Source organism: Dermacentor silvarum, chromosome 6 (assembly GCF_013339745.2).
Source record: "Dermacentor silvarum isolate Dsil-2018 chromosome 6, BIME_Dsil_1.4, whole genome shotgun sequence".
NCBI classification, from domain to species: domain Eukaryota; kingdom Metazoa; phylum Arthropoda; class Arachnida; order Ixodida; family Ixodidae; genus Dermacentor; species Dermacentor silvarum.
In genome coordinates, this window is record NC_051159.1 from 179,892,975 (window position 1) to 180,165,153 (window position 272,179).

A 272,179-nucleotide genomic window follows, 5' to 3' on the forward strand; every position below is an offset into this window, starting at 1 on the left:
AGTTGCCGCCTATTTGCGCGATGAATAAGCTAATTTCACAAATTGCCTTTGCTGAAAAAAAAGGTAAGCTTACAGCCCAGTCAAATGTCGGGGAAGCCAGGTCCACTCCATCTTCTCAGGAAAGCGCTGCGTCGTCACATACATAACTCTCAATGCTAATACAAGTGTTGCCGCCTATTTGCGCGATGAATAAGCTAATTTCACAAATTGCCTTTGCTGAAAAAAAAAGGTAAGCTTACAGCCCAGTCAAATGTCGGGGAAGCCAGGTCCACTCCATCTTCTCAGGAAAGCGCTGCGTCGTCACATACATAACTCTCAATGCTAATACAAGTGTTGCCGCCTATTTGCGCGATGAATAAGCTAATTTCACAAATTGCCTTTGCTGAAAAAAAAAGGTAAGCTTACAGCCCAGTCAAATGTCGGAAAGCCAGGTCCACTCCATCTTCTCAGGAAAGCGCTGCGTCGTCACATACATAACTCTCAATGCTAATACAAGTGTTGCCGCCTATTTGCGCGATGAATAAGCTAATTTCACAAATTGCCTTTGCTGAAAAAAAAGGTAAGCTTACAGCCCAGTCAAATGTCGGGGAAGCCAGGTCCACTCCATCTTCTCAGGAAAGCGCTGCGTCGTCACATACATAACTCTCAATGCTAATACAAGTGTTGCCGCCTATTTGCGCGATGAATAAGCTAATTTCACAAATTGCCTTTGCTGAAAAAAAAGGTAAGCTTACAGCCCAGTCAAATGTCGGGGAAGCCAGGTCCACTCCATCTTCTCAGGAAAGCGCTGCGTCGTCACATACATAACTCTCAATGCTAATACAAGTGTTGCCGCCTATTTGCGCGATGAATAAGCTAATTTCACAAATTGCCTTTGCTGAAAAAAAAGGTAAGCTTACAGCCCAGTCAAATGTCGGGGAAGCCAGGTCCACTCCATCTTCTCAGGAAAGCGCTGCGTCGTCACATACATAACTCTCAATGCTAATACAAGTGTTGCCGCCTATTTGCGCGATGAATAAGCTAATTTCACAAATTGCCTTTGCTGAAAAAAAAGGTAAGCTTACAGCCCAGTCAAATGTCGGGGAAGCCAGGTCCACTCCATCTTCTCAGGAAAGCGCTGCGTCGTCACATACATAACTCTCAATGCTAATACAAGTGTTGCCGCCTATTTGCGCGATGAATAAGCTAATTTCACAAATTGCCTTTGCTGAAAAAAAAGGTAAGCTTACAGCCCAGTCAAATGTCGGGGAAGCCAGGTCCACTCCATCTTCTCAGGAAAGCGCTGCGTCGTCACATACATAACTCTCAATGCTAATACAAGTGTTGCCGCCTATTTGCGCGATGAATAAGCTAATTTCACAAATTGCCTTTGCTGAAAAAAAAGGTAAGCTTACAGCCCAGTCAAATGTCGGGGAAGCCAGGTCCACTCCATCTTCTCAGGAAAGCGCTGCGTCGTCACATACATAACTCTCAATGCTAATACAAGTGTTGCCGCCTATTTGCGCGATGAATAAGCTAATTTCACAAATTGCCTTTGCTGAAAAAAAAGGTAAGCTTACAGCCCAGTCAAATGTCGGGGAAGCCAGGTCCACTCCATCTTCTCAGGAAAGCGCTGCGTCGTCACATACATAACTCTCAATGCTAATACAAGTGTTGCCGCCTATTTGCGCGATGAATAAGCTAATTTCACAAATTGCCTTTGCTGAAAAAAAAGGTAAGCTTACAGCCCAGTCAAATGTCGGGGAAGCCAGGTCCACTCCATCTTCTCAGGAAAGCGCTGCGTCGTCACATACATAACTCTCAATGCTAATACAAGTGTTGCCGCCTATTTGCGCGATGAATAAGCTAATTTCACAAATTGCCTTTGCTGAAAAAAAAGGTAAGCTTACAGCCCAGTCAAATGTCGGGGAAGCCAGGTCCACTCCATCTTCTCAGGAAAGCGCTGCGTCGTCACATACATAACTCTCAATGCTAATACAAGTGTTGCCGCCTATTTGCGCGATGAATAAGCTAATTTCACAAATTGCCTTTGCTGAAAAAAAAGGTAAGCTTACAGCCCAGTCAAATGTCGGGGAAGCCAGGTCCACTCCATCTTCTCAGGAAAGCGCTGCGTCGTCACATACATAACTCTCAATGCTAATACAAGTGTTGCCGCCTATTTGCGCGATGAATAAGCTAATTTCACAAATTGCCTTTGCTGAAAAAAAAGGTAAGCTTACAGCCCAGTCAAATGTCGGGGAAGCCAGGTCCACTCCATCTTCTCAGGAAAGCGCTGCGTCGTCACATACATAACTCTCAATGCTAATACAAGTGTTGCCGCCTATTTGCGCGATGAATAAGCTAATTTCACAAATTGCCTTTGCTGAAAAAAAAGGTAAGCTTACAGCCCAGTCAAATGTCGGGGAAGCCAGGTCCACTCCATCTTCTCAGGAAAGCGCTGCGTCGTCACATACATAACTCTCAATGCTAATACAAGTGTTGCCGCCTATTTGCGCGATGAATAAGCTAATTTCACAAATTGCCTTTGCTGAAAAAAAAGGTAAGCTTACAGCCCAGTCAAATGTCGGGGAAGCCAGGTCCACTCCATCTTCTCAGGAAAGCGCTGCGTCGTCACATACATAACTCTCAATGCTAATACAAGTGTTGCCGCCTATTTGCGCGATGAATAAGCTAATTTCACAAATTGCCTTTGCTGAAAAAAAAGGTAAGCTTACAGCCCAGTCAAATGTCGGGGAAGCCAGGTCCACTCCATCTTCTCAGGAAAGCGCTGCGTCGTCACATACATAACTCTCAATGCTAATACAAGTGTTGCCGCCTATTTGCGCGATGAATAAGCTAATTTCACAAATTGCCTTTGCTGAAAAAAAAGGTAAGCTTACAGCCCAGTCAAATGTCGGGGAAGCCAGGTCCACTCCATCTTCTCAGGAAAGCGCTGCGTCGTCACATACATAACTCTCAATGCTAATACAAGTGTTGCCGCCTATTTGCGCGATGAATAAGCTAATTTCACAAATTGCCTTTGCTGAAAAAAAAGGTAAGCTTACAGCCCAGTCAAATGTCGGGGAAGCCAGGTCCACTCCATCTTCTCAGGAAAGCGCTGCGTCGTCACATACATAACTCTCAATGCTAATACAAGTGTTGCCGCCTATTTGCGCGATGAATAAGCTAATTTCACAAATTGCCTTTGCTGAAAAAAAAGGTAAGCTTACAGCCCAGTCAAATGTCGGGGAAGCCAGGTCCACTCCATCTTCTCAGGAAAGCGCTGCGTCGTCACATACATAACTCTCAATGCTAATACAAGTGTTGCCGCCTATTTGCGCGATGAATAAGCTAATTTCACAAATTGCCTTTGCTGAAAAAAAAGGTAAGCTTACAGCCCAGTCAAATGTCGGGGAAGCCAGGTCCACTCCATCTTCTCAGGAAAGCGCTGCGTCGTCACATACATAACTCTCAATGCTAATACAAGTGTTGCCGCCTATTTGCGCGATGAATAAGCTAATTTCACAAATTGCCTTTGCTGAAAAAAAAGGTAAGCTTACAGCCCAGTCAAATGTCGGGGAAGCCAGGTCCACTCCATCTTCTCAGGAAAGCGCTGCGTCGTCACATACATAACTCTCAATGCTAATACAAGTGTTGCCGCCTATTTGCGCGATGAATAAGCTAATTTCACAAATTGCCTTTGCTGAAAAAAAAGGTAAGCTTACAGCCCAGTCAAATGTCGGGGAAGCCAGGTCCACTCCATCTTCTCAGGAAAGCGCTGCGTCGTCACATACATAACTCTCAATGCTAATACAAGTGTTGCCGCCTATTTGCGCGATGAATAAGCTAATTTCACAAATTGCCTTTGCTGAAAAAAAAGGTAAGCTTACAGCCCAGTCAAATGTCGGGGAAGCCAGGTCCACTCCATCTTCTCAGGAAAGCGCTGCGTCGTCACATACATAACTCTCAATGCTAATACAAGTGTTGCCGCCTATTTGCGCGATGAATAAGCTAATTTCACAAATTGCCTTTGCTGAAAAAAAAGGTAAGCTTACAGCCCAGTCAAATGTCGGGGAAGCCAGGTCCACTCCATCTTCTCAGGAAAGCGCTGCGTCGTCACATACATAACTCTCAATGCTAATACAAGTGTTGCCGCCTATTTGCGCGATGAATAAGCTAATTTCACAAATTGCCTTTGCTGAAAAAAAAGGTAAGCTTACAGCCCAGTCAAATGTCGGGGAAGCCAGGTCCACTCCATCTTCTCAGGAAAGCGCTGCGTCGTCACATACATAACTCTCAATGCTAATACAAGTGTTGCCGCCTATTTGCGCGATGAATAAGCTAATTTCACAAATTGCCTTTGCTGAAAAAAAAGGTAAGCTTACAGCCCAGTCAAATGTCGGGGAAGCCAGGTCCACTCCATCTTCTCAGGAAAGCGCTGCGTCGTCACATACATAACTCTCAATGCTAATACAAGTGTTGCCGCCTATTTGCGCGATGAATAAGCTAATTTCACAAATTGCCTTTGCTGAAAAAAAAGGTAAGCTTACAGCCCAGTCAAATGTCGGGGAAGCCAGGTCCACTCCATCTTCTCAGGAAAGCGCTGCGTCGTCACATACATAACTCTCAATGCTAATACAAGTGTTGCCGCCTATTTGCGCGATGAATAAGCTAATTTCACAAATTGCCTTTGCTGAAAAAAAAGGTAAGCTTACAGCCCAGTCAAATGTCGGGGAAGCCAGGTCCACTCCATCTTCTCAGGAAAGCGCTGCGTCGTCACATACATAACTCTCAATGCTAATACAAGTGTTGCCGCCTATTTGCGCGATGAATAAGCTAATTTCACAAATTGCCTTTGCTGAAAAAAAAGGTAAGCTTACAGCCCAGTCAAATGTCGGGGAAGCCAGGTCCACTCCATCTTCTCAGGAAAGCGCTGCGTCGTCACATACATAACTCTCAATGCTAATACAAGTGTTGCCGCCTATTTGCGCGATGAATAAGCTAATTTCACAAATTGCCTTTGCTGAAAAAAAAAGGTAAGCTTACAGCCCAGTCAAATGTCGGGGAAGCCAGGTCCACTCCATCTTCTCAGGAAAGCGCTGCGTCGTCACATACATAACTCTCAATGCTAATACAAGTGTTGCCGCCTATTTGCGCGATGAATAAGCTAATTTCACAAATTGCCTTTGCTGAAAAAAAAGGTAAGCTTACAGCCCAGTCAAATGTCGGGGAAGCCAGGTCCACTCCATCTTCTCAGGAAAGCGCTGCGTCGTCACATACATAACTCTCAATGCTAATACAAGTGTTGCCGCCTATTTGCGCGATGAATAAGCTAATTTCACAAATTGCCTTTGCTGAAAAAAAAGGTAAGCTTACAGCCCAGTCAAATGTCGGGGAAGCCAGGTCCACTCCATCTTCTCAGGAAAGCGCTGCGTCGTCACATACATAACTCTCAATGCTAATACAAGTGTTGCCGCCTATTTGCGCGATGAATAAGCTAATTTCACAAATTGCCTTTGCTGAAAAAAAAGGTAAGCTTACAGCCCAGTCAAATGTCGGGGAAGCCAGGTCCACTCCATCTTCTCAGGAAAGCGCTGCGTCGTCACATACATAACTCTCAATGCTAATACAAGTGTTGCCGCCTATTTGCGCGATGAATAAGCTAATTTCACAAATTGCCTTTGCTGAAAAAAAAGGTAAGCTTACAGCCCAGTCAAATGTCGGGGAAGCCAGGTCCACTCCATCTTCTCAGGAAAGCGCTGCGTCGTCACATACATAACTCTCAATGCTAATACAAGTGTTGCCGCCTATTTGCGCGATGAATAAGCTAATTTCACAAATTGCCTTTGCTGAAAAAAAAGGTAAGCTTACAGCCCAGTCAAATGTCGGGGAAGCCAGGTCCACTCCATCTTCTCAGGAAAGCGCTGCGTCGTCACATACATAACTCTCAATGCTAATACAAGTGTTGCCGCCTATTTGCGCGATGAATAAGCTAATTTCACAAATTGCCTTTGCTGAAAAAAAAGGTAAGCTTACAGCCCAGTCAAATGTCGGGGAAGCCAGGTCCACTCCATCTTCTCAGGAAAGCGCTGCGTCGTCACATACATAACTCTCAATGCTAATACAAGTGTTGCCGCCTATTTGCGCGATGAATAAGCTAATTTCACAAATTGCCTTTGCTGAAAAAAAAGGTAAGCTTACAGCCCAGTCAAATGTCGGGGAAGCCAGGTCCACTCCATCTTCTCAGGAAAGCGCTGCGTCGTCACATACATAACTCTCAATGCTAATACAAGTGTTGCCGCCTATTTGCGCGATGAATAAGCTAATTTCACAAATTGCCTTTGCTGAAAAAAAAGGTAAGCTTACAGCCCAGTCAAATGTCGGGGAAGCCAGGTCCACTCCATCTTCTCAGGAAAGCGCTGCGTCGTCACATACATAACTCTCAATGCTAATACAAGTGTTGCCGCCTATTTGCGCGATGAATAAGCTAATTTCACAAATTGCCTTTGCTGAAAAAAAAGGTAAGCTTACAGCCCAGTCAAATGTCGGGGAAGCCAGGTCCACTCCATCTTCTCAGGAAAGCGCTGCGTCGTCACATACATAACTCTCAATGCTAATACAAGTGTTGCCGCCTATTTGCGCGATGAATAAGCTAATTTCACAAATTGCCTTTGCTGAAAAAAAAGGTAAGCTTACAGCCCAGTCAAATGTCGGGGAAGCCAGGTCCACTCCATCTTCTCAGGAAAGCGCTGCGTCGTCACATACATAACTCTCAATGCTAATACAAGTGTTGCCGCCTATTTGCGCGATGAATAAGCTAATTTCACAAATTGCCTTTGCTGAAAAAAAAGGTAAGCTTACAGCCCAGTCAAATGTCGGGGAAGCCAGGTCCACTCCATCTTCTCAGGAAAGCGCTGCGTCGTCACATACATAACTCTCAATGCTAATACAAGTGTTGCCGCCTATTTGCGCGATGAATAAGCTAATTTCACAAATTGCCTTTGCTGAAAAAAAAGGTAAGCTTACAGCCCAGTCAAATGTCGGGGAAGCCAGGTCCACTCCATCTTCTCAGGAAAGCGCTGCGTCGTCACATACATAACTCTCAATGCTAATACAAGTGTTGCCGCCTATTTGCGCGATGAATAAGCTAATTTCACAAATTGCCTTTGCTGAAAAAAAAGGTAAGCTTACAGCCCAGTCAAATGTCGGGGAAGCCAGGTCCACTCCATCTTCTCAGGAAAGCGCTGCGTCGTCACATACATAACTCTCAATGCTAATACAAGTGTTGCCGCCTATTTGCGCGATGAATAAGCTAATTTCACAAATTGCCTTTGCTGAAAAAAAAGGTAAGCTTACAGCCCAGTCAAATGTCGGGGAAGCCAGGTCCACTCCATCTTCTCAGGAAAGCGCTGCGTCGTCACATACATAACTCTCAATGCTAATACAAGTGTTGCCGCCTATTTGCGCGATGAATAAGCTAATTTCACAAATTGCCTTTGCTGAAAAAAAAGGTAAGCTTACAGCCCAGTCAAATGTCGGGGAAGCCAGGTCCACTCCATCTTCTCAGGAAAGCGCTGCGTCGTCACATACATAACTCTCAATGCTAATACAAGTGTTGCCGCCTATTTGCGCGATGAATAAGCTAATTTCACAAATTGCCTTTGCTGAAAAAAAAGGTAAGCTTACAGCCCAGTCAAATGTCGGGGAAGCCAGGTCCACTCCATCTTCTCAGGAAAGCGCTGCGTCGTCACATACATAACTCTCAATGCTAATACAAGTGTTGCCGCCTATTTGCGCGATGAATAAGCTAATTTCACAAATTGCCTTTGCTGAAAAAAAAGGTAAGCTTACAGCCCAGTCAAATGTCGGGGAAGCCAGGTCCACTCCATCTTCTCAGGAAAGCGCTGCGTCGTCACATACATAACTCTCAATGCTAATACAAGTGTTGCCGCCTATTTGCGCGATGAATAAGCTAATTTCACAAATTGCCTTTGCTGAAAAAAAAGGTAAGCTTACAGCCCAGTCAAATGTCGGGGAAGCCAGGTCCACTCCATCTTCTCAGGAAAGCGCTGCGTCGTCACATACATAACTCTCAATGCTAATACAAGTGTTGCCGCCTATTTGCGCGATGAATAAGCTAATTTCACAAATTGCCTTTGCTGAAAAAAAAGGTAAGCTTACAGCCCAGTCAAATGTCGGGGAAGCCAGGTCCACTCCATCTTCTCAGGAAAGCGCTGCGTCGTCACATACATAACTCTCAATGCTAATACAAGTGTTGCCGCCTATTTGCGCGATGAATAAGCTAATTTCACAAATTGCCTTTGCTGAAAAAAAAGGTAAGCTTACAGCCCAGTCAAATGTCGGGGAAGCCAGGTCCACTCCATCTTCTCAGGAAAGCGCTGCGTCGTCACATACATAACTCTCAATGCTAATACAAGTGTTGCCGCCTATTTGCGCGATGAATAAGCTAATTTCACAAATTGCCTTTGCTGAAAAAAAAGGTAAGCTTACAGCCCAGTCAAATGTCGGGGAAGCCAGGTCCACTCCATCTTCTCAGGAAAGCGCTGCGTCGTCACATACATAACTCTCAATGCTAATACAAGTGTTGCCGCCTATTTGCGCGATGAATAAGCTAATTTCACAAATTGCCTTTGCTGAAAAAAAAGGTAAGCTTACAGCCCAGTCAAATGTCGGGGAAGCCAGGTCCACTCCATCTTCTCAGGAAAGCGCTGCGTCGTCACATACATAACTCTCAATGCTAATACAAGTGTTGCCGCCTATTTGCGCGATGAATAAGCTAATTTCACAAATTGCCTTTGCTGAAAAAAAAGGTAAGCTTACAGCCCAGTCAAATGTCGGGGAAGCCAGGTCCACTCCATCTTCTCAGGAAAGCGCTGCGTCGTCACATACATAACTCTCAATGCTAATACAAGTGTTGCCGCCTATTTGCGCGATGAATAAGCTAATTTCACAAATTGCCTTTGCTGAAAAAAAAGGTAAGCTTACAGCCCAGTCAAATGTCGGGGAAGCCAGGTCCACTCCATCTTCTCAGGAAAGCGCTGCGTCGTCACATACATAACTCTCAATGCTAATACAAGTGTTGCCGCCTATTTGCGCGATGAATAAGCTAATTTCACAAATTGCCTTTGCTGAAAAAAAAGGTAAGCTTACAGCCCAGTCAAATGTCGGGGAAGCCAGGTCCACTCCATCTTCTCAGGAAAGCGCTGCGTCGTCACATACATAACTCTCAATGCTAATACAAGTGTTGCCGCCTATTTGCGCGATGAATAAGCTAATTTCACAAATTGCCTTTGCTGAAAAAAAAGGTAAGCTTACAGCCCAGTCAAATGTCGGGGAAGCCAGGTCCACTCCATCTTCTCAGGAAAGCGCTGCGTCGTCACATACATAACTCTCAATGCTAATACAAGTGTTGCCGCCTATTTGCGCGATGAATAAGCTAATTTCACAAATTGCCTTTGCTGAAAAAAAAGGTAAGCTTACAGCCCAGTCAAATGTCGGGGAAGCCAGGTCCACTCCATCTTCTCAGGAAAGCGCTGCGTCGTCACATACATAACTCTCAATGCTAATACAAGTGTTGCCGCCTATTTGCGCGATGAATAAGCTAATTTCACAAATTGCCTTTGCTGAAAAAAAAGGTAAGCTTACAGCCCAGTCAAATGTCGGGGAAGCCAGGTCCACTCCATCTTCTCAGGAAAGCGCTGCGTCGTCACATACATAACTCTCAATGCTAATACAAGTGTTGCCGCCTATTTGCGCGATGAATAAGCTAATTTCACAAATTGCCTTTGCTGAAAAAAAAGGTAAGCTTACAGCCCAGTCAAATGTCGGGGAAGCCAGGTCCACTCCATCTTCTCAGGAAAGCGCTGCGTCGTCACATACATAACTCTCAATGCTAATACAAGTGTTGCCGCCTATTTGCGCGATGAATAAGCTAATTTCACAAATTGCCTTTGCTGAAAAAAAAGGTAAGCTTACAGCCCAGTCAAATGTCGGGGAAGCCAGGTCCACTCCATCTTCTCAGGAAAGCGCTGCGTCGTCACATACATAACTCTCAATGCTAATACAAGTGTTGCCGCCTATTTGCGCGATGAATAAGCTAATTTCACAAATTGCCTTTGCTGAAAAAAAAGGTAAGCTTACAGCCCAGTCAAATGTCGGGGAAGCCAGGTCCACTCCATCTTCTCAGGAAAGCGCTGCGTCGTCACATACATAACTCTCAATGCTAATACAAGTGTTGCCGCCTATTTGCGCGATGAATAAGCTAATTTCACAAATTGCCTTTGCTGAAAAAAAAGGTAAGCTTACAGCCCAGTCAAATGTCGGGGAAGCCAGGTCCACTCCATCTTCTCAGGAAAGCGCTGCGTCGTCACATACATAACTCTCAATGCTAATACAAGTGTTGCCGCCTATTTGCGCGATGAATAAGCTAATTTCACAAATTGCCTTTGCTGAAAAAAAAGGTAAGCTTACAGCCCAGTCAAATGTCGGGGAAGCCAGGTCCACTCCATCTTCTCAGGAAAGCGCTGCGTCGTCACATACATAACTCTCAATGCTAATACAAGTGTTGCCGCCTATTTGCGCGATGAATAAGCTAATTTCACAAATTGCCTTTGCTGAAAAAAAAGGTAAGCTTACAGCCCAGTCAAATGTCGGGGAAGCCAGGTCCACTCCATCTTCTCAGGAAAGCGCTGCGTCGTCACATACATAACTCTCAATGCTAATACAAGTGTTGCCGCCTATTTGCGCGATGAATAAGCTAATTTCACAAATTGCCTTTGCTGAAAAAAAAGGTAAGCTTACAGCCCAGTCAAATGTCGGGGAAGCCAGGTCCACTCCATCTTCTCAGGAAAGCGCTGCGTCGTCACATACATAACTCTCAATGCTAATACAAGTGTTGCCGCCTATTTGCGCGATGAATAAGCTAATTTCACAAATTGCCTTTGCTGAAAAAAAAGGTAAGCTTACAGCCCAGTCAAATGTCGGGGAAGCCAGGTCCACTCCATCTTCTCAGGAAAGCGCTGCGTCGTCACATACATAACTCTCAATGCTAATACAAGTGTTGCCGCCTATTTGCGCGATGAATAAGCTAATTTCACAAATTGCCTTTGCTGAAAAAAAAGGTAAGCTTACAGCCCAGTCAAATGTCGGGGAAGCCAGGTCCACTCCATCTTCTCAGGAAAGCGCTGCGTCGTCACATACATAACTCTCAATGCTAATACAAGTGTTGCCGCCTATTTGCGCGATGAATAAGCTAATTTCACAAATTGCCTTTGCTGAAAAAAAAGGTAAGCTTACAGCCCAGTCAAATGTCGGGGAAGCCAGGTCCACTCCATCTTCTCAGGAAAGCGCTGCGTCGTCACATACATAACTCTCAATGCTAATACAAGTGTTGCCGCCTATTTGCGCGATGAATAAGCTAATTTCACAAATTGCCTTTGCTGAAAAAAAAGGTAAGCTTACAGCCCAGTCAAATGTCGGGGAAGCCAGGTCCACTCCATCTTCTCAGGAAAGCGCTGCGTCGTCACATACATAACTCTCAATGCTAATACAAGTGTTGCCGCCTATTTGCGCGATGAATAAGCTAATTTCACAAATTGCCTTTGCTGAAAAAAAAGGTAAGCTTACAGCCCAGTCAAATGTCGGGGAAGCCAGGTCCACTCCATCTTCTCAGGAAAGCGCTGCGTCGTCACATACATAACTCTCAATGCTAATACAAGTGTTGCCGCCTATTTGCGCGATGAATAAGCTAATTTCACAAATTGCCTTTGCTGAAAAAAAAGGTAAGCTTACAGCCCAGTCAAATGTCGGGGAAGCCAGGTCCACTCCATCTTCTCAGGAAAGCGCTGCGTCGTCACATACATAACTCTCAATGCTAATACAAGTGTTGCCGCCTATTTGCGCGATGAATAAGCTAATTTCACAAATTGCCTTTGCTGAAAAAAAAGGTAAGCTTACAGCCCAGTCAAATGTCGGGGAAGCCAGGTCCACTCCATCTTCTCAGGAAAGCGCTGCGTCGTCACATACATAACTCTCAATGCTAATACAAGTGTTGCCGCCTATTTGCGCGATGAATAAGCTAATTTCACAAATTGCCTTTGCTGAAAAAAAAGGTAAGCTTACAGCCCAGTCAAATGTCGGGGAAGCCAGGTCCACTCCATCTTCTCAGGAAAGCGCTGCGTCGTCACATACATAACTCTCAATGCTAATACAAGTGTTGCCGCCTATTTGCGCGATGAATAAGCTAATTTCACAAATTGCCTTTGCTGAAAAAAAAGGTAAGCTTACAGCCCAGTCAAATGTCGGGGAAGCCAGGTCCACTCCATCTTCTCAGGAAAGCGCTGCGTCGTCACATACATAACTCTCAATGCTAATACAAGTGTTGCCGCCTATTTGCGCGATGAATAAGCTAATTTCACAAATTGCCTTTGCTGAAAAAAAAGGTAAGCTTACAGCCCAGTCAAATGTCGGGGAAGCCAGGTCCACTCCATCTTCTCAGGAAAGCGCTGCGTCGTCACATACATAACTCTCAATGCTAATACAAGTGTTGCCGCCTATTTGCGCGATGAATAAGCTAATTTCACAAATTGCCTTTGCTGAAAAAAAAGGTAAGCTTACAGCCCAGTCAAATGTCGGGGAAGCCAGGTCCACTCCATCTTCTCAGGAAAGCGCTGCGTCGTCACATACATAACTCTCAATGCTAATACAAGTGTTGCCGCCTATTTGCGCGATGAATAAGCTAATTTCACAAATTGCCTTTGCTGAAAAAAAAGGTAAGCTTACAGCCCAGTCAAATGTCGGGGAAGCCAGGTCCACTCCATCTTCTCAGGAAAGCGCTGCGTCGTCACATACATAACTCTCAATGCTAATACAAGTGTTGCCGCCTATTTGCGCGATGAATAAGCTAATTTCACAAATTGCCTTTGCTGAAAAAAAAGGTAAGCTTACAGCCCAGTCAAATGTCGGGGAAGCCAGGTCCACTCCATCTTCTCAGGAAAGCGCTGCGTCGTCACATACATAACTCTCAATGCTAATACAAGTGTTGCCGCCTATTTGCGCGATGAATAAGCTAATTTCACAAATTGCCTTTGCTGAAAAAAAAGGTAAGCTTACAGCCCAGTCAAATGTCGGGGAAGCCAGGTCCACTCCATCTTCTCAGGAAAGCGCTGCGTCGTCACATACATAACTCTCAATGCTAATACAAGTGTTGCCGCCTATTTGCGCGATGAATAAGCTAATTTCACAAATTGCCTTTGCTGAAAAAAAAGGTAAGCTTACAGCCCAGTCAAATGTCGGGGAAGCCAGGTCCACTCCATCTTCTCAGGAAAGCGCTGCGTCGTCACATACATAACTCTCAATGCTAATACAAGTGTTGCCGCCTATTTGCGCGATGAATAAGCTAATTTCACAAATTGCCTTTGCTGAAAAAAAAGGTAAGCTTACAGCCCAGTCAAATGTCGGGGAAGCCAGGTCCACTCCATCTTCTCAGGAAAGCGCTGCGTCGTCACATACATAACTCTCAATGCTAATACAAGTGTTGCCGCCTATTTGCGCGATGAATAAGCTAATTTCACAAATTGCCTTTGCTGAAAAAAAAGGTAAGCTTACAGCCCAGTCAAATGTCGGGGAAGCCAGGTCCACTCCATCTTCTCAGGAAAGCGCTGCGTCGTCACATACATAACTCTCAATGCTAATACAAGTGTTGCCGCCTATTTGCGCGATGAATAAGCTAATTTCACAAATTGCCTTTGCTGAAAAAAAAGGTAAGCTTACAGCCCAGTCAAATGTCGGGGAAGCCAGGTCCACTCCATCTTCTCAGGAAAGCGCTGCGTCGTCACATACATAACTCTCAATGCTAATACAAGTGTTGCCGCCTATTTGCGCGATGAATAAGCTAATTTCACAAATTGCCTTTGCTGAAAAAAAAGGTAAGCTTACAGCCCAGTCAAATGTCGGGGAAGCCAGGTCCACTCCATCTTCTCAGGAAAGCGCTGCGTCGTCACATACATAACTCTCAATGCTAATACAAGTGTTGCCGCCTATTTGCGCGATGAATAAGCTAATTTCACAAATTGCCTTTGCTGAAAAAAAAGGTAAGCTTACAGCCCAGTCAAATGTCGGGGAAGCCAGGTCCACTCCATCTTCTCAGGAAAGCGCTGCGTCGTCACATACATAACTCTCAATGCTGGAGCCCCGAGCGGGGCCCCGAGCGGGGCCAGCCAATGGAGCCCCGAGCGGGGCCAGCGCGGGCCTTGCCGCCGTTAGGCTTAGCAATGCGGCGGCGTGGCGAAAGCTTCAAATGGCCGGAAAAAAAAAGAAAAAAAGAAAAAACAGCCGAAAATGGCCAAAAGTTGGTCCACTCTCACAAACGTGGTGTCTACGGGTGCCGCAGAGGTTCCTGGAGACGATGGTAAAAGGCTTGCAGGGGCAAGAGTTAACTTACCGCAAATAACTGCGATTTTTCACGGTGCCGACGTGGTTTGCGACCGCTCCCGTCGCTATATCCCCGCCGGCTCCTCTGAAGCGGGTGCCGCTCTTCTCTTGACGGCCGTGTGGGGCAATTCTTCCGGCGGCCCTGTGGTGAGCCGCACATTTTGAACCCACCCGGCTATCGCTGGCCCGCCCGGGTCGGATTTTTCGGCCTTTTTTCCGTTTCTCCGGCGCTCGCCGGAGCTAGGCCTATATACTTTTGGCCTAGCGTCCGCGACCCCCCGCAACCCACTCAGCCATGAACTATCAAGTAGTTGGCACCGAAATCGACCCCGCCGAAGTCCAAAACGGAGAATGGGAGACCATCCTGCGTCCGTAACCGATACCGCCCGGCGACTGCCAGTCAATCTCCCCAACACTCCGCAGGGCTGTTACCGGAACCCAACGACGGCGACGGCCGCCCAACTGAGAAATCCCGACCTGCGACGCCATTGACGCGTTTTCGACGCGCGCCTCTCCCGCAACTCCCGCGGGGAGACCTCAAGGTCGTAGTTAGACCGCGCGGCGGTTTCGACATATCCAAGGAGACCCCCCGCAGGCTTTTCACAGCGATATGCGCAGCGACTAAAATACCCCTGCAGGAAGCGCTCGCCCAGGACCAGGTGCGGCTGCACCCAGCCAACAACACCTTCACGATCAGCACACCAGTGGAGGCTCGAGCTCGCACTTATGCCCAAATCACATCAATTACCATCGGCACTAACTCAACTGATGCCACCGCCTACCTCGCTCCGCCCGATGACGCCGTGCGGGGCGTCATTCATATGGCCCACAGTGGTGAGTCGCACGCGGAAATCATAAATGGACTTGTCCCCTTCAATCCTGAGCTCCCAATCATTGACGCGCGGTCCTTTGGAAAAAAGCGGTCAATAATTATCACTTTCGCCACTGGACCTCTGCCCAAAGCTATCCGCTTTTGGGCGGGTGTTCACACATGTTTTCCCCATCGACCCAAAATGGAAACATGCTACAACTGCCGCCGCATCGGACACCGCCAGGATGTCTGCCCCGCACCAGCCAGCGGATGTTGCCACAATTGCGGTGAAACGCACACGCCGACCGATCCCCCAACCTGCCCACCCAAGTGCATCGTCTGTGGGGACGGGCATCATACTGGAAACATACAATGCAAGTACCGGTACGCCCGCCCGCAACCACGCACTACCCAGCCAGCTACCGGACACCAGTCAAGAACCCGGGAGCAGACGCCAGCCCCTCGAAAGTCATCGCGCAGTGCAAGCAGTGCGCGCTCCGCCTCCCGTGACCGCAGCAACAAGCCCCGCCAGGACCTCACATGGGCCGACCGTGTAAGGAAATCGCCGCCTGCCTCCACCCAGAAAATTCCGGACCACAACGAAGGGGAGCTCCGGGCCCTGCGGGAGGAGGTAAGCCGCCTCACAGCCCTCTCTCAGCGTTCACTTGCCTCTCCTACTCTTTCTCTCTCAACTTCACCTCCTACTCTAACACAAACCAACACCGCTCCCCCTCAATCACCACCCCCAAAAAAACAACGCATCACTCCCTCACCGCCTGCCTCCGGGCCGACCGATGTCGACTCTAAACTGAAAGAGCTCTCCGACCAATTCGACAAAAAACTAAAAAATCTTGAGATTCGCCTCGAAAGTAATTTCAACGCCCTTCTCTCTGACCTCACTACGAAATTGGAAACGCACATTGAACGCTGCATGGAATCCATACTCCAGAAGATGGTTGGCCTTCTCGAAGCACGCCTCACACAACTCCCCCCGCTCTCTACCCCTCTTCTCCCCACAGCACAGCCTACCGCCATAGAACCCCATATCCCAATAGATACCAGACTCGCCCCTCTCATCCATCCGCCTACGCTCCAATATGGCGGGACGGGGCAACAGTAATTATCTACACATCCTAACCTGGAACTGCCGCGGCTTCCGGGGTAAGCGCGCGCCCTTGCAGCTTCTACTTCCTACACTTTCCCCAACGCCCCAAGTCCTTCTTCTCCAAGATACTGCCACTCAGGCCGCACTCCCTGGTTACAACTCCACACACTCTGACACCACAAACACACCCAGGGCATCCACACTTGTGCACCGTACTCTAACATATAAGACGCATTACATCACGTCAGAGACGCCCTGCGTGATCACCGAAATTATCCATCACACACATACACTCCCATCCATCTTTATTGCCAATATCTACCACCCCCCATCCAAACCGATGGCCACGTTGGAGTCCCTCCTCCGAGAGCTGCACCGCCTGGTAGGGAAGCACCCCCTACTAATCAGTGGGGATTTCAACAGTCAACACACTGACTGGGGATACAAAACAACCACACACAGAGGTCGCAGGCTCTGGCTGCTCCTGCAGAACCTCCAACTTTCCGTCCACAACAATTTTCAGACTCCTACGCGAATCGGCAACAGTGTCAGCATGGACACTAGTCCGGATCTGGTGCTCAGCTGCTCCCTCCGTGATGTGACTTGGACGAGAACACAACACACACTGGGCAGTGATCATTACATGATACAAGTCACGGTCCCATTCAAGCCACCCCGGCACACCTACATGACACACAAACTAATTAACTGGGACGCTCTCCGCACCACGCGAACTGCCAGTCCTGACAACCCCATCACTGACATCAACGACTGGGTAGACTCTCTTCAGACTGACATCCAACACCATACGCAGCAGATTGAAACCACCACAGACGTCACCACCCTAGACTCGCGACTCGCCCACCTCTGGGAGGCCTACCACAGTCTCCTAGAGAGGTGGAAACGCGGTAAACATAACAGAACACTCAGAAAACGCCGTAACATGCACCCGTAACATGCACCCCGACCACCACCATAAGCGCCGCAGAGCTCGCGCTGCAGCCCTCCACCGATATTACGGCTCGGAGCCGGACGCCGTATGGGTGGACGCAGCCTGCACGGGCGATGAAGCGGTCGCTGCGGTGGTGGATGACACTCTCTCCCCCATCGGAACACACACACTCCCCCCAGACACCTCTCCCGAAGCTGCAGAGGAAGCTGCCATTGCCCTGGCCATCGTCAACACAGAAGCCCGGTATGTTTTATCAGATTCCAAAACTGCAATCCTAAATTTCGCACTAGGCCGAGTCCACGTTCCTGCTTTTTGCATACTGGACTCGCCCGCCGCGCCCCCGCCCCGTCATGTGGAGCTGATTTGGGTGCCCGCGCACTGCGGGAATCCTGGAAGCGAGGCCGCAGACCTCTTAGCCCGAGGTTCTTTAAACCGGGCTCTTGCGGCCTCCGATCCGGGATTCACGAAGGAGCGCGCGCACACTTTCAACGAGCTGACGCATGCCTCCAAGGCGGCGCGCCAGCTGTACCCTCCACCGCACGAATCCCTTAGCAATCGACAAGCAACCCTTTGGCGCAAATTACAGACACACACTCTCCCCTATCCTCTCATTCTTTCTCACTATCACCCACTTTTCCTCACTTCAGCCTGTACTCTCTGTCCGGAACCTCGCGCTTCTGCTCTCCATCTCCTTTCTCATTGCCCGGCGGATCCTCCCCCGCGGGGCCTAGAGCACCTGAAGACTTGGGAGGACTGGGAGACCCTGCTCCGCTCCGAGACCCGGTCGTGCAGACCATTGCCACTGACCGGGCTGCCAGCGTTATGGACCGGACTAACATAAACGCTTGAGTGCCGTGGGGTCGTGCGGGGGCCCTGGAGCCTGCGTGCTCCAAACTCCCCAGTCTATATAATAAAGTTTTTATGATGATGATGATGGGATCCCCCGGCGATGGCGGCTGCAAATCAAGTCACCGGATACGACCCGGAGTCCCTATGGGTCGTAAGCATGGATACGGCTCAAACCGAGATACCTCTACCAACCGAGGAAGAATACTTCCAGGATATGATCCGCGTCTGGCGCGGAAGGAAAAACAGGGGAGCGGTCTCGAGGGATCCCTGCGCGGGTGCCGCCCAGCAACAGACGGCGACTCGCTCTGAGCATGCGCAGGGCGGGTGCGCGCCGTGCGCGTCCTCGAAGCGCGCCAAGCAACTCCAGTGGCGGCCGCAGAACATGCCGCGCATCGAAAAAGACATCATCGTAGTGCTGAAACCACGAGAGACCATCGACCTCAAGGCAACTTTTGGTCCTGGACAAGCCGGCGCTGCAATCCGCAGCATCATCGGGGACGACGCAAGTGTAGGACTTGTGGTATGGCCCGTCTGGGACCAAAACGTGCTAGTGTGCGCGCTGAAATCAGTGGACGCCCCAGAGAAGCTACTCCGGGATATTATGCTGCCGGTTGGGGGCCGCCAGCTGCCATTCCGGGGACACCCCAAACTCTCCGGTGAGTTCTGTCGGGGCGTCGTGACCGTCTCTCAGGACGAAACGTCCGAAAGCGTGAAACGCAAACTCAGTGCGGAACCAAATGTAGTGTCTGTGCGGAAGCTGGGGGGAACCCCTGTTGTGGTGCTCACTTTCGTGGGGACCAAGGTGCCACGGACGGTGTTATACAGCTACGAGCGGCTCCCTGTTCGCCTGTATAAGAAGACAGTGCCTGCATGCCCCCTCTGTGGCACAGTGGGCCATCGGGCCGATGCCTGCCCGCGACCGCAGGGCGGGCGCTGCGGAAGCTGCGGGGTCCAGGTCTCTGATGCCACTCCTGACGGTCCCGCAGAACACCAGTGTGCTCCGAGCTGTCTCCTCTGCGGAGGCGGCCAACCAACCGGAGCTCCCGGCTGTGCCGGGCGGTTCCGGAAACCCATAAAGCCGGGCTCCCCACCCGGATCCAAGCCAAAGACAGGGCATAAACAGGTTCCTACGCCCAAGGGCGGCCCCAAGAAAGCGCCAGCCGCCCAACCAGAACCCAAGAAGGCCCAAACTGGGTCACCTATAAATATGAAGTCCGGGAGCCAGGCGAGGCCCCCGGTCCTCAAGGCCAAGGACTTCCCGCCCTTGGCACTCTTCGAACCACAGGTGAGCAGTTGGAGGGGGGCAGTCTCCAGGCCCTCCCCTACCGAAACCGTCCTACAGCAGCAGGTAGAGGAGCTCAGGCTCCAAAACCAAATTCTAGCGCGCAAAATCCATGAATTAGAGGCCAAGCAGGCCGGGCCATCCGAGACAACACAAGAAGCCGAGCTAGACGACGAGGATGACGGGTCATCCGTAAAATCCTGCCTCACTAGCGTCTCGCGGCAGACCGCGGACACGGTAGTTGGATCAGTTTCCACTGCCGGTCACATCGGCCGCCTCGAGGCCTTGGAGCGCACAACCGAGCAACTGGAGGAGCGAGTCGCAGCCCTCCCGAATCAAATCATGTCGGCAGTCCGTGAATCCTTCCTGGACATGTTCACGGCGGCCTTAACGCAAACCCTTCCCGAAATTGTGGCTCAGGTGTCCGATTCGGTCCTTAATGCCATGCAGCCCTGGGTCAGCTCCCAAATTAAAAATGCCACTCGTTGCGACACCCCGCTGCTCAAACGCAAGACAGCCTCCCGCCAGGCAGCAGAGGAAACCAGTTCAGGGCCGGCTCTCGTTGGGCCGGTGCAGCCCCTGATTGCGACTGCGCCTGCTCCCGGCCCGAGACGGTCCCCCACCACGTAAAATAAATACAAGATGTCTAGCCGACTGAACAGGAACGCTAAAAATCTAGAAAAATTCGAGATCATCCAATGGAACTGCAGGGGTTTTAGAGCTTGGAAAAAGCGGTCGCACCTCCAGCTCTACCTGCAGTCCCTCGGTGACATGCCGGCGCTCCTTGCCCTGCAGGAGCCTGGCATGGACGCTAAATTCTCAGGCTACAGCACCTTCCAGGGGGGGCCCCTCGACGTGCATCCTGGTGAATAAGGCTTACACTGCGGTTCAGGTCGACTTAGACTTGAGTATCGAGCAGGAATACACAATGGTCCGGGTACTGCCTCTCAGACGCCGTGACCCGTCAATACATATCCTCAACATATACTGCCCCCCGCATAAACCGCGCGTAACGTTCAGTGAAATCTTCCTTCGCGCGATCAAATTGGCAAGCAAAGAGCCTCTAGTGATCGTTGGAGACTTCAATGCCCCCAGTCTTCACTGGGGCTATTACTTCGAGAAGGCCAGAGGGCGTAAGCTGGCGGAGCTCATCTCCACCCTTCGCCTCACGTTGCTCACGGACCCGGCGTGCCCCACCCGAGTGGGGAACTCGGTAACCCGTGACACGTGTCCGGACCTTTCTCTCGTAAAAAATGCTGGGGACGCCGCCTGGGAGAACTTGGGCGATTCTCTAGGCAGCGATCACTGCCTCCTGCGGGTTACACTCCTCGCAAAAGCAGCGCGTAAAAAATGGGGTCAAGCTAAGCTGACCGATTGGCACAAATTCCGAAATCAGACTATCCCTCCCGTACTCTTTTCTGGCGGCTACGCGGAATGGGCTAAAAACATAGACAACATTCAGAAACAACACGTCACTACACTACAAACCACCGAAGAGATCCCCGCAGTGGACACTCACCTCCTGCACTTGTGGGAGGCGCGCCGAAGCTTAACTAAACGGTGGAAAAAGCAGAAAACCAATCGCAAATTACGCGCCCGCATAGCCCAACTCACAGAGCAGGCTGCAGCGTATGCTGCCCAGCTCTCAGATTCAAATTGGATAGCACGCTGTGACGCCGCAGCTCACCAGATGAGCTCCAGGGGGACATAGCGTTTTTTTCGCAGTCTCATCGACCCCTCTCAAACGAGAGGGGAGACGCAAAAGCAGCTCCGGCGGGCTCTGCAGTGGTACCAAGGTACAACGGCGCAGCTTGCGGACACCCTGTGCGATAGATATCTCTGTCGTACGGAGGACCCGAGTGGGCCCGAGTGCACGTACTCTGGCAAGCTTAATCAACAACTCGATGCCCCTTTTGAGTTGCATGACCTTAAGGCGGCCTTGGCTAAAATGCGCCGGGGTACGGCTCCGGGACGGGACCGCATAACATTGAAACTGTTGGCGAACCTCCCGGACTCAGCCTACCTCCATTTGTTAGAATACATGAACCAAATCTGGGACGGGCGTCCACTCCCTCCCGAATGGAAAACGTCACTTGTAACGTTCATCCCCAAAGCAGGTAAGGCCGTGAATACGGACAACCTGAGGCCCATATCACTGACTTCGTGTGTGGGGAAGCTTATGGAGACGATGGTACGGGATCGCCTCTCTCCATACCTGGAGGGCAGGGGCTTCTTTGCAGCCACCATGTTCGGGTTTCGCCCGCACATGTCTGCACAGGACGTCCTCCTCCAGCTGCACAGGGACATAATACGACCCACAACTATGCAACACAATGACAAAGCCATCCTCGCCCTTGATCTGAAAGGGGCTTTCGACAATGTTAAACACGGTAGCATCCTGGCCAACTTGAATTCCACCGATTGCGGCGCTAAGACCTACGCATATGTAAGAGATTTCCTCTCTAAGCGCCAGGCCCTTCTTCGGATCGAGGACGAGGAATATGGCCCTTACACGATGGGAACACGGGGTACCCCTCAGGGAGCGGTGTTATCACCGCTCCTGTTCAACTATGATGCGCCTGCCTCCTAAGCCAATTGGCCCGGGTGGAAAGCATTCAACACGCGGTATATGCAGATGATATTACAATCTGGACCACCGAGGGGAGCCTTGGGGGAATAGAGGACCGCCTTCAGCGGGCCGCTTACATAGCCGAGGCGTATGCCATCGACTGTGGGCTCCAATGTGCTCCAGCCAAATCAGAGCTTCTGCATGTCAGAGCGAACCCAAAGGATAAGTCAGCAATACACATCGCTCTGTCGGGAGGTCCTATCAGAGAGGTGAATGAGCTCCGGATTCTAGGCCTGTTCATTCACCACTGACTCCTACAGGACTCCACTATTGCGAAACTCAAGAGAGTAGGCGAACAGGTAGGGCGCATGATCCACCGTGTTTCCAACAAGCGGGGCGGTCTGCGAGGCAGGGACGCGCTTCGGCTAGCCCATGCCTTCGTGACTAGCCGGATCCTCTACGCCGTGCCATACCTTCGCACTACTAAGCAAGAAGACGAGCGAATAGACGCCATTATCCGCAAAGCAACTAAGCGAGCCCTGGATCTCCCGGTGACTACCTCCACGCAAAACTCAAGGCGCTGGGGGTGCTCAACTCCTACCAGGAGTTGCGGGAGGCCCACCTCGTGAACCAATACACGCGGCTCATGCAGATAGCCCCCGGGCGCCGCCTGCCCAACCGCTTACACATCCAACACGCTTGCACTCCAAAGGAGGCGGAGCGTATTCCAGAACTGTGGCGCCATATGCTCTGGGTCTCTCCGTTCCCTCGTAACATGGACACCGACACGCACGAAAGCAGACGACAAGCGCGGGCTCGGGCGCTTGAGAGACAACACGGTTCCCGACCTGGTGTATACTATGTAGACGTAGCAGGGCCGTCGCCCGCAGGATTTTACACGGCCGCCGTCGTTCACCGGGAAAAGCACGTTGATGGGCTCTCCTTCCGAGCCCAAAATTAAGCGCGAGCTGAGGAAGTAGCGATAGCACTTACTGCCGCGGACCCCAATTCGAGAATCATCATCACGGACTCCCTTAAAGCATGTGATCATTACTTGACAGGGGAGATCTCCCCCCTAGCCAGTCAAATTCTAAGACGGGCTGCCATTGACCCAACGCCGAAACGTATTATTTGGGCTCCTAGCCACCAGGGCTTAAGAGGTAATGAGGCCGCTGACGCGGCTGCCCGAGCGCTTACCCACCAGGCTCCTCACCCTAGCTCTTCTAGCTCGGAGGCAAACCTACCGCTGCTGCGGTTCAGGGAAATTATAAGACATTATAGCGATAACCACCGCCTTTTCCCGACTCCTGCAAAGGGGCTGAGTAAGGCGGAGGAGCGAACTTTAAGGCGCCTGCAGACAGGTACTCTACTCTGTCCTGCAATCATTAAACATGTCGATCCCAACACGGATGGGCGATGCCCGCACTGTGCGGAGACCTGTGATATCTTCCACATGGTGTGGGCATGTACTAAAAATCCCCACCTCCCCCCTTCCCCTACCCCTTCCCGAGAGGCATGGGAAACTGCCCTAATCAACTGCTCCTCGCTGGAGTCCCAACGGGCTCTGGTGAAACGGGCTCAAGACGGGGCCTCGTCATGCGGTGTCCCGGACTAGGGACGCCTACCATGTAGCGGGGCACTCTGTGGCCCCCAAACTCTCTCTATTAGAGAAATAAAAGTTTTTCACCACCACCACCCGCTTCAGCCTCGCCTGTTACGGCAATGACTACAGCCACAGAACACTACAGCGCCGCTAGTTCTAGCGGCTCGCTAGAACTAGCGAGTTAGAGTGCCAGAGAGTTAAGAAGCAGCTAGCTCCAGTAACCTTGCTAAAGTCTGCCTGGGTACTTATGAATATGCATAGCAGCGTATATGGCGAGATAACTGCATCTTTAAAATTTTTTAGATACTTCGAAGACGCTAAATCCATAAACAGACCAGAAAACCCCTAGATCTAGAGATAAATCCCCTAGAGTTGGCATCACTGGTTTGCGCTCGTTACCCTGAGTAGGGTGGCTAGAATTCTAGCCACCCTACCCTGAGCTACACTGCCCTGAAGTCCTTGAAACTGCGTATGCGTAACACACTCCTGCGCTTTCGCTTCTCCTCTTTTTCACGAGGGCGCTTCCGACGGTCTGGCGTGAAGAGTATGTGTCAGTGTTGCCTGTTCGGTCTGGACTGTGAGCTTGCCTTGCGCTTGCGTTATTCTAGCCACCATACTTGCGTTGCGGAGTGGTAGCTTTACAGTGCCTAGGATATACTTGTAAATATATTCTAGGTACTGTAGTAGCTTTCCTCCGATGTTTCCGTTTATTTTTGTCACGAATGACTTACGCTCTAATGTGAACCAATGCACACATGAGTAAAAAAAAATGCATTTTGATAAACCCTTTCCGGCATATTTCCCAATAGGTAGCGAGAATTGCCAGCTCTTCGATGCAATATTTTCTCGCATGTAGTGGCAGAGGCTACATTTGTTATTCTTTCAAACACGACTTCATTCCAGTGCCTAATACGGTGGTCACACGGCGCACTTTTGATCGTGATCGAGCCCGATCTGGATCGAATTTCTCGGGCGCGATTGGCTTCTTTGCTCAATCTGCGGAAGGGAGCCAATTGTTGTCGAACATTCCGATCCAGATTGGGCTCGATCGCGATCAAAAGTGGCCGAGTGACACCGGTATGAGACAAATTGAAGCATTCTGCGAGAGAACTAGTCGGTAAATACACTTCGCAACGATCTGGAAAAATCGTGCCCCATGGAACATGTATGCAGCCCCTGTATTCGCGAAATCATTGTCTCTGCGTTCACACGCGCCCTGCGCGGCCCTGGACATAAAGGTATTTTGGAATCTAGCACCTGGCCTGTATCAGTTCGCCGCAGGTACCGCGCAGCTCGAGCGCTACGCTTCTGCTTTGACATTTGGCTATAAGCACCCTGCGCTGCACCATATTCAATAAATTTTGCATGACTGAGCTGGTGAGTTGCGTCGGAAGCGTATAGAGTAACCACCGCATATCTACCAACCGCTGACACGCGTCGGCTGGCCGCCGGCGCCTGGTTCTAAGCATTGCCGGGCAGCTACGTACGCGCCTGCTTTCGCTAAATGAGGTAAACTTCAACCGCGAAACGTAATGGTGATCAGATTCAATCGACGACTTCAGTCCCATGTGCCCAGCAATAACAATGAAAAAAAATATATTACATTCGAGAGCAGCAAAGAGCGGGGTAAGAAATGCAGCTCCACTAACGTGAAACCTAGGAAAGTGCGAAGCAGTGATGCGCCAGTGCTGTAGTAGCGCTACAGCCCGGACGTGATCACGCGCGACGGACGCCCACAGCCCCTAAAGTGCTTCGCACTTGAACGCGCGACGGATGCCTACGTCGACAGCCGGGCGTCATCACGCGCAACTGACGCCGACAGCCCGGGTCCCTAAAGTGTTTCGCACTTAAAATACCGCTGATTAGCACGCCAGGTCTCGACGAAGCAGACGCGGCTGCGGCCGCTACCGACGACGAAACGCCATATACACTGGCTGGGCTTTCTGTTGCCATTGCACTTCACACTGAGCGCTCACGCGAGCACGTGAAACATGTAACAAGTCAAGCAGCACAAGACAAGCGAAGCGGAAGAAAACAATCGAAATAATTCTCGGCGGAGATCACACAACCGAAGTGCGGCCAACATGCTTTCGCAAGGCCCACAGTCCAAAATGGCGCCATAGCATGTTCCGTGTCGGGCAATGGCGTTACTCAAACGTCGGTTTGTGAAATGTCTATTGGGGGCGAGGACTTACTGAATCGCCATCCGTCGGAAGCGCCTCGCTTGCGTAGTATGAGGGATAAAGCGGCGCGCTCCTCATAGGTTTGGCTGTCGGCGCTCCATAAAAACACCACGCGGGAGCCCTCCTGGCCATTTCTGTAAGTACTCTCTAAACGAGGAAAGTTTCTTACTCACAAAATAATAATCTTGGGAAAACAGAAAGCACAGGTTATTTTACAGGCGCTATCTCTTTACCGAATAAATACAGTAAACGTCCATAGAGCGCGGTCGCCGTGATGGAGTCCCCGGAACCAGCTTTTTGCGTGAAAGGTAGGCAGTCGCTGAGAGCAGACTATGTGAAATATGTGCTGTCTGTATAACCATATGGAGCATAACAGAATGAGCATAACAGAATGAGCATAACAGAATTGAAGCCTTAATGCAGCGATCGCACGGTTTCGCAGCGACCGACTGCGCCTCTGCAGGCATGTCCGCGCACAATGTTTCGCTTTCACAGCGAGCGCGTTTTCGCACCGTGCCGTGAGCTTTAGGCCGCAGTATATGAATATTTGAGAGCACACAAGCAACCAGTTCGATATAACTGGGACTTCGACGCAGTAGCGCACCCAGGAATCGGCCTAGGGGGGGTGGGGGGTTGACAGTTTGCCTTAGTTTGCCATACCATCTAAACAAGACTAATTTCAATGTCTTCACGGGAAATTATCAAAAAATGCGCTTTTTGCGCAAGTTTGTGAGTGTACAGACGATTGCGCGTCTTACATCTAGTTGCAGTACTCAAAGGCGCAAGGAAAGCAAAGGGGTTAAACAAAAAGGGGGGGGGGGGTTACAACCCCCCAACCAACCAATCCCCCCCCCCCCCGCCCCCCTCGTCGGTGCGCTAAGCTGCTTCGACGCTATACGGCGACTCGTGATGTGCCATCGCGACGATTCCATTTTTTTTTTTTGTTCTTTCTTCTAGATTCTTGGACGTTTCAACATCGTTATTTCTCAAGTTGCGTCGCACTGCATGTTGATCGGTCATCTCAGTGAGGAATTTCCCGCTGCTTCTTTTTGTTAATCCAGTACATTCACTGTTTGGTGCTACCCCAAACATGAGCATATGCCATGCCTTTTACGAATGTGCTTCTTACCGTTCCCTTTCAATTCTGGGGAACTTGCCAGTATCTGTAGCATCAAGTTTATAGACCAAATCTTCATGACATCAACCGGGCAGCGCGCGCGGGCTAGCTTCTCAGTGCGCGCATTCTACTACTCACCAAACATCGCTGCTCCAACGCCGTAATGGCACGTACAGAGGGGTCCACTGTTAAAGGGAACACCGGAGCGCGTGGCGTCTGCTCTGCGCCACCGCCGGCCGGCGGCTAGAACTAGTTTCGCGCAGGCGCGGTGAGCGATGTGGGCGGTGCTATTTCGTCGTCTGCTACCGTCTGCAGCCGCGCTTCGTATCGTCGCAAAGCAACCCGTTCACGCGTTCTGAAAGTTTGCCGGAGGCTGCATGGTCACACTCGGATAGCTAGCCGTTGCAAGGCTGAACGAGAGTTAGACGGGGCAAAATATTACCTCGCAGATACTTCTGCCGTTCGAACTCGCAAGGAAAACATGACAATTGTTGGCGGACTGTCTCTTTGGGACACAACAATAATAAACAGTATTTCTGCGTGTATAGTGGCCATCTCATGCGGGCTAAGGCATATTGGAGTCACTGTTGTGGGTATATATGCTGAACAAAGAATCCATAAGCGCCATTGAAGCTCATTCAGTAGAATTCACAGCGGTAAGATCGATGGAGAAATGGATTGGCATGCGTAACGTTTTGAGCTCCCGCAGTTGCGGATATATTAGTTACGAGTAGATGTTGAAGTTTAGCAGCATGCCAAATTGTTCTAGACCTTTACGTTGTTTACGTTTACAAATCGTGCCTCTCTGATTACGGTAGGCATTTGTGGGTACGCCTTCAAAACACTGAGCGCTATAACCGCTTTATTAAGACTTGACCTAAAATGTGCTCCTACAAACTGCCGTCATCTTGGGCTTCAAGAAAACCATGCGTCAAAACAAATAAAGAAAACCCGTGCGTCGCTCAATATCTGGTTGCGTCGCCGTTTGCCTCCAGCATTGCCTTGATTCTAGAAGGAAGACTTGCATACAAGGCTTCACAGAATGAGGCACTTTGCTTCAAACGCTCCCATTCGGCCTTGACCGCGCTCCAAAGGCTGTCCGCGGAGAGCCCGTGCAGGCATTGACTTGCTAAGGCCTTCTTCATGGTACCCCAAACGTTTTCTATAGGGTTCAAGTCGGGAGACTGCGGTGGCCAGCCCAGAACTTCCCCTTGGTGACGCAGCAGAAGTGATCGAGCTTTTTTGTGGTGTGCACATGGGACATGTCATGCTGGAAGAGGAAGTCATGCGGCTGGAAAGCACCATTTGCAGCATGAGGGAGCGCAACTTGTTCGATGACAACGCAGTATTTGTCGGCCGTGAATTTTCCTTCTAAGCTGACGAGAGGCCCGAGGCCATCCTTTGTCATGCAGCCCCAAACGCTGACGACTGTCTATTCTATTAACTTTATTGAGCGGCCTCTGCGTTAGTTTTGCAATAGCGCGTTGTCTGTACTTCCCTTGCCACAGTTGAACAATACGCTGCCTTTCATCGTATGGCACTCGAGCCATCGTGGATTAGTGGCGAACGAAGTGCACACTTAACCTTTTCTGAAGCGCGCAGTGCTTTATGTATGTATCAAGAAGGCGAACAAAAGACAGCAGCGTCATTGCTGCTGGTGTGCAGGGTGACATTTGTTTGATTATAGATCAATCCCGTGACTTTCCTTCCAGCTGGAAGGAAAGTGACTGCTTTCAAGTACGAACCACGCGAGCTGCTTTCCGCGACGATCCGAAGCGCGGCACCAGACGGTAGCAGACGACGAAAGAGCACCGCCCACTACGCTCACTGCGCTTGCGCGAAGCTCGTTGCAGCCGCCGGCCGGCGGGCGCAGAGCAGACGCCACGCGCTCCGGTGTTCCCTTTAACAGTGGACCCCTCTGTACATACAAGCGGCAAAACGCGCGCGGCGCGCCGCCGGCGGCAGGACGCGCGCCGCGATAGCAGCCGCGAAACAGGTTTTTCTGGCCGCGGCGGGGATCGCTCCTGGACCGATTTTTGCGCTTTGCCGCGTGCCGCGGATGGAGGAGACCAATGACAGCGGCCCGTTTCCGTGACGTGCACGCGGGAAACTGGTGTCATGCGGACCCGCCCGAACGCTTGTTTCGTACTCGCGTACGGTGTTAGCCGGAAACTCATTTCGCACTATCGTCTGCACGCGTCAGCTCCCGGACAAAGCTGACGGATAGTTTGAGAAGGGGAGAGGAGTCTAGTCTGTCACGTGACTGCCGCAGCGGCGCGCCGCCGGTTGGTGTGGCCGCCCTGCCGCAGCTGCGTCTTGCCGCCAGTGTTTACGTGCCTGTCGTGCCATAACAGAAATCTTTCTCGGGGAAGTGCTTGCTACACACCCGAGTTGTAGCCGATGGCTGCTTGCCGGTTCCAAGTTTCGCAATCCGAGCTACACGCAGCTTCTTGGCCTGCGGGTACTAAAGTCTCTATATAAGGGACTTTAGCGGGTACGTGTGAAGGCTTTCAACTGGCTCCGTTGCGTACGCGTCCGGCACTGTGGTACCGAGCAATAGTCTACCATGTCGGACGCCTTCAAAGGCAGCCACTACCTATTATAGTGATTTTAAGTGCTGTGAAGCAGACACGCGAAGCGGGAAAACATCCCCACTTAATCAGAACCGTAGCGCAGGTGGGGCTAAACTTTCGTTTTCAGCTCGCTTACGAAAGCAGACTTCGCGGCCGCTGTGTCCACGTGATCGCTCATATCACGTCACGCCGACGGTGGCGACAGCTTTTCCAGTGGTGGAGTTCGCCCCCAATAATTCAGCGTAGCAGACGACCTTTCGCAGAGTGAATGTACGCATAGTAAGGCGGATCGCTTTAAGCGCTCGCGTTGGCTTTCAAGCTCCGAGTAACTTCGTGTACAGTATAGAATTTCTATACGGAAGGTTATACAAATTCAGTAACTGCAGCTTTTATTCCAGTTTTAATAATTGAAAAAAAAAAAAAGTATTTGAACGGAGCGACAACGCCGTCCCACGACGACTCCAAATGTATCGAGGTACGCAACATTTCTCAAGCGCATGTCGCATGATCTCATTGCGAATTGTTATAACCCGGCCTCCACCAAGCCCTCAGTAGCCTAAATAATCCGGGCTGTCCTTACCAGGTGAATACGCGGCGCGTATCAGCTCAGACGCACAAAGGCTGGCAGAAGGCACGAACGATCGCTCCTCTGAAGGTTCGATTGAGTATTAAAATCTGCAGTACCACCTACGTACTTATCTTCGTGCGTAGACAGCTCGGAGATGGGCGTCAAAGTCGACAGAAATATGCACAACCGACAGAAAATTAAATCATTTTTCGCATTCGTTCGCGAAGCGGGAACGCGCGTTAACAGAGTTTCACCGAGGCTCTAGCAAGAGCATAGTGAGCTTACGTCGAGCAAATTATTTTTAGTCTTACAGGTTAGTGACTGATCACGAGTAACATACGTATTTGCTCGGCCGTGCACGAAGTGACGCATATGCCATCGCGAACAGAGTTGCACCATCAGTATTCAGAGTAGCATGCATCGAGGGCGGTTGCGCTCGCTCCGAAATAACATTTGCGAGAAATTACTTTAGTGAAGTTATGGCCGAGCGACGACTAAACAAGCGACAACTAAACGAGCCAGCCAACGAGCGGGCGACCGCACGTTTTTTTTTAGAGTCCTGTACGTTGCGCCACATCTAAACAGTCTAAACCTTCACACACTTTAAAGTGCTCGCGAAATTGGACGTACGTCTCAAAGACCTATGATGCTGTCGTTCGGCGACGAACGCGCCCCGTAACTCGATTTCGGGAGAGCACGCACGCTTTTCATCGGTTCCTTTGTATTGCAAATCCACCGGCCGACCGCCATCGAACACGAACGAAAGACGCAAACAAAGCTATTCGCGCTTAATAGGCTAGTAAGTAACCCCAAAAAGCAGAGAGCTGCTTTCCTACGACGAGTTTTCACGCTGGAGCCTCAAATTTTGTCAAATGGACTGTGCTGAATTGAAAAGTTTCGTAATCAAGTTTTCGCTTGCAGCCTCGCGTGCCCGTGATAAATGCAACAAACGTGCAGATAAATGGCAACATGATCAGTGAACTGTGATATCTACTACGTTACCCCACAGCAAATCATGCAAACCTCAACACGTACCAAGTATACTAGTGACTTGCAACTTGCTTCGCATGGTCGTGTGGAGGATGTCTGCCTAAGTTCTTCCTCCCAATTCACTGAACCCACATCTTTCGATCGCCTTAACCCATCATGCTGCTGTGCTTACTGGATGGTATCGCGAAGAGCTTTTTGCCTTTGTTGAATTCATTTCGACAGCCGAAGGCGCAGCAGCTCATTGTGGTGCTCACAGCAGCTCACCTTGCCTCCAGCGACATATTCCTTGTACAACTACTGCTCATAACAGGACAGGCAACAGCATTTCTGATGTTGAAAGGGCTTGCAAGGCTATGTTCCAAATGGTAGTGTGTTGAATGTTACCAGAATATTGTCCACTTTTCACAATCTTGAAAAGCAATACTTGCTTAAGAAACAGTGAACTCTGTGAAATGGCTGGTGCAACTGAAAAGTTATGCAGATCCCACATGCTGTGAGAATCCATTCTTTGGTGTTAGCAACGAATGCTATACTTCTTGTTTAGCAACCACTGGCAAGTATAGACCATAGAACAAAGTTACACACATTTTCACCAGGAATTCCTGGTCGTGTGGAGGATGTCTGCCTAAGTTCTCCCTCCCAATTCACTGAACCCACATCTGACAAAACCTAGTCTACTGCACGCACTAAACACAACTAAACTCTTCCTGAACAAAGTGACTTGTCCTGAACAAAGTACTTGTTTGTACCAAAAAACGACATGGTGAGGTTCCACTGCTGTGTCATAATTGCAGAAATCGCCCAGCTTCCAAGTTTATGAGCAACTGAAAACTTTAGTTCAAGCCATTCTTCACTGCTTATCGATGCTGCTCCGCTTAGCTTTTTTGGGCAAAATGTTCACCATGCTCCTCGGCGCTCAATGCCTCGGCTCCACATAGTCTTTACAAGCCAGCACACGCTGACGCGCTAAACCAAGCATTCTAAATTAATGTATTAGATCGAGCCCTTCAGTCAATGGCCACTACCACATGGCCAATGTGATAGTTAAAGCCCTGATGCTTCAAGAACGTTGTGCAAGAAAGCAACTGCAATGCAAGGAAAAAGGCAAAGAAAGCTTCACCTTAAAAATGAGTCGCTTTGTAGTACTTCCAGATGAAACAAAATTTAATTCTGCTCGGCACCTAAACAAACAAATTATTTTACACCTTCTATAAACAAATAGAAAAAAATGCAGCCACGGGACAACCTCTGTATGTACACAGTCATCATTTGTGTCACATAATGCCTGTCAAAAAATTGCACTCATACCCTCCCACAATAAACAGTACGTATACGGCCCAAGACAAAGACAAATGCGAGTCACCGAACCTGGTTTTTAGAGCATCATGATCCATCCACAGAGCGTGTTGGGAATGTCCAGACATATAATGCGGAGCCAAGACTTAAGCATCTAATTCTGAAACTTGCCTTGCACACTTAAAAACTGTCTCGCATCATCTCTTCATACCAGACAATCAAACTAGCGCAGCACATGTGCAAGTAAGGAACCATGTACGATATGCACACTTAGATGAGCTCAATGATATTTATAATTGAAAATGCGATCACACACAGCAGCGTTCAGTATGAACGAGCCAGCAGAACAATTCAAGCAAGTGTGTGGAAAAAAAAATTGAACATTTTTTCTTCTAGAAGTAGCCCAATGCTGCCAGTGCCCTTAGTGCCTGCACGTCCATTTAACACATGCTTCAGACTGAGTTCTGGCAGTTCAGTTATGACAGGCATCGACTAAAGCATAGCCTGAACAGAGCAGCTCGTGATCATCCGTGGGATATATTAGGGCTTACAAGAGAACATTTAATTGCAAAATAAAAGACGGCAAGTAAGAGCATATAGCTGAGCAGGCTTTACACTCACACGGCACACTTCTTAGGGCTGATGGGTAAATACATATCACCACAACAAGAATGGGTAAAAAGCTTCTACAGGAAAAACATAAAATGTATAAATGGAACAGCTTCAGTGCTGCCTCCAACATAAAAAATGTCCCGCAATTACTAGTTTTAATGCTCTAAAGACCCTGCCCAATGACTTCAAGACCACTGTGAGCAAAGCATGACAACCCTCTGGGATGTTGGAGATAGTGAGGTGAGGCTGCTGGAATGTCCGATGAGAAAGAAGAGACCGCCGTGATGCCGCTGCCGCCGTCACTGTGAGACATTTTGATGAGATGCATGGGTGGTGAGAGAGTCATGCCAGAGAATCGGCTTAGTCGCGCTGAGCGCACGTTGGCACACATGCCACACCCACTGAGTCTCCACGACTTGATTGCCGCACATGCACAGAGCCATGCTGTCAAGACGGCCTGCCTCAGTAGAACTTCTTGGCCGCAGCCTCCTTGCTGCTCCTGCAAAAGTGCAAGCACAGAACACAAGCTCCATGTTGTGCCCTCTTCTACAAGGGGAAAGTGTAACATGCAAATATTTTATACCTCAATTGAGCCCATATCCCATGACTCATGCACCCCCTAGAGTAGCAAGATGTTCGCAGTTTGAGAACTTGGAACTTCGTTAACGTTACACAGGGTGCAGCAGATACTTAAAGTACCTAAATCTACTAAATAAGATGTGATACTTTGTTAGAGTTGTACTAAAGTATATCACTTTGGCTAAATTGGCTATAGAGTAGTACCCCATTGATGCGTTCCTCACTGTTACGTGTTCCCCGCTGCTCCGACTTTTTTTCCGCGGACGTTTGAAAAACATATCAATGGGGTTATACTGTAAATGTGTAGTACAGTCGACACCCGTTACAACAAACACCAATAATCTAGTAATCATGAGATGGCGGCCACAAATTAAAAATAGAAATAAAATATACGAATATTTGTCTTGTTAAAAAGAATTCACAATTTCGCCGGAAGGGCGCGGCACTAATGGAAATAGTAGCAAAGAGACAACTAGCAACTAGCAATAGCAAAGAGACAACGTGAAGTAATGTTTGTGGTTTTGTTGGTGTCATGTGCACTCAGGCAAATGTGAACAGATCGCACTCGATGACCACGAACACTCGCTGCCACAATGTGAGCGAACGCTAGACATCGTGTCTTGGAAGCTTAAGATTTTGCGGCCGCTAATTGAAGTGTGCAACTAGGAGTTTGGCATCCGTTGAAATTTATGAACATTGAAATGTTAATGTCCAAGCACCCCCGGTCTCCGTATGAAGCAAACAAAGTAATAATAATTTTTAAAAATGACAGCTACCGAAATTTCAGGTGCAGTACAGTGTCTCATCCGATTTCTCGGACTGATCGGCGTTTGCATGGTGTCAAAAGCATGACTGAGGACCAAGCTGCCGCCATTTGAGTGTTGCTTGTGCCCTCACTTTCGTTATCAAAGTGGTTTCTCCGCTTTCCATATGCCGTACAGCCATTGCAATGCATTTCGTTGACTCGGCACCAAGCCACAACTTAGGTGGCCAACGAGGCGCGCTGATTAGGCCTAGCCAGCAGGGGTGTCTGTCGGCATGGCGTCGCGGCAAGCTCGCCCTTGGTATGTTCGTACCCGCAGACCATGGGTTCTCAAAAGTGGGTTTCGCAGGCCCCTGCTCGGGGTTCCGCGAGGAACTGATAAATTTTCCGTGGTCCCACGCTTGCCAAGTGGCTAAAACGGCGAACACGAGGTGCACTCGATCCACAGAACCTCAATTACCCATGCCAGAGTGTCAAAAAGCACATCACAGTGCGTAACGGCAATGCGGGAACTGTGCAATAAATCCGCAAGCAGCTTGTAGCCACACAACCTCCTTTCGAAAACGGACAGCCATGGGCAGCGCGCCTAAGCTTTCCACTTGAATCTCGGAGGCCGTAACTTACCACCGTGCACATTTCTCTTGTTTGTAGATAGGGTAGGTGCCGATAGCGTGCGCACTGATGTATACTTTGGAGGAATAAAAAAATTAATGCGTGGAGCACCACAAATGCGCGCCGCGAAAGAGCAAAACGGTGCTAGCATCCAAAAACGAAGCGGCGCAGTCCGCATCGCTATGGTCCTCAGCGGCAATCGTATGCGGTACGTGACTGACAGCAACGCCGGAACCAATGCCTCAAGGAGGCATTGGCCGGAACAGAACTCTTCGTGCCTAATTGTGCCCTCAAAGCCTTTATTCTTGCGTTAATCACAGCGCGTAACACCGCGTCGGTGGCTAGCCGCGTGCCTTCATAAATGTGTAGTCGCGATCTATGATCGAGTCGATAGCCACCACAGTTTCGTCCGCAGCGGTTGCGGCAAACAGTAGTTTGGTTTTTACTCGGTGCGCACGTCGGCTGCGTGCCTTCACAACTGGGTAGTTGCCATCCATGATCGTGTCGATAGCGAGTGCGGTTTCGTGCGCACTTGTTGCAGCAAATGGTCATCCATGATTGTGTCAATAACGGACGCGGCTTTGTCCGCAGCGGTTGCGGCGAGCAGTAGTTTTGCTTTGACTCAGTGCAAAGCTGTCGAAGACGAAGAGCACTGGCTACATCGCGATGGGCGGACAATTTGTTGGTGACCAGCTCACTAGCGAAAAAATAATCAGGATGTGCGCGCGGCAGTGAAAAGGGTGTCTCAGATGAAGATGCGTGTCACGGCCGCGCTGCGAAGGATGTTGGGAGGCCTTCGCCGCTACTTGCTCTAAATCAGTCATGGGATGATTAGAATCTCAGCTTCCGCACTGCTCTTCATTCTAGGGTTTTACATGCCAAAACCAGTTCTAATTATGAGGCACGCCGTAGTGAAGGGCTCAGGATTAATTTTGACCACCTGGGGTTCTTTAATATGCACTACAACGCAAGCATACGGGCGTTTTTGCATTTCGCCTCCATTGAAATGCGGCCGCTGCGACCAGGATTCGATCCCGCGACCTCATGCTCAGCCGCGCAACGCCTTAGCTAACTGAGCCACCGCGGCGGGTGCCGCACTGTTCTTGTGCAAAATAGAAACAAGATTTGCTGATTCATTCAGTAAATAAAAGCGTGTTGACGTAGTAAGCATTCATTCATTGCTTTCTTGATACCCTGGATAATTCGACATTTGGTTAATTAGGACATTTTAACCCGGTTAAATCGGAGGGGAGGTTCCTTGGCGCCTCATGGAGCTTAGCAGGGTTCCTTGGAACGAACATGCTTGAGAACCCCTGCCGTAGATGATTACATAGACTCATAGAGAATACGCATGCGATCCCGCGCGCAGGCTGAACTAACAGCAATGCGTACGAAGCGAGGTTTGGTTCCTCGGGCACTTACCTATTAGCCTACACTTAACTACTACGAGTACCTACCAAGTTTGTACGTGCACACACTGGTACGAACGGCGGAAGCTCACAAGTGCACATAAAGCCTAGTAGCTCCAAAGTAAATTTGCGGAGCACCGCTTAAATGACAGCCGCAGACGTGTGATATCTGCACTTGCACGACGTGTGCACAGAAACTGAAGCTGCGTTCAATGCAAAGTGCACCGCTCATAAGCAGCCGAGTAAAAGGCTTCACCATCACCTAGGCAACCACCATGCGGCTGCAATTCCCCCCCCCCCATGCTCCTCCTCTGCATCACCCTCGTTGCTTTTCTCTCCCATTGGCAGGAGCCCCTCGTTGACAAGCGTGCTTGCTACCGCTCTTGTCGGCGGGATTTTTCCGCGAAAGCCGCATTATAACCGGTATTTTGTCTCGCACGGCTGCACTGTAAGCGGTACGCATATATACATGGGAGTTCTTTAGGAGGGTAAACGGAAGTCAGAAAAGGCCACGTTGCTGCCAGTTCTGAACTATAATCGTTACATTATAAGTGGTCCAAGCTGTAATAGGTCACCTATTCCTGTTTAAAGTGGCTTGATTTAGTGTGCCTTCATTTGTTTTATATTAAACATTTCCACCCTCACAAGTTCATCAAAACTAAACAGAACTGCGATAACTCACTTGTACATAAGGTATCCCAAGGTGACGACCAGTTGCAGTGTCGAGAAAATCAGGAAGTAGGTGGGGCTCAGGCAGGTCGTGGCACAACCAGTCAAAGGCAGCTTCTGAAAAATATAGCACAGGTTATTTACGCCCCTGTGTGCCCCCACTGCCATGCATCTGCACATATAGCAAGGTAAGGGAATTAAAAATTTCACACTAAAGTTATCAAAAAGTGCCAGACCTTGAGTCATCAATGTTATCGCAACGTCATGAGTCGTGACACAGAGTAAAGCTTGCCGACGTCAAGTAGCAATTGGCTAGGTAAGGTGGTGTTGGTCATTAAAAAAAATAGAGGGTGGCACACATTACTTGAAAATATGCTTGCCTGTGCCAGCTGCATCAAAGAAACGGAACGAGTCAGTGTATTAAGACATCATTATGCATCCACCACTTGGGGACCAATACAACCAGTTAGTAAGAACAAGTACAGTCGAACCTGGATATATCGAATTATTATCTATATCGAACAGTTGTAACATCCCCTTGGAAATCCCATACAAACGCATAACACTGTACTATGCATATAGTATCGAACTTCTGTTCACCGCAACATTCAATATATTGAACGCTGTGCCACCACAAGTGCACTTCTAACAAGAATGCGATCACTTCTCGCGTCATCGGAAATATTCATGTTATCGAAACGGCACTGTTCTGGCAGATGCTCTCAAGGCATTGTATATGAAAGGCAGTACATGCCATTGAAGAAACATTAGCAAGGTGCATGCCTCAAAATATGGATGGCCCGTGCAGCAACAGTCTTATTTGCGCTCATGCCGAATTTGCTTTAGTAATGGGCGGCACTAAATCTTTTCACTGAGGAGCGCCGGGCATGGGATTGATAAATTCTAACTTTTCGCATTTTCAGGAGAGTGTCCAAGACTTGCAGACTTTTCAGGCAAGCTTCAGCTTGCTTGCAAGCCGAAGCTTGCAAACAAGCCTGATAGGCATATTTTATATTTCAAATCATTAATACATCGAACTATTTCGCGATCCCCTTCAAGTTTAATATATGCGGGTTCGACTGTATCACAGTCAATTATCTATTCTAGGGAACTCAGACACTTCCCAGAATTTTTCCTAAAGTTTAGAGCACTTTAACCTGCATTTAACACACACATAAAAAGAAATAACAATAAATAGAATTCGAAAGTGTCATCTCAGTCTACTCTTCAAAGCTTGGCAGAGAAGCAAAATAGCTGCTTACTTCTGCCACAGCATAGCTCGGTGAACAACCAACTGAAGACTGGATTTGCTATTTATTGCAAAAACGTAGTCTGGTTCACTTTTAAAGGGAACACAGGATTATTATTCAAGCAAGCATAGTTTCAATACTTAAATTCATTGGAAGTAAATGCTTAATATGATAGCGTGAGGTACAGATGCAGTGACAAAAAATATTTCTCCAGGCCTCCATATCAAAACTTAGTTGCAATTAGGGCTGGAATATACTAATTGTAATTTGGGACTAAAAGGTAGCAAATAAGTGCATGGCTGAAAAGAGTTCATTCAGTATGAGGTTGGCCTGGGTTAAATATACATAAAGATACCAGAGACACTGCATACTGATATGGCAAAAATTTCATTCATGATTCTAAGTGGATTCATATTAAGTGACAATGCTTTCACAAGACTGACATGTTTGCTTCCAATTTCTAACATACTTAATATGGGGCTGTTTTTTCATGTGCAATGGAGCTAAGTATACACAAAAAAATAATTCAAATGTATTTTCTTAGTGGAATTCCTGAAGAGCACAAGGTGATGCTTGCATGTGTGGAAATCCAGTGAAATTCTTGCGGCATCAACAATGTTACAGAACTTGACTGGTATGTGCAACATTGTGAGCATATTCAAATAAAAGCCTGATATTTCTCATTATCGAAGTTTTGTATTGAAAAACTTAATTGGTGCATTTTAGCAGGCACTTATGTGATTCAATGTGATTCTAAATGGAATCACTCCAACTGAAAGGATTAAGGATGAATCATTATAAAAATTATTTGTGTATGAGTCACACACCCCTTTTTCATGTGCCTACATCGTCAGACACAGCTCTGCAGTGATATCTTCACACGGTACTGACATAGTAAACAGATGCGCATCAGTCTTCTTTTCAATTATGATCACAAGATAATCTCTGGCAGGAAGCTCATCAACTTAACTGTCGGTGTCGTCCCGAAATCTGTTTCCTGGTGCCCCGCAGTTTACCCCATTACATTTTCCAGCGCCACCGTATTGCAAAGACAGCTGTGCGCCGCTGCATGTTCATGATGTGCACGAGAGTCCTTTCATGCTTTGCAAGCATGTTGTCACTCATGTGCCGCCCAAAACGTATGCAAGATATAGAGGTGGAGACTTTTTGCCCCACTGAAAGACGCGCACAGTCAAGCGGCAAAGTGAACGTGATACCAACGAGAGAGGTGAGGTTCTTCCGACTGTTTAATTAGTGTGCCTTCCACAGGATGCAGCGCAGTGGTGTGTTTACATTGCCACCAGGAGTCCCGGTGCTGGAAGAGGCCATGAACTGCTACGGCATTGCGGAGAGCGGAGGTCTGATGCATGATGTCACTATAGAAGTGTTACTGCAACATTCCATCCACGTTTCAAATGAAAACCTTGGAAGTGTTTTACTGCTTGGCGCAACGTCTGAGCCTGCATTCATACCTTTGAAAAGTGTCAGCACAGCCCATAAAGGTGTACAGTCAATGACAGAATTCGGACACCGATAATTTGGACATTCTTGATTATTCGAACAGCCCCGTGGCACTGCCACTAGCCCCATAGACCATAATGTATAAGGACAACCGAAATTTCAGACACCTTACAGCGCATTGTGATGTTTTTTTTAGTGGGTAGGTGAGAAAAGAATGTTTCAGCATATTGGCGGGCGTGGATCGCAGTACACACTACGTTAAATCCCTCCAAACAAGTTTGCTTGGCACCTGCACTGCAGTACTATTTTCACATTTACTTTTTTTTGCAATTTTGGTTTCCAAGTGCAGCAGAGTATTATACCCTATATACAGTAAAACCTCGATAATTCGAAGGCCGCTGGACCACGAAAATTCTTTCAACTAAGCTGATTTTTTAATTAACCCAAATGAAACGAAAACAAGCAAGAACTTGCCACAAAGAAATCGCCTTTATTTTTCCAAGAAAGATTACTTGAAGTAATCACTGTTGCGGGATTGCTTAGCACGGTAGTTCGCTGCCCCAAGTGCCATGTTCTCCAGCTGGCTCACAACACGTAGCAAATAAATACCACCCCTGCTGCACTCAACAAAGCTGCAGACGATGTTCATGGAATCGATAACTGCTGTTAAAACAGGCATGCGGGTGCTTGACTCCAAAAATATGGACTTGCTGGATATTCCGGACTTCAACAATGCACCATCGTTGTTCCCATTGGGGTAATGAATTTTTTAACAGATTTTTCGGACGAATTAAGGCCCCAACCGGACTAAATCGTTCATTCCGAGTAGAGTGTACTAGAACATGGTCGAGTGGGACGAGCGGCTGGGGCGGCGCATGCTTTGCAGTGAGGCGCCCGACGTGGAAAAATATTGGGGCGGCGCTGCGGTCGAAGTGGATTGGGCTGCATCAAGGTCGCGCCGTTGGAAACTGCTGGCGATACTGCTTGGCAGGGTCATTCTTACTACTTCGCGCGCTGGTATTTGCGTTCAGACCGATCAAATGGGGTTCATATATGCATATGAGATGTATTTATGCCTTAAGAATAAATTCCTTTCCTTTCTCTTCTTTATTTTTTATTATTTTCTAATGCCGCTCGGTGATTGCGCGTGCATTGCGGCCGCAGTGTCGGCTTTCATTCTACTATGTTGTTGTACAGTTCCCTTTGGAGAAAAAATATTTTCTTGTTCTTCAAGCAACAGGTATCTCTTGTGTGTATTGTTGCACATATAGTTTTCTATCAGTAGGTCTTACGAAACGCAGACGAAGCAACATATGTAACCTTCCTCCTTGCCGCTTCAAACAAGTAAAGCAGATCTGCCCCATCCGGCACCTTGTACTTTGATTTACGGGAAGCACTGGTATAGTATTAAAAAAGGAGTAAACTGCAGTGCAACATTCCATTCAAGTTTCCACCTTTCTCGCGTAAGAGAATGCGGAGTAATTGATACGGGGTCATTTATTGCAGTCGGACCTCGAGCGCTGAAAACGGTTTTAGTTAGCCATTCTATATGCTAATCTTTGGCCGTAAGCCATACGTGGAATTTTTTTTTCCAGTAGATACTTCAAAAAATAAAATAAAAAGAAAGAAAGCCTGCGCGGTAGCTTAATTAGTGTGGATACGGCGTTGCGCTGCTAATTCTGGAGCTCGCGGGTTCAATCCAGGTCGCAGAATTCGATGGGATGCATTGACGGGCAAGTTGGTGAATATTCATAATGAATTTTAGGGCAAACAGAACACAAGAAAGGAGACAAGACAAGCGCCTCATCCTGCCTCCTTTCTTGTGTCGTCCCGTTTGAGCTGAAGTATATTATGAACATGGTGGCAAGCCCATTTGGGTGTGTGGGCCACACACAAATAGCTTGGGCCCAAATTAATGAAAAAGAAGTGTGGCCCTTACACGAGAATGAACGGCACTTTCCCCTGAAGGGGTTATACAATACCCTCCTCTCTCACCTGTTGTGCAAACGAGTCAGCCTTGAAGGCAGCCAGCTTCTCCTGCACCTGGTGCAAGAGCTGCACATGCTCTGTTGACAGAGACGCCTGTGCTGCACCACCTCCTGCTCCACCCTGCTGTTGCACGCTGAGCAGTGTACCTGTCTTCTGCTGCACTTCTGCAGCCAGGGTCCTGCACATCACCACACAGTTACCCCATGTGTTCCTCAGTCTGGGTGTCTGTTTGGACCACCTCCCAAAGTCCAAAAAAATGCTCCGAAACACTTCTCTTACGGATGGCCAGTTTTTGTACGCTCTCACAGTGGTATTTACATTCTGCTGGTCGAAATTGAGTGCTCGAGACACATCAACGACTTGATTCATTCGGAGTGGCGCCCTTTATCTCGGTGTTTACAGGCACTCTTCTTTGACCTGGGAGTATGATCGACATCTGGCAAAGTGACAGTCATAGGCCTCTTCCAATTGCTCCGGGAGCAGCTGAACGTTTAGCTCAAACTTTCTCTTGCTTCAATGTCAAGAAACCTTTGCATCACTGCAAACCGAGCCATTATGCCATCAAAAACATCCTATGTAACCTTTCGCATCCCCTGTTATGACCCTAATTTCCGAACTTTGCTCAATCTTATTATTTACTCTGGTGTATGAAGTGAAAAATCTTGACAACACAGTCAAACCCACTCATAACGATACCGGTTTTTAACAAAAATCCGAGGACACCTAAGCACTTCTTACGAGTTGTGAATGCGAAAGCATTAATGTCCAATTGAACGCCACTGAGTGGTTCTTTTAGTTATGAACTTCTCAAGGGCATGCTTGCGCGTTGAGACACTTGGCGTGTTTTGAATTATCATTACCGTGGCACAGTTAGAACGTAGGCAAGAGCTTGCACAGACAAGGAACGCGTGGATAACACAGGCTTCCGAGAGCGAGGGTGACATGGCATTGCAGCAATGCGCTCCCTCTCCTCTCACGCAACAACTGACGCGCTACCGCGACAGCAGGTGTTCCCTTGCGCCTGCTCTGCTGCATCAAGGTGTGCTCATGACATGGCAGCGAAGCCAATGGCAACTCTGTCGAGGCATGCTCGTGACGTGACATTGCAGCCAATAGGAATTTACCTGCCGTTTCGCTGCTACAGTTGACAGACACCAGCATTTTCGCTCAATGAGCCATTTGACGCTTTTGCATCAATATATATTGGATATAACAAAGAGCAGCCGATGCACCGTCAACTTTTCTACGTATTCTATGGTAAAATAAGCCGCTTACTAGATGTTCTCATGTCGCATTGTCGGTTATAACAATTAGATATGACTACTGGGTACAACTAAGAAAACTGCTGCGCTAAGCGGCGCAGAAAGGCAACAATGTCGACGGGTGAATCTCGCTTTGGTCCGGCGAGAACGCCTTCGCACGTTCGCGGCGAACTCTCGCACTCCACTCACATTCCTGAAGCTGAGCGTGTCGCGCAACTCAACTGGCTGCCCAAGACACTATGGAGCCAGACTAAAATGCTCGTACCTTAGCCGAAGCAACTCGGCAGCAGGTCACCACGTGCCAAGCAAACATGCAACACGGTCGCCGACCCGCAAATACTGTGTCTTTTGCTGCAGTGGACCGCAAGTTCATGAAGGAATTTAATAATGCATTCGGTATTGCTTGCACGGTTTGCGAACGCCTGTGGTTTATGGCGGATTTGCGCAGTGCTCGGGCGCATGCAATGCAGTGTCTCCGGGGGATGTTTTCTGGTTGCGAGTTGTTCAACAACTTTCACTTGTGTGGCAATTGTTGAGGATCCCAGTGCACTGGTAGGGTGCCGCTGATGGTTACTTGCACCGTAATTCTTTACGTACAATAAACATGCAAGAGCTTCTGTGAAGACACGTTTCATTTTCGTGTTCTAGCAATTCCTATGAAAGAGGGATCAACCATTGACAACATGTTGATCAGATTGTTTGAACGCTTACAGAAAAAGGACTTATTTTGAGCAAATTCGATATTTTGGACTCCATCTATTCGAGCTTTTAGATGATCACCACCAATTCAGAGTTAAAAGTCAAGACTATATTACATGCTATACTGCGCACATAATCGAGCACAGTACTCAAAGGTGCTTCTTTTTTTCCTAACTTTGTTTTATTCCTATAATTTTCTGGTCCCCCTCGAGTTCGAATTAACGAGGTTCCACTGTGCATGCTTGAGCAGAACAACCCAGAATTTTATCCCAGTCGTTCAGTGAGAATGCAGCTTAGCATGCCATGAGAGGGTGCCACTTACTTGATCTGCTGCACAGAAAGAAGGAGCTCCCGCTGACTGTTGAGAAGGGAATCCACCTCGTGCCTCTGCATCACATTTTGCACTTGCACAGGTGGGCCACCAGGCTGCTGCGGCTGAACTGCACCGGCTGGGTGCACAAGAGAGAATAAGTTTGAGTATGTTCATACTGTAAAATGGGAAGCTCATAACTACAACTCATGACAAGAAAGGGAATACCTATTAATTTAATCTGTATCAATAAATCAGACTTCTGCTACAGCAAAACTGTCACTGATATTGTGAGAAAAAGCTGCAACAATGTCACAAGTACTGTAAGCAAATGCATCATATCCCTCTTTATACAACCCAACGAATAACGGCCTGCACAATTTTGATTTTTTTTTTAGTGTGAGATTATATAGCTGCAAACTTTATCCCTAAACTATTTTTTTATATTTAAAAATTTTAGGCAAGCTTCGTAAACAATTCAAGGCCCTAAATTAAAGTTCTGCTTTGAACAATCGGCAGAATTTTTTCCTAAATGCAACCAATTCCATTCAAATAACTTCAGCAGTTGTATAACGAGAGAATTCCCGATTGTTGCACGTGCTGGAAATCCTTGTTTATTCAACCTTCGTAAATATCGGACAATTCAGAGTCGTCCTCCAGGTCCCATCAAGCTGTATGCATTACTTAACGGAATCAAACTCCCGTTAATTCAGACGTATTTGGCTGCACGCCGGTTAATTTGGACAACTCTCGGAGCGCGGCGAGCGAGGAGAGCAATGATGGCGCTAGCATCCAACCAAAACGAAGCAGCAATGTTTGCATCGACTAGTCATCAGCAAAAATCATACTTGAATGGCAGGAAAGGGATTTGCCGATTTATTCAGTAAATAAAAGCCTGTTGACGTTAATCTGAACCGATATTTAAAATTTATTTCTTACATAAAGCGCTTTCCTCACCACCCGTGTTTCCAGCATGCACCGCTCATGTTAGCAACGCAGCCAGCGTGGCAATGGTCAATTCTGGACGTCTTCCCAAGACTTCTCTGGCGTGCTTGGGTGAACTATGGCACAATAGGCGGGTGTTTAGGGGCAGAAAAGCAAAAATGCCAAGCGCCTGTGCATGTGAAGTGCCGTGGCAAAGGTGCGAAGCACCAACTCTCGGGATAAGGCAGCTTACTTCCAGCGGGTTCAGTCGAGAGTGCCAGATACGCTATACAGCCCCCATAGTAAAGATCTGAAAGCTGCCATGGTGATTAATGAAAAGAAATACCAGGGAGGGCAGTCACTTGCCTGCACCACTCTGCTGGATGCCTGAGACCAATGATAGGGTGCGCTCTTGGCGGCCAAGCATTTCGTCCAGTTTGCGGTGCATGGCCTTGAGACCCTCGAACATATGCGCCTGGCCCTCGAAGATCTGGCGCAGTTCGCGCTGTTGAGGCGAGTCGTAGGGCTGTTCGGCACCTGCGCCATGCTCCATATCGTGCTTAGCGGCCTCCTCAGGATGCTGCTTGCGGTACTCCTCCTTTTGGCGCTCCAGCTTGTCCTTGTACTGCTCGTACTCCTTCGAGAACTTCTCCTTCTCTGAGTCAGCGATGGTTTGTGTAGCCACGGGCTGCTGGCCCTCTGGGAGCAGACTCGTCGTCAGGAACTTCAAGGCATCGTGGTCATCTGCGAGCGAAAGAAGGGGCCACAAAGAGTGCACTGAGAAGGTGACTATTTAAGTCCTGGACACATGAAACTCTCCACTCTGAGAAACTAAATAGCATTCCAAATCTACTGGTACAGTAGAACCTCATTGACACGATCCCATTACGTATGATTTCCCGGCGCTGATGATAGTGATTGAGAACAAAAAGACCCAATACAGTTAAGCTTCTTTTTTACCAGTTCATAATTTCCCATGAAACATGATCTTTCGGTACTAACATTCGGTACATCGTCAAACTGCAATCACATATTTTTTCAGCTGCTAGATCCCATGTAAACAAAAAACAAGAAAGAAGGCGCAAACTGCACGCAATTGAGAACAGTAGCTGCCTGCTGCAGCAGCCTTCCCACAACCTTGACAAATGTATGCCACAATGGTGGTTGGAGAATAGTGGGTATTGTTCCATGTGGGCTTGGCACACATTTTGGTGTGCAGTACGAAAGACGAAAGACGCATATGTCTGCGGGGCATCATAGTGGCAGCATTTGACTGCCTATCCCTCTGTTCAGACAAGGCATAGTACTCAAAACATTCTTGTTGGGCAATATTCACAAGGAGGTTTTCTTTGAATCCACACACACACACCATATGCTGTACAAAAGGTGTTCCAGGGCGCCTTTAAGGTAGATCATGTTTTTCATATGCTTACTGCTTGCAAATCGTAAACAAGTTCATGCAATACACTTCGAGAACCTATTCTCAGGATTATGGACTGGTGATACTGTGACTTTAGTTGCAGAGAAGCCAGGCAAATTTATGAACAACACACATGTGCTGTATTAATAGCCTCCTGCATGTGTTCCCTGCCATGATTGCTTGAATGACTGACTGTTTCGCTGACGGGATTTAACCGCACAAAGTAACATAGGGTCTAGAGAGATGGCATGGTGGAGCACTTCAGATTAAATTTGAATGACAAGGGTTCTTTCGCATGCACCTAGAGCATGGTACACGAGTTTTCCTGCATTCCTCGCTCACTGAAATTTGCCAGCAGCGACTTGGAGTCAGATCGGCAACTTCACACTAAGAAGAGCACCATGTCCAGTAAAACAGTGCAGTGGGTCTCCGTTGGCACTTACCTGCCAGCCCACCCGTGGCTGCAGACACACCGAAGTAACCATTCTGAGGCAGGAACACATTCTCGGCCCGGAAGCACATCTCGTAGTCGCCATCGTTATTGGTGTTGCCATTGTGAAATAGCACCTGAAGGAAAGTACATGCGAGCCAAACTCAAGGCCCTTCGCCAGCCATTTCAATTATATGGCAGCAAAAACAAGCTAGCATAATGCTCTGGTTAAGAGCAGATACATAACTTACAAGATAAGCTTACGAAGACAAGGAAATGTAATGTGTAAGGAAAAAACTGTGCTGCACCTAAAAGTTGTTTTCATATAGTATGCCTGACTAGAACAGAAATAGAACCTAATGCGCAAGAAACAGCAAATAATTACAGCTTTGCCATTATATAGTCAAGGCACAGACTGATTTTTTTTTAACCTGCTCGATTATCGAAACTTTCCTGTGGCAACCACTGTAGGCAACCTTTTTGTGGACAATGCTGTCAGGTCATGGCACCCAGCACTTCATTTTTAGCAAAAGATTGCTAAATGATGATGATGATTTGCTAGGAATGTATATTTTTGTTTTAGCTGTTCCTCAACACCTTCCTCATTAAACATTGTTAAAATTAAATTAAACTCAGCCAAAGTCCCTCGAAACTTTAGCAAGGCAATTTAATAGCTATGTAAGTCATCAACAAAGTGACAAAAAAGTCGCTCGAACTCCAGAAAGACGAAGTTCCTAAGATTACTAAAAACTTGTTAAATTTAGCAACTTTCTTGACAAGTAGCATAGCATATCTTAAAAAGAGGTCCCATTGCAGTGTTCACACTAAGGGACTTCTTTCTGTATACCTTTCTCCATATGTAACCCCCATCATGTTAACTTTAAATAAGCTCAAACTCAAAGCTGGTGGCAATGCCACCTGCTCCGAGAAGCCAATGTATACGGCTAAAAAAATTTCACACATTGCATTGTGCATCCAAATTTTTGAATACGATCTCAGCACCCAATGTCACAGGTATGTTGGCCACCATCCAGGTTACCATCGACACTTGCTTTTTTGGAAAGATTATTTTTGTGCTTCCTGAATTAGGATGCACAGCTTATTATCGTCATTATTTTGTTGAGCCTTATATGCATGCCTTAAAAGCACATTCACATCACTGCCTTCCACGAAACAGCTCAGAAACCACAAATGCAAGGAACCACTGACAGGAGCCTACCGTTAGAACATTCTGGTAGTATTCAATCTTGGCGCGCACAGGGAAGGGCTTGTTGCGGAAGTCTCGCTGGCAGCCACCTAGCTGCTGGTTCACACCGTCACTGCAAGAATACACATGTTAATTCATGCATGGCAGATATACCACCACAGCGTCCTTACCAACTCTTGAAGTGTAAACTGATTGCCAAGAAGCCAAATACATCATTCAAAAGGCTAAGATGCCCGAGACTTCGCTGAAATAAGCCCTCATAGTGTTTGTGAGAAATGTGAATTCGCACTCCGCTTGTGAGCCCCACGCACCGCGTACAACAGCAAAACTTGGTCGAGATGTTCACAGCAGCGTATCCTACCCGCGGAGTATGTTATTTCACCTAGACGGAGGGGGGGGTACAGGGCCCCATAAGGCTGCAAACTATTTTAGCCTTGGTTGGCAAGTTCTGCCATCTTGAGGGGGCTGGGTTCTGAGGAGGAACATTTTCCGACTTCAGCATGCAGTAAGAATATATAACACACTGAGGCAATGCCAAGCACACATGGCAAGCTGCTCATCACCAATGCAAGCCTCAACTTGGACAGCACTAGAAAGCCTCATTATGATGGCAGTACAAAAAGAACTGCAACGAAGTAAAAAAAGGACACGGGACAAGCAATGAAGCAGTGCTTGTCCTCTTTTTCTGTGTCACCGTCCCATTTGCACTGCCGTCACAATGTACTTGAACCAATTCTAGGCACTAGCAAACCAATCCAGCAGCACTGCTTCATTTCTGATGTATCTAAGAAAATCACAGGCACACTTACTTCTAAGAATAAGAAAAAAATGATATACATATACAACAAACTGTAACACTACAGGTGCACTTTTGTTCAAATGACCAGTCAGATAGTGGACAATGGTCCAGGTAATCATGACTTGGAATAAAACAGTGCATTTGCCTTAAATGTAATAAATGGCTTGTTTTTTGGTGCAAGGGCCAAAGGTAATGCCTACCTTTCATGTTCATAGGTCTTGGTGCCATCGTTGACCATGGCCATGATGTAAGGGTTGTTATGCTGCCAGAGGAAACCATAAGAAGATTCATTCTTCAGACGAATCATGTAAATTTCAGCCTTATGAGCAATTATAACAACGAAGTCAACACATAATAATGGTAATAATAACAATACTAATAACAATAATTTCTATTGGGCACATGGGGGATGGTGAGAAGAAAAAGCAGGAGACCACTAAAAGTTTCCAGATGGTGGCAGACAGTGTTAAGTAAAAACGAGTGGCAGCTTGTAAAGCACTGCCACAAACCATTTCAGACGAACAATGCAAAATTTCAAAGGCTACCAAGCTGAGCTCCACATCCAGCATTTTCAGGTTCCCCGCAGATGTGCGCGCATCCACCACTGGTTCCTTTTTTTCACTGGTACACCACTTCTAACTTATACCCACCCTCAATTTTTTTTTAAGATAACATTTAAAATCTGCAGCACATTTAGCAATTTAGTGATAGTGCTTATTATTACAAAGAAACACATGATGCCACAATAGGACACTACAGATAATGTCTGCTACCTGGGATCCTTTTGTATGCACCTAAATTTAAGTAAACCAGCAGTTTTGCACTCTACCTTTGCTAGAACAAGGTCACCATGGCAAGAAATCAAACCGATGACCTCATCCATATCAGCCCAATGCTATAATCGCATAGCAACATCATGAACACAGTAGATGAACCCGTTTCTCAGAATTCATGAAAATTAAGGTGTCAATTTGTGCAATTCTGTACCAACCTTCCCGTCATTGTCAAAGGAGTCGAAGAACAGAGCCAGACCAATCCATTTGTCACTGCTGCCGAACACCGGACCCTCAGGCTGCCTCTGACTCGTGTACCAGAAAGCCTACAAAAAAGATCGTGAAACTTCACGTTAGCTTTGTCAAGATCACGGAAACATGCTCACAACAAATCACTAAACTGTAGGGAGAGTAAGGTAATTATATATGCAGAGTGTCCCAACTATCATGCATCAAGTTTTACAAAAGATGGATTATTCTACGCAAATAAGACCAAATGCATGCTGTTTGGAGTGCAGTTCAGCAGCAACCGCCAGTAATATTTTGCAGTCCCCACCTACTGATAGTTAAAAGTAATTAGCTAACTTTTTAAACATACCTTTTTAAAAATACCCATCAAAAATACCTAATTGAAATGCTTAAGTCCGTTCAAAACAGAGCTGCCCGGTTGATTTCTAATAATTATAGTCCCCTCGCCAGTGTCTCATAGCTGAAGAACCTTAATGATATACACATACTCGAAAATCGTCGTTCTATTTCACTTCTGTGTTTATTTCATAAATATGTTCACACCCGCACTTCACTTTTGCCTCTGGAATCGCCTCCTCGATCTTCACGGCGCTTACATAATCATCGCTGCTTTAACCGCATACAGTCGTGTCCCGCTACAACGAAATTCACGGGACACGCGAAAAATTTTGTTGTGGTGGAACTTCGTTGACGCGAAATTATAGTATGTATATACGTACGCCAAACAGTAAAGCCGTGATCGAAACCGAAACCATCGTCCGGGAAATCTTCGCGATGGCATGGGGGCAAAGGTTGAGACGTACCAAAGGCGGTCTATAAAGTGTCAACTTCACGAGAGAATGCATTTTGCGCCACTGGTACAGCATCTTTCGTATATTGTGGCCGATGCCTAAACCAACGCATGTGCCCGACCGATCGCAAAACACTCATTTTGCAGCACATGCACTGTTGAAGCGGTTTGAATTATCACAACTTCATTGCATATTTATGACAAGATCGGCAAGATTGCGCTTACCAGAAGTTTTATTCCCAGAAGTCGGTCAGCCTGGATTTCTTACGCTTCACGGCAAGCAAAGGCATTACGCGAGTCTCACAGTCCATTAAAATCGTCATTGCAATGTCATTGTCAGTAGGCTCTGATAACTGTTAAGATGAGGTCAAAAGGATCCGTTACTTTCAATGCAGTCGCCAGAGTCAGTGTGTCGGCGGATCCAGGTTTTATACATTTTTTGCTTCAGCCTTAGCACTTGCCAAGGCATCTGCTGGACCCACTCCTCCATTCTAGTACTCTATCTAAATGTTGCTTTATTTTGTACAATTACTTCGCTTGGTACTTGGTTATCCCTTGTTGCAATTTTCGCGTTTGCTTTGTTTTTTAATGTCCGTGTTAATATGGTATTTTTACGCCCTTATTGTACCAACTTTGTGCTTATTTTGTGTATTTGCCTTGTACCACGGCTGTGGTACCGTTAAGGCTCAATCACACCGGCAACTTGAGGAGGTCGCGCGACCATTTGCGACTCGCGACCAAAAAGTGACTGAAGGCGACCCATGTTCACACCAGAAGCCCGACTGAGCGCGACCTGCAAGTCACAATACCGGAGATAATCATTCTCAGCGAGAACTCTAGGAATATACGCAGTTCGCGCGCACTTCGCTGGCACTGTGTAAATTGGTTTCGCGTTCCGGCAACAGCCATGGATTTTGATTCGAGCGACAGGAAGACGTCGTCCCTGTGCTGATGTGCTCTGCCGTGGTGTCAGCTGTGGCAGCACGGCAACCTCCGAAGAAAACGCGAAGCTGGTGGGTGCGCCCGTGCCTCCGTTCGCGTGAAGTGGCCGGCCATGCAAGCCGCCTTTTGTTCGAACTGTGCGCATAACAAAGAGTATTATCGAGAGCAAGTTGTAATATTTAGTGCGCATTGCGTAGGATTCGGTGCATAATATTAAAGTAAAGCTGTTCACCTTTCGGTGGCATGCTCATCCAACGAACGGCAGCTGGAAAAAGGGGCTTGTGTTTGTTGTGCTTTCTTTTGCTGCTGTTTAGCCTCCAGCGAATGCGGCCGCGTACATTCGACACGTTGCTGCAACTGCTGCATCCCAGCATCACAAGGCAAGACACCAATTACCGGCCTGTAGTCTGTATGGTGGCGTGGACATTGCATTTGGCGTGGAGGACACCGGATAAAAACATATCACTTTCGGCACGGCGCTGATTGGTTAAGCAGCTTTGTGACCACGGTCACGCGACTGAAAAATCGAGCAGCGAGCGACTGGCCATAAGTAGTCGCTTTTCTTGAAAAGCGACCATTTGTGACTGGTCGCTTTGCGACCAACTTGGTCACGCAACCACTGTCAGTCGCCAGTGTGAATGAGCCTTTACTCTGGTTTATTATTTTTGTACTGTATTTCTATTGGTATGCACTCCTCACCTAATGCTCTTCGGGACTTGTGAGGAATAAATAAATAAAAATAAATTAAATGTTTTAACTGCCAAGATGTCAATTAGGGAATTTTAGAGATATGTATAGAAGAGACATCGCATTTCTTTTTTTTTCCAGTGAAGAGAGAAAGCAAACGAAATAAGCATTCCATGCCCACCGGACCATGTCATGTCGCTTTTGATGCTGCAAAGAAACGACACTTGAAGCCTTAGTTCCGTTTTCAAAAGCACGAGCAATTCTTTCGGTGTAAGGTGGCTTCAGATTTATCTTAGCAGAACAGCAGGGTTCACCTTATGGCACAGTTCGATGCAATTAGCACAGCAGTAACATTATTGGTTTTGCATTGTATTTTTGCTGAGCTCTGTGCTCGCCACATTCCAAGGGTTGTCCAAATTGACCAGAGTGCAGCCAAGTATGTCCGAATTAATGAGCTTCATGCCATTAAGTAATGTATCCGCTTGCCGGGACCAGGGAACAAGTTCTAATTATTCTATTTTTCAAATTAATGAGGGTCAAATTAAAAAAGTTTAAGTGAATTAATTTATCACAGAATTGTCCAACAATGCCTTCATCTCTGTGTCTAGCTTTAGGCATGTGGTTATGGTTATTCCTCATTTCCCAGAAGAAAAAAAAATGTGTTAGGTGTGTGTGCCCCATGCAGAGGCAACATTACTACTTTGATAAAGTGTTCCTGGTGATGGCAAGTCTTCCATTCACTAAATATGAGTTTGATAAGGCAAGATTAACATCTTTTAATCACAGTATAAATGTTACACCCACCCACACTGCAGCCAGTGTTTTCACTCGGGGTGTGCAAATATTTGAAAATTCTGAATAACAAAATCGAATAGTACAGTGGAATCTCGTTGATACAATTCTGCATAATACGTTTTTCTGGATAATATGATTTTTGTTCATTTCCCAGAAATTATTTTATAGGAGCAATATATTTCGGACAAAACAATTTTCGGATGATACGTATTACTTTCCGGTTCCCGTGAAGATTATATCAACGAGATTCCACTGTATTGCCTATTCAATTCAAAGAACAAATGTGAATATTTTTCTGATTGTTCTCGTATAGTTCAGTTCTAATGTATACAACCAAATACAAAATTGTAGCAAAAGCCAGATAAATTTCATCCTGCCAGCCATGGAAAATATAAAATTCGAGAAGTTAGTAGTGGAGCCTGCTGTACATCGCTTGGGGAGACAGACTTTTTCTTCGAAACTGCCGTCATTTGCACTCTATGAAGAATTCTGGATATGCAAATGAACTGTCTATTTGTTCCCAATGCTCCATTTGGACTTTGAATAAACAATGCTTCATAATATGCAATGTTATGACAAACTCTCAAACATTGTGAATACTAGGACATAAACATCATTTTATTAAAATATTAAATTCTGGGGTTTTCCATACCAAAACCAAGATATGATTATGAGGCACACCCTAGTGGGAGGATTCCAGTTTAATTTAGACCACTTGGGGTTCTTTAATGCACACTCAATGAATGGTACACAGGCGTTTTTGCATTTTGCCCCATTTAAATGTGGCCGCCATGGCTGGGATTTGGCCGATCCTGTGTCCTTGAGCTTAGCAGCGCAACACCAAAGCCATACGCCATGACAGCGGGCAATATTATTTATTTATATAAATGATTTACCAAACAACATTTCTCCCTGTATGCGAATTTTGCCAATGATTGTATCATCTACCGCCCCATTAAATCTGCCAATGACCACCTGGCACTCTAATCTGATCATCTTATCAAAGAGTGGTGCAAAACATGGTTAATGACCCTTAACGTATCGAAATGTTAGGTCTGCGGCTGAATGAGATAACTTTACAATTCTAGCTATACATACCATATTCAAGATGGCTTACAGTCTCACGTCTCTGATTACAAATACCTCTGTGTTAACCTTTCATCAGATCTTTCATTGCCCTTTCATATCACATCCATATGTGCCGTCGCCTCTAAGTCTTTAGGGGTACCTACGCCGTAACCTCAGAAATTCCCCTGCTAATATTCACAAACTAGCCTACCTTACTTTTGTTCGCCCACAACTTGAGTTTGCTTCCTCCATTTAGTCTCCCAATCATAGCAACATGGTCACCCCATTAGAATCCATCCAAAACAGGGCCGCACGATTCATCTCAAGAAACTAACTACCATTCAAGCGTCACTCAGATTAAAACTGATCTTTCTCTCCAATCTTTAGGCACCATGCAGTGACATTACTCTAGTAACATTATTTCACAAATATGTACACTCCAATAGATCATGCTCCTTTCACCTCAATGTCCCATCCTGTACGTCCAAAACGATTGCACAGTCATTTGAGTTTTATACGAATCTATGATGACACTTTAGCTTTTAGTTCATCAGCACTTCCACGAGCCATCAGATTATGGAATAGCCGCTTACCAGACATCTCTGTCTAATCCTGATACATTCCATCACCAACTTATTACACATTTCACTGAGACCGTCGTTTAGCATGTCTCAGTTCATATTTTGAAGTGTTTTCCTTTTTTTCCTGATTTCCTGTTAAGCATTTCGTTTCCTTTTTTTTTACATTTTGTTTGCCTTACATCGTGCTATAACACGCTTTGATGAATTGCGCACTTATCCATGCGCTTTTTATTTTATTGTGCTTTAATCTGTGTACTACATTTGTTCTTATTTCCGCATTGCTTGGTCTCCTCTTCTGTACTGCGATTATGTGCTCAAATTTCATTTACCATGTATTGTACTTTGTTTTCTTTTTTATCTGGTTGTGTATGCAACGTTTGGATTTTTACGCCCCCCTTACACAATGCCCTACGGGCCTGTAAGGTACTTCAAATAAAATAAAAATAGGATCTTACATTAATGGTTAAAGGACTGTCCTTTATATTTGAAAAGCATTGAAGCCTCATTTATAATTTCTATAAAGTGTTGTGCAGTATGCAAGCAACAATTTTTTTTTTTTTTTGTCTTGCTCATGCTTCAGTTGAACTGTCTTAATTTTTTTTTCCGTATGAATGCATTGTGACAACTTGTAACGAAATCTCTAATGTCACTATTGTGCATGCATATGCATTTATGTTTTGTGGTGCACTGTTCATTACAGTGAAGTGATTATTAGTTTCTTATTGATTATTACTATGCTCAGATGCCTACATGACATTGTTTGTTAGTACTCTAGTCATACTCTGTCTAAAGAAAGTCATTAGGCAGCTGCCTGTGCCTATCCTATGCAGAAACTATATGCACCTGAATTTCTAAGGGGAGGTTGTGCCTTTGTTTATCAGGTGTATTAAAATATATTTAGCCCTACTTTTCTGACAGTGTACTTTGTGAATCTAAGAAAACAAGAAAACGAAGTTTATTCAGACAACAAATTCCTGGTGAAGCTAATGGTTTCACTTGTGCATGCAATTTTTTTTTTTACCTTGAGCTTTGACTGAGATGCAAGTGCGATACCCAAAGTGCGTTTCCCATTCTGCCTTTTTACAAATGATGGCCTGCCATGTGGCAATAAAGTTCACTCATGGCTGCCCAATGTCACACAGTTATTTCAACACACATTGTTGAAATGTGCACAAATGTATGGTCAATGCCAGGCTATAAATATGAAGCGAATCGATTACGAGCAGAAGAAACGTGCTGCAACAGTAGCAAGGGATTTACAAATAATCAGTGAATTTCACTGTGACACTCACAAGCCCATCAGCCCCCAAGCGACCCTGTCCAGTGACCCTGAAGACCATCTCCACCTCCCACCAGGGAAAGTTCACTGGGTTCTTGTTCCAGATGGCTCCTGCAAGGAAGTGCATTGATAAGGGATCACACATAACGAAATGTGCAGAGTTAATAAATAAATTGCATGCTCTCAATTCTGCTAAAAGAGAAATACAAAAAAGCAAAGAAAAGAAAAAGCATACACAGAGTGTATATAGCTTTTTCAACCCACAGCAGGGCAACTAAATTTTTGAGAAATGTGTGAACAAGAACATTAGTTGGCAACATGCAAACTTGCACGAAAGAGCTGCGAGTTGGTGAACAACATGTCTTGACTCGCATGCTTGCATTTTTTCTCCCCTTGAATAGCAGCACCTAGCCACTCCTAAAGTGACCCACAGGAGGCATTTGTACAGTACATGCACAAGTAAAAAACTAAGAAAACGCAAGGACCTTACCTTTCTTGCTTTTCAGGGACGGCGTAATTCGAACCATTTCTTCGCTGGCTATGCAACCTGTGGGAAGAAAAAAAATCACAGTCTTTAGTCTTGAAGCTGCAGCTTCACTTTTGGTCAATATGCGCTGTTACACAAAAAAATACTGCTGTTTGTGTGACAATTAGAAAAACTAACATTTACGGACTGTAGCCACAACAGCAGTGACTTTACATTCTGGTGCAATACCCAAAAAGATCCACACTGATACTTGGCTGTTTGCATACTGAATACATTGGGTATCAACGGTAGACTTGATGTCTCATAACAGAAGAAGGTAAAAAAAATTTAACAAATAAGCAAAATGACTTCAAACCACCTTGCACAATTTCAATGATTTGTACTGTTCAGCCATACTACCATACATATAGCCCAAGGAGCCAGCTTCTTTTTAAAGAGTTTACAGGACCAGCTTCAACTGACAAGCATGTGAAGATGATGGTTGTGGAATCCCACAGCATTTGCAAGATTGTTGAATACAGAAATGGCATTAAATTTTATAAACTTGTACCCCAAGCAAGAAATCCACCTTCCAATCAAGTGCTTATAAGTGTTTGATGCATCAAACGGCACCATCTTGGGGCTCTTCGCCCGGATGCAGGTCTTGTGCATTTAAGGATGACAAAATTTTATAAGTGTGGTATTCAGTGCAATTATTTTACAACTTCAAAGTTGATCTTCGGTCACTGTGCTTTCTTTTGACGTACAGGCTGCTGGAAACTGCAGCTATGCTAAACTCCAGGCGTGAAAGATGCAACGAAAACGTGGATGTCATGTTTTCTAGATGTTTGCCCGTCACTACATCAGTGTACAGGTGAAACTAACCACCTGCGCAATCTCAGAGGTACACTAAAAAAATACACAAGTCAGGCTTGATTGATTACACTTTTTTAAAGGCAAAGTTATGACTTGCTCAATGGTGGCAAAGCACAGTAAGCCGAGGAACAACATCAATTGCCGGTACTAACACATGGGCCAGGAACTTAAAGGCTAACGAAGAAGCTTGAAAATGAGCAAATGACCATGGAACAGGCGATGGAACACACAATTACAGGTGTAATGTTAAAAGACAGGAAGACAGCAATATGGGTTAGATAACAAATGGGGGTAGCCAATATTCTAGTTGAGATTTAAAAGGAAGAAATAGAGCTGAGCAGGCCACGTAATGCGTAGGGCAGATAACCAGTGGTCTTTTAGAGCTACAGAATGGGTACATGGGGAAGAAAAACACAGTAGAGGACAGCAGAAACTAGACTGTGTTAAATTAATCCAAAAATTTTCAAGCATAAGAATGGGGTCAGCGGACGCAAGACAAAGGTAACTGGAAACTGCTGGGATCTCGCACACGCAAGGCTCCGGGGGAGGAGGAGGGGTGCTACTCCAGGTGGCTACGTGTGCCCACTCGGGCCGCAAGAATACCTGCCAAGTTCGAAGAAACTAAATCCGGGAGATCTTCCGACTGGGGGGGGGGTCTGTTACACAACCCTTCCCCCACCCCCCGACGTCTATATTTTCAAGTACTCACAGGAGAACTTCATTACAATTTTATTTACAGATATACAAATGACCACATGAACATCAAGGTCTCACTTTTGCAAGCATTTCGTTCTTGAAATTTTGCCTTCAAAAGTTCTTTAAAATTAAATTCTCGGGTCGTGTGTCCCACAATCACCATCCGATTATGAGGCACGCCGTAGTGGGGAGGAGGAGGAGGAGGAAAAACATTTATTAAGAGAAAAAAAAAAAAAAAAAAAACAAGCAGGCGTCTTCCTGCTTGTGTTGGGAGGTGCCCTCAGTCCAGGGCTCCTGCGGCTCTTGCCGTCTCCCGGGCCCGCCACACCAGTTGCTGCTGGTCACGAGGGTCCGAGCTAGTTAGCACGACCTCCCATTGCTCGGGTGTGGGGTTGGGTATATGCGGGGCTACCTGTATTTTGGGGCATGCCCATGTGGTGTGATATAGGGAAGAGTAGTCATTACAAAGGGGGCATTTGTACGAGTACAGTGCAGGGTGTATTGCGTGTAATCTGCTTAAATGGGGGTATGTGTTGGTTTGCAATTGTCGCCATGCTACTGCGTCTTCGCGTGAGAGGGTCTTGTGTGGTGGGGAACTCCGTTTTAATTTTGACCACCTGGGGTTCTTTAACGTGCACCCAACGGACGGCACACGGGCGTTTTTGCATTTCGCCGCCAACGAAATGCGGCCGCCGGGGCCGAGGTTTGATCCCGTGAACTTGTGCTTAGCAGCGCAACGCAAAAGCCACTAAGCCACCTTGGCGGGTGTTCAAAAATTCTTCAGATAATGTTTGATTGTAAGAAATTCCATTTCTTTCATTTTGCGAGGATGACGTTTCTCAGCGTCTTAGGCGAGTGACACATCGACGAGTGGCACTGCGTTCTCATATTTTTCCCGATGTTAAATTGCCGCTCGCACTCCGCATTGCTCTGTGGTGTCAACAAAATACCCAGCGTCACTTCGGCTGAGCACTACATTAAAAATAGTTGACGATACTGTTTGCGTTAGCGCTCCTTGATTTTAAAGCCGTGATTGACCGTATGCCTATGCAATGCCAGAGCGGCTGACGCTGAGAACGATGGAGAGTTGAGTGTTGCTAGTTGCGGAACGCAGCATTCGCTCGCTAGCTTATTGAGACTAGGGCCACTACGGCACCCAACAACCCGTCAGCGTAAGGAGCAGCTGCGTGGTAGGGTGGCAAAAATGACACCCAATCCGCGGTTAACGAAATAGTGCATGTATAGGGTTTTCCCTACTATTTTCTTAACAATGTTTTGCGCGATGAACTTCCAACTTGATTGGATTGGGTTGGATTCTTTTTGCTAATGTGGCCTGACAAAGCACTGGACGCAGATAGAAATGGGACACAACTGCAATTTCCGGGAGATTTTCCTGTCAACCGTACAACTGGAAGAAATGGTCCAGATCCGGGAGACTTGTCAGGTATGCGCAAGGCTCCAGGGGGAGGGTAGGGAGCGCTCTACTCCGCGCGCGTGCCAGCTGGGGCCACTGCATCTTGAAAGCCATCTGCGATGGGGGCACAGTCCACTGTGCGCTGCGTTTTCACAGCTTAGTTCGCGTTGATGCAAGACGCAACATGAAGGTCAATTTGATCGTTGCCGCACTTCCTTAATATCGCATTTTGGCAGCGAGTTTCTGCAGTCATCGAGTAAGGTGTGTTCATGTTTGCTTGTGCGCGCGTGACACCATGCTTGTTAATGCGCAGAGAGCTGCGGCACTGCACGCGCTTTCGCGCGCTCCCACCACTGCGTCATTCTGCCAGTTCCATGCGAGAAATGGTGGGATGAGTGACCGGTGCGGCTCGGTGCAGCAGGCGAAAAATAGGAACAGAGGTATCCATGCGCCATCGATGTTGGAACGCACCGGATGACGCCAGTCATGCCGATTGCGTCGTGTCATTGGGGCATAGACGCCGGTTGTTTGCCACCGTGACATCACGGAGCGCAATGTGTTATGTCAGAGTGTATCCGTATGGCTTGAGTGGATAGTTTGCCGTCTCGGTTGACTGCCGAACTTCCAGGCAGCCACACTGTAACCGGTATTTAGTCTCCAGCAACTGCACTATAAGCGATACGCGTATACACAGAATGATATAGAAAAATTAACGGGAGTCTGAAAAGACGTATATCCAGTCCTTCACTATAAGTGGTTACGTTATAAGTGGTCTATACTGTACTATGTTAGGACTCTTTCACATGTAAAGTGGCCTTGATGTTTATAGCAACATATGATTATGCCCACTTAATGCAACTCAGTATTTTTGCTCATATTTCAGCACAAGACACATTTTACAGTAAAATACTTGGCTTTCTTGCTTGCCTGGTTTGCCCGAGGAAAGAAAAACACTGTTGCATGTGCACTTCATCACCTGGGAATCAGTAACTAGGAAAAGTTTCAGTGCCTGTTGGAAACGATGCCAAGATGAAACAAAGGCAAGGATGCAAAGTGTTTTACTGAATTATGCAGACCAAGAAATTCAATATTATAGCAGAATCTGAGAGAGAAAAAAAAAAACAGCAATAAGTACAAAATGTTCTGTTAAGATTGTTAAAATGAAAATGTGAGCAACTACATGTGCACTGCAATTCACTAATGGGGGAAACACAAGAATGGTCGACTTGAACCTGACCAAAGCAACCTGGCAGTGTCTAAGGCCTGCATGTAAAAATAGCACACAGGCAGCTGCCTGCCACAAGATGTATGCTATCTTGTTCCAATGCATTGGCAATACCAAAGCAAAACTGTGCCAATGTGTACACACATTGGTGACACATTTACATGCAAGTTGCAAAGCACCCCCTGCCTTCCCCTCAAAAGGCGTTCCGAGAGTCGGTGATGCCGCAACCAACTGCTAGATCAGTGACACCTGCCAGTCAGTGTGGCTGCCTTGCAGGCCTGATGTCATTAAGGCTCGGACCGCAGCTGTGAGCTGGCAAGTTGCAGCTGAAATGAGACTATACACCTCAGGCGCACCTGTTCTGTTCCACTTTTTTTGGCTCTAGTATGAAAGAGTGCATGTTCTGTGTAACGAGACATCAGGCTTCTGGAGAAGAACATCTGGATTGGTGGATAAGCGAGCTGTTCGGTTATGTCAGCAACCTAGCAACCCTCAAGATCTCTGCAAAGGACAGTAGAATGAAAAATAGGGATAGATGGTGGGCCAGAAGACTACACGGCCAATAGCATGATTACATAGCGAGAAATTTAAACACGATTTTGTAAAGCTTTCAGGGGGTGAATCTTGCAAGCTTACACTCGAGCAGATGCTCCTGTACTCAGATAACATTTTAAGACACATTTATACATAGCTAGTCATGCATTTGTGTTGATATTGGCTACTCAGGCAATACGAACAAAGCACGAACATTTCTTGACAGTGTTCTAGTGTGACCACACTGCATGGTCTGTAGTACAGGATTTTCCAAATGAATTTTTACATATTTAATCTCTATGAAGGCAAGACTATGAAACCATATTGCACATGTTTAATCCTCTTACTTTAATCAACCACAAAAGTTTTACAATGAAAGTCATCCTTACTTTATAAGCAAGTGCTTCAGCTACATTTCATGTCTGCAAGCCTGTCAATGGAATGGACCGCGACTGCATGCATTACTTTTACATTTAGCCCTCCGGCTGTCAGAATAGTTCATAGACCAGAAAACTGGTTTAACTGCCCAAGACTGGCTCTGCAGACGCGCATGACGAACCAGAGAAGTAATGTCTTGAGGCAACTCCGCACGTATTTACAAGGCTGCGCTGTATGCGCCACATCTGCAGCTTTACAGACCATCCAATTACCTGTCGTATTTTAAAGCAACGCTCCTTATCTGGTGCTGTGGCTCGGAGATGCGCTTATCGCAATGAAACGTGGCGTTTATGTGTGCAGCGCAGCGCTCAGCCGGCCAGCCGAGGGAACCATGGAAAAAGCAAATGTTTAGCGATTTACACAGGCTAGCACCGCTCCCAAGCAAACCCCTTTGGGTTTCGACCGAACGAAGCACTTTGAATTTTTGCAAGTCTGCCAACGCATCGAAAGCTGTCCCCTTCTGACGGGCTCAGCAACTCTGCAAACCGCAAGAGCATCGGCAGTGGTGAATATAGTCTGCTACAAAGCCATTAACTGTCATTATATGCATGTGCCGACACACGAGCCAGACGCCAGCATCCGTGACTTTCAGTGACCACAGCGTGACACGCAGGAAAACCGGCAACGCATAACGCCACGGTGAAGTGACTCGTCCACCCTCGCACGAGACCGAAAGCAGGCCGCGAATACCACGACTTTCCTGCTTGCACCGGTTCAATATGCCACATCCCGTACACATGGAAGTAAAAAGCAGCCCGCATCCAGCTGGTACCCGGCGCCTTAAAACACCACGTCCGAAACTCGGAGAGCACCTTCCCGTTCGACCCATCTTCCTTTGACATGCCACTCTGCAATGGTGTCGCGTTCCAATTGCGTGCACGGCTAAAAGCCACGTGTACGCGTGCCGATTGGTATGCACGACCATCGACGGACAGCCGACGATACTCACTGCCGCTGTAGTCCCAAAAAGGCACGCTGCCATCCTTCTGCGCTAGGTAGGGTCCCTTGAAGCTGTACTTGTACTCAAACTTGCGGTGGCCGATGTTCGCCGTGCACGAGCACAGCGCTAGTAGCGCTAAAACAACGAACCATAGGCAGCTCATAGACGCTGCCATCCTGTGCTGTCGGCCGACCCGTCCGTCTCGCCGCTGCCGCCGCCAGCAGGGCCGATTCACAGGTTCCCACGTACGCGCTAGCTCCGCACCAAACATTATACCGATTTCATTTGCTGTGCAGCACTATTGTCAATATTTGAGAAACGCAAGAAATACGATATATTTTTTAACTTAAAATGTTTGCTAAGATGTTAGCCTTTATTGTTTTTTTGTACTCTCGCGCAGCTATATGCGAGGCTGCTATTGTGACTTCTCTGTTTCTGTTTTGTTGATGCGCTTGTTTTCAAAACTGCATTGGCATGTTGGTACACGTGGTGCTTTCGTGAACTTGTGAGCTTGCCGTGCGTGAAGCTCTGAAACATGGAAAAGACAGAGTACCTCTCAAGTTGCGCCCGCTTTCTTTCAGAGTTCTCTTGGATCTACAATGCTCGTATGACAGACTTGCTCATTGCCGGCACACTGGACGCGGTACCTGCTGAGGTAGCACCAGCACACATGGCTTGTGTGCAGTGGCACTTACTCCAAGCTTTCGTGACAGCGCGCGGCTGCTATACAGATGTTGAATAAACTAAGCACTGTAGTTCCTATGCCCTTCATGGGTTCGATTGAGGGTTGCTCGAAAGCACTTGTCGAATTGAGCCCGCTACTTTGAGCAATGCTACCGATGTGTCACACACAGTTGTGTAAAACGTGCCGTTCACTTTCGGACATTTAATGCCCGTGGCAGCCCTAGTGCAAACTAGTTTGAACTAAGTGGTAACTGGGATTTAATGTAGTGTAGATTACACGCCTTATTCACATGCTCATGTAAACAAAGTGATAAAAACAGGTAATCGCACGTGATTTACTCATTTGTAAGCATGCACTTTAATGAGAAAAAACTAAATTGAAGGTTTAATAATTGCAACTCTCATAAGTAACTAGAGCAAGAAACGGCATGACTGACAAGATATGTTCCTCAGTCACCTTTAAACTTTGTAAATTACAGTCTTAAACCATTGAGTTGCTGAAACCCATGCGCTTAACAGAAATTTTGTAGCATTTCATTTTATTTCCCATCTTGCAGTACTAATAGAGGGGTTGTAGAAAAAATCTGCGCCAGGACAGCTGGACGAGTCTACAAACCTAATGTTCAGCAGGGGGGCAGTACTGGAACTTGTACAATTTTAAAACATAAATAAGTACACCAAGGAATCACCAAAGAATACACAAAACAGCAATATGCACACATAAGCGAATCTAAGCCATGTTATTTAAATACATACTATGAAGTTCTTTGCACGAACAGGAAAACAAATCAAAATTAATGACAGCACAGCCATTGAGAAGAGTATAGTGAAGGCGTTCTTTTCCAAGATTAAGTCGAGGTATCGATACGATCCATTTCTCGCCATGCTTTGTTGGATAGCCTAATACCTTTTTCCTTAGTTCTACTAATTTCCTGAGGTTGAACATTTATTAAGGTGATGTACTTTAATCACTCTAGAGTGACTAAATAAAGCTGCGCTCGGATGTCTGTATGACGAATTATACACATGTCGGAGATACCTTTTTTGGATTAAGTGAATGCGCTCAAGGTTATTAAACGTTAGTAAAGCTTATCATCTTTTTTAGGTAATTGTTGTAGCTGTGATAGTTAGCCAGGGTATTTACTTTTGCCATCATTGTCAAAATGCACTCACTTGCTATAATGGTTGTTTATACAATGAACCACAAGGGAAAGAACTTGTGCACTGCATCAAGTTTGTAAATTTTTGCGCAAAGCATTCTTCCACTCACGCCAATATTCTGTTTGTCATTACACATTTCCCTTGTATATCACTTGACGCATGAAGTTAGCTAAACAATCTATAGCTCCTTCAGTTTTGAATACTTCACTCTTTTCGTCTCTTTAGTCCATCATTTCCCTCATCAGCCATTGTACAACCTTTGAACAAAGCAGGTCTTTAAGATGCAGGCTGAAATGCCTGGGCACTTTGCCATGGTTTGAAGCTGACTACGAGAAAGAACAATGCCTTATTACCTTGTAACTTTCAGCATTGAGAATAATGTGAAAAAGAAGAGCTTGGTTTTATAATAGCAACCATACAATTCACTAGAAGCTAGCTGCTATAAAAGTGCCCCCAGTTTGTTTTTGCAGCTGCTCATCATCATGTGATGAACTAGTACGTATATACAAAGTAGTTATCCATTAAATAATAACTTGTTTAGACAGTGGTATATGTATGATGTGTCCAGACATTATGCATATTCAATTTAAACTACAGTGTTCAAGCTGTTCCACCATGCTACATTTACTACCATGTCGGGGCAAATTTCATTACATTATTGCAACGCTGAACATTGTGGCAGAGCAGATGATTTAGCATTTAACAACATTTAACAATCTTCTGTGACAGCATATCTCTTGCTGTCAAGTTTGCTTGCAATGTGCTGTCGTATATGTAGTGGCCGAACTAATATCCCCCACTAGGACAGAGATAAACACTAACATTCTGTGTAGCCGTACCCATACTGGCACCAAGGAAAATAAAAGCGGAATTACCAAAGAAAGTAAAAGCGGAACTGTTGTAGTTTCCTTGAAAACAATGACATGTAGCCATGAGTGTTATTGGCCAGGTTTTGATGCAGGGACACAAAGCTTTTTGAAGCCTAACAACATTAAAAATAAAGAACGAGAAAGGCATTCATAAATGAAAGAACAATGAAATAGCTTGCTAAAAAAAAGCACTATTAAACTGCAAAAATAAAATGGGAATGGAAATTTAAAATTTGCCTTCTGTTACATGACAAGCAAATTGAAGGAAGCAGAGGTACATCTCTTTTCGAGCACGACTCGGGAGTGTTTGCACAAAATGAAAGTGGGTTCAGATGGAAAAAAGTCGCTCTATTCAAGCCAGGGAGATTCCCTTCAAATATATTTTTTTTTGTTGCAGTAAAAAACAGCCAGCAGGAGAGGATAAAGTGGTCAAGGTATTTCACTGTCCCATATGAATCGCAAATACCTGACAATGTGTGCCTACACTAGCTTGAAGTGAACAGGGCACATTTTCATTTTTGTTTTAGAATACGCAGCTCAAAAAAGTACAGTATAGACCACTTATAACGTAACCGCTTATAGTGCAGGACCGGATAGTACGGTCTTTTCAGACTCCCGTTAATTTTCCCATAGCACTCCATGTATGCGCATACCGCTTACAGTGCAGCGCGTGAGCAAAATACCGGTTATAATGTGGCTTCCGCGGGAAAATCTCGCCGACAAGGGCGGTAGCGAGCACGCTTCTTAACAAGATGCGCCCACCAATGGGAGAGAAGATCAATGAGGGCGATGCGGAGGAGGAGCGTGAAACGTGGAGCATGAGTCCAAGGGCAATAAGATCGTCGCCGCGCGCCGTATGTGCGAGTGAAAACGCGCGGGGATGCGCGCCTTCACGGAGAGCAAACACGACTTCCATCACGCGAAAGGCCGTGGGGGTATGGGAGGGAGGGGGGGGCGACGCTGTGCTGCGGCACCAAATGCGTATCTTGCAACCGGGCGCAATCTCCCACGCAAAAGGAGCAAAGTGGAAAAAAAAGCACGGGAGAGAGGGGGGGGGGGGGGCGCTTCTACTCTGCCAACAAATGCGTTCGCACCTGTGCCGGCTGTCGGTGTTGTCGCGCAAACCATATCTTGAAAGCGATCTCCACACGGCTCTGACCTTTGTACGCGCTGTGCTTACGCCGCTCAGTTTCCGTTGAAGCGATAGACCGCACGAACCTTCGCTCGCTGTGGCGGCCGCGTTTCCCCACGCCCGCATTTTGACAGTGGTTGTCTGCGGTCATCGAGTCTATTCATGTTTGCTTGTGCGCATTAAGAACACGATGCTACCCGCCATGGTTGCTCAGTGGCTATGGTGTTGAGCTGCTGAGCACGAGGTCACGGGATCGAATCCCAGCCACGGCGGCCACATTTTGATGGGGGCGAAATGCAAAAAACACCCGTGTACTTAGATTTAGGTGCACGTTAAAGAACCCCAGGTGGTCCAAATTTCTGGAGTCCCCCACTACGGCATGCCTCATAATCAGATCGTGGTTTTGGCATGTAAAACGCCATAATTAATTAAATTAACAAGTTACTAACAACTTTTGAAACATCTTAATGGTGAACTGGGAATGTGTATATAGCGTAGAAATAAATAAAAATGTATAACTGCAGTGTAGAGTTCTGAAACAGAATGCTCTTTGGTCTTCATAAGCTGCCCTCTTACTGCTTAAGCATTATTTGCATAGTATGGGTACAGTGCAGCCATTGGCAGATCCAGAGGGCCCCCCCACCCCTTTTGAGAATGGCACTTTGGCACTCACTGTAATGAGCATGCAGCGAGCCTCCCCTTCTTTTCTGCATTTTCTGATGAGGGGCCTTCCATGGAGGCTGCCCTGGATTTGCCCCTGCTTGCAGCACAAATTTAGCAGTTGAAAAAGGTAAGATTGATGGTTTGAGTTGTCTGGCAAGTGAGGGCTTCACGGATGTAATGTAAATATGTTAGCAAGTGCTTATCTCACTGCAATGGTTCATTTTACAGTGGGTGAACCACCTAGAGAAGCTTTCTGGTGAAGAACTTGGCAAGGTGCCCTTTGGACTAATCAAGGTGAGCTGGCTTAACTAACTGCATGAATAATTCGGTTGAATTTAAATGTAGCTCCAGCTGCAGTGGGGATGTAGCAATATTTAAATGCAAAGAAAAGTTTATCCCACAAAAGAAAATAGTTTTCTTTAAACAGACAATAAAAAGTTTGCGAAGTACTTTTCATTAACTAATTGAATGTCGGGGAATAAAAACAAAGAATTTATGCAGATCTTGCACATTGTGGGAATCAATATTATGCTAAGAATTTTGCAGCTAGCTGGCTACCCAGCTTCATTCAGGCTTCTACAATGCCTTGCCAGATAGACCAGCATGCTTGTGCAAGATAAGAAATTGTTTGTGTGATGCAGGCATGCATATGTTACGACAGCAGCGAGGTGACAATGATGGCAGTGGCATGACAACTTATTTGTTGTACTCTGGCAAAGAAGCATTACGGTGTTGTGTGGAACAGGTCAAAACATCAATCTTATGCGGTGCTTATGTTTATGCAGTACACTATTCACAAGCTATGCCAAAATGCTAATACCAAATCAGGCAGATGCAGTGTGAGACGTCGACGCAGCAGTGTCACAAGGACTAAGGCAATGTGCGTGGCGTTGAGAGGTGTATGCACAGGCATGTGTGACACATACCTAAATATATTGATACATACCTAAATGAAATGAAAGGAAATATTTAAGCATTTTATAGTATATCCCTTGTGTCACAGTGGCACATTCCCACTGGCCCAAGAATGGGTAGCCAAAATATAAAAAAAATTAAGAAAATCAAAGGAGCCATTAAATATCATGTGCTATTATATGAAGACAAAGAAACTTTATTTTTTAATGACTCTTTTTCTGCATGCAAAAGCAGCCAACATCATTCACCTATAAAAAAAGCATGTTCTCGCCCCAGGTGCAATACCTGCAGGCACCTTCAAAGTGACCTTAAAATTAAGCACTGCAAATAGCTATATACACACGAAGTGAAAACTAACTTTACTTGCACTAGTTCCAATGTAATTTATATGCTTTAGTGTTCCTTCTGTAAGAAACAATATATCAGCGAAATGAGACAATCAATGAACGTCAGGTTAAACAGACATAGTGCGGACACAGCTAAACAGCTTCCCAAAGCCGTGGACCGAGCATTTCTACCAACCAGGTCATAACTTTTATGAACTTCAACTTTACATACTACAGTCAAATTTCCATATTGCATGAGACAGAAAATATAGAGAATCATACCTTATCCATAAGTTCAAGACATTGAGACAAATAGTCATGAACGTTTAAGAGGGAGCCTTAGAATCTATTCGCTATGCTAAGCTTCAAATTATAGGCAAGAGCACTTAGTTATTTTTCATTGAGCAGCTTAGCTTTTTTTTTTTTTATTGGGTTATCAATAATATTCCCTCTCTTTCCTTTCATTCATTCCTTTCGTTTTTTTTTTTTATTTATATATTTATCCTGTTTTTCTTTTTCCACGAGCACCATTTTTCTGCTGCTACTTTCATTCTCTCTTTCAGAGACATGATATCCGCTTTTGCTATCTAAAGATGATGTCTATGACGTGTTGCGGCCCTAAAATTGGTTTTGGCTCATAGATGTTCCGTATAAAGTCTAAGGGCGATAACGCCGTCGCCGCGCGCCGTATGCTGTATGTGCGAGTGAAAGCGTGCGAGGGAAGCCGCGCGGCCGTATGCTGAATGTGCGAGTGAAAGCGTGCGAGGGGAGCCGCGCGGCCGTATGCTGAATGTGCGAGTGAAAGCGTGTGAGGGGAGCCGACGACCGCGTCTCGCGCGCGAAAGAAAATCGGGGAGGAAGCGCGCCTCCTTCCGATGCGCTCGAGGCACCAGCGAGGGAGCGAGGGGGGGGGGGGGGGGGGGGGGTAGGGGGCAGCGTTGTGCTCCGGCATCATACTGCGCGGCGGCGCGCGCGCGGTCCCGCGGGCCCTATCTTGAAAGCGATCTGCGTGGGGGCAGATTCTACGCAGTGTAGGTGCGTCGGCGGCTCGTGGCTTTGTGCGGGACATGATAGTTCACTGACCCCCAGCAGAGCTGGAACACTATAATCATCATCAGCCTATATTTATGTCCACTGCAGGACGAAGGACTCTTCCTGTGATCTCTAATTACCCCTGTCTTGCACTGATTCCAACTTGCATCTGCAAATTTCCTAACTTCATCACTCCACCTAGTTTTCTGCCGTCCTCGTCTTACACTTTCTCAGTTAAGAACACTATAATGGTGTAGCACAAATCGAATTATTCACAGAAGATATTGAATATTATGTACTATTCCATTAAGAGGTTTGGTTGGCTCATATATACGTATAAGCGGACATTAGATGTGCAGGTCTTATGTTATAACTTATGCATTATGCAGAATAGAGTTGTGCTCACAGGCAGTACTTAGTCGTTTGAAATTATATTGTACTACCCTGCCCGCTGTATGAAAAAAACTTAGGGTGTGATTTAAATAATGCTTCGCATTAATAAGTAGAGCTCTGTTAGTCAATTGACATTCTACAGTACCAAAAAGGCCACACTTCTCATGAGAGGAGGCTTGGTAAGTCTGAAAAAAACACAAGAACAAGTGATGGGTGGTCCCACTACCTTGAAGTTGTTGCAACAGCTCACCATGATGTCATGGATTTTGATGACGTCTGCTTGGGCCTACTAGTTAATTTGTCATCAATAAAGATGGGCTACGATTGTATTCTAAAAGAGCCACAGACTGAATTTAGCAAGTTTCAGGAACTTTTAGTGGGCCTCATTGGCTCAAATACAATATAATACTGTGAAATCTATGACGTTACACGGACAAGCTGGTGCTGAGGTTTCGGAGTGAAATTTAAGAAATGTAACTTTGGCATTTATTTTCTTCTGCAATAAACATTTCCATGAAACTGATGAAAATGAAGTTTTGTAGGAATATTTTATCAATCTGGAATTGATTAAGTATTTCTCTTTGATGTTTCCTCAAGGAAAAAGGTTGTTACTGGCTCGCACCATAAACTATGTTTTATTTCACGTTTAACTGCATGTTGTCACTGATGTTGTCACTTATGTTATTACCAGGACAACAAGTAGGTAAGTGTATTACCTCACACCTTGTTGTCATAAAACCGCAAAGCAATTTTTTTTCCTTTTCTGGAGGTTTTGTAATTGGTAAGACGACCAGATGTTCCACTGCCGCGGTCCCGCTGTCCCATTGCTTACATTTGGGGCAATGTTTTGTCCCGTTTTGGCCTCCCTGGACCAGTTGTCCCGAACTGCCTGCCCTGTAATACCAGATCGGCTGTTCGCACTGTTGGGTGTGGTGGCACTACCTTCAAGAAGACTTGAGAGACAGTCGGCAAAGTGAAACACTTCCAGAAGTGAGGCAGCAGCACCTGTGATTGTATAATTGTTCAGAAAGTGAACCATTCCCTTGCCCTCGTATGATTGGGCAGAATGGCGCTTTTGCTCATGAAAGCACAATTCTGATTGATCATGCGAGGGCAAGCAAATGGTTCACTTTCTGAACAGTTATAAGATTACGCCCCTCCTAGAATAAATGACCGCTTATGGCTCATACATTTTGTAGACCCAGATACAATGGATTTCTCGATACGTTGGCTAACAAGTCATAACCAAGCCAAAGTGCACTGATTATGCATAACCATGCTGTCTTCATGTCGCTTTGCTTGTCACGCACGTGTTGTTGGAAGCACTTGAAATAATCTTGAAAAAGAAGTGGCAATGAACTAAAGAGCTTGAAAAAGAGCGCCTCATTCACCTAATAAATGAAACTTTGAAAAATCCAAAGGCACCTAAGCGCTTCTTATGAGTTGTGAATGCAAAAGCATTAATGTCCAATTGCCGCATGAACCCTCCCTCGCTGCTGCTGGCGCGCTTGCTCACGCCAGCGTTTTGACAGCGGTTGTGAGCGGTCATCGAGTGCGATATATTTGTTTCGCACTTCTAATATTTCAGTCTGAGAAGATTTAACATAAAAGGCATGCACCGCCGGTGTTTTGTTTCATGACATTTGTTTAAGGGCTGTCATTCTCAATATTCTCAGGAGCTGTATCAACTTGGACATGTAGCAGCACCAGTAATGCGCAGAACTGCTGTCGACGGCGGCGGCGTTCTGCCCGCGTTCGCACCGAACACGCGCGGCGTTGGTGATGTGTTTATGAAGAACGTGCCAACCTTTGCCGTACACCCTATGGCAGTGTACAGTAGCGACCATAAGGCTATGGTCCCTGTGGTCACTAAATAAATGAAAACCACTGGATCATATATATTTCTCCTTCTTTAATAGTTCAAATAACCAATTACACCATCACATCTTAATAGTCATAATTGGAAATACATAATTCCCACCAAAGTACAGCTTCGCTGGTCTTCCATCTCCAACCCAGTGGAAGGGCTGACAGTTTTTTTTCCCTTACTTCTTTTAATACATAAGCATTCTCTGGCGAGTACTCCAGCAAGATCTGTTCATCCCATGACGCCTTATATCCGCAAAATAAATGCATAATTGGTTTAAGTTAACACACGTAATCGTTATATTAGTGTAATAGTAGATGATTGGTAGTGTCAGAAAAAGAAAAAGAAGTGGTTACGTCGCCACGTCAAGGTCATGAGAAAAAATGAGAATAAGGAAGTTAACACGTGCAATTGTTATAATAATCGATTATTGGTAGCATTAAAAAAAGAAAAGCTAGTGACATCGCCGTTGCTGCGTCAAGGTTGTAACAAAAAAGGAAAATGAAAAATAGTTATGGTGTGGCAAAAAAAAAAACTGTTGCAATGCCATTTTGGCTCAGTTGATACGCTATACCTGCAAAATAAATTCATAATTGGTCAAGTTAGCACATGTAATTGTTATAATAGTGTAATAGTAGATGATTTGTGGTGATGGGTAGACATGCATAAGCTAGCTAAATAAGTAAGCAAAAGTGAAGTAGCAGCCGAGCCAAAGAATGATTACGTATTAGTAGACAATTGTCAGAATTTCTGTAGCACTTCTATTTCTTTCTAATCCTTTTTTTTTTTTTTTCGGAATAAAAATGTAACATATTGCACCAGTTCTGCAAAGATTAAAAAATTGTGTTTTGTATTACAAGTCTCCCTGACCACTCGGAAACAAAAAAATGTAAAATCTGCAACGGTTTAACAGGGTCAGTATTAATTATTGTTCTTTTTGCAGAGTGATTGGCCTTCCAGCCTTCAGTCTTTTGTATCTCGTGCTGTGAAACTGGGGGAAGCTCGCTTTCTGGAGCCACCTTCTGAGCTGGTTTCAAAGAAGACAGTGCTGCCCCCTGCTTGGCGCCAAGGCCTAACACCCAAGAAGCAGCTGGAACTGGAGTGGCTTGCCACTCTGGTGGCAGACACTTGCATCGCAGCACAATGCGGAAGGGTCCTAGATGTTGGTGCTGGTGTGGTAAGCAGCGATTCATGTGAAGTTCCTAACAATACCACCAGGAGGAAATCTGGTGCCTCAGCGTGTGCAAGTTTCTTTAAAGGGCAATGTGACACCATGAAAATTCCAGAACATGGAACGTCCGACTTGTTTTGAACACGGCTTGGCCCAAGAAATGGTGATAGCAGTGCAAATTATGCATTCTTACAAGTATTCATAAAGTTTTGCTCCTCTAGTAATACATCTTGCATGTATGCTTTTTTATGCATATCGAATAAATGCATAAAACCAAAATGTTTGATTAACACTTGTGCACAAGGAGTACAGACCTTTCTGCTTTTCCTACAAATTTATTGACCCACTGGTCGTATGGTTCACTTTTGATATAACTGTACATCATAGCACAAGCAGTTGTGTTCAATAAAAAAATGTTATATTATTAACATAAGCATAGCATCTCACGCACTGTTCTAGTTCAAGCTTGACCACTGTGACATACGATACAGTGAATGCCAGGCATGTGTTCAAGGCATCCTGGCTGTCGAAGAAAGATGTTAATATGAAGGTTCCATTTCCTGGCGTGTTACCGGTATACAACAGCAGAGCTGTGCCACTCTTCCCTCTTGGTGATTGTAAAACATACTGTACGTAGTAGTTCTGGGTTGCAGTTAGTCAAACCTCAATATAACGGACCTCGATTTAACGAAATTCGTGGTGTAACACACTGTTTTTATTTCCCGATCTTAGTTCCATTGAAAACCGTGTATTTTTGTTTTTTTTTTCACATTTAACAAAGTAATTTTGTACGGTTTCGATTTAAGAAAGTTTTTGGTCACTTCAAGCTTGGAACCAATATGGCCGGTACATCTAGCAAAAAACTATAAAAATGTAATACGAGAAAAAAAAGTTATTTGAAAGCGTCCTTCCGCATGAAAAGTTCCAGCGGCAAAATCGCCGTCGCAGGGCACGTGCCGGGATGCAGTACAATGGAAACGGCACTGTGCCATTTGTCGCATAATAACTTGCGGAAGCCACGGGCTGCCTGGCAGTTCGGAGCGCTCAGAGGAACACGAGAGCTGACAATTTCTTCAGCGCAAGAGGGTAGGAAAGGGGCGAGCGCGCACCTTTCAACCCTCTCCCCCTGGCACGCGTCTCCTCTCCTCTACCCTTTCTGTAGCTGCACATGGCTGTCCACAGCGGGCCACGCACCATATCTTGGAGGTAATCTTCGGCAAGTGCAAAGGTAGAACCGAGATGTTTGGTGCCGTCATGCGCATTTTACTGTCTAGTGTTGGTGGTCGCGTAATCTTTGTTTCCGAGGCGGGGTGCGAAGCGTGTAGTTGTCTCTTTGCTATTTCCATCAATGCTCCGCCTTTCTGGCGAAACTGCAACATATATATCTTTTTTTCTGTCAAATATCTGTATCCTTTTGCACTTCTGTTATGAGTTTGAAGGCACCTTCTGATGACTTCTGCGGGCACTAAGTGCAGTTAGCCATGATGTCTAAGGTTTACAGCGCCATGTGACTATGCTGTAGCGTGACGCAAAACGCTAATCTCGGATACCGTGAGCCACGCTGGTGCATATTGCTCTCGGCGCGATCTGCACCGCATGCACTGGCGCTCATAACCACGATATTATGGCCCGACCATCTTGCGATTTGTTCACAAGTGATTATATTGACAAGATAAGTATCCACCAGGAATGTTCTGGGAATTTGTGAAATTATTTTTACTGCTGAAACTTTGAAACCTCAAATTAACGAAATTAGCGATTTAACGAAGCGTTTCGCTGCAAGTACAACTTCGGTATATCGTGGTTCTACTCTGCTGCTATCCCTCGCCACATATCTCAGCATGCCAGTTTCATGAGTGCCATCACCTACATTGGCTAATAAAAAAATCACAGAAACTGGACAAATCATCTGTGTTCTGACTTTTGTGTTTGACGCATGAAATGAATGAAACTAGCCAAACATCTTGTTCAGGCACCTGTGCACACTGCTCGCCATGCTGAGATAAATCACTATCATGAAATCCCTGTGTACTGGTCATGTCACCTGCACGTAAGCTGCTTAAACTGAAATATAATGGCAGCTTTTATTTATATGTGACAAGTGGTCTGAAAAAGGCTATCAGTTGGTGTCGCTCTCGTGGTGCATTTCTACTGAACTTCAACATCATGGACCTGCACAAGAAGACCATGCTATCTTTGAGCAATTCCAGAACTCAAGAACTTCAGATCTCTGATCCAGAGGACTCCATTATTGACGATAAGATGTGTTCATAATGATAGTGATGAAGAGGCTATTTTGCTTGTAGAACCACCCAGAAAAACAAGATGCACAGGCATCAACTGACACACCACTTTGCGTGGTTCCATGTTTCAAAGAATATCTGCAAGAAAGGTCCGATGTGCACAAAACACATTTAAAGTGTTTTCTTTTTCTTGCCACATAATAACTCGGATTCAATTTTTGCTTAGTAAGATGCTAAATACTCTAATTAAAATCATAGTATAACTATGCATTTTTGTTTGAATATTAGGATCAAGAAAATTTATAAAATGTTCAACATACTTCCAATAAGTACGATATCGATTTAGAGCCTGCTAATGTGTTATTTGAAGAGAAGTTGAATTTGGTTTGCCTTGGGAAAAACTCCAGTGCATAGTGGACGGAAATGCCGGAATTGTGTGGCACTCAAAGGGTCAATAAAGAAGCAGTTAACTCTACCTTATGTATATGGGTAAAATGTTCACAGAGGATTTATCTGTTTGCTGCATTATTGAGCTTTGGGAAGCAGATATTATGAACACATGCTGGAAGCATTGTCTCACTTGAGGTCTGTTAAAAATATTGCAATCACACATTTTATATAAAATTGCACGCAATATGATTTTGTACAAAAAGCTTCCTTTTTCCTGCATAAATTCAGGTCAGGCTTGCATAAGTCCTAGCATATTTTTTATTTCTGCAACATTTGAATTCTCTAACTTATATTTTATCTCAAAACAATAATTTGTGTCTTGTTATTTTTATTTCTTGTACTGATGTTTTTTTTTTTTGTTGTTTTTTTTTCCTTACCTGTTTAAGTTTTAGACTGTGCTCCATTATCAAGCAGCTCAGCTGTTCATAGACCACATTCATAGACCACATTCATGAAGAAAAATGCATGCATGTGTATGTGCAATAAAATCTGCAAACAGTAAGAGTTGAGCAGAAGTGTTACAGGGCCACATTAGCCTAATGCAGGTGCACAAAATGCTTATATTGCTTGTACACTAACAAAAACGATTTCATTTTTTAAGCTGGTCATAGCCATACTAAACTGGCATGTATACAGTGTAAATTGCATCACAGTTCAGATGGTTGCTTGTCCTTTGAACAGTCCCTGGCTTGTGTGCATACAGGGCCACTTGGCAAGGGTGCTACACCACAGATATGGGTTCACAGTTCTTGGCATCGACTGTGACGCTTCCCACTTGCCCAAGGCCCAAGAGCGCCTCCGAAATTGTAGGTGGTCCACCTCTTATTTAAAATCTCGAGTTGTCATAGTTCGAATTGGTTCATAACAATCAGTGTGGCACTGGATGGTAGCAGTTACACAGGTGCCGACCACGGTGTGGCTCTGGGACCCGAGGCCCCTCCGAAAATTTCTGTGGGCCCTCCCCTGTAAAGTGTCATTACCAGAGTTCTCTTACCTCCATCTTTTGAGGTTTCTTTTGAGTTGCCCCTACTCTATCACTTAAAATTTTACTGTGGCTAAAAGCTTAATGCATCATTGTTGGCACAAACATGCACAGCTTTTAATTCATACATTCGCTTTATTTCTGCAAACCTTGACAATAGGAAGACAAGCGCATTAGAAGCGCTAGCGGCGGCTACCCCATCCATATTTTTTTACTTCAACATTTTCTTTTATTTTCCACTGTGGACATCATGCACATACTACACAATATATTTAAATATATACACAGGACAAAGTTTATTATATTTTTTAATGAGGAGGAGGTAGCCAACTAACAATCATTTCTAATGGTATGGATGGCCTATGCCTAGAGAATGAATATGTTGCTGTATGTTCACCTCGCTTCAAATTGCTTTGCGTGCTTTTTTGACCCTCAAGAAAACCTGCAGAATTCAGTGAGAACATTGCCCTGATTCTGTCACACTGCCTTGAATTTATTCATTTTCTTTCTTTCATAATGATTGGTATCAAAACGAAAACCTGCTGCAGCTCTTTTTTGTTCTCTGACTGCGCTGTAGCTGGCTGCACTGAGAATGTTCACTACTTCACACTCCAAGTGGATGATAGTGCAGCCACAGTGGAGAAGGTGCACCACCTGCTAAGAAACTGCCCAGACCATGTCCCCTGTGCCTGCGGTGAAGAGTACAAGTTCGTCAAAGAGCTCACCACAAGTAAGGCAGTCAAGTGCATATCTCTCCGTTATGGTTAGACTTCAGAGAAAGCCTTGCACTGTGTTGAACTTTGATTTTGCTCTCTAGATTTTTAAGAAGTGTGTGAATTCCCCACTGTGTGTAGCATACTTGCAACACTTCTTAACAGGCATGCAATGTGTATGGTGAAAGGAAAAAAATTGTCATCCACCCAAATGTAGCACGAAGCTACAAAGGAAACCCATACGGGTTTTTCAGAAAGAATGCTTTGCAGTTGAGGAAAAATTTGTCCTGGTCCGGGATTTGAACCTGGGACCAGTGCCTTTCCAGGGCGGCCACTCTACCATCTGAGCTAACCAGGAGGTTAGCAGATCACATTGCAAAGGTGAATTAATCGACAACTCGATTTAAGAACACAGAATATGGCAAATCAGTTCTGTGTAACCACGCAAGGTGGAGGAAGTACCATGAAAGGGAAAAATTGTCATCCACCCGAATGTAGCACGAAGCTACAAAGGAAATCCATACGGGTTTCTTTGTAGTTTTCTTGTAACATATCTTTGTAGCTTTCTTATATTAAAGGGATAATGAACCCATACCGGTTTATTTCCTCTGTAACGTCGTGCTACATTCGAGTGGATGACAATTCTTCCCTTTCATGATACTTCCTCCACGTTGCAGGATTCCACAGAACTGATTTGCCATATCCTGTGTCCTTGTGCTTCAAGTTGTCGATTAATTTACCCTTGCGCTGCGATCTGCTAACCTCTTGGTTAGCAGATCGACCCCCGCGGAAAGGCGTTGGTCCCGGGTTCAACTCCCGGACCAGGATGAATTTTTCCACAACTGTGAAGCGTTCTTTCTGAGAAACCTGTATGGGGTTCCTTTGTAACTTTGTGGTACATTGGGGTGGATGACAAGTTCTCCCTTTCATGATACTTCCTCCACCTTGTGGGATTCCGCAGAACTGATTTGCCATATAATGTGTATGGTGTGACAAATGTTTTGTGTGGTATTAATCAATATTTTCCAGCAAAGTGTTTTGTAATGGGCCCTGTATTAACACAGTTATAGGCAATCGAATGCTGCCACTGCAATGCCGTCATGGCCTTCTCTTTGTTTGCATTCACTTACTGTGCTTGAAGCTGTGCACAGTACTCAGATGAATTAATGCGCCAGCCTGAACTAGATATCATGTGGCACAATGGAGGGTTGCTTTGCCTAATCTCGGAGGTCACGGTACCAGAACAGTGGTATCATATTTTGCAACCAGACAGCACCACTGCCTCACCAGTGATGATATTTCTCAGCTCCTCATAATATTGTAACGCGTTGGTTGAATAGCAGTGTGAAAAGTAAGAGATGGCAACATAGAAAAGACATATGCAGCGCTGACTTAAGTGCTTGTAACATGAAACACAAGCCCTTGTTTTATGCACTGTTTATTAGATGATCACGAATAACCAACCAACCTTGAATTTCTGGTCTAGTGAAGTTCTCCTCCACTTCTGCTTTTGCTGGAGACACTGCTTGTTATAGCGTTTAAGGAATTCTACCCATTAGCCATCGTGCTAACTCCTGAATGATACTAAAGAAAAAAAATGGTGGGAGTTTCAAAAAGTTGAAAAAAAGGGTAGGGTCCTTTGAGCGATATTGTAGGCTCCTAGATGAATGATTAGGAAGAGTGTTTGCCTCAGGTTCTCACGTGACCTTATTCTCTAGCAGATAAGCAGGTTTGCTTGCCATTTTTAAAAAATGTTGCAGATCACTTTTAGGGTTTGAAGTTTATTTGTCCGGCCTGCTTACAGGAACGGGAGTAGAAGCTTATGGCTAGATAGCCTGACAAAAGGCCTCTGCTCCTATTACAGTAACAATGTATGACAACAATTTAAAGCAACAATGTATGGGTGCTGCATATTTTTGGCAATTCAGCATGGAAATATATACAGTTATACTAAAAGCAAACACGTCTGTTGGGCTCAGTTTATGGTGCCTTTTAACTGCATATAACATTTGTGGCTGCACTTAAGTGGTGTATAAATTTTTGATGCCCATGCTGCGAAGTTATGTCAAAGCTTTAGCGTTGCCATAATTAAGCTGAATTCTATTCTTTAAAGAAAGTCACCAAGATTTATTTGAACCCAATAATTGTACCTTCTTAGGTCAGAGAAGTAACCCCTGAAATCAAGAGATACTAATTTGTCTATGCCCCACATCAAACTTTTTTCTCTTAGCCTACAGAAAAACATCTGCAAGAGTTATATCTAAAGTGCTTCATTTCTGTTTTTTAATCGTGCCAACAATCTTTTTATTGACACCTTGGTGGCTAGGATATTATGATTATAATTTGTTCATTAGCTCCAATTAAATGACTAATTGTGTCAACAAAAAATGCGTGTGCATGACTAAGGTATGCAAATGGTAGCTGCACAGAGCATTGTGATATCCCGGAAAAAAAAAAAAGCCTGTCATTGCTCTTGGCAGTGAAAGTCTACAGCTCAGCAGCCGCCATTTTGGGTGTGATAAAAAAACATTTGTGTACTGTGTTTTGGCTGCAGGTTAGTTGAACCACAGGTTATAAAAAGAAAAGAAAAACTAAAGCCAGTTCCATGAAGTGAAATCTGTCAAAACAGCGGAGCTGTGGTTGTCTTCGTTTTGGTAGACTGTTTCCTGGTGTTTTGCCGCAAGGTTTCATGTAAAGTCCACGGGTGATAAAATCGGTGCGTGCCATACGCTGTATGTGCGAGTGAATGCGTCCGACGGGGAGCCGCCGGCAATCACGGCTCGCACATGCAAGGGTGGGGAGCGGGAAGGAAGTGCGCAGTGTTCCAGTCGCGAACAGCGCTATGGAGGGAGGGTAGGGAGGTGGAGGGACCGTGCTTTACTGGGGCCCCACGCTCGTGCCGTGCCGGAACGCTCCGGGGGGGAGGGGCCATGCTCTACTGCGGCCGTGCGCTCCCGCCGGACCAGAAAGCTCCGGGGGGAGGGTGGGGAGGAAATAAATCAGGGGCCCTCGGCTGCAGCACCTGCATAGTCCCTGCATTTCTTTGGGATGTTAAACCCAATTAATCAATAGCCAATCAATCAACTAATTTTAATAGGGACAACAAGAGGCCACGCCGTGTGATGCTGGTTGAATGTTTTGCGAAGAACTGCTTTCGGTTTTGCAGAGAACCGTTATGTCCTGGTGTCACTGCATGGCTGCGGCCAACTGAGTCCTGGCTTAATGCGGCTGTTTCATGCACTGCCAGAGCTTGAAGCCTTGGTGTGTATTGGATGTTGCTACCACAAGGCTACCCAGCTAGATAGTAAGTGGTCCCTGTGTCAAGTTTCTCACAATTTCTGCTGTCAATAAACACACTTACTTGTCTATCTGCTTCTTACTTAACACAGCAAAGCATATAAGGAGAGTTACAAAAAAAAAAAGGGAATGTATGCGTAACTCGCATCACATCATAGACAGTGAACAGCTGTCATGCCATAGGCTGCAGTGATAATATCAGCATTCAAACATTCTGAGCAGACATAGCCAGCCTGCACTATTGTCAGGAGATGGTGCAGGCAGTTTCTCAGGGAAAAGGTTCACTGCACTTGTTTCACTTCCCTTGTAGCACCACCCCTTTGCTACTTTAGGGCCAATTCACACTTGCTACTAGGCGAGGTCACACGACCGATTGCGACTGGCGACCACAAAGCTACTCAAGACGAACAATGTTCACACTGACAAATGTGACCAATGAGTCGTTAAACCGAAATGTCTCGCGATATGCCGTTCAAGTCTGCTTGAACGCCATATCGCGCCACATCGCCGCGTAAAATAAGCGTCAGCGTATATGGACGTCCTGTTCCTTCGCATCTGATTGGTTCAGCTGTTCTGCGACTGCAGTCGCGCGACTGAAAAATCGAGCAGTGAGCGACTGGCCCGAAACGGTCGCTTTTGAGAAAAGCGACCATTTGCGACTGCTTGCGACTGGTCGCTTTGCAACTAACTTGGTCGCGCGACCTCGCCTAGTCGCAAGTGTGAATGGGCCCTTACAGTTAACTCATCCACTGTGGCATAGACCATGGCATAGACCACTATAGGTGCTCCATGAGCCTTGGCCTTGGAGTGCTTGGTTTGTGTTACCTTGGCACGGTTTGCTGGAGCATCACATTTTCAGAGGGGAAGCTCCCAGGTTCCAATGGGCCTTTGCAGTGCCTTATTTTCTTCAAAGCTTCTTATATTTATCTTCACAATGACAGAATAGTGACCACTTCTTGTTGTGGATGGAACTTGGCTGTGCAGCATTAACAGCTGTTGGCGATAAAAAATCTTGGCACGAATACTGCAGAAATGTGCCTCATGTTCAGAACATCGAACAAAATTCACTGAAATGTGCCGTACAACTGTCCTACAATGTCGCAGACATCCTTTATAGCTAGCCTGTAATTTCCAAGGATAGCTTTACGAACATCCGCTATCGTTTCCGGGTTGTGCTCGTTGACGGGCATCCAGAACGTTCATCGTCGTCAACAAAGATTCGACCCTCATTAAAGCGCTTATGCCATAAGAACGTCCTACTTTGGCTCATGGCGTCAACTCCAAAAGCGTCCTCTAGCATGCGATGAGTTTATGCCGCAGTTTTGCAAAGTTTCAAACAACACTTGATGCAAATTCTTCGCTTCTTGAAGTCTGCCATATTGGTTGCTAAGAAATGTGCCAAATCAGTGAAACATTGCGTTGAAAAACAACACATCGCAAAACAGTACTTCTTTTTAGATGCAAGTCGTTCAGCCCACTGACCCGCACGGCATACTGCTAGCCACATCTAGTGGCGGAAATGTGTACCACACTCAGTTTGCCCGTGCTTTTCAAGTTCCCGGAACTTTTGGGTAGCACCTCGTATGTGCAAATAGGTTGCTTCACACTGCTATTAGCCCCGAGAACGACCTACAGGGGTGCTGCGAGCAGTGCTCGCGTGATGTCAGGGCAAGGACTCACACCTGTGGTCTGCTACAGCTCAAGAGTGTCCGCATGCCTTCTGCAGTGCTTCCTTTTGTTTGCTCACATTCTTTTTACTAGCACACTTATGACACAGTCGTCTCAAATATATTTTCACGATGTCCTCATAAAAATTAATTAGATGTTATTTCCTCGACAACAATATTTCTCAAAGGCAACGTTACTGTGCCAGCCGACTGAGCTCAGTCCAGTGCGGTGCAGGTTTTTCATGCGCGGTTCTACACTCGGCAGTAAGAGTTCGCGTGTATAATAAAAGCATTAACGCAAAAACATGAGATAGCACAAATTAAGCGACCATACTTGCTGGGGTGAAACAATCGTGTAACAAACGCTGGCTACATATATATGACTTCTACAACATTTGCCTTGATTTTTAACCCACGAAAACTTGTTTGCTCACGAGTACTTCATGGTAAAATTTAATTTTAGCATTTATTCACAGTAACGTTCAGCAGCATGCACGAGGACTGAAATAATACTGTAGTCTAGATTCTGCCGGTGATCTTTTTTAACTGTTTCTCAAGATTAAGCCGTTCTTTGCCGGCTTATTTTTAATTGGCAGTAACTTGAAATAAATCTAATTCAGGATCTCAGCTGCTTGCACCACACGAGAAGGCGTGGACCAATATTTATTCCCTTTACTGGGATACACATTCAACTGTGTTCAGCAATTTACAGATGCTTGTTGATTGGGGAACTGTTCTGTTGACTGATCTGTTTGTCGAAACTGACACAGCTGCTCAGCACAATTTTTAGGGCAAAATATGCCATTTATACCGTTTGGCTGCAGCTAGCAAGAAGCCGAGGCCTCACTCATTATAGTAGTATGGGAAGCATTGAAGATATCGTCATCCACTGGAGGAGGTCTAAAATCAATTGAATTCATATGAGGCTTTTCGTGTCTTTTTTATGAGGCCGTTGTACGAGGCGGTCTTTTATGAACTGATCAAGCGAATAGTTCTGTTTGTATTATTAAACAACGAAGGTTGTCACATTGTGATGTAGAAGGTACATGGATTTTCCTCTCGAAGGCAGCCTAAGCTGCGCTCTAGTGCCTCGAGTACACTTTAGGCATTGCAATTGGTGCTGTAAAGAACTGCTTCATTGTTTCATTTTGGAGTTGTAGCGAACAGATGGGTTTCGTGAACAATGCCTGCCTCGTCCTAACGCCACAACAACAGTTGGTTGTTGCCGTTGCGGGAGGGGTGTACCATATTGTCGATAAAGACTGCTGCAGCGGGGACACTATAAAACATTTCATGTTTGTAATGGCTTGGTTCTCGATCACAACCACGAAGCTTTTCTTTCAGGTGATTGCTATTATGATGTTTGTGAAGTTCATACTATACGTGACGGGATGTCATGCTAACAGCCATCAACAATGCTTTTTCTGAGTGCCTGTTTCGGAGTACAGTGAAAGTAATAGCAAACCTTCTCATACAGAATGCGCACCTACCTCTTCCTTTTACACATTATTACAACGCCCACATTTGAATAGAACAATCGCTAGAGCAATAAGCACTTTGAAAGCTTCGTGGGCAGTATCATTCTAATATCATACCGAGATTGCTGTTCTGTGTAAAATGCAATGTCTGCCATAACTAAGTACTAAGGTGATGTTATGCTTTGAGCTAGGCATCACCAAAAAATTTTTGTGCTGATTTTAAGACATTCTCCTTGCTCAAAATTTATGCACACGTGTGCACGGCGCACCTCTGCATATTGCAGAAGCTGTAGACCCCTTCAACTCTACATAACTTGCGATGTCCAAGCCAGAAGTTTTCAAGATCACACATTTTTGAAAAAAAAACTGCAGTTTAGGCGAAGCAGCAAGCAGCCGAAATATACTCCAGGAAGTACGGCTGGTGCAGCATGCACGAAGCACGAAGCGAACGAGTGTGTGCAGCAGCCGAGCGAGCCAGAGCGAGCGGCGTCCTGGCCGTGACGTCGCTCGCGAGAGGGCGCCACTCCAACTTCTCGCGACTAATGGTATTGAACAATATATTTAAGAGGGTGGGCTACTGCTTCAAACTTCCGAAATTTAATTTATGTCCAGCACTTCTGTTAGCATGATTGACTAAGCATATACCAATTTTTGCAAAACTCTGTTAAAAAAATTCCTGCCCTAAATCGATATTCCATTTTCAACAGTCACTAGAATTTGACATCTCTCTCAAATGCAACAAATTTAATTAAAATCAGCCCCGTGGTTATCTCAGAACAACGTTTCTGAATTTTACATGTATTTGCATAGGTGGCATCGGAGTTTGGCCCGCGCTAAAAAGCTTCCTCTTAAGGCTCTAAAACTAAGTTGCAAGAAAATTTGAATCTTTTCATAGATGTTGTGTTCTAAAGACTTCGGAGTTGGGTCTAATCTCAAAGTCATAACCTATGCTTGACTTCACTGCAGACTACTTCCCTCTGAGCCATGAGCTGACCAGCTTGGGAGACCAGTGGCTCAGCCGTGGCGTTCAATACCAGGGACTACGCCTAGCTTGTCAGGAATTGCGGGACAGCTGGGAACCTGACCGGGAACCACGACATCTACTCTTCAGGGCCTTACTGGAAGTTGCATGCCAAAAGCGTATGTGAATTGTATTGTATTTTCTAGCTACAAGTAGATTTAACCTTACACATTATAAGCTTGTGTGGTACCTTAGTTTTTGTTGAACTAAGGGCCTTCCTTCTTTACCTTGCTACACTTGCTTGATTGCGTGCCTCTTTAAAGGGCAGCTGAATCACTTTTCAAAGAGTTTTTCACCCCCTGAATACGAAAATTATAGTTTAACAGGCCAGAAGCCACTACTAGTTGCTTTAATTCAGCAAGAACAAGCTGGTGTGTCTGCGGAAGACGCCACAGGTCGCTTAACGGGTTCTGATGGTGAAGACGATCGTGACGTCATCTTAGGTATTGGCGAGGAGCGAGATTCAAAGAGAGCGCTTATGTGACCCTTGTATTGGCGTCATCCGCGCGCCCAGTCTTTCGCCGCTACGCTCTGCGTGCGAAGGGGGCAGAGCTTCAACAAAAATTTAAACTGCGATTGCGGCATTGCTACGCGCATAATTGGGAAAATAACTGCAGGAATTTAATTATACTGTGTCAGCCTTCCAAACCCCTGTAAATATTCCAATTCTAAAACCTCTTCAGCTTCCCTTTAAGTGGGGACATACCCACCGCAGTTGCTTAGAGACTATAGTGTTGGGCTGCTAAGAATGAGGTCGCGGGATCGAATCCCGGCCACGACGGCCGCATTTCGATGGGGGCGAAACTTAGATTTAGGTGCACCGTGGCCGGGATTCGATCCCGTGACTTCGTGCTTAGCAGCCCACTGCAAACAGTTTCTAACTGCTCAAGCACTGAAAGAGTTCTTTTTGAGTCAGCGTTCTGCGGCTGTTCTAAGCATACCTAATTATTGCTTAACGGGTGCTTCCAGCGTGGAGGAAGAAGGCATTGCATCAAGCTCTTGTGGCTTCCTGAAGAGCCCAGGGCCCAAGCAACTTTCACACGTTGTCTGATGCCTGCTGCAGGCTGTGCCTTCAAGAAACATGCTACTTCCTAAAGTCATAACAAGTGCCAAACTTTAGGGCCATATTACGATGCAAATCCGTGCACTAAAAATAGCAAAGTGACCTTGGAGCTCAACATACACCAAAACTAGCAGCCGAAAATGGTTTGAAGGCACGAAGCTGCATGTCTCAGGGCTGACAGCAAATCTCAAAGTGTTTCTTTGCAGTTCATACCCAAAATTTGTTCTTATAGAAAAGAGAGCAAAATTACCTTTGCAATGATGCCATACCACACTAAGCCTTTTTATCAGACTGCAAATGCACTTTCAACACAGTGGTCATGGGTAGATTGCGATAATAAGGACAGACCATCTGAAAATACAAATCCCTACCTTTTACTATGCAGATGTAGCTAAATTTTACTGGCACTGTCTTTATTTGTTGAGGAACCCAAAACTACAAGAAATTCTGAACATTTCTTTTGTTCCCAAATTTTTTGCACTGCAGCTTATTTTATGGCTGTGCATTATTGGCTCACTAGACCAGTCTCCTTCAAGATGAAAATGAGATGCAACAGGTTTCACAGACTATGACATCTGTGAAATAGCACCTGCTTCATGAGAGAGAGAATATTGCTTAGCATGACCATGCATTGCAGATTTAATGTGCACTGCATACATTGTGCAATGCATTGCACATTAACTGCAGTGCATAACCCTCACCACAGTGCAGGTGTACACAGAGTGATGAAGCAGCACAACACTTCTTGTGCAATCATACCAAGGTGGAGGCAGTGCCTTCTTTAAAGATGCCTGCTGCGCGAGCCGAGAAGCTGGTTCCGGCTCCTCTCCTCTTTTCTTCTCTCCACCACTGTTGGCTGCAAGTGCTAGTTGTGGCAGCCACTCGAAACTTGAATCATGTGCCCCTGCCTCCAAGATTATAGCGGCATCTTTTGCAATCCAGGAGGCAGGACCCGTGGTTTCTCGCCGAGCCATTGGTCAAGCATGTGCCGGCCTCGTAGTCATCACTTCCTCCGCAACAGGAAGTACAGTCGGCTGAGAGTGCCATCTTTCTGAGACTACCCTGAACCATGTGAACCTCCACTCCAATGGGAAAATGAGCAACATGGCAGGCATCTAGCAAAGGAGGCATTGGTGGAGGAAGATGCTGTTCATAGCCGACACAGGAGGAATGCCTGTAGTACTTGGGGACGAATGCTGCTTGCACAGGGTTGTATGACAAAGGTGTGCAGCCATGAGAACCTCTGAGCCACTGGGCCTCTTCGATTACGAGTCCCTGACAGTCCCGGACTGTTTGGGACTGCTGTGCTGTGTTCGATTTTGCTCGGACTGCTTCGAAAGCTCAGCGCACTAGTTTGAGAGTTGTCAGAAGAATGTCCGCATTTTTCATGAACCGGAAGTTCCGGACTGCCCGTAGACTGTTGGAGCTGTGGGCAGATTTTTGCTCGGTCAAGTGCAAACAGCTAGCAGGCGATGGCTGAAAAAGATGCACTTGGCGTTTGCCGCCATGTTATGAAAGATGTGATGTGCTTCTGCGTACTTTGCGCGTTTCAGACGACAAATATTGTGCACTCGGCTATCACGTCTCTTACATCGGTGCTTTGTGTGCCATCATGCAAGTTTTTCATGAGCCGTGTAATTCTGCAGCTTTAATTTAGTCTTCGTGTTTTATTTAAGAGACAAGCACAGCGATCAGGCGCACATGCTTGCTTTTCTTGATGCGTTTCACAAAATCTGTCATGCTCATTACTATATGTGTAGTAAACGGTTAGATTTCGCCTTTCAGGTGAGTAAACTGGTGTGTGAGGAAGCATATCCTACTGCACATGCGGCTGTTTCTCTCCGGTAGCTGGGATGGTATACAATCGGAGCTTCTCCAGTTACTGTTCACATATGTTCATCCCTTCTGCTGCCAAGTTTGAGTGCTTGTTTTTTGACGTGCAGGTACTCTGTTTAAGATGCGCATCAGGCCTTTCGTGGATGGTCTCACGAGTTTTAAGGATATCAGAGGATGCTTTCAACGTGAACAGCGGCGTGGTACAACTGCGGTTTTGCCTATGTTTATGTGGGAATTCTGCTTAAATTTTACAGGTAATCAGAGAGCTTAACTCCAACGGTTAAGTAGTATGAAGAGCGAGAGCACGAAGTAAACTGTACTTTGCGAGCACGTTCGATGTGCTCAGGCTGCGATTCCACTATGCAAGCGTTATGGTTGTGTCAACGATGTAGTCTGAGGCTACACCACTTCGGAGCCTACGATAATGAATTCGCTGTGCAGTGGTACTATCCACCAGTATGTACGAGTAGACGACGGCAGCCATGAGAATGACTTCCGGTCACGGTGCTTTCGAGTGAAACCTCCACAGCTGGATCACGACTGTGACGTGCCCTTCTGTCAGGGCTAGTCAGACTGGAAGCTGCGAACGGCTTGCGGACAGTCCGGGACTGCATAATCGAAGAAGCTCACTCACTGCCTTAGAATCGACAAGGCTGTTTAGTAGAATACTTGAGATACTCAAGTTGTAGCAACCAGCAAATTTTTGCATAAGCTCAAAATATTTGTTTTACTGCAAACAGCAGTTCTGAGCTAGGAGATGGGCCAGTCATGTTCGGTCATTCATTCATAATGCTCTAGTTCAATTATGGCAACGTGTAAAGAAATATATGCCGACTGTTTTATTTTAATGCTAAAACAGATTTTTTAATCGCCGGTGGCATTTAGTGCGGATCTACGTATTCAGTTAGAATGCTCAGAGAGGTGTACATTGAATAACGCTTCAGTTTGCGTATTGCAATATGTGTGCTAGAATAATTAGTGAAATTTTGTTAATTAGTCAATTATACACACTTACTTTCAGTGTAGGTAATGTACACCTCTCTGAGCATTACCTACACTGAAAGTCAGGCGCGTAGCCAGGGGGGGGGGCTGATGGGGCTTCAGCTCCCCCCGAAATTTTTTCGTGCTGTCATGCACCGCCGACCAAAACAACCACCGGCGCCGGAAATTATTGTGGATTTTGTCTACAATGTCTTTTTGACACTCGAAAGGACATTTCGGCGCGAAAATTGCGAACTCGGGCTGGATTTCGTGCAAACGCCCATGCAACTAGAGTCACATAACGTAAGGAGCCCAAGCCGAGCACAAAGTTTCAAGGAATTTTCGATAGCGAGCGGGCGCGTCGCGGCATCTCGCAGCGGCACCGGAATCTACGGAGCGCATGGATTTCAATTCCGAAACTTCATGAGTATAAAGTTCTCATACACTTTTGACGCGAAAGTGCACTGAAATTTCCAAAGGCGTGCTTCTGATTTTTAATTCTGGAACTTTCTGGGTTTAATGTTTTTATAAACTTGGGCCAACATGCACGCACTCGAACGCGTGTGTCTAAGCCGTTCCAGAAATGGAAGCACGTGCTCGCAATCTTCCACGCAGAGGAAAATATTAAATATCACCGCGACTGTCAGCTGGCATCTGATAATTTTCTCCAAACATTTTCAGAAAGCGCGTCCAATGTGATCGATAAGCTGGACCAGGGCGGGCAAAGTAAAATAAGAGAAAACAGGAGAAACTCAACGGCCTATTTAATTTGAGACAGTTCTTTTTTGCGGGCGGCAAGGTCTTGCTCTCCGTGGCGATAGGGACACTGGTCCTATGGATTTAAGTAAAGCCCCCGCTGAAATTACTGGTATTTCCAGAACGCTTCTTCGCATGCAAGCTGTTTGTGGAGATACACATCTGAATAACCATTTGGAAAGTTGCCCCAGTAATGCCTCGTATTTAAACCAGATGTACCAATCCAAATTATAGAAATTTGTGGTGAAATTACCAAAGAAAGCCTAGATGCAAAAGTGAACGCTGCAGGCTGCTTCTCCGTACTTGCTGACGAAACGACGGATATTGCTGGAATCGAACAGCTTACTGTTTGTGCAAGGTACGTAAACAAGGATGTCAACGATATCGAATGAAGAAAGGAAGGAAAATAAGAGGTGAAAGGCAAAGAGGTTAATCAGGTTAAGTGTCCGATTGGCTACTTTGCACAGGGGGATGGGGTAAGGGCAGAAAATATTAGAAAACAAAAGAAGATTAAAAAGAAAACTAAAAGAAACGTATCAGTCCGCACATTCTATAGTTTTTCACTAAGTCCTGGTTCTTTTAAAAAGCGTAATAGCGCTTTTAAAGCAGTTCGTTCCGACGTCGGCTGGGACCAGGGACCAAGAATTGTGGCTTCCGTAAGAGGACGGCTGTCTACCTTGTCGAGCGTGGTGCTGAGGAAACGATATCGAAGTGTTTTTAGGTTTCAGCACAGGAATAGATGCCCTCTCTCATGGAGACTGCAGGTTATATGTACATGTGTACAAACTAGAGCACTGCACGGGCTCGGGCTTACCCGAAAGCCCGGGCCCGGCCCGGCCCACGGGCCGGGCCGGGCCGGGTAGAGCAGTTTTTTCACGGGCTCGGGCCGGGCTCGGGCCGGGCTCGGGAACGGCGTGTGCTTTTTGACCCTGGCCCGGGCCGGGCTTTCTCGTGGTGTGCATGTAACGTGCAGCGAGTTATTCTCGGGCGTCTGAACTCTGACAAACATGTATTTTTCAGTATCGGGCCGGGTTCGGGCCTGAGGTAAAGGGGTGGCGGGCCGGGCCAGGCGGGTAACGTAGATTATGTCCGGGCCCGGGGCGGGTCCGGGCTGAAAAAATCGGCCCGTGCAGTGCTCTAGTACAAACTGCTGCATATTCTAGTCGCCCTTCCAGTGCCACTGCCAGCGCAGAGAGATTTTCAAACATGAGATTACTAAAAAAACCACTTGCGCTTTACAATGAGGAACGCATGGTTATGCTGGCGCTTCTATACGCCGACAGAGACGTCGCCATCAACGTGTCGGAAGTCACTGAACGCTTCACTAAACCTCCACGCCGAGTAAAGTTTATCGTTTAGATAGCGAAGCAGCAAAAATCAATGCCTGTAAAAATATGTGTTCCTTCACGTTCCTATATAAGCTCGTAATTATGAAAACGTATGACTGTTCATTAGCTTTTAAAACCACAGAAATTTTCACCGTTTGTTGTAACAGTTAGCATGATAATCAAAATTATCCTGGGAATACAAAAATTACGGGGACATCAATAACTAATTTTGACAAACCTTGCTCATTGAAAGCTCGGCACACGCGGCGTTTCCCAAAAACGCACTCGGATGTTGGGTAAATCAACTTGCCGCATCATCTGTGGCTTTCGTTTGTCCTTTTCTTTCCTTTTTAGCTACATGGATTTACTTCTTTTTTTAAACGAAGCAATAGCCTTCTTTGACTTGGGGTGCAGAATAATTGTTGCCGCTGTGCAGGCAGTTAAAATACGCATTTTCATATTGATTTCTGCATTCTTTTTCTCTTATTCTAGCCACATGGTGCTGTCGCGATCGCAGCATGGCCCAAATGCATATCACAATTTCTGAGATCATAGTTTTGTTCTTGTCTGGATCAGAATCAGAATACATACACAATACACAAACTGAAGCGTTATTTCAAAGGCACATCTACATGCAACGAATTTTGAAACTCGCACCAGTTTTAAGACAAGTACAGTCAAACTTGCCATAAAAATGCACCATTGTACTGCTCACTAAAAAAAAAAAATGCAAAAAAAAAAAAGCTTTTTTATGCACTGAAGCTCTCGGGCTACTAGAACACCAATGCATTTCGTCACAAACTTTCGGAACGCATATCTTGAAACTGGCTTCATCCTTAGAATTCGTTCCAAGTGGACTTGAAAGGTTACTGGCTACAATTCGTAAATTGTAATACGTGGCGTAAAGTACCTAGCTCAAAAGTAGAGGTGTGCGAATATTCGAAAAGTTTGAGTATTATCGAATATTATATTTTTAATATTCGTATTCGATTCGAAAAATAGATACATACTTGAAAATGTTCGAATATTAGGGTAGGATACGAGTATTCGAATCAAATCAATTATCTTGCTGGCTGTGCTGCGGTAGCAAACACGGTTCTTAGCATTTGTTTTTATCTAACTCGCAGGCACGATGGTTCAGTGCACGACTTAAACGTCTGCTAAATAAAAAGAAGATACTTCTTTGGCGCACCAAGACAGCCAATAGTGCAGAGCAGCGTTGGCCCGCCTATGTCACTGCTGACTCCAAACACAAGCAAGCTATCGCACTTTCTAAGAGCGAATTTTATCAAGTTACTCTGCCTTCAATTCTTCATGATAACCTGCGGGAATTCTGGAGTATAGTCAGTGACAAGAAGTCATCTTCAATTGAATTGTGTGATGAAAATGGTGTTTCTATAAACAAAACTGCTGCGAAGCGTTTAAACAATGTATTCATGTCATTTTTTTCTGCTACACCACCCCATGTTTATCCTGACATCTCGTCTGATGATTACAGTTCCATGAACCCTGTCTGTTTTGATGCTGTTGGTATTGCTAGTTTGATTACAAAGCTAAAAATATCTTGTGCAGGAATTGATCATATTAATTCCAAATTTCTTAATAACATGGTGATGTATTCTTCTTTAATACCGTCGCACATTTTTGCTCAGTCACTGGAATCATCCACCTTGCCTAATAATTGGAAAGGAGGGAAGGTGGTTCCACTGCATAAATCAGGTCCCACTGACTCTCCATTTAATTATAGGCCCATATCATTAACCAGCATACCCTGTAAGCTCATGGAGCGTGTCATTTACCCGCATCTTATTGCTTTTCTAGAATCCAACTCGTTTTTTACTGTCAGCACGGTTTTAGAAAATATTTTTCATGTGCCACCTAGCTCTTGGTTTTTACTAATCATTTATTTAGTGCTGCAGACAAGGGACTAACAGATTGTATATTCTTGGATTTTGCGAAGGCTTTCGACTCAATGTCTCACAAATTGCTTTTCCTTAAGTTGCATAAACTGTAATCTCGATACTAATATCTTGCGCTGGATTGAATGCTTCCTTTCTAATCGCTTTCAATATGTATCTGCTAACGGTCATAGCTCTTCCATCGCTTTGGTACAGTCTGGGGTTGCTCAGGGTCCACCATTCTTTCTAATTTTTTGTTAACGACCTTTCCATGTTCCTTACTTCGTCTATAAAACTTTTTGCTAATGACTGTGTAGTTTACCGCATCACCACTAACGCTTCTGATCATGCTGCCCTGCAATCCGACCTTACTGCCATATCTTCTTGGTGTTCCGATTCTTTAATGACCCTTAATATTAATAAATGTAAAAGCAGCATGCTTGTCTCACGGACTTCCTCTTACCGTTTCTTTGAACTATACCCTGAATAACACACCATTAGCCTGTGTAGCGTCTTACAAATATCTTGGTATACACATCACTAGTCATCTCTCGTGGAACGTGCTTCTTCAATACATAATTAATAACGCTAACCGCATGCTTGGTTTCATACGTCAAAATTTTTTCGATGCGACTGTTCACGTTAAATCACAACTTTACAAAACATTGGTACATCCCAAGCTCGAATATGCCTGCTCCATTTGGGACAACATCTAATCTAACAAATCTTCTAGAATCACTTCAGAACAGGGCCGCCCGTTTCATTTTATCAAATTATGCACGTCATGCAAGCGTATCATCAATGAAACTGCCACTTGGTTTGCCAGACCTCGCAATATGTCGTAAGTTTATGCACTTATGCCTCTTTCATAAGATCTACTACACTAATCCTGTTCTTAAAGATGAGTTGTTTCTTCACCCATCCTATATTTCACCTAGCATTGATCACCAAATGAAGGTGGGGTTACCACCATGCAAATCCAACTCTTACTTTTACTCATTTATACCACGCACTGCCGACGACTGGAACCACCTTCCTGCCTCCATCATTGCCATCTGTGACACCATCAATTTCAAGATTGCCAATGACTTTATATGTACTCATCACCCCTCTCTGTAATGCCAGTGGGCCTTGAGAGTAAATAAATAAATAAATAAATAAGAATACAAAATGTGTTCAAAAGGAAACCGAACTTTTGAAATAGCGCGCTAAGTGGCAGAGGGGCGCACTGCGGCTACTGAGCGCATGTAGAGGCAGGTTAACTGCATTTGCCGCGCTTCGCTCTGACCGTTAGTTGGCGAGCTACAGCCGCTGAAGTGAGCACATGAACAAGCTGTTCTTCGGATTGGTGCCAAAGTGACAATGAAGGAATTAGAAGAACAGCGTGTGTGTGTGAAGTTCTGCTACAAACTTGGAAACACTTTCACAGAGACATTTCAGTTGCTTAGCCAAGCATACGGGGAGGACTGTATGAGTCGCACGCAGTGCTATGATTGGTTCAAGCATTTTGAAGATGGAAGAAGGTCGGTCGGTGACGATCCCCAGCCTGGACGACCTTCCACATCCACAGATGATGACCACGTCGAGAGAGTTCGAACTGTGATTCATGGAAATCGTCGTTTGACTGTTCGAGAAGTCGCTGACGAAGTGGGTATCAGCGTAGGATCATGTCATGAAATATTGAGTGACAAACTTGGGATGTGTCGTGTCAGTGCAAAATTCGTGCCGTGTTTGTTGACTGATGAACAGAGGCAGACCCGAGTTGAAATCAGCCAGGAACTGCTCACCGCTGCCAGTGATGATGAAAACTTTCTTAAGAACATCATAACAGGCAGGCGATGAGACACGGGTTTATGGTTATGATGTTGAAACGAAAGTGCAGTCATCGCAGTGGGTGGCCAAAGGTTCTCCTCGTCCAAAAAAAGAACGCACGAGTTTGTAAAAAATGAAGGTGATGTTGGTTGTGTTTTTTGACTGCAAAGGCATTGTCCATCAGGAATTTGTGCAACATGGTCAGACGGTAAACAAAAAAGTTTACCAGGGAACCCTAGCACGTTTGAGAGATTATGTGCGCAGTAAGAGGCCTGAATTGTGGGAAAATCAGGATTGGATGTTGCATCGTGACAATGCCCCGGCTCACACGTCGCTGCTTGTCCGCAGCTACTTAGCGAAACACCACACTCCTGTTGTGCCCCACCCACCATATTCGCCGGACCTAGCCCTGGCAGACTTTTTTCTATTTCCCAAGCTGAAAACCACCTTGAAAGGACGTCATTTCCAGACCATAGAGGAGATCCAGGACAATGCGAGAAGAGACCTGCGCGCCATTCCAGAAAGTGTGTTCCAGGAGACTTTCCAAAACTGGAAGAAAAGATAGGAAGAGTGCATTGCCAGTAGAGGGGACTACTTTGAAGGGGACAGCACTTAAAATGCTGTACCATAAACAGTAAAGGTGTTTTAGCAAAAGTTCGGATTCTTTTTGAACACACCTCGTATTGGGGCGATATTGTGATCATTTCGTACTGCTAGTGAAATTTCGCTTGTAAAGCACACTTATAGCCACTTAATGTCGAAAATTTGTGGGAAAGCCAGCCTTTCAGTAGCAAGGGACACGGGTTTACGAACGAGGGTGTGCTTTTTTTTTTTTTTTTTGCAGCGCCACCCCCGATTCTGAGCTTAGTGCGCGACAGCAAGTGCTATGAGTGACAACTGGCACAGGGTCAAATGCCTCTAAGTTTAGGGCATTTAATGTGGTATAATAAGGAACAGGCTGGCGAGGACAGCCTAGTGGGAATTACAAAATTTCCAAGTTAACATAAGCCAAATACTTAATATAATGGCTTACTACTCTAGTTTTTTAACAGTGTCAATGCAATCACAATGTTTCAACATAACAAATTAGCCCAACTAGCTAATAAATGCATGTGCATATAATTATTCGATCTTCGAAGCTAAGTATCTCGATTCGTATTCGAAAATTTTGATATTCACACACCCCTACTCAGCTAAAAGTTCATTAGCAAAAATTTGTTAAATAGTGAAATACTCACTTTCATTTGTTGTGCAAATAATATCTACCTCTGAGAGTTATCTAGTTCAAAAAGTAGAATTATGCTACACATCACAGGCAATTTTTAAAAATTTCAGCTATTAAACCACTCTCTGTATTGACTGAGTACCTCTTAGTGTATGGCTAAGCACCTTATACAGCTTCAACTTCACAGATGGTCTTCCATGGAAGAAGTCACGGCGCCACATGGCCAGGCATTCACAGCTGTCTTCCTGGGATGCTTATCGAGAGCACGTCATGCAAGATGTCCACTGCCACACAAGTGAGCTTCATTCATATTGCATGTTAATAGGAAAGCACGTAGGATAGCGCAATTTTAATAGCCTGATTGCTTTCTTGATCTGTGTATATAGGCAGACTACTTTCAAGTTCAAAACCAAACGAACATCAATTTTTTTCAGATTGAATATTGTGTCTGTGAATAGTGTTCGAAGGCCTCTTTGTTGAAAGTTTTCTGAAGGCTCTGAAACTTCACCTTTATGATGTGCTATTGCATGTATGTACAATGTAGACAAAGCAGTGTTTCAAAAGCTCCAAGTAAAATGAGTATGACCTGCATGGCCAACAGGTGAAGAACGTGACACGTGGTGCAGCATCCTCAACAGACTGCATGCCAGGCACCAGCACCAGCTTTCAGCAGTCCGTACGCTCACGGTATGTTTTACGTTGTGTACTGGAATCAGCACAGCAAAATTTTCATGCAGGACATCATGTTTTGGCACATTGTTATTCCAACTGTAAAGATGCTGTATTTACTCAATTCTAACATGCCCTAGATTGTAAACTGCAACCGGAATGTTTATTCTATAATAGCTTGTCCTGCTACAGTAGAGTTTGTTTCATACTCAAAGCTAATGCACGTCATTTTGTTGTAAATTTCAGACAAAGAAAGTGTGCTTAGAATTGCATAAATATGGTATGCATGCAGTCCCATGCACACGACAGAATTGTACTGGTGACAGCTGCAGGTACACTGGTAAGAGAAAAGAGCTGTCTTTGAGAGAGGAATGCCAAGAATGACAGCTGCATCAAGCACCAGTTTGGGGTGCGATCATTTTACAAGTAAATACAGTATCTATTTTATATTTTTTTACAAAGTTTAGTGCAAGTGACAGTAAAATAAAGGGCTTCTGAAAAATTCGAAAACATCGGGCTCCAACAGTGGTATGTAGCGTATCAGAGTGAGAAATGCAAAATGCATGCATGTTGATAACAAAGTAATAAGCATTTGATGCTTATGACTATTTTTATATGTACAAGTAGTGTTTTTTTTTTGTGTGTGTATGTGCATAAAATATTTTTGTGAAAAATTACCGTTGCAGGAAAGTGCAGGTATAGATAGCATCTAGGTTAATGACCAGGCATAATATTTTATGTAATATGAGTGAAAACAAAAGAACACAGACACTGAAGCACACAGTCACATTCAAAAACTTTCATTAAAAGTCATCTTGACTGAACAGCACCTACTTACAACAGCATGTATGCACATATTCCAAAACATAAATACTATAATGACCTAAAACAGAAAAATCTGGCAATGGAGACAAGGGCAAGCCACAATTTTTGCACTTCCACTCCAAGTGTACACTAAATAAACATCTAAATGAATGCCTAAAAACAGCTGCTGTGCACCAAGTGAAATCGCCAGGCACATCGCCAACACACACCAAGTTCAGGATCACTCGTGAAATCGGCCACTCACCACGTGATCAAATTTCATAACTAGCAATTGGTACATTTATGTCATGCTGAAATACGTTGGGTCATAACAGATGAGGTCAAGTGAAAAGTAGGAAAAGGGAGCTGCAAATGACATAAGCAAACTCTAGCACAGTGGTTGCCGAGACAGTCAGCCAAACTTGCATGCACATAGCACTTCGATTTCTCAAAGATGTTGCTGTGCTGAAGGACTGATTTACAAGTTCCTTGGAAGTAATTCTGCTAAAATGCAGTCCTAATAAAATGCCTCTTAATTCAAGCCTCCACCTACACCCCTTAAAACAACACTGGCACAGACTATAGCTTCACACTTGTTTACAACTTTTCAATAGAGCTGTATTGTAGGCCAGTTCTGATTAGAATCCATGGCCACAAGGAACGTGGGTACACAAACCAAAGCATTCATTCCGTACCATCGTTTGACATAACTATACATCTATTTTCATTGGTCTGCCTGCGTTCCAGTTACCCATCTTCATGGGGAGCACAGGCTGAAAGAACCTCAACAACTGAATGTTGTAGCTATCTTTTGCTTTCAACCACTGGTGAGACAATCTATCCCGTAAAAATAGATGAGATGTTGGTTCACATTATACTGTCCAGCATTAAAATGCCGCTTGATAAGAAAACCAAGGCAGCCAAGATACAAAGAGCAGCCTAGTGACAACCGAAAAGCATGGAAATCAAAAACGAGTAAGACATCAAGATCAACAGATACACCAGGTCGCAGTGCCTGTGCGATTTGTCAGCCCAAACAACGGGGAAAAAGTCGGTCACAGAGTTTTTCTTTTCATGCACGGATTGCAGCTCCTCCGGCAGCTGCTGCAGCCTTGTTGGGAAGGTATCGTGCTCGGTGACTGGGCGTGCTGGAGTGGGGCTCAGCTGGTGGCTGCCTTCCCGTCTGCCGGCTCTTCGCCACGCAACATTGCCCTGCTCCTGGCTCGCCAGCCTCCGCCACATTAGGCTTCACCTAGACTTTAAAAGGTGCAAACACAATTTTTTTTTTGCATTAAAGAAAAGAAGAAAATTCCGAGTACTATGTACTCAGAACTCACACAACGAAAATAACTGTTATATAACTGTTATGCAATAACTGTTGTACAGTCAATGACCGAACAGTCGGACAGTCCCGTGGCACCGCCACTAGCCTCCATAGACTTAAGGCCCAACCGCATGCACGCGATATTCAAGCGACAGCAACAAGCGACGCCACAGGCACACCCTGTCGCGCTGTCGTGTCGCGGTGTGGAGCAACCACATGAACGCAACATCGCGAAAAAGAGTAGCGACGGATTTACATTGTTGTGCGAATAAATGTTATCTTGTGCGCGTAAAGAAATCTCAATTTTATCAAAAGGTCAATGTTCTATCTAGACCTAGCTAAAATATACTATCATCCCCAGTGGAACTCCGTCCCATGCCGCCAGCGTAAGGTGCCGTGGCGCCATCTGTTGAGTAAAAATTAAAACACTTTCTCGGCTCTCGGTGGCGTCTCAGGCCTAACAGCGTCAAAACAAAACAACCGATCTCAATATTAACGACAAGAGAGCGCCGATACTTAGTCTTCAGCTAGCGATGAGGTGAAGCGATGACTGATTGTACTATTTATTTTTTACTGTCACAGCAGAGAGCAAGTTGCAAGAGCGAATTCAGATCGAAGCGGGCAGACTGATTGCTGCCATGTTGTTGTGCAATCGCTGTCCCCAGCAGATGTTGTCGCGCTGACTTCCGGGCGACAAGCGATATTTTCTGGCTGGCCAGAAACCGGCGACACGACCAGCGACAGCGACGGATAGCCCTCCGCGACAGCAAAACCTGTCGCTCGTCGCCGTCGCTTGTCGCTGTCGCTCGAAAATCGCGTGCATGCGGTTGGGCCTTAAATGTATAATGATGACCGAAATTTCAGACACATTACAGTGCGCTGCAGAATAATGTAGACTCTGACTGCACAACTGGTCAGTTATTTTTGTGCAATCATCTAACGTACGCAAGAAATCATGAGTACCCATTATTTTTATGCCAATTAGTCGCGTATGTATATTATGTACCCATTATGTATCCTGTTTTCCTTTTTTTTTTTTTTTTTGTGATACCCCCTTACCGAATGCCTCTTACGAGGACTGTAAGGATTTTTCAAATAAATAAATAAATAAACTGTGTGCTAATATAATATGGCCACTGAGTCGAGCAGAAATAGTGATATTCTGCTTCTCAGGTGTCGCCTGCATGGTCGTCGGCCTTACTGCCGGCGCTCCACGAATTCTAAACTAGCGAAATCTAGTTGATATAGTAGTTGCCGATGACAATTTCGTGCGTACATTTCGTGCGCAGCGGGGGAAAGCGGAAGAGGAAAGCGGAGGAAGGTATGCCAAAATGGTGAGGGGGAAAGCGGAGTGCCAGCAGTGACCAGGCATGCGGGTAGCGCGGAAACATGACACTGGCATGAGCTTCGGACCAACTGTGCGTGCGCTACTTTGCCTGCGCTGGCGCCGCCGCTAGAGAATTCGCTCCACGCGAGCCACACATTCCCACGTTCACGCATTCTTTCTGGGCAATAATGGTGAGGTGTAAAGCGGAGTGCCAGCAGTGACCAGGTATGCAGGTAGCGCGGAAACATGCCGCTGGCGTCAGTTTCGGACCAACTGTGCATGCGCTACTTTGCTTGTGCTGCCGCCGCCGCTACAGAATTCGGTCCGCGCGAGCCACACATTCCCACATTCACACGTTCTTTCTGGGCAATGAGCGACACAATCGGTGAATATGCTTCGTCTGCCACTGCTGCTAAACGAGCTGCCCAAGCAGAGGCTCAGCACTGTCGCTGAGAGCACCCTGTCGTTCAAAATCAAATTCTTTGCCATGATATATTGACCCTTTTCACGGAGCAGTTTGTTCTAGAGAAACGAGATGGCGCTTACGGCAGCGCGCCATACGTCTCCTCAGCGACCGCGCACGAATACGAAACCATTACCACTTCTACCTTGCTTCTGTGCGATCAGCTGTCGGAAATGCAACTGAGTTTTCGCTAACGCGCTGTGCTCAATTCATGCTGGTTTGAATCATGTTGATTGAAGACGTGTGCAGCAGTTGGCTGCAAAAATAGTGAGTGGCATATTAAGGAATGTAATGAAAATGTGGGGCCAAGTTCGCGGACTGCTGCTGCAGCTGTCCGTACATGTTTCCAGCACTTCGAGATGAACGGCTTTCGTCGAGGATACACAAATTTGCTCATCCTCCAGCGTTGTGTTGCTAACCTTCAAAGAAAGCGTTTCAGCCCCAGTACGTCGGCAAGAGTGAGTACCGCTCGTTAAACAATGATAACGGGAGTAGCGCCGCTTTCTGTCGTAGTAGGTTTTGCGCACAATATCTACACACATCTACCCCAACCAGCACGGAAACTTACACCCAATCTTTCGCCAACGTGTCAAGAATAAGTGAATGGGCGAACACTTGAATATATGCGCACTCTATACACACAATAACTGACGGTATATTACACCGATAGCGAACGAATGGTCGAAGCTGAATGTTTCGTGATAGTCCACAAGAGTAAGTGAGTTACTAGCGATAAGCCGCATTTGCTACAAGGTATTACAATGTGCAGAACAGCTACGTTTCAAGCCTAGTGTGCAGCAAGAACAGATCTAACAGAACTGAGCACACCCGCGAGCGATTAGGCAGAAAATAATCAGATAGTGACCGCACCGAGGAACCTTTCAGAGTCAGAAACGTGACAAGCCGCTGCTTCAAAATATTTGCAAAATAAAGAACGAAGACCAAAGCACCATAATCCTGATTCAATTCATGAGCGGAAAGTTTGGGTAGCTTCGAATACATAGTTAGCCCCTCTTTTAGAGCAAGCACCATATAGGCTGCTCGTGCTGTTTGGACATAGCTTAATCAGCTCCGAAGGCGCTTTTGCATGTTCTCTGAAATTTCAGCCAAAGCTTCGTGTCGTCCATCCAGTCACCGTCTACGACATCTCCCGAAACAGAGGTTTGGCAAGCCGCACCGGCGTCATACACATCCATTGTAAACGCGGAGGCAACGGAGGCAGTTGAGGCAAGCAATGGACGCGTCACCACGTGATCAAACATGGCAGCGCCCACGGGATCGCCGCGAAAAGCGTCAATAGCGAATTCAAGACACCTAACCAGGTGTGCTCGAAATTTGCATTAAGGAGTATCGTACAGTAGAACCCCGCTGATACGTTTTTCACGGGACCGTTAAAAAAAAAAAAAAAAACAACGTAAGAGCCGGGAAACAGGAAAAAATGAGAAATGGGAGTAGTGTCGCATCTGTAGCTGATGGTGCTTCAGAACGAACCGCCAACGCTCCCACGCCATTATGTTTTGTTAACGTTGCTGCCGCTTTACTTTCACATTGGAATAATTTCACACAAAGAAGGAAAAAGCTATATTTGCGATGACGTCGGCTGCGGTGCGAGCATGAATGAGCCATTTCGCTGTATGCCGTCCGTAGCTGTGCACTGTAGCTGAACTTGATTTGTATCTGAACTCTCGTTGGTGCTAGACGTTTGACCGTGGGCACTGCTTTTAAAGGGACACTAAAGTCAAATAAAAAGTCAAGCTAAAGTGATAAAGCAATGTTCTAGAACGTCTAAGGCGTCAACATAATCGCGAACAGAGCTTTAGTAATCGAGAAATTGAGGTAAATGCAGGACATGATAACAGACGCCCCAGGGACATTCCGGTACTTAACCGATGACGAAGGCACTCCTGAAAAAAAATATGTCACTAGTACTCAACCACTCGTATTAAAAAGATTATTTCATTGGATTATAAGACGGAATAGAATGCTACTTGTCTACTTCTATTAGATTCTTAGAAAAAAAATCCTTTTTGGCGTTACACTTGATAACGACGCGGGCGGTCAAAAGGTTTCGTTTTCGCTCGACTCTGCGCCGCGCTTGCTTTCGAATTTCAGAAGTTTCGTTATCACGTAGTACTGCGCTCATGGAGGAAAAGCTTTTCCTTCCTCCATGACTGCACTGGTGTTGCTGGCTCGCTAAACTTGCACTTGAATTTCCAAGCAGCTTGAGAGTCGGGACGGCACGTCCAGACGGTGACCAGCTTCGTCGCCCGACGTTGCATTGCAGGAGTCCTCGCTGCTTTCGCGCTCGGAAGAGCCGGTGTCGAGGCTGCCGTCATAGTAGGCAATGGTGCCGGCAGTGCGAGCCCTCAGCAGCATGTCACGCTCATCGGAGCTTAGATCACTAAAATCGAGCCCAGCATCGCGAGCCAATGTGTCGTTGTCAGGGTCGTCAACTAGTTGGTCCATTGCGACGAGCGTTGACGATCACTGTGTTGACAACTCGGCGCGCGTTTTACCTTCCGCTATGGTGGCTAGCCACCATACTTCCGCTTTCGCACTGCCATCGGCTCTGTCTTGGCTCTGTTTCAGGTGACGCGTTTGCGCTTTCCGCGAAAAAAAAAAAAAGCTGTAGTGCCGTCTGCGGGTGCCGTTTTACTTACTCACCGGTGGCACAACGTGACGATGTGGCCATGACGTCACCACTCCTCGCTCAGGCGTGCGATTTTAATTGCGTTAGAGGTACGCGGACACTTCAGACGAAATTTTCTCTTAAAATAAGTCTTTTCTTGGCACGAAACAAGCATTTCGACATTTCTTGTATCATATTTTAACAGTCCATGTTGAAATAATATTTGCCTTTAGTGTCCCTTTAATACAGTGAACATTACATGTTACTTTACTCTAGTGGACATCATCTTGCCTGGAATAGAAGCTGCATAGCCAAAAAGGCCAATGTTTGTGCCGCCGAGTGCAGTGACGCGATGGTGCAGCGTCGATGCACTGTTTCTGCAGTAAAGATGAAATGTTTACCGTTTATATTTGCTGTGTGATTGCACGATTAGCAATGTCATTTGCTGCCTTAATGTCATAACAATGTCATACACTGTAAACCGAGTGGGCATATACGCTATCTGGTACTAATATTACCCTTAGCACTCTCGAAAAAAAAACAAAAAACATGCTGGCTGTGTACGTTCTTGTACTAGAAACATCTTCACAGTCATTCCCATTTTCGCTTTCAATAAAATCAAATGCACATGGTTATTTTGTTCGAGAAGCTGTACAAATAATAGTCGAAACTGTGTGTGACTGCGCCTGCCTGAATCCAATGAGGCCGTCACTCATGCTTATAGCTTTAATGAAAAATACTATAAGAATGATAGGGCTATATTATGGCTTTTTTAGTTCTGGCAATTAACCACGCAAGAAGAATGACGGTCTTCAAGCTTTATTTCGCGGCTTTTGAACGTCTCCCATCATGAGTTATTGATTTTCTTGTTTGTATTACTAAACTATGAGCACGATGTCTGCAAGGGGCACTGTGTGTCAATTCAAAATGATGTCCCTGTATATGCGCCTATAGGGAGCAGAGTCGCACACACCTTTTCCTTTCGCTGCTCACGCCGCTACTTGCTGAGCGCCATCACGTGGTCTCAGATGACGTCAAACGTTCTACCGCGCTGCAGAGAAGCCAACTTCACAGACTCAACACCATCTTTTCGTTACCTTCAATGCCATCAACATCGCAATCTGTCACTTCCATAACACACGTGACATGACCGCATGAATGACTTGAAATGCAGACATGACATACATAACATGAATGACAGAGCATACATGATATGAATGACACGCATGCATCTATGGCTTGACAAATGACATGACACGCATGACACAAATAGCATGCATCACATCACAAATAGCATGCATGCATCACATCACATATATGACATGAATGATATGCATGACATGTTCATAACATGACATGCACGAAAAAATTTGTACAGGCTCAGTAAATTGTTTACGTTGCATATAGCTTGAACATTTACCCTTTCAAGATTATTTTTTCTCAAAAACTGCACCAAACAATGTCACCGTGTTACCCTAGGCAGTTAGAAGCAAGAGAGAAATTTCTTTTTACGTGTACCATAAACTTAAGCGCCAAGCGTGTTCACCTTGCAGCATTCACCTTGCAGTACTGCGGGAAAATTGTCGGCACATACGATGGAGATGCAGGGTTTGTCGTCTCATCGCCAACGAAGTGCACGCTACAAATTTTTCGGCCTGTCTTTGGCTTCCATTCAGTTCCGTTAGGGCTGTTTTGCAATTAAGCAGGTTGTAAGCACGTTCTAGGGGTGCGTGCATGCAGGCGCTACGATGTCAACAAACACTGATTTCACACGGCGCACACAGCATATCCACCGCTCTTTGGTGGTCACGGAGGCACGGTCACGATGAGAAACGGAAAGAATTTGTTCCTGGAGGACACTTGTTCGAGCATCCAACAACGTGCGAGACATTTGAAGCTGCGACTTAAGTGCACGCACTTGTGCGCTATGTGTTGACTGCAGCAACATTTATGAGAGATGCCTTCGCGTCGACCTGCACAGCGGCGCCACCATCTTGCTACAGGTTTTAACGTGTGGGGTCTCGCACATGCTCTTGGGACAAAGGAACGACAACACAGTAGTGCAAACAATCAAAAGGGCGACCCCACAAACGCTGTTCCAAGTTCGGCTCCTGCATGCACAAAGTATGCGCAATTCTGCTCCCTTTGGTAGTATAGACAGGGACACTAGTTCGAAACTCCAGCACTGGTTCCCCATATGGTAGTTTACACAATATTTTCAGACATTATTTTAAGTTGAGTTGTGAACCTCCCAGAGAATCAACAGTTGCATCATCAGGTGTATCACATCACTGGACAGCAAGAAAAATTTTATGAGATATCAAAATTAGTTGTCGTGGCACACACAGTATGCAAAAACACAAAACACACAAAATAAAGGTTAGCTAAAAGGCAGTGAGAAATTTACAGTGTAAGAAGACTGCTGAACACCAAGTAGGCATGCCGGACACCTGTCTTTCGGAAACAGGTGAAAAAAACTTGAAAGAAAATGTCTAAGGCTTGCACAGAAACTAGGTCTTGCTTTGTTCCCAACGATTCTAAGAAGAGAAGCAAGAACTGAAGCTTTGCAGTCAGAAGCCTACCTCATCTAACTGCTGCTCCCACTGGCCTGGGCCATGTAGGCATCCAGCTCTGCGTCCAGGTGACTTCTCGTACGTTGCATGTATGCCTCCAACTGCTGGTCCAACTGGCGACGGTCAGTTTGGCCGCCAGCATTCACACCGGCTGCTGCTTGCTGCTGCTGCTGTTGTTGCTGCTGTTGCTGCTGCTGGGCACGCCGCCTGCGATTTCGTGGCCTGCACACAATGCATCGTCATGCATTCATGCATGTGTGAAGGAAATGACTGGCATTCCTGTCGATGCCAGCGATATCGACATGCTAGCCACACAGCAGTCACTTTTTTCTTGATGAACAGTAAACTCCCACTTAAGGATACAGACAGACATATTTGTCGATACAGACAGACAGACAAGAAACTTTATTTTGTGCTAAGGGACTACGACTTTTTAAAAAATTATTACTTGTACTAGGGGTTTTAAAATTCAGCCAATTACAGTATAGACCACATACTATAACGTAACCGCTTATAGTGCAGGACTGGATATACAGTTAAACCTGGATATAACGAAATTGACAAATTCCCGAACAACTTCGTTATAAAAAGGATTTTGTTATATGCAGGTTCGGCACGAAAATTCGAAAAAGAAACGCTTACCGTATTTACTCGATTCTAACGTGCCCTCGATTGTAATGCGCACCCGTCTTCCGTTTTCGTTGAAGCACTCGTCCTTGGAATGACACACCAGGTACTGGATGCGTGGACGCATGTCATTTCGCACAAGCGCAAGGCATCGGAAACAAAGAGCGAGCGTCACGATTGCGTCGTTTAGTGTCACAGTAGAACCCCGCTGTTACGTTCCAGGGTGCTGCGTTTCCCCGGCTGTTACGTCATTCTCGGCCGGTCCAGGCACAGCTCCCATAGAACCCAATGCATTGGTAGAACCCAATGCAATGAACTGTGGGACCGTTCCCGCATCATACATTGCGAAATGCCACCCCGCGCTGGCCCGAGCGGCCATTTTGACTTTTCATGTCGCTAGGCTTGGTGGCTTGACGATGGCATTGGCCGCCCAAAGTGCCGGGGGTGACAACTATGACGTATTTTGGGTTTCCGCCAGCAAAAGTATGGCCCTTCAGATCCGTATTTGCTATCTAAAGATGGTGTCTGTGACGTGTTGTGGCCCTAAAATTGGTTTTGGCTCATAGATGTTCCGTATAAAGTCCAAGGGCGATAACGCAGTTGCCGCGCGCCGTATGCTGTAGTGAAAACGTGTAAGGGGAGCCAACGGCGGCGTCTAAATCTCGTGCGCGCAAGAAAGAAAAGCAGGGAGGAAGCGCGCCTTCTTCCGTTGCGCTCGAGGCACCGTCGAGGGAGTGAGGGGGGAGGGATAGCGGGCGGCGTTGTACTGTACTCTGGCATCAACTGCGTATCTTGAAAGCGATCTGCGTTGGGGCAGATCGAGTCTAGGCAGTGTAGGTGCGTCAGCGGCTCGTAGCTTTGTGCGTGCTGTGTGTTGTCGGCGCTCAGTTTGCGTTGAAGCAATAGACAACAGCACGAAAGTCACTTCGCTCTCTTCTGCAGCGGCGCTTCCACACGCCGCCAGCGTTTGACAGCGCGTGTCCGCGCTCATCGAGTGTGATGCGTCACAGCGTCTGGAAAAGAAGAGTGCCGGTTGGCGGGCTAGGCCAGCTACACATGCAAGCGGCAGGATCAGGTTTGAATGAAGGGAGGGGGAAAGGTCACGCCCGCGGCGGCAAGATCGCCGGGTCAAGGGATGGAGGCCCGCCTCGCACACACTCGCACGCACGCACACGTGCGCTCGCTTCGCATTCCATCGTGGCGGAGAAGGTACTTCCGGTTGCTGCTCGTGCAAAAATGACAAAATCTGGGGCGAAATCTCTAGGTTGTCAGCGGGGAAAATTCATTATTTTGAGGGGGTCTCCCGCTGCCACTTTGTTACGTAGAGGTATGGAGTAACGGCGGGGAATAGAAAAACTTCGTTATATCCAGGAATTCGTTATATAGAGGTTCGTTATAAGCAGGTTTAACTGTACAGTTAAACCTGGATATAACAAAATTTACAAATTTCCGAAAAACTTCATTATAAAGAGGATTTCATTATATGCAGGTTCGGCACAAAAATTCGAAAAACAAATGCTTACCGTATTTACTCGATTCTAATGTGCCCTCGATTGTAACGCGCACCCGTTTTCTGTGAGCAAAGGAGAGTAAAAAAAAAATCCTTTACAGTACTGCGCACCTCATGCTTTCATACAGAAATAGAACTATCGCTCAAGATTTACTCCCAATACACTAAAGTTGCGATGAACAAAAAAGTCCCAGTTTCGCCAGAAAGGCGAAGCATCGATTGCGACAGCAAATTAGCAGACAGCTAGACAAAGTAAGGATAGTAGTTTTATCGGCCGTATAAACTTGTAAACATTCGCTGTTTAACTAAATTGGTAGACTAATGCCTAAGCACACACGTACTACAGCACATGGTCGAAGCAACGGGAGCTAGGCTTGAAGTGCGTAGGAGGCGGCCATATTGAAATGCCGATGGCGATATGGTAGCGCAAATTTATGGTTGTACTCGATTCTAACGCGCAGGCAATTTTTGGACCTGTTTTATCGGAAAAAAAGTGTCCGTTAGATTCGAGTAAATACGGTCTGCATCCCTCGCCGGGTCGAGGGATGCAGGCCCGCCTCCTGCACGCTCGCACGCACGCACACGTGTGCTCGCTTTCGCCTTGCAGTAGCTGTAAATTCGAGCGTGCGAAGCGCGCCGCCGCCGCTTCGCATTCCGTCGCGGCGGAGAAGGTGCTTCCGGTTGCTGCTTGCGCAAAAATGACAAAATTGGGGGCGAAATCTCTAGGTTGTCGGCGGGGAAAATTTGTTATTTTGAGGGGATCTCCCGCTGCAACTTCGTTACGTAGAGGTCTAAAATACATGTGCTTCGATGGAGTAACGGCGGGGAATAGAAAAACTTTGTTATATCCAGAAATTCGTTATATGGAGGTTCGTTAAAAGCAGGTTTAACTGCAATACGGTCTTTTCAGACTCTCGTTAATTTTCCCATAGCACTCTATGTATACGCGTATCGCTTATAGTGCAGTTGCAGGACACAAAATACTGGTTACAATGCGGCTGCCTGGAAGTTCGGCAGTCAACCTAGACGGCAAACGCTCCCCTCAAGCCACAAATACCGTATTTACTCAAATCTAACATGCATTTTTTTTTCCGATAAAACAGGTCCAAAAATTGTATGTGCGTTATAATCGAGTACGACCCTAAATCTGCGTTACCATATAGCCGTCGGCATTTCAAAATGGCCGCCTCGCACGCGCTTCGAGCCTAGCTACTCTCGAGCCTAGCTACTGTAGCTTCCTCCATGTGCTGCAGTACACGTGCTTAGGCAATAGTCTACCATTTGTCTTCCCGTTCTCTGCGTCTGCTCTATCAGCATGAAGTACCGAGTTCATCATGATGCCGCATTTAAAAGGAAAATGATAATGTGTGCGGAGACGGACGGAAATCGGGCCGCATCACGGGCGTTCGGAGAATCCGAAACTTGCGTTCGGGACTGGCGCAAACAGAAGGAGAAGATTATCGCCAGCAAAGCAATGTGGAACAGTTTCAGTGGATCGAAGCAGGCTGTAATCTGCAACGATCCACTTCGGCAATACGATCATCTTGGCCCTATCTTGAAAGCAATCTGCGACGGAGAAAGTCCACCGCGTTTTCACCACTTATAGATTGTGTTGAAGCAAGAGGCATGATAGCACGAAGGTCAATTCGCTCGCCGCGCTTCGTCACTCGAGTGTTTTGACAGCTCATTTCCGCTGTCAATGAGCTAGATGTGTTCATGTTTGCTTGTGCGCGCGTGACATCGTGCTTGTTCATTTATAACTGAATACGGAACCTAGAGCACGGTGACAGCGACGGCAGAAATGCGCTTGGAGTGTCCATTATCACAATAAAATAGTTGTTTTGGTTATAGTGCAGTACCGCTTATAGTGTGGATATTCGCGACTCCGCCGCGTTACGTTATAAGTGGTCTACACTGTATAGAGTTTTCTATACACAATTCAAATATGTCATTAGGTTTTGTGTAGCTGCTATAGTTTTTGAATTACAGTGTAGACCGCTTATAACGTAAGTCGCCGGAGTCGCGAATATCCGCACTATAAGCGGTACCGCACTATAACCAAGGCAACAATTTTCAAGGCCCGCACACATGCAAAACATGTGCACCGAGCAGCCACACGTATGCGACAGTCGAGAAATGCGGCTAGAACGTTTGCATTCAATTTACAGTCGAATCTTGTTAATTCGAACCAAATCACGTGGCGGCGCCTCCGACCGGCATTGCTCCGGCACCGCCATAGAGTAAAAGCTTAGGAGAGACCCCTCAATGTCGCGCGCGAACAAAAAAAAAAAAAGAAAAAAAAAAATGCGGCGAAAATTTCTTCCTCTCTCAAATGGCAAGCTCGCTGATTCTGCGTTGCGCCGGAACATGCATGTATCTGCCGACGTCTCAGCCACACTACCGTAGCCACGCGTAGAAAATGGCAGTGAACCCTTCTTTCTCCTTATGCTTCCTGTACTTTCTAGTCACGTGTTGACCTTGCACGCTGCAGCTACGGCGCAGAGGGAAGCAGCGGCACTGTCCCAGGCCGGCCAACGAAACTGCCCACGCCGGCAAACGCCCGCTTCCCGATAACGGCAGAAAACGAAACTTCGGAGAGCTGGCGCCGGGCCGGCAGGAGCGGCGGCGCCTGCACGGCGGCGGGCACGCACGGTGACAGTCGAAAGTGAGGGAGCTACGAGGGAGGGCGAGGGGAGCCACCGAAGCGGCGGAGTTGCCGAGGCGAAAATCCGTTTCCCGCCGCCCTCCTCCCTTACATTCCACGGTCTCCGCCTGCGCCCTTCGCCATGCCGTGCCGGCCCCGCCCGCTCCCTAAGTTTCGTTAACTGCCGTTATCATGAAGCGAGCGTTGGCTGGCATTGGCAGTTTCGTGGCCCTCGCTTGCTATGCGCGCCGTGACAGTTCACGACTCGCACTCAAGATTCTAGTTTCAGCCTCACTGGCTGTTCGTTCGCACCACGTGCCCTTCTCCTCCACTTCGTCTCTCTTGGGGCGCCCCAAGCACTCTTTGGGGCGCCTGTTTGAGGGGAGCGTTCGCCGTCTCCGCTGACTTCCGTACTCCCAGGCAGCCGCACTGTAACCGGTATTTCGTTTCCCGCAACTGCACTATAAGCGATACGCGTATACATGGACTGCTATGGGAAAATTAACGGGAGTCTGAAAGGGAGTCACTATATCCGGCCCTGCACTATAAGCAGTAACGTTATAAGTGGTCTATACTGTATGTGATCCACAATGCAGAGGCGGGACTGCCCAAAGTCTTTTTGGAGCAAGTAAAATTGCGTTTTAGAGCAGACTACATTTCATTTTGGAGCAATTTGGAGCAGACAATACTTCATTTTGAAGCAGTTTGGAGCAGGCCAATTTGAATTTTGGTGGAATAATGGACTATGGCAGCGCACTTCGAAACAAGGATGAAACAGAATAAACCAATACAAAGTGCGTAGTACTAGAAGCATGCTTAGTAGCTATAACGTACTAGAATACAGAAGAGTGGGTTGTGCAGCGGCACGGGGCATGCTTTCCTGTAAAGCCGAAAACATCGGTGGCACTATACGATCAAACTATATATTGCCGCACCGACTCATGATAGTGGAGAATGTTCTCAAATTGTGCAGTCTAATCAACGCGGTAACATAATTTCTGGGTCGCCATATGTCACTGCAGACCCAGAGAGCCATAATCGATCGACCCTGGGCTGGTATAACGTAAAAGTATTCCAATTTGTTTTATTGCGATAGCAATTATATGGACACTTAAGGGGCATTTCTGCCGTCGCCGTTGCCGTGATGTTCCGTATAAAGCCCAAGGGCAATAACATTGACGCCGCGTGCCGTGTGCTGTATGTGTGAGTGAAAGCGTGCGAGGGTGAGCCGACGATGGTGGCTCAATGTCTCAAGGCAGGAAAGCAGAGAGGAAGCGCACTGCCTTCCATTGCGCGCAAGGCACCGGGGGGAATGCGGGGGGGGGGGGTTCTACTGCGCCATCTTGAAAGTGACGTGCGATGGGAACAGAGTGCGCCGAGTGCCGGTAGCTTGAGATGCACTGTGTTTATGCCGCTTGTTTGCATTGAAGCAAGAAGCAGCACGAAGGTCAATTCGCTCGCTGCTGCTGCCGTGCTTCCTTACTCCAGCGTTTTGACATCGAGTTTCCGTGGTCATCAAGTGAGATGTGTTCATGTTTGCTTGTGCGCACGTGACACCATGCTTGTTAATTTAGTTAGTAAGCGAATGTTTACAAGTCTATACGACCAATAAAACCACTATCCTTACTTTGTATAGCTGTCTACTATATTTATTTATTTATTTAGTTATTTATTTCAAAATACCTTACAGGCCCCATGAGGAGCATTGAGTAAGCATTGAGTAATATACTATAATAGCAAAGCATAGCAATCGATGCTTTGCCATTCGTGCGAGACTGACTTATTTGTATTCCAAATCCACCCTTCCCGATAGGTCAAAATGGCTCAGGCCTCGCCCTTATGTGCATAAAAACAGATTGGAATAGTTTTACGTTATACCGGCCCTGGGGACAGAGACGCCCGCCTCCTGAATCCGCTGCACCGCGCACCTCTCTAATATCTAGTTCGCTCGCAGCGCCCCAGCCTACTTTTCACTGAATTGTGCCTCAGCTAGGAAGCGCTGCGCCACTCCGGCCACTCAACCGTATTCTAGTGCACTCTAAATACAGCTGCCCTGGACCTTCCGACAGCAGCAACGACAGCCGGAAGTGGTCGCACGCGCTGGCCACTTTCTGGAAGCACCGAAAAGTCCAGTGTTATCAGCGCATAAATTGCAAGAAACTGTGCAGGAGGTGCCGTCTCGCGGTGTGCAGAATGTGAACAGCTGCACTCTTTTTCCGAGAACAAATCAGCTCACTGTTTGCGGACACTGCGGAAGCACACATGCCGAAGCCGTTCTGGTGCAGTTTGGCGCCAAAATTTGCGTTTGTACCAAAATGGTGCAATTGGCACAGGAGTCTCACCCCTGACAATGGCAAAATATAGTCCTCTTTCTGGTGACTTCTTTATGTACAAAATTTTCACACAATACATCGTGCTGTAGCTTGTTGAGCTCTTTGTAGATCGCAAAGTGCCGATATCTAGCCGAACAGCGTGTGCAATTACTGGAACTAAATTTTTTTTCTCAATTTCTTGAATTATAACCATGTAATTTTGCAACTATTGCTGGGAGATATCGCAATTTCGAGAAGATACCAGCCCTGTACATATCTTCAAGAGAATGTAAGCTAAATTTTGTTGGTATACAGTTGCCGATGGATTTTTTGGACTACAAATATTCGGACTTCATAAATGCACCGTCAGGTTTCCCATAGAGGTAATGTATTTTCGCGACCTACTTTTCGGACGAATTTAGGTCATAAAGTTAGATTTTTCGGACTAAATCGCTTGTTCCAAGCGACGCTACTTGATCTTGGAGGCCGCCATGTTGGATTTTCCGCTGACTTGGCTTCCAGAAGCCCGCTCTGTGCCTCCAAGATTAGGAGGTGGGCTATCAAGTGAAGGCTGTTTCACATGGTGCAATTTTCGCAGCTGCGATTTTCGCAGATGCGAAATTCGCAACGGCCATTTCACATGGTTCGATGTCAACAATGCGATTATGCGACGCCCAGGGTTGCTTGCTGCCAGATTTTGTCGCACACGCTGCATAAATTCGTTTAATGTAATGAAAAAGACGTGCGCGTTATAATATAATTGACCTCTCTTTATTAGGACCAAATAATATGTGCGTTTTGTAATTTAAAAGCGCTTTAAAGTTTAGTTTGTTTTGGAGTGCGCAACAGCGGTTTGTGAATCTCAATACGAGGAGAAATGGCGGACGTAAACAGCTGTTCGCAGGTGGTCGTTCAGCGTTGTGTGCTGTCTCTGTGTGTGTTTTATGCCTGTGTCGTTCTACCTGCGGTTAAACAAATTGCAAGAGGACCTATCAACAAGCCCTTATAGCTGTTGTCATCGCATATGCAGTATTCGGGATTCGGCGGAGTCGTCATGTCAACGCAGAGACCCTCGCGCTACCCGTGATTAACGTCAGCTTCTGAAAAACGGATGTGTGTGTATTGCTCGTGATTGCGCATTAGTGGTTCCTGCTCCTAGCAATATTCTTGCACCAAACTTAGCAGCAAGCACCAACCCAAAAGCTCACGTCTGCCCCTGAACAAAGCCGCAAATGATCTGTGTGTAATTACTGAACGTGCAATGGAATTTGTGTTGTGAACGTTTATCTTAGCGCCAGCCTGGCTCGTCCGTCTCGGCGCCTGTGCTGTAATTATTCATACAAGTGCTCTCTGAATAATTGGAAAGGCGTAAAAGCCGACACCACATTTTTTTTTAGGAGCTGCAGTCACTTGTGTACGTAGTATCGTATCATTCTGGCAGACATGGGCGTCGTCTATTTTCTCGTCCTGTTTCTTGCGCTGTTAGTGTGCTGTGAATCTGTATCAAGAAGCTTAAGTCAATATGCTGCAGTACGTAGCGCAGCCGCGTAGCCACACGGCTAACATTAAAATACCTTGTTAGGAGTACGTTTGTTTGTTTAATAACAAAATCGAACGCTAAAATTTTGTATTCATGGTGGCAAGTGTAAGGTAAGAAGCTATCGAAACTATCCGCTAATGGCATGCGTGTGCTTCTACCTGCTTCAGCACGTTATCCTTAATGTGAGGCTGAATACCCCTGATAACCAAAAACATATGCAACTGCAGCAGGTGCTATGATTCCTCTCCTGGAAATGAAAGCCAGCATCCCAGTCTGTTAAGCTAGTCATGTATTTAACCTATATTAGACCCATGTTAGAGTATGCTAACTGGAGCCATTTAAAACTGGGTTATTTCACCAAAATAAGAAAGTGCAAGGAAAGTTTCAAGGTACAGTCTAATCTGGTATTCCCGAACCTATTGTATTAGCAAAACTTTAAGCCTCCCTGAATTGCCTGCATTAACCCAATGCTGAAAACAGGGGAAGCTGATTCCCTTTCTTGCTGTTGAAAAGCTGCTAGAATCTCAATAACAGACCACTTATGTTCTGAGAGAAAGTGAGGGGCACTGACAATATCTCTAATCTTTTGTATGAGCCTTCACCTTGAACGAAAATGGAATAAAAATATTTACCTTTGCAAGCCTCAGAATCCAAACATTCTCAAAATTTTGAGGATCCACATTAAATTTTTGAGATACAGACAATAAAAAGGGTGCCTAAGTACAAGTGCACACTGAACACACTTGAGTGGTTGAGTGGCCAGCTGCGAATGCAAAAGCGTCCATAGCTGCTACCTTGGGGTAACTGCGAGGTTCCACATGTGTTTCTCCTATAGCCCATGTACCTGGCAACGGGAATGATTATGCATGGTGCCATTGCAGCGTTGGCCTGTGCTTTTTTTTTTTTTTTTTGCAATAGCTGGCAGCCAACTGATTCCTTCTGTTCATGTATTTAGTATTTATGTGCATCTTATTATGTGCATGTGTTTGTATCATGTTCTGATTGTTGTATTTGCAGTGATGCAAGCATCTTTCTTTTTAATATGTTGTACCACAGTCATTTATTCAACTTTGTGTTGAAATGTAAAAAATGTGGCCTGCTCGAGGTCCATAGCTGCTACCTCGAGGTAACTGCTAGGTTGCACGTGTGTTTCTCCTATATCCCATGTACCTGGCAAGGGGAATGGTTATACGTAGTCCTGGGCGTTTTCTTTTTTTTTTTTTTTTTTCAATAGGTGGTGGCTAGCTGATTCCATCTGTTTATGTATTTATCATTTGTGTGCATCTTATGTGCATGTGTTTGTGTCATGTTCTGATTGTTATACGTGCAGTGATGCAAGCATCTTTTTTTTTTAATATATTGCACTACAGTCATTTATTAAACCTTGTGTTGAAATGTACAAAATGTGGCCACCCAGTAATGGTTAGGACAGACAGCAGGATTGGCAAAAAATATGATGCAGATCCAATGCACCTGCTTGAATCGACATGAGGCGAAGCTTTCACGCAACGGTGAGTTGAACTCTAAAAAACTAACTGCAGTGTTTACAGTTGTCCTTATTTCACCTGATGCAACACGTACTCATAGACAATGTTTGCTTATTCACCGCACAGGTCACATAATGTAATGTATACATAGCACGGTGGACTCACTCAAACGTCGGCTCACTAAGACTTCGAACTAACCGTGAGTCTGAGTTCGTTTCAGCCTGACTGAGTAGAATTTTGGTGAATACGAGTAAGAGCAAGCTCAGTTGAGTAAGCTTTTAGTGAATATTGTCATGTGGTAGTCGGGGAAAGCTGATCCAAGTATAATTTTAGTGAATATCAGTCAAAGCAAGCTCGGCAAGTAGATTTTGGGTGAATATGACTCAGTGCAAGCTCACCTGAGTAGAATTTTGATGAATATAAGTCGGAGCAAGCTTGGCTAAGTAAATGTTTGGTGAATATGACTCGGTGCAAGCTTTCCTGAGTAGAATCTTTGTGAATATTAGTCAGATCAAGCTCGGCCAAGTACAATTTTGGTGAATATGAGTCAGAGCAAGCTCGGATAAGTAGAATTTTGGTGAATATGACTGAGCAAGCTCGATTGAGTAATGATGGGATATGGTTATACGAGTTTATGCAGTAATACATGTAAGTGCAGACTCATTAGCAACATTGCCTCCATCTTGATGGGCTATACCTACGCCTCGTGATGAGTCTGCACACTTTATGAGCTGTGGACATGCAAGACCCACCCACACTTGAAAAGATACTATCATTCATACGAAGGAATGCAACCGGCTGACTTCACTGCACAATTTTGATCTGCTTTTGTTTAATGAGTTATCTACTGCTTATAAAAACAAGGTGTTCGCCTGCTTTTTGCATTATTGCATGTGTTTTACAGGAAGTAGAGACAGAAAAGCAAGAAAAGGCAAGGATGTTTATGGCTATGTAGTTTCTTAGAGTACTGCAATATGTTACAACCAGCATAAACAAAAGTAATTCGATGCACTGAAGTAAGCGAAATGTGCAATTACCTTTTAATGTGAGGGTTAATACAGATGCAGTAAGGACACAAAGTCTGCAACACACTGAAGGTTTATTGGTTTTTTTATTCAGGAGAAAAATGATGCATCAGAAAAATGAGAAAAAAACTGTTTAAATATTGCTTCGAAAATAAATTGGCAATACTGCTTATTCCCAGTCAAAGCGTGAAATATGCTATTGTAGAACATTCATTACGATATCCAGTTTGCACATTCGTTTTGCGTCTCGCAGCGGAAGTAACAGAACCTTGAAATGAGATAATTCATTGGGGAAAATGCGCACGAAAGCCCTAACCAACCGACTGCAACTAAATGGTCGCGCATATAGCGTGACCTATTGACCACAGCATTTGTCCGTAGTTGCATATTCTTTAAATTGTTCCGTCCGTAAAAGCATACGGCGATAAAACTGTGGCGTTTTCGTATATCGCGAGTTGTCTCCAGAACCAGAAAATTGGGACGACATCCGAAGGCCATGCCTTCCCGTGAGGGACACCTCGTAGTATTTACACACTCGCAGCGCGTGTGAATAACGGAAAACCACGCAAAAGTACGTACTATCAGCACCCGAAGCTAACCTAAAAAACAGCGTCGCCAGATTAGCAATGTAGCGTGTCAACAAACTCGTAGAAATCACAGAACCGAATCTGACCTACGAGTTTTTATCTGCACTGTTCGCGTGTCGGTGCTGATGTTACGTACCGATTGCGTAATCCAAGGCTCCACTCAATTAATTAGTTGCACTGTTCGAGGCTCGTTGATCCAATATTTATAGACAAAAAAGTATCTATAAACGTTGCGTTGAGCGACCGCCGCCATTTTCCAAAACAGACCGCGAAATACCTCTCGGTGCAATTTCGACGGAAAAATCGCAGCGATTGCTGCGATGTTGCGACGCTGCGACCAACCGGTTGGTCGCAGCCGATAATCGCAGAAACGGCCTTGCGACTGCGATTTTCGTCGCATGCGACGGAAATCGCACTTCCGGTGCGATAATCGCAGTGCAAAATCGCACCATGTGAAACGGCCTTGAGAGTGCACCATCCTCCAGTCTCGGAGGCGATGCCCGCTCTTCCTTAGCTGACAAAACACTCCAGGAGACGGCACTTTTTCTTTTTTCTTTTTTTTGGTCAGCACTATTGTCATAACCCCCCCCCTCGCGAGATCCTTTTTTTTTCTTTTTTAAAAGTTTTGGTTGCTATTTTGCACGTGGTGTGTGTGTCTTGGAGACGTCACATCTTTGTGTGTATTGTGCGGCTTCGAATTTGTGTGATCGGCGCCATCTCCTGTGCCTTCGCGAGAGCCAAGCGGCGCGAAGTAACGGGGCTCGTTTCTTCTGTCTCTACGGCTATCTCCGCTAATGGAGATTGTCAACACGGTGACGCTCTTGTCGCCTGTATACGGAGACGTCAGTCTTGTGCAAATCTAAGCAAATCTGATTGCTTCAAAGCGTCGTATGAGGCAGGGCATTAGAGATTTTTTTATAGCACTCTAAGCGTAATAGATTTCATTCTTTTGGGTAAACGAGCTTTTTTGGACTGTTCGATTTTTCGGACTATTTTTCCGTCCCCGCAAGGTCCGGAAAATCAGATGGCGTTTGTATGAGAATTGTACATAGTTATTTTCATGGATCGTGAAAAAAATTTGTTGAAGTGTCCGAATTTTTTTTCATAGTTCTAGTAATTGTAAACACTGTTTGAATATATATCGGCACACTGCGGTCCACAAAGAGCTAAATAAGCCATAGCACAAAGCTTCTTGCAAAATTTTATTACAAAATAAAGTGCCTGCAAAATCACTATATTTTGCCATTGAGTAGCAGCTACACAATACTAATGACGTATGTACAAATATTTAAAAAATGATTTTTCGAGGAGCGTCTCCCCTTAACTAAAAGTTGTAAAAACCAGAACAAATTTCGAGATAAGCGAAGTTTTCAGATAAGAGCGATCATGAAAATAGAAGCTCGTTGGCTGCCCATTGATCACATGGAGCCTTTCTAAGTTCACCAGTAACATTCTTGATCACTTCCATGTTTATCGGCACTGGGCACGTCAACGTCTACTGGCAACAGTGTTACTGGCAATCTGCCAAAGTGTGCCAGGTACAGAGTCAAGAAGATTGATCCTAGTGCAATCTTTGAAGCCAGTAACCTGAGCATACAGTGAAACCTCGTTAATAGGTACCTGGCAGGAACGCGGAATACATACGCACTAAATGGTAGCAGTACGCAATAACTAACATGTATGAATTTGCATCTCCTGATGTAACCGCTGTTACCTACGAAGAAATATATACGATGCTGTAGTAAATGTTGGCCAAAATACACACTACTAAGCTTTTTCTTCTTTTTTTTCCAAAGCGCTGAAAAAATTACGGCAGTCTCACACGACCGTGTGATAGTGCAGATCCGATACACCACGGCGGCAATATCAAAGGAGTACTTGAAACTTTGCTCGAGAACGTAGCAGCAGACATGGTGGCTGTGCAGACGACCTGTCCAGCTTTCCCTGATGCGTACGTGCACATTTGCACAGTGATCTGCTACTCAGCAAAACCGGCGCCGCTTCATTGAAACATGGTACCTGTATGCTGCATGGTACCAATCATCCCGTGCGATGCATGTGCAGCACATCACCTACCAAGCCACGCTGTCACTAAGGTCCGTCACTGTGCCGTGAGGGTTCTTGGCGGCAGTATTCTCTGACAATCGTGGCACGTTCGAAAGCACACGTGATGGTGTCTAGCACGGAGGACGTTTTCTTTAGATAAAAAAAAAAAAATTACATTGTAGACAGTGAACTTGATATTTTTCTTTGAATTATATGCTAATGTCGCAACATATCATGCGGCAATGACGACATATCACAAAGGGGTTTCTATAGGGGTGCGCGAATACTGAATAATGGAATCAAGAAAAAAAAAAGTCGTACATTGAATAAAACATCGAATATCATAAAATTTATTACAAAGTTTAATGCTTACAATTTTTGTGCAAGGAAACACGGTGCTGCACATGCTCGGGAGTGTCCTAGCATTGCATAATAAGCCTGTAGCAGGTTATCATCGGTAACTTAGGTATATAGAAATAAGGATATACAGTACAGTCTACGTTTATTAAAGGGAGCTCCAAATTAGTATGTGAGCAATGATTACAGCTCAATTTTAATATATGGAGGTCTGGAAAATATTTTTCTATATCAATTGAATATTTGCTTAATAGTAGAATATTTTTTTTTTCCTCTGAAGCTAAAAAAATTGTAATGGTATGTTTTACTGAATGCCAATGAGGTTCTCAGTTTAATAGTGTACCTGTCTCATGGCTATCTTTTATTGCATATAAAGTTTGGTTTTCCAGTCTTCCTTCAAAATGCAGAAGGGCTTTCCCATCTTTATGTGTGCGCCAAATATAAGCACGTACTGCGCATCACGGGACTGGAATACTGCTCCAGATGTAGCCATCGTTGGTTCTGTGCGGGCTAAGCGTGGTCAGCACCGGCGGTAATGAGCAGGCACCTTTTCATTGCCAAAATCGCCGTCATTTGCCACTTGTTAAATTCTGAAATCGGGAGGGTCATGAAAAGTTTGTGCAGCTATGAATAGATCTGCATTAATTTGGCACCAAACAGTAACTTTAGTCGCTGGCACCCGAGGAAGCTCCGATTAGGCCTAATGGCCGAAGGCAGTATGGACATGACAAAAATTTGCCGCTCGTCATGAGGTAATGAGCTGCAAGCAGTCACAGAACGCTTGCCACTAATGGGTTCGATTAACGGCTGTTAAAACACGATCTGCGTGCCTTTTTTCAGTGGCTAATCGGCCCGATCTTAGCACTTTCTGAAATACATAGTGCCTTTGTTGACGTTCCTTCTGCCTGCGTAGTGTTATCGTTTTAATTGGTCCTGTCAAGCTGGATGAACTTTGTACCGGCAGAAGCAGCCCCAGCTGACGCGGCACTGTACTATGAATTGTGGCATTCCAGATAAGTGAAATTAACTTAAACAGAAATGCTGGATAAACAGAACGACGTTGCCAACTTTGGTTGGCCACCCATAGGAACAATGTTAACAAACTTAGTTTAAACGGAAACGGAACTGAAACAGCAACTACGTCATCTACGGACAAAAATTTAAAATGTTGATGCCAAATAGCCAAGAAAATACTATCTATTGATTTTCCAATCAAACATTTGCGCTGTCGTGGCATCAGTGGCTGCTCTGCAGTGTTCATGTAGCGTAGCTTTAGCGTTGCTTTGTGCATCATGGTGGTGACAGTTAAAAACTGAGAGCGCATGTGAGAAAGAAGATGCAATATACACAAGCAGAGTACAATAATGTCTTTTGTTCACCATAGTAAAATTGAAGCACTTGCTGCTTTTGAAATAAAGCAATTGTTCATAATTTTTGTGTCCTTCGCATAAACGAAACTTTTGATAAACAGAACTCTATTTTCTGTCCCTTTAAGTTCTGTTTAAGTGGAGTCTACTGTATTAGTGGGGTTCTACTGTCCAGCATAAACATACACAATATATTCTTCATGCCCAACCAATCAAAAGGAATAGCATAGGTCACGTGCTTTTGTGTCACATCCGCAGCTGAAAATTGTTCTGCAGATGGCACAGAAACTTATTTCAGGATCAAATTAACCCATATATGCCGAGTGTCCTATATGTAGGACGCTGAATATTTTCCAAATAACTCGAATATTTTTTTGTAAAAAAGCTAGTGCCCCCTCACGGGTGTTTCTGAGGCCCTACCCTTCTCGCGCGCAAGTCTTGGTTAGCGTGTGAGCACTCCTCACCACGTGCTTTCAGTCGCAAAATTGTATTTCCGCATGAGCTTCGATGAACGCCATGCCGCGGAAGAAAATGCAAGTAATATAAATTCAAATAATTATTGATGTTGTCGAAATTTTTGTCAGTTATTCCTGAGTAATTGAATATGCTCTGAAAACAATATCATTGTGATATATGCAAAAGTTTCTTGTTTGGGGTCAGTCAAACAGCGGTGTCCTATATATAGGACGCTGGGCAGATCGGGGGTCGTTGTGTCACTGTGGAACGCGCAATTCGTCGCGCACGTAGCGTTGAAGTAACGTAATAAAAGACATATGGACGAATAGTCGAAACTTTTTTTCCACTTGCAGTCAGGAGATTCCCTACAGTTCATTTTACCGCAAACGCTCAACGACATTGCAAACTGCATTGACGCTGGGGAAGATGTGCCATCGACTGTGGCCATTCTCCCGCCCGAAAATCGCACGGCGGCAGTGACAGAGAAAGAAAGCGGTGATGAAGAAGGCACCCTTGTATGCTCCATTACTAGACTGCTTCAGCATTGATGAAAGCATGTGCGAGTAATTTGGAAAGCATGGATGCAAGCAGTTTATGAAAGAGAAACCAATCCGGTTTGGCTCTAAATTGTGGCGCATTTGCACTCCATTGAGCTATTTGCTTTCTGTTGAGCCCTACCAAGGGAGGTAATGTTGATGATAAAAACAAGTTTGGTCTAGGAGGATCTGTTGTTACAGAAATGGTGTCCAGGATGAAAGGAAAGCTTGATTATTCTTTTCATGTGTTCTTTGACAACTTCTTTTCAAGTCTCAAACTTGTTAGAATGCTTTCGTCAATGGGTGTCAAGTGCACAGGCACCGTGCGGGATAACCGAATAGTCCCATCCTCACACAGAAAGAAATGAAAAGTAAGACTCGAGGCTTCTACTATTACAGAGTCGACGCCGAATCTGAAATTATCGTATGTTGCTGGAAGGACAATAGCACAGTGACTGTCGTCTCAAATGCTCACGGGGTCGAACCAACGCAAATGGTAAAAAGATATTTAACAGAGAACAGGTCCAAAGTCACGGTGGAGCAGCCATTCTTGATTTCTTGTACAATGGCAAGATGGGAGGAGTTGATAGACCGGACCAAAATATTGCCAGGTACCGCACAGCCATTAGAGGAAAGAAGTGGTATTCTTCACTCCTGACGTATCTTGTTGATGCATGTGTGAATAATGCATTCCAGTTATACAGAATGGGAACGAACAAAACAGAGCTCCTGACATTTCGAAGGATGATAGCGATGTCATACATCAAGAGTTATGGCTCCATTGCGTGGAAAAAGCATGCTATCTTTACTGGAAGCCCAAAGCCGATTTGACCGTATTGACCACACAGTGATCCCTCAAGACAAACAAACAAGGTGTGCTCATTGCCACGGGAAGACCACCACACGTTGTGAAAAAAGCGACATCGGAGTCCATGTCAAATGCTTCAAATTGTATCATTCAAATAAGTTGTATATGTGCCTAGTGTCCTATATGTTGGACGGCTACAAAAACACAGTTCGCAAAAAAATTTTTTTGAATAAAAGGTTGATTCTGCTTTCTGAGGCCCCAGAAGCAATTATTACGGGAAAATAAATCACTTTCCTTAATTTCCCCAAGTTCGGGCATATATGGGTTAAAATATCAATGCTCTGTGATTTTGGCGCTATCACTGGTGCTGCAGGCATTATCAAGTCCTACAGTAAGCAAATGTGGGATAAAACCATGCATAATTTGGGGTACAGGGCCCCTTTAAGCTTTCAAGGACAGAGGTTACAGCAAAAGAAGGCTTGCACTCACCGCCCAAACTGTCCACGGAGGGCCCCATTGGCACGAGGCTGCCTGTAGTAAGTCCTGGCTGCTCCGCGATCTACGAGGTAGATACATCTGACTCAGAACAAGCACACTACTACCTCTTGCACCTATAATGTGAAGCCTTGCATGTAGTTTGAGATAGCATCACCACTGGCTGCACAGTTCCAAGAAAAGCTACATACAGTGAAATCCCATTAGCACACACCTGCTTAAGGTGTAACGACGCTTTGTACACAGGATCCTTGTCCCATAGCTACTATTGAATCTATTCTAATGTATTTACTGTCCAGATCAGTCACAGCTGCTCATCACATTCTCAGATAAGGTGCATCAGTTTTGCAATTCAATATGTACTACAGGTTAACACTTGTTTCACAGTGGTGATTTGTTTCATAAGATGAGATCAAGGCAGAAGTTGTTGCTGCAAGGCTATCGTAGTTACAGGCAAAAATGAAAGAATCCTGTCGCAATGTGTGAATTAAGAATTTTTGTTGGCACCTTTTCTTTCTAATGAAAAACTCCAACTTCACTTTTAGTGCATAAAGTCAAACTTTGATCATTCGAAGACTGCCGGACCAAAAAAATCTTCGAATTAAGGGGATTTCCGAATTAACCGAAACGAAGAAAAAAGTTTCCTAAATATTTTCCTACCACTGAAAAGTGCAATAAAGAATTTTTTTTTAATTTCCTACAACACCGGAAGAAATAGCTTCTATTATAAATAATCTAAAAATGACAAGTGCTGGATTGATGAGGTGCATCCTGCTAACATTAAATTAATTGTGCACTTAATCTCAGTTGTACTTTCATTCATAGTTAATTTATTATTCAAGACTGGTTTATTTCCTTGTGAACTTAAGCGTGGCAAAGTCATCCCAGTTCTAAAGAAAGGCAATAGCTCACTACTACATAACTACAGACCAATTTGTATTTTACCATTCTTCGGGAAAGTCATTGTGAAACTGATTGAAATACTGCTAACGAAATACCTCTCTAAGTTTAATATCCTCTCTTCATGCCAGTTTGGTTTTCGTCCTGGATATTCCACAGAGCTGGCACTCATCCATCTTAGTGACCAACTAAAAAAATTAATCGATGAAGGATTTCTTGCGGCCTCAGTTTTTATCGATCTAACACAAGCATTTGACAGCATAAATCATAATATCCTATTCGCTAAGCTCGAGGCAATTGGCATTTGTGGCCCTGCCCTTTTACTATTAAAAAGCTTCTTATATAACAGAGTTCAAGTGGTTTCTATTTCCAATGTGTATTCTCGTCAGCGAACTACTAACATTGGTGTGCCCCAGGGCTCTATCCTGGGGCCACTTCTGTTTTTCATTTATATTAATGATCTACCTAATTGGCTCTCTTTCACAAAATGCATACTATACGCTAATGATACCACTATATTCACCTTTCATAAAGATATCTCCTCTCTCGTTACTAAACTAAATACGGATTTAGAAAATATTCTAAGGTGGTGCATTGTGAACATGTTATCTATTATAGCAACTAAAACTAAATTTGTCGTATTTTCTTCTCATCAGCGCTTTTTAACATCCATTCCGCCTATCACTTTTGGTCCCCACTGTCTTCCTCCAAGCTCATGTTCATCTTTCCTCGGCATTCTACTTGATTGTAATCTGAAATAACTAAATCATATAGCTCACATAAAAAAGAAAATAGCTTACGGTATACGCATCTTAATTAAAACACGCCCTTACTTCACGCGTACCACATTACTCTCACTTTATCTTTTTTTGTCCACTCTCATATTACTTATGGTATAGTATGTTGGGGAAACACCTATAACACTCATATTGCGTCTCTCCAGATAGTTCAGAACCCAGCCATAAGAATAATTACTTGCAGTTCACGTTTTTCTAATGCAAAAATCTCTACTACATGAGAATAACATTCTTACCATCTCTGAACTCACTAAATACAACCTAGGTATTTTTTTCTACAGATTTCTGAATAACGAGCTACCACTGATCACATTTTCACCATCTAACCTGATGATTTACAGTACCACCAGATTCACCTTGAACAAAAATTTTCTTATACCAAGAGTCCGCACTAACTACAGTAAACAGACCATAGAATTCACCTCCATATCAATATGGAACACTCTTCCACTTATAATGAAAAACTCAAAATCTTTACAGAAATTTAAAGGAGAACTAAAAAAGCATTTATTGTTGAAAGACTAACGAGAAGATTTATTGTGTCCCGTTTATTTGATATGTCTTTTTTTTTTTCATCCATTCTTTTTATTTCTTTATTCTTGTAACAAAGCAAATAAAACGGTTATTAATTTTTAATTTTTTAATTTTTTTTCAATTGTTCTTGTTTTCATGAGATATGCTAAACCTTGTTATTCTTTACAATTTACTGAGTATTTTGTTCTGTTAACCCTCTTTTCTTTTTGCTTGTGTACTACTTTATTGTTTGCTACTGTTGCTTTAAGATGTTAACTGTCATAATTGTTCTTGTACAGGAGGTCCCGATACAGTCTTTGACTATGGGACCTCCTTCTGTATACTAAATACTTGTAATATGTCCCAACCTTTAATAATAATAAAAAAATTCTGATTCGGATTCTGACCCCGGGGCACAGGTATTGCAAAAAAATTCAACCCTCAAAGGATTAATGAGGTTTCACTATAAAATAAAATCTGGCGTCACTGTTTGTGTTAGCTGTAATGAGCTGCTGCAGCTACCGTGAGTATGTGACATATGCATTTGGTTTGCAGTAAGACCAGTGTGAGTGCACAAGAAAAGGTTTCCTGAAGTGGAGCCTCCACAGGAATCATTAGTTCCTTACTAAGCACTACATGGCAGGCTTAATCAGACAAATATTGAATAAACAAAAGAAAGAAAGAAAAAAGAATAATACCTCAAGAAGGAAAAAAATTAGGTAGCCCAGATTAAGCAAAGACCTTTCTAGGCTTCCAAATTTAGCAGGTGGTATTTGTGGCATTTAATAACTATATATGGCAGCAGAAATACATGCAAGCTATAATCAATACCTTTCACAACTAAACTGCTAAGAACAGCATTTTGCATACTTTTCAAGGTGTGCTCTAAACCATCATGACAGATAGAACTTGGTTCACATAACTCACAATGTCCCGACAATTGGGTCACCTGTCAATCTAAGATCTATACACGCCAGGGCCGTGATAATGTAATGACTCTATCCAAATTCTTTCCCCCTGTGCTTTGCCAGTGGTCCCAGTGCCACTCCGCACCTGTATAGCTGGGATCGATTGGTTGTGAGCAGTGGATGATAAGGAAAGAGTAGAATCAAGCAAAAGGAACCCTTACATTATGCCACCTCAGCATTCAAATGACAGCTGAAGTACTGCAGCACTGCATTTTCCTGTTTAGGTTTCTGTAAGCAGCTCAAGCCCTGACAAATGATGCAGTGGGTGCCAGCCAGGTGGATTAAGATTTGTGAACTCACTCCTGCGCGACTGTGCAGCACGGGTTCCATTGGCCTGAACTGGCCTCAATCCCAGCCTGGACCGGAGCAGCAGCCCGGCTGGGTGAAACGGCCGCAGTCCGAGGCGCGCCTTCACCCCACCAGACAGCGGGCCAAGACGTTGGCGCAGGCTACGCTGCAGGACCCAGCCACCCCCAAGGGGGGACATCCCGCGTTCCATGGCTCCGATGGAGGGAGAGGGCACCATGTAGCCGCCACTCAGCCCGGGGGTAGCCTGTGTCACCATACCGAGGGGCTCAGACTCATCATGGTGTTTTAGGCACCAAGCAGAACACAGGAGAAGAGAATGTACAATATCACTACTCAAAACTGAAAGAGTTTATTAAAGGGTCCCTGCAACAGTTTTCGTTGTACGCCTAGACAAAAAGGGTATCTCTCAAGGAGTGCTTTCTAACAAGAATTTTGTGTCGGCATGCCATAATAAAGCAGGCATAAGTGGTTAAACATCACCCTTCTCTAAAGTCGTGGTGTTCCCCCTCAACATTTACACTGTGACCATCGCTATGTCCCACCTCCTTCATGTGATGATGCACGTGTTTTCTACTTCCGGTTGATTTTAATAGTGTGTGTTCCCGCATCTCTTTCGTAAGCAGTTTTTCTCGTTGGGCCTGGGATATACGGAGTGAATTTCGCGCGGCGGCACAACATGCAATGTACACTGGCTTGCTCTATATGAAGCAAAAAGAGGCGGATGCTGCTGCGGTCGTTTGTCGCATTGCTGCAAGCGTTTATGCAATCTACAAACAACAAAGTAGCTGTTTTCGGTATAATCGCCTGATAGCATGTAAACATCTAATAACATGTATGTTTACGATTGCCTCTATATTACTCTCATAAGATTTGCTTGTAGCTGTCAACGGAAAATGCTGCCGCAGCTAGGCTAGACCTGCAGCAAACTTGTGAATCTGGTGAAATGAGCTACAGTCGATCCTGGATATATCGAACTCGAAGGGGATTGCAAAATAGGTTCAATATATTGTTCATTCAAATTATAAAATATGCTTATCAGAAGTTCATCTGAAAACACCACAGCTCTCGGACAGTCTTTTGAGATCGTGAAAAGCGTGAATTTACCGATTTGTTTCTTCAAGGCTGCTTCGAACGCAGAAGTTTACAGTAGACTCTCGTTAAACAGCACCTCAAGGGACCGGATAAATATGTTTCGATAAACAGGATTCTGTTAACAGAGAGAGATGTGCAGGGGTGCAGCATGGTATGATATACACTGTTTTAACACTGTTGTTAAAACAGTGTTAAGGCCATTTCACATGATGCAAATTTCATCGCACCGGAAGTGTGATTTCTGTCGCATGCGATGAAAATCGCAGTCGCAGTGCCGATTCTGCGATTTTCGGCTGCCAGTTGGTCGCAGCGTTGCAACGTCGAGCGATCGCTGCAATTTTCCGTCAAAATTGCGCCGAGAGCTATTTCGCGGTCTGTTTTGGAAAATGGCATCGGTCGTCAACACGTTTATCGATACTTTTTTGTATAGTGCTAGTACACTATACTTTTTTGTCTATAAATGTTGGCTCAACAAGCCACGAACAGGAGCCGTGGATTACGCAATCGGTACGTACCATCAGCACAGACAAGCGAACAGTGCAGATAAAAAATCATAGGTCAGATTCGGTTCTGTGCTTTCTATGCATTTGTTGACACGCTACGCTGCTAATCACGCGACGCTTTTTTTTTTACGTTGGCTTCAGGTGCTGATAGTACATACTTTTGCATGCTTTTCCATTATTCACACGCACTGCGAGTTGGTAAATACTACGAGGTGTTCCTCACGGGAAGACATGGCCTTCGGATGTTGTCCCAATTTTCTGGTTGTACAAGCTACTCGCGGTATGCGAAAATGCCACAGCTGTAGCGCGGTATGCTTTTACGGACGGAACAATTTAAAGAATACGCAACTACGGACAAATGCTACGGTCAAATGTTCACGCTATACGCGCGACCATTTAGTTGCAGTCGGTTGGTTTGGGCTTTCATGCGCACATTCCCCAATGAATTATCTCATTTCAAGGTTCTGTTACTTCCGCTGCGAGACGCGACTGCTTATCAAGCTAGCAAAGCGAACTATATATCGTAATGAATGTTCTACAATAGCATATTTAACGCTTTGACTGGGAATAAACAGCATTGTCAATTTGTTTTCGAAACATTATTTAAACAGGTTTTTTTTTTTAATTTTTCTGATGTATCATTTTTCTCCTGCACAAAAACCAACAAACCATCAATGTGTTGCAGACTTTGTATCCTTACTGAACCTTTATTAACCCTCACATTAAAAGGTAATTGCATATTTCACTTATTTCAGGGCATCGAATTTCGTTTGTTTATGCTGGTCGTAACATATTGCAGTATTATAAGGAACTACTTCGCCATAAACAGCCTTGCCTTTCCTTGCTTCCCTGTCTCTCTATTTCCTGTAAAACACATGCAACAATGCGAAAAGCAGACAAACACCTTGTTTTTATAAGCAGTAGATAACGCATTAAACAAAAGCAGATCAAAATTGTGCAGTCAAGTCAGCCGGTTAATGATAGCTTCTTTTCAGGTGTGCGTGGTTCTTGCATGTCCACAGCTCATAAAGTGTGCAGACTTATCACGAGGTGTAGGCCTTGCCCATCAAGATGGAAGCAATGTTGCTAATGAGTCTGCAATTACATGTATTACTCAATAAACTCGTATATATTGCTCCGACTTATATTCACCAAAATTCTACTCAGCCGAACTTTCTCTAACCTATATTCATGAAAATTTTACTTAGCCGAGCTTGCTCTGACTCATATTCACCAAAGTTCTACTTCGCTGAGCTTCCTCCCGACTTATATTCATCAAAATTATACTCGGCCGAGCTTGCTCCGACCTATATTCACAAAGATTCTATTCAGGCAAGCTTGCACTGTCATATTCACCAAAAATCTTATTAGCCGAGCTTGCTCTTACTCATATTCATCAAAACTCTACTCAGGCGAGCTTGCACTGAGTCATATTCACCAAAAATCTACTTAGCTGAGCTTGCTCTGACTCATATTCACTAAAATTCTACTTAGCTGAGCTTGCTCTGACTGATATTCACAAAAAATCTACTTAGCCGAGCTTGCTCCGACTCATATTCACCAAAATTCTACTCAGCTGAGCTTGCTCTAATTCATATTCACAAAGATTCTACTCAGGCGACCTTGCATTGAGTCATATTCACCAAAAATCTACTTAGCCGAGCTTGCTCTGACTTCCAAGTGACAATATTCACCAAAAGTTTATTCTACCGAGCTTGCTCTTGCTCATATTCACCAAAATTCTACTCAGCCGGCTCACACAAACTCAGACTCATGGTTAGTTTTAAGTCTTAGTGAGCCGACGTTCGAGTGAGTTCACCGAGCTATGTATACATTATGTGACCTGCGCGGTGCATAAGCAAACATTGCATATGAGTACGTGTTGCATCGGATGAAATAAGGACAACTGTACACATTGCATATATTTTTCTGGAGTTTAACTGACCATTGCGTGAAAGCTTCGCCTCATGTCGATTCCAGCAAGTGCATTGGATCTGCATCATATTTTTTGCCAATCCTGCAGGCTATCTTGGCTGTTACTGGGTGGCCACATTTTTTACATGTCAACACAAAGTTGAATAAATGACTGTGGTACAACATATTAAAAAGAAAGATGCTTGCATCACTGCAAATACAACAATCAGAACATGATACAAACACATACACATAATAAGATGCACATAAATGCTAAATACATGAACAGAAGGAATCAGTTGGCTGCCAGCTATTGCAAAAAAAAAAATAAAAAGCACAGGCCAACGCTGCAATGGCACCATGCATAATCATTCCCGTTGCCAGGTACATGGGCTATAGGAGAAACACATGTGGAACCTCGCAGTTACCCCAAGGTAGCAGCTATGGACGCTTTTGCATTCGCAGCTGGCCACTCAACCACTCAACTGTGTTCAGTGTGTACTTGTACTTAGGCACACTTTTTATTGTCTATATATTAAAAATTTATTGAGGTCTCCTCAAAATTTGAAGATGTCTGGATTCTGAGGCTTGCAAAGGTAAATATGTTTATTCCATTCTTGTTCAAGGTGAAAGCTCATACAAAAGCTTAGAAATATTGTCAGTGCCCCTCACTTTCCCTCGGAACATATGTAGTATGTTATTGACATTTGAGCAGCTTTTCAACAGCAGGAGAGGGATCAGCTTCCCCTGTTTTTAGCATTGGGTTAAGGTATGAGGCCAAGTGCTGGGAAGAAAAGTTTAAAAAAGGATAAACAATACAAATTATTGGTCTACATCATAAAGCACACTTTTTTAGGCCCATGTGAGCGTTTTAAAGTTTGCATTATTTTTGCAATATTTTTATTATTTGAAAAATTTGATTAAATGTGGGTCTCACGCCAACAGTCATAACTAATTCAACTCGATAAAAAACAATTTTTGTCAGTGATATAGGAGAGGCTTTGATCTGTGCAGTGAACCAAAATTACTGAGATCAGATCAATTATCAAAGCATAGTGATGAAATAACCAAAAACATGTGTGCATCCAATGGGTGTGCCTTGGTGCAAAAGGCCTCCATATCAAAACTTGTGGCACGATTTTACTTGCTGAGGATCATTGCACACCCAATAACGTGAGAAAGAATTGTGCCAAGTTTCACAAAAAAATCTTTATTAGGGAAAAAGTTATGAATGTTTGTGTTTGAAGAAATTGTAAAAAGATGAGTTCTGAGAAAATCAACAAAACGATTTCAAAGCATAGCGCTTACATAAGATGATCAGGAGAGCTAAAATCCCCTATATTTGTAGCCAGTTTTGTCTTGGGTCTTGCTCTTGTCTGATTTTGCTCGTGTTGCACCTCGGCTTCCTTTTTTTTCTAGCTTGCTTTGCAGTATTACAGGTATTTGCCGTACGTCTCCAGGTCTGTCGCCTTGTACTGATTGCCAACAAACTTTAATTTTGTGAGTCTTTGCGCTCTAAACTTCCCCATTCTGTGGCTGCCAGTAAGAAAAAGTAAGTGACAGAGAGTAAACACATCCATCAAACGATCCGCTGCTCCTTTAATGCACGCGCGTTAAAGGAGCAGCGTTAAAGGTGTGGTAGGCATTCGTTTCATCCCAAGAGGCGAAACTGTGAACAGTGAGAACTATTGTGATGTGTTGTGAACTAAAGTGAAATCTGCAATCAGATCCAAACATCATGGGAAAACTGCGAAAAGGTGTCACCCTGCAGCAAGATAACCGTTTGGCAGCGTCCGTTTGGCAGCATTCTGCCAAATGGACAGCCGAAACAATAAAGGAGTTGGGATTCGAATTGCTGGAACACCCACCATACAGTCCAGACCTGGCTCCAAGCAATTTTCATATGTTTGGACCATTGAAGGAAGCGCTCAGGGGAAGATTTAAAACCGATGTAGAAGTCATTGATGCCGTGCAAAATTAGTTACAGGTGCAACCAAAAAAACTTTTTTTCCCCGGTGGAATCAAAAAACTTGTGAAATATTGGGCAAGGTACGTTGAAGTGCAGGGAGGTCAGTTTTCTATCATTAGAATAAATGTGCTTTTTCTCACAAGTCCTTTTACTTTTTGAATTCCCCTCGTACATCAAAGTTTTCCTTGCTTGAGTCTTTGCCACTGTTTTAAAGGATGGCTTTCTGCTTAGAAGACAGATGTCTAAAAAACAGTTTACATTTTTCTGTAAAAGAAAGAAAAATACTTTAGAGCTTACTTCTGTAGTTCCGTTTACTGAGAGTTGCAAAATTTTGGTTGTGATTAATAAGAGCTTCTTTTTTTTCCATTTATCTAAATACAAAACCAACCAATTTATAGGCTGCTGTTCCATTGATTGGGCAATTCTGTTCAATTTCCGTTTACTGAGATTCTATGTACTTTTTTTTTTTTTTGCAGACGAATGTCACAAGTTGCTCGCGCTGCAGAATGTTCTTTGATAAACTGATTGCAATGCTAACCCTAAAAGCCAGCGTCGCCTGGCTGCGATACCAAAGTGCTCTTCTGCATGTTGCAGTATGACGAGTGTAGTGTGCGAAACCAAGTGCCATGGATGGTGAGACGAAAAGATGACAACAAAGAGTGCAAGCATGGATGCGAGTCCAGTGTTTGCCAAAAGACGACATAAAGTAAATGAACCTATCTTAAAAATCCACAAAGCACTCAAAAGAATCTATCATTGCAAAACTTGTAGTTCCGAAGATAACCAATCCTGGAAAGACACAAGGGCCAGAGGAGAAGAAAAAACGAAGCACAGGATTAGAAGTAGTAGTCGCAGGAAAACCAAGGAAAAAGGTTGGCCACCAGACCGAGCATTGAAAACGTGCTGGCGGGCTGCAGGCCCGAGCCAACCAGCCTTTAACTGACCGGGGTGAGCAGACTGTGAACCACAAGGCCTGTGGACTCCAGTGCTCATGAGCAGAAAAGGCAACCAGTCGGGTACAGGCTCGAGCTAGTCAACAGTTGCCCAGCCAAGATTTCACTACCCCTTGCCGAATCCTTTTCCAGACTTCAAAGCGGTACCAGCGTCTCCCTAAAAAGAGCTGCCGTCTCTTCAACCTGGCTGGAGACTACCTCGAGCCAATCATCTGCAACCCGTCACTCAAGTAGACCTTTGCCTTGGTGAGAACTTCACCGCTTACTTCATCACCTCGCCCGTCGTCAGTCAATGGTTAACTGGTTCAGTTCCGACTATACCGCGTGTTCCCGCTCGAGATGTGTTACACCAACACTTTGTTTGCTTGTTTGAGGACAATGCGTGTGTAATTGCCTCTTGTTAACATTTCATTAAATGTTTATTAGCTATTCTTACGTCCTGTGTGCATTAAATGTGCTGTGTGTTTTCCTGGGACAAATGGCTTTGTCCTTGATAGGGTACTGAGGTTCTGCTTCAGGGACCCATTTGAAACCTTAAAAAGAGCCTGCATCACACAGGATAAGGCAGAAATGAATGCAGCATGGAAGAAAACCAGCCTGTATGTGCTGTGCCGCCACCAGCCAACTTGTACTGTGAACTGTGCATGAACGTGCCTGGCCGCACATCCGTTACAATACACTTTAAATGGCCAATTGTCATATGTCGGCAACAAGTCAACAAGGCAGCCGCTGTTGGATTCGAAAATGGCTTTCAGCCTACAGAACACCCAAGACTACTCCCACTGACATGTCCCCGCGAGCACGAATGAAACACATACAGCACGGACTGTGGACTTGCGAATCGCACTGAGATGAGTCCTGAGTGCTGCTACCGTGATAGTTTTTCCTCAAAGAAGGCTGCACATGGCAGTTTTGTTAAATGCCAACTGTAACATAAACATCAGTCTATGGGGGGGGTTGGGGTCAGATTTGTTTTAGCTGCTTGCACAACCATAAAATAACATTAGCGGAAACTCAACAAGACAAACTCAGTGGTGCACTGACATCTCCAGTTTGGCATCGTATGACTGGAGCCAAGCAGTGAAAAGATCAAGCGCCATCCCTTTTTTGTGGAATGAACATTTCCACATTACACTGGCTGCATTGCGGTGAAGCTTACTAAAGCTAATCGTCATTGTGGAGCACAAATAAGACCCTTTCTGCACGAGCCATCTATATTTTGAAAGACACATTTCACTCATTTTTACTTCTGCATTTAAGATTCAATGTCTTGTTTGACATCCTCTGCCAAAACAATGCTGATCTGTCGGCATGAATATTTCCGATGGCGTGAAAAGTGACTTGTCCTGTTCACAGAAGCACACTTGCAGGGGCGCAGCGTTCAATATATCGAACAGGCGCTGAACAGGAGTTTGATTTATGCACAGTACAGTGCCAGAGCTGTTGACAGCAGACCTGAGATCAACGTTGTAACTTCAGCCGCTTCCAATAACCTCACCTTATTTTTCAGGACATCAGAAATTGTCTGCTTGGAAATGCCGAGCTCCTTGCTCACATTGGCTCATGACCAGCCACTCTCAACTTGCCCCCTGATGATGGCAGCTTTCTTTTCAGTTGTCAACCTACGGTAGCGCTTTCCACACTTCGAAGCCACTGGCGAGGGTGACAAAGGTGGAGTCGGCACCGTTGTTAGCAGCAGCGAATCCTTTCAATGAAAAACATAGAACTGAACAAAAGGAAGCTTGGTAACGAATGTCGAAGTAGTTAGGCCTAGTGTTTCAGAGCGCACAACACAAAACAACCACACGACAACGCACCAAAGAGCATGTGGCCAAACACAAATGGCTACAGTGGCTACCACTGGCGACAGCAACCAGCAGATATGCTTGCACTTCTCCGAACTTCCCTCTATACAGTGACATTCAGCGTCACTGATGCTGACTTCAGTGAAAACGTAACAACAAAAATGCACCGAAACAATATGCCGCTCTGCCTGCACGGCAGACGTTTGCAAGCACAGGCCAACGACTTCTATTGCGCTTTTCTTTCTTTTACAGCGACAACCACAAAGTACCCAGCCAACACAAGGTGTTCACTTTCCACAGAGCACCATGCTTTAATATTACAATAGAGAAAAAATGTGATAGGGATTAAGTTGAGCACCGACAAAGTCCTGGATCCAACTGCCATATTCGCCCTTTACGGTCGTAAAAATCATAGATAGCGACGGCATGAAAATGGCTGAAACACAGACTGATAACGTCTCTTGTAAATGTGCATTCCATACCCCAAAATTAGGAACATTTTTTTCAGTTTTCTTTTTTTGCCACCGCATGGTATATCGACCTTAAAGGGACCCTGAGCCACTCTTTATGGAAGTCGAGTAATGCATTTGAAGTTAAAATAGACTATTTCTGAAATACTTTGTAACAAAAAGTACTTCAATGCGTTCATCAGAAGTGGAGTTATTGGCAATCAAAGGTCCCCTTCGCAGTGCTTTCACTCCTTCTTCAATGTTTTGCACTGCGAAGGCTATGGCAGAGTGGAGTGTGCCCACAACGCTCTGCGTACTGAACATCACCGTAGAGCACAGTTCAAATTTGATTTTAGATGTCCACATAGAAGCCCCTATTTCCAATTTTGGCACCTACAACGCACCAAACACGGTTGTCCTCAGCAAGCCACAGGGTGCTAAGAGAGCGGACTCGTCGCGGCACCCAGCGGTGTCTACACTAAATAGCAGACTGTAGCTTCATGCAACTGTAGTATGTGCAGCATTTGCTTTGTGCGCTACAGGGCTTGAGTACATGCCCGCACTCATATGCTCCAGTCAGGCCATGCTACTTGGTGCAGACCGGCTTTGTCCTGCATCAACTTCTTGACCGATGGATGGTAATCACATCCAATTTGCACGCCTTGAAGCGCTGTCAATAGCTCAATACAAAGTGAAGTCTGCCAAGGCATCTAGTCAGAAGTGGCCAGGAGGGAGCATGTGCACGTGAGAAAGAAACAAACTTTAAAAAACAGATTTATTGTCTAAAGTAATTTATATCTAAAAGGCAAAAGAAGTTTGGAAGCACATTCGAAGTTCGCAAATCCAGCCAGCTATAATTTTTTTTTGTGCGAAAAAGTTGGAGCAAATAGAAAAAAACAAAACAAAACATGCAACTAAATGACCTTCATTTCGTAACATGCCATCTGGAAGAAAACTGCCAAACTAAACAGGGGCAAAGCAATTAAAAATGAAAGAACCAGTCCACCTTGAATCTGCCACTTCGCGCTAGCAATATTAGCGATTTTGATCAGCAGTCATTCAGAGCACTCGGCTATCGCTTTGATACGCTACTGCAGGTAAAGCCAGGCTTATACATATCTACCATGGTCAAATACGCAATCTTGTACGGAAAACTACAATTTTGGAACAACTGTTTTGCCATTTCAAAAGCTGCTGCGCTACCAGCTGAATATAATAATAATAATATAATAACAATAACTTTATTTCCATCAACTTGGTGAAGGAGGCTGCAAGTAAAAGCTGCTCCAGTAGAGGCAGCTTGACGAGGCCTGCAGCCCCCTTACAGAATATTCGGCAACAATTCATACATGTATACACATGTGCAATATACATATATCATCATCATCATCATCATCATCAGCCTACATTTTATGTCCACTGCAGGACGAAAGCCTCTCCCTGCGATCTCCAATTACCCCTGTCTTGCGCTAGCGTATTCCAACTTGCGCCTGCAAATTTCCTAACTTCATCATCCCATCTGGTTTTCTGCCGACCTCGACTGCGCTTCCCTTCTCTTGGTATCCATTCTGTAACCCTAATGGTCCACCGATTATCCATCCTACGCATTACATGGCCTGCCCAGCTCCATTTCTTCCGCTTAATGTCAACTAGAATATCGGCTATCCCAGTTTGTTCTCTGATCCACACTGCTCTCTTCCTGTCTCTTAACGTTAGTCCTAAGACTTTTCGTTCCATCGCTCTTTGTGCGGTCCTTAACTTGTTCTCGAGCTTCTTTGTTAACCTCCAAGTTTCTGCCCCATATGTTAGCACCGGTAGAATGCAATGATTGTACACTTTTCGTTTCAACGACAGTGGTAAGCTCCCAGTCAGGATTTGGTAATGCCTGCCGTATGCACTCCCAACCCAATTTTATTCTTCTGTAAATTTCTTTCTCGTGATCAAGGTCCCCTGTGAGTAATTGACCTAGATAAACGTACTCCTTTACAGACTCTAGAGGCTGACTGGCGATCCAGAATTCTTGTTCCCTTGCCAGGCTATTGAACATTATCTTTGTCTTCTGCATATTCATCTTCAACCCAATTCTTACACTTTCTCGATTAAGGTCCTCAATCATTTGTTGTAATTCGTCTCCATTGTTACTGAATAGGACAATGTCATCTGCAAAACGAAGGTTGCTGAGATATTCGCCGTTGATCCTCACTCCTAAGCCTTCCCAGTCTAACAGCTTGAATACTTCTTCTAAGCATGCAGTGAATAGCATTGGAGAGATTGTGTCTCCTTGCCTTACCCCTTTCTTGATAGGTATCTTTCTACTTTTCTTGTAGAGAACCAAGGTAGCTGTGGAATCCTTGTAGATGTTTGCTAAGATATTCACGTATGCCTCCTGTACTCCTTGATTACGCAATGCCTCTATGACTGCTGGTATCTCTACTGAATCAAATGCCTTTTCATAATCTATGAAAGCCATGTAGAGAGGTTGATTGTACTCCGCAGATTTCTCGATTACCTGATTTATGACATGGATATGATCCATCGTAGAATATCCCTTCCTGAAGCCAGCCTGTTCTCTTGGTTGGCTGAAGTCAAGTGTTGCCCTGATTCTATTGGAAATTATCTTGGTGAATATTTTATACAATACTGAAAGCAAGCTAATGGGTCTATAATTCTTCAGTTCTTTAACGTCTCCCTTCTTATGGATTAGTATAATGTTGGCATTCTTCCAGCTCTCTGGTACACATGAAGTTGTGAGGCATTGCGTATAAAGGGCCGCAAGCTTTTCAAGCATGATATCTCCTCCATCTTTGATTAAATCTACTGTTATTCCATCTTCTCCAGCAGCTTTTCCCCTGGTCATGTCTTTCAAGGCCCTTCTAACTTCAGCGCTAGTTATAGAAGGAGCCTCGGCATCCGGTTCATCACTATTTTGAATGAAAGTAGCTTGGCTGTTTTGGGCACTGTACAGGTCAGTATAGAATTCTTCCGCTGCTTTTACTATGTCATCGAAATTGCTGATGATACATATATATACCCACATGTAGTTACATACGCGCATATACATGCACATACCTACACGTGTACATACAGAGCCACTGGTTTCCAAAAAATACTTAGGTAGCTTGTGTAGTTCTCATGATGAATAAAAATGAAACAAGTAGACGCCGCTGAGCATATATATGTATATGTAATATATATATATAAACATGCGTTCATATACCCGTATATACATATACACTCATATGCATACCCATATATATATATACACACATATACACAAACATATATACACATTTTATATACATACTAACCAAGAGGAAGTACACTTAACCAGTAACTTAAAAATCCTGCACATACAAGTCTCTCAGTTGTTGGGCCGTTATCTGCGTGACATCAATGCCTAGATTATTATATTTATTTACAAGCATTGGCATTGTGTATGATAGCTTTTCCCTTAAATAATTTGTTCTGGGTGTGACCACCCACCATATTTCTTTATGACGGGTAACATAAAATTTGTCATTGAGTTCAAGGCTACAAAGTTTTCGTAGAAAGGAGCAGTTCAGTTTTACTTCCCGCCTAAATGCAGTTGTTAACTTGTACTGGGATAACTTTAACACAGAAATTATGTTGGCTTCCTGAAATAAGTTTATAGTATGGGAGTTGTAGGAGACATTAAAGAGCAGCCGAACAAACTTTTTTTGCAAGACAAGTAATTTATGCAAATTAACAAAAGTAGTTGTACCCCATACCAATAAGCAATAACAAAGGTATGAATAAAGAAGAGAGTTATAAATGAGAAGTAACTTTAAACGGCAACAGTGATTTACATTTCCACGTCATGCCAATGACTCAAGATAACTGGATTGTAAAGACGTCAATATGCTCGTCCAAAAGCATATTACTCGAAAACGTTATGCCGAGAGTTTTCATACTAGTAACCATTTCTATTGTTTTGTCCCCATACATAATGTTAATACTTGAATTCACTGGCTTATTTTTAGCCCTAAAGAGCACAGCTTTCTTTTTTATTTATTTCTAATTGGTTCATTATTGACCAGTCCCTCAGCTTAGAGTGCATGAGGTTCGTTTCATACTCTATATCTGTACAGTTTGTTCCTGAAACAAATATACTGGCATCATCAGCATACAGGACATATTTCGCGCTTAGGTAAATATTCATTAAATCATTGATATAAGCATTAAAAAGAAGGGGCCTCAAAACACTTCCCTGCGGAACTCCTTTTGAAATAGGCTTCATACTTCAGCAATGCTTATCTATCTGAACAAATTGCTGTCTGCTTGCCAGGTAAGATTTAATTAGCACTAAACAATGACCTCGAATGCCATAGCTATCAAGTTTTTCAAGCAATGTTAAATGGTGAATATTATCGAATGCTTTGCTAAAATCTACATAGACGCCAAGCACAAGTCTTCTTTCTTCGAACTGGGATAAAATGAATTCCTTTTGTTCCAACAGTGCATGTTCAGTAGATTTAAGATTTCTGAAGCCGTATTGGGCAGATGATATTATATTGTTCTTGAAAAAATTATTAAGTTGGCGATGTAAGATTTTTTCCAAGCCCTTAGAAACGATAGGCAATATGGATATTGGCCTATAGTTTTGGATATCATTTCTGTCTCCCTTTTTAAATAAAACACTCACTATAGCAATTTGCATTCTTTTCGGAGAAGTTGCACTGGACAAACATAATTAAAATATATGTAAGGTGCGGTGTGATATCTAACACGTGCTTTACTGGTCTAATTTGCATGCCTTCAAAATCACACGAGGAACTATTTCGCAGTGATATGAAAGCAGAGAAAACTTCATTTTCAGAGACAGGTTCAAGAAATAATGAAAAGGGGCAGGCAACAAGCATCAACTGAAACAATGTCCCGGGTGAACTGTTTTGATCATTCCTAACAAAGTGATCATTAAACATAGTGGCGAGAGGGATGCCAGATATCTCATTGCCTTTCATGTTCAGCTTTTCTATACGAGAATATGATTTATTACGATTTAGGACAGTACTTAACTTTTTCCATAAGAAATCAGGTTTTCGTGTAGGACACTCAAATTCGGACTGAATGTGTCGCATTCTACTTAGGTTTATTTCCTTATTCAGTTTATTATGATACATTTTGAATTGTTTCAATTTGTCTGGGTCCTTATTTTTAATAAATTTATGATACAACTCGTTTTTGCGATGTATTTTTGCATGCAATTCAGGCGTTATCCAGGGTTTACAAATTTTTTGCCTAAGGAAAGTGGTACTTGTACACCTTAGAAATTACATCTATGAACTTTGTATATGCCTCTTCAGCATTGGTGATTTGACCGATAACTTCCAGGTCACAGGTTAACATCCGAGTTCTAAAAGCCTCAAGGTTAGCTGCTGTAATTGGCTGATAAGTGAAACATCTCGCATCCCTCTTGTCTCTTGTCCCCCCCCCCCAAAAAAAACACTGAGTCATTGAAGTCGATAGATCCCAAGGAATATGTAAATTGACGCAATAGTTTAATCGCAAATCACCTTTTACGGCCAAAAAAGCCTCCAGAATTTGAACATTTCCATAGACTCCCATATTTCAAACTTCGCATGCAATTTGGAACGAGTTTTCGGTCATAAATAATGGTACCACTTACATGAGATGTCAGGCTAGGCGTGCAGAACTTATTTCCTCAGGACATTTTTGAAAGATGGCCGCTTTGACTAGTTATTCGCAAGAAACGATGCTTTGACATAAAGAGAGAGAGAGGTTTATTTGAAGAAAGGCAGAGAGGTCAGCTTGAGCGTTAGTTTGCTCTGGCCTGCTACTCTACACTGGGGAAGGGGGGAGGGGATAAAAAGAGCGATGAATAATGATGATAAGATTAGGAGGTGCGTATGTACATGTCCATCCCGCTGAGGTCATACTATAGCCGTGCATGGAGTCCAGTGGCTTGAAGGAAGGCTATAGTCGCTTCGATGACCACAGCTGCGCTGTTGGCGTCAGGCCAAGGACCTAAGACAATCTCGTCAGACATTGGTCTTTTAGTCACTCGCTGAATAGTTGAAATGAGGCTCTGCCGTTCTCGCGCGTACGCTGGGCATGAGCAAAATATGTGCTCAAGTGTTTCTGGCACTGGGCAGTGATCGCAGTTGGGACCAGTGTCACTGCAGCCGATGATATGTGTATAACGCCTCGTGAGTGCAACACCAAGACGAATCCGGTGTAGCAGACTTGTTATGCTCCTCTTCAGTTTATGAGGTATGTGGAACTTCATTTCTGAGTCCCATTTGTGCAGTCTCTTTTGTCGTCGATCAGGATTGGTCCAGTACTCAAGTGTAGAGTTCCGCATAACGCACCGAAGCAGGGCATTCGTGTCTGTTCGTGAGAACGCGATGCTTACTTCTGGCACATTATTTACAGCTATTTTAGCTTCAGCGTCTGCTTGTTCATTTCCTATCACGCCATAGTGTGCAGGTATCCACTGAAAGGTGACGTGGTGGCCGCATTTGGTCGCAATGTCGAGAATCTCTGCGATTTCTAGAGCTAAAATATAATAAGGGCCTTGTCTCATAACGCACTCAATGGCTTGAAGAGCGGGTTTGGCGTCGCAAAATAAAGTCCATATGCGAGGAGGCTCTCTTGCAAGGAATCGTATTGCCTCGCGGATAGCAACAAGTTCTGCAGCAGTTGAAGTGGACTTGTGGTCTAATTTAAACCGTCGAGCGATGGACATTTGCGGGATGACAAAGGCTGCGGCGGAGCTTTGACATAAAAATGGGCATGTTTGCAATGGCAGCAGCTAGAGGCGCTGTTTGGCGATGTCTCTAATTCCCGAGTGCTGCATTCACAAGATTGGCTACTTGCAGAATAGACATTTTCCCCCCTGGTGAATCCGTCCCCCCTTTTAGACTACCGTCGGTCTTTCAGGCAATCCCCGCTAAGTCTGAATGCTCCATCGGCTATTATATCGCCTTATATTCGTGTGCATAGTTATTTCATTTTTCTTGAGTCTCCCAACTGCACCCTCCCCTTATGTTGGTGACCACCTTATAATCAAATAAATATGGCATTCTGTGAGTACCCCAGCAGAGCACTGCAATTGTCCGATTAGGTCCAAAGTTTGTCTCTGTAAGCAAGTGGACACCTCTAAACAACAGGCAAGCAGTTATGCTAGTTATGCTGGCATCTAGCGACTGGCAGGGCATGACATCGGAGGTTAGCAGCACTCTACTAGCATATTCGTGAAATCTTTATAAGTCGAGCGATTGTCGAGAGCATGATGCGGTATTATATTCAATTCATATCTGCCACACCGAGTGCCCGACCTCAGTGATAATGGCGGCATGGCTTTGTCAGAGCCACTGAGAAAGGGTGAAACATATAAAATTAAATGGATCGTTATAAAATGCTATCCCAGGATGCGCAGAATCCCTTGGTTGTGCATAAGCAGCAGTTTAACACATCCGTAGTTACACAGCCCAGCACGTCCTGAACCATGTCTTGTCTGAGTACTGCAAGTCACATGCTGTGCTGTTTGCATTTCACTTCGGCTATAGCACACAACCTCTGACCAACACACAGCGTGCCATGTGCACAACGCACAGGCTATTGTGGAAGTTGGTGCGGCTGGTCTAGCATGTTTTGAAATGCTGCATCAGACGAGTTACCAGAAACGTTTGTGTAGACGTGAAGATGGCACATGCAGGCGTGAGAACTGTTGTGACAATGGTATCTGGTAATATTGAGTGTGGCCAACTGCCAGGACATATGCAGAGCTGATGTACTTGTATGTTATGTTTCCTAGGACAGTCCACGCTCATTACAACAGACCAGTGTACAACAGACTTTTGGATATAACGGACCATATTTCAACCTTAATTTGCTCTATTTTATTAATGCAACGAAATTCGCTTTTAACGGACTGCACTACAATGGACTATGGGCTACAGCAGATGAAATTAGCGGTAATTTTTTTCAAAATCGGGCGTATAAAGCGTACTTTTGCCATGTCGACACAGGCTGACAACAGACTTGCAAGAGTCAGCCGACGATCGCAGCTCAATCTTGAGCGCTGCGCAAGGAAGGAAGGCAGGGCAGAAGCGCGCCGTCTCTTTTGTACATGAGGCACAGAGGGGAGGCGAGGGAGAGGGATGGGGGCGTTCACTTCCGGTGGCTGCTGCTTGCGCTGCCGCCGCGCATAAGCAATCTTATCAAAAAGCTGTGCTTATAAAGCTGATATAACGATCGCTTATAAAGCCATCTTATCGTGAAAGCTGTGCTGTGCTTTTGACGTTTAGTTCGCTCGTTGCTGTTGCCGTGCTTTCTGACTGCAACGTTCTGACAGCGACTTTCCGCGGTCATCGAGCGAGACGTGCTCATGTTTACCTGTGCGTGCGTGACACCGTGCTTGTTTCAGTTTCAGTTTATTATTCTATAAATACAGTGAAAGGGTTACAGATAATATACAGACGAGGGTCCCAAAGTCAGACTGCAACGGGACCCTCGGTTAATAATAACATTCAAAAAACCATATGACAGTTAAGCAAGTTATGCAAACCAAACAAAATACAATCGCATAAAATACAACATAGAAAAATTAACAAAACAATTGTTAGTATACAATCCTATAGTGCATAAAAATGCTGTCAATACATAAAAATGGCAAACATAGCATGATTATTGATGTAATCTTAGTTATACAAGTAAAAAAGCTTAAGGGCATGATTGAATGCATGAACGGTTGAAGATTTAATGGTGTTGGACAAAGCATTCCATAGTTTTATGGCCGTGAATGATGTCATTTTTTACATAATTAGAATGAACCATAGGTAGTAGAGAATTGTAGTTATGTGCAAACCTGGTATTGTTGGTAATAATGAGATAACTGGAATCTATGAATTCGTATGAAAGCTGTTTAACCCTTTCAGGCCCAAATTAATTCTGTTCATTGTAAAAAATTGGTCTTTACAATTTGAGATGTGCATGATCGTGGTAGTTAAAGAAAATTAAAAAATTTGTGCTCAGACTTTTCAATTAAAACTTATTAAATGATTCCAATTGGAATCAGTGGGACTTGGTGGACTTGAAATGTGTCGTTTCAAGCAATACGTGAAAAGTCTATTTTATATGAAATTCTTTGAAGCAATTCTTTTCTCTATTGAGGCAGAGGTGTGTGCCACACTTCTTGCACCGAATGTGGGAGTAAGAGCACATTCTTTATTTTTTATAGTTTGCGCAATGACTTCTTTTTCATCGGACGAATCAATGTCACCTCGAGGGATCAGCACAAGCTTCGCGACTTCTTTATTTTTCCAATAAAACTCGCATGCACTGATTGTCACCATCTGTTCCGAAAGACATTGCCCCCCAAAAGTTTATCTACACGGCATAAGCTCATATCAACAGCGTAAAATCACAAAAAGCTGAGCGAGGCTCCACCAATAATACAGGCTCCTGACGCGATAATGATCCATCAGGTAACACGCGCCCAAAACATGGCCAAGTAGGGCATGGAAACGCCGTTTGAGCGGGAACAAACACGTGATTTAGTCAGTGAGGTAACGTCAATCAAAAATGTATCGCGTGAGTAGTCGGGGCCGCTACGTCCCAATGATTCCATTTGGAATCATCAAGATTCGCAAAGATCTCCGGTACCCGCAAATACTTTTTGCCGAATAAATTTACTGCAAAGGGATAGCATAGCACCTAATAGTTCAAATCGAAATGTTCGAGAGAAAAATAAAATAATTGTCGTACCTCTGCACGGTGAAAAGAAGAGGGGATCTCAGCTAATGGCAGGAACAGTGCAAGCGATTCTTTTATTTCTTTCGTTCAGAGGTGACAGCACTTCCTTGAGTCTACCAGCTTGCCAGCATATGTAGAGCAAGGGCTAAATACGAGTTGCTAGCGTAAGAACAACCTTTTTCTTTTAACCCGGGGTTGCCCACTCAGCTACAAAATTGACTGATTCCATTTGGAATCACTGGGCCTTAAAGGGTTAATAAGTAATTTATTAGAACATACTTGTAAGATGATATTTGAGCAAGCTCAACACAAGAAGGAAGTTATTTTCACAAAGTAACTGATTAGCACTCGCAAAAAACCGCTGTTAGTAATAATGTGTATTGTTTGATTCTGTAAGTGCTGAATAGACGAGATATGACAGTAATATATTTCCCCAGAAAACAATGCCGAAATTAATGTGACTGTGAATGAAGGCAAAGTATAATGATAATAACGCGTCTATGGAAAAACACGCTCGTGATTTGATTAATGCTCCGATCCCGAAGGTATACTTTTGCTTAATGAAGGCAATGTGTTGAGAAAACTTCAGGTTAGAATCTAATTTGATGCCCAAAAATGATACGCAGTCTGAGACGGGAATGCGATGACCATTTAGAGTTATTTCAGGCATGCTAGGTAGTATTCTTTGGCTTGATCTGAAAAGCATGGATTGAGTTTTCGTAGGATTAATAATTAAATGATTGGAAGAACACCATGCAACGATCTGTTCAAGCTCATTGTTTAGTTTAAAGATTAAGGTTGCTAAAGATTTGTCACACACGGAGATGGTAGTATCGTCTTCATAGAGTACGGAATGTGCAGATTTAGGACACGTGGGTAAATCATTATTATACATGGAGAATAGTAAGGGACCTAATATGGAGCCCTGTGGTACACCTTGATTAATAATTTTAGTATCAGAGAAAGCACCTCCTGAAAAAACTGTTTGTTCTCGATCACGCAAACAACTTTTTAAGAGTTTTTTAACACTGGACCGGTAATTCCTAGGGCTTCTAGCTTAGTAAAAAGTATGTTATGATTAATCGTATCAAAAGATTTAGTGTTCAAGTCCAAAAGGCCAAAAATACCGAAGCAATGAAGTTACCAGTATCTATCAAGTGACGAATGTAGTCGGTTAGGGATATTAAAGCTAAGTTAGTTGAACTGCCAGCGCGAAAACCAAATTGAGAAGATTGCAACAGATTAAATTTATTAAGGTAAATATTTAGGCGCTTACAAAATAACTTCTCAACAACTTCACTAATTGATGAGAGAATAGAAATAGGACGATAATTAAACACCTCCGTTTTATCACCTTTCTTATGTACAGGAATAATCTTAGCCCTTTTAAGTGTACTTGGAAAAATACATTTAAAAATATTATTAATTATAATACAAAGTACATGAGAAATAAGTGGTGTAACAAGTTTTAGATGAAAAAATGAAATGTTATCTAAGTCAGGGCTAATACCACAGAGCATACCTTATCAGCAGTTACGGGGAAGAGAAAAAAGTATTGATTGTATCAAAACATGGGATAAGAAGAGGTCATCTGACGACTGCCGTATATGTTATAGAAGTAGTCACTGAACGAATTTGCAATGCTAGAAGAATCAGTAAGGGTTTTATTGTTGTAATTTATTTTATCAGCACTATTACCGGACTTAGGTAAGTTCGTGAACGCATTAAGCAGTTGCCATTGTTTTTTTTGGTTGTTCTTGTGTTTTGCAAATTCATTTTCGTAATACTGTCGTTTGGTCTTCTTTAGCAAATTATTCAGAATTTTATTTTATTCAGAATTTATTTTTGTTATTTAGTTAGTAAGCGAATGTTTACAACTTTATATGGCCGATAACACTACTATCCCTTACTTCGTATAGCTGTCTGATTGCAATTGATCCTTCGCTTTCCGAGCGAAAGTGCAATTACTATTATTATTATTTTTTTTTACTTTGGATGTTCATCACTCACTCTTTGCAATAACGTTGTTAGACATCGCGACCAAAGTTTCGAAAGTGAGGCGTTTTGGATATTACGGACTTCAGATAAAACAAACAGTTTTTGATGTATTATAAGAGTCCGATGTAATGAGAGTCAACTGCATTATGTAGTTGTAGTGGTATGCATCCACATGAAGACATACCATTTAGCAGGCACTGCTAAGAGGGAGCCGATCATCACTATCTGAAGGAATGGTGCACGTACCTTCCGGAGGCGCAGGGCAGCAAGCACGCTGGGCCGGTTAGCCATCTGCTGTGCCAGGCGCACATTGCGCATCGATGCTTGTGGCACTGGAGGAATCTGGGGAACTGCAGCCGCTGCTGCCGCAGCCCGCAACGCCTCCGCCTCTGCCTGCTGACGGTATGCTGTGAAGCTGCAAGGGCAACCACAGAGCCGAATCTTTTAGCAAGAGAATCACAGAAACGCATTTCAGGGGCAGCAAACGAGGAAAGAGTAAAGGAACTGCAACACTGAAGAGACTGCAACACTAGATCAGTTTAGAACTTTAGACTGATAAAGTATTCCTTCAAACCTCCATTTTCATTAATTCTGCAGTAAGAGGTTCATTATTGGAATAGAAAATAAATGTCAAAGTTCTATCTTAAAATTTTTTCACTGAAACACCAGTGCCGTTACGTCGTTGTGACATCATGTATTTCAAATTATTTTTTCGTGTTTTGGCTGTTGTGGCTAAGTAAATGTCTTGAAACTTGCTTAAGTTCAATGTTTGTCTCTTTAAGAATATGATGCAATCAATTTTTGTTGATAAAAGAATTAACTAGGCCTGAGCAGAAGCCATCAATATTAATGACGTCACAGCGAGCTAGTGAAGAAAATTCAAGGTGGTGTTGCTACACATCTCGCATTCTTACGACTCCAATGGCTTGCCAAGACCCTTCTCACGATAAGAGTGCTTTTTGTGGTATTGTAGAAGCTCCAACTTATTTTTCTCCTTAGTATCCCTTTGGTTTTTGCTTTCCTAACTCATGGATATCGCATCCAACATGCAAAATTGTGGATTGGGCTCTGAAAAAAATTTGCTGTGAAACATTCCCTTGTTGATTACTGTACTTCCCACAACTTTTTCAGGAAAGTATGCTTGCATGGCCAAGGAGGCGTACTTGATTTACCATGGGCAGTATACTGTAATTATGTGTACGTATGAGGCCTGATAATTGTCTCCTCCTGTTAATAAAATGTGCACTGTCAGAGGCGAAGTCTTCGTTAAGTGTGATAATGCAGCAACATCAAAAGTGAACAAAAAGATATTCATTGTTTCTAGCATAGCCTTTTTAAAGGCGAGAAACTAATTTTCAAAAATACTCATTCAACTATGATAGACTACCATTTATTTGCTAAATGGCACCGTCCGTACATCATGCAAACATGCATTTTTCTTTGCTACTGCAGGGTATGCAATCACAAAGTGTCAGAGAATACTTTTTTCCATGTACAATGATCCACTTTGTTTGATACACACAATATATTAGCTTATACAGTCAATAGTTAGCAAAAGTACATTCCTTTTTTGTGACGACTGAGGCATTCGGCTGCACTCAAAAGGCGTCGTATGGCGTAAGAGCGAGTAGTGCCATCTGTTTTGTGTACGATCCACGAACTAACCGCTGTAAACGATCTATATCACGCTACATGGTGAAGAAGACACCTTCTGAAAGGACTCACCGCTCATTGAGGCTGAGTTTGGTTGTGTTCTTGAGGATCACCTTGCTGGCCATTGCGCCTTGTCCAGCTGCAAAGAAAAACAATTCAGCCAACAAACTCTCTTCTTCCTGCATGACTGTTAGCTTTAACTGTTTATATATATACAGGGTCTGTCCGGAAAGTAATGTCAGTGAATTTATTGTGACGCGACTGTACGTTGGAGAGTGGTCTAACCAGTTAAAACTGGTAGTGGGGGAACCCAGCTAAGCAGCGCTCTGTCGCTCAGTGTGCTCCGAGCATCAGATAGTGTAGGACGGGCCTGTCCGGGAGAGTTGTTTTTTGTTCTTGTGCAAGTGAAAATGCAGCGCTCGTTAGAACAAAGATTTGCGATCAAGTTTTGCGTGAAACTTTGAAACTTGGCAAGACCGCTGCGGAAACTGTTACTATGATCAAGACTGCTTACAAAGAACATGCCCTGTCAGATCGGCAAGTGTTTTGGTGGCATAAGGCCTGTTTGGAAGGCTGAGAAGAGGCCGCCGACGAGGAAACCGCCGGACAGCCATCCACGACCACCATGGCTGACATTGTGACACGAGTGAGGGAACTTTGAACTCAGACCGACGATTAAGTGTTCGTTTAATGGCCGACATGTTAAACATTCCGAAAACTCAAGTTCATGAAATCGTTACAAACGATATCGGCATGCGGAAGGTGTGCGCAAAAATGGTTCCAAAAGTACTCACTGACGACCAAAAGTCACGCCACGTTGAAACGTACCGAGAAAACTTCGACATGTGCAAACGTGATCAAAAATTTTAGACGTCATTACAGGTGACGAGACTTGGGTATTTGAATATGACCCGGAGACCAAAAGGCAATCATTGGAGTGGCACACGCACTCGTCCCTTCACCAGAAGAAAGCCAGGATGAGCAAATCTAAGATCAAGATCATGCTCATCATATTTTTTTACATCCACGGACAAGTTCATCACGAGTTTGTAGAACCTGGAACCACTGTGAACTCCAAATTTTATGTGGAAGTCCTCAAAAGACTGAAGCGCAGGGTTCAACGCATCCGGCTGGACATCGCAGACAACTGGAAGTTGCACCACGATAATGCGCCGGCCCACAGTGCCTTCATTGTCACCGACTACCTGGTTAAAGCAGGGGTGCCAACGATCCCCCAGCCCCCGTACAGCCTGGACTGGGCTCCCCCTGACTTTTTTCTGTTTCGACGTCTCAAAACACCCCTGAAAGACAAGCATCGTGGGACAGTGGACGGGATTAAAGCAGCTTGCACCGCAGCATTAAAAGCCATTCCGGAGGAGGACTACCGCAACACATTCGAGAGCTGGAGGTCTCGCTGGAGCCGATGTATCAATGCAAAAGGAGAGTATTTTGAAGATTCTTAAACACTTGTGACGATAAATTCAATAAATGACTTTTAATGGCCTTACTGACATTACTTTCAGGACAGACCCTGTGTGTGTGTATATATATATATATATATATATATTGACAGCTCTTCAACACGGCACATTCAAGACAATGTTCTAGGAGAACAAGATATGACCGAGCATTTTTTAAAAGAGCTCATTTATCACAAATGTGGCACGTAATTAATAATAAAAGTGACTTTTTCAATATAACCAGCCTTTTACACCTTAAACTTGCCAGGTATTAACATGTTGACAATATGTCATAACCTCAACACAACAGTTTACATGAAGTAACATGTAATGTTGTACTGTCTCATACTTTTCAGTGTTGTAAAGCATTGTAAAGCTTTACATGAGCTAGATGCAGACGGAGAATAAAATGTGTACATGTAGAAGGCACTACAGTTTTCTCTGTCTGCATGTAGTTCATGCTATGGTTTGTAACAGCACAAATCACCAGCTCAGCGACAACTTCTTTCCTCATAAACTTTACATAACTTAAGATGCACTGCATAGCTCACTTGACAAGGTGTACACATCATGACAGCTTGCAATACAATTGAGTTCATTTTTACCGGTCTCACCTACAGCTTGTTTACAAGAAATGAAAACAGGATTATCTTCTCAATTTGTATGCAAGCTGCAGCACCATCTCTGCGATGTAGTGAACAGGCATCAGAGCAAATACTAGCACCTTTCGCTCACTTAGTACAGCAATAATGTACCCTATGTGTCCAATTTCTACATCAACTGAGGTTTTGCTCAACAAATGATACACATTCTGAGGGTGGCACATAGGTGCAGTCATTTGTCTATATTTCATTTCATACATAGCAGGCAACGCTGAGGCTAGAGAAACTTTTCACACCATCTGCATTCACATAGAGCATGCTACATGACAGCAAGAAATCGGAGTGTGATACGTAATTTGGCACAGGGTTGAGTTCCTATGTTACAGTCACAATATATGAAGCAATTGTCTAATAGAAGACACAGATCTGTGCCCATTAACAGAACTACGGGGCAAAGTGAGAAGTTCATACATTTACATGATCATACTCACTGCACAGCTTCCACAGCATGCCGCCCCTGTATTTGCGACGAAAACAGTGTGTTGTACATTGGAAGCACAAGGCATACCAAAAACATGCAATGTGACAAAATGTTAACTCTATATGTTATGGTTATAATATGCCAAGGAGTTATAATTTAGAACAATGTTGCAGATCCAAGGCTAATTTAATACGAAACAGGTGGAGTGGTAAATTTCTGTGACTGCACTAATTGTATAGCTTCTGCAGCATTGCCTGCTAAGTATGAAAATGAGGATAGTGACATTCCAACAGAGGTAATAATAGTTAACATATCGGCAGTTTCAGATATATATACCCCACATACCATCTTCAAAATGAACGATCTTTAGCTCTCGGTTGGGTTACACTACTCGTCAGATGTCTTCAGTTCTCAGTGCAGTATGTGCAGTACCTACATGATAGAAGTTATACCAGGCATTTAGTAAATGCATGCTGGGAAATTGCTAACAAACAGCACAGTTTATTTCTGGGAATTGGTAATTTTGGCTGTTTCTACTGGCATGCCAGTATGTCAGCAATGACTGCCTGTATCACAAGCGTAAATGAACTTGCGTGCAGTAATTCACTTTGTGACTGAATACTTCTTGCCTCTAAGAAACTAGTTTTGTAGTGCAGTAAAAAAAAAAATAATAATAAACTTGCATTACTGACTTTGTCATACAAAAGGCTTTTGTGCCATTTTTGCATATCTACTCTCTCTAATGAACAATTCCAGTGTAACAGTTACAAGTAGCATAGGTTGCACACATGTTGATTTTCTTCTCTCCTGATAACAAAATTCTTAAGCTAGCACCTCTAATGACCCACAGAAATCTTGTGTGCAGCTGTACTGCCTTAAGTTTCCTGCCATCCAATTTATTCTCTTATTCCTGTGGGCTATAGATGAAAGAGTGAGAGCAGACATTAATGTGCTAAATGCCTCCAAATTTCTTCCCTAAGGCTTCCTTTGCTTCATGTTTCGAAAGATAAGCCAAGACAAACACAGGATATAGCCAGAGATACGAATAAGCATGGAGCTGAATCATGGGAAATATTAATTCTTAATGACTCCTGTTTCAAGAGTCGCTTTTGACTTATAATAAATGAAAGGTGTAACTGCACAAATGAAATGTGCACTATGCAACATGCCCAGAGACAAAGTAATATGAGAATTTGGTGTGGATAGCACACAAACTATAAAAAAAGTGGAAACTAAAAAAGTATTGTGACATATAAAAATTGAAAACAATGAGGAAAGAAGTGTGGTCATAGTGGTTATGAAAGAAGCTAATATCATGAAAGAAGCTAATATCAGGCTACAATTTCAAACTGAGCTCTTCCAAGTTGCCCCTGGTTCACACAATTAAATAGTTAGGAGTGACAATTTTGAAATATCTAAACTGAAAAACAGACAATAATGTTGTTTGTGAGGCTGGGTAAAGGAAACTACGACTTCCTTATAAAAAAAATTAAGAATGGCTCCAGAGTCCATTAATTAACTGCCCCCTTGACATATGTAAGGCATTATAACACATATGTTGAGACCCTTATGAGTAAGAATAGAAATTTTATAAAATGTTACACAATTGTGGTGTGATAGATATTTTGTCCATGCTTATGTTCAGATTCTGTAACAGAAATGCTCTGCTGTTTTAATTTGCAGGAACTAACTCTGTGTCACAGATATTTCTAATTGAAATTCTTGCAACAGTAATCTGTACTTGGTTCTGCAGACTGACAGAAACTTAAGAGGGAGGCAGTTATAAGAACTGATGCATAAGCATTCTTTCAGAGAAGCATCAAAGAATGAAATGAATTGCCTGAATAGGTTCTTTTGTATGACAACATTGAACTGTTTGATAGAGAAGTAAGAAATGTCCTAACTAGTTTTCGTAAATTCATTTGGCATGTGCCTTTGCAGTAAGTATTTCTCTTTTACATGCAACATCGATGTTTCTGTATTTTCATAAAATGTACGGTCTTGTGAACACAATATCTGTATCTGCAAGTATACTGACAAGCCTGCAACGGCCTACAGTAAGCAAATAAATAAACAAGATCACACTACATGGGCCGACATTCGGTAACTATAGAAGGCATTAAATAACAAATAATATTGCAATATTCACAACACATCATATATTTGTGAGGTGTTCAATACAGAGAGCATATTATCAAATGGCCGAAACGGTATCAATTGCAGGGCAAATTGAATATTCCTACAATCTATCTTGCTTGCCTTTCTACCGATCTGGCTAATAACATGTGGTTGTCAAGAGCAAAATCTTTTCCACACTGTACTGCACGACAAAACGAGGCTCCCTACAAGGTATACACACAGGGCGAGCGTTGTACGCGCATAGACCAACACGAACATATCCAGATGCCAATAGTCTTTAGATTCTGTTCACGAAGCTGTGTGTCGCTAAGCAAGCAGCACACTGTAAACAAAACGCTTTGTCGGCCTCGCCGCACAGAGGCACACATATCGTACACGTAGAGGGGCTAGCGGAACTCGCATGCCAACAGCATTTAGGTGCATACTGTCGAGTAACTATGAGAAGCAAAAAAAGGACGGCTTGGTCACGTTGGCTCAGTTTCGCGGTCACGTCTCGATTCATCGCGCTGCGTAGCGGTATTGTGAAATCCAGCAAATGATCGTGTAACGATAAGTCAAAAGCAGGATCATGTACCACCGAAATAGGCAGCAGGAGTAAGTGAACATTTCATAAATGTTTTCGTTAATACCTTTAGTTACCCGCAACCTGACATGCCGGGACGATTGAATTGTAGCAACTTACCAGCGCTGGCGAAGCGTACCGATGTCGGCTCGCAGTTTTAAGATAAGACGCGGTTAACAGGGCCAGTAATTATAGACCTTTAAGCTTTATTGGTATTATCGTTCGCTACTAACACGGGTAAATTTATAAATGACAGCAAAACTCCTTCATACAGCTATTTACAGAACTCGCAAACAACCTAATATTGGATCTTGTTGGCCCTCAGGCTTGGGTGTTCGAGCTTTTTGAACGACTTCCTTAATTTGAAGCCTTAAACACAGCAAAATTCTTCAGACAAAAACTTGTATAAATTTGTATAATTAGTTAAAAATCACAAAAACTTGTTTTAAAGTGCTGTATTTGTATGTTTAACGAACTTTTTGTCAAGAGGCTGCGATCGCCGCCTGTGGCAGCATAGGCTTTGCGCGCTGCATTTGAAAGTCGTTCCACTCCTCTACTTGCGCGATCTTCTTCCTTTTAAATGCGTAAACCTTTCTATGCCTGGTTTTGCCTACCCACCGAGGAAACCCGTCCGTCCGTCACGTAAGAGGATCAACGTAGGTCCCGCAGTACCGAGAGAATTGACCTTAGTGCTGCCTCTCGCTTCAACGCAAACTAAACGGCGTCCCCATCGCAGATTGCATTGCCCGCGCGTTTTGCTTCAACGCGAACTAAGTGGCGAGAACACAGCGCACACGAAGCTATCACTACTCGCCACACTCTGTCCCCATCGTAGATCGTTTTCAAGACAGGTCCCGCGCGGCCACGCCATATGCAGCCGTCGCCGGAGTGCGGTTGATCACGGTTCATCCAGGGGCGGCGCCAGAGGGGGGCATGGGTGGGCGGCAGCCCCCCCCCCCCCCCCCCCCTTAAAAAAAAATTCCCCTGCCCCTCCAAGACCGCCGAGAGGCTGACCCAAGGTAGGCGGTATGAGACAAAATGTCACTTTTGATGTCTTACAACTAGGAGGCAGATGCATGAGCGCAGCGCTGCTTCCAAAGGACGGCCTTGTTTAAGCGTAACAATTTATTATAGAAAATTTATGATCACAAGCAATTACCCTGTCGCTTATGATAGAATAGGCGCTTGAAATACAGCGCGAACGGCCGCAATAAGATAAAAATGGTTCCAATGGTTCTAAATAGATTTAAATATGGGCTACCCTTCTTCGTTGTTCGGTCTGCTTGCGTGAACCGGCAAGTTCGGGCCTCGGATGCAATACGCTCTTTTTTCAGGCGCCTTCCGTTCACAGGCCTCTTCGGCAGCGAATAAGCTTCGCCCTGCTGAGGTCGAATAACCGCGAATACTGTGTAACCGAAGGCAGCGCACGTAAACCACGCGGGATGAGTAGCGCACCCAGGATCTCTGCCAAGGGGGGGCTGAATTTTTGTGGTGGAGGGGGGGGGGGGGAGGAAGCAAGCACTTTGCATAATATGCAATTTCTTTGCTTTAGCCAGAGGAATCCAACAGCAAATAAAATGCCTAATAATTATAATAATTAATGACACCATGGATAATGACGATGTTTATTTTTTCAGCGTTTTACACAAAGTAATTAAAGAGTGAATGAATAAATACAATACAAGACAGTAATAGAGTGTTTGTGTTAATCCGGAAAATTGGACCTCAAGTCACCTCCTGAATTGTAATGACAATGCGAACAGAGCACTGAAGGGACACGTTAATTGGACTGGTGAGGCTGGACGCGTGGGCGGGGGGGAGAGGAAACTTGGCCCCAGGGTGGCGGGGGGGGGGGGGTAGTGACCCCCCCCCCCCCCCGTCGGTGCGCCACTGCGCGGGATACACGTGGCGTCCTTATGCAGCGCATAAGCGGCAGAACACAGCAAGCAGTGTCGGCTCGAAACCATAGATGTTCACATATGGAGATGGTTTCAATACCTTTTCATGCGAACTCCGCTCGGCTACTGGGCAGAGTTGAACCATGCGGAGATCCCAGTCACATCACTCAAGTGCATAAACTAGCGGTCCACGAACTGGACAAGCTAGGTGTTTTCGCCGTGACGATACCGGAATCGTCATCATCTTGCGAGCGCAAGTTTTGGTGCCTTCGAAGACTTATCTTCGCAGCAATATGACGAATAATCGTCTGAATGACCTAGCTGGGCTTGCGGTCGAACGATCTCTTGCCAATAAGATGTGTATTCAGCGTGTTCTCGACATGTTTGATGCTGCGCACAGTAATCGACGCATACGTCTGCACTAGTATGCCGGTATAATGGTAACCCATCGTATCTCTGCGGCGCTTTCGCGGGAAAATTGTGTGAACACGGGCGTAGGACCCAAACCAATACCGGTATCAGAACACCCGCTTCGCCAACGAATAAATCCCGGCTATGTTTTGTCTTGTACTGCCACAGCGCAGGCACTGACAATTGTGGTTGTGCCGAAACCTTCGAGCACACCCGCCGTGGTTGCTCAGTGGCTATGGTGTTGGGCTGCTGAGCACGAGGTCGCGGGATCGAATCCCGGCCACGGCGGCCGCATTTCGATGGGGGCGAAATGCGAAAACACCCGTGTACTTAGATTTAGGTGCACGTTAAAGAACCCCAGGTGGTCCAAATTTCCGGAGTCCTCCACTACGGCGTGCCTCATAATCAGAACTGGTTTTGGCACGTAAAACCCCATAATTCCATTCCACCTTCGAGCACGCATCATCTGTCCCTGTCATCGCTTTGAAAGACACTCCATAGGGTGCTGTCCGAGGCGACGTCTGTGCCCTAGGTAGTGTAGTGAATAGTGTCAATATTTGCGTTTGTGAAACCTGCTGTACTGTATGGCCAAAATTGACACTGACTGGCATGCTCTTCTATTTGATTTTGTTATTCTTTTCCCGTATATCTCCTTGTTAATATTTTCTTAATTCCAGCGTTTAGAATCACCAGCCGGCGCCACAAGGGTGTTTATTTTTTTAATTTTTTAATTTTTTATTTTGTAATCTGGCGCGTCTTCACCAAAGTTGGAATTGATATGCACATTGCTTAGTGGCGTGCTCTCTCCTGCTGTGAAATTACTCTTTTGAACCTATATTGCGATCTAGTTATCTGATGTTATTTTGTTGCTGCTGGGTACATGCTTTTTTTTTTTTTTGCATTACTTAATACCGCTTTTTTGTGTTTGCTGTACGATGTACATATAAATTTTCATTTTCTTAGCAAGAGCACTGCTGTGTAAATGTGTTAATTTTTTATTTATATCTTACTGCGTTGCTGGAATAGCTTATTCACACTGATGTATTTAGAACCCCTTCAGCGCCCATTCAAGCTGTTTTTAAAAGATTTTAGACATCCAGCAATTTGTATCCGCATCACAACACTGTTGTGCTCTCGGACGAGTGTGATGAACATACATAAATAAATGTTCGCTTTTTTGTTTCACGTGCTTTCATTCTTAAATGACGCAAAGAAAGCACGCCGAATAAACGAAGTCCAGGTAGTTCAATTAAAAAAAATAAGAAAATAAGAAACACGTTCAGAAATAGTGGGAAAAATTGTAATGCACAGAAGCGTTGGGCTGAGCAATGGTTAGCATCTTTTGAACATGCGCAGCCTGGATATCTATTACGTTGCACTTACCTAAGCAGAACACCGTGTACGGTTATTGGAGTCTTGAGCGACTGAAGAAAGCGTATAGGTGCCACGTAACAAGATTTATCTCGGACTTCCGATTGATTGATTTGAACATTCACAAAATAAGAGGAAAGTGGAAGGCAGTTAAACATAGTCAAAACACAACGCATATGTTCCCCGCCTGCCTGCCTGCCTGCCCCTCCCCCCAGTAAAAAAATCCTGGCGCCGCTCCTGGGTTCATCACGTTTCAACGCGGATGGATAAGGCGGTAAAGGGCGATAATGGCTTATAATGATCGGAACGGCATCAGCGCACCTGGCGCCACCACCTGCAGTAGTTTGCTTGCGTTATCAATTAGCCTTGCGCCGCCGTCCGCAGCAGTTCGTGTCGCCGCAGCGCTGTTATTTATACTGGTCGGATCGAGTTTCATAACATTGATACCAAACGTGTTTGTGTAACCTCATTAAGAAACACGAAGACGTAACTAATCATTGAGAAAGATTTTAATTTACCGTCGGGATTAACCTAGTGGTAAACACCGAGGCCGCACGTTTCAGCTTTGCTGGTTAACCATCTGTACGGAGTGCTAGGGCAGTGATTTTTTTCTGTAGTTAATTGTTTAACTATTTGCAAGAGTTTCAAGAGTGTCCGCCTGCAGCGGGGACACGTTGCTGCTGGGGGCTGCCATCTTGCCTATTTAACGACGGTACTAGACGGTACAGACGGAAACGGCGACGGAACTAAGTACCATAACGGAACAGAGACCGGCGAGCTCCGTTGGTGTCGATCGCCGTTGAGTTTCCAACGGCGCTCGCGCTTCCGTGTAACCCTGGCTAACAGCCGTTAAGGCCAACTGCCTTTTTCCTTAACGGCCGTTAAAGTGCCCGTGTAACAGGGGTATTAGTCCAGTTTAATACCCTACACGTGAGAGGGTGCCACATGATTCACGTTTAGAGGGGGTGGGGTGCCTGGCAGTCTCGTTTCCGGCGTTCTATAGGAAACAACAGCGTCGCATTCCTCAATTTATCTGATCTGTTGATCGGTCATTTGTGCTGATCTTTGGTAGCGATTGCTACATTACGCCAGGTTTTCGCCTCTTCGCCGACGTCGCACTGTGACGTCACACCACGGCCCTAGATTCTCCAGCAACTCGGCTCGTCGCGGTCGCCGCGTGGCCACCGCTCCTGCCGTTGATAAAGCCATGGTAAAGCCATTGGGCGCTCGCCGCGCCCTCTGTGTGACGACGCTAGTACACTCTAGTGACGACACACCCCGTGCCTCGATTCTCCGGCCACTCGACTCGCTCCTCCAGGGGCGCGTCCGCCGTTGCCTGGCAACCGCCACAGCTGGCGCGCTCGCCGCGCTCTCTGTGTGACGTCACACCATGGGCCTCGATTCTCCGGAAACTCGCCTCGTCGCGGTCGCCCCGCGGGCCGCGGCCACCGCTCCTGCCATTGACGATGTCGCCACAAAAGCCCATTACATTACGGATCATAGAATCGTATTGATTGCTGTGAAAAATGCAGTTTTACCCGTTGGTTGACCACAACGTCTCTCCTTTCTTAGTCTAGCGGGAAACCACTAAGTTTAATAACAACAAGTCTAACTACAAGCGAAGCCTAAGCGCAACCGGGGGTCTGTAGCTATCGCTACTCGACTAGGTTTAACCAGAGCTAAACCACAGCGAATTTTTTTCCGCTGCAGCTGTACATACAACAAGGCGCAAAATTAATACAAAAGAAAAAGGAGAAGGGCAGTTGAACAATATGTGAAATTATGAGACAACAATGCGAAGCTCGCAAAAGAACAATGACAGTGAGCTGTGAAAAATATCAAGATCATGAAAGTAAGCATTATAAAGACTCTGTATTTTGTGGACGGTTGAGTGTTGATGGTGACAGGCAGGAACACGGAAATGTCTATGTTTTCTGGTGATATTGCGCGAAATACGAAACATGATACAACTGATGAGTTCGGGGCACGTGAGGATACCGTGAAGGAGTTTGAAAAGAAACACAAGGGTCAGTGCGATTACGTCGGTAGCGAAGGGCAATGACAATAATCCAACATTGCTAGAGCAAAGTCCAGTGTCCGTGCTAGCAAAACTGTGATGATATATGCTTAGAAACGTTTTCTGGACCCTATACCTATAATGTCACTGTTGGATCTATAAATGTCATTCCACACGACCGAAGCGTATTCAACTAGCGGAACGGTGCAGGAGAATTAATTTTTCTCATAGTCTGCAAACAGTCAGAAGTGCGCATACACCTGCATTGCAACGCGTTTAGTGTGAGCTGATAATAATAATAATAATAATAATAATAATAATAATAATAATAATAATAATAATAATAATAATAATAATAATAATAATAATAATAATAATAATAATAATAATAATTGTAATCTGAAGCGCAACATTTATCAGGCGTGCCTCACGCCGTATTTTAACGGTTATGCAATTAGCCCCAGCTGAGCCTTGAAAGAATGTCAGTTGCCCCTCCGCCCTCTTTTTACACTGGTGCAAGCAGCCCTCTCAGTTCGTTTCAACTGAGTTCATTTTGCATGAGCCCGTTCATCTGAAAATACTTTTCTTCTTTAAAAATTTAAAATGCAATTGCTTTAGTGTTCGAATTTGTTAAGTCCACTTGGCCCCTGTTGGATTTTCTATCGTTTTTTTACTATACTGAGACATCCAAATGTGCTTCGCATGCTCAGAGCACACAGAATATGCAATGCATTCTTGCACGACATGTTGGACTGTGTTATGCGAGTAAAATACACAATCCAGAATCACGTTCTACTTGGAATAAACCATATATCCGTGCAATGCTTTATGAGACATTTGATATTCTCGATGTGTGTGCGTGTACGTACCCCATATCCCCCCCACCTGTTTGCCCAAGAAGAACAGTAAAAAAAGTTAAAAAGAAAGGCAGAAAAAAAAAAAACGTTAAGGAAACAACAACGTTCACCACGTCGTGAGGATAACGGTAAAACGAAACATCAAAGGAAAGAAGGCACCGGTTAGTTTCAAGGAAACCTTACTCTTCCCACTCAGGTCGACGTCGTCGCCGTCTTTGCCGTTGTGGTCCTTGTTTGGCCAGCTAAAGCCGTATCTTGAGTGGGACTTAACATTCAGGCGAGCCTCTATTATTTTTGACCACCCAATTACGATCGAATAGTTTTGATTGGTCCTCGACGGCGCAGTTTCCGCGCCCATCCACCTTGACTCAGAAATAAAAGAACTCGCGCCATTTTTTGGCACCCATATTATTGTTGAATATTCAACAAGTGCTTATCAAAACGACGTCTGGGCGGGAGATGGACTGCTAGCATGCCTTGCGCATGTCTGACACGTCGTTGCAGCGAGGCTAGAGCATTTTCACAAAGAGCGCCAGTATGGCCATTAGGACCCCCTGGATGATGGCGAGAACCTGAAAAACACAGAAAGCCAAGATTTAGCTAGCGCCCGATCTGGATCGAAAGTGGCCGTGTGACACCAGTATTAGCAACAGCCCGATCTGAATCGAAATTCTCGACCGCTATGAACTGCCTCCCGCAGCTTGCTCAAAGGAACCAATCGGGACCGAGAAATTCGACCCCGTTCGGACTCGATCGCAACCGAAAGTGCGCCGTGTGACACCCGTATAAGCCGCTAGAGAACAACGTACTGTCCTTTAGCTGAGCAATATAGATTCTAGTTATGTTACACACGAGTGATGAATATATATCAAGTATAATATTGTGATACTCCTTTTCCGAAACCTACCATAATGACCATAGTGACGATTCTGTTGTGTTGGTATGACAGAGCGATGAAACCATTGACCAGGTACATCAGCGCTCCGCTTCCGTAGTAGGTCACAAGCTGTAAAAGCGATGACCGCTAGTGAGTGGCAAGATCGTGAAGTGCCGACTTGAGCAGGAGAGCCATAGCGCCTGTACCAGGATCCCAAATAGGCACAGGACACAGTGAAATTGTCGAGCCTAGGTAAATTGACAGGTTAGTGTTCTTTGATACAAGCCAACTCGTTACCGTGAGCCGCAGCTTGGTGTGTCGGAAAAGCATACGTAAAAGCGATGGCGATCACGCCGTCCTCATTCTATAGGAAGTGGCGTCCAGTGAAATTATCTTCACATTGTTGACAAAAGCTGCAGGCTAGAAATTCTTGACGACTGTCAGAAGATGTGCTGCATTTTTCAACCGCGTCTTTTTTCGTACCATATCTGTTGTTCGATCATGAATGACCAAGAAATCGCTGCAGGCTACAGTTCTAAGATGGCTACACTTAACTTTTGAACAAAGACGTTTCCTCATAGACGTATCGGAAAGAAGCCCTTCCATCAAACTACATGAGATTACGCAGAGGCATCGGCATTGCAAGATTGCGAGTACAGGTAAAGGTAACTGCGGCCATCAGCAGTGGGTTTCCGCGCTAATCAGTCATATCGCTATGAAACAGTTACAAAGAGACCTGCTGTGTCTGCGAACACGACAACTGTACGAGTTTGCGCTGGCTGTTGCCGTTTTGGTCAGCGCTGCGTAACAATATTTATTTGCCGTACAAATGCCAAGAAAGGCCTGAAACAGTAATCTATACCGCCAAAGCCAGCTCATTCACTGTTTTCAGTCCGTTACATGCCACGGCGACGTGGATTGTTTAGAAGCGTATTTTCTTGGAGGAGAGATCTCTATCAAGCAGTGGGCTTTATTATTATTATTATTATTATTATTATTATTATTATTATTATTATTATTATTATTATTATTATTATTATTATTATTATTATTATTATTATTATTCTGCTGCTGATGATGATGGCGATGACGACGCAGTGAGTGAGCCCAAAACCGGCACGCTGCCTTTCGATAAGTAAGCTTCCCGTTATATAGAGCTGCGATTAAGGGCAAGTTTCGCACAACCAAGTGTACGCTGCCAGCGAAACCGTTGTGTCGAAAGTACTCACATACTTTCTCGTGGGCTCCATGTCGCCCATGAGACCGTGGAGTATAAAGAAGCCTCCGTTGAGCAGGTAGGAGAAGCTCAGGTAGTGCAGCATCTGGTAGGGGCCAAAGAAGTAGCCCTCGATGTTCAGCAGCAGCAACAACACCAGGGATATCGCCTGCACGGCACAAATTCACATGCCACTTGCTGGGAATTGAATATGAATATTAAGCACAGGCTGCTGGACATGTATAGGCTGCATTCCTGGAATTTTACGTATAGGACAGTTACCGAGAGCGGATAACGTGCCAAATATACCCAAAAGAAAAGCACGAGGATGATTCCCGCAAAGGTTCTTCGTGATGTCATATAATTTGGTAGGGTCTCACGGTGGCTAGTTAACGGTTAGCTTTAAAAATGATTACATTTGAACACGAATGAAGATTAAACCAAGCAGCTTTTATGCGCTTTTCCGGCATTAAAAAGTAGGCGACACCGAAAATGCCTCGCAACCCGTGACGGTGGCGCAGTTTAGGCCCGAAATTTATTAGGGCAGGCTTCGCCGTCTTTTCTTTTCTACTGAGTTGTCCCTTCAGCCAAATACATGCACAGGAAGCTTTCACAGAGCAATTTACCAGTCTAACTCGACTGAGTATTTCTCCTTAGCCTTCCTTAAAAAATTCCCTGACAAACCACTAAGTTGCACAGCATGGATTTTATCAAAATCTATGGAATACACAAACAGATGATATATTACGTTATTAACTGCGACGCTGCGCTTTTCTTTCGAAGAGGCCTCGGCGCCCTGCGCGCGTCTTTCTCGGGGCATCTTCCCGACGAAGAAGGGTTTTAGTTGCGACGGCGCGGGAGGCGTATACAGCACGCGACCGCCTTCAATCAGCGCTCTCAAACACTTTTAGTGTTTTTAGTATCTTTTAAGTATCTTTTAAACACTTTTGAACTTTAAAAGATACTTCCAACAGCTGATGCTAAGCGCGTAGCGAATCTCCAGTATACATATTCAAATATTTAAGCAGAAATTTTTTTCGTTCTTTAGCTATTTAAGCAACAACACTAAAATTTCATTCCATGCGCGAAGGACAGTTTAAAAGGCTACGAAGGAAGTTTAGAAATTACGGCACCCCTAAAATGTCTACAATTTTGAGGTTTCTTTAGCGTCTTTCTCTGCACATTCTGGTCATACGTAGTTGCATATTGATAAGTTCGCAAATAAAAACCATCTTAGAGCCGCGGAGAGCATAAGAAGAAGCGCAATTATCACAAACTTGATAATTTTCTTCGGAGCCACAAAACATACAGTATTGCTATTTTCGGCATGTTCCTCCCAAGACATTTTATTACTATACGTAAGCTTCATATTGGCACGCCCGAAACGATGCACTGTCGGATACATGCATACAGCACAATTAATAAAATTTTGCTAATTTCTCACAACACACTTAATTATCCCAAACACTTAAAAATTTGGTGGCACGCCACCCTTGGCATGCCCACCGTCCTCTCGAAATTTCATCGTGCCTGCTGCAACGGCTCTTTCAGCTTCTGTGTATGTGCTAATTCGCGCCCCTCTTACAGTAGCTCTTTCAATACATTTAGGTCGACATTTAAAGCGGACGTTCCGCACCGCATCTAGTTGCAATAACAAATTCGCTGTGTAGAATTTAAATGCGTTGAAGCACTTACTGTTGTTGTCACCGTTGCCATTGCTCTCTTCGTCTGCAAGTATCTGTTTCCTGCGCATCCCTGAAGAACATGTTGTGGTCAGATTCGATAATAATTCGAGTCACATTGACCAGGAACAGTATCCCTAAATGAAGTGTTTGCTCTGTCATTGAGTACATGGGTGTAAGCTCGTATAGGTATTAACGGTAGAGCAAGTAGAGCGAAACATTTCGGTGTAATTCGGCATGCTTTCAACTCGCGGACTTCTGGCGAGAGCTGGTCAAAGCATTCACAAACGAGAAGGGAAGCATTGTTATAGATAACGTAGAGCTAGAAATTTGGCATGTCATTCCTGCGTGTAGTTATTGCGGAACCGGTGTGCTCAAACGTTTCAAAGGTGCGTCAGAATCGGAACTACTTGCCATCGCCAAAACCTTAACACTTCCTACCTTTCCCATTGTGGCGACGCTGTCTTTCTGTCGTTATTTTTTCACGACTAAATGCAAGCGCTCACCGAATTATGAACAATCTTCTTCGTCTTCGACGCTGCCTCAAATCATCCGTACTAAACAACACTTATTTTCAACATCTTAGATTCCCTTGACACAGAAGATGCAGATTACTTGAAAATTTGAAGTTTCATTTGCCGGAATGCGTTGCCGAACGCCAATCATTAATGTTTATTCTCACAAGTCCGGTTAAGTTCTTTCCCCTCTCTGTTAATATTGCAGTGAGCATAAAACCACGGAGCATTTCTTTGTAGAATGCCGTAGGTAAAGAGACACTAAAGAGAACAATGATTTCTTCTGTATCAGTAAGTTACCCTTCTAAAATAACAAAAACGCCACTCTTACCACGATAAGACGCTTGGTAAGCCAGAAAAAGCGCAATTACAAAAGACTATGCCTCACCGAACATAATGCCCGGGTGCCCGGGCCGGCAACCTTGCAGGTGCTTTTCTAATTAAAGTTTTTTCCGTCCGTCCGTCTCGCATCAGCTCGCTGTGACGTCATGGATTTTGACATCTTCTTCTAGGGCCTAGTCCATTCTTGAGCGGTAAAGATAGACTACATTGCGTTCTGGGGGAGCTAGGGCTTGAACATGGCGAGTTCCGGGAACTGTCGCTGAGCCAACGCGGCCTAAATACGAAGAAAATGCTCTATAATCCGTGAGGTCACAGTGATGTACAGGCGCTGGGGATTCGGCGCGACATGGAACAAACTGAAACGTTGACCTTCATTTTCTCTTCTAATAATCAACCTATTTTTTTTTTCGAAATTAACGACAATAGAGTTTTCAAAGAACGCTTTATCCGTATAAACTGTGTCTCTTTAATAGGCAAAGATGACGACTTCTGGAACGTCTCCTTCGCCAGCTTTGATTGTTCCCATACGCTTTCCGCAATACTCTCTCTTGAAGCGTCGGTACTAGGACACTACATTGGGAACGCATGTGATGCCTATTTATTTTGTAAGCGAAACAAAAAACTGCCACGTTAATTTTGTCAGTATTGCTTTTTTTTCACCATAAATACCAACAATATTATTATTGCCTATTATTTAATATATACCTAAAATTTATATTAACAACCATTGTTATTTCTTTAGTATTTTTCGTTTAATTTACAAAATTACTTTTTAGTTTTTTTTCCCTACTACAGCCCGCTTCATGGCCAACCCCCATGCATAGTCGGTTGAGCCATGATGCCAGGCACCAAACCAAGCCAAAATCAAAGCGTGACGAAATCACGCGATGGTGATAGGCCACTTAGAATTGAATACAAAACTTCACATATTAGGGAATAAAATAAAAAAATACGTAGACTCGTAAAAGAAAAATTGCTTCACGTAATAGTTCAGCAGAAAACCGCCAGGTGGAGAGAAATAATTAAAGGGAAAATGAGAGATCCATCCAACTTGCCTAACTTACCTTTGCTTCGAGTTCTTGACAAATTTGACTTCACCATGCCATCTGCTAGCCGCCTGGTTAGATCAGATGGTAGAGCGGCTGCCCCGGAAAGGCGGTGGTCCCGGGTTCGAGTCCCGGACCAGGACGAATTTTTCTTCAACTGCGAGGCTTTTCTTTCGAGGAACCCGTATGGGGTTCCTTTGTAGCAATAGCTACGATTGGGTGGATGTCTTATTTTCCCTTTAAAGATTGCTTCAATTCCACAAATAACCAAAAAAGTAAATAAAAGCGCACAACATGCAAAATTATACTTACAAAGCTAAAGTTAACTTGTTTAATAATGCCGTAAAAATACGCGTACGCAAATTGCTTTTGCCAGTTCTGTCCAATGCTGGCAAGAAAAAAAAAATCCAGCAGGAACCATCTCAGGATGATTGTCGCAGGTTAATGCGATTGACATTGAATTAAAGTAATGCAGCGACATACCGCAGTTACACATCGCCGAAACGCGTCGTGTATGAGGCGCTCACGTGCTGCAGCTGATCTCCTCTCTCCTATATGCACAAGTTGCGTTATGTAGCGGCGCCTCCGCGAAGTCTGCGCGTGGCGCATGTCTGGATACACGTATATGACGCAGGTGCGATTGCGTCCAGAATCGGATAAATGTTAAACAATGTCTTTTTTTTTTTGTCACTGAAGAGAGGCTCATATCCAGTGCCACATGCTCAGTGACTCAAGTTGGCGTCAAAAAGCTTCATGGAAGAGAGGAATACCCAGGGGTACTGTTTGTGAAAGTACCCAGGTACCCAAGTGGGCATGAAAGGTTAATTGAAGCGACACATCAGATACCCAATTAGCCAAGTTGGCGTGAAAGAGGTTCGATACAAACAAACATACATAGAGAAAACTGTGTCAACTTCCTAAAGAATGTATAATCGGTTAAAGAAACACGGATATTAAGCTGACCGTAAATGGAACACCCATGCATAATCATGTGGTTCCAGTTCGCTACAGCTTGCCGATTGCTGATACACACGACCACATTGCTGAAGGCAAACTTTTTTTGAACGTGTCGCTAAACTGAGACAAAAAGGTCGTTAAGTATTCGTTAACTTTTTAAATGCGTAAGCATTTCTATGCCTACCCACCGAGGAAACCCGTCCGTCCGTCACGTAAGACGATCGCTTTCAACATAGGGCCCGCAGCAGCGAGCGAATTGACCTTCGTGCCGCGTCTTTCTTCAACGCGAACTAAGCGGCGAGAACACAGCGCACACGAAGCTATCAGCACTCGCCGCACTGTGTCCACATCGCAGATCGCTTTCAAGATAGGGCCCGCGCGTCCGCGCCATACGCAGCCGCCGCCGGTGTACGGTTGAGCACGGTTCGTAATAGACAGCTTTAGTATTGCGAAAATGGCACTATATACGCTAAACGCAAAAAATAGCGGGGTCAGACTGCGCATGCTCAGAACGCTATTTAAGTTTTGCGTGTAGCGTGCGTCCGCTAATTTTTCGAATTTATAGCGGAGACGCTAAACGCTCGCCAAGTTTTTGTCGTTGCGAACATGGCGGCACCCTCGGAATTGACGGCTGCCGCTTCGCAGAAATCGTCTCGCCCTGCTGCCTTGTAGGACTCGCTCATTTACAAATAAATGGTGCTGCTGGTTTTCGCTCCGGATATTCTGGCTTCGGTAACGGCCTACGGTCGATAAGACAGCGTTGTTTTCGCTGTCGATTCTAGGTTAAGCACACTCCACATGCACAGCGAAAGCGGAACTATGCCTGTAAACACTCGTCAGATTAAGGCAAGAAATATTGAAATTATTGTTGCCCAATTTATTTCATTAATAATTGTTTACGTGCTTAAATTGTTTTGAACTTACTAACAGCGTCCGATACGTCTCAAAGTTGTTACCGATTAATTTCCGTGCCCGAGCGCTTGACCATGCAGGCTCTTTTCAAGGCTTGGCGTGGATCCACACGGCTAGTTTGGTTGTCGGGTTGCTCAGTTTGCTGCTTTGACTACTCGCAACTGGATGGCGCGGCGAAGTTTCGCGCTTAGCGGCGCCATCGTTGTCTTACGCTATACTAAAACTCTATCGAACAGCGTTCCGCAAAGATTTAGCGTGTGTAACACGCTAATGCTAACGCAAACATTTTACGCAATACTAAAACTAACTTTTCGACGCGCTAAAGAGCGATAACGGCTTATAATTATCGGAACGTCATCAGCGCACCTGGCGCCGCCCCCTGCAGTAGTTTGCTTGCGTCATCAATAAGCCTTGCACCGCCGTCCGCAGCAGTTCGGGTAGCCGCAGCACTGTCGTTTATACTTGTCGGATCAAGTTTCATATAATTGATAATGACACCGGGCTGCGTGGAGATGAGCAAGTGCCACAATGCTACACATCATCTCACTCACTTCGTGCATAGGAAAACAGTTTGAGAAAGTAATCAATCAATCAACCACATAGAAAACCACAGACTATTCCCGGATTCCATGTTCGGGTTCCGACCACATGTCTCAGCCCAAGACGTATTCCTCCTATTAAAGGAGGAAGCCCTAAACCCACCAAATGGTAGTGACGACAAGATCGTCCTAGCGCTAAACATAAAGAAAGCCTTTGACACAATAGAACATAGCCTCATCCTCGAAGAACTCGAGAAAATTGCATGTGCAGAGCGAGTATACCAATACATACGCTCTTTCCTCAGCAATACAACGGCAACAATAGGCCTGGGATCGACTAGGTCAGAACCTTTTAGAATGCCAAACAAAGGAACCCACCAGGGTTCGATACTATCCCCGTTACTCTTCAACATAGGATTGAGGAAGCTAATGGTAGAACTACGGGAAGAGAAGGACCTGGGACATGAAATTTACGCCTATGACGTAACGATATGGGCCCATAAAGGATCATATGGAAACGAGCAGGATTCCCTTCAGAGAGCTATCTCAAAAGTAGAGAGATTCACTAAAGAAGCAGGGATTAAACATTAAATTGTGGGGTTTTACGTGCCAAAACTACGATCTGATCGAGGCACGCCGTAGTGGGGGACTCAATGCAATGCTCACAAGAAAAGTCCGAATTCGCAAGGGTCCGAGCCAGGGGCGTAGCCAGAAATTTTTTTCGGGGGTGGGGGGTGATCGATAATATATATATCGGTAGTTTAAGCAGACTCTATACATGTACATCAAAGACATGGGACCGCCCCCCCCCCCCCTCCCCTCGCGTGTGCTTGTGAAGAAAATAAGTAAAAAGTAAAGTAAGCTCAGTAAATACAGTAAGTACGACAGGTACTGTGGACGTTTGGAGCAACGGTCTCTCATCGCGCCACTGAATGGACCAGTCTTCTAAAACGCATCATTGAGACGACCCGTGCGATCAGAGAAGACGTCATTAATTGTTAATTTCCGTTAAGCGTAGATGGCGTCGTCCTCGTCAGGGCGAAGTGCGTTTCACAAGTCAAGGATGGCTATACGCGTGAAAATGCAACGTGTGACCAGGCTATACCTACTCCCATAACAATAGCTTGTTAGCTGCGTCTTTGCGCTAGAAAACTTAAACACGCGCAAAAACGCGTAATGTTTTTTTTTTTTTTCGAAGCTTTCGTCGCCCTGCTCCCTCATACGAGAGGGTTGCATTTCCTGCGGCAAGTGCATGGGCCGCTGTGTCTTCCGCTGTGTGCGAGCGTGCAGCCGTCATTTGCCTTCACGTCAACAGATTGAGAATTTTACAGAATATTTCACCGCACAGCATAGATATGGCATGCGTACGCATTTTAAGTAGTGCGTGCAACTCATTTCTGCTTAACTTACGGCGGTGCAAACGGGAAGCGGCCTTGTACCTCACAGAATCTCGACTGATTAGTGTACTAGTGATGCAGGAATGAACTCCGGTCTTGTTCAGTGCATAGTGCACATAATCAATTTCTCAGGACGCGTGAACTCCGACGAGAGCTGTCAGCGCCTGCAACAAGAGTTTACTTACGCTGTACTGCGCACAGCAGTAATTCATGCTTGTCGGCTGTCCGTTTCGTGCATTCTGTTGCGAGTCGGTGGAATTTCACTGCTGTCATCAACCCTTCGTGTGTACATTGCTGGTTTGGGATTCCACAACAAAACAGCAACTACCCCACGAAACACACAAGCAGCTATTTGATGTCTAAAAGATGTCTTGAACGGATAATTCAAAAGTCTAATAGCTGTCCTGGTCAAGATATTTTCTAGCCGTGGACGTCTACAGGTACTTCAGTAAGCCCTGCTAACGTTACGCTAAAAGTTGGCTAATAAACATCTCGACAAGAACAACTTCAAGAATTCTATTAGACGTTCCCAGAATTCTGTAATCATGATTTTGGAAACATTATGCAGGCTTTTATAAAACATCTTGACAAGAACAAGTTAAGACTTTATTAGACGCTCCCAGAATTCTGTTATAAATTATAACATAATTCTGGGGACGTCTAACAAAATTCTTAATTAGGCTATAAAAGCCTGCATATTGTTTCCGAAGTCATAACGTATAATGGCTTCAGAAACAAAATGCAGGCTTTTATAGCTGTCTTTAAAGCAGCATTTATAGATTGTCATTCTACAGTGACGTGGTAAGCAAAATTATTGGCCACTTCTTCCGCATACCATGCATCCGTATGCTAGCTTCATAGTAGACATGTTACGATATAGAACTGAAAATTAAATTGAAGCATTACATTATTTATAATAACTTGCATAAAATTGTTTAACATATATCAAATGTGCAATACAAATCCAAAGCAAATGAGCATAACAACATGCAGAAAAAAAATACCTGACCTTGTGAGAACGCGGCTTTATTGACTAATAAATTAAAGGACATGCAGAATTATTTTACAAATTTTTTTAATACAGTAGAAAAGGTGACCACAGAAAATAAGACGTAGCTGCAGTAACCACAGCAATCCAGGTCCTTCCCTCTTGGATACCGCTGGCTGCCCACAGAAGTTCGCTCTGTAATACAACAGTGAAGAAAAAAGTGAGTAAGCCACACTTGATTTACAATAAAGATGTGCGATTCGGTATTTCAAATAGCAACATATGTGCCATTGTTTTACCTCGGTCACATTTACTTTATTTAAGCAATACTTTCAAAATCTTATGCTGTACGATGACGTTCAGAATTATGTTGCAGATATAATATGAAAAAGCTACTGTAGAGTGAAATTCAACTGGCAACTGGTTTGATCCACACACGATTTGCATTAGGTCATTAGCAGTTAGATGGTTTTCAAACAAATCTCTTACAATTAAGAGTATGCTACTTTTATTTAAGTAGTGGTGTTGGTGAGTTGTAGCAACAGGTGGGCTTAGCCTGACAATCAAGGCCGGCAACTGCTCCTTCCGAGTGTCTCTTACAATATCCCTGCGTTATTGTACCACATGTCAATAAAACCATTCTCTTCCTAAAGGGACCAAAAACACTTATCTAATCATAGAATTGCCTCACTATATTAAAGGACGTCGTCTCACGAATCTCATGCCACAAAAAGTTTTCCACTCCTCCAACTATAAGTGAAGTTACCACACCAATGCAAGACTATTTTCCTGCCTGCTAGCGTGCTGGAAGCTACACAGAGGAGAAGCCAAGGGAGCAAAGTCCCGGTATACTACGCAATGCAGCACGCTGCTGCCATCTTAAAGGCTACACAGAGCTAGAATTTCTGTAATCATTCAACCAATTATGTGAAACTCCGGCTTTACCTCGCAGATCACAAAAGAACGTTCTGCTACATACCGTGCATGCAAATATATTCGAGTCTAAACTTCGCGCCAGCACGGGCCCGCAAAAACAAAAGTGGCGTGCAAGTTGTAGCGGGTAAACGTATACGTACCGTAAGGAACTGCACCGTATCTGCAGGCGCTGGTCAAGGCTTGAACGTGAGCAAAATACTTGGGAAGAGAAGCATGAGCACTGGCGAGCGAACGCACGGCCATTTGAATCGCTCGCGGAAACTTCAGCGTGCCCCCCTGGTGCGGTCCAAGACACGTGGTCCAAGCGCAGATAGCAGTTCGCTCAAATGGAGCGCACGTTTGCGACTGCGCGTGGCCAGATCTGTTGGTGACGATAGCTGGTATCGCAATTCCGGCTTCTTCACCGCTTGTTCACGCAAAGGGAAAGGAAGGCATGGCTCTGATAAGGACGCTGAACGGGCGCGCACGTGTGCGCCCGGCCATTTTCTTTTTTCTAAACTTTGACTGTCGTGACAGACTCATCGAGTGAAAAAAATCGGAAAGGAATCAAATAACCCCGCAGGCTTTTTTCCGCTTGTTCACCCAAAGGGGGAAAGCAGCGAAAGGCTATATGATGCGACGTTTGTGGGAATCCTCGGGTCCCATAACCGCCGCACGGGCAGCGAACGTCGCGTCAAGCGCATGCGTGCCAGGGAGAGATGGGAGAGGGGAAACTTTCCTTCCGCGGGCGGCGCGCGGGAATCGCAAGCGCTATCAGCGCCACCGGGTGGGTCACGTGAGATCCCGCTGATATCGCCCGGGTCTCTTTGGTGGTTGGCGCTGAGCCGTGCTCCCTCAAGGGCTGCAGAAGATAGCGCCAACCTTTCCCTTTCCTCAAGAACCACTTACTACTCTCTTTGGTCTCCAGCAAGCGGCGACGGCGGAAGTCTCCGCCGTCGCTCCCGTATTCCCGCACGTGGTTAGTCAACCGCGTTCTTGCCGCGGCAAACGCCGCGGCCCCCCCGTATTCCCCAGTTGGTAAGTCGGAAGCCCTTCTTTACCTAGTGTATTATTCTCTTCGAGGGAACCCTCAGCGATGTCAGCTATAGCTAGCTGGCCTGCTCGAAGTGTTAGTTGCAGTCGTAATAAATGCTTTCCGAGTGTACACGTGGTTGTCGTCTTTTGTTTCCTCGAGCTTGTACCGGACCGCGGTTGATGCGCAGGCATGCGCCAGCCGCGGGGCTCGGTGTGTCGAGGCAGAGGGCCGCTGGCATCCCCCCATATCCCGACACGTTAACGGATTGCATATGGCTTGTTAAAGTCGCACGGAAAGTAACGCTGCGCGTCGGGCACGCGCATTTTAAATCTTTTTCACGCGCACGCCCAAGCATGTCGCACAACAGCAGCGAACAATTTGACCCTCGTGCGGCCTCTCACTTCAACGTGAAATGCCCGCTGAAAACAGTGCACGGCGGACTCCTGTCTCCGTCGCAGATCGCTTTGAAAATAGGGCCCGGGCGGCCGCGCGTGGCCACCCGGGCCCTGTTTGCCCCCCCTTCTCTAACGCCGCCCCTCCCTCCCCCCCGGTGCCTTGCGCGCGACGGAAGACGGCACGCTTCCTTCCCGCTTTCTTCCCTTGAGCGCGGGAGATTGAGCCGCCATCTTCAGTTGACCCTCGCACGCGTTCACTCACGCATACGGCGCGCGGCGACGATGTTATCGCCCTTGGGCTTTATACGGAACATGACGGAGACGGCAGATATGCCCCTGAAATGTCCATATAATTGGTATCGCCATAATATTTGGCTCAAATTCTCGCAGGAGCTTCGTCTACAGATCGGCAACGTTTTCCTATTATGTACCAAAAAGTGTTCAAGGGCCCGTTTAATTTGCATGAGTTCGAAACTATGCAGTTTCTTGAACAGATAAGGTTTTTAGGTGATGCCAACATAGTTATACTAATTAAATTCGTGACGCAACAATGAATCGACTGAGCGGTCATTCGGCATGTTACTTAGTGCGAATGTGAAAATATGCATTTCTAAACTAATTATGCTCATTACCTTACAATTATGTTCCTTGCAAATTAAGATTGTAACTGACATATATTTGTTCAGTATATTTAGCATGCATATGTGCTATCAGGCGCGTAGCCAGGGGGGGGGGGGGCTGATGGGGCTTCAGCCCCCCCCCCCCCCCCGAAATTTTTTCGTGCTGGCATACACCGCCGACTAAAACTACCACCGACGCCGGCAATCATGCTTTATTTTGTCTACAATGTCCTTTTCACGCTCGAAAAGATATTTCGGCACGAACATTGCGAACTCGGGCTGGATTTCGTGACAACGCCCTTGCAACTGGAGTCACGTAACGCAAGGAGCCCCATCCGAGCACAAACTTTCAACGGCTTTTCGATAGCGGGCGCGTTGCGGCATCTCGCAGCGGCCGCGGAATAAACGGAGCGCATGGATTTCAATTACGAAACATTATGGGTATAACGCTCTCATAAACTTTTGACGCGAATGGTGCGCTGACATTTCCAAAGGCATGCTTTAAAAGATTTTCAATTCTAGAACTTTATGGGGTTAATGTTCTTATAAACTTGGGCCAACATGCGCGCACTGGAACGCTCGTGTCCAAGCCGTTCCATAAATGGAAGCGCGCGCTCGCAATCTCCCACACACACGCAAATACTAAATATCACCGTGACTGTCAGCTAGCAGCTGATAATTTTCTCCAAAACATTTTCAGGAAGCGTGCCCAATGTGATTGATCAGCTGGACCAGGGCAGGCAAAGTAAAATATGAGAAAACAGAAGAAAGTGAACGGCCTATTACTGAGGATTTTTTTTTTCTTGCGGGCGTCAAGGTCTGACTCTCCGTGGCCACAGGGACAGGGGCCCTATGGACTTAAGCAATGCCCCTGCTGAAAATACAGGTATTTTCAGAGCGCTTCTTCACATGTGAGCTGATTGTGGAGATGTATATCTGAAGAACCATTCGGAAAGTTGCCCCAGTATTGCATCGTATTTAAGCCCAGACGCACAAAACCAAATTATAGAAATTTGCGGTGACACTATCAAAGAAAGCATAGATTCAAAAGCAGGCTGCTTCTCCATAGTTCCTGACAAAACGACGGACATCGCTGGAATCGAACAGCCTACTGTTTCTGCAAGGTACCTAAACAAGTATGCCAACGACATCAAGGGAGCGTTTTAGGTTTTAGCACCGGAATAGATGCCCATCTCTCACTGCGACAGCAGGTTCTATGTAAATGTGTAAATACTGCTGCAGCTTCTAGTCACCCTTCCAGTGACCACTGCCAGCGCAGAGAGAATATTTTTTTTAACAAGAGTTTACTAAAAAACTACTTGCGCTCTACAATGTCTGTGGAACGCATGGTTAGGCTGGCGCTTTTATACACCCACAGAAACGTCGGCATCAGCGTGTCCGAAGTCATTGACCGCTTCGCTCAACTTTCCCGCCGAGAGAAGTTTGTCCTTTAGATAGCGAAGCATCGAAAATCAATGCAAGTAAAAAGCACTGTTCCTTCAGGTCCATAACTTCTTAATTATGAAAACGTATGACCGTTCATTAGCTTTTAAAACCGCAGAAATTTTCGCCGTTTATTCTAGCAGTTAGCATCCTGATCACAATTATCACGCGAATACAAAAATTACGAGGATACCAATAACCAATTTTGACCGACCTTGCTCATTGAAAGCCCGGCCCACGAGGCGTTCGCAAAAAACACACTCGGATATTGGGTAGTTCAACTTGCCTCATCATCTGTGGCCTTCGTTTGTCCTTTGCTTTCATTTTCAGCTACCTGCTTTTATTTCTTGTTTGAAACGAAGGAATACCCTCCTTTAATTTTGGGTGCAGAATAATTGTTGGCGTTGTGCAGGCAGTTAAATTACACATTTTAGTACCGATTTATGCATTATTTCTCTATTATTCTACCCACATGGCACTGTCGCGACCACTGCATGGCCCAAGTGCATATCACGATTTCTGCGATCATAGTTATGTTCTTGCCTAGATCATCTGTCTTTCTGTGCGCAAAGTTTACTATCTGTGACCGAGCAACATGTTTATTTGTCTTATTTGAGGCATTATATACACTGACGTTAGCTTAAATACGTAGATTTATTGGAGACTCATACGTATTCTTAAATATCTTATAGCGAGGTTTTGTGTATACAAGCAGTGAACTTTGTTTCCAGCGACTCTTTTTTTGCCCTTTAGCGAGTTGTATCTTCGCATTTGTATATTCCATTCTATCTTCGCATTTCTAATATATATTTTGCAGAACTCCCACTTTTTATTTGTACTCACTGCTGCGAGTATTATCTCGGTGTAATTACAATACACGACGAATTACAGCTGCTCCTGCGCAATCGATTGCAACGAGGGATAGCATCATTGAGGTTTCTTCCTGGCCGTTGCATATGTAGAAAAATGTAAACAAGGTTCTTGAATGACAAAGATTCATCAAAATATTTGTCCTCATCTTATTCATTTCATGGCCTTTACGTTTTTCATATAAGCTGTATGCACTGCTTTGCTGGTTTCGTACTGATATTGGCCCTTTTCGCGGCGATCCCGTAGGCGCTGCCATATTTGATCACGTGGAGACGCGTCCATTGCTTGTCTCAACTGCCTCCGTTGCCTCCGTGTTTACAATGGAAGTGTATGACGCCGGCGCGGCTTAGAAAACCTCTGTTTTTGGAGATATCGTAGACGGTGACTAGGTGGACGACACGAAGCTTTGATCACCTGCAGCTTCAGAGAACATGCAAAAGCGCTTTCGGAGCTGATTAAGCTATGTCCAAACGGCGCAAGCAGTGTATATGGTGCTTCTTCTAAAAGCGGGGCTAAATATGCATTCCAAGCGTTGCGATTATGAATTCAGTCAGGATTAGTGTGTTTTGCTCTTTGTTCTTTATTCGGCAAATATTTTGAAGCAGTGGCTTTTCAGTTTCTGACTCAGTGAAGTTCCTCGGTGCTGCCACTATCTGATTATTTTCTGCCTAATCGCTCGCGGGTGTGCTCAGTTCTGAATCCGATAGATTTGTTTTTGCTGCGCACAAGGCTTGAAACATAGCTGTTTTGTACATTGTAATACGTATCTTGTAGCAAATATATATTACAGCTAGTAACTTGCTTACTCTTGTGGACCGTCACGAAACATTCAGCTTCGACCATTGGTGCGCCATAGGTGTAGTCCGTCATTTATTGTGTGTATACTGTGCGCATATATTCAAGTGTGCGTCCATTCACTTATTCTTGTTAAGTCGGCGATAGAGTGGCGTAAGTTTTCCTGCCATTTGGACAGATGTGTATAGATAACGTGCGCGAAACTTACTATGACAGGAAGCTGTGCTACTCCCTTTGTCATTGTTTAACGAGTGGTACTCACTCTTGCGACGTTATGGGGATGAAGCCCTTTCTTTGAAGGTTAGCGATAGAAGGCTGGCGGATGAGTAAATTTTTGTATCCTCGAGGAAAGCCGTACATCACGAAGGGCCGGTAACACGTTCGGACAATTGCAGCAGCGGTCCGCGAACTTCGCCACACAGATTCATTCTGTTCCTTAACATGCCAGTCACAATTTTTGCAGTCAACTACTGCACACGTCTTCTATGCACATTATTTAATCTGGCATGATTGGAGCACAGTGTGTTAGCGAAAACTCAGTTGCATTTCCGACAGCTGATTGCACAGAAGGAAGGTAGAAGCGGTAATGGTTTCGTATTCGTGCGCGGTCGCTGAGGAGAGGTATGGCACACCGCCGTGAGCGCCATCTCGTTTTTCTAAAACAAACTGTTCTGCGAAAAGGGTCAATAGTTCTAAAGTTCATGTGATGTTTTCTTTACTTATTAATTAGTAAAAAAAAAAACACGGAAGCATTGATATCAGTTATTTCTGCCACAATTTTTGGGGACATAAGAATATACTCTTTTATGAAACCATACATATTTTAATGGACAGTGCATAGCGTTCAATAATTCGTTTGCAGCATCTAATATACAATGAAATTGGCAATGCAGTTATTATTCATGCATTTGATCCCACGACAAATTCTATAAGGAGGAGGCCGCGCTGCAACCTGAGCCCCCCCCCCCCCCGAACAAAATTTCTGGCTACGCCACTGGTGCCTATTCATTAGCAAGTACTCTGCTGATTTGTACGCTATTTATGCTAATTAGAGTGGATTGATTAAGTTGGGTAAAGTTCGGTTAGACCAGGTGCTGCTGCTGCGAGCCGCAAGAGTCACCGCCTCCGCCGCCAGCAGCGGCCGGGACCGTTCGCAAGGAATGCTCCACTATCCCCAAAGGAACACTTCGAACAAAAAAAAAAAAAAAAAAAAAAAGGATAATACATGAAAAGGTGAAAGCTGTTGGGCGCGTACAATGGGGGTTCTTCTTCTTCTTTCTGGGGTTTTACGTGCCAAAACCAGTTCTGATTATGAGGCACGCCGTAGTGGAGGGCTTCGGGTTAATTTTGACGACCTGGGGTTCTTTAACGTGCGCTACAACGCAAGCACACGGGCGTTTTTGCATTTCGCCTCCATCGAAATGCGGCCGCCGCGGCCGGGATTCGATCCCGCGACCTCGTGCTCAGCAGCGCAACGCATTAGCTGCCTGAGCCACCCCAGCGGGTTACAATGGGGGTACAATCACGGTGCTTGTCGTCCCCGGGGCATGTGCACGTGGCTGCGGCTTCCCGGGGAGCCGCGCTGCCCGGACACGCCACTTGGTGCCTAGGTACGACGGAATTAAAGCAGCGAAGGTGCTCCTTCACAACTTTTACTGAATCGCCGAGTTTCCTTCGTTTAAACCTAAACAAAAAAGGCAATAAAGTTTGTAGATTACTACTTTTACGTGAAAACTACAAGTTTTATATACGCAGTGTTTGCCGGTGCGAGGTCTGTTTAATACTATAGGAAAGTCGTCACAGCAAGACCCCAAACTTACAAAACGTCACTAACAAAATTGTTCGCGCACCTGTATTCGTATTCGAAGCCGTTAACGACGCCACAAACAGTGATATTTTTAGCAACAAGAAAACTAAGCAAACCGAATTCGACGAACTACCAACCAGCATGAAATCAAGGCTAGTAGCATATACAGCACAGAGTGCTAGTACCATGTGAGCGCCCCAGCAGGATATGGTCCAAGCACATGTGCATCAGCGGCATAGTAGTATATTAGCATTATGGGATAAGCCTGAATTAGCGATAGGTCGGCAAGTCTACAATGTAGGACGCTTGTGCCACGCACCTCACTCGATCGGTCAATGTGCACAACTAGCCCATGAAAATTGTGCATCTAAATTCCCGATGGGTGAACGCAGCAATGGGCAGAAGAGAGATTACAAAAAAAAAAAAAAGAAACATCGTGCTCAATGGTCGAATGAGTCGAGCCGGTGCATGCCCGCAACCCTGTCGCGTAAAAGCAGAACGTACAGCCACCAAGTTTTAAGAAATATATGAGCAAAAGCAAGGGCGCATGGCAGATATTGCTAAATCCGGGGTCTGCTACACAGACAGGCACGACCGCAGTTTTCTCAGGTTCGGAAACTCGTTGCACTCGAAAGCGCCCGTGAACTCGACCATGTTGAGCAGCGGCAGCATGCATCGCAGCCTCGACTCGACTATGCCCTCGCTGCCCGCGTCCGAGCTGCAAACGAGAAGGCAGAAGCGCCGGAAGAACGTGCGCTGAGCCACCGTCCAGGCTTCATGGTAGCCACGGCGGAAGCGCAGCGGTTCGTAGTCCTTCCGCATCACGGTGTGCGCGATCTTGATGGCGCGTGTCAGCGAGAACAGCTCGAGAGCGTCTTCAGGATGCAGCGAGCGCAGCGTGGTTCGGAGCACGGACTGAGCGGATTCTTCCGCGCAGCTGATGAACTCGTCGACGTTGCCTTCGAACCAGCGCGCGGCGGCGTCGCCTCCAGAGCTGGAAGGCAGGCCGGCACGGAAGACAGCCTGCGCTAGTAGAACGCCCACCGAGGCCACGTCGAACTCGATGGGCACGCGCGTCGAGTAGATAAACGGTGGACGCCGCAGTGCCGCTGGAAGCACAACCGCGTTGAGGACCTTGGAGTAGATTACGCGAGCCGTAAGCAGGAAGGAGCTGGTGACCACGTCGACAAACGAAGGTGGATCGGCCAGCCGCCGCATGGTCTCTGCAGTCTTCACGCTGATGTAAAGACTGGGGAAGTCGCCCTTAAGCTGTGCTTCGCTCATGTTCAGGTCGTCTAACGCATTCGAAAGAGCGCTTAACGACGTGTTATGCTCCAAGAGTTGGACGTGGCGCAGTGCGCTGATCGCCCGCTCTTGGTCGTCGATGTCCATACCATCTATAGGCGGCCGCTGGGCAGAGAGCTCGCGGACGCGGCTGAAAATGGCGTCAACGCGCGACGGCTCTGTCGCATTGCTGTGTGACAAGTTGTTGAACAGGTTCGACCACAGCAGAGGCAAGGCATCCTGGCTGGCGCCGAGGCACGTCCTCTCCAGCTCATCCTGTCTGTCGAAGGTGAAACGCTTGAGGTAGTAAAACTGGCCTGCCTCCATCAGAATGTGAATAAAGATGTAGAGGAGACCCAATGCGAAGTTCTGTCGGAAGTACTCTACCGTGGACTTTATGGACTCGAACCCATCGCACATAACCGTCGACGCCTTGGTGAGCTGGAAGCTTGGGGATGAAAGCGCGTTAACCGTCTCAATCCAGTCATTTCCGCCCATGAGTTGACTCAAAGTGTCGATATTGGGTGCGCTCAGAGCCGTTGGACCACCAGCGATGCTTTCGTTGGAGTCTACCACGTCATCAAAAGCCAGGAGCGCGTCGACGGTGGTCTTCGTGTCCTTGCTGGGGATCTGGGGTGCGAGCGGAAGGGTGACTTCCACAATTTCCGTGAAGAATTCCACGAACGACGGGCCATGTTTGACGTTGTTCAGCTTACGCGCCAGGCTTTTAGCCCGCGACAGATAGAGGCTTGCGTTGCCGCGGTAGTCGACCAGCGCGACGCCGAACAAAGTCGACACGCGCCTCATCAGAGACAGCTGGACCACTCTTCGCAGAACTGCTGCGGTGTCCGTCATGGTCAGCACGGAAGTGTCGTTGCGGAAGCGCTCCACGAGACTAGAGAGTGTCATGGAATATGGCAGGGTCGGGAACACGTTGCACGCCCTGCAGGGAAGGTGGCGTGGCAGCCCGTTACAGCTCACCCAGAATTTTGCTAAACTAATTGCCTACCTTCGGCCGGTATAACGTAAAACTATTCCAATTTGTTTTATTCCAAATCGGCCATTAGCCCTCCGTGATAGGTCAGAATGGTTCGAGTCCGGCCCTTATGGGCGGGCGCCACGCCGAAGTGGGCATTTTGACCTATCACGGAGGGCTAATGGCCGATTTGGAATAAAAACAGATTGGAATAGTTTTACGTGGTACCGGCCTTCTATTATGGCATTACACGTGTTGTATTGAAGAATCCCAAACGGAAGGCAAGAGTAAAATTCTGGTGTTTTACCAGCCAAAACCACGATATGATTAGGCGGCACACCGTATAGTGGTGGCATCGGATTAATTTTTGGCCACCTGGATTTTTTTTACCTGCACCTAAATTAGGCACATGAGCGCTATTGCATTTTTCTGAGAAAAAAGAACATTCTAGGCATGTATAATAAATGCTGGCTTGCTTAGCCGCACAAGAGGTGATATGCCAAATATCCTATAAAATTTAGCTGATACTTCCCACGAACGTGTAAGAGAAAACGATGCTACCCGCCGTGGTGGCTCAGTCAGATAAGGCGTTGCGCTGCTAAGCACGAGATCGCGGGATCGAATCCCGGTCGCGGCGGCCGCATTTCGATGGAGGCAAAATGCAAAAACGCCCGTGTGATTGCGTTGTAGTGCACGTTAAGGAACCCCAGGTGGTCAAAATTAATACGGAGCCCTACACTACGGCGTGGCTCATAATCATAACTGGTTTTGGCCCGTAAAATCCCAGATAGAAGAAGAGGAAACCATGCCGACCGGACACGTGATTCTAGTCATGATAAGTCCCTGGAAGAATTGAAACATTAGTAAATGTGAATATCGTGAAGAAGAGCTCGAGCCCTTTGTTTCTCTAGCAATTATTTTCAACCTTCTATTCGCGCCTGTTTGCTCTAAGCATTGGTTTGGAGGTTATAAAGTCGTAGTATCGCCCGAAAGGCGAAGCATCGATTGCGATACCAAATTATAGTAGACAGCTATACGAAGTAACGATAGTAGTTTTATTGACCGTATAAGCATGAACACATTCGCTTATTAAATTAACAAGCATGTTGTCACGTGCGCAAAAGCAAACATGAACACATCTCACTCGATCAACGCGCAATCTCGCTGTCAGAACGCTGGAGTGAGGAAGCGCGGCGGCAGCCGCGAACGAATTGACCTTCGTGCTGCCTCTCGCTTCAGTGTAAACTGAGCGGCGAAAACACAGCGCACGGTGGACCCTGTCTCCGTCGCAAATCGCTTTCAAGATAGGGCCCGGGCGGGCGCGCGCGGCCGCGCCATACGCAGCAGCCGCCAGATCATAACGCCCCCCCCCCCCCCCCCCCCCCCCCCTCCTTGTTGCCTTGCGCGCGACGGGAGACGCCGCGCTTCCTTCCCGCTTTCCTTCCTTGCGCGCGCGAGACCCTCGCACGCTTTCACTCGCACATACAGCAGACGGCGCCCGGCGACTATGTTACCGCCCTTGGACTTTATACGGAACATCACGGCGACGGCGACGGCAGAAATGCTCCTGTAATGTCCATATAATTTCTATCGCAATAAAATGTCACTGACAACCAGGAAGCGTACATGCGAAAGTGGCGAGGGTATAGGCGCATGTGTGCAGAGAGTTCACATGCCGTATGCTGGGCTATTCCATGCAGTCAAGCCGAGCCCCCTCTTATGAACTCGTATATCACTTGCAACCGCTGTGATAACGCAAGAGCCACGAGATATCTTTAAAAGCAGCAGATAGAAGTTACACGGCGCTTTCTCAGAAGCACGGGTGCGCATTTTCTCTTAAGCAGATAAGTAGAAGGGGTTATGCTGAGTATGAATGGAACAGCCTAGCTCGGACAAGAGGTTGCTCTGTGCTCCTACCCTGGCTATTCTTGCAGCTGTGCTCCGTGACCCGGAGCTGATCGACCTACATGTCGGTCGACGCCCCCGTGAGATTATTTAAGACTTGGAGAGCTGTACCTATGGACGCAATGGAGGCGTCTCACTTCGATTTCGGTGCAAAAGAGGGCGAGTCGCTATTAAGTTTGTCTTCTATTAACGGCAGAGCATTCAAGGAGATTTGTTCTGCGTCGGCAGCTGTTTTAGGCAACAAGTGGTCATTGTGCACCACGGTGAAGAACTGGGTGGCTATAGGTCCAAAACCGAAATTTTAAAACTGAGAACGAGGACTGCACTGACAGTTGGTGATACATATGATTAGGCTTTAAACTTTCGTTCAACACACCACAAACTTCTCTGGAGTCAAGCAGAGACACAGCACAGTTTCTTCTCTGGAGTCAACCGGTACTAAATATGCAGCAACATAGCGCGTGCATACGGTCGCGAACCTGAAAATTCGTCTCAAAGAGGTGATGGGCTAAAATTACTGGACCTCCCATAAAATATCGCACATACTTATAAGCTAGGTCGTTGGCCAATCGTCGTCGTGGGAAAGAAAGCTGTAAATGGCGGCCAATGGCAACAATGCTACAGTGGCAATTCCAATGGTTTCTGCCGCGACACTTGTACTCATGGCAAAATTAAGAAAAAAGAACATAATGAAAGGTGCATCATTTGGCAGGTGTGAAGCTTGGTGAATTTCACAGATTGCTCAAAACAAAGAAACAAACAAACACGGTGGTCCTCAACGGACGACCGGTCATGTCTCATGCGAGTGTGTCGGAAGCATCGCCGAACTGCGTAATTAGCGCTAATTAGTAAAACATGCGTTAGACCAAATGTCACCTTCCAATGAGCAAACGCGTGTGTTTCTCGTGCAATTATGATTACTCCTCACTGCCAATCAGAAAGCACAATAAAGATTAATCGGGTGCGGACGAGCATCACGCTCGTGATGAACGAGCGAAAGGAAGAGCCGGCTGGGGACTAGCTGCTTGACTTAGCGCTCCCCCTCTTACCTCTTTTCATTCGTTTGTGGCTACTCAGCGTACATAACAACTGAAAATGCTACTGCATGAATGGCAAGCATGCTGCAGCCGCTACCGCATATCATGGAGAGAGGATATATGACCTATAGAAGCGGACCGGTCGCGCCGCGACTCCCACGTCGGCGGCGTAGCCGTCGTCGCCGGCCCGATCGAGCAGAGCCCACTTGAGCGCGACGAACATGTCGCGCAGTGCCTGCCCGCTGAAGTTTGTGCCGCCGCCGAAGTGGCCGGTGACCCATCGGCGGCAGGAGTGCCAGAAGAAGTCCTTGCAGGGGTCCACGCTGGCGTCCATCAGCGTGTCGAGAAACGCGCGCGCCTGGCGGCAGTCCAGGCTGGCGCAGCGCTCGAGGAGCGGCTGCGGCCCCGCCCACAGCACGGCCAGCAGCAGCAGGCAGAGCAGGCTCACCAGGGCCGCCAAACTGCACGCCACCATCGGCGACACGACGTTTGCCTCGGTAAGCGTCGATAACCGCGAGAACTCGCGAAGCGTCGTCGAGCCGACTGTGCGCGTCGAGAGGGAAGAAAGAGCGTTTTCGCGTGAATAGACGCGTTGGTGACAGGAATCAGAATCATGGGCTGACACATAACACAAGACTGACAAAAGTGGTTCGGCAAGTGGCGACGCTCAGTCCTCCTTGGTGCAAGAGATAACACGTCGCTTATCAAACCAACAGCACAATGTTCTACGTAATCTACGTTATATTTAGTGCAGATCTGTAGGCTTTTCGACACTCAGGCGCTTTCACTACATCCATATAGACCTTTTCACTGATTACAAACATAGGCCCTGCACGGCTTCCGGTTTTGCCCACTGACATAGCTGCTAAATGTAACTGGCAAAGAAGCAACCATGCGTTAAAACAAAAGCGCTCAGATATGCAACCCTTTTACCCTCTATATACATAACCATAAGTTTACAAGTGCAGTTTCCAGTGAGTTACACGAAAAAAAATATAAGTATGAGCCTTGAGGCATTATGCGTCATTCTTTTATTTGAAAAAAAGTCGCAGTTTCGCCCGAAAGGCGAAGCATCAATTGCGATAGCAAATTAGTAGAGAGCTATTCGGAGTAGGGATAGTACTTTTATCGGCTGCATAAACTTGGACACATCCGCTTACTAACTGAATTAACAAGCGTGGTGTCAGCGCGCACAAGCAAACATGAATAGATCACACTGAATGACCGCAGACAACGACTGTCAAAACGCTGGCAGCAATCGCAGCCGCCGCAGCGGGCAAGGTTCGTGCGGTCTGTCGCTTCAAAGGAAACTGAGCGGCGGATGCACAGCGCATACAAAGGTCAGAGCCGTGTGGAGATAAGAGACCGTGGGGGCGACGGCCACAGCCGGGCAAAGTACGAGCGGAGTTGTTGGCAGAGTAAAAGCTGCGCCCTCCCCCCCCCCCCACCCCTCCCTCCCGTGCTGCCTTCTCGCTTTCTTGATTGCGCGTGGGAGATTGAGTGGGAAGTTCCCCTTACACCCGATTGCAAGATACGCCTTTGGTGCCGGAGCACAGCGACGCCCCGCCTCCCTCCCTCCCATACCCACACGGCCTTTCGCGCGACGGTCGCGTTTGCTTTCGGCCGTGCGCGTCCCCCGCACGCTTTCGACACGCTTTCGATCGCGCATACGGCGCGCGGCGACGATATTATCGCCCTTGGAATCTATACGGAACCTCACGGCGACGGCGATGGCGATGGCGACGGCAGAAATCCGGTTGAAGTGTCCATATAATTGCTATCGCAATAAAACATAAGAAGAGACTTTCCGTACACTGAAACAACTTGGAAACATGCTTTTTGTTCCCGCGAAGCAGACTCATAAGGCACGTGACCGAAAGTTTCTTGGGGAAGGCACGCTCGCCGCTATTATCGCGAGCATGAAACTACCTATAGTAAGAAGGCAGCCTCAGTGGCCGGGGTTCGATACCACCGGTGCAGCACAGTCGCTCAACGCATCTTGATCTGCCCAAAAGGTGGACAGGGTGGAGACGAGAGGAAGACAAGCGACCACTTCGAACTGAGATTTTATTATTCCATGCGTGGCATTTGCACAAGCTGGTGGTGAAACAGCAATTCGAAAAAAAAAAGAGAAAATGTTTAACGGAACGGTTCAAATAACAAATGTATATACAAAAGAAATCGTAACCTCCTGCGTGTTCTGCGAGGTCTAATGCGATAGGGATTTTATCAATCGATAATGTGGCACCAAAACTTTCACAGAGAAATTGCCATAAAATATAATGTAATGGCGAATTCCATTGGGAGAACAGGAGCAGGGCGCCGCGCAGTGCGCAGTCGGATGACAGCGCAGTGAGAGCAGGGACACTCGACCCGCCACTGGAATACGGCGTGCATTCGGAGAGCAGGTGGGAGGGGGACGTGTGAGGAGAAATGTATCATGTGACTAAAGCAATCGACGTCCCACTATTCTCTGCAGGAGAGCGGCAAAACACGTGCGATCGTCTTGTAATCTGTCGGGCGTAACGCTGGCAGCGTTTGCGGCCACGTAATACATTTGTGCAGCGCCGACGCATCCCACAGTGTTTCGGCCTGCGAAGATCATCTGAAACTGCAACTTGAATCTGAAGTTGAGCTCCAGCAGCTTTCACTGCTGTCACCGTCGAGCGTCTCAAGAACTTCAGCAAGGCGAAGACGCTTTGCTGCCGCTGTCCCCCGCGCATCCAACGAGAAGCAAGGCGGACTAGAAATGCCAGGATCTGTCGCTAAATCGCTGCGAAGCTCGCTCGTATCACCGACGTCAAAAACAGTGGTGCCAAAACACCAAATACGCTTGGCTGCCGCCATTGCCGCCACGCGCGCCGGCTGAAGCAAAACAAAAAAATTACAGCAGATCCACGAGGTGAATGATAATGAGATTGGGCGAAGCTCCTGGAAGTAATCATCGGTAAAACCGTGAAAGTTCCGGAACCGGAACCGGAAGTGGAAACGGAAGCGGAACCGAAAGTGGAACCGGAAGCGGAAGTCGGCTTCCGGTTATACTATACATATACATATATATGTATATATGGATATACATACATATAGGGACACACAACGCCATCTATTGAGCAATTCATAAAACTAGACGTGGCTACCTACTACGACGGGGACGAACGGGTGCCGCTATAAGGAGCTTCGCCCCTAAAACAATACGTTTAGTTTATACCGACATCTGGTACTAGCATTAAGACTGGTTACACACTACGACGGGGACGAACGGGTGCCGCTATAAGGAGCTTCGCCCCTAAAACGCCGGAAGCGTTCTCCGGAAGCCGGAAGCTGGCTTCCGGAACCGGAAGCGGAACCGGAAGTGGAAACGGAAGCGGAAGTGGAACCGGAAGCGGAAGTCGGCTTCCGGTTGTACTATACATATACACATATATATGTATATATGGGCATACATACATATAGGGACACACAACGCCATCTATTGAGCAATTCATAAAACTAGACGTGGCTACCTACTACGACGGGGACGAACGGGTGCCGCTATAAGGAGCTTCGCCCCTAAAAGAAATGAGGAGGATATGACGGTTTAAGTCACTGACTTCCTCCGTACTCCGCTTTTCAGGCGAGAGCAGTCCGGACTGCTCCCGGCTGCTATCGGCGCAGCGAAACTGCTGTTGTTCTACCACTGGATGACGGCTCTCCGACTTCTGTTCGACCACTGAAACACGTCGCCTCTGGAACGAGCACTTTCAGCGTGCTTTTGAGTGCTCCTGTTCTCCCAATGGAATTCGCCATAAGAGATTCTCTGGGACAATCCCCCGAGCGATGACGTCACTGCACACAGCTGCGCCTCGCTTCACCTTGCGATAGCCAATCGATAGCCAATCGATAGCTAATCGATAATCGATCAATAATCAATAACTTCCGGGAAAAATGCTGGGGATGTCTTGGTAGTGCTTAGCCTAGCCCAAATGCGTGGCTAATACCTTGCGATAGTCAATCAACAGCCAATTAATAGGTAATCGATAATCGATCAATAATCAATACATTCCGGAAAAGTATAGCCTGTAAGGCCAGGACCACCCGCCGCGGTGGCTTAGTCAGCTAAGGCGTTGCGCTGCTGAGCACGAGAGCGCGGGATCGAATCCCGGCCGCGGCGGCCGCATTTCGATGGAGGCGATATGCAAAAACGCCCGTGTCCTTGCGTTGTAGTGCACGTTAAAGAACCCCAGGTGGTCAAAATTAATCCGGAGCCCTCCACTACGGCGTGCCTCATAATCAGAACTGGTTTTGGCACGTAAAACCCCAGAAAGAAGAAGAAGAAGAAGGCCAGGACCAGCTAAGTGCCGATCAGCTCCGCTGTTTCTTTAGCCTTGCGCCACTAGTGCAAGCTACGCTAATTTTTTCTGTGGGATATTATTTAAGAGTAATTTTTATGAAAACCGGAGTCTATCATACATACTGCACTCGCGGTCGAAGTAGCTTTCCACGAACCGACAATTAATTAATTTGTCGTAGACGCGAACTGTGAAGGGTCGTTGCGGCGTCCTTTGATTTCGGCTGCTCCCTTTGCTTCGTAGTCTTGCGTTGACGCCGCTTGCTCCCTGCCTCGGCCGTAACTCGATGAAGAACTATGCGTTTTCCTGCCGCCACCTTTTGCAAACGACCCACCTTCAGCGCCATAGTGACTTCTAGGCAAGTGGCCCGTTCGGAAGCCCGACATTTACGCACTACTACGGCCTGGATGTGCATGGCGACGGCGTGTTTCCGCCGCAGCAGCAGCGGCCCCCGCCACATCTTCCGACATGACCGGCTTCTTGCGAGGCTGATGCATTTGGAGGCGCGGCCGGAGGAACCCAGCTCACGATGAGGACGATAGTGTGCTGTCGACGTAATAACCTGCATCCACCTTCTCACCCATTTCTTCTTATCCGCTCCCACATGCCTCCCTTCCCTTCTAGCTGTTCTCAGTGAAAACCCAAAACGCCGAGTCCTCCGAAAGATCACTAATGCTACGACATTAACACTATAACTCTTCCTCTGGTAGGATTATGGATGGCTTGCTGATGCATGCGCATCGTGTCATTCATTGCCCTTCTGTAATAGACCGCCAGAATATAATTATGCGCATAAATAAGACCTCTGTTGGAAGCTATAGCGCTTGTCTTCATCTCTTCCGCGTTCTGCATCCCCGACTTGCCCACTCCACCGTGCCTAAAGGATCATGACACTGCGCCATTACTAGGGGAGGTGTAATATACCTATACCTACACGTATGCCCTCTTTGCTCAAGCAGGATTTCTTTAAGACGTCGACACATTAGGCAATTAACCTTCAAAGAGCCGCTAATCAGAGGACACAGGTAAACTTGTGGAATAGATTTATAGCGCCAGCTATATGTATACCGACTTGAGCGTGGCATAGCGTCCGTGCGTGGGCCAATTAACACACGTCGTCACCACATCAACAAAGTTAACGTTGCGTGGGAGCTGCGAAAATATAAAGAACTCCGCTTGATGTGAGCTTGTGAGATGCTATCCACACTACGTTCGACAACTGGGTGAGCTGGTACGAACTTATGGTGGAAGAACAACGCGAACATTAGGACACGCAAACATGGAAAGACTCAAGCGCTGCTATTCATAACTGCAGTGAGAGCCGACTGGCAACGTATGAAGTAAGCCGAGCGTCCTGCCAAGGAAACTACTACTACTCACAGTGCACAGAGGATTTCCGTCTCTGCTGGTCGCCGCCAGTCGGCAAAGGCTCGTCTTGTGCTTCTACAGGTTGATCAGGAGGTTTCTCCAGGTGGACGGTTCTTTTCGGAGACTGCGCACAGGTGATCGCGAGTCCTTAATTCACGAAGGAGCCGATCTAGCTGTGCCCGCGTTTGTTCAATGCACATACCCATATAATGAAGTGTTCTTCAGTCCACAAAGTTGCCTTCAAATCAGCTAATTTACGATTTATTTTGTGAGGTTAGTGCAGCCTCATGCATCTAAACAAATCAAGGGACAGGCATTACGCCTAGGTATCATCATTTGTAATTACGCCACAGGTCGCTGATTTTCAGAAATACATCAAGTTGGGCGAGTTTGTCTTCGGTAATAATCGAAAGTCCCGTATTCTACCTTGTCCTCATTCCATTTTTGCACTCTTTACATCTGTTATGAACGCCCACTTTCACGTTTAGTCAGAGCGCCTTCTATGACAAACTATGAAGCAAGTGTTTTTGGTTGAAATCAACACCGACATTGAGGACACACGAGTGCTCATGAGGAAGCTTTAATTCAGGTGCTCCTAACAAAACACACGGGAACGGGGAAATGAAATCATTTTCCTCGGCATCAACTGCACCAACTTTATTGGGTTTGTTTGAGTTAATGTAGAAGTTAGAAGCCTCCGATTGTAGTAGATACTTCATATAGACCATGAATTAAAAAGAGTTATTGAAAGTCGTATAAAAAGAAAAACTGAAGCATAAAGTTTACAACTCTAATTCAGCAATAAAAAATCGATATAAATTTTAAACAGTACAGCATAAAATTGCGTACAGCGTAAAAAATATTACAATATATACAGCTCTTTGAAATATAGCACTAAATATGAGTAGGACTTTTACAAAACCTTTGTAAACACTAACAATTAGGCGCAAGCTGTAAACTTACATATACTATTTGTGCGCTTTATATGGTGTGAAAGACATCGTTTACAAAACTGTGATACTGTTCTTTTCTTTGTGCAGTTAAGCATTTGTAAATATTGCGTTTCAGTACTTATTTAACATATCATTTTCGGCAATGTTCGCAAAAAATTGATGCAATATATCAAAATTTTGTTTCCGACAGCCGGTACAATTCCGATGTTTCTCTAAAGTGCAACAAATTTCATTCAAATATGTTCTGCGGTTGTCCAGTGACAGTATTTCCGCGATTCACATGTACTTAAATAGGAAAATCAGAGTTGGCCCCGATGTATAGCTTCCTCTTAGGTCATTTTCGCAATACGTACTATTGCGAAAATGACTGCAGTCTCCTTGTGATTACTCTGCTTTCAAACTCAATTTTTTTCTTTTCTTTGATATTACATTTCTGCACATTTTATCCTAGCTGATAAGAGCGTTTTACATTCCGAGGCTGTAATTGGGCCTATGACTGTAGCCGGGGCAGAAGGCTCCGGGCTAATTTTCATCGCTTCGAGTTCGAGCTAGGGCACCGCTTGTCAGAACGCTGCTGCCGGGAACTGAAACCCCTACTCCGTGCAGTAGCCGTTGAGCCGTTTTTATCAGCTAACGGTCACCTAAATTGTGGAGACCCTGGTGTGCGCTAGAAAGGCAGAGCAGTACGCTACCGTATGACGTAATAGTTCAGCGGAAATCCGCTAGGTGGAGATAAGTAGTTAAGGGAAACTGAGACATCCACCCTGTCATATGTAAGAGGCCGCCTGCGGCGCGAAAAAGAAGAAGAGCACGTGAAGCACGGTGTTCGGAACGGCACGAGCTCTCGAGACGCGTGAGCCGAGGCGTGATCGGGGGATGAACGGCGCTGTCGGTGGTTTATGGTGCATCCAGACGAAGGACCAAATCCGGATTTTTAGCGGACGCGGACGACTATGCCACGGACCGTCCGGCTGCAAGCGCATCCACACGACGGACGAGGCCCTTGAAGACGACAGCGCCACCGAGCCGGATTACTCTCGACCGCAGCCTCTGCGCTGGCTAGCAGCCGACTGGTTTGAGAGTACTGTCTCAAGTTACTGTAATATCGCATCGCTTTTTCAGGCACTGGAATATGCTAAAGCGCTTACCGACGCTGTACGGCCCGTAGGTTGGCCAATTCTCCTTCATCTGTTCGGCGATCTGCTCCCAGATAGATTGTTTTTTTACGGTGTCCGCATAATCTGCGCGGCTGAGGTCCCACAAAGTTGGAAACTCTTCCACGATGTGGATGAAATAAAAGGCGGCGTCATCGCACAAATTCATTGTTCAATTGAAGTGAACGACACCAGAAGCTATGAAGCACTGAAACCAGGCGCCAGCAAACAAAGCAATGATAAGCAATGCGGTTGTCCTCGAGCAGGAAAGAAGTGTACTGGTTGCCAGGCACTGCGTGTTTACATTATCGACGTGGCTCCGGGCCAGGAAGGTCGCATCGCCAGCTCCGTTCTGGCGACGGGAGACTTGGGGTCTGGTTGAGTCCGTGACGTTGGCCGTCCAAGGTGTGGCCGTCGACCTCGGCAAGTTCGAGCGAGGCTCCTGGACTGGCTGCAGCCTCTCACGGCAGGACCGGGCACCCCAGAGAGGATCCCCCTTCTGCGGCAGACCGGCACGTTCGATTCTCCTCGGGACGCCACGTCGGCACTCACGGAGAAGTTGCGACGCATCCCGACGCTAGGCCTACCCAGGTGGCCCCAGTCAACGCCGTGTCACTTCACCGACGAAGTTTGAGACGCCGGCATCTAAGACGAGTACACCGACGGGCCGACGGCAAGACAGAGGCGACTACGGAATCGACGAGTGCACAGAACTCTTGGAAAAGGAGCCGCCAAGCCTCGCACTCGGACAAACGTGCAACGGCAAGCGCAACAAGGTGACTCGTATTCGTAGGGTCTCAGTGATATGACAGGGTTGCCTCACTTTGAAGGATCAGCCGCCACAGACAAGCACAGGCGCAAAATAGATCTTGTTTAGTGTATCTTTGTTAGGATTTTTCCCGAAGTGTGTTTTAGTGTGCTTGATATTTAGTTTGAGTTTTGAGTGTGCGTCCGATTAAAATCTGTTTGCTGTGTTGCCATGCGTCTTCCCTCTCCATCTCTCATAACACCCGCACGCCCCCGAGATCGGTGACACAAAAAACATCACACACCCAAATGTAGGAATTTGCTACAATGGAAACCCAACCGGGTTCCTCGAAAGAAAGCCTCGCAGTTGAAGAAAAATTCGTCCTGGTCCGGGACTCGAACCCGGGACCACCGCCTTTCCGGGGCAGCCGCTCTACCATCTGAGCTAACCAGGCGGCTAGCAGATGGCAGGGCGAAGTCGAATTTGTCGACAACTCGAAGCAAAGGCAAGTGTTTGATGTAATAGTTCAGCGGAAATCCGCTAGGTGGAGATAAGTAATTAAGGGAAACTGAGACTTCCACCCAAATGTAGCAATTTGCTACAATGGAAACCCAACCGGGTTCCTCGAAAGAAAGCCTCGCAGTTGAAGAAAAATTCGTCCTGGTCCGGGACTCGAACCCGGGACCACCGCCTTTCCGGGGCAGCCACTCTACCATCTGAGCCAACCAGGCGGCTAGCAGATGGCAGGACGAAGTCGAATTTGTCGACAACTCGAAGCAAAGGCAAGTGTATGACGTAATAGTACGCTACCGGTGTGCTTTCTTACAAATACGCCACAAGCCACTCGACACGCCCCGCGATTAACAACGCGTTATATTGCGCGTATAGATAGCCGAGTGAGTCACCCGGTGGCTATGGCGTCGCGCTGCTCAGTTCGAGGTCGCGGGTTCGATTCCGGCAACGGCGGCCGCATTTTGATGGGGATGAAACGCAAAAACACCTGTGCACTTAGATTTAGGTCCAAGTTAAAGAATCACAAGGGATCAAAATGATCCCGGAGTCCACCGTTACAGTGTGCCTTATAATCATATTTCTGCTTTAGCTCGTAAAACCACAGAGTTCAATTACAGTTCTTTTAGCCGGGGAGCCATGGCTACCGGACAAACCACGTCGACTGGCATACCGATGGTTGCGAACTTATGCCATTTCACCTAAAAAAATTATTTATTTTATGGTGTGCGTACTTTCACGCTTCCTTACAACGTCGAGTATAAAAGAAAGAATAAAAAAAAAAACGCGCTTAACCTTGCACTGGGCCGCGCAACGCTTGAAACAGCGAAGCTGGGCGATCGTAGGCCAGCATGTTCCGGAGGTGCGTGCGAACTATGTTATTACTCATGACTAATTTCTTTTCGCGCGTCTCGGACTCACGGCCGTCACTGCACGTTGCATAGCGCAGCTTGCAACACCGACCCCGCGTTGCAATGCCGACAACGCGTTCCAGCAGACCCGCTCCGTGAATGCGTCTCTCTCGCTCTCATAGCGCGCAAAAACCTCTTCACCTCGCAGAGCACGAGCGTGCGAACGCGCCAGCTGAGGAGGAAGACGACGACGCTCGGACGCAATCATATGGTTCGCATAAATGCATGCTCTGCAAGCGTGGCTGTATAGTGGTGAGGACGCTCACCTTCGGACAGAGGGGGTACGCGGGTTCGAATCCCACCGCGGCAAGAAAGTTTATTAGATGCGAAGCATCTTATGGTCGGGGCTATGTCACTCCCTCCCTCCCTCCACCGTGCGGCGTCCGCACCCGCACTGCGCATGCGCATTTTCCTCCCCTCCTCTCCTTGTCCCATCTCCTCTCCTCTCGGCATTCCTCCTCTCCTCTCTGATGCTCCTCTCCTCTCCGGATTGCGCAACGAATGGCAACACCTGCGGCTCCGTGCACAATAATGCCAAGCAGCTTAGGTTAGAGACGCGACGGTAGGAGCCCCAGAGGCACGCAACAGTCACCAACGCCGCGCGCGTTCTGTGCGAACGCGGGCAAAACGCCAACGGCGTCGACAACAGTTCTGCGCGTTACTGGTGCTGCTGCATGTCCAAGTTTATACAGCTGATAAAACTACCTTGAGTCGACCCCATGGCTGCTTCGCATACTACTCAGGGTTCCTACTACGGGAAGATGGTGTAATTTTTTTCTTTTATTTCTTCATAGTTTCTTGATACGAACCACGAACCACAAATTACGGCTGGCTTAAACAGCTTCGCCGTGAAAAAACTAGGTCTTCAGGAAGTTCTGAACAAGCTGGATTGTTCAGTCCTGACGCACTTGTCTACAGCGCGGGGGCAGTGCGTATGCTCCGGAATGCTTTTGCGTCGAGCGCATGAGATAAGCTGACAGGCTGTGGCTATACGGCAGGGTTCTAACGTTGCAGCACCTGCACAAGGCGCTGCACAGTAGTGCTACCAATGTAGCCACGTTTTAACCGCACTTTTATTCCTGTAGTGACATCCGAGGACATTTTACTCAACAATTTTACAGCCGCTGCCATTATTAGGTACCGAAATTCGCCCTCAGTCAGAAGATCCTAGTGAAACACATTAAGAGCGTTGCATTTGCCTCTTCGCTAACTAAATGTATGAAACATTAAATTCTGTGGTTTTACGTGACAAAAACATGATCTGATTATGAGACACGCCATAGCGGGGGACTCCGAATTAAGTTTGACCACCTGGGTTCTTTACCTTGGACCTAAATCTGCGTATACAGGTGCTTCGGCATTCCGACCCCATCTATGTGCGGCTGCCCCTGCCTGCAACGGAACCCGCGACTGCGTGCCTAATATTACTTGGTAACACAAGTTTTGCGCTTTTGCAGAAGCGTGCGACGCTTGGCTGGTTGGCTAAGTGGCCTTTTATGGCGAAACAGCGCAGGAAAGAAGACAGAAGAAATGAACACAAACCACAAAACGCTGACTAAGAACTGGAAGGTTTATTGCGATATCAATGAACCCTCGAACAAACCCTGTACTCTTACAGCGTTGAGCTTGTAACTCGCAGAATGCATGAGGCACGACATGTCGTTTTCGAAACGCCCACGCCATATGAATGCGCCGAGCACAAATAAGCATTCCTAACGGCACGCATCGTGCACTAACGTGATATGCATGATCAGCCTGGCCTACCTAAATTTTCATATTGGGGCGACGGTGATTTTTATTGACAGTGAAGCTCTGTAAGCCATGCGGAATTTGTGGTGCGTAGCAAGAAACTATCAAGAAACAAAAGAAACTTTCTTGCGGGGGCGGGATTCGAGCCCGCGTACCCCCGGTCCCAAAGCGAGTGTCGTAACCACTAGGCTATACAGCAACGCCTGCAGAGCGTGCATTTATGCGAACCATATGTTTGCGTTCGAGCGTCGTCGTCTTCGTGCACAGCTGGCGCGTTCGTACGCTTGTGCTCTGCGAGGTGAAGAGGTTTTGCGCGCTATGAGAGCGAGAGAGAGACGCATTCACGGAGCGGGTCTCTTGCACGGAGAAAGTGGTCTCTTGGAACGCGGTGTCGGCATTGGAACGCGGTGTCGGTGTTGCAAGCTGCGCTATGCAACGCGCAGTGACGGCCGTAAGTCCGAGACGCGCGAAAAGAAATTATCATCATGAGTAATAAGATGAAAAGTTCCCACGCACTTCCGGAAAATGCTGGGCTACGATCGCCCAGCTTCGCTGTTTCAAGTGTTGCGCGGCGGAGTGCAAGGTTATTTCCCGTTCTTAGACTTTCGTCATTTGCTCGATAGAAGCTGTAGCCCCGCTGTCGCCGGGATCGGCCCTCAGCGAGATGGATGGATAAGATAGGAAGAGACTGACAAAAAGAAACTTTCAAAATACATACGGCACAAGGAGGAGGAGGAGGGAAACTATTTTCGAGAGATGCTGAGTTATTTGAATAACTGGGTTTCTTCTGCAAGGCGGAGTTAGGTGGCCGTAAGCCCTTGACTTTCGGCGACCTCCAAAGCCCAGTTGACGGTACGCAGCTGGACCGCGGGATCCGAGCTGGACACCGCTACCTCCCAGTCTGAAGTGTTATTAAGTTCGAGTTCCGCCCTAGGCTTGAGCCCGGGGCAGTCGCTCAATATGCGTGTCAGGTCCGCTTTATAGGCGTCGCAGTTCTTGCATTTAGGTGAGAAGCAGCCCGGATATATTAGCGAATACTTGTAAGTGTTGGCAAATGAGCCAGTCTGCATCTGTTTCCAGGTCACCTGTTGCAGTTTATTCAGTGGTTTATGCGGAGGGGGGTATTTTTGTCTACCTTCACGGTAGTGCTTAGTAATTTCGTGGAAAGTCACCATGCGATCCCTCGCTGAACCCAGATCGAGGCCTCCCACCGCCCGGCTGACGAAACCTGGTGCATAATTGTGGGCAGGCTCATTTCCTGGGTGCGAGGAATGTGCCGGGACCCAGATGATTTGAGTCTGGCGATCAGGTGGTGGATATTTGTTTAAAATTTGCATGGCCGGTTTGTGGATTTTGCCACTGACAAAGTTTCTAACTGCGGTTTTGGAATCGTTAAAAATGATTTCCGCGGTGGTGCCATTTATAGCCAGAGCTATAGCTGCCTCTTCTTCTTTCTCTGCATGCATGCAAGCAATTGTTGCTGCGAAGTGGGCCTGACCTTGATTGTTGACTATGCCTATAGAGAAGGCATTTCGACTTGGTTATTCCGCAACGTCGACGTGGACTCAGGTCCTGCAGACCTGAGTAGTGTTTATGTAGAGCTTTAGCTCTTGCTCTCCTTCTGTCCTTGTGATGTTCAGGATGCATGTTTTTTGGTATTGGGTCTATCCTTAAATTTCTGTGGTATATTAGGGGAAGTGTACATATAGAGCTGCGTGTGTGGATCATATCGGATCCCCAGGTCCACCAGTATGTGTCTCCCTACTTGAGTTTTGGATAGCCTCTCCAGTTGGGCTAGCCTGTGTGCCTCGACCAGTTCCTCTAGGGTATTGTGAATTCCCAATTCAAGGAGCTTCTCATTAGCCGTGTATCTAGAGAGGTGAAGGGCTGATTTGTATGATTGTCTAATTAAGCAATCGATTTTCTTCTTTTCAGCCGGGTAGAGGTGCAGGTAAGGAAGGGAATATACTATGCGGCTCAGGACGAAGGCTTGGACAAGTTGCCTGAGATCCGCTTCCTTCATGCCTTTATGCTTGTTTGCTACTCGCCTAATTAGCCTGTTTGTTTGGCTAACGCATCCTAAGATTTTGCTCAGGGTGAATGCGTTCTTTCCGTTGTTTTGTACGTGCATCCCCAGGATTCTAAGGGGCTGCACCTTTTGTACGTACGTGCCATCTACCATCACCTTGATGTCCGGGTGAGGTGTCTTTGCTCGTGGTTGAGCCCTTATAATCAGAAGTTCTGACTTTTGGGGGGAGCATGACAGACCTATTTGATTCGCATGATATGACACTCGGTCTGATCCTGCTTGTAGTGTTTCCTCTATCTCACTACCACTTCCGGTATTAGCCCAGATGGTGATATCGTCAGCGTATAGTGAGTGTCTCAAACCAGGGATTGTGCTAAGTGCAGTAGCTAGCAGTATAAGAGAGATGTTAAATAGGAAAGGGGATAATACTAATCCCTGTGGAGTTCCTTTACTGCCAAGTTGAAATATGGAAGATGCGACGGAGCCTAGCCGGAGTTCGACAGTCGTGTCGGAGAGGAAGGCTTTGATATAGTTGTATGTTTTGTGTCCGACATTGAGTTTCTCGAATGCAAGCATGATTGCCTCATGCCTAATGTTGTCAAAGGCTTTTGTTAGATCTAGGGCTAAGACAGCCCTAGTTATTTTCCTGTGGATAGGGTGTAAGACCTCTTCTGAGAGTCTTAGCATTATGTCTTGTGTTTTAAAGCATAACTGCGAGTCGGCCTAGTTGGAACAGATTCATTTTCTTAAGTTTCTGTGCGCAAACAAACAGGGACGTCCTTGTGTCCCCTTTTCTTCGTCCCTGTTTGTTTGCGCACAGAAACTTAAGAAAATGTCTTGTGTTGATAGATTTCCTCTAAAGCCTGTCATGGTGTGCGGGAAGTAATTCTTGTCATCCATGTGGCTCTGTATAGCCTGTTTAGAATTACGTGCTCGAGCACTTTGCCTAAGCAGGAGGTGAGAGATATCGGCCTGAGGTTCTGCAAGTCATGCTTCTTTCCCGGTTTCGGGATGAAGACTATCTTTGCATGCCTCCAGGATGAGGGGAGTTCCCCTCTTTCCCAACATTCGTTGAAAAATTTAGTAATTGCTTCGATCGAGGCATCATCTAAGTTTCTTAGTGATTTGTTTGTAACCCCGTCCGCGCCTGGAGCCGAGGAGGTCCGAAGTCTTTGAAGAGCTGCTCGCACTTCAGGCTCTTGGATTTCCTCGTCCAGTTTGTGGTTCGGGGCTCCCAAGTAGCTCGGCAGAGAGACTTTGTGTGATGTGTCTACGTATCTCTGTCTGAGTTCCTCGATGAGTTCTTTATCTGTGAGCGCATGGTTATGCACTAGTGTAATGATGTTTTTACTGTGCGCTATTTTGCTGTTCGCCGGATCTAGCAGGTGTCTAAGGAGGTGCCAAGTATCCTTGAGTCCAAGTTTGCCACTTATTTGGTCACAGACTTGGCCCCTTTGTTGCCTGGCAAGCTGTTGTGCATAATCTTCTATCTCTTTGGATAGCTTTGCAATTTTAATGCGCAAGGGCAAGGAATTCATGCTCTTTCAACAAGAGCTAGGGTTATTATTTAAGGCGAAAGCCTTACATGCCTCATGAAGTGGAAAATGCGGCGAGCGCCCGGTGTTAAGAGGAAGCTTCAGCTCGGGTGCTCCTATCTAAATACATGTAAAAGATTAATTCGCGTTTCTCGGCAACCACTGCACTAATTTTGACCAGGTTTGTTACTTTTAAAAGAAAACCTTAAAATATCTTGTGACTGATCATTTAGAATTTTCTATTTAGGTCGTCAATTGCCAAAAACCACATTCATTAGATCATTCAAAGCGGACAAATTAGATTTGTCAATTTATATCTTATGTGAATTAGTTGCGTTGTGTACACGGGTTTTGCAAAAGCTGTATTTCCAAATTAAAATTTTTGTTAGATTCATGTGTAATATATCACTTTTGTCCGCTTTAGATGTACTAGTAAATGCAATGCGCATAATTGTGATATAATTTTTCATTTCTGAGTTACAAAGTTGTAAACTTGATAGTTTCGTTTCCTGAAAAATTGGAATGTTTGCGAATTTTTAATAAATTGACACCCTAAATCAAAAATTCGAAACCAACAGTCACCAGATTTTAAGTTTTTATTTTGAATGCAACAAACCTTGTCAAATTTGGTGCAGTGGTTGCCGAGAAACATGAATTCTCCTTTTACATGTATTTAGATGGGAGCACCCGAGCTAAAGCTTCCTTTTAACATCCGATGGCAAGAAAACCCACGTGACCAAGTTATGACGTCACGTTCCAGGCGCTGGAAATGCTGCGGCCCGCACTGCGAAATCCCACGGTGAACAGCCACGGCGTCTGACGGACGCCGTGGCCCACACACAAAAAATTGACTTTGCCCAATTCGAAAATTAAGTTGACCCACGTTCAAAACCAACCTGGCCCACTCCCAAAGTTGACTCTGCCCAATTCGAAAATTGAGTTGACTCACGTAAAAAATCGACCAGGCCCACTCCCACAATTGACTTGGCTCACCCCCAAAATTTGGGTGGCCCACCCTCAAAATTGACTTAGCCCAATTCGAAGACGTGACCAAGTGATCACGTCATGTGACATAGTCACGAGACCAAGTAAGAGCCTTAAGTTGCAAGGTGACATTACCAAGTGATGAAGTCATGTGACAATGTCACGTGAGATGGACGTCGAAATAGTATGGACAGCGATACAGTCGACACGTCCAGAATACTTTCGCATTCAATGCACGTAAGGACACTTAAGTGCCTCTGCAACTTTTTGTGACGATTCCTTTCATTTTCTGTTGCTCTTCGTGATTGGCTGGCACTAAGCATCGCCCAACCCAACCAACTTCTAACCAAGCAATCACCCAACCAAGCAACCCACCCAAGCATCGCCTAACCATCGCCTAATCCAACCAGCGCAACCATCGCCGGGTCATACACTCGGCGCAAGGGATCATACGAAATAATTAACACCCGGTCAAAGGGAAAAGGATCCTTACAAAACACGGTGGAATTCTGACCCCGCTTGCCTGGGACGAATAATAATTCGCCTGGGCTAACCAGCTCTCTGGATATGACAAATCAGTTCTGCGGAAGCCCACAAGGAGAATAAAGGTTCATGAACGGAAAAGATGTGTCTGCCTTCCAACACTGTAGAAAGCTGATGCTAGGTGCCCGATCAAAAGGATGGATTACTGCGCTACCAAGCAATGCTTTTGACACGGCCGTAATGAGCTAAGACATTAGATACTCACTGATTCGCCAGAGAACTACAAATTGGCGCATGACCCGAATTCTCACAGCTAATGCGAGTAAAGGATCGTGGTTAAACTGACTAGTTGGTGCAAATTCACTATGAATAACAAGAAAGCTACCAGACTGTGTGGCCTATCGTGTCCCGTGTCACCGATAACACAGAGAGGTGGATACGGGACAGGATCAGCTGAACTTTGTTTCGCACAACCTTGCCGTCGGCGGTGTATACTAGGCCAACTATGATAAAGCCAGTGTTCAAGTGTTGGCCGACCTAATCGGGGAGATGAGCTGCACGAGTCGTGTTTGTGCCGGACACTCACCGTGGCTATGCGAACCTTGTTAAACACGCGAACCAAGAGCGGAGATGACGAGGTGCTCTTTGGTTTTTTCTTCTGCTTAATGGGCGTTGGTGGCCGCTTGACCTGGCTGTCAGGCTCGCTGTTGCCGCTGCCACCACTGCCACCACCGACCACCATCTTGTCGGCGACAACTGCCACTGCCGCATCAGCCAGGTGCTCCTGTGCCTCTTGGCTGGGCTTGTCCTGCGCTGCAGTTGTTCCTTCCACTGCGTCGAGAAAGTCAACATCATTGAAAGGACATGGATTTTTAGGGGCGAAGCTCCTTAGGGTGTGGGTCTGTCCCTCCTCTGTAGTATGTAGTAGTAGTAGTAGTAGTAGTCGTCGTAGTAGGTAGCCACGCCTACTTTTATGAAAAAAAAAAAAATTCTGAAAGTTGTGTCTGTAGCGCGGAATCGATCGAACCAGGGACCTCTCGCTTCCGAACGCGCGGCGCTAACCACTACGCCACGAAGCTAACATGGACACACGCACCACGATGACAATAAATACCCAACATTAACGAAAGACTGCGCGTTTCTAACGCGTTTGTGCTAGCGCGTTACGGCCCGTGTAAGAAGCTGGTGTAAGACGCTGTGGCCTTACCCCCGTATTCATAAACGCTGATGGCGTCGGCAAACGCGGTGCACGTTCCGGCATGTGTAAACGGCTGCGTAAGACGCTGTGGCCTCTCCCCCTTGGTAGAGAACGTACTGCACGTTTCTAACGCGTTTGTGCTAGCGTCCCCTTAAGCGGGAGATGGTGCAATTATAATGAAGGGCGCTGTTATAAAATAGGAATGACGTCACATATGGCGCGTGTCATTGGTTGAAGTCAATCGTTCGATTTAGTGCGGCGAGACTGGGCGAACTACACGGAAGATTCACGGTTTACCGATGATTCCCTCCGGAGCTTCGCCCACTCATCATCATTCACCCCGTGGATATGCGGTGTTTTTTTTTTTTTATATTCACCGTATGTCGTACAATGTGTTGCTGTTCAAAAGCTGCAATTAGAGGTGCGGACGATAAAAAAATTAGAATGTACAAATAGAACGCGCATTAGAACAAAAAAATACCATAAAAGTAAAGAAGGCGTGACCACAGTGACAACTTTATCGGCGTTCAATTGAATGCTGGTAATTTAACACTCGGCGGGGAATGTTAAAATAAAGTGTCAAGAATGTTGCGCTTAAACCATCGACGACGATTGTCAAATGTAAACGAACAGCCAAATGCTTCTAGTACCTGATTGATATATATATATATATATGCATGCGAATGGCTGGTGCATTCGTGTTGTTGATTACTGCGCCGAAAATTCACTGCGATCATGTTTTATTGCATTTCTATAGACTGGTCTCCGGGAGTGCAGAGTCCGGGTCTTTGTTGACGATGGCTGCGTCGACAACGATATCATGACGTAATGTCGGCTGCATGTTAATGGTACATTCGACAGATTCCTACCACACTCTAACTCGGTTTGCAGCGACGCGAAGCCCTCTAGAGATTGGAGCCAGGGAAATTAAGGCTGCCCCAGCCGAACGTGCAATCCGAGCAATCGGAGTAGCCACGTGATCAAATTTCTGTCAGATCTCGGTTGTGCTCCCAGGTTGAAGGTGAGAGTGCCTCCGGGCGCCCTCCGATATAGCACAGCGCTCTTAATGAACCACTCGAATGTGTTCCGAGTGCTGGATTTCGACCGCATTAATGTAAACCGCATCGCGAGAGTGCGCTAGAACTGGTTCATTCCGAGCGCCTCGAAAGTATTTAAATAAATGCTCGTACGTCCACTGTCGGTTTCGCTTGCAGAGTGAGTGCTCTTAGACCAACTGGCCAGCTGAGGCTCCCCGACAGTGGCAACAAAGCTAGAGTGCTAAACGATAGCGCATTAACCAAACTACATGTAATAGCTTCAGAGTGAATATGGCCCAAACATACGACTTGCGGGAAAAACCGGGCTACGCACGGCATACCTAGATATCCGTGGGCTGAAGAAGGTGTTCGCGCGTACATTTACAATCGTGGACTCAGCGCGGAAACGTGAGGACAAAAGAAGACAAGACGGCAAATCACATAACTTTTGTGTTTCATTTCTTCCTTTTGTACCTGTTTTCAAGCTGTGCTCATCAATATGAACGTGTACCAACTCGCCGAAGTTTGTCTAGTCTTGAGAACTTCGAGGACAGGACATGGCTGGTCGTCAGTGTTATTTCTGGGTAAATGCTTGTGTGGTCCTCTCCTTGGTGGCCGTTACCTCCAGTACGTGTTCAAGCAGTACTGCAGTGTCTGGCCGCCACGAATAAGAATTGCGCAGAAACCGTCGACGATGATTGTCAATGCAAACGAACAGCTGAACGCTTCTACAGAGCTAATTTATTAAGTATATTTGTTATAGTGAGGATATTTAGGAATGGATTGTTATTTCAAGGTGTAATTACGTAAACAACATAGCTGATATTGACCCAGTGCTCCATTACTGCGTCTAAACATTGAGGCACCCCTCTGGCGCAAGAACACGCGCGTATCAAATAACTATACGTAATATCTGGCCTTCGTCGACGAATGTGCCCTGCAACTCGGTTCCATGAGAGCACGTGTCCTTTACATCGGCGTCTTTGTACAGGGGGTCCGACCACCATCAACCAATGCGAAAATTTAAATTATTCTTGGGTTTTACGTGCCAAAACCGCGATGTGATTACGAGGCACGCCTTAGTGGGGTTACTGCGGATTAATTTGGACCACCTGGCGTTCTTTAACGTGCACCCAATGCACGGGTAACGGGCGTTTTTGCATTTCGCCACTATCAATATGCGGCCGCACCGGCCAGGATTTGATCCCGCGCCCTCAGGCTTAGCAGCGCTATGCCAAAGCCACTACGCCACCGCGGCGGTCACTAGGAAAACCGGCGAAAGAGACAAAGCAAGATATTCGTTAAATCTAAAAAAAGTGGCGAATTTAGCGGTAAATGTGCGAGAAATGCGTTAGCATTACGTCGCACATCTTTGAGGACCCGGATACATGATTTAAACCGTGTTCAACACATTGCAAAGTGCGGTTCAGGAGCTCACTCGACACACGTCCTGCTTTTCCGAGGAGTGAAGTGCATCTGACGGGGGTTAGGAGCAGGCCATCGTCAGTTGCACTATCTATCTATCTATCTATCTATCTATCTATCTATCTATCTATCTATCTATCTATCTATCTATCTATCTATCTATCTATCTATCTATCTATCTATCTATCTATCTATCTATCTATCTATCTATCTATCTATCTATCTATCTATCTATCTATCTATCTATCTATCTATCTATCTATCTATCTATCTATCTATCTATCTATCTATCTATCTATCTATCTATCTATCTATCTATCTATCTATCTATCTATCTATCTATCTATCTATCTATCTATCTATCTATCTATCTATCTATCTATCTATCTATCTATCTATCTATCTATCTATCTATCTATCTATCTATCTATCTATCTATCTATCTATCTATCTATATATATATATATATATATATATAATAAGTCAAGCAAGCAATCACAGGAACCGGCACAGAGATGGTTCAAAGAATAGAAAAACGTAGGAAAAATATAATTCAACAGGACTTTACTGACGTATCGGCCGGGGTCCGGCCTGCATGAAGGGTTCATCAGTATATATACGCACACCCGGTGTTCTTTTTTTTTTTTTTTTTAGTTGCACCAAGTGTTTTTTTAAAAATTGCCTATGGTAGATTTTGACCCTTGAGCTAAATTACTACATGAGGCGACCGTTACTTCTACGAGAAATCAAAATGTTAAAGTGAAAAATTAACATAATTACACCTATAAACTTTTTTATTATTTACTTGTCTGCACACATTTCAATATACTAATTGTAGCTGTGAGTTTCCAAGGCATATACGTATACAGGGTGTCCCAAATATCATGCACAAATATTAAAAAATATGCAAATGCCACGTAGCTGGACAGAACCAAGGTAATATTGTTTGCCGTCGCTTGGAGATACTCGGATTGTTTATTGCATTCCGTCTAATTACATAAATAGTCTTAATTATTCAATCACCTTCTCGAATATTATAATTAGATGAAAAGTGTCCGTGAGAAAATTGTAGAGCAACACGAAAACCTCCCGATATAGCTTTTGGTCGCTCAATGCGTGCTACATAAAAGGGTTTTTCCGAGCGCCAAATAAGCCCGCGAATACATGCAAAGTGCCTCTAGCGGCCAGTCGCGCGGCAATATTGAGTGTATTCGTGGTCTTCTTTCATGCTCAGAAAACCACTTTTATGTGGCACGTATTGAGCGACAGAATGCAGTATCTGGAGCTTTTCGTGTTGCTCTACAATTTTCTCACTGACACTTTTCATCTAAGTGTAATATTTGAGAATTTCATTAATTAAGACTAAATATGTAACTAGACTGAATGCAACGAAAAATAATCTGAGTATCTCCAAGCGACGGCAAGCCACATTACTTTGGTTCTGTCCAGCTACGTGGCATTCACGTATTTTTAAATCTTTGTGCAAGATAGTTGGGACACCCTGTATACACTTGGAGCGAATTCTCAGAACTTCGTAAAGTTTCAAGATATTAATTTTCAAAGTGTCCGACTAAATGCATTGGCGTTCCAGTTACTTTTGTGTTTCAAAGCATAAAACCGCGTTTTCCTAAAAAAGTAAGGACTAACACTGCATTTTTCAACCGAAGTTTGACAGCGCATATATATCAAGTAGTACAGGAGGCATACGTGAATATCTTAGCAAATATATACAAGGATTCCACAGCTACCTTGATTCTCCACAAGAAAAGTAGGAAGTTACCTATCAAGAAAGCGGTCAGGAAAGGAGACGCAATCTCTCCAATGCTTATTCACTGCATGCTTAGAAGTAGTATTCAAGCTCTTAGACTGGGAAGGCTTAGGAGTGAGGATCAACGGCGAATATCTCAGCAACCTTCGGTTTGCAGATGGCATTGTCATATTTAGCAAGAATGGGGACGAATTACAACAAATGATTGAGGACCTTAATCGAGAAAGTGTAAGAGTGGGGTTGAAGATGAATATGCAGAAGACAAAGATAATGTTCAATAGCTTGACAAGGGAACAAGAATTCAGGAATACGCTAGCGCAAGACAGGGGTAATTGGAGATCGCAGGGAGAGGCCTTCGTCCTGCAGTGGACATAAAATATAGGCTGCTGCTGATGATGATGAAGATGATGAACGCGGTTTCAGTGATGGATCCGGGACCTCAACAAGTTACGACCTAAAGCTGATGCTTTTCTGTCACATTTACCGCTGAATCACCACGGACTTTATTCCGTTTTGACAATCGTAACGCTAACGCGTTAAAAGGACGACCGCGCCAACCGCGACGTAGCACTTGCCCTGGAGCGCGTCCGGTTTTTCCGGTAGCGAGGCACCTGCTTCGTCGTCGGCGATGACGGCGTCCATCGAGGCCAGCCTCCGCGTGTGCAGGTGGCGGTGCGTCTTGTAGTTGCGCTTCTTGGCCCGCTTTTTCGCCTTCGTCCGCTTGGACGACCCAGACTTCTTGTTGGTGGCGGGACCCGTGGTGGCACTCAGCGCCACGGTGGGTCCTAAGCCGCTAGACGACCCCGCAGGCGCCGAGTGGTCGCTGTCGGCAGCCGGCCTGTCGGTGGACCTCGCATGCGCCTCTTGCGGCGCCCCCAGGGATGATGATGGCATCGAAGGGTGAGGGGACGGCGCTGGCATGGCGCCGCTTCTCACATACGGTGCAGCCAAACAGCCAGCCAGCCACAAGGTACTTCTTCTTCTAAGCTCGCGGGTCGCGTGCGCGGCTTTGAGCAGCCACTGTTCGCTGACTAGGCGTTTGCTGCTAGACAGCGGAGGCAGTCTTGGCCAAGTGGAGCAACTGTGACAGGTACAACTGAGGAAGGCATAGGGTAAATCATAGAGCAAAGCGGGATCAGTACACTACAAACGGTGACCCTGTCATCAACACGTGATGACAATGATGGTGAAGAATAAGATAACGAATAAACTCGTCAAGTAAAAAACAGCGCCAGAATATGCACAGGACCAAACGACGAGAAACAGGACAGACACAGGACGTCAAATTACGGTGGTTACAGGCCTTAGGTACCACTCACGGTGCTAAAGTCCATGAGTAGCGGTGTCCATGAGTGAGCGGTGCAAGGCTAGAGCTCGCAATCTTCGCGATCTGTTCCTGTTTACCGTACAGCGACCGTAACAAGCCAGTGCGTTGGCCGAAACTTCTTGCCTGTGTACGTGCCTTGTGTGGTAACCGTGAGAAGATGAACCCGATGAACCCTTGTTCACGACGGCGACAGCTAGACGCCCGGACGAATAATTTAGCAAGACGCTGCAGGAAACATTTCAAAACAGGACAAGCGCGCTGGATGTGACCGTGTCTCGCCGCTTACGTAGCCTACTGAAGCATGTCAAGGCCAAACATATCGATTAGTTGAGACATGTGGTGCTAGGCTAGTTTCTATACCAGGGTAGTTACCACGTGAATCGCAGAGGGGGGATGGACGGAAAAGCTTTATTATTGCAGTCGATGACTCGCTGGGTTACGCTGCATGGTGGTACGCACCACATTTAGCCCTTTGCACTTCAGTGAATGTTCTTGAAAGGTTCGGCACTTGGCTCCTTTTCAATACAATGTATACTTCATCGCTGTCAATCAAAATATAACCTTGTCCGAGCGGACGTCGTCAAAATCCATCATGTCACCCGCCTTGCGGTGTTGCTTCTTTTCTGGTTTATCAAGCATTTTCTCGCGGTAAGAGTGCCTCTTTTGACATTGTAGAAAGTTAATTAAGAATACAGATCAAACTACTGTTCTCTTTATTGTCCGTTTAATGAATCGGCCTTTAAATGGAGTATTACTGACAGAAAATGTTTGTTTCCTTCTGTTGCTTTATTGGATAACCATCGACCTCATAAATACGCTATGGAGCCTCAATTTCCTGAAAGCGCAACAAATAAATAATGACGTTATCTTTTAATGTAACCAGTAGGAAGTAGTGGGCCAATTAAGTGCAACACGGAAACCCCGCTGTGGCGGTCTCGAAGTACCATATATTACTATCGCGTACACACGTATGCTATATATGACTATAATCCAGCACAAGAGGATGGCACAATAGGAGAGGGTGTGTACCCCTGCGCTCCTAGAAGACGCGAACAATCGTACGGCAGTCAACTATGTCGCAGAGGGCTGACTGTTATTTAACCTTAACGCGATAGTGTTAAGGGCCCCGTGTCGTAGAAAATCCGGAGTCGGCGTCGGCGTCCGGTGGCGTTGTCCGTTAAAGAAAAATTATCTCGAACCACGCATCCTGAATCACACAGGCACTCTGCGTGGCACATAAGCGTTAATGAACTAATTGAATTTCTCAAAGTAAAATGCGTTAGATAATTCGTAAAGTACAACTTACACACAACCTACAGCCATGATAGCATCGGATTAAAATTTGAATATACGAGGAACCATAATTCTGTTACGCGGAAACTCCAACACATACCCCTTTTCTAGCTGCCGCTTCAGGTCTGTCTTAGTGGAAGCGACGCGCCCCGCTCGGTTCCTTGCAACACCATCCAGATGGCGCCCGCCTCCGCGCATTCGTAGGGTTCCTCGAAGATCCCGCCGTTCGGGAGAAACAAAAAAACAAAAGGCACCAGAAATCTCGCCTTCGTGCATAGCGGTCGCCGCCAGCGTTGGCAGGTAAACATTACGGTTACATAAGCTGTAGCTGCTGAAAGCGTGAGAAGCCGTCAGAAGTCTTTGAATACTATCGCGTTCCACTCTTAAAGTCGAAGCTAGCGTCCTCCACGTTTTTCACATCCGAAGCCGCGCAGCGCTTCGCGCGCGTTTTGAACGGTTCATATGAAAGGTACTGTAATTAATTATTTGTGACGCTCTCGAGAAGCTGAGGCTTTTTACCATAATTATACATTTCATAACTACATAAAAAAAGTAAACATCAACCCCCCCCCAGAAAAAAAAGGAAAAGTGGGGAACACAAATTTTGTCAGTACTGCTTTAAAGCTGGCCTATATCCACAATAATCATTGTTATGGGGGAAAGACCTGTTTTAATCGTAAATGTGCTCTTTAAAGGTGACATCTCCACAATAAGAGTACCTCTAGAAAAAGGTCTGCAGGTGTAATGTTTCTTGTCTTTACAATGCCACAATTAGTTTTACCTAATCAGTTGTAGTAGTAAAACGCTCTCATTGTGCACGGCTTCGCCTGCTCCCCTTCTCCCTCCCGCCATCAATCTCGTTCGCGCCCCGTCACGCCGTGCTCCTTCTCCGACCTATTAGCAGCACCCCTGACTAGAAAACTAGTGCAACTTCTGGAGGAGGAGCTGCATTGACGACAATGGCACGAAATCTTTTGGACGTTCTTGTTGACAATGTTCCTGTGTGCGCGTTGATTGACACCGGGGCACATGTGTCTATTATGAGTGCTGCTCTTCGCCGTCGGCTCAAGAAAGTTATGACGTCTGCCCCGAACCGAGCTGTACGAGTCGCTGACGGAGGGACTGTCGCTATTGTTGGCGTGTGCTCTGCCCGACTCACCATCGCTGAGAGAAACACCGTCGTTCTCTTCACCGTCATTGAGCATTGTCCCCACGAACTCATTCTCGGTTTAGATTTTCTCGCCCCTCATTCTGCCCTCATTAACTGCCTCGGCCGGCTCACTTCGCCTTGACTTGCCTCTTCTTACCGACGCTGTGGACCCGCCTCAACGCCGTTTAAGCTGCATGAGTTTCGTTGGCCTACCGCCTAAATCTGTGACACATGTCGACTTGCTTTCCACACCAGCTGTTCCTGACGGCAATTACATGGTCGCACCAATTTCGGCCGTTATGCTTGCACATGGTGTTACCGTCTTGCACACTGTGCTGACAATTACTGGCAACCACACCTGTTTTCTTCTTGTAAATTTCGCGCTAACCGCGCAAAGTCCTGCCACGAGGGATCTCACTGGTTGCAATTAGCGCTCTGTAGGATGATCAGGTCGAGCGCTTGACAGTCGAAGATTGTTGCAACTCAGCCCATACCGCGACGTCATCTCACGGCAGTGGCGTCGACATTGAGAAGATGGTTTCCTCTGAACTTACACCTGATCAATCTGAAGCCCTCTGCCGCGTTCTTGAAGGCTATCGCGACATTTTTTACTTAGACAATCGACCCTTAAGCCAAGCGTCCATCGTGACCCATCGCATAAATACTGGCGATGAGAACCCTATTCACCGACGTCCATATCGTGTTTCTGTGTCGGAACGAGCAGTTATCCAACAGGAAGTATGTTATCCTCTCTCGAGCTCCGGAAATAAATGCGTCACCGTCACTACCGATTACGCTACATGGTACGCCATCACCAGAGCCCTCCCGACAAGTTGTGCTACTGACGTCGCTGACTTTCTACTCTACGACATCATTTTAGTGCACGGTGCTCCACGCCAATTACTACTAACTGACCGTGACCGTAGCTTTCTCTCGGCAGTCGTCGAAGACATCCTCCGCTCCTGCTCGACAAAGCACAAATTAAGCACGTCTTACCATCCAAAGAGCAACGGCCTCACGGAGCGCCTCAACCGGAACATCACCGACATGCTTTCGAAGTACGTTGTGGCCGACCACCACGAGGTACTGCGATCTTCATTTACCATATGTGACGTTCGCTTATAATTCATCGCGCATCAAGATACCGCCGGCTAATCACCATTCTCTCTCCTATATGGCCGAGGACCCGCGTTGCCCTTGGACAACTTGCTAGCCACTGAAAATTCCCGCGACGCGATCGCACGCGCCGACCACGCGCGGCAGCTTGCCCGCACCCGTGTCGAGCCCTCACAGGAGCATCAGAGGCGCCTCTGTGATTGCCACCATCACGACGTGCACTGTTTTCCGGGTTCTCTAGTGCTTCTCCGGTCACCCATCCGCCGTGTGGGCCTTTCCGAAAAGCTGCTGTCGCGTTACACTGGACCATACCGCATGGTGCAGCAAGTGATCCGATGTCACATATGAAATCATCCCCGCCGACCCTTCATAGTCGTCGTCAGCTGCAACTGACATCGTTCACGTAGCGAGACTAAAGCCATGTCACAAACCTTTCACCGCGGAATTGTAGCTTAAGCACCGGGACGATGCTTCTACTGCCGGGGGTGACGCTACTGAACAGCCGCCACAACGTGGCTTGTTGCGTCCCGAATCGACAGTGCGCATTCTTTGGTTGTTTCCATCGAGGCAGCCCCCTTTCATCAGCGTCGCCCAGACGGCGACAGTGCCCGACACCAACGGTGACGGGCAAACAAGCGCCCCATATCGGCAGTGCGCATCCTTTGCGTGTTTCCTCCGAAGCCACCCCCTTCATCAGCGACCTGGCGATCCGGCCCGGCACCGGCTGTAACGCGATGACTAAGACGCTCACTTAGAAGCGACCACAACCGCCACCCTTCGCGGAAGCGGGGACCAGCACGAAGGTCACTGTCCCGACCCTGGCAAGATGACCGTCACGGAAAGCAAGAAACCAAGTCGACGAATTTCCCGGAAGGAGTGTGAACTCCCTGTTTCCAGATGGCCTCGTCCTTGCTTCGGAAGTTGGAAATCAGAGGCGAGTTCTGTGAACAATACGACTCCTCCGATTGGCCGCACCAAGGTCATCAGATTCCCTAGTCGGGTCACCTAGGGGAGACGACTGCTTTATAAGCAGACACCTTGGGTGCAGTGGTGTGTCCTGACGTGTTCTGATATGTGCTCAGACATGTAGGGACTGAGACTTTCAAAGTGCTCCCCCATAGAGTGGGCTTCCATATTTGAAGCCACTGTAAATATGTAGAATAAACCATTTATAGGGGCAAAGCACCTTAGGGCCGAACCTTATCCCCCCCCCCTCCCCCCTCTCCTCGTCGTCCTCGTCCATAGCTCTGGTTTGCATGGAGTCCGCTAGGGGCGCTGTGGGGCACAAGTGCTCGTTCCCGACGCGCGCTCTCTTTCTCCCTTCAGCCATGGATGATAACGGTCGCTTCTGATAACGGCGCGCCCGCTATGGATGAAAAGGCGAGAGTGGCGGCTCAACTGCAAGCGGAGTCGAGGGCTCGCAAAGCTGCTGCAGTACGGCGACGCAGACAACAAGCGGACCCGGAGTCTAGGGCGCGGGAAGCTGCAGCAAAACAGCAACGCCGGCAAGCGGACCCGGAGCTGAGGGCTCGCGAAGCTGCAGCAGCGCTGCAACGCCGGCATGCGGACCCGGAGCTGAGGTACAGTGTACTAGAATACCTATTCTAGAACACTATAGCTGAGGGCTCGCGAAGTTCGCGCTTGAACGGAGCATCGGCGCCACCAACCTCAGGTAGAGAACGCTTCCGGCGTTTTGCCGCCGCTTTCCCGCGCTCTCGCCGCCTCTGGGTCCGCTTGCCGGCGTCGGGGGATTCACGGTTACCCGAATGATCGAACAAAATTACGCAGTAAAACAACAAGCGCTACTTCCATATCTTCACTGCAACAAATATACGCTTTCAAGCGCATCATTGCTTTAGAAAAGCGATTAGCTTTCTAGAAACGTTCAGCTATTCGCTTACATCGACAATCATCGTTGATAGTTTCTGCAGTAGATTTTTAAGTATTTCATTTAGTGTCCTACACTAATCGAAAAAATATTTACGAAGCATGTTTCATAAATACATTGCGACGAAAAAAATTAAGTGTGCCAAGAATTTAAACGAAAAAAAAAAAACACCGCATATCCACGGGGTGAATGATGATGAGTGGGCGAAGCTCCGGAGGGAATCATCGGTAAACCGTGAATCTTCCGTGTAATTCGCCCAGTCTCGCCGCACTAAATCGAACGATTGACTTCCACCAATGACACGCGCCATATGTGACGTCATTCCTATTTTATAACAGCGCCCTTCATTATAATTGCACCATCTGCCGCTTAAGGGGACGTTAGCACAAACGTGTTAGAAACGTGCAGTACTCTCTAGTAAGGGGGAGAGGCCACAGCGTCTTACGCAGCCGTTTACACATGCCGGAACGTGCACCGCGTTTGCCGACGCCATCACATGACTGCTGAGAGTATAACCCCCGTATTCATAAACGCTCCTCCGCGCCACCACCCAAATCGCCCACTCCTCCACTGGAGAGCCAACCCGGCCCCACGAAAGGCAAACGCCAGCGACCACGGAAGCCGAGGCCGCCCGACACCCGGGCTTCACAGCAGGTGACTCCATCTCCTGCCACCAAATCTCCTCCACCCCCGCATCCTGGAGCGGGGACCCCCGGGCCTTCCAAGCGAGGCCTCACTCCGCCGGGACCTCCCACCGAAAGGTCTCCATCGAGGCAGCGCCCACCTGCCTCCTCCACATCGCACCTGCCGCCACCCGGACTCCAGCCTGCTGCCCAAGGGGAACTGACATGGGCTGCTCGCATCCGACAAGGACCTCAGGTGAGCGGCACGGGTACGGCAGCCTCCCCACCCCGTCCCCCCCCGAACCCACCCAAACCACCCACACCTCCCACTCCCTCGCGGGAACAAATCGAAATTCAGCAACTTAAGGCCAAAGTGGCATCGCTAACACAGCAATGGAGGCGCTCGTGAACCGCTCGCCCCCACTTCCTACCTCGACACCTTCCGGGCCAGCACCGGAAGCAATGGACAGTGCCCCCTCTGATCAAAGGGACTGCACGGCACTCCTAGCTCCGATTGAAGCGCGTCTCAGCAACCTGGAGGGCCAAATGGCCTCCATAGTAACCACTATCGAGGATAGACTCGCTGCTGCTATTCAAACTGTATTCGACCGCATCCCGGCCATGATAGTGGCCCAGCTGCCCCAAATCGTTTCCAGCACCCGTCGACCCACCACCAAGCTTAAACGGGTGAATAAATCGCAGATGCAACGGCCACTACCTCATATGGCCGAGGCTGATCGGCAGCCTGTCAGTTTGGCTGCAACTCCGGATAATAGCCCCAGAACGAGCAGCGGAGCGCCTATGGACCTCTCTGCTCTACTGGAAGCCACCCAAAATTCTAATCCCCAAGATGGCGGGACACGGCCCTAAATCACGCCGCACCCGCGCTAATTCGGACCCTCTTACAATCGTTCAGTGGAATTGCCGGGGATTTCGCGCCCGTACTAAGCGGGCTGCTCTCCGGCTCCACCTAGAAACATATCCCGATTTACCCGCGGTAGTGGCTCTCCAGGAGCCAGGCGAGCACGCCGCCCTTACAAATTATACCGTGTATCAAAGGGACGCACAAACCGCAATATGCGTGCACCGAAATTACACCGCCAACTTAGTGGATCTAGAATGCGACCCGCCTTACTCGTGTGCTATGGTGACCCTCCTCCCACTTAGGAAGCAGGACCCATCCATACACATTCTTAACATTTATAGTTCACCCAAACTGCCCAACATAACGTACACCGACATCTTTAGCAAAGCGCGAGCGGCTGCAGGCAGGGAACCACTAGTGATAGTAGGTGACTTTAATGCCCCCAGCACCAGTCGCGTAGCCAGGGGGGGGGGGGGGGGGGAGGGGGCTGATGGGGCTTCAGCCCCCCCCCCCCCCCCCCCCCCCCCAGAATTTTTTCGTGCGGGCATGCACCACCAACTAAAACTGCCACCGACGCCGGCAATCATTCTGGATTTTGTCTACAATGTCTTTTTCACGCTCGAAAAGACATTTCGGCACGAACATTGCGAACTCAGGCTGGATTTCGTGACAACGCCCTTGCACCTGGAGTCACGTAACGCAAGGAGCCCCATCCGAGCACAAACTTTCATCGGCTTTTCGATAGCGAGCGGGCGCGTTGCGGCATCTCGCAGCGGCCGCGGAATATACGGAGCGCATGGATTTCAATTACGAAACTTTATGGGTATAAAGTTCTTATAAACTTTTGACGCGAAAGGTGCGCTGACATTTCCAAAGGCATGCTTTAAAAGATTTTCAATTCTAGAACTTTATGGGGTTAATGTTCTTATAAACTTGGGCCAACATGCGCGCACCAAAACGCTCGTGTCCAAGCCGTTCCATAAATGGAAGCGCGCGCTCGCAATCTCCCACACACACGAAAATACTAAATATCACCGTGACTGTCAGCTAGCTAGCAGCTGATTTCTCCAAACATTTTCAGGAAGCGTGCCCGATGGGATTGATCAGATGGACTAGGGCAGGCAAAGTAAAATATGAGAAAACAGAAGAAAGTAAACGGATTATTGAGAATTTTTTTTTTTTTTTTTTTTTTTTTGCGGGCGACAAGGTCTGGCTCTCCGTGGCCACAGGGACAGGGGCCCTATGGATTTAAGCAATGCCCCTGCTGAAAATACAGGCATTTTCAGAGTGCTTCTTCGCATGCGAGCTGATTGTGGAGATACATATCTGAAGAACCATTTGGAAAGTTGGCCCAGTAATGCCTCGTATTTAAGCCCAGACGCACAAAACCAAATTATAGAAATTTGTGGTGACATTATCAAAGAAAGCCTATATTCAAAAGCAGGCTGCTTCTCCACACTTCCTGAAGAAACGACGGACATCGCTGGAATCGAACAGCCTACTGTTTCTGCAAGGTACCTAAACAAGTATGCCAACGACATTAAGGGATTGTTTTAGGTTTTAGCACCGGAATAGATGCCCATCTTTCATTGCGACAGCAGGTTCTATGTAAGTGTGTAAATACTGCTGCAGCTTCTAGTCACCCTTCCAGTGACCACTGCCAGCGCAGAGAGAATATTTTTTAACAAGAGTTTACTAAAAAACTACTTGCGCTCTACAATGTCTGTGGAACGCATGGTTAGGCTGGCGCTTCTATACAGCCACAGAGACGTCGGCATCAACGTGTCCGAAGTCATTGACCGCTTCGCTCAACTTTCCCGCCGAGAGAAGTTTGTCCTTTAGATAGCGAAGCAGCAAAAATCAATGCAAGTAAAAAGCACTGTTCCTTCAGGTCCATAAGTTCTTAATTATTAAAACGTATGACCGTTCATTAGCTTTTAAAACCGCAGAAAATTTCGCCGTTTATTCTAGCAGTTAGCATCATGATCACAATTATCACGCGAATACAAAAATTACGAGTATACCAATAACCAATTTTGATCGACCTGGCTCGTTGAAAGCCCGGCCCACGCGGCGTTCGCCAAAAATACACTCGGATATTGGGTAGTTCAACTTGCCGCATCATCTGTGGCCTTCGCTTGTCCTTTTATTTCATTTTCAGCTACCTGCTTTTATTTCTTTTTTGAAACGAAGGAATACCCTCCTTTAATTGTGGGTGCAGAATAATTGTTGGCGTTGTGCAGGCAGTTAAATTAAACATTTTCGTACTGATTTATGCATTATTCCTCTATTATTCTACCCACATGCATGGCGCTGTCGCGACCGCTGCATGGCCCAAGTACATATCACGATTTCTGCGATCATAGTTATGTTCTTGCCTAGATCATCTGTCTTTCTGTGCGCAAAGTTTACTATCTGTGACTGAGCAACATGTTTATTTGTCTTATTTGACGCATTATATACACTGACGTTTGCTTAAATACGTAGATTTATTGGAGACTCATACGCATTTTTAAATATCTTATTGCGAGGTTTTGTGTATACAAGCAGTGAACTTTGTTTCCAGCGACTCTTTTTTTGCCCTTTAGCGAGTTGTATCTTCGCATTTGTATATTCCATTCTATCTTCGCAATTTCTAATATATATTTTGCAGAACTCCCACTTCTTATTTGTACTCACTGCTGAGAGTATTATCTCGGTGTAATTACAATACACGACGAGTTACAGCTGCTCCTGCGCAATCGATTGCAACGAGGGATAGCGTCATTGAGGTTTCTTCCTGGCCGTTGCATATGTAGAAAAATGTAAACAAGGTTATTGAATGACAAAGATTCATCAAAATGTTTGTCCTCAACTTATTCATTTCATGGCCTTTACGTTTTTCATATAAGCTGCATGCACTGCTTTGCTGGTTTCGAACTGATATTAGACATTTAGTATTGCGGAAAATGGTTGCGTTAGCGTTAGCGTGTTACGCACGCTAAATCTTTGCGGAACGCTGTTCGATAGAGTTTTAGTATAGCGTAAGACAACGATGCGCCGCTAAGCGCAAAACCATCTAGCTGCGAGTAGTCAAAGCTGCAAACTGAGCAGCTCGACAACCAAACTAGCCGTGTGGATCCACGCCAAGCCTTGAAACGAGCCTGCATGTCAAGCACTCGGGCCGAGGGTGCCACCATGTTTGCAACGCTAGAAACTTAGCGAGCGTTTAGCGTCTCCGCTATATTTGAAAAATAGCGGACGCACGCTACCCGCAAAACTGAAATAGCGTTCTGAGCATGCGCAGTCTGACCCCGCTATATTATTGCGTTTAGCGTGGTGCCATTTCCGCAATACTAAAACTGTCTATTGACCCTTTTCGCGGCAATGCCGTGGGTGCTGCCATATTTGATCACGTGGTGACGCGTCCATTGCTTGCCTCAACTGCCTCCGTTGCCTCCTTGTTTACAATGGAAGTGTATGACGCCGGTGCGGCTTAGAAAACATATGTTTTCGCAGATATCATAGACGGTGACTAGATGGACGACACGAAGCTTTGATCACAGCTTCAGAGAACATGCAAAAGCGCTTTCGGAGCTGATTAAGCTATGTCCAAATGGCATAAACAGCGTATATGGTGCTTGTTCTAAAAGCGGGGCTAAATATGAATTCCAAGCTGTCCGATTATATATTCAGTCAGGATTAGTGTGTTTTGCTCTTTGTTCTTTATTGGGCAAATATTTGAAGCAGTGGCTTGTCAGTTTCTGACTCAGTGAAGTTCCTATCTGATTATTTTCTGCCTAATCACTCGCGGGTGTGCTCAGTTCCGGATCCGATAGATTTCTTCTTGCTGCGCACAAGGCTTCAAACGTAGCTGTTTTGTACATTGTAATACCTTGTAGCAAATATATATTACAGTTAGTATCTTGTTTACTTTTGTGGTCTATCACGAAACATTCACCTTCGACCATTAGTGCGCTATAGGTGTAGTCCGTCATTTATTGTGCATGTGTATACAGTGCGCATATAATCAAGTGTAAGTCCATTCACTTATTCTTGATACGTCGGCGATAGAGTGGGCGTAAGTTTTCCTGCCATTTGGACAGATGTGTATAGATAACGTGCGCGAAACTTAATATGACAGGAAGCGGTGCTACTCCCTTTGTCATTGTTTAACGAGTGGTACTCATTCTTGCCGACGTTATGGGGATGAAGCCCTTTCTTTGAAGGTTAGCGATACAAGGCTGGCGGATGAGCAAATTTCTGTATCCTCGAGGAAAGCCGTGCATCACGAAGTGCCGGTAACACGTTCGGACAGTTGCAGCAGCAGTCCGCGAACTTCGCCACACTGATTCATTCTATTCCTTAACATGCCAGTCACTATTTTTGCAGCCAACTTCTGCACACGTCTTCAATCATATTATTCATCTAGCATGATTGGAGCGCAGTGTGTTAGCGAAAACTCAGTTGCATTTCCGACAACTGATCGCACAGAAGCAAGGTAGAAGCGGTAATGGTTTCGTATTCGTGCGCGGTCGCTGAGGAGAGGTATGGCGCGCCGCTGTGAGTGCCATCTCGTTTCTCTAAACAAACTGCTCACCGAAAAGGGTCAATAGTTCTAAAGTTCATGTGATGTTTTCCTTACTTATTAATTAGACAAAAAACGCGGAAGCATTGATATAAGTTATTTCTGCCACAATTTTTGGGGCATATGAATTTATTCTTTTATGACAACATACATATTTTAATGGACAGTGCATAGCGTTCAATAATTCGTTTGCAGCATCTAATATACATTGGAATTGGCAATGCAGTTATTATTCATCCATTCGATCCCTCTACAAATTTTATAAGGAGGAAGCCGCGCTGCAACCTGAGCCCCCCCCCCCCCCCCCGAACAATATTTCTGGCTACGCCACTGCCCAGCACCCATTGGGGTTACCATCGGGAGGAACGACGCGGTAGAAAATTGGCGGAACTGATTTCTACCATGGGCTTCACCCTCCTGACGGACCCCACACACCCAACACGCATTGGCAACTCTGTGACCAGCGACACATGTCCCGACCTCACACTGATCAAAAACATCAGACACGCAGATTGGCTCAACACCGAGGAAACCCTCGGCAGCGACCACTGCATTATCCTCACCACAATCCGAACACACCCCCTTACCCGTCCTTACCAACAGGCAAAACTTCCCGACTGGACTAAATTCCGATTGGAGTACACCAATTCGATCCCCATACCCCACCAGGGCTACGCCACGTGGTCTCAACACCTCGTGTCGTCACTTCGTCACACCGAGCAGACGGTTCAACTCTCAGAGGCCACACCTGCAGTGGACAACCACCTCCTGCACCTCTGGGAGGCTCGGCACAGCCTAGTCCGCCGCTGGCGCCGACAGAAACACAACCGAAAACTCAAACTACGAATCGCAGCCCTCACCCAAGAAGCGGACGAGTACGCGGCCCAGCTCGCCGATTCTAACTGGGTGGAACGCTGCAACAATGCCGCTACGCAGATGTCAAGTCGTAACACCTGGCGTCTTTTCAGGGCCCTCATAGACCCTAGCCAAACACGCACAGAAACACAAAAACACTTACAGCGTGCACTTCACGCATACGCGGGAGACGCGGAGAAATTGGCACAAGCGCTCAGAGATAAATATCTCGGCGGTCGCCAACAGGACCCCCTCGGACCGGCGTACTCCTATGCAGGCACGGAGAACGCTGACCTGGATCGTTGCTTCCAACTCCACGATGTGAAGGCGGCCCTGTCCAAAATGAAACGAGGAACGGCGCCAGGCAGGGATCGAGTGACGGTTAGGCTTTTAGCCAACCTCCCTGACTCGGCGTACGTTCACCTCCTCGACTATTTCAATCAGATCTGGGAGGGGCGTGAGCCCCTACCGATTGATTGGAAGACGGCCTTGGTTACATTCATACCCAAATCAGGCAAATCCATTAACACTGACAATCTCAGACCCATTTCCTTAACCTCCTGTGTGGGGAAACTTATGGAAAGCATGGCCCGAGATAGGCTCTCTGAATATCTGGAAGCCCAACACACCTTTGCGGACACCATGTACGGTTTTAGCCCACATCGCTCTGCACAGGACATTCTCCTGCAACTATACCGAGACGTTATCGAACCAGCTGAACACACCAGTGACGACAAGGTAGTCCTCGCCTTAGACCTCAAAGGAGCTTTCGATAACGTCACTCATGACATCATTCTTACCCACCTCTCACAGACAAACTGTGGGCATAATGCTTTCAGGTATGTTCGCCAATTCCTCATGGAACGGCAGACATACCTCCGTATTCAAGACAAGGAGCATGGCCCGTACCCCCTCGGTACGCGGGGAACACCACAAGGAGCGGTCCTCTCTCCTCTCCTGTTCAACCTTGCCATGGCCCACCTCCCCCCATTGCTCAATGATGTCCCAGGCGTGCAGCACGCTCTGTACGCTGATGACATCACGCTATGGGCAACCCAGGGATCTCTTGGCAGCATCGAGACGTGCCTGCAAGCAAGCAGCGTCGGTAGTAGACGACTACGCCCGTCGCTGCGGTCTCGAATGCTCACCTGCCAAATCGGAATACGTGCACCTTCGCCCCAAACCAAAGGACACCACACAAATCGAACTTTCCCTGCGTACCGGGCCTATCCCGGAACGTGATGAAATCAGAGTCCTTGGGCTCTTCATCCACACACACCGCAAGATCGACACCACCCTGCGTAAACTGCGTACGGTAGGGGATCAGGTGGGCCGTATGGTCCGCCGGGTTTCGAATAAACGGGGAGGCCTCCGGAGCAGGGATGCTCTGCGCCTCGCCAACGCATTTGTGACCAGCCGGATCCTGTATTCGACCCCCTACCTGCGTCTGCGTAAATGCGACGAGAATACACTCGACTGTATACTCCGCAAAATCTACAAACGTGCCCTTGACCTCCCCATCTCGACATCTAACCAACGTCTCGCAGACCTGGGCATGACAAACACATACGGGGAACTTAAAGAGGCTCATCTCAACAACCAGTACCTGCGACTTGGCACGTCGCAGGCTGGAAGAGACCTCCTACACCGTTTACACATCTCCTACACCTACACGGTAGAAGAGCGGACCACGATACCTGAGGACTGGCGTGGTGCCCTGATCATTCCGCCTCTGCCCCAAAACATGACTAAGGGGACCCACGATGGTAGGCGTATAGCGCGGGCTAACGCCCTACAGCAACGCTATGGCTCATGCACGGGGGTCTTCTACACGGACGCATCCGGCCCGCATCACGGCGGGTGGTACACGGCCGCTGTTGTTCACCAAAACGTACCTATTCAAGGGCTCACCTTACGAGCACCCGACATCACACACGCGGAAGAAGTCGCCATAGCACTCGCCGCAGCGGACCCCGCATCTCGGATCATCATTACCGACTCGCGGAGTGCGTGCCAAAATCTCATCCGGGGTTGCATCACTGAACGCGCAGCCCAAATTCTTAAACGATGCTACTATCTAGATCGCCCCAACCCGCGTACAATCATCTGGACCCCTGGCCATACAGGGCTAGGTGGAAACGAGGCTGCCGATGCCTCAGCCCGCGCACTAAATTACCGGGATCCGCCTCACCCTCCATCGCCTGATGTTCCAGCACCAAATCCGGCTACATCCTTCAAACAAATCACGGCCCTATACAAATCGCACAGGCTCAGATTCCCACCACCGGCATCGGGCCTAAACAAGGCGGACGAGCGCTGGCTCCTCCGTCTCTACACCAACACGGTATTGTGCCCGGCCATACTCAGACACTTTAACCCGGCGTTCTCCGGGGCCTGCCCACACTGTGACCATCCGTTCGCGGACCCATTCCACATGGTGTGGGCCTGCCCATCAAACCCGGCGGTCCCGCCACACCCCTTCCCATTCCCCCCTACCCGAGAGAGCTGGGAGGCTGCCCTGCTCGGCTGCTCGACCCTGGAGGATCAACGCGCCCTAGTGGCCCGAGCGCGTGCTGCAGCAGAAGCCACAGGGGTTCCGGACTAGGGACCCCTCCTAGATTTTGTGAGAGGCCGGCCCTTAAGGCCGTCCCCAACTCTCTCCTGTCATCACCCAATAAAGTTTTTCACCACCACCACCTCGACTTGAACTTGACTTGCCACCGCCTTCAACGCGTTTTCGAACGCGCTGCCCAAGGCGGTGGCAAGTCAAGTTCAAGTCGAACGCGTTGAAGGCGGTGGCAAGTCAAGTTCAAGTCGAGGAGCGTTTATGAATACGGGGGTAAGGCGGAGAGGCCACAGCGTCTTACACCAGCTTCTTTTACACGGGCCGTAACGCGCAGTCTTTCGTTAATGTTGGGTATTTATTGTCATCGTGGTGCGTGTGTCCATGTGCGCTTCGTGGCGTAGCGCCGCGCGTTCGGAAGCGAGGGGTCCCTGGTTCGATTCCGCGCTACGGACACAACTTTCGGAATTTTTTTTTCATACAAGTAGACGTGGCTACCTACTACGACGACGACGACGGAGGGAGAGAGTGACATAGCCCCGACCATAAGCTGCTTCGCATCTAAAACAAAGTCAAACTGATTCTTCTCTCCACTTCGCCAATTTCGTGGAGCACAGGGCACCCTCTACCACATATGGTAGGGGGCTGTACAGAATCACCCCTTACAGAATCACCCAATCCATACCACACACCTGAGCTTTGGGAGAGTGCCCTAGCCAGCTCCACTCTCGCAAGCCAGCGCCAGCTGGTAGCGAGGGCCGTGGACGCGGCGAAAGCCTATGGTTTCCTGGAAAGGGGAGACCACCCCAAAGACAACTCTTAAAATAATCTCGCAATAAAGATGTTTATTCTCTCTCTCTCTCTCTTTGTAACCAGCGTATTGAAAGTGATTCTGCGTGTGAGTAAAGTGGAAAGTTAACAAGGCAGCGGGTAAACACATATCCTAAAAAAACACAGACAGACAGACAGACAGACAGACAGACAGACAGACAGACAGACAGACAGACAGACAGACAGACAGACAGACAGACAGACAGACAGACAGACAGACAGACAGACAGACAGACAGACAGACAGACAGACAGACAGACAGACAGACAGACAGACAGACAGACAGACAGACAGGACAGACAGACAGACAGACAGACAGACAGACAGACAGACAGACAGACAGACAGACAGACAGACAGACAGACAGACAGACAGACAGACGACAGACAGACAGACAGACAGACAGACAGACAGACAGACAGACAGACAGACAGACAGACAGACAGACAGACAGACAGACAGACAGACAGACAGACAGACAGACAGACAGACAGACAGACAGACAGACAGCAGACAGACAGACAGACAGACAGACAGACAGACAGACAGACAGACAGACAGACAGACAGACAGACAGACAGACAGACAGACAGACAGACAGACAGACAGACAGACAGGACAGACAGACAGACAGACAGACAGACAGACAGACAGACAGACAGACAGACAGACAGACAGACAGACAGACAGACAGACAGACAGACAGACAGACAGACAGACAGACAGACAGACAGCAGACAGACAGACAGACAGACAGACAGACAGACAGACAGACAGACAGACAGACAGACAGACAGACAGACAGACAGACAGACAGACAGACAGACAGACAGACAGACAGACAGACAGACAGACAGACAGACAGACAGACAGACAGACAGACAGACAGACAGACAGACAGACAGACAGACAGACAGACAGACAGACAGACAGACAGACAGACAGACAGACAGACAGACAGACAGGAAGACAGACAGACAGACAGACAGACAGACAGACAGACAGACAGACAGACAGACAGACAGACAGACAGACAGACAGACAGACAGACAGACAGACAGACAGACAGACAGACAGACAGACAGACAGACAGACAGACAGACAGACAGACAGACAGACAGACAGACAGACAGACAGACAGACAGACAGACAGACAGACAGACAGACAGACAGACAGACGACAGACAGACAGACAGACAGACAGACAGACAGACAGACAGACAGACAGACAGACAGACAGACAGACAGACAGACAGACAGACAGACAGACAGACAGACAGACAGACAGACAGACAGACAGACAGACAGACAGACAGACAGACAGACAGACAGACAGACAGACAGACAGACAGACAGACAGACAAAGCATGGAGGAAGTTTTGTTTCCTTCCTCCATGGACAAAAGGCATATAAGCCGGAAGTGGACCTGCCTTCTCAACTCTGGTGCCAGCACTCGACCGATTCCACCATCAGGGCGTAAGAGACATGCAGGTACCTAAAAATATTTACAGTCTCGCAACGCAGCGTTCATTTTGCACACATACTTTTCATAAACAGTCTGGACGACAAAAGCTTGTTTTATGCTGTTGAGAAGCCTAGTTCAGCGCGTTGCCACTTACCATACCCATGTAGATAAACATGTTGCGTGACATCCATATCGTGTTGTACGCGGAAAATATGTATGAATGGAACGCACACTACTTTGAATACAGTCGTAGCTCGTACAAGCTCGGTGTCGTGCTCAGGGAGACACATATACATGCATTATGGTAGACGTTTTATTCACTCGACGCCAGCGAATGATGCAGAGCGGTCGCTGAGGTATGAAGTGAACGAGCAATGCACTTGCAATGCCACAGACTTTCCCAGAACGAGGCAGGTGCCGTTACTAACTGCATGGTGTCAGCGTGTACACTGAACCGCAGCCACGGAGATGTGGTACCAGCTTCTTGCACGCTTCCTACTAATATTTCTTAGGGAAATGTGAGACAAAGGCGAAGAACTTGCAATACTAAGAAACCGCTCCCTCTTTTTCATATGCATTTTATAGGCAACTTTTTGATAGTGCGCGTAATACAAAACTTTAAAACTGTCTTTTCTTTTTACTGTGGAAGTTCTAGAACTAATAGACAGAATGCCCGTTTGAGCCTTAAGCTGAAGCGCTGTCCTTGAGGCGACTTAGAAGGAACGTGGATGCCGCCGCCTCGATGCTTCAGCCGGTTGCCGTTATGTAGAGCGTTTGGCCTGCTTGGTGGTCTACGAACTGCGGCGATGGCGTCCAATGCACAGCTTCCTGATCACAAGGTTAAGCACATATAAACGAAGACCCATTTGTTTAACTAGTTGACAAAGCTAGCCGCCTATATGCATTTGACCACACTATAAACTCTAGGCTATTATTTACGTATACTATCACATTTTGCTTTTTACTGTTTGTTCACACAAAACAGCTTGTGCGGTCATATGAGCCTCAATTAGTTGCAGACACGATTGCATTACTTTGTATTAGTATCACTTGCATTGCATCAATTCCTTCTCTGCTTCAGTGCCTAGGAAATTACTTCTGCGATTCAACGGCGAAATATCGGCGCCAGAACTGTGTGAATAAACTTCAGTAAAACAACAACAACAACAACAACAAAAAAAAACCCCTTATTTCTACACAGCGTAATTCCATTTTCGAAATTAAAGGTACTTAAGAAATTTGCAGTTTCGTACGGTGTAAGAAACACTGAGATTACTTACCAACCACGTGACAAAACGCTGATGTTGAATTGGCGGGCTCTTGCAATGATCCCTACATCCAGCAGCTTTTTTTTTTTCCCCAAGAACTCAGACAGCTCATTGTTTTATGCGTCGCAGTTTTTATTTTTCAGAAGGTAAACATTGTAGAGTACAAGTTCAATGCAATCTTTCCAAAGAACAATGTAATGTCATTGTTTCATCTATGTCGTCGTGTCAAAGCAAAAATGAGGCATCTGTGACAGCAGGGTTACAGTGATGTGCGTCACAAGATTAGAAAAAAGTAAGAAACAACTTTTCAGAATGCACTGCCGCAGTAACAGTTAGGGACAGCGCTCCTGTTTGTGTGCTATGGCTCAGTTACCGTTAAAAAAAGCGGGACAAACTCAACGAACATGGGAACAGAGGTGTGAGCTTAAACCGCCTAACATTCAGCTTACAGCTGCTTGAAAACAAATGAAGCCTCAGAAGGACTCTGTACAACGCGTGAAACTTTCATACAGTCCCGTTTCGTGTGCTTGATAACGCGATGGCACAAATTAGAGCACAATGAAAAAGCGATATCAAAGCATCATATCACGCGATCTTCTCATTCAGATGTTTTGTTGTTAGAGAGAAATCACAAAGTTGCAGGTGCTAGGTCAGAAAGCAAGACTTCTATATATATATATATATATATATATATATATATATATATATATATATATATTATATATATATATATATAGTAGTCATCTTGAAACATTTTTTGAATTTTTATGCATTAGTCCAGACTCGCCTAAAGCACAGCTTCCGTATACCGGAGACATGTGCTGCTAAGTCAACGTGATACCTACATGGTACCATTTCTTTCATAGAGTAAACGCTGGTGCTTGCTCCATTCTCACGAGCCTGGCTGCGCGCAGTAGGCGAGCCAATAATGGCAGGCCTCGTCATTAACAGGGATAACGCATGCACGGAGACATGCTGGGCGGTACAGCTTACGTAAACATAGCACTCCAAATGCTGAAGCAGTTATTTTGGCAGGTGAACAAGTGTGTACGCACAGCGAATATATAACAGAAGCTGAATAATTGATCGCCGGTGTGGCGTTTACTTCATTGCTTAATTCTCGCCTAGATAAAGGTGCAAACAAATCAATCAGTACACGGATTTTTTTTCTGTATAACTCCTACGGGCCAGGTCAGGATCCCGTGGTACGGGTAGCAACACGGTTATTCGACATTCTCTACGACATTTCCTTACGATGCAGCACTGGCTACGACACTCTAAGCTTAACCCGACGCGAACAGCACTGCAGATGACGACCCAACCCAATGCGGCATTGCAGCAACTTGCGAGTCCATCCCGTGTTCTAGGCCGCCTTGAGATCGTTCGCTTCCGAAGAGGAGAGCGGAATAAAATGACATCAGAAGAATTCAACCAGGTTTCCCAAAAAAACAAAAACGATCCTACACACGAAATCGTGCAAGAACCAGGCATCAGAACCAATTTGTCGCAGTGATTATTCCATAAACAGGATTAAAATCGAGTGCCAAACGGAAACACAGATGAGGCAGGAGACAACTGTCACGTGTAAAAGCCGTAAAATGTGCGTTCTTCTTTTAAGCATGAGCTCGTACGACGAGGAAATACGAACTAGCAAATCCTCATGCAAGCCGGAAAGTTTTGTTCATGGTGCGTGAAAAAACAGGCATAAATAAGCAAGATATTTAAATTAGCGATGCTTTAACGAGGGGTGCTGATTATATAATCTGAACGCCTGGAGCAAAGAGCAACAGCAGGCGGTCACGAAGAAGCCACTCTCCGATGGAGTGAAGCGCTCTACGCAAGTATAGCCTATATGCGAGTGGTAAGAAGCTTGATATGCATTAAAAATACCATGTGTACATGAGAGCGAGCGAGCGAGCGAGCGAGTGTGTGAGTGAGTGAGTGTGTATCCTGAATGAAAACAAGGCATAGGTCGCGCTGCGTCGTCGACCCCGTGGACGTGGCCGATCCTGCCAGGCCGGTCTGTGCGCCGTTTACTCGCAGCTACAGACACTGGGGAGAGGCCACACGGAACTCGTGCTCTGCGTGTGAAATATCCAGCAGAGACACTATTCGCAGTGCTTGGCGGCATTACTGCCCAGCGCTGCACGTAGGTATACCCTCCCTCCATTACACACCATGACACGAATTGAGGTGTTGCACGTTGCTAAATTTTCTATTTGTATTACTTGCATCATCACAATACGAAAGGCGCTGTACGACTTAATAGCCGGTGTGAAATGAAAACTTGAGCCCAAATCGACAATACTTTTTGTTCGTTTCGCCACTGACCGACTTCATGATTAGCTGGCATCTGATATCACGGTAACTTTTACCTAAGATTTTTTTTTATTGTGGATACTGGTCATGCTCCCTTTCTTTGTGGGACGTGCAAACTTGACAGATTACGTCAAGCCTCACTGTGCGATATAAGCCAGTGACTTACGTTCGAGCAATCAGCGTCTGTATCTGATCTGGCACGTGTCATTCAATACTTTCTTGGTTCTAGGAGAAAGTACGAGTGGTCGGCGGTTAGTTTTGTAGAATAGAGCTACTTGGCGTTTCCATATCCTAACAGCCTCTGAGCCTCTCCCTGGTCACTGTAGGTACCAGAAACACGAAGAGCACGGCCAAACGTACCTTACGCCTGCAGTCGACTTCGCTAAGCTCAGCGCAAGTATACGGGCTGGACTGTTCGCATGTGCCTCTCGCAAACAACAGACGCCCCTTTCGGAGTGCATTCAGCTGCGTGTGGCGCTATAGCCAATAGTGCAGTGGTCCAAATATACAGGTATAATAGGAACCTCGCACCCTAGTGCTCTGAAACTTTTTGTGTTAATCGCGTTACGTATATAACTTCTTTAAGCTATTATAAATTACTCATTATGATTGATTGCTTCGTGTAAGCGTAGTGAAATGCGTTGGATCATCTTTCACGCTAGCAAGAGAATGAAAAAACAGAGTGCGGCTGCTTAGTACTAAAATTCAGGCCAAATCGCGTTTGACTTTGCTCTAGGTACCATTACTGCATGACTAAGTCCCCGCGGAAATGTTAAGTCGACACGCAAGGCATTAACATTGAGCTGATTGAACAGCAAGCAGCGCATATAACAAGAGCGTATACGGATAACCTACCCTCGTGCTCTGCATGGTATTACTAAAGCTATAGCGCGCTGTGCAAACCTTCCTCTAGGGTATTTTAAACAGTATGCGTCGCCCAGGCAACTGCAGGAGCGGTTTGGTGGCCCCAGGAAAAGCCCGGCGCAGGCATCCGCCACGTACCACAACCCGGGCAGTCGAAATGGTCCTGCAATGGAAAGCAAAGCTGGGTGCGCGATGAGGTGCGAAGAGAGAGAGGTCTACATCTCGAAGCGGGTGAAGGATGATATGGCACATGCAGCGTGGCTGCATTCCTGTGCGCCCGACCACGGGCACTCGGACTGCGAGGGCCATCCCTGTTCTCGTCATCTTGACTGTAGCAAGCTTGGCAAGTTCCGCGCATGCGCGCAAAGCTTTGGCAGACTAGTCTAGAAGCTCTATGTCTTCTCCGTCTATGTACAGTCTGGAGCCGCGGCGAGTAGCGCTCACGTGATGACCGTGCACCGAAAGGCCCTGGCTACTGAGACTGTCACGTGGCGTAGCTGCTGGTACGCGGTTATAAAAGAAAACGAGAAAAAACAAAACACGAGGGCGCAAATTACGCTGAACACGGAGCTAATGTATGTATGAAATATCAAACAAGTTGGAAGAAACATGGTACCTGTCGATGATAACATTTGTAGTAAATGCTATCTACGTCGTTCCAGTGTATGTGTGAGCCTTCCCCAGAAGATGGCAAAGGTTGCGAAGTATTCATGGAAACACAACCAAAGTGGTTCACTTGCGCATGCCTATACGAAGCGTCTCGTACAATCCTACGTGAGTCTGCGCTAAAAGTACTTTAAGGGAAATAGAGAAAAACGAAAACGTCACAGATTAACTACTTATAAGAACATAAAAATGGCGTGTTGGTATTGCCTAGCGATAATTTTATGAATGCAACATAACCAATATTTCTTTTTCATGCTGGTTTCTATAAGAAAAGACTCAGAGTTTTGCAAACATCGTAGTACACTGCGACCAAACGGGCCTCATAACCACAATTATCAGCTGTGTGCCAGTTAAGCGTAGACGTGTGCGTTCCACAAGACAAGTAAAAATGCGAACACGATAAGCTTATGGCATGCCACAATAGAGAGAGACTACAGAGCCGCATTTGGGAAGTCATTGAACAAGCTGTTCGGTCACCTAACCTGCCGCAAAAAAAAAAAAGGAAACAGAAAGCGCGCGAAGAACAAGGAATTAACGGCTTTGGTTCTTCCGAAAGTATTGCACAGCTAACAACGTGTAAAACAAAATGACTAATCAGCAAGAACGACGGGGCTCTTAATTGCTGAATGCATATGAAAGCTTTGGAAGTGACGAAAATGTATAATACTGAAGTATATCGAAAAGAACTTTAAGTTCTTACATGATTAAGTGACTAAAATACTCGTTAGAGCATCGTTAGAAACAAACTTCTGCAAGAACGCAGAAAGAAAACAATGGTAAAAATCAATACTACATCTCGTGAGAGCACTGCCCATAAGTCTTAGGCTCGGTATCACGTGAAATCGCAACTGAAATGTACATAATTACTTAAAAGACTAGAGAATTCAACAGTCGTAGTAGTCGCACGAGTCAATAAATTATACGACAGACGTGACGAGAGAGAAATAGACGTGATGACGAGACGCAGAATATACGAAAGCACAGCAAAATGAGAAATCCGCTCACTGAAAACAAATGACGCCCTCAGGTGGTGAAATCAGGGCTATGCCGATAATGAGGGGAGCCGATAAAACTGCCCGTACACTGAGTGCAACGTTCGAGAAATGTTACGATAAAAAAAAAAAAAAAACCGAACTTCAAGTCGCCTCCTGAGGCATTGCACTGAGGTATGATGGCACAATGAGAAGAGACACCCCGGTATGGAGACTGATGCAAAGGATTATCATCAACAAAGGAGAAAAAAAAAAAAAAAATCAGGCAGCGGATGTGCAGTCGAAGACTTCACTCGTTGCGTACCCGCTGTGGTCAGCGTACGCGGAGGATTCATCAACGCTTTCTCAAGAGAACAGAAGGTCGGAACAGGTCGGAAAGAACGATACAAATATCCTAGTCCACCAAACGCCAGTGAATGCTTCGAAAAAATACAAAGTTCTGACAAAAAAAAAATGCCGACTTCAGTTCGGAAGACTGATGCTCAAAGGCATGCCTAAAGAGCTTGCCCGAAATAAGAAAAGCACGAAGGTGTGCCTAAGCTTCCCTAGAGTGCGTATAACCCGCTATAGTTGCAGTTTGCATGGCGAAACCAGTTGTGCACAGCGCAGTGGTACGGCAGAATCGGCAGGCAGTCGTTCTACTTGTAAGAGGAAAAAATAATGATAAAATAAAGAAATGATTTACACTAGAGAGGCGTGTCAGTGTCCGACCTTTCACTTTTCCAGCTGCTTTATAGCCGACAATGATACTTCACGAAAAGGTTCTTCCTTAATGGCATAGCACAGCCACTTGCAAAGCGTGAAAGCGTGGCTGGCTCATTCGATATCAATGGCGTTGTGACCTCGTCGAAATGCACTTAGAGAGCGCAGTGTCGCCGTGTGACGTGAAACTGCAACGCCCCATAACTGCACAACCTATCACTGTAAAGAAAAACAAGTCCACAGAAAAGACGGAACATCCGCGTTTGTACAACTAGAAGATAAAAGTTTGGCCTTTTTCGAGTTAAGTTTGGCCTTTTTCGAGTTGGTTATCGAGCACAGCCCTGTGTTGTCCTGGCTCTACAGTTAAGTACGCGGCACCCATCGGCTCGCGTGTAGGACAGGGAGGAGGAAGGCATTGGTCTCCGGGTTTGTGGCTCGAAATCATACGCCAGAGAACGCGTCGCCATCGAAAAGCACTTGCGCTTATCTCCGGTGTGACCTTCGCCATACTGACCGGTAAGATGCGTGTGTGTGTGTGAGTGTGTGTGTATGTACATCGTTAATAACGCGCACAGGAAACAGGGAGAAGTGGTTACGAAGCTCCCGTGGAACGCGCCAGCGCTGGAGGATAAACCCTCGCCCCATCGTCCCCGAGCAGATGAAGGTGAAAGCCGCGCGGCGCATGGCTCCTCGTTGGATGCGTCTGCGTGGCTTTCATCGAGACGATGGAGATGATTTGTTATATATCTTTATATATTTATATATATATGGATTTATAGGCGTGATATATATTATTTATATATATATATTTCTGCAATAACCAGTGTGCGATGATAATACTCGCATCCTATGCGCAAAGGAAGTCGTAACGAAAGAAGCGTGCGATGGTCGGCAGGGTGTAGAGGTTCATAACGAATGTGTGCCAAGGCATCTCGTGACTCAGAGAAACCAAGCGGTTCGCTCCGCGCCTCGACTTGGCCGGAGACGCGGCTCCCAAGGGAGGAGCCCTGCTGCGGCCGCGGTGCGCGCCGCTCAGACACGGAGGCCGGCTCGTGCGAAGTACAGGGTTTCAACAGAACATCTTTGGCAACAACTTGACCGGACTACGTCGCTCCGGCGCTGTGGGACACTACGGGGCGAACAACCGTCGGAGAAAGAAAGGTGACGGCCTGGTCATAGAAAATCTGTAAATGCTTAAACGCCGGCTTGACTGCGCTCCGAGTCACGACATCTTTTCAACGTGGGTCCTTCATCAGCGTTTACTCCGAGACCGAAATGCGCATCGCGGTCATGGACTCCGCTTTGGCTGTTCTCGGTCGCAGCTCTAATATTAAAACCGGGCTCCCGCCGGCTCGCTCGGCCGACGCTGTGAATGAAAGCCATGGCTCGCCGGTCGACAGGCATGTGCGAGGGCGGAGGAGGCAAGACACGCCGCGCAGGTTGTCGCATTCCGGCGTAGCAGGACGCATCGAACTCGACTGCACCTGCTGGTCGCTGTTGCGAGGCCTTCAACAAAGTGGACAGTCCTCGTATGGAATGGTTAGCACGGCCGAAGAAAAATAAGAGAGCGAAGCGGGGCAGGAGAGCAAGGAATGTGCAGAGTTCGCTCCTCTGGACGGCAGAGGATCTGAGAGAAGTGCGGACCTGTCGGCGTCGAAAACGTGGCATGCGCGACATGCTAAAGAGAGCGGAACTTACAGATCGATGCTAAACAAGGAAACGGGCCTACCCCGTTTGCGAAATATTTTGTTTTCACTCTGATCACACCTGCTCGGCGAATAAATCTCGTCTAATTCCGCTATGGCCTGTCCTATTTTTTTTCTCTCGGAACATTCTACTAGAGGTATACACTTGGAATACGTATCTGGGTGCGACTGCACTAGTTCGAAGTGAACTTGATAAGTAGCGACACGCGTGATGTGTGCGGGTGCAATTGAAGAAGCGACGCCAGTAAGCCAAGGCGCAGCCACTGCTTCTGGGCCCGGCTACACGGTTAAAGCAACGAGCTACGAAGAAAGGTACGACGGGGTGGCTCTTAGCGTATACCGTTGGGTAAGCGGGGTAACAAAAGGTATTTCGCGAAGACCCCCGCCGCCTCGATCATCTGACCTCACTACCCTGTTAGTCTCGCCCTCAGAGCTGAAGCGAATGATCAGAGTACGTACAAGTCATTTTGTGGAATGAAAGAAGGCAGCACGACGAATGGCGATGCCGAAAGTGAAACCTAGAGATCCGCTGCCTTAGGTCTGGTGCCAGTGGGAACAGGCTGGTGTCTGAGCCCAGCCGGATGAGTGCGTAAGGCAGAAGACGTGAGGCGGACAAAATGCTGAGTGTAAGCAAAAGAGCAACTGGTGCGAAGGCTATGAAGTGTTGTGAGAGAGCCCTAAACTTGTCTGAAGGGTGGAGGAAAGACGCGCAGAGGAAAGGTACACGTTTTTTTTCTTTGTATTTACCCTGTAGGTCTGCTTAACACAGTTCGCACACTCAACGGCATTCAGACCACAAGTGAAACTTGAGAGACCAAAATGAGCTCACACAGCACTCAGAAAAGAAACCAGTCAATCTGGCGGCTACATTCTACACAGGCACTGCTGGTGTGTCGGCCGAGGAAACAGCCAAATATGGCTCAGCGCTCTTCAGTAGTATGACTCACGTGCATAAACGTTCATTACGTCTTTAAAAGCGGTATTCGGAAAGGAAAAATAAATATCTACAGCTTTTGTTGAGCTCTCCTTGGCAATGTCTGTGAGTACTTCCGCAAGCAATTCGCGTTTTCCCAGGCGTACTGTCAGAATTTCTAACATAATTTTTCTTCTCCTGTAGAGCTTCTGCGGCTTCTTCAGTTAACAAGTGGCGAAGATCTATTGATACCGAAATATTTAACGAATAGTCGCCACTACTACAATATCCTATCCCAAGTGTAAAAGAGAACATCTGCCAAAGAGATGCTCTGATTTTCTTTTTTTTTAAAAAAAGATCAACACTCAGAAGAAGCAATGTCACGTAAAATAAACGATAACTGTCTGAAGAAAGGGCCCTGAACATTTCATTGCGAACCCCACAGAGCGTCCTTTCACGCGTAAGCCCAGCGTCAGTCATGGTGTGACATCTAGGAAGCTTCTTAATACGGTGCAATAAATGTGTACAGATGTTGTTCCTATGCGAAGGCAACATGGGAACATTTTCTGAAGAACCTGTTCACCAGCTCCATAGTTGCGCGTTGGCCCGACACCAGCCAACGCGCAAAAAAGCGCTCGATGCTGTTACGTTTATAGCATTCGAAAAGCGCAAAACATAGCGGAAAAACGGTCTCATGCAGCATCGAAGTGACAGGTAAAGCCAGACACGTCCTCGGTCGACACACCGGCAGCTGAACACAGTGCCCCGTTGCTAACGGCAGCCACACTCATGGTCACACTGTTCAAAGAGCACGCACTCCAACATTCCCATGCAAATGAAAACAGAAAATACGACAATGAACCAAGCAGCGTCGGAGGTGGAAAGCTCGCACCCCTGCTGCAGTAACAAGACTGACACGCACTTGGATTCACGAAACCGAGGAGAGAAAAGATCAAGGGTGACAGCCAGAGCTGGAACCAAGAGACAGGGAAGGTAAGCATTCGCGGATGCAGCTTCCCTCGCCTTGGCTGCATCATTCACAAAAAACTTCGTGTGATCAAAAATAGTCTTCTCTACAAACAACCACGCAAGTCACTCGAGCGTGGGACCTGTACGAAATCGTTACTTTTTTCGCTTCGTCTCCTTTCTAGAAATCCTCTGGCATGTGTATATATATATAATATAGTTTTTTCCTTTCTTTATAATATATATGTATATATATATATATATTTATCAGTACAGCGTGTGTATAGTATATACTGCTGTGTTTACACTTTTTTTTCTTCGTATGTACAGGTGACCGCTACTAGTACTACATCTCTAGATCAACTACAGAACTTAGCGCTGCTGGGACGCACTTGTCAACAGAGTCGGTTTCACGCATGCGCAGGTCTTTTTTGTCAGGCCATGCGAAATGCGTTTGTGTAGTTTTGTAAATCCGTGTGTATACATGACTGAGCGTGTGTTTGTGCGTGTGCTTTTATGTTTGTGTATGTGTGTGTTTGTGGAGAGGAGTGCGCAGTGCGGCCGGAGCGTGCAGAGAAGGAAGAAGTGGCCCACGCGCGCACTGGCACAACAGTCACGATGCCAAACCACACCGCAAGAGGGGGCGCGCGCAGGCGCCGCGGCGATGGCGATGGCACTTCCAGCGCCGATACTGATATGGATGCTCCCGTTTGGCGCGCCTTTCCCGAGCAGAGCTGGGAGCTGGCGGTGTGCGCAGCGGTCGTCTCTTGTTTCCGCTGGATCGTCGTCTTTCGGGAAAAGCCCACCAGGGGGCGGCAGAGGCGGCGAAGTGGGGCGAGGGAAGAGAGAATAGCGAACTGACGCTAAGCCTCGCGCGCCGCCTCGGCCTGCCCTTCTCGGCGCGTCGAGTATACACAGCAAGACTAAGTGCGACGCCTGGGAATACGTTTCTCAGCTACGCAGCCCCCTCCCCTAGAACGGACGCCCCGCACCCTTCATGCGCCCTCCTGTCCTTGAAGTAAACGCCGGTAAAAGCTTATACACTGTGTCAAGGCCTGGCTGGGTTTGGCTACTAAACCTACTTGGCTATACTGACTACTTGTCATACTGTTTCTCGCACGCCTTTCATAGTAGTAACAGTAGAAGCTCTTCTGGTAAGCCGAAAAGGATGCGTTCATTGAGCCCCGAAGCGTGATTTTCTGTTTCCGGCGAACTAACAAACCTTCTAACACTGCTCTCACCTCTGCCGTCTAAGACGCGCTCAGTGGCGGCTATAGTACACTGTTCATCTAACTACGAACTCTGAAGTTCCAGTCGCCCACGAAAACAGGCATTGCCATCAAGGTCTTGTACCGCTTGGCATCTGAAAAAAAAAAGAAAAAAAAAAGCAGTCATGAAGCAGAGCATACCGAGACAAAAGCTAGACAGGACACTGATGTGCTATAGCAAGATTCCAAGTAGATGAAAGCATCTAAAAGAAAATGACTTCTAACTCTTTATCCCTTTTCATTGAGAATTTTACTTCTATTTATATATTACTTGCCCACCTTGCATCATATCACGGTGTTTATCTTGGGCCGGTATTTTATAGCGATGCCTTTATTGTCATAATGCCTTTTCGCGCTTATCGCGCTTTGTCAGTGGTCGGAGCGACGGTCCGCTCGCATTATCAACGGGATCAGCCGGCCGTGAGCGGTGGATGATAAGACTAGAGTAGAATAAGTCATAATGCCTTGCTACAAAATCGCGGCCTTGTTCAGCACAAGAAGACGGACGAAAACAGAAACACAACACAAACACCCATGAGCTTGTCGTTTTCTTGCGCTGCACAACGTGGCGCCATTCACCCAGCTATCTGTTTCACGCTGTTCAGCGGCTTCTGCTTTGTAAGGTATCGCGGACAATGTCCTTTGACTTCTCTCCAGTATATCTTTCTCTATAGCGCATTTTGTCTGAAACAAAGATGAAAAATTACCACCTTTGTTGCGACTCTCTTTGACTCAGATATAGTATAACCACAGTTACTCTGCGAAAAGCAAGTATCTGTATCTCTCTTTGCAAAGCGGGATAAATAGTTATGCAGTTATATCTCTGCAGCTGTATACAGCCTGAACCATTCTGGATCCAAGAATGTCACCTTAAGGATGCGCAATAGAAAACAAACCTAGCCAAGAAGGAATTGAATGCAACTGTATTTAATTTAAAAGACATTTACGAATTAAATATCAAACCTTACTAGTGGCAAATAATAGTCGGAATTTTGGATTCACGGCAACACAGACGGTTGTCTAGGCGTTTGTACGTATTCAATGAAAACTTATATGTGGCGAGAGCTCCTCAAAATGCCGGAGCCGCAGGACTGTTTTCGTTTAAATATAACTTCAATAGAACACACTTGCACGTAGAAACAAGAACTATAAACAAGTGCTGCGCTCTACAGGCATAAACGTGCAAGAAAGAACGCCACAACATGCTCACAATACTGAAAACAACGACACCAGTGAGCAGGTGTGTTTGGCCTTGTGTTGTTCATAGAGTGCACTGCATTCAAAGCGACAAATAGAAAGACTCTCGATCGCTTCGCTTTGCTTCTTCGCAAAGATACCACAACGTCCACGCAAGCGCAGCTAAGCGATACCAAAATTATTGTACGTAACGAACTACCCATTTCTGCCGCTATGTAATATGCACATCGCCGTTTCGCGCAATTTTTTCCTTGAGAATATTTTCTTACGTTGTGCAAAATGTTAGCAAACGCGCAACATGAACTCCTTAACTGATCATACTGTGCCGGGCTACGCAATGACGTGCAGCTTGAGACGTGGTCGAGGTTTCCGCACCAGCTATATATTACCGGAAAATCAACCCATTAAACGCCCCTAGCATCAAATCTATCACATATACGTTCGTTTCCAAGTTACGCAGCACGTGTTAAGCGATGCTACACTAGATGTAGAAACTATAATAGAACTTCACGTTTTTCTCTCGTTTATTTTTATTTCGTCAGGGTTAAATTTTGCTCTTGTTAGATTGAGATGGGACACTACGGTGCCGCATGAATGATGAAAATGTTCTGCATTAGCATTTATGCCAAGCACAAAAGTTCACATCTACTAAAAAAAATGCTAAAAAACAAACAAAGACAACCCATTTCTTCGTTCTTGTTGTCGTTATTTCAGCTTGAATTCGAGGATTTTGAACTCGGGAAACTAAACCCAGGAAACTAAAACAATTTTTAAACGAGAAGCAGGGGAACTGAGAAGATAGATTTTTCTTAGCCACCGTATATGAAGCCTGCCCAACAACGGTTTTGCTTGATAATTTATTGGCGCATAAAAAATGGCTACACACGATGATCGACCGAAGTAGGCAATACGGACTCTCTTGCTAGTAAAACGAAACGCTTTAGATAGCTTCTGGATAGAACGACGGCAACAAGTATTTCTCTGTCTCTTATTTTTAATTTGTTTTTTGGATATAACAAAATCAAACGTGTTTCAAAGGCCGCGCTTGGCGTACTTTCAATTTGAAACGTCAATTGTCAGAATATTTGTTACTGTTTTTAATGCTAATCTTCGTATCTCGGCCACGGTTTTGTTTGAAACATGATGCCAAGATCCTTTTCGTAGTGTCAGCCCCAGCAAACTTATTCTTTCACAAGACGGTGGCCAATGCAATTTCGTTGCCGTTACCTTGCCCTTAGTGCGCGTACATATACGCTGTAACTTAAGAATAGCAGGCATACGCTATCTCTTACAATAATTGCAACAAATCAGGTATAAAATAGAATAATGATGTCGCTGGCGTCGGGATCTTATTAATGAAAAGCCGGAGCTAACATCAAGTTTAGCTCTGTGTTGGAAGCTTTCAATTTTTCGTCTAAAGGTACTTGAATGGTCAGGAATAAAAGCGACAACTTTCCGCATCCGACATTTATAACACAGTCTTTTCATTATACCCAGTTAACCTCAGGGGAGCAATTACTCAGCTAAAACCGATTCACGCTGGAACTTGTGAAAGCAAGTATGTCATCGGAGTGAGTGCCGTGGTCTGCCAAAAAAAAAAAAAAATGAATACGCGACACCCTGACGTACTTTGTTCGCTATGCTCTGTTAGTTGCACTACCTTTACGGAAAAGTAAAATTTGTAGTCAGCACTGTGCAGGGGTTATAAACAGATCAACATTAAACCGCCGACGAGGAATATAGCAAATGCAGATTCCGCATGACTCCCGGCACTAGCCATGAACTACAGCGCAAAGGCAGAACGTTCGGCGGCTGCTAAGACACCCCGTGTTGTGCTTGCGATACTCTTGTGCGCAGTGTAGGCGGCCAGGCCAGGGCTGGGGTTAATGTAAGGATTCTATTCAGGCTCTTTTCATTTTCATGCCGTGTCAATCATCCGAACAACGCAACGTCTAATTAAGTTATCATCTGCATCGGCTGGTCATGACTGGCGAATAATAAGAAGCGTGGTATACCAGTTTCGCTCGAAGGACGAAGCATTAACAGCGATAACAAGGTGTAACGTTGCACTTGCCCTCTTTCCTTTGGGGCCTCTACTCGGGGATTCAGCAGAGAGGGATCTTTGCTCCACAGTCCACAAGTTCCTCATGGAGTCGAACCAAATGCTCCGTTAAATTTGGATCTCTCCTTTTTTGTGTGTGATTTTCAATTAATTATTATTGGTCTTCTACTAATATTGCTACCACTTTAAGATATAATTTCACCTTTCAACCGCAGTTATTATATAGCAGTTCTGAAAGTTATTTGTGGCAATAACTTGGAAAAAAAATCTACCAATTCGTTGGCCGATCCCCCACTGTGCGTATGAACCACGCCTTGGATGTGCAGCAACAACACCGACAACTCCTCGAACGATGTTCACGCTATACGCGAGTGCGAAATATTTCGGTTGCTACTATACGCGGGTGCGACGCGCACGTACGGCAACGTCTGGTGGGTATGGAAGGAACAGTACCTGGGCATATACGAAAGATCTCTTGCACGCGGGAACATGACAGCGATGACCTGGAGAGAGAGACTCCTTAATGAACTCAAGTGAGGTTTGCCCATGCCACTTCAGATGGATAGTATGTGTCTATATGATTGGTATTGCAATAAAAGAAATAGAATTGAGCGAAAGGAATTGGTACTTTCTACCAGCCGCAACTTGCGTTTCTAAGTTATCCTTTAATGTGTCGTGCAAATAATAATGCGTAAGCCTTCTTTTATTTTTTGCTCGCGGCCCAATGAGCAAGAGGCCAGTACAAAACGAACATACCACTCAGCACTCGTGATGTGAACTGACAGCCCGTCAGCGCATGCAAGAATGCAAGCAGACATTAGTGCCACATCTAACTGTACACACACGGCGGTCATCCGAGGGCGTACACGCAGTGCTACGTCAAGCAGCGGTCAGGCATGTCTGCCGTTTAAGCAGTTCTCTACTTCACACAACGATACCAAGCGACACAACAACGATCGCAGCACGACAAAGCCGGTGACCAAGGTGGCTCAGCATGAAGAGACATACGCTTCCGCATGTGCGATTCCTAAAAAGATTGGAAACTCGCGGATAATTTTCGCGCTATGATAATTTCCCTGTGAAAACAAAAAAAAAACCAGGGTTTCAGCATCTGCGCACGTCTTCGTCATCAAAAACTGAGCTTGCTAACTGCGGCGCCTTGACAGTCCGGGAGGTCGCGAATGAATTGAAAGGGCCTTATAAACCTGACAGTGACTATGCGAGCGGCTATGTATGCTACAAGGGACCGCTATTTCTTAGTCCTAGAGATGTGCGGTGTGCCGTGAGCTTCGGCAAGGTAAGGATGAAACGAACGTGCGTTTATGGTAGTCCGCGAGAGCTCGCTTCACAGCTATAAAAAGAAAGTCCGCACGAGCATCTATGATATATTACCTAGAATTCTGAACAGAAGAGAGGAAAAATATGTCTCCATCGCTTTCTCATATCTGATAAATTCTGAATTTTAGAAATTCAGAGTAATATATGTGAGTAACTTTCGAACACCGCGACATTTGCACCATTTACATTCTACTGTTATTTGGAAGTTTTACGAGCGACACCTCTGTGGAAAAATTACCACTGCTGTGAAGGTGTACTGCCGGTGGCTTAATGCTAGTCAAATCAAATGCTCTGGTCAGATGCTCCTGCTTCAGTTTGACTGGTCGTATATGTAAGAGAATGCACTTGGCAGAGAAAAAAAAACTCCTTTATTTGACAGTGCGTGCGGCATTTTTTAGCAGCTTCTGCAAGGAAAACTCTAAACCAAGAATAACTTAATAGTAAATAATAATGAAGCGGAATAGATCGCGCAGGTGCAAGTGAAACTGGCACGTTTGTTGAACAATCGAAATATCTAGATGAAATATTTTATTGTGTGACGCCTGCCTACAGGGCTGCCTTCATTATGCTAACGCAATGTCAAACATAACGCTAATCTCACGCATCTGACGGCGAGTTGTCCGTGCAAGCCCATGTCCGTCGTGCAGTCATACTGCACTACATCTTGTCACTTAACTTTTGTAACAGCGCGATACAATAACGAAGGGAGACAGAGTGAAAAGAGCGCTGTCACGGATAAGCTGCCACAGATCTCGACGCGGATAAGCTACTATAAGGGGAAACTATAGAGCTCACGTTGCCGTTACACGCTACATTAGCCATAACATGTAGTTATACGCTAAAACGATAGGCGAGCAATATAGCATTTTACATAATTACGTTTGCCAGATGAGCCAATTAGATCCACAATGCGTCGTCCGCGGCTAATTCACGACTCTTGGTCAGGGAGTCATCGGAAACGGGCTGCAGTCCACGCCTACACTACACGCGAGTCCCGATCCTAGGTTGACAAAGACTGCAGTATGGTGAAACCGCAAACGTGCGTCTTTTCGTCACGACACGCAGGAGGGAAAGGGTCGTGTCGTACCGCAGCCGCAAGGAGATTGGGAGCACTGTACACGGTAGCCCGCGCGGACGTCAGCAAGATGACAGCAAGGCGAGAGAGAGAGAGCGCGAAGACAGAAGAACCAAAGAAGCGCCGTGCGTCGAAATCAAACAGAGGGCATATACGAAACTACAGTCGGGTATATGTGTACACTCTGCACACGCCACCAACACAAAGCACAACACACCCACTTACTGGTGGGGATAGGGCCCGTGAGTTAACCGAAGAGAGGCACTGAGTAGAGAAGGGCTGAGTGGTCAGCAGCCCTGGGTCGGGACGGCAGACAGTCAGGTTTCGCTGTCACAACTCAACTGTCTTCTGGGCTACAACTTTTTATAACACTTCTCCCCTCCCCGCATTAGAAGAGTGGTGAAGCGTTCAAATAAGCACGCTTCCTTATATGGTTATATTTCCAGTTATCGCTACATTGCTAGCTGGCGAGTGCGAAAACTACAGTTACGTGCTTCAAAACGTATGGGAACCTTATTCGAATAGCACAAAAGACAGAGACCGCTACTTTCAGTGCCTGATGTATATCAGGACTGTATCGCCGCAGGCCAATGAACACAATGTGTTAAATAACTTCATGGGTTCGATTTTCCCTCGAATTCTTTTATGGTTGGGCATGATTTTGACACGTGCGATACAATATCAGAAAAGTGCATAACTTCTCTCTTTGCTTCTGTGCTTTTACGAATAGCATTGGGCTGAACTGCGCGAATTTCCCCAAATGTGCTGTTTTCATGATATGCTCGTCAGATAAGTGATAAATAATTGCAAAAAATTACCTATGGATATGAGCTACTTCGCTACTACATAACCATACCAGTGCTCGTCTTTCACTGCTTTCCCGCATGTTGAATAACGAAACTGCATTTATGAAGATAATGCATTAAATCTTAATATTCCATTTTTCTCAACGTAAGCTAATATAAGAAGGGTAGACATTTTTAATACGACGCCTATTAGCTTGACCAATTAAATGTTAAGTTAATCAAGGTATCGCTGGCACAATGATCTCAATTTTCAGAATACATTCAGTTCTGAACGATTCAAAATGTGAAAGCGCAGGTGTGATGAGCCAGCAAGGTTGCAACAGAGGCTACTAAACCCTTATAAATTCTATAAATATCTATGCTCAGGCAGATAGTCTTGAGCATATAGAAGTGAGTACAGGAAGGGTTAAGCGTTATTGTGACGCTTTCTTCTCGAGGACCAGCGGCACCTATAAATGTGGTCGTGCCTCGCCGGTGTCAGCTCAAGGCCAGATCGAGCCCTCGAGAAAGCTTGCGTGGGCAGTTGCAAGCGACTCTGTTCGCCTTTGGAAAGCACTATTAAACACTTCGTCTCAAGAGAATCAGATTTATGAAAAAAATATACCATAAACTAGAATATTGCAGCCAGTTGGAAACACGACGCAAGAATTTATATCTTCCCCTTCCTATGTGTCCTAATCACTCCATCAAAAAGGTTACCGGACACAATATTCAGGACGCTGTGTACTAACTGTGTTATCGAAGTACTATATAAATATTTCCGGCACGGGCATTCACTGTGATTGGTGCTCATGCTGTGAATGCTGCATTTGTTCCTATAGCATTGATATTTCGATTAAGAACTATACATATTGCAGGAGCCGGCAGTGACAGAAACTGAGCAAAAACTAGCGCGCCAAACGGCTATTCTAATCCCGGAATGTAAAAAGCGAGTCCTTACCCCGATGGGCATCCCTACGAGGTTGGGGCAGCGCGCGGCAGTGCCGGCGCTCAGTAGGGCCTGTTGGCATCCTTGGGACGCTTCAGTTGAACTTTGAGCCGCTTCATGCCGATCTGAAAGCCGTTCATTGCTTGGATGGCCGCCTGTGCACTCGCTGGGTTGTCGAAACTGACGAAGCCTGCAGAGAGATCAGCAAGCCGTCACCACCTACAGCAGCGTGGTACTTGCAATACCCAAGTAAGCATTGCGTATTAATTTATGATACAGGCTTTGAATACACGTATGGGGTTTCTAGAACGAAACAGTGTATACAGTATACAGATTTCTTACATGACAATTGCAATTCAACGTCCAAAAGTTCAGATACTGCTCAGCCGTACGACTGTCGCATATGAGGATACCGCTCATAGAACACGTGTCTGCAGTAAAACTTGATGGCCGCAGACATGCAGCAAAACAAATAAGAGCTATGCAGACAATTATTGATATGAACAATGCTACAAGGTGGTCTGTAAAATAGATGGCCTTACCAAAGCACTTGCTCTGGTTTGTGGCACGGTCGATGAAGACTTTGGCGCTGATCACATTGCCGAAGGGCATGAACATCTGCATCAGCTCAGCGTCTCCAAACTCCTGAGGAAGGTGGTAGATGAACAGGTTGCAGCCTTCAGGACCTGCGCAGCGTCAAACAATGGGTGCCACGCATGAGAGTGCGGCTTGCCACGTCGTCAGTGACTGGCCATAGCAGAGCCTAGATATCGCCCGTCTAGTTCCAGGCAATAGCAGGCCACCATGCCAGCGGAGCACACCCGCTTGGTTTCAGCAATAAACATGGATTGATTGATGTCATAGCATGGTCAATAATCAGTTGTTCGGTTTAGTGTACTAGTTTCCAAGTGTCCACGTATTTTGTACCTGCCTACAAAACTTCTCAGAATGCGGCAGTTCAGAATAATCTCACGTAGTTCGCCATTTAAGCATCTGGCCCGAAATTAAGAAGCTGACTGCGTAAGTCCCTCACTTAAAGGGCCCCTAAACCACCCAGAGGTCGAAATTTAGTTGTGGTGTTGCAGTTGTGCACGAGTCTACAACCAACACGTAGCCGCGGGAATTTCTCGAAATGGTGCCGTAATAGCGGAGTTACACGCGTTTGATGATCAAAACACGGCCCTCGCTCGTTTCGCTCTTTCCTTCGCCAATCTCCTCGTCGGCTGGTCTCTCCTCCTCGCCGAGTGCTCCTCCAAATGTCACGTGACATACGTCATCACCAACGCGCTATTTCCGGTTAAGGTACGTCCACGCTAGCGGCAAATATACCGACGGCGAACCGGCCTCCAGTGCCGTAGAACGTCTGCCGCGCGAGAGGTGTCCAAAGTAGACAGCAGTTCGGCCAGCGCACCGCCCGCAGCACGATCAACGGGCCAATCGACGACTGCGAAACTGCGCGCCTCCGCCACCGGCGACGAAAACATCGGCTACAGCTCAGCTGCAGTGCACGGCTACCGACGGGAGACGACCGGCTCGGTTGTGCTCGCATCGTAGCCGACGGCGCATTTTATTGCGATAGCAATTATATGGACACTTCAACCGGATTTCTGCCGTCGGCGTCGCCGTCGCCGTGAGGTTCCCTATAGATAAAATCTTCGCCGCGTGCCGTATGCCCGAGCGGAGGCGTGCGGGGACGCGCGCTATCACGGAGAGCGAACGCACTCAATCTCCCACGCGCAAGCAAGGAAGCGGGAAGCCAGCGCCGGAAGGAGCCGGGGGGGGGGGGGGGGGGGGGGGGGCTCACTTCCACTCTGCCAACAACCGCGCTCGTCGCTCGCTCGCACCGTCTCTTATCTCCACACGGCTCTGACCTTTATGCGCCGCGTGCATTCGCCGCTCAGTTTCCGTTGAAGCGATAGACCGCACGTACCTTCGCCGCTGCGGCGTATCCGCTTGCTGCCAGAGTTTTGACGGTCGTTGTCTGCAGTCATTCAGTGTGATCTATTCATGTTTGTTTGTGCGCGCTCACACCACGCTTGTTCATTCAGTTAGTAATAGTCGGGCCACATTTTCCAACGCACGCTACACATGCAATGCTGCCCGGATCGGCAGTGCAGCGCTACAGGTGTGTCCCTTCGCACGCGCTGCCCACGGGAAGCGCTTCTCATCAACACCACCGTTTCACACGCGCCTTCTCGTGGTCATCGAGTCTCTCTTCATGTCTGTCTACTTACGCCGCAGCACACCTGCTTACTTAATCATCTCATGTTTACTACAATTCATATTGCTACCAAAGCCGCTCACCTTACTTCGTATGACATTGCTGTGTTGCTATCGCATTCATTGCTTCGTTCGCCCTTAGGGCGAAACTGTGACATTTTTTCTTCTTTGTGTACAATTATTGCGGAGAGCGATAACAACGATAAGAAAATATTGCGGCTTGTGAGCGTTGGTATTTCATTTCGAAGCGCCGTCCGTTTTAGCTTTGAAGGGAACCGGAAAAGGCCTAGCGACGATATCGGCGCCGTCGAGCGATCAGCGGCGGTGAGGCTGCCGCACAAATGAGTCTCAGTCTCATCCTCTCTACGTACGGCAATAAAATCTCGCCGTTCGCGAGCAAAGCCACTGTCGAACGGCGGCCCGCGAATGGCAAACGGCGTGCGGAGAGTTACCGTGCCGGTAACGTGATACCCGCTGTGGCTGCCGTGCCGGCCCGTGCTCATGCGAAGCGTGCCGCTAAGGACCCTGTGTTGCGCGCACGTCTAGAAAGGCCAACACTAGAGAGCTTTAGATTAGGGGAACGCAAGCGCTAGGGGGCCCCTACGCTTGCGTCCCCCTAATCTAAACCTCTCTAGTGTCGCACTATTTTCGCGCAGCTGATAAAGAGTCATGACTGGTTCGATCAACTCAAGGCAGTCCAGGAGGCCCACGATGCGGCGGTGAGGATTGGCCTTCCCGTCCCGACGTGGGAGCGGCCCGCGGTCCTCCCTCCATGAAAACGAGGGGTGACTACTTCAGGACGTCAATAAAGTTTGCTACCTACCTAATCAGACCGTTAAGCACGACTATGTTAGAACGCGAGCGATTTGACACTTGCGTTGCGGGCTTCGCAAGGGCGCACAAGCGAGCAACACGACGAGGAAGAGCAGAGAGCGCGCGTACCTGCTAGCAGACAAACCGGAAGTCGTAGGTTCTCGTTCGACCAATGGGTATTCTCACCGACGCTGACATCAATAGATTCACCCTACTGACATCATGACGACCGCTGGGGATACCGGAAAAGCCAGGAGAAAAGGACGTTTTTTTTTTTTTTTTGTTTGTTTGTTTTGGCAAGCCCGCGGCGCGTAGTAGCGCTGCAGCGTTTTGCATCGTTGATCGTGACGGCATTCTGAACTCGATGCGCGTGTTTGCTTAAAATGTTCAAAAAATATCTGAGGTGGTTTATGGGTCCTTTAAGTGCCGAATTCTTCCTCCAGTTGCAGGGTCCACAGGTAGGACGCGAGGCACACACATTTTTCGCAGTTTCGGCTCTTCGAAGTCATTCTTGGGCATGTATATCTCGGACATGAAAGTGGCTGTAGCTTAGGCGAGGAGTTTCAAGTTTAAACGCATTATTATTATTATTATTATTATTATTATTATTATTATTATTATTATTATTATTATTATTATTATTATTATTACGTGCTGGCCAATGTTTTACAGCATCGCCACAAAATAAAACACGCATACGTTTTCTGCTGAAAGAAATTACCGTCCATCCCCCCGAAGTATGGCATTCCACATTTTTTATCGGCATCCTGTCCCTGAACGCAGTTTGTTATTAAACCACTGCGTGGAGTGTCTTGCGCCGAAGTTATACTAACTTATACGCAGGGAGGCACCATGACGGCGCACACCAATTCGTCCGTAAAGAGTAGCTTGCGTGTAGTATGTGGTTTATTTTCTTCAAAGGTGCTCCTAGAGCCCTCTGTAAGGCGCTTGGGCATACTGGATGACGTCCAGCTTTTCAGGAAGACTGAACAAACGTTGAGCGCTCCACCTAGTGAGCTGCGTCATGGCGCTTACCCTCTCGCTGAGTCTGGGGGACCACCGCCGGCTGCTGTGTGAGGGCTTGGGCGAACTGGCCATACGCCGCAGGGTAGGTGGCTGCGGGAAGATGACCACAAGTGAGGTTGTGACCCTCGTTTGTACCCTACACCGCAACCATGGAGAACATCAAAGCACTGCTGCTGGCCAGAGAGGTCAAATTTCAGCAGTGTTTATATGATTCAAAAGAAAAGAAAACGTTACCCAGACCTCGATGAAGACCAAGATACGCTAAACCTTTAGAGAAAACCACCGGGTTTTGTGTTGACACGCGGCTGTTTCGTGTTCCAAGTCGTGCGATAAGAGAAAATCAACACCTGATTTTAAAGTAAGGCAGCGGTCGACGGACATATAGAAGATATCGGAGTAATTCTGAAGTTAGTGTGGCTCTTATACGTGAAAATAAATACCTGTTCACGGACGTTTATATAAACGTTTGGTTTACACACTATTTTTTTTTTCCATCGCGGTCCACATGCCGTGCCGTGGAATCGAAACCGGCACAATAACGACGACAGCGTTGCTCCTAGGACGAAAATCCTGTAGCACTCCGGTTTTGGTCGAACAATCAGTGTGAAAGATGAATACAGTGGGGAGGCGTAAAAAAAAAGGCTTATTTCAAGGTTTCTTTAAATTCAACGAATGCTGCAGCTAGTTTAGCTGGCGAATCATACTCATCTAATGAGCACGGGCTTGCAGACGGCGCTGCTCTTCGCGTTTGGCGCTCGCATCAGAAACTGGGCCAGTATACTCACAAATATTCCCGAAACGTTAGAGCGCTTACGCGAGTGTCAGTATTACGCATCGCACTACCTGCAATAACGGCACGATTGCCGCGCCGATAACGAATCGCAGACGGCACTGGCGTAAGGAAGGTTTGTCGAATGCAGCATATAAGCCCTGAGAACGATCTCGGTCTCAAACGATTTTGAAAACCTTTCCCAGAGCAATGCGCTGACTAACCGCTAAGCCTTGCGTGAAAAGCGATAATAGCGGTGTCTGCCACAATGCTAAAAACGAACACAACACGACACTTGGCGATATTTTGCCCGTCTGGTCAGGGTAAAGTTTTGTTGGTGTAATGGTAAGTGGTATTAGTGATAAGGTCGTAGTGGGCGCCTGTGTTGTACACTTCCCTGTGAGCGTTTCTATATGCTGTATTTTTTGAGCTCTAATGACAGTTATTTTCTTTACGCAAGCGCCGTCCGTGACTGGCCACCGCAGCGGCTGGCGTTTCAATAAGGAGACCGTTTTACGAGAGAAGGTTCTTGTGAATACGGACCTTTGGCTCGTGGCCGAAGCGGCTTACGCAAGCATCCACTGTTACCATCACAAATACCTCTCTGGGTTTTACTCAGAAGGGGTACGCTACTTTGATATTTTGAATTAAGAAGGAGATGTCACCCAAATAGCTGCATGGACAGTTTCTCACAGTTTCTCAAATGACGTGACTAAAGAACTTTGATGGAAGCAAGCTCATGCTATGTAATCAACAAGGTTGACGCAACGTTTGCTGTTGTTTATTAAATGTAGTAATCCTCCAAATGTAGGCTACTGAAGCGCTGGTTATCCCTCAAACCTAAAAAATACACCAAACTCTAAGAAAAGTGCGAAACAAAGCTGAAAAAAAGTGTGGCTCCAATCCACGCTGTGAAAGTGGTTGGACAACGAAGCTGTAAACGACACCCACAACGATTACCCATTGTGAGGTCACTTGAATTCACACCCGTGGCTCTACAAAGAGTGAAACGAGAGAAAAGTGAAATGTACTTAATCACACCCTGTATTACTTCACAACGACATTATATTCCCGCTGTTCTTCTGGCGTCTTTACTTTCCGTGGTCTACCCATGGTAGCCTGGAATGAACTGAATGAGTTGCTAGACCGTGGTGACATCACTACGTGATTTCTATGCTGCTGGGTACTTTTCCACTCGGAGTAGCTTACGCAACCGTAATCTTTACCAGGAAACACACGCGGGAGAAGGAACGTGCTTCGCATTATTCGCAGACATCATTAGCATACATTACACGATTTGCACTTCACACAAGGGTTTTGAATGACGTCAACCCCTTTCGAAGTAGCTGCAAACCTAATCTTTATCGGAACGCGTCGGAGGGTGTTCCCATTGCTCACACGCGCCTTATCATCCATCATGTGGTTTTGATTCTTGTTTTGTGGTTTTTCTTTTGAAAACGAGCGCTGAGCTGTATGCTGTGTGCCTGATTACAACGGATATATGATTGCCCTAGTGGCGCAAAGCTAAAGACACAGCGGAGCTGATTGGTTCCTAGCTGGTCATGGCTATACAAAGTGTATAAGCATTCCCTCGTGGTCCATGGCATCCGGGAACGCCTCGCGAAGCACTTGCAGTCCGAGCACACGTAGGGGAAGTGGGGCGAAAGCTATGCACGTGTACGGGCGGCGCGCAGCAGAGAGAGAGAGAAAAAACAACATTTATTTAGACCATCGAGGTCGTTGATCTTGAGGACGAGTGGGTGGTGTCCTCATTCCAGGACTCCACTGGTCATGGCTGCTCGACGTACTTGCTGGACGAGAGTTTCTTGTCCCGCCAGGGTATCGCCAGGGTAGCGCGCAGCAGACGAAACGCTGGGATGACGTCACGGCGCATGCGCAGTAGCGCGCAGCTGGTGGGAGCTCGGCCGAGCCGCCGCCAGAGGCGCGGTCGGCCGAGCCTCATATTCTCTTCCTGGCCATCCTTCTGTGTCTTCTTGGCCACAAGTCACTACACGTATACAGCTCTTGCTTTGCCCAGGGGGCGCTGCGAAAATGGTGCTAAAGAGCGCCCTCTGCCCTGGGCTGGGTAGTTGGTTACCAAGCTCGGGCGTCTGCTTCGGAAAGCACGTTTACAATATGGACCTGCCACTTTCGCTTGTGTTGTGCCACGGTCTACAGCGAATATCGGGAGCCAAATATTTTTTTCAGGGGTGGCACGCTGCGTAAAGGCAAGAAATTATGCAACACCGAATACGTGTACGCCGTTCAAGAAATAAGCGGCGAAGTTTTAGCGCGGTGTCAATCGCAAGTGAAGCGAGTCACGTACGAAGTTGAACTTCAGGTAAGGTTTTCACGCTGCTAGATTCAGGCGCACAAACGCGAGGAAATGCTTGCTATAAATGAATTCACAGCAGCGATAAGCAGACATGGCGTGTACGGAACTGCTCGAGCGCACGACGGTACGCGCCGCGCCGGCAGCGGTCTTTCAGCCCGCCGCAATGTACGTGACTGCTGGAGTGCACGACGAGCACGACACTCGGGCGGCCATCCTGCAATCTTTGTTGACGCTAAACAAGTAGTCATATCTGCACTGTAGTAGAGACCATCGGTCCCTTTAGCAACTGATAAATAACTGATGCAATGCATATGAGCTCGCAGTAACGTACGTGCAAATCGCGCTGCAGCGCGAGCTCGTGCGCTGCTCGCTTGACGTAGCTATTAATGACAGCGCTCGAACATCGATTAGCTGTAATAAATACTACCTTGCTGCGCTGCCTTAACGTGTTGGCTTGAGGTCAAGGATGAGCACATTTAACTCGCGAACTTGTGCTGCTCGAAGTGGAGTAATGAAGTTATCCAGCGAGCCCTACACTCCGTTGCATGAGGCCTTGAAGGAAAACGGTAGAATCTGATGTTGGGATTCTTGCTCGTGGTAGCCCACGACGCAGCAGTAACGTCGGTGACGCTTTTTCGAGGCTGAGCTAGGTCTCTCGGTCGGATCGGCGTCGCCAATTTCTTCTGCTTCCAGCATTACGTCCCACGGCATACGGAGCGTCCGTTTTTGTAAAACTAGGCTATGGCCTGCTCGCAGAGTGGTCTGTGACAAGCGACGAGCCTTTTCGCACTCACAACAGGGCAGAAAAACATGCGAATAGACGCAAAACTCGGGCTAGAAGTGTGCTTCGCTGCAGCCAGGGCTCACTACTACCCCACTATGGTGGCTAAAACCGTAACCCAACCTGATACTACCCAGCAAACTTTTCTTGCCGCCATCAGGCGCCGCTACTGTATACCTCAAACTCCAGCGCCTATAGACACTTGCAGCATGCGGCCTCGGATACACCTGCCTGGCCATTTCCTGTCGGAGCCCCGGGTGGCCATCCTGCTTGGCGGCGCCTGCCCACATCTGGATCCTGTCCAATCGTAGGGTGCCGAATGGGCGCACGGATGACACCATGCCGTCAAGTTATCAATAAAACTACGTGCATGCCGCGGGCGCTGCCCGCGGCATGCACGTAAAACGCTAAATATCCGAGCAGCCTTTAAAAGTAGCCAGTAAAACCGTACATCACAATGTTTTCTGCATATACCAGTAGAGGCTGGAAGTGGGAAAAACAAGCTGCGTTTTGAGGCTGCGGAGATATTCAGCTTTTTGTCAGATCCCTTGGTCCGTAAACTTTTCTGGTCGATAGTACCACGGCGGGAAATCATGCAGAAAATGTTGCTGTTCTTACAAAGTTGGCAGCATGTATTATATTGTACACGTTCTGAAAACAGCGATGACTACTGCTGACACACTTCCGTAGTAGCCTCCGACAAAACTGATAGCATAACCAACGTTAATACTACTCCGTAATCCCCCATTTCGTAAATTATGTTAACGGAGCTACTACAGATGCTGCAATTATAAACCAAGCGTTGAAAGTTTGAAAGCCTCGCTAATCGCGTTTTCTGTTGTTATTGTAATGGAAAGCAGCTGATTGTGCCTCCGTGTCGGGAAATAATCGTATTGTCCATCATATTAAAGTCGCTCATTGCGCCTCGCGCCAACTCAAACTTCGACGGCTTCGGCATTAAAGCACCGCACCCCGGCAAGCACAGCATACATTTCATATAATATTACTCCTTGTGTCACTGCCTATTACTCATGTGCGCAAAAGGATCTGAGAATATCTCAACTCTGGGATAAAGAAAAGGCGGTTGGGGGATGGCAAACGTAAATACGTACATTGCAGTATACAAGCTGTACACGCGGCCGCGAAGAGCGTCGCAAAATTAGCATATGCAAATTGTACACTTTCAGGCCTCGGGAAAGAGCACATTAATGAGCTTTTCGCAATTCATAACTGCGGACCAGGGACACTCTGGCAGGCCGTGCCACACAGCGAGCCCACATGTTCTGCTTGTGCGCGTTTTACAGAGTGCGCGTTAGGCTGCGCGACGCTAATTAACAGGCAAATAGGCGTCTGCTCGCCGGCAGGAAAGCCACCATCAAACACAGCTACGCCACGCTCTAGCTTGTTCGTGCAACCTTTTAGGCGTCCGTGTTCTGGCATTGCACCGAGGGTTTCCTAGTAACGAACGAGTGCTGCCATCGCAACGCCGTTCAGCTATAGTCTCTCGCGCCTACACCATACATGCCGTTCTACGTTACATTCTTCGCATTTGCCTATTATAAAAGGTGCACTGCACGAGTGAAAATGTTTGCGCACTCCGCAAACGCAGAATCCGCAAGCTGTTGCGGCGCAGGACGTGGTGCTTCCCAGAGAGACTTTGTGACTCCACTCCTTTGAAGGCATGACGCGTAAAGCCCGAACCTCTGCGCTTGCCGTCATCTCTGTCAGCTCTGGGTTTGAGCAAATATAAAAATTAATGTTCATATAGGGGTGCTTGCATGCGGAACGAATAGCTTGCTAGGCGATAGCGTAGCCGGGTTTAGCCAGCAGAGCTCCAGCATCACTACAAGAAGAACCTGCTAATGCCCGTGAGCGACAAACGAGTTTTATTTTGAAAATTCACATGCACACGCAGGCTGGGAGGGTTTGTCGTGACAATGAAGAATCATTATTCCACTGAATCACTGCACCACTATTAGCTTGGTGCACGTAATTTGATTAGAAGGATTATTTTGCTAAAGAATCGGCGACAACATTCGAGAAAGTTTCGATACAGGAAGGCACGTCTTGCGCCAAGCGATAATTTTGTAACAGTGGTCAGCCGGTGAAAGACAATCACCAGAAAAACATAAACGAGGTACACCTGTCAATACATAAAACTAAAAAAATGGCAATCTAGGAAGCGACAAGGACATGCGATCTTTTCTGGACAGAACAGCTTTAAATGCGGCGAAAGCGAGTCCTTTCACCTAGCGGCTGATGTGGAAGCTTGCTATCATTTTGCCAGACTTTCTACCTGAACTGTAACTGAGATTTCGCACTGCGACGGGGCCAGCACACGGGCATAAATACATGGACCCCATTGAGCGAGCGTTTCGTGAAAGGCAGCATACAACTCGTGCAATTTACATTTACTCGCGTACAAGAGAAGACAGACATAAAAGAGAATGGGTCTAATTTTTTGCTATGCCCTCCGCAAACCCCTAAAAATAAGGCAGCAGACACACACAGCGCTCTAATGAGCACGGGAGTGGCCACATGTCACAGGTGTCTCAGTGAGCCTTGTACTATCTCCTGCGTAGCACTGTGCTCAGGGAATATGAGGAAACATGCACGCTCACAACACATGTATCTTGTTTGTGATAGTTGAATCTCCGATTTACCTCCGCGAATACTCGCTGGTGGTGTCCCCGCCCACAAAGAAAGCGAACGGGCTTGCAGCAATGCTAGGTACATGTGCATCCACACCCTCAATGCGGCCGAAGTTGCACAAAACTTTACGGGGTTTCAATGTCTTAGATTCGCTTGACCGAGGGCGTGCGCCTTCTCGTTAGGCGCGACGTGTCGAACGCGGAGCACAAAAGAACAGCGACTCACGGATGCCGGCGAAAGGCTGCAGCGCCGGGTAGGCCGCGGGCTGGAGGGCGTCGCCGTTCGGAACTGCCTGGGCTGCGAGGAGTGAGCGCGGGACAACGGGGATCTCAGACAGCGAACCTCGCACGGGAGCCGCGTTGGTCCGACCCCCGGGCGCTGGCACACGCGAACGGTGGAACCCGGTTAGCGCGAACGCTTACGTGCCCACCACATGTGTGCTACGCAGGCTACACGCGCTAGCACCATCCTCAGATCGTAGATTACTCTTAGTTCCCGGTATGCTATGTGAGGTCATCAGACTTCGGCAAACTACTGCTCACTGAAATGCAAAACAGTGACACTGCAACATGCACACTGCCAGGTAGCAAAGTCTTGCCAGTGCCCCATTCAGAACAAATGATTTTCAGCGAAATCACCTTCAATGGGCACCTATTGGATAAACCAGCGAAACCAGACGTCACGAAAAGTACTCGCCAGCAGGCGCATTCCATGTTAACGTTCTTCTCAAGCTGCGACAGTGAAAAGCTCTACTAGTTGGGTCTGATTTCAACTAAAGCTATTCGTATCAGAAGGTGTTGCTAGCTTTGCTTCAATTATGTAGCTGAAGCTCCTCTGTCATTATGTCACACGGGCTTCACCTGAAGGGTTTTGCGTACATCTTCTTTCTGCCTTGCTTGATATACCTTTGATATACGCAAAATAAATGACCAACGTAAAGATTAGCGAGTGACTTTTCGCCATCTCTTCGCTCACACGTGTCTTTATCCATGAGAACAGTGTTTAGCCTCAGTGTTCGTTCCACGTCGTGTAGTTGTCGACTGCACTGGGTCAGTACGGGCAACGGAAATATGATATTAAGGAGCCCCTCACCAGGGCTCATAAATAATTTTGAATATAGTACACTGTAAGCTGTAAAGCGCTATATAGGGATCGTCCTACCGCAGTAATTTTTCAAATTCATTCAATACTGAAGGAGACAGGAGAAACAAACTTTGCGTCGCCATGCTGCCAGAAGGCGAGCTTCACTGCCAATACAGTCAGCCACTTTCTTCCTTTGTGTCGACTAGCATTCGAAAGTTACATTTCTTCCCTGCGATCTCGCATGCCGGAGCCGAGAAGCCGCGTGCCGGTTTTGCGCGTTTCGCAATGGATGATTTGCCTAAGTCAAGATCCATAATTGGCGACGTTGCAGGCAGTGCGCCTGACGTAGAGATGTCTTTATGTGTGTGACTGCTTCTCCGCCAGGAAAGGAGCATTGGCTTTCGTTTTGAAATTCTAGTTGTTTTCGAGCCGTTCAACGGTTTCATACTGCGAAGACGCGCTCGTCAGCGCATGATATACGCAACATGCGTCTCTGTTTGCATTTCCCAAATGTGGTGAGGGGCCCTTTAACAGAAACCTGTTGCTAGAGTGAGGCACCGCGACGGATGTTACGTTACGTCAACGTATTGCTGAAAGTAATCCCCCTAGAATGTTTCCCGCATATCACCCAGTGTCAGCAGGCACACAATGCTTACAGTCGACAGCGTTTGATTTGATCGACGTGTGTGTGTGTGTGTGTGTGTGTGTGTGTGTGTGTGTGTGTGTGTGTGTGTGTGTGTGTGTGTGTGTGTGTGTGTGTGTGTGTGTGTGTGTGTGTGTGTGTGTGTGTGTGTGTGTGTGTGTGTGTGTGTGTGTGTGTGTGTGTGTGTGTGTGTGTGTGTGTGTGTGTGTGTGTGTGTGTGTGGTGTGTGTGTGTGTGTGTGTGTGTGTGTGTGGTGTGTGTGTGTGTGTGTGTGTGTGTGTGTGTGTGTGTGTGTGTGTGTGTGTGTGTGTGTGTGTGTGTGTGTGTGTGTGTGTGTGTGTGTGTGTGTGTGTGTGTGTGTGTGTGTGTGTGTGTGTGTGTGTGTGTGTGTGTGTGTGTGTGTGTGTGTGTGTGTGTGTGTGTGTGTGTGTGTGTGTGTGTGTGTGTGTGTGTGGTGTGTGTGTGTGTGTGTGTGTGTGTGTGTGTGTGTGTGTGTGTGTGTGTGTGTGTGTGTGTGTGTGGTGTGTGTGTGTGTGTGTGTGTGTGTGGTGTGTGTGTGTGTGTGTGTGTGTGTGTGTGTGTGTGTGTGTGTGTGTGTGTGTGTGTGTGTGTGTGTGTGTGTGTGTGTGTGTGTGTGTGTGTGTGTGTGTGTGTGTGTGTGTGTGTGTGGTGTGTGTGTGTGTGTGTGTGTGTGTGTGTGTGTGTGTGCGCGCGCGCGCGCGCACGGTGGGCACCGCGCGTGCCCACCGCGTGCCCACACGCGGTTTGCTCAGTGGTTATGGTGTTGGGCTATTGAGCACGAGGTCGCGGGAATCCTGGCCACGGCGGCCGCATTTCGATGGAGGCGAAATGCTGAAAACACCCATGTGCTTAGATTTAGGTGCACGTTAAAGAACCCCAGGTAGTCCAAAAGTATCCGGAGTCCCCCACTACAGCGTGCCTCATAATCAGATGGTGGTTTTGGCACGTAAAACCCCACAATTTTTTATGTATGTTTGTATGTATGTGTCACAAACACTATTCGTATCAGAAGGTGTTGCTAGCTATTGCTTCATTTATGTAGCTGAGAATTTTTCAGCGCGCCAACTCTTGACTATGAAAGCTCTTGTTGCACAGTACTTCTTTATTCCTTTAAGATTCTTTCTACATCGTAATCAAATACCAGGAATAATTTCACAAGGATGTTAATGCGTAAAATATTGTTGCAATTGACAGCTGAGTGAGTATATGAAAGAACAAAATTGTCACCTAGCCAAATCATAGCACAAAGCTACAAAGGAAACCCGTATCGGTTTACCAAAAAGAGATCTTCGCAGTGGAAGAAAAATTCGGCCTGGTCCGGGATTTTCTTTAACTGCGAAGCTTTCTTTGAGAAATTCGTACGGATTTCCTTTGTTTGCTACAATTTGGGTGGATGACAATTTTTCCCTTTCACGGACTGTCCTCCAGCTTGACGGCTTCTGCAGAACTGACTTGCGAGTAAGTATATGTTTGCTATCGTGATCAGCAGGTGCCTTCTTGTTTTTTTTTCTTCAGACCGTTGCTGTACGTATGAACTACTTTGTGTCGCAATGTTTTTGTTCACAAGAACTGTTATAATCAGCTTATCTTGCAGACACTTCTTTCGTCATAACTATCAACCGTCAGTGGCACTTCATATGAAGGGTTCGTGCGTACGAAAGACTTTGTAAATCCGGATTATCCTGAAACGCTCACTCGCCCACCACTTATGAACACAACTTGATACGAGAAGTCACCTACCTTCTGTGTGAAGGTGGCTGGGCAATTCTTGTAGTATAACTCGAACGGCATCGGGAGGCCCGGAATGCACTGTAAAAGAGAACCAAAATCATGACTATGTGCTAACCTAACCATGTGTTATCGACGTGCGACCTGCCTGAGCAGCACAGCAAGCATCACCGTAAACACACTTTATTGTGCTAATTAAAATGCGTTTAGCAGCTTAGCCCTGTATGTTTGTTTATCTAATTTTTTGGGGGGAGGGGGGGGGCGTAGGAGGAGGAGGGGCTTCTCATTCTAAAAGAAGAATGTTAGAAACCACTTGACCATCACTCATAAGCTAATCAATAACTCGCGATTCACCAACCATGCAGTAAATGTCCTTCAGTCACACCGTGCTTATGGAATGGAAGCCTATCACTGACTAACGCATGTAATTTATTATGACTCACGAAATTGATGCAAATTTCAAGGTAACCATGACCTAAACGTGCTCCCGAAACATTGACGTGCCAGATGTGACTCTCTCTCACCTAAAATCTTCTTCATGAATTTGTTAGTGCTAAATACCAATGCATTTAGGGGCACATTTAGAGGACGGATTTTTTAAAATGGTCCCACTCAGGATTCCTAGTTATGGAGGTGTCGCCAACACTGGTTAGCCGGCTTCAATTTCAAAATTTTTTAGGTATGTTGTAATTCATCATCATCATCACTAGATTTTCCGCCTTGTTCGAATGTCCAGCATAGGACAAATGATTATAAATATACAGCGCACATCCTGCGTTTAAAACAAAAATAACTTGAGAAAAATAGTGGTGGTAGTTCAAAAAATGCGCAGTAGGAAGGACACTGTGCTTAGGAGACACTACAGGATACGCTTAAACAACCTGTATAAGCTGCGTCAATAAAAGCGACGTATAATGCGGACAAAAAATTCTTGCGAAAACAAATCTTATTGATCAGTAACTGCAAAAAACAACAACAACAACATAATGCATCATCATGTTATCACCATGTCTTTACTATATGTTTGTCAGCCTTCTCCGTATTGCACTTATTGCACATAACGCATCATCATGTTATCACCATGTCTTTGCCATATGTTTGTCAGCCTTTTCTGCATTTCACTTATTGCATGTTATAATTGTTATGCCGCTTAACTTGTAAAAGAAACAGCTCCAACAATTTTATGCGACCAGTATACTGATTTCGTTGTAAAGAAGAGAGCGGGAATTGGAAGACACGGTAAACGAAGTAAGAAGCCCAATATATGGAGGCACAGGGAACACAAAAACAGTGAACAAGTCGAAGTATCATTTGGTTGTGCATTGTCAAGTGTGTAAAGGTGATAGACGTTGCTGATATGAATGTGCTGTGCGATATCAGCGCGATATCCCGAAGCCTGGTATAGTAATGTTGAGAGCTGAAAGAATTGGTTTCTGTGTTGGCCTGTTCTTGTTGAGTTGCGAATTTGCAAGGTCGTATACAAGTCTGCTGCCGTTTTCCTTTTAATTTGCTTTATATGTATGGTGATGTCTGCCGTCGTAAATAATCAGTTGTAAGACAGCACTTGTGTGGTTGTCCTTACTTCCTAATTCGGATCCTACAGGCGTTGCTGTTTTCATTGCACTGAAAAGAGTCAGCGGTTATTTTGCAGTAAAGTGCTGAAGTCATCACGGATGTTCGTAGGTTCCAGTAGAGAAGCAGGTTTTCTCGCTCTTTTTTTTTTGGTTGCTTTTGAGCATTAGGCCGGCAACTGTGCGTGTTCGCACCCAGATACTCACATGGATAGTGAGGCATGCCGTTTGTGTAGACTTCACCCGCCTGTCCATTCGCCTGAGCCACTGTGAAACTGGTCACGGTCGGGGAGGGAAGCGCTCCGTTCACCGGATGAGTCGCGGCGCCTGCAGTGCACACAAAACACGGCAGGCGACATCAGCCTTCCAGACGTCGGCGCATTGGAAGCACCGAGAAGCTGAGCTGCCACGGAGAGCTCTGCATGCCGCTGGAGTACAAATATATTAATAAAGTAAAAAAGGCACCAGATGACGACAGAAGACGCTAGCTTGCTAAGCTAGAGCTGCCGTTTGGCTCCTACAACGTTAAATCCTTAGAAAATACGCTTTAAACGCACTTGCTGAAAAAAAGTCGGGTGGAGAGAGATAAAAATTGATTGAAAGTACAGCCGCGCCGAAATAAAAGTTAGAAAACTGAAACTTCAGATGGAATAGTGCGTCATAAAAACTACAGGCACGGCAACTTGGGCGGGTTAGTAGAAATGCATGGTGCTCGCATGCTATATACGTCCTTCTTCGCGCTGTGTATCCACGACCACGCTACAACACATCCATGCAATTTACGCTTCGTCGGCGAAACCCGCAGAATGCGTGCCGCGTGACTCTGCGACTCTGCGACAATGCGCGAACAGCCAAACCATATGCGATGGCCAAGGCAGTTTTTTACTCAATATGGATGGCGTTCAAATTGAGAAGACAGCGCGATTGGTTTTGATGTTTTTGCGATGGCATGTAGTTTTTAGCGACCGTATTCTGCTTGATCATTTTATTCCGCGCCGAAGACGCTCATTGCTTGCTTTACCGTAGCAGTGAAGTAAATGTTGCTTTCAGCAAGCATAATTAATTGTCACGCTGATTCGGCGCTCAGGTTGCGGAGGCGACACTGTCAATTTTCCTCTTAGCGCCTGGAATTCTGCGTTGCGCCGCTAGTGCGGAATGTCTGCTGGCGTCCGCTGTGTGCAACACAGCACGAGACAACGTAAAAACAAGAATTGGGAGACGCGTTTTTCGCAGTCGATTTCTGTTTGCCTCTATTTTCTGTGCGCTGTTGCAACATCGTGATTAAGCTCATTAAGCATTCCCCGATGCAAACACAAAGCTGTCAGAGCACATTACTCGGTAAAAAACGTCCGCTTCCCATTAAGGCTTGACTCTGTTAGTGATGTCTTGCAAGTACACGAACGCTCCGCGACAGTGAGCACTTTCTAGGAATTTGGGCGCGCACGCAGTTCGCTAGAAAAGGCGCCAGCCATTGGCGGACATAATATTACCAAAGGCAGTAATTCATGGACAAAGAGACATTGAGAACAAAAGTCGTTAAGAAAATACGGTCTCCTTTCTAAGGTATTTTATAATGTTATGTGTTCGCGCGCACACACAAATAAGAAGGCTCACGAATAGCACCATAGAGGAATAAAACAACATCCACCAGCGCTGGGCCACGCGTACGCTGAAGCTAAGAAGGGCTCAAAATCTCAACGGCAAATACGAGCCAAACGCGTGGGGAACATGACGCGCCATCCTCTTTCATTGCAAAATGGCCGGCCAGAAGCAGCCCACGCACGATATGGCCACACTCCGAGGGAGCGCGCGCTTTCGATACGCCTGCATGCAATCCGTCACGCCATGCCCACGTTCCGACTCAATCGAGAAAAACCGCGCCGCTCGAGCCGCGTGTAGTACAACTCATTTCTGCCACTCGCATCCACTCCCGGAAGGCGTTTTTCCCACGCAGTTTTCCCGTTCCAGGCGGCTCTCCTCTCCTTGGGGCGGGAGAGAGCGCGGGCAAGAGGGCGCGTGTTGTTGCGTCTCTTCGAGCGCCATGACAAATGAACGGCACTAGCAGCCGAGTACGCGCTCATCGAGAAGGAAAGCGTGGCGGAGAGAAAATAATGAGGCAAGAAAAAGCGGCGGGGCCAATCATGGCAGCCATTTTCCCGCCTCTTCGCTCCGTCAGCCACGGCGGGAGAACCACGACGCGAGCGACCAAACGAAGCGGTGCGCCAGAGAAATCAGCGACGGACCGGCGCGCGTCGCAGGTATCTACAGCGGTGGGAGTGCCCGTCAAAGCTCGTCCCTTCCCCACCGCCACGCGGGAGGCAATCCGCCGCCGCGCGGAATGAGTAACGAGCCCCTGTTTCAGGCTAGACACACGTCGGGCACTTGGCGGGTGCGTGCGCGCCTGTAGCGGGCGTTCCGCTGTCTGTACGCCGCTCCGCTCTCTGGCATGCGGCCGCAAACGCCGCTCGCGCCTTTGCTGTTCGTGCTACCATTCGCGCGGCCGCGCACACAAGACACGAAAGGAAATATGGAGCAAGAGAGAGAGAGATAGCGAAGCCGGCGCTCACCACACGCATTGGGTTTGCAGACTGGAGCGCAAGTGCCGTACATACATGGCCGTACAGGCGGAGAGATTCGAGTGAGGAACATGTGGCGATGTCGTTAACGCCGGCAGCAAGAGCGCAAGAAATCGCTCGCTCGGCGGTGTGTCTGCTCTTTTTCCCGTGATCGCGAGGCGAATGGCTTCGGCGATACGCATAGGGGCAGTGGGTGAAGGGAAGAGTCGTTCGACGAAGTGCAAAGCTATCCCCAAAGGGAGTTTGATGCACAGCGCTTGGAGAGAACGCGCCTGCTGGTACGAGCGAAGTGGCGAAGCACTGATTCAGGGAGAAAAAAAAGGAAATAACGCGCTCGAAGGGGAAAACAGGAACTGACTGCTGCAACTTTCGAAACCGCGCTCAGGAAGAGCGATAGGGATAGGCCTCACACCACGCGCCTACGGCTCTATTATACGTTAACGTCGGTGCCTTTGCGGCACGTAAATTCTATCAACATAATGCTTTGTACGTTGTACACACTTGTCTGAAGGATATAGTGCACAGGCCAGAGGGCGTGATTGAACGGTATGAGTAAGATGCAAGGGGACTCTGGAAATTCAAAGTCTGCACATGTAGCAGGAACGTAACAAGAGTAGAAGCATGAGTGAGACGGCGCCGAAGTTCCGTCAGTTGTCATTATGAAATAATAATTATCCACCGATACGTAGTCTTACAGAGGTCGTTACGGTCGACATTGCCAACTAGAGAACGTCAATGTTGCCTGCGCAAATTTCAAGTTTGCATCGGGTGTTACTAGTCGCTCCAACGTTGTTTTATTGCATTCATTTAGTGGTGTAGGTTTGCTCTCTCGCTGCACGGAAGCAGTGAATCTTAGGTCAAGGAAATAGAGTAGTGCAGCCTCGCACTACCGTGCTGCGAACACTGATGTTGCGCGGTCCTTACTCCGCCCCTGCCAGGCTTCGCTTTAGAGTGCGCTCTATAGAACTGGGGCGCAGCTTGCGACACAGGTTCTCAAAGTTCTTGAATTGAATCGCACAGCCTGCTCAAAATGCGAGCAGAACCTGCATCAAAGCACCATGCAGGGTTGCCAGCCGGTCCAGTGCGACAGCTGCCAGCGGCCGTCTTCAGGGACGGCGCGTTCACAGAGCACAACAGTGGACTCAGCTGGCGAAGGCTTCCTTTGGAAGGGCTCACCAGAAGCAGTCGCGCCCACGACGGAGATCCAGTTATCGAGCACTTGAACTGCTCCGGCGGTATAACTGCTGAGAGACGGCCGGCTGAATGCATTCCGACTGGATTGAATAGCGTTTACTTCGAGCTTAAGTCAAGGATGCTTTTGTGCAGCGCAGCGGACAGTCTACGGGGCGCTGATAAGACTGGACAACAGCTTCGCAAGGAGCAACGTGCCCACGACTCACTCCGCCCGCCGACAGCCATTGGTACCATATGCGGTATGCTGCACATAACTGCTTGCAACAAGATTTACGCAAATATTGCGCTGCCAACGTCGATTTATTCGAGCGCATCTTCAGAAAGCGCGGTTATTCTAACCAATAGGGTTCGCTTTCCTCTTTTACCAGCGACAATAACCCTTTCGTACGAGCAAACTTATGTGTTTCATATTGCGTGAGAAATACATGTACATATACGGTGGCACAAATCCACCACCAACTCCTCCGCCGTTAAAATCACCATATCAAGTATGTTTGAAACTGTCGAATCAAGTTTGCAACATAGACGTGCCAAATTCAACATCGACATGAATGTGAGGCAGCAAGCCCTACTATACTGAGGCGAACCCGTCGTTCAAGGCTGGCGAATAAATATAGCATTGTTTTTGGAAGTAAGAACACGGTACACATATCACAGTGCCTCGGGGCTTTGAAGCTGAAATAGCACTCGCAGCGACTGCCTCCGCGTAGTCAGATTGTGTCGACATGGTAGCACATGGTGAAAGGCTTGCACCGTGTACTTTGGCAACCACATTAACTCCTTCATACAACAGCCCTCTACCATTTGTTTTCGGGGTCGCTGCCGTTTTTTTTTTTACTTCGCCCCATCCGTCACCCATTCCTTCATCAGGAAACGTGTGCATAAATCTTCTTTTATGTTGGCTGACTAACTCTTCATAGCCCGATCACTTTCTTTTCGTGCCAGCAAAACCTCTTTCACTGCCCGTCGTTCAATAAAGCACTAGGCACCTTTACTTGCCTGGTTTGCACAGAAAAAATAAGCATTGTGTGATGTATCTGCAGTACGCAAAGGTGTCAATGGAAGAAATCATTGCGGCCTTCTGACCAAGTCAAGGAGTAAAAGAAAGGACGTTTCGGATTATTCACCGCTTTCATGGTCACTGTGCAGACGAACGTCAGCTGAAAACATGTTGTAAGGTATGAAGTGTAGTGAGCGCGTCTACGCGTCTCTTGTCGAAAGTCGCGAAATGTACTCTTCTTTATGGGTGATCCACGTTTCAGTGGCATATGACTGCAAACCTATATGGGGCTACATTCACTGTTCCTACAGCACTCAGCAGCCGTCGCTTCCGCGATGTCCTATTTTGGTTCAGAAATGAAAAGAATCCTGATTCAAAGAAAAAAAAAAAAAAGAGCTTTACGCCTCTTTGGTGCTCCTTGATTCGTCGCATCAATTTTCCGGTTTCGTCGATGTAGAATGCACACAGTAACCGCGTGCAGAAGGACATAGGGGCAGCTTGAATGTTGATTTCTCATGCTCCTTACGTCACAGCTTGGCATAAAATGTTTTCTCTCACGATTGTGACCAAAGAACCCGTAAATGCTCCGAAAGCGTACTTCCTTTTGCACCTCGTCTTGACCGCAATAAATTCTTCATAATGACAAGTGACAACACGAACTTTCGTCGAAACCTAGAGAATATCAAAGGTTGCAACTGTTTCATTTATTAACGCGAACAAAAATAATAATAACAGAAAAGCGACAACAACAACAACAACAACAACAACAACAACAACAACAACAACACAACAACAACAACAACAACAACAACACACAACAACAACAACAACAACAACAACAACAACAACAACAACAACAACAACAACACAACAAAGGAATGCGATTTTGTAGCTTATGGCGTAGACGCGACTTGGGAATAGAGTGTAAGGTCCACTCACCGGAGGTAGGCGTGAGCGCGGGGCTGGCCAGTCCGTTGGGCATGGCGACCATGGTGGGGATCTGTGCGGCGGCCAGCGCCGCCATGGGGTTCATGTATCCTCCCTGGGCGGCCGCCATCAGCGCCGCTTGCTGCTGCATCAGCTGGCACCGCGTGCCACATTCATCAGCTCGGGGGTATTTAGGGCGACGCCCCCGCTCACAACTACACACGCGGAACCTTCGCAACACACTTTGGCTATAAGGGACGCGGATGACGCTGACAGATGGATCGTGAACGACGGGCATGATGAGAGCGCATTCTGACAAATGCAGTAACACACACAACAGGTGCACCGTTCTCTTGTGCGTTTCTCTTTATGTGCTCGGCGGACTAACCATTTAAAACAATGTATAGTCGGACTACCTTTCAATATGTACTGATAGTTTCAGTTACACTTCAACGGATCACTTAAGTTGGAGCAAATGTAAAATTATCTCCACACAAGCAGCCACCTCTGGTCGTCTGTGGCTAAAAATGGAGCCAACAATGAACTGTGCAGAATTATCAAAAGAAGCACACGTTGCAAGCGTAGTCGGTTAAGAAAAAAAAAATCTGAAATAACCGCTGCTTGCAAGAATAACCGTTGAAGTCTCCCTGTGCCTGCGGCACTCGTTCTGTTCATGCTTATATCAAGAAAGTAACGATTAATGATTATTCGAACGCTCTTGACACTAACAATGAGTTGAGCAAAACTTCGTTAGGTTTATAAGGCGTCGACAGAGAACATAAACACAGCGTTCTCAATATCATAACGATGTTGCGTGCGATGGCACCGAGCTAGCGCGCTCGAGCAGCTCCATGTGAAGCAGTGCATGCCATAGTATAGTCGCATACTTTGCGGCCACAAAGTCGCGAGCTCGGCACTATATCTGGAAATCTGTGTCATGAAAACCGCCAGTAATGGTGGCACTCAGCGACTCCATTTAAAATCACCTATAAATCAAGCTTGTATGTATGAGCGTAACCAGCGGACGTGATATAAGACGGGTGAATGTACGCACTTTGCCAAACATAAAAGAGCCCGAATGGTGCCTGTCATTGATCACTCCGAGCATTCTGATGGATGTCCAACTTTAAACCCAGAACTCTATTTGTCGCCGTACACCGATCTGTGAATGCATTATGGGTGCACGGCTTAAAGTGGACGCTGGTACGCACATCTTTCGAGATCTAAACTCTTGGGTGTATACGCACGGGAATTAAATGTGGATTAAGTGCACAGAGTGGCTTTCACCACAGCAAAATTTCTGCGGCCCGCACCTCACAGTACACGAATTATCAGTCACACAAGCAGTTACTGCAATGCACACGCTCCTTCTATTTCGCAAATTCAGTGCTAGTGAATCGCTGCCGAACTGCGAGTGGCCGCATATTAGGCCAAAACTGGGAAGGATCAAGTTCAGGAGTAAAATTTTGTTTAAGGTAGCCAGATATGCCACCGGATTTCCAAATGAAGCATCTGTTTTTCTTCCATAATAAGCGGGAAACAACCGGCGCAGCCGGTCTCTCACAACGCACAGGTAAACTTTATAAGCAGATAACCTTTAACTTAGCTGGCGCCAGTCACAAGAACCGAGGCGCTCCTTTGTTAGGATAGCATCTTGGCGATATTTTATCGCCTCGTTCCAGAAGGTTTATAGGCATATGCTGCATAGAGGGCGATGCATACCGTTGCCGTGTGATACAGGGCTCGTCCGACGTGGGGCAGGTACTGTGCCTGCTCCCCGGTTGTCGCTGGCAGTTGCTCCTGTGAAAAAAGAGGCGCCGCCTTGTTTTCCACCCGCCCAGAACACGTGAGCGCATTCTACGCGTTACAAGATTCTTAGCGCAGAAGGACGGTCATCTGAGCGAGGTGCTAAGGTGTTTGAGTGAAAATAAATGAATGGAAAAAAGGGCTAAAGCAATCAGACAATCTAAAATATATGGGTATATATCAAAACGCTGCTGTATTCGAAAAAGCCAACGTCCCGGGCTTGGGAGGCTCCCGTTCTCCGATTCTTATTCTCTGCATATCACCTGAACCGGAGCCTCCGTGAAATTTGATTTTGGTCAACTCCTATGAATGATAATAAAAATAAGAAGCGCCAACTATAGGATCTCTGCTTGTAAAACTTGCAGCATGGGCATTACTGTCGCACAATGAGAAGCCGTCTTGCATCGATGACGGCTCCGCACTACACATCCCCTGAGCTTCGGTACCTTGGCACTCGTAAAGCATTCGGTGTCACAAGAACGAGCAGGTATGCCCGAGTATGAAACACACAACTCAATGGCCACCTGATCTTTCGCTCAATTTCAGTCTTTGCTTTAAAAACTTTTTAGAGCAATTCCCTAAGCAGAACGGCGATCTAAAAGAACTTTACGAAGGTGACGTCCGAGTCTGTCTAATGTACGTAATCAGAAGCCAACTGTTCAAGAACGTCCTCTCTCTCTCTCTCTCTCTCTCGCAGTAGCCGATCGCTGTCATAACTGCAACGGTCTTCGTTGGTACTCAATCAATAATGCGCTTTGTGAAGGCGACTGGATTGTAACCGCTTGTGACGGTCAGCGAACACTTCGTTGCGAGTGTGTTTCACACTGAATGCCCTTTATTGTTTCTATCTGTTTCCTCCTATTTTCATTTCCTCTATTCCCTCCTCCTGAAAGAGTAGGCAGGCGTTGTGCCCCTCTCGGTGGCCCGTTGTCTGCTCGCTCCTTCCAAATTTCCTTAGTATATGTGTACAAACCAATAATAATAATAATAATAATAATAATAATAATAATAATATAATAATAATAATAATAATAATAATAATAATAATAATAATAATAATAATAATAATAATAATAATAATAATAATAATACCGCTTCCACAAGTGGCAAGCAGTCAATCAGACACGGCCTTGGTTAAACTCCCTGCGTTTTCTTTTTCTTCGTCTTCATTCGATGAATACAGCCGCAAGCCAACTTCACAAGAGTGCGTTCATTTGAAAGGCTGAGTAGCGCCCGCATTAACGAGTAAATTACCGCGAGAAGGTCGGTGATCAATGGATAGAGACGGCGAGAGAGAAAGATGTTTCTTTAATTAAGCTAATTAAATTAATAATAATTAAATTTAGGCGGCTCGACGGGCTAGCTCGCGAGCACGCCACAGTAGCGATGGTAAATGAACCACACGGACCAGTTCAACAATTACTGATCTTTCAGTTGATCAGTTCGAGGTGGGCTGCGCCCGTGCGCTGGTCAATCGCGATATCCAGCAAGGTGATAGCTCCTACTTACGGAATTATCAGTACACGTGACAGACAACTTCGTGAACCGTGGCACTTGCAGAAAATTGCTCAAATAGGTAATTAAAGTCGGCTAATTGAACGCCACTTATTCAAGTATTTCCGCAAAATGCTTGGACGCTTTCGCCAAACCTCCCGTCTTAAGTTTGTCGCACCACACTTGGCGTGCAATCACATGAAATTATGGAGGAACCGCAATTTTTTAATACACGAGGCTCTTATGTGTAGGAAAAGCCTTGACACTGAAAGGATGAAGTTTAGTTTATTTGTGAATGTTTAAAATGAGATATCTTCTAATTTATATTGTTGGCCATACGTTGCCGGAATATAGACGTCTTTAGAACAAGGTGGCATAATCTAACGTGGCGTCGCCAGCAAGTTTGACACTTTTACTGATTGTCCTGGAAAACTACTGATTCACGGCAGAGAGAGAGAGAGAGAATTAACTTTAATAATGGTCCTGAAGGGGCCTGGGCACCCCTTACGGGGCCGACCCGGTGGCTCCACCATGTGGGGACTGGGTGGGAGTCGGAGCTCGCCAGCCACCTGTTGGGCCTTCTGGACTGCTTGGTGTGAAGGGCCCTGTCGGGGCTCCTGAGGTGGTTGATCCAGTCGTCCTCGGTGGCAGGAGACCCGAAGCAAGCGTTTAGCGCGGGACACTGCCACAGCATGTTATCTAAGTCGCACTTAGGATTTTGGCATTTAGGACATTCTGGCCTTATATCTGGGAGGTATTTGCTGCATATATAGGGGTTGGGGTAACTGTGCGTTTGCAGCAATCTAAGCGTTAATTGTTGTGCTTTATTTAGTGTTGGGTGAGGTGAAGGGAACATTCACACTTGACCGTATTGTACTTGCCACCTACCTAGTTACAACACACTTTCTTTAAATTAGTATTACTGAAAACACTCGAACATGACACTGCACTGGCAAGATCATGTGGCGTCCCCGTCACTTCGTACTGCTACATATACTGAGAAACACTGCACATGCTGCTGAATTTTGTCGGGATTACTAGGTTATATATTAGCCTCTCTCAAAAGAAACGATTATTTGGTTGCGTAAATGCTGTCCACGTCGTGGCGTGCTCGTAGAATCATGGCGCTGGAGAGCTTTTGAGAAGTTCACCAAAGGTTCAAAAGTTTGAACAAGGGGTCATCCCTCTCCATAGAGATGCGGACTAGAATTCACCGAGTGTCGTGTGCGCAGAGTATTCGTTTCTTTGACGAAGGCTATGCCTCCGCTCGGAGGCGAGCGTGAAAAATTGCGCGTCCGCTTGCAGGCACAGAAGAGTACCTGTGCGTAGGCCCCGTACGCGCCAAACTGGTTGAAGATGAAAGGGTTGAGGAGGCCCATGTTGCCGCCATCTGCTGCATTCGCCGAAGCTGCCGCTCTTTCTCGGTGTCGGCAAATTCACACTAGACTAGACGACGCACCCTGTAACGGAAGAAGACACACCCGAACTCTTGAGAAAGAGGATCGTCGCTAACAACTTAGAGTGAATTCCACAAATAAAGGAGATTTCAGGGGCAATGCAGAAAACAGCTTCCAGCGCAATATATCCCACATAATACAATACAGGTCTGGTGCACGTTCAATATACTTTTAATTAAAAAGGTGCTTGTAAAACGCGGCTCCACTGAAAAAAAAAAAGAAAAAAAAACTGCGCAAGTTCACTTATAACTATAACGGAGAAATATATCGCGCCTCCATGGCCCGATACGTCGTTCAACACGGATCAGAAGCGTGTAGAGAACTCAGGCAATAGTATGCAAATGAGAAAAGACGGTCGAAGGGGCTCGGATGACGCGCGCCACGGTTACACAAGCGAAGCGGACAGTCGTTCCCTCGGTACGTCCTGAGCTACTTGCATGCAGCACAAGGGCAAGGTAACGCAAACCTCTCCGAAGATTGTCCAGCGAGCTTTTTATAACTTCTTTATTGTAGCAAACACGAGACAAGAACGGGGATAAAGTGGCACGCACCAGCTGTTATAAACGGATTGCTGCTATGCGACGTGACGCCAACCGCCTCAAAGCACTAGTTTGCACGAAAAAAGGAGAGTTATAATGTTGTACTTCTATCGTGCCATGAAAACTTGGAGTACGCTTAAGCTTCGCCTTTAAAAGTGGAGCGCGATAGCGTTATTGGACGCCGTTGACGCCGACACCGACACCGTATTTTCTGCGACATGGGGCCCGATCAAAATTGAGAAAGGCTAGGTTTCAACATTCCCTCAATGTTGCCTAGAACCAAAGTACATGAAACACCATCAGAATTGGAGGAAGCTTAAGCTTTGCCTTTCAGCGTGGAACGCGATAGCATTCAAAGATCTCTGGCTGCTTATCAGGCCTTTTTTCTCGTATATTCAAATTATAATCCGACGCTATCACGTCTGTAGGTTGTGGTTAAGCCGTACTTTACGATATTTTTGACAGATTTACTTTGAGAAATTCACCTTTTGTTCACTAACTCACACACGGAGGGCCGTGGTCGGGGTGGTTCGGGATGATGTGGTTCGGCATGATTATTTCCGCCAGACGCCGACGCCGGATTTTCTGCGACACGGGACCCTTAACGCTGTTGCGTTAAAATAATTCGACTGCGGCCTAATGGGCTGAGAATCGGGCTACTGCGCTAAGGGACCCTGGCTTCGATTCCACCAGGACGTGATTTTTAACTGAAGAGGTCCCAGAGGAAACGAGACAAGAATCTACCTACCTACTGCAAGGTTCCAGCCAAAAAATGCCTCGCATTTAGTAGCATTAAAAATCAGCTTAGAGAGAGCGAGTCGCGGGACATGTCTCTGGAGAACGCAACCTCTGTGCTCCGTGAACGTCGGCAATAAAGCGCCCGGTATTGCAAGAACTGGCTCGCGCAGGCTGTGCCGTCGTGCTGACGGCATGCTTTCCGATAGGCCGGTTTTGTTCTGCCGGAAGAAGCTTCCTGCGGAGATGATGTTCCGTATACGCCCTGTGCTGGTCGTGCTAGAAGTGGGCAAGTCGTTAGCGCTGGCACTCGACAAACAAAAAACCCCAGACGAGCGAGCAGCCCATATGCGCTCGCTCGCTTTACCTGTAAGTGACGCTGGCATCGCAGGCCCTTTGACAGAGCTTCGCGCGGGGCATGCGCAACCTCGCGGGGGCGCTCTTCCTGCGTCGCCAGTGAGTGCGGGCTCACGCGCCCGTACCCAACGCACCCTGGTTGAAGAGCTCGGTGCTTTCGCCGGGCTTTTCGCGGCCATTGTCGGTGGCCGAGTGCAGCCCCCATTTTCTTCCAGTGGCGCGAGGCGTCGTCGGCGTCAATGAAAGAGCGCGGGTCGCTCCTTTGTGCGCGCGTCAGGCCAGGATTTAGCCCGTGGGCGGCTTCGAGCCCAAGGAGTCCTTCCATATAATTATATATATATCTATATATATATATATATATATATATATATATATATATATATATATTATATATATTATATACGGGGGCATCTCGTTAAGAAGGCAGTCGCGAGCGCACGCTAGGCACGGTCGCCTCTTGCCCCTTCGTGCCGAGACACCGACCTGCCCTGCCAATGCCGTGAGCGGGGAGGAGCCGGCAGTCAGATCTTTTGGCCTGGCTTGCGACATTTCTCCCCGAACTAACGGCGCACGCCCTAGGAAACAAAAACAACCACGCGCAGAAAGAATGCCGTCGACAGGGAGCACCTCAATTGTTTTTTTTCGGCGGTGAGTAAAATGTGCGTGATTAGCCTGAGCAAAATGTGCGTTGACGGTTCCACTTTTTGAGGATCGCGAGGAG

General features: G+C 46.2%; 3 protein-coding genes and 2 pseudogenes across 5 annotated transcripts; 2 read left to right on the forward strand and 3 right to left on the reverse strand.

Moving 5' to 3' along the window:
- Window positions 1-21,617: 21,617 nt before the first annotated feature.
- Window positions 21,618-23,613, forward strand: LOC125946367 (uncharacterized; annotated as a pseudogene).
- An 8,565-nt stretch (window positions 23,614-32,178) lies between these two features.
- LOC119456485 (protein ERGIC-53) lies at window positions 32,179-62,709 on the reverse strand. Its single transcript, XM_037718296.2, has 12 exons — window positions 62,486-62,709; window positions 56,378-56,434; window positions 55,901-55,998; window positions 49,715-49,822; window positions 48,924-48,985; window positions 47,937-48,036; window positions 46,731-46,854; window positions 45,234-45,611; window positions 43,956-44,082; window positions 41,679-41,850; window positions 36,986-37,089; window positions 32,179-33,439 (listed from the first exon to the last, which is right to left on the reverse strand). The coding sequence occupies exons 1-12, from the start codon at window positions 62,649-62,651 to the stop codon at window positions 33,403-33,405; spliced, it is 1,533 nt and encodes a 510-aa protein (XP_037574224.1). The 5' UTR covers window positions 62,652-62,709; the 3' UTR covers window positions 32,179-33,402.
- A 182-nt stretch (window positions 62,710-62,891) lies between these two features.
- On the forward strand, window positions 62,892-98,157 carry LOC119456486 (methyltransferase-like protein 25B). 3 transcript variants are annotated; one of them, XM_037718297.2, is made up of 10 exons: window positions 62,893-63,131; window positions 67,214-67,279; window positions 72,462-72,695; window positions 76,086-76,188; window positions 76,942-77,094; window positions 80,244-80,381; window positions 84,486-84,659; window positions 95,627-95,734; window positions 96,041-96,126; window positions 98,002-98,157. In XM_037718297.2, the coding sequence occupies exons 1-10, from the start codon at window positions 63,012-63,014 to the stop codon at window positions 98,155-98,157; spliced, it is 1,338 nt and encodes a 445-aa protein (XP_037574225.1). In that variant the 5' UTR covers window positions 62,893-63,011. The 3 variants fall into 3 exon arrangements, with proteins under 3 accessions (XP_049525858.1, XP_049525857.1, XP_037574225.1); XM_049669901.1 differs by lacking the exon at window positions 84,486-84,659 and having other exon boundaries at window positions 62,892-63,131; XM_049669900.1 differs by lacking the exon at window positions 80,244-80,381 and having other exon boundaries at window positions 62,892-63,131.
- LOC119456487 (chromatin target of PRMT1 protein) lies at window positions 96,827-151,158 on the reverse strand. The gene is made up of 7 exons (XM_049669902.1): window positions 151,140-151,158; window positions 148,659-148,725; window positions 147,180-147,348; window positions 126,504-126,756; window positions 123,020-123,089; window positions 105,238-105,450; window positions 96,827-98,169 (listed from the first exon to the last, which is right to left on the reverse strand). The coding sequence occupies exons 1-6, from the start codon at window positions 151,156-151,158 to the stop codon at window positions 105,243-105,245; spliced, it is 786 nt and encodes a 261-aa protein (XP_049525859.1). The 3' UTR covers window positions 96,827-98,169; window positions 105,238-105,242.
- Window positions 151,159-235,930: 84,772 nt separating this feature from the next.
- Window positions 235,931-272,179, reverse strand: part of LOC119457087 (CUGBP Elav-like family member 4) — a 41,741-nt pseudogene continuing 5,492 nt past the window's right edge.

Excerpts from the sequence above, each read along its gene's own strand:
- LOC119456487 (XM_049669902.1), bottom strand. Across the intron at positions 123,090-126,503 it reads TGCTGCACAGTCGCGCAGGA|ATCGCGGAGCAGCCAGGACT; the intron begins GTGAGTTCACAA and ends TCTACCTCGTAG. Across the intron at positions 105,451-123,019 it reads CTCCGTGGACAGTTTGGGCG|GCCACGAAATCGCAGGCGGC; the intron begins GTGAGTGCAAGC and ends CATTGTGTGCAG.
- LOC119456486 (XM_037718297.2), top strand. The coding sequence starts at position 63,012 with ATGGAAAAGACAGAGTACCTCTCAAGTTGCGCCCGCTTTCTTTCAGAG. Across the intron at positions 67,280-72,461 it reads TGCCCTTTGGACTAATCAAG|AGTGATTGGCCTTCCAGCCT; the intron begins GTGAGCTGGCTT and ends TTCTTTTTGCAG. Across the intron at positions 72,696-76,085 it reads TAGATGTTGGTGCTGGTGTG|GGCCACTTGGCAAGGGTGCT; the intron begins GTAAGCAGCGAT and ends GTGTGCATACAG.
- LOC119456485 (XM_037718296.2), bottom strand. The coding sequence starts at position 62,651 with ATGGCAGCGTCTATGAGCTGCCTATGGTTCGTTGTTTTAGCGCTACTA. Across the intron at positions 44,083-45,233 it reads CATCCAGCAGAGTGGTGCAG|CCGGTGCAGTTCAGCCGCAG; the intron begins GCAAGTGACTGC and ends TTGTGCACCCAG. Across the intron at positions 33,440-36,985 it reads TTGGGATACCTTATGTACAA|GAGCAGCAAGGAGGCTGCGG; the intron begins GTGAGTTATCGC and ends GCACTTTTGCAG.